This window comes from Jaculus jaculus, chromosome 4 (assembly GCF_020740685.1).
Source record: "Jaculus jaculus isolate mJacJac1 chromosome 4, mJacJac1.mat.Y.cur, whole genome shotgun sequence".
Classification (NCBI taxonomy): Eukaryota; Metazoa; Chordata; class Mammalia; order Rodentia; family Dipodidae; genus Jaculus; species Jaculus jaculus.
Window position 1 is genome coordinate 168,470,102 of NC_059105.1, and position 288,358 is coordinate 168,758,459.

Consider the following 288,358-nt stretch of genomic DNA (forward strand, 5'->3'; position numbering starts at 1 on the left):
CCAGGTTTATCCCTGACCACGGCCGTCGTGCTTTGTTCCAAACGAAGGACATCGGGAGTTCACAGCCTACGGATTCCAGTAGCACCAAGCCCCCAACGACCTTCCGCCGAAAGGGAAGCTGCTCACACCTGGACTCTTTCCTCTAGGCTAAGGAAGGCTCTCTTAATTCCAAAAGCCTCCCGTGCCCTCCTCCTCTTAACTTTTTTCGTTTTGTTTTTCTGACATACGGTTTCACTCTAGCCAAGGCTAACATGGAATGTACTATATAGTCTCAGGCTGGCCTCGAACTCCCGACGATCCAATTACCTCTACCTCTCAAGTGGTAGGATTAAATGCACACACCACCACGCTCGGCTTCCTTTTTTGCCCCCCTCTCACGTCCAAACTCCCACTGACAGACGAGAAACGCATGATAGACAATTGGTAGCTACTAAGTTTTCTTCCAAAAGCAGCCTTGTCTCGCCGATTCTCAAGGCGTCATCCCCTTTAAGGAACTAGGCCCACCTCTTTCCCATCCACTCACACCACTGGCTTTCCTTCCTGCCAGTCACTCTATCTTTAAGAATATTTCCTGTTCTTTCAACCGAACTTGCTCCCCTCCCGCCTCCCTCATTGGGCGGCACGAGGCCCCGCCTCTCTTGGCTCGTCCCTCCGCCTCCGCTCCGCCCTCTAAGCCTAGCGCAGACATTGCCGGCTTCTGATTGGTTGCGGTGGCAGCCTCCCCAGCAGCTGATTGGTGCTCTTCCTGGCGGCGGGCGGGCAATGTGCTCAAGCAGGCTAGGCTGAGCGCGTGCGGAGCGGCAGCGGCGGGAGGGGCGGGGCGGGGAAGGGAGTGAGGGGCGGGGCGGGAGGGGGGAGGGGGGCTGGGAAAGTTGAGGCCGCGCTCCGCCGGCTCTCCGGCCTCGAGGGCTCGGGCTCGCGGCGGCGGTGGTGGCCGCTCCAAGAGGCGGCGGGGGCGGGGGGAGAGGAGGGCCCGGGGGCCCGCGCTCCCCCAGCCCCGGAGCTAAGCAGCCCGCGGCGGCCGCGGAGCGAGACATCCTCGTGGCCCGTGGGGCATCACCTCTCGTGCTCTCCCCGCCTGCGACCATGACCCGGGCGGGGGTCGCCGCCACCGCGGCCGGGACCGCGCAGCGGGCCGGTGAGTGCGGGGTGGGGGCGTCGCTGACAGCCGTGGGGTGCGGGGGCAACGGCGGCGGCTCCCGGTACTCGGCTCCACCCCAACCCCTCGTCCTGGCCCCGGGCGCCCCCAGTGTCGTTCCTTCCCCCCACCCCCCACCCCCGAGCGCCGAGCGGGGCGCGAACCCCCGGCTCCCTGCACCCCCGGCCTGCACCCTGGGCGCTCTCACCCCGCGCGGTCCCGGGCCATAAAGAGCTGCGCAGCCCACGGCCTTGGCTTGCATCCCCCGAGCGCTCTCCTTGGCCTCTTCGGGGCTCGTCCTCTTGACTTTCCTCCCTGACCCCGTCGTCTCATCTGGGCGCCGCCGGCTTCTGTAACTCGCGCGGCCGCCGCCACCCCCAGGTCGCCGAGTCCGGGCTCCGCGTTTGCTTCTTAGAAGCCTAGCTTCTGCTTTCTGGATAGCTGCAATGGCCCCAATGCCTGTCTTCCTGAGCTTTTTGTTGAGATTCTTTAAAAAATTTTTTTAATTATGGATCTCCCTTATCTGCTTCCCAGGGGACGTTGGTCTTTTATTATTATTATCATTTTGCGTTCGTTGATTTCATCTGCGAGATCGACACTATGTAAACTTAACTGTCAAATTCTAATGCTCGGGCAACATTTTACCACTAAGTAGATAGAGCGAACTAACACGCACGAAAGAGTTGTTGACCACCTGTGCAGGTAAAGAGGGGAGTTGCTTTACTTAAAGAAAACAATGGGCAGGTTTCTCGAGGACACTTGAAAGTGATTTAAGTGGATCCTGGAGTACAGCCCCCACCTCGTCAGGAAACTACTTTTTGATGGCTCAACAGGCTGTCATATCTTCGTCAAGTTGGTGACTTCCCCTCCTCTTCCTTGAGTTGCAGTGTGGGCTACTCGTGGTTGCATTTATTTGAGAAGTACTCTGAAAGTATAAATAAAACACGAAGTAATTGTTGCGCTTTTTGAAACAACGAGGTATACAGTGTTGGGGGGTGCTAAAGTAGTGATTACATAGTATCACATTTTGCTCGAGTCTGAGCAATATGACTTATATAAATTGATATTCTGATAGTGTTTTAGCGAAGTTTTGTAAAAGAAATCTATACGTGAATACAGCCTGTAACATTGCCTAACCCAAAAGCTTTGCATTGCAGGGATGTAAAGGCAGCTTAGAATTGAAGTAATTATTTTCTGGTTAGCTGTCTGTGGAATATCATAGAAGTAAAGTTCTCAAGTTGCAGTTCATACAGTTAGTGAGCTCGTCATGTATGAGAAGCTAATGAATTATATCCCTGTTTTCAGAGTTTAGTCCGTCAACATAGAAAAAGAACCATTAAGAAAACCGAGATTGTACTGGGTATGGTAGCACACACCTTTAATTCCAGCACTTGAGAAGCAGAGGTCGGAGGATTGTGGTGAGTTCGAGACCACCCTGAGACTACATAGTGAATTCCAGGACAGCCTGGGCTAGAGCGAGACCCTACCTCGAAAAAAACAAAACACAAAACAAACAAACAAAAAAGAAAACCGAGATTGTGAGCTGGAGAGATGGCTCAGTGGTTAAGCACTTGCCTGCACATCTAACAACAGGTGGGTTTCTCTAGCGCCCACCTAAACTCAAATACAGTGGCGCACACATCAGGAGTTCGTTTGTAGCAGCTAGAGGCCTTGGCACGTCCATTCATATTCTCTTTACCTCTCTTTCCTTGCAAATAAATAAAATTAAATTTTAAAAGCTTAAGATTGCCAGAGTCTAACCTTCAGTGGATAACCAGCTCAAAATTGTTGCTTATAAATGGTCTTACATCAAGCCTATGTTGATGGTAACTCGATTTACCTTTCTGTTGTCTGCTCCAGTGGTTCTGTAACTGGGCTGGCTGTGTGGTACGATCACCCGTGTGTCTACGTTTTAATGCCTAGGCCATTTCCCTGAGAGGTTATGTTTGATCTGGAGAGGAAGCTGACCGTGAAATACTTAAAACCTTTCAGGTGATTCTGCTCTGCAGCCTGGGCTGAGAATTCCATAAGTTTAGAACACTGTCCAAACTGTTAGCCTTTGTTCCAGGCTTTTCCTTTTTAATTTAATTAATTTATTTATTTGAGAGAGAAAGAGAAAGTAGATGTGTGAAGGCCTCCAGCTCCTGTAAACTCCAGATGCACACGCCACTTTGTGCATCTGGCTTACATGGGTCCTGAGGAATCAAATCTGTGTCCTTTGGCTTTGCAGCAAGTGCCTTAACCGCTAAGCCGTCTCTCCAACCCATTTCCAGGCTTTTCGAAGTCAAAGCCTTCACTTGGGTATCCAACTTAATCCACACTACTTCCCAGTGTGAATATTTGGACCTCACTGCCACAGATAGGAAGTTTAGGCTCCTGCTTGCTAATTACATGGGGCATTTCTTTTTTTTTTTTTTTTTAATTTATTTATTTGAGAGTGACAGACACAGAGAGAAAGACAGGTTGAGGGAGAGAGAGAGAATGGGCGCGCCAGGGCTTCCAGCCTCTGCAAACGAACTCCAGACGCGTGTGCCCCTTGTGCATCTGGCTAACGTGGGACCTGGGGAACCGAGCCTCGAACCGGGGTCCTTAGGCTTCACAGGCAAGCACTTAACCGCTAAGCCATCTCTCCAGCCCGGGGCATTTCTTATGATAGGCTTCCCTCTCCTGCCAACAGTTGTGTTTGGTGTTTGTTGTGTTTGTTTTTGTGAGATGGCATCTCTGTGTAACCCAGGCTGGTGCCTCAAATCTGTGGCAATTTTGCCTCCCAAGTGCTAGGATTTTAGGCTTGTGCCACCACACCCAATACCAATAGCTTTTTGTTGTTGTTGTTGTTTTTCCAGGTGAGTCTCATTCTGTCCTTAAACTCATGGTGCTCCTTCTACCTCAACTTTCTCAAGTGCTAGGTGTGCACCACCACACCAGCCCAATCAGCTTCTAGTGATAGGCTCTTTGAACCTTTTTTGTTTTTGTTTTCTGAGACAGGATGGCATGGGACTCACTCTAGTCCTAGGCTGCCCTGGAACTCTTGATGATCCTCCTGTCTCTGCCTCCCCAGTGCCAGAATTGTAGGTGTGAGCCATCACACCTGAACTTTTGTATTTCATGTTGTTTAAAAGACTTTTTTTTTTCAACAGACACAGAGAGAAAGAGACAGAGAGACAGAATGAGTGCGCCAGGGCCTCCAGCCACTGCAAACAAACTCCAGATGCGTGCGCCCTCTTGTGCATCTGGCTAATGTGGGTCCTGGGGAATCAAACCTCGAACCGGGGTCCTTAGGCTTCACAGGCAAGCGCTTAACCGCTAAGCCATCTCTCCAGCCCCAAACAACTTCTTTTGTGTTAGGTTATGGCACATACATTTGGGAGACAGAGGTAGGAGGATAGCTGTGAGTTTGAGACCAGCCTGAGACTACATAGTGAATTCCAGGTTAGCCTGGGCTAAAATGACACCCTACCCAATAGACCCCTTTTTTGCAATGACATGTGGTTATTAAACTTAAAAAAATTTTTTTTTGTTTATTTATTTGAGAGCAGCAGAGAGAAAGAATGGGCCGCCAGAGCCTCCAGCTACTGCATACAAACTCCAGAGGCATGTGCCCCCTTGTGCATGTGGCTAACATGGGTCCTGGGGAATCAAGCCTTGAACTGGGGTCCTTAGGCTTCACAGGCAAGTGCTTAACCACTAAGCCATCTCTCCAGCCCTGTTTAACTTTTTATGTAAACTAAACAAACATGCACATTTCTTCTGCTCACTCTTTACAATAAAGGGTGTATTGTCTCTTGCTTCTTCTACAAAGGTTTATTTTAAGTTGGCTGGTTTGGAATCCTCACAACTTCATTACAATCATCCTGATGTCTATTAGTGGTTTCTTCATACTGTAAGCAGCATTGAGTTCATGGGTAGCTGTCAGTTTTTTTTTTTTTTTCCATGTCTTTTCTTTATTTCTTTTTTAAATATTTATTTTAATATTTATTTATTTATTTGAGAGAAAGGAAGAGACAGAGAGAATGGGTGCACCAGGGCCTCCAGCCATTGCAAACAAACTCCAGATGCATGTGCCCCCTTGTGCATCTGGCTTACATGGGTCCTGGGGAATCGAACCAGGATCCTTTGGCTTTGCAGGCAAATGCCTTAACCGCTAAGCCATCTGTCCAGTTCTCCTTGTCTTTTCTTGATTTTTTTTGAGTGGGTTATTTTCTCTTCTGTGACCCCTCCCAAATTGCTTCCATTTATTTCTGGAATCACTTACTACATAGACCCTTGTCCATCTTCCCACCTGACCGCTAAACCCCCCAGGGTGCCTGTGTTGGAGGGTGTGGTTCACATTATAGCTGTGGATACGAAGGCAGCACGGCCGAGGTAGAAGCCCAACACCAGAGCAGCTGTGTTCTCAGGACCTAACATTGCTCCCAAATAAGCGTGAGTTGAGTGAATGACTGCCTTGTTAGGTACTGTACAAAGGTAACGGCATTTATCTTCACCGTTGGTGGATTTGGCATTGATTGACATCACTATTAAGTATTGAACTTCCCTTATAGATTTTTCAAGGACTAGAGTGGTCTAAGTGATTATAGTTGTAACAGATCGTTTAAATATGTAACAGGCCTATATACACCTTTAGTGTTTTGCTCTGAGCTTGTTATCCATAAAATAGAAACTCTTGCTAAGAGCGAAGCTGTTAACTGTCCAATGGAATAATTTTTCTTTTTCTCATTAAATTTTCCATGCGGGTACAATTGTGCTACTTCAGAAGGCCAGATCTTTTAATTAGATCAGTTAGGCATGATAAGTTATCCCTATTAATGTGCTTACACTTTTTAATTCAGTTCATCAAGTGTTTATTGAGTACTTACCATTTTCCCAACACTGTTAGGTGCTAAAGAGAATACAGAAATAGCAAGTGGTGAACTCAGCTCATAAGAAATTTTGGGAAGTATTGGGAGCACTTAGATCAAATAATTAAGGGATTTAATGCAGCATTGATTGGTTACTGAATTAAACATATATACCTGAGTCTCTGATATGACACTTAATGATGAAAAATTAATAAAAATTTATTCTAAATATTTTTATTTATTGGAAAGCAGAGAGAGAGAGAAGAGACAGAGAGAGAATGGATGCTCTAGGGCTTCCAGCCACTGTAAATAAACTCCAGATGCATGTGTCACATTGTGCATCTGGTTTATGTGGGTACTGGGGAATTGAACCTGGGTCATGCCCCAGGTAGTCTTATTACCCCCAACTAATGAAGCCTGTTTTGTGTCCCCTTGTAAAGGATTCTCACATTAGCTGCTGTAATTCCTTAAAACAGCAGAAGCCATTAAGAATGGAGACTTAAAAAAAAAAAAACAAACAGTAATATGGGCTGGAGAGATGGCTTAGGGGCTAAGGCACTTGCCTGCAAAGCCAAAGGACCCAGGTTCAATTCCCCAGAACCCACATAAGCCAGATGCATAAGGTGGAACACATATCTGGAGTTCGTTTACACTGGCACCCATTCTTTGCCTCTTTCTCTCTCTCAAATAAATAAATTAATTAATTAAGAGAAAAACAATCTGTAATGTGACCATGAAAAATTCCACTTCTGACTGTATCACATGCAGGACCAGTGTCTCTTATTTCAAGCAGCAGAACCTGACTTGAGCTAACTTGAGCAGAAACTATTCATGAATCTGTAGCTCATAGAAGGGAAATGGAGGAACTGGGAAGATGACTCAACAGTGAAAGGGTAAGCCAGGCAGGCTTTTTTTTTTTGTTTCAGCAGGTAAGACTCCGACTTACCTGCACACAAACACACACACACAGACACACACGCCTGCAAGTGCAAATTAAAAAGAATTGCCGGTCATGGTGGAGCACGCCTTTAACCCCGGCACTTGGGAGGCTGAGGTAGGAGGATCGCTGTGAGCTTGAGGCCAGCCTGAGACTCTATAGTGAATTCCAGGTTACCGTGGACTAGAGCAAGACCCTTCTTTGAAACACAAGACAAAAAATGAAAAATAACTAGTTAGGAAAGGTTAGGAAATGCTAGTCCGTGGGCTAACTCCTCCCTGGCCAGCTTACTTTCCTAAAAATGCAGAAAAGCTGTTTGCATTGAGCCTGTCTCAGAGCTGAGCTCATGGTTGAAGTTCCACCCATACCCAGCAGTAAGCTCTTCCAGACAGTGCAAAAGCAGTGTTTCCTGTCTCTGCACTGGATTTGACAGTGACACCATTCATTGAAGGAGAATGGAAGGTGAGGAAGAGCGGAGAGTAAGTGTAAACAAGGTGTTCAGGAAGCCTGATACTCAGGGGAAAGAGAGAGGAGATGTACAAAGGTCAGGACAAAAATCCTTGTTGCTGGGCGTGGTGGCACATGCCTTTGATCCCAGCACTTGGGTGGCTGACATAGAAGGATTGTTGTGTGTTCAAGGCCAGCCTGAGATTACAGAGTGAGACTTAAGTAAGCCTGGGCTACAGTGAGACCCTCAAAAAAAAAAAAAAAAAAAACTTAAAAAATGTTGATTTTTCTTTTTTCTTTTCTTTCTTTCTTTCTTTCTTTTTTTCTTTTTTTTTCCTGCTTTTTTGGTAGGGTCTCACTCTAGCCCAGGCTGACCTGGAATTCACTATGTAGTCTCAGGGTGGCCTTGAACTCATGGTGGTCCTCCTACCTCTGCTTCCCAAGTGCTGAGATTAAAGGGCTTTTGCTTTTAAATGGAAAAAAAAAATGACTAAGGATACATGTTAATGAAAAAGTGTCTAGAGAGGGAAAGGGAGATTGGGTAGCAAATGAGAGAAAAGAGAGAACACATTTACTAAACAGAGCATAGGAAGAGAGTGTGGTGTCATCAAGAAACTGTAGGCACGGGCAGAGTTGCAGCAGACTGTCAAGGGTTACTAGGAGTGGGACAGACAGCAAAGTGGAAAGGTCCTTTCAGTGAAGGAAGGCATGAAGGAGGCTGGAGAGATGGCTCAGCAGTTAAGGTGCTTGCCTGCAAAGCCTAATGACTCAGGATCGATTCCCCAGGACCCATGTCAAGCCATAGGCACAAAATAGTACGTGTCAGGAGTTTGTTTACAGTGGCTAGAGCCCCCCCCCCCCCGTTGCAAATAAATTAAGTATTTTTGTATCTTTTTGATGAGAGAGAGAAAATTGGTATGCCAGGGCCTCCAGTCAGCGCAGTCAGACGCCAGAAGTGTGCACCACCTTGTGTGCATGTGTGACCGCGCCCAGCTAGCCTCACACTTCGGATACTCTTGATTACCACATCTAGTGCATCATCTAGGAAACAATTTTTCCCAGTAATTTTTGATCCAAGGTTAGTTGAATTCGTGGATTTGGAACTCCTTGTATATAGAGAGAGATTTGACAGTTCTGTAGCATGAGAGGAACATGATGGAATCTGATTACTTAGAAGGAAAAACAAATGAAACATTGGGGTAAAAATCCACTGAAGAGGGTGGGGGAGAGAGCTCCGTGGTTTAAAGGTACTTGCTTACAAAGTCTGCCAGTCCAGATTCAATTCCCGGCATCCATGTAGAGCCAGACACACAAAGTGGCACGTGTATCCAGAGTTTGTTTGTGGCCATAAGAGGTCCTGGTGCACCTTTACTCATATACCTCTTCCTCCCTCCCCTCTGCAAATAAGGAAATAAATAAATAATTTACTGAAGGGCAGGAAAAAAGCTGGGAGGAAAAAAAAAGTCTATTAGCCAGACATATAAAAAGAAAACTGGGTTGCAGTAGGTTTGCATTGCTGGCAGAAATCACTCGACCAAGAGCAGCTTTGGGGGGAAAAAAGAAAAGGTTTATTTTGCTTTGCAGGCTTGAAGGGAAGCTCTGTGATGGCAGGGAAAACAGCAGCATGAGCAGAGGGTGGACATCACCCCCTGACCAACGTCGGGTACAATAGCAGTAGGAGAGTGTGCCCAACACCAGCAAGGGGGGGCACTGTAACCCCATCTCACCAGCAGGGAACCTAGCATTCAGAACACCTAAGTTCATGGGGACACCTGAATCAAAGCGCCACACTGTGACAAGGTGGCCAGATGTTTAAGGCAATGGGCTGCTAATCAGTGCTTCTTCGTATTCTACCTTTAGCAGGCATGGTGGTGCACGCCTGTAATCCCAGTGCTCGGGAGGTTCCAGAGTAGCAGGATCACTGTGAGTTCAAGGCCATCTTGAGAAGCCTACATGGTGAATTCCAAGTCAGCCTGGGTTAGAGGAAGACCCTACCTTCAAAAACTTAAAAAAAAAAAAAAAAGTTTTATTGTCATTGATAAAATGTAGACTTTGACGTAAGTTTCTTAAAAAGTGCCAGTTTTATTATGTTCCAAATAGTCTTGTTCATTTTTTTAAATGAAATGTTCTGAAGAGGTCTTGCTTAAACAAAGAACTCATGTTCGAATCTCCAGGTCTCACATAAACTAGATGCACAGTGATGCAAGTGTGCAATGTCTCATGCACACAAGGGGCCACATATGTCTGCAGTTTGTTCATAGTGGCTGAAGGCCCTGGCGTGCCCATTCTCTCTCTTGCTCTGTCTGCCTCTTTCTCTTTAAAAAAAAAAACTAGATAAGCTGGGAGTGGTGGCACATGTGTTTAATCCCAGCATTTGGGAGCCAGAGGTAGGAGGATTGCCATGAGCTCGAGGCCATCCTGAGACTACATAGTGAATTCCAGGTCTGCCTGGACTAGAATGGAACCCTACCATGGAAAACTAAAAAAAAAAAAAAAAAAGTAGATAGTAAAAACTTCTTAAAACTTAAATCTTTAGTGTTATCTGAGTAGTTTGTGCATGTTTTATTTGTGTAATAAAAGAAGTTTCATGTAAGCAAGAGACCAAAAATAAAACAGTAAGGATACATTTTAGTGTTGAAAAGCCAGGAAAGGTATACAGATCAAACACACTGAGAAATGTATAAAAATACAAAACATATTCATATTGATGGCAAAAGTCTTGCTGTGTAGAGAAATCTATAGCCTCATTCAGGCATCAGATGACTTTTTTTCAAATCAGTCCCAGAAAACTCCTCAAGTGATGCTGGCCAGGGAGGTCCCTGATGTCCCCAAAACATAAGCCATTGCTGAGGCCCTTGGTTTCCCACCAGAAATAGATGGTAAGACCCTATTGCTGAAGACTCCACATACTTGGGCTGCAAGGCCACTGAGAAATCTGATGGAGCTGAGCTGAAAACCTCCTCCATGTAGACCAGCTGATAGAAGGCTGGAAGAAGTCATTCTACATGTAGTTCAATGGGAGAAAAAGAAATCACCAGTAAAGATACTAAACAGTGGACACTGCAAGCCTTATATTTGGGCAAATGAGCCAATGGGTGCAATAATGGCACGTCTATCATAGTGGAAACCAACTGCTCTCTAATTGGACTAGAGGCCCGCTCCATGGGAAGGAATACATCCCTGATACTGAAAACTTAGAACACCGGTGATCATGAGTCCTGGGGGTGTAACATCTGCTGCTGTCTGGCTAAATGTATATACTATGCTCACCAAATTGCACAGTAAGCACTTCTCTTAATGTTCACACCCATATATTAATGCTACTCTCACTTTTAGTAGAGAACCTTCTCTTTTCAGATGGCAATGACCTTGGGATGACTCAGAAGTCATCATGGTGCTGTAAAGAAATGACAGGAGTGCTCAGCACTGCAATATCTATATCACACCTTCCAAGGCTCAGGGTGTAATGCGGAAGAGGTGGCAGAAAGAATGTAAGAGCCAAAGGAAGGGTAGGACTCCTTACAGTGTGCTCCCCCCAGACACAAAATGGCCTCACAGCACCTGACACTACTTCCACAAGACCATTATAATAGGAGGAAAAGATCATGACGTCAAAATAAGAGAGAGACTGAGAAGGGGAGGGCATGTGATGGAGAATGGAGCTTCAAAGGGGAAAGTGGGGGGAGGGAGGGCATTACAATGGGATATTGTTTACAATCATGGAAGTTGTTAATAAAAAAAAAAAATTTGAAAAGAAAACAAACAAAAAAAAAAACCTCCCCAACTGAGATGAAATTCAGAGTGGATTGTGGGTGAGAAAGTACGCAGGGGCTGTGAATGACCCACCTTCAAAGCAGCCATCATCCTCCAGGCCAAACAGCCAGAGCGGATGTGTATCAACAGAGCACTTGCGGTGCTTTGTACCGTGTAGAGCTGCTGCTGCCACTGGCTGTGGAGCTGTGCCCGTCAGCAGTGCCCTGGCTGCTCATGGCTGCTCGCAGTCCTGTAGTCACTGTGCACATTCGTGGCACAGAGCGATCATTCTCACTGTGTTAAACCAGCGGTTCTCAGTAGTAAGGGGATGGAAAGTCATCTCGGGAGATTGAATAACTTTATTTATTTCAAGGTCGAGTCTCACTCTAGCCGAGGCTGATCTGGAACACACACTAGTCAAATGCAAAGTGATCCTCCTACCTCTGCCTCTCAAATGCTGGGATTAAAGGTGTGCGCCACCATGCCAGGCTTAATTCTTTTAAATATATTTTTACAATTTTTTACATTTATGATAGAGTGGGCACACCAGGGTCTCTAGCCACTGCACACAAACTCCACATGATTGCATCACCATGAGCATCTGGCTTACATGGGTTTTAGGAAAACACCCAACCAAGAACAGCTTGTGGGAAAATGTTCATTTTGGCTTACAGACTCAAGGGGACACTCCATGATGTCAGGGGAAACCATTGAATGAGCAGAGGGTGGACATCAACTCCTAGCCAACATCAGGTGGACAACAGCAACAGGAAAGTGTGCCAAACACTGGCAAGAGGAAACTGGCTATAACACCCATAAACTCACCCCCAACAATACACCGCCTCCAGGAAGATTCAATTCCCACATTTTCATCAGCTGGGGAACCTAGCATTCAGCACACCTGTTTATGAAAGACACCAAATCAAACCACAGCAGTAGGCAAACACCTTAACCAGTAGGCCATTTCTCCAGCACCCCCTCTTTTTTTCTCACAAGGTAGAGTCTCACTGTAGTCCAGGCTGACCTGGAACTCACTCTGTAGATCCAGGTTGGATCACAGGAATTCTACCTCTGCCTCCATAGTGCTGGGATTAAAGGCATGCACCACCACGCCCCCCACCTTTTTTTCCTTTTTTTGGTTTTTCTAGCCCAGGCTGACCTGGAATTCACTATGGTGTCTGAGAGTGTCCTCGAACTCACGGCAGTCCTCCTACCTCTACCTCTTGAGTGCTGGGATTAAAGGCATGCGCCACCATGCCTGGCTACCATGCCTCTTTTAAAAAAATATGTTTATTAATTTGTTTGCAAACAGAGTATGGGGGCACCAGGGCCTACAGCTATTGCAAATGAACTCAAGATGCATGCATCACTGCATCTGGCTTAATGAGGGTCCTGGGGAATCGAACCAGGGTTGCTAGGCTTTGCAGGCAAGTGCCTCAACCATTAAACCATCTCCCCAGCCCTTAATTTTTATTTTATTTTATTGCTATTTTTAAAAATATTGTTTATTTGTAAGCAGAGAAGAGAGAGAAGATGGGCATGTCAGGGCCTCCAGCCACTGCAAATAACTCCAGATGCATGCACCACTTTGTGCTTCTGGCTTTATGTGCATACTGGGGACTCAAACCCCAGTTATGCTTTGCAGGCAAGTACCTGTACCACTGACCTACCTGTACAGCCTTTATTTTTAATTTTTTGAAGAGAGAAAGAATGAAGGGGCACCTCAGGGCCTCTAGTCGCTGCAAACTCCAGATGCATTCACCACTTTGTGCAGCTGGCTTTATGTAGGTACGGGGGAATCAAACTTTGGTCATTAGGCTTTGCAGACAAACTCATTAACCACTGAGCCATCTTTCCAGCCCTTAATTTTATCTTTATTTTGTCAGAGGTTTACTATGCACACCAGGCTGGCCTAGAAATCTGGATTCACATGGCTCACCCCCTAAGTCCCAAGATTATAGGTATTCGCCAACATTCCCAGCAAAATGGTGGTTTTTTTTGTTTTGTTTTGTTTTGTTTTTAAACAGTAATAGCTTGCCTGGGAAAACTAACTTGAGTCATCAATTCATTTAACCAATAATTGTTATATATTTAAGGCAAATCTACAGCATAAGCAAGGAACAACTCAGGACTGTCAGAAAAGCACCTTGAATATATTAGACAAAGAGTCCATAAATATCCCCAAAGATGTGAGAGACTCTTGTGTAACATAGCAGAGGATTGCTATATAGAGACTGGGGCTGGTGACGGATACCTTTAATCTCAGCCCTCAGGGGCAGAAGTGGGATCTCTGTGAGTTCAGTGCCAGCCTGGAGTGACAGAGTGAGATACAGGTCAGCCTGTGCTAGAGTGAGATTGTACTTTGAAAAAAAATAATTTTTATGCAAAATGATTACTTATGTACCTTGAAAGTAAATGTAAAATTGTATTCAGGAAATTATGCTTTGGGCTTATATCCTTTTCTTGAGATACAGGTTGGCTGAGATTCACGATGAAAGGTACTTCTGGTAGTGGCAGGACTTCATTCTTTCATATTTCTTTTTTGTTTTGTTTTATTTTATTTTGGTTTGGTTGAGGTAGGGTCTCACTCTAGCCCAGGCTGACCTGGAATTCACTATGGAGTCTCAGGGTGGCCTTGAACTCACAGCGCTCCTCCTACCTCTGCCTCAGGAGTACTGGGATTAAAGGCGTGCGCCACCACAGCTGTCTTTCATGTTCTTATAGCACATGTCATCTCATCTTGACATTAGCACCAAACAGTGTGGTGATATGATTGACAAGAAGGTGCCAACAGACATCGTTGCTGGAAGGTGCAGGACAAAGAAGTAAGAACTTCAGACAGCAGTTAACTGAAGTAGAAGACAGCCTACCTACCACACTGTCAGCAGGTCCTCCTGTCCTCTCTGAGGGATGGAAAGCAGCTGTGGAACCACAAGTACAGAAGGATCCTTTAGGATGTGACAGGCATCCCTACACAGAGCAGTCATGCTGTGCATAACAGTATATTGGCCAAAGATGGACCATGCACAGCAGCATCCGCAAAAGATTATATCACCCAGTAAAGTCCTGGCCACGTTAATTTATGTACATTCCACTCTATGATGACGGTCCAGTGGTAATGGCACTCAAGCATTTCAAGCTCAGAATGTGTGTTGGTCATTAAGTGATGTGTGACTTTATGTCCAAGGATTTGAAGGTTTAATAAGTTGAGCAAGATAGAACTGGTCATAGTACGTTCTAGGCAAGGAATTTTTAATCTAAAGTGCTGGAGAAGAGAATTATAAGTAACAGGGCCTGAGCAAAGATTCTGAAGCACTAAACAGGATGACGGGCATGAGAGCATGTGCGTCTGCATGGGGTCGGACAGGATTTAGTCATGAATATGTAGTGAAATGGGGAAATGCTCATGGGGAATAGAAGGTGGATGCAAAGTTACTTGCGCTCCATCACTTGTGAAAAAGCAGACATGGAAAGGGGAACCAAAAGGAAATCCCTAATCACCCAGTGATTCTTCTAGAGAGTTCTGATAAAGAATCTTTTTTTTTTTTTTTTTTGGTTTTTCAAGGTAGGGTCTCACTCTAGCCCGGGCTGACCTGGAATTCACTATGGAGTCTCAGGGTGGCCTTGAACTCACAGTGATCCTCCTACCTCTGCCTCCCGAGTGCTGGGATTAAAGGCGCGCACCACCATGCCTGGCTAAGAATAAAAAAATTATAATTTGAGAGAGAGGAGACAGAGAAAGAGACACTAAGCATGGGTGCTGCAGGGCCTTCTGCTGCTCCAAATGTTCTCCAAACACATGCACCACCCTATGCACCTGCCTTTATGTGGGGGCTGGGAAATCAAACCCAGGTCATCTGGCTTTCAGGCTTGGCAAGCAAGCTAGCGCCTTTAACTGCTGAGCAATCTCTTCAGCCCAAAAATAGTTTTGTTTTTTTGTTTTGTTTCCAGGTAGGGGTCTTACTCTAGCCCAGGCTGACCTGGAACTCTAGCTCCAGGCTGGCCTTGAACTCACAGTGATCCTCCTACCTCTGTCTCCCAAGTGCTGGGATTAAAGGCATGTGCCATCACGACTGGCCTGAGAAGAGTTTTAATTGTTTAACTATTTGTTTTCTAGATTTCTATTACACTTACTATAAGGAAAAATTGATAGAGCAAGGTTATGAAAACAAATAGCACTTTTTTTTGTTCATTTTTTTTATTTTTTATTTTTATTTATTTTTATTTATTTATTTGAGAGCAACAGACACAGAGAGAAAGACAGATAGAGGGAGAGAGAGAGAATGGGCGCGCCAGGACTTCCAGCCTCTGCAAACGAACTCCAGACGCATGTGCCCCCTTGTGCATCTGGCTAATGTGGGACCTGGGGAACCGAGCCTCGAACCGGGGTCCATAGGCTTCACAGGCGAGTGCTTAACCACTAAGCCATCTCTCCAGCCCACAAATAGCACTTTTTGTATTACAGAGAGTAAATTGGTATAATGATCCAGATCAGAAATGTAAGCTGAGTCACGACATAATTTCAGTGGTGATTTCTAATCCAGTAGGGCAAGTCATTTTGACTGAGGAGGACTGAGAGTTTTCTGGAGATTTTATGTTATTTTAATATTACTTCTTAAACTTCTGTATTTATTTGTGTGAGAGAGAGGCAGGGTCCGGAGCACAGATGTGGGCATTTCAGGGCCTCCTGCTGCTGGAACCAAACTCCAGACACAGGTCAGTTTGTACATCTGGCTTCACATCATGTGGGTGATGGGGAGAATTGAACCTAGTCCAGCAGGCTTTGCAAACAAGCACCTTTCATAGCTGAGCCCTGTCTCCAGCCTAAAAGTAGACTGACAAGTGACTGAGTGCAGTGGAGCATTCCTGGGGCTGGAGCCCGGGAGGAGCAGGTCAGGCTGGCTCCTCTTTGCCTTCTGTCCTCCTTCCCGCATATCCCAGCTGCCCATGGCCTCTGCCACCTCACATGAAAGGTGGAGAATCTGGCTGCTTTTTTGTTGTGGCTTCTTTCTTTTTTTGTTGTTTTTGTTTCTCAAGGTAGGGCCTCATTCTAGCTCAGGCTGACTTGGAAATCACTATGTAGTCTCAGGGTGGCCTCAAACTCATGGCGCTCCTCCTACCTCTGCCTCCTGAGTGCTGGGACTGAAGGCGTGCGCCACCACGCCTGGCTCTGGCTGCTTTTTTGTTTGACAACTTCCATTATTACAGACAATAAACTGTGACAATTCTCTCCCCTCCCCCACCTTTCCCTTCACAAAGTCGTCATAGCCCTTCCCCTCTCCATTAGTCTGTTTTTCCCCCTCTCTTTCATTTTGATTAAGATCTTTTCCTGCTCTTATGAGGGTCTTGTGTAGGTAGTACTCAGGATTGCGAGGTCATGGATATCCAGGCCGTTTTGTGCGTGGAAGATTGCACCTACTTTTCCTTTGGCTCTTACATTCTTTCCTTCATCTCTTCCGCAGTGGACCCTGAGCCTTGGAGGGTGTGATAGAGATGTTTTGGTGCTGAACACTCCTCTGTCACTTCTCAGCACTATGGTGCCTTTTAAGTTATCCAGAGGTCACCACCATCTGAAAAGAGAAGCTTCTCTAACCCAAAAGTGAGGGTAGCATTAACAGTATGAACGTTAAGAGAAGTGCGTAGTGGGCAGTTTGGTGAGCATAGTATATGCATTTAACCAGACAACAGCAGACATTACATCCCGAGGGCTCATGACTACCCCATCTTAGGTTTTCAGAATCGGGCATGTATTCCTTCTGTTGGAGTGGGCCTTCAGTCCAATTAGAGAGTAATTGGCTTCCCCCATAGCAGACATGCCACTATTGCACCCGTTGGCTCATTTGGCCTGCCTGGCCAAACTTAAGGTTTGCAGTGTCCACTGTGGAGTATCTCCATGAATGTCTTCTCTCCCCCATTGAACCGCATGTAGCATAGTTTTTTCCAGCTTTCCGTCAGCTGGTCTATAGGAAGGAGGTTTTCGGCTCAGCTCCAGTTTGATTTCTCAGTGATCTTGCAGCCCCAGCATGTGGCATCTTCAACAATATTGTGGAGACTTTAGATTAAAAATATAGAAAAGGGACATTTGGGAAGAGAAAAGTGAAGGCAGAGACAGGGGGAGCACAGAGAGGGCAACAGGGAATGAACGTGATTATATGTGCACACATAAACGTGGCACAGTGAAGCCTGTTTTGTACAATTACTGTGTGCTAATAAAAGTTTAAAGAAGCATGACACATCCAAAAACTGTTTGCAATAAGTATAAAACATGCCAGGTGTGGTGGTGCATGGCTTTAATCCCAGCACACTGGGGCAGTGGTAGTTGGACGGCGGTGCGTTTGAGGCCAGCCTGGGACTACCGAATGAGACCCAGTCAGTCTGGGCTAGAGACCCTACCTCAAAACCCCACCGCTCAAAAAATAAACATAAAACATTTAGGAGTTCAGTAAACCACAGCAAAGCAGAATTAGATACAGAGACTGAAAAGATCGCCTGGGCTCTTGCTCAGTTGGTAAAGCACATGCCACGCAATTCAGAGCCCAGTGCCCATGTGGAGTGTAGGCTGTGCAGCCTCAGCATTGGTGACACAGTGGCAGGAGGGCTTCATTCCTGGGGCTGGGTAACTCGCTTGTCTGGTCAGATTGGTGAGCTCTGTGTTCAGTCAGAGTCACTGTCTCAAAATAATGTGGACCGGAATAGCGGAAGATTCCTGATGCAGGCTGGAGAGATGGTTTAGTGGTTAAGAGCACTTCCTGTGCGTGGAGCCTGAGGAGGCCTGAGAGACGAAGTTCAATATCCATTATCCACATAAACAGGCCAAACATGTCTATTACTCAGTCCCATGGGGTGCAGAGACCAGAGAATCACTGGGGCTCATGAAAAAATGGCAAGCTCTGGAATCAGTCAGAGACTCCAGCTCCGTAAGAATGGGTGGAAGAGCAGTGAAAGGGGATGCCTGATGGTACCCTCTGACCAGCACACATCAGATGCTTCAGGGCCACATACACGCCCACACAAAGTTGTGTGCACACGAAACATTCCAGATGTCTGACCTCTATGTGTGTACACATGTGCCTATTAAGTAATGTATTGTAAAATACTTTCAGTTAATAAAACATTTTGATTCTAACTTGAAAATTTATGGTAAAGATTAGATATTTATTTATTTGAGAGAGAGAATGAGAATGGACATGCTAAGACTCACGCAGCCACTGGAAACAACCTCCAGACGCGTGTGCCGCTTTCTGCATGTGGCTTACATGGGTCCTGGGGAATCAACATGGGTCCTTTGGCTTTGCAGGCAAGCCCTTTAACTGCTAAGCCATCTCTCCAGCACAAGATTAGTAGTTTTGTTTTTTTTTTTTTCAAGGTAAGGTGTCACTCTGGCCCAGCCTGACCTTGGAATTAACTATGTAGTTTCAGGGTGGTCTCAAACTCACCGTGATCCTCTTACCTTTGCCTTCTGAGTGCTGGGATTAAAGGTGTGTGCCACCACGCCTGACTACGATGAGATTTTTTTTTTTTTAATGTTATTTTCTTTATCTTTTTATTTCTCCCTGGACATAGAGTCTCATGTAGCCCAGGCTGACTTTTAAACTTGCTGCAAACAAACTCCAGATGCATGTGCCACTCCGGGCTTCTGGCCCTACATGAACATATTGGGGAATTGAACCCAGGACATCAGGCTTTGTAAGTAAGCACCCTTAACCACTAAGCCATGTATCTCTCAAGCCCCAGGTCCAGTTTTATATGGCATTGGGAATCGAACCCTTGGTGTTCTACATCCCCAACCCTAGGTTTTTATTTTTATTACATCTAAGGACACAATTTAAACAAACTTTTCCTATTACTGTAATTTGCTTCTCAGAGGGAAGACAACACGATTTGCTGTTCCACAGTTCCACCTACTTTTCTCCTAAATAAGCGGCAGTGCTTATTTCAGTTGCTTCACATTCTCCTCATATTGGGGAGACTAGAGATGATTGGTAGCTATATATAATTGTAGAATTATATACCAGAAGAAATCAGATGCAGATGTATATTTATATACAAACTGATAAAGATGAATGTGTAGATAATTTTAAATTATCTAGTGCATGTTATCAAACGGTTCTGTTTTTAGCAGCATGATTAGTATAATTGAGTAGTTCTTAGTTTACACTATTTGCAGAGTTGTGCAACCATCACGTAATCTAATTGTAGAAAATTTCATCCTGCCCAGAAGAATCCCTTCCCATTATCAATCATTCTTTACCTCCCCCCACCCATTGCAACCACTGGTTTCTTTTCTGTCTCTGCATTTTCTTCATCTGGGCATTTAATGTAAGCAGCTTCAGTTTTTACAATATGTAGTGTTCCTTCTCACAATGGCACAGTGCTTTCAGCTTGCTATAGCACGTAAGGACTTCACATCCTTCTGTTGCAGAATAACATTCCATCATATGAACATATCAGCTGGAGAGATGGCTTAGCAGTTAAGGCACTTGCCTGCAAAGCCAAAGGACCCAGTTCGATTCCCCAGTACCCACCTAAGCTAGATGCACAAGATGGCACATGCATTGGGAGTTATTAGCAGTGCCTGGAGGCCCTGGTGTGTTCATTCTCTCTTTCTCTCTGTCCTCTCTCCCTATTTGCCGCTCTGCCTCTTTCTCTCGCTCTCTCAAATAAATAAATTTTTTAAAATGGAAAGCATTATTTTCCCATGGGAGTATTGGCATACACGTTTTTGTGTGAACATATTTGTTTGCCCAAATGACTTTTGCCCTGGAAACAAGAATACAAGTGTGTTTGCCTCAGATAGGGTACCAGTGGCAGACCAGAGAAACGATTTCACCTGAGATTAGTTGGGGTTTATTGTGGTTACTTACAAGAACAAGTACATCACTGAAGAGTGCATGTGGCATGCCCCTCGCCCCTCCCCCACAGTATTTGTTACCTGTTTACATCTCCACTGGGAGGGTGAGGCACAGGAGCCTTGTGAGCCTCCGGCCTCTCCCGGGATAGTGGCCGTGGTGTACTTAACACTTCTGAATGTGTTCAGAGTCACATGGTAACTCTATGCCTAAATTTTGAGGAGTGGCCAAACTGTACCAAAGTGGTTCTATCATTTTCAGTCACACCAGAGGTGTATGAAGACTTCAGTTTCTTCCATTTTCCACTTTTTGTTATTTTTTAAGTTGTCCTTGTGGATCAGAACTCACTGTGTTTTGTTTACACTTCCTTAATGGCCAACGATGTTGGACATCTTTCTTTGTGTGCCTTGAAATTTGTAATTAGAAATTTGGTGAGGATATAAAAGTTCAAAGATTAAAATAACTATTATCAACACTGAATCTTTTATTCTATTTTCATCCATTTGTATTCCTACATACATATGTATTGCTTTAATGAACTTAGCATCATTTTCACAGTGCTTAATATCTTTTTTATTTTTATAAACATTCTTATTTATTTAATTGAGAGATAGACAAACAGAGGCAGATAGAAAGAATGGGCACGCTAGGGCCTCTAGCCACTGCAAATGTACTCCAGATGCATGTGCCACCATGTGCATCTGGCTTACGTGGGTCCTGGGGAATTGGAACGGGGTCCTTTAGCTTGGCAGGCAGATGCCTTAACCACCAAGCCATCTTTCCAGCCCCTAGTTTTTTTTTTTTTTTTTTAAATGTTGGTTTCTTAAGGCAGGGTCTTGGTCTAGCCAAGGCTGACCTGTAATTTGCTACATTGCCTCAGGCTGGCCTTGAACTCACAGTGATCCTCCTACCTCCTCTGCCTCCTGAGCGCTGGGATTGAAGATGTGTGCCACTAAGTGTGGCTCCTGACCTCTAACTTTTGTTTTGTTTTGTTTTGTTTTTTGAGGTAGGGTGTCTCTCTAGCCCAGGCTGACCTGGAATTCACTATGTAGCCTCAGGCTGGCCTTGAACTTAGATCCTCCTATCTCTGCCTCCTGAGTACTGGAATTAAATGCGTGTGCCACCACACCCGGCTTCTAACTTTTTTAAAAAATTTGTTTATTTTTATTAACAACTTCCATGACCATAAACAATATCCCATGGTAATGCCCTCCCTTCCCCCACTTTCCTCTTTGAAACTCCATCCTCCATCACATCCCCTCCTCCTCTCAGTCTCTCTTTTATTTTGATGTCATGATCTTTTCCCATTATGATGGTCTTGTGTAGGTAGCATCAGGCACTGTGACCTCTAACTTTTGATCCTTCTCTTTCCGTCTTCCTAGTGTTGAAAGTGTAAGCATGTGGCTTCACACCTGGCTGTTTTCACTTTCCTTTTTCATTGTGTGTGCAAGTACATTGTGCACGGGTGTGTGTGTGTGTGTGTATGCGCGCGCGCGTACTCGAGCCATTGGAGGCCAGATGTCAGTGCCAGGGGTCTTCCTCAATCACTCTTCTTTATTGAGATAGTCTCTCACTAAGCCCAGAGCTCCCGATTCTGCTGGGCTGCCTAGTCAGCTTGCCCTGGGATCCACTTGTCTCAGCCTCATGAGCATGTCTGACTTGTGTGTGGGAGCTAGGGACCGCACAGCACGTGCCCTACCCTCTGAGCCATCTCTCTAGCCTCTGTTCCTACTTCTTCTTTTCACTTATACTTTTGATGCCACATCTAAATTTCATAGTGTTAGTTACTGCAGTGATTGCAAAATGAAATTCAGTGCATTTGAGTTAAGTCAGCTTCCTGAGTGCTGGGATTAATGTATTTATTTAATTTTTAAAAAATTTATTTATTTGCAAGCAGAGAGAGAGAATGGGCATACCGCAGACATTAGCCACTATAAATGAACTCCAGATGCATATGCCACTTTGTGCATCTGGCTTTATGTGGGTACTGGGGTATTGAACACAGGTCATTAGTCTTTGCAGGCAAGCACTTTAACTACTATTTTTAAATAAGTTTTCTTTGTTTTTTTTTTCATTCATAAGTATTTTTTATGTGGTCTCAGGATGGTCTCGAACTCACTGCAATCTTCCTACCTCTGCCTCCCAAGTGCTGGGATTAAAGGCATGCACCACCATGCCCAGCTAATAAGTATTTTCTTTTTTTATAAGAGACTGGGAATCTACATCTCTTTTTTTTTTGTTGTTTTGTTTTGTTTTGTTTTTCGAGGTAGGGTCTCACTCTGGTCCAGGCTGACCTGGAATTAACTCTGTAGTCTCAGGGTGGCCTTGAACTCACAGCGATTCTCCTACCTCTACCTCCCGAGTGCTGGGATTAAAGGCGTGCGCCACCACGCCCGGCTCTCTTTTTTTTGGTTTATTTTTATTTATTTATTTGAGAGCGACAGACAGAGAGAGAAAGAGGCAGAGAGAGAGAATAGGTGTGCCAGGGCTTCCAACTACTGCAAACGAACTCCAGATGTGTGTGCCCCTTTGTGCAGCTGGCTAATATGGGTCCTGGGGAATCAAGCCTTGAACCAGGGTCCTTAGGTTTCACAGGCAAGTGCTTAACCACTAAGCCATCTCTCCAGTCCAATAAGTATTTTTTTTAAATATTTTTTTCTTTGTTTGCAAGCAGAGAGAGGAGCAAGACAGAGAGAATGACCTTGGTGGTCTGCGGCAGGCTGCTACGGCTTATGGTGCGAGCTACTAAGGCTTACGGTGTGGGCTATTAAGGGTTATGGTGCAGGCTATTTTCAGAAACCAAATAAGTGGTTCACTTCATTACTCATTTCCCATCCTTGAGGGCTATCTCATGCCCTTTTACCTAGTTTTATATTAGGAGCGGGCTCTGATATAATGAGAAGAGGGATTCTTGCTTCCAACAGAGAGTAAAGCCTGGAGTTTGAGGTATGCAGGGGCCCGCGTAAGCTCCCTTTGGAGCGTGATAGTATTTCTGGGCTTCTGAATTCTTGGGCCTTTCAGTACCAATACTGGGCATGGATTCCTCCCATGGAACAGACTTCAAATCCAGTTAGGGGGTATTTGGTTGCCCTTATAACTGACCTGCCATTATTGCACCAATGGGCACATCTAGATAATTCTTACCAGAAATATCTGGGACACTTTGCCCTAATGTTGAGATGAGTTTCTCAAAATAGTTTGTACAAAGAAGGGTGTGGTGGTTTGATTCAGGTGTCCCCCATAGACTTAGGTGTTCTGAATGCTAGGTCCCCAGCTGATGGCAATTTGGAAATTAAAGCCTCCTGGAGGCAGTGCATTGTCAGGAGTGGGCTTATGGGTGTTATAGCCAGCGTCCTCTTTCCAGTGTTTGGCACACTGTCCTGTTGCTGTTGTCCACCTGATGTTGGCCAGGGGGTGATGTCCATCCTCTGCTCATGCCGTCTTTCCCCCTGTCATTATAGAGCTTCCCTTGAAGTCTGGAAGCCAAAACAAACCTTTTGTTCCCCACAAGCTGCTCTTGGTCGGGTGTTTTCTGCTGGCATTGCCAACCTAATGGCCACCAGGAGGAAGGCCACCCAAGGAGGCTCCTCAGTTCCTGGGTCCTCCCACACCTCATTTGTCTAGTCTGAGATAAAGCTGTGCTTTGTTGTTTGTTTGTAAATTAACACAGATTGCATTCCTACTGTCATTTCCTTGATGGAAGGTCCTTGAGGAAGTTTGCAGACACTCCTGTAAAAAAACAAAACAAAAACAGGCAGGCGTGGTGGTGCATGCCTTTAATCCCAGCAGAGGTAGTAGGAGGAGCACCATGAGTTCAAGGCCACCCTGAGACTACATAGTGAATTCCAAGTCAGCCTGAGCTAGAGTGAGACCCTGCCTCCAAAAAAAGAAAAAAAAAAAAAACGCGTAATTTTGAATTGAGGACACAGATCATAATGGAACATACCTGGAGGCCTCTAGGTAACTAACTCACGGGCAGTGAGAATTCAGGAGACAGGAACGTGCAGCATGAAAAGAAAACATCTTTTACAGGGGCTAGAGTGATTGCTCAGCAGTCAAAGGCACTGGCTTGCAAAACCTGACAGCCTGGGCGTGATTCCCCCAGTACCCATGGAAAGCCAGATATACAAAATGGCCCATGTGTCTAGAATTCATTTTCAGTGGCAAGAACACCTGGCACTCTTCTCTTCAATTCTCTTCCTCTCCTCCTCTCTCTCTCTCCTTGAAATGAATAATCAATAAAAACATTTAAGAAAAAAACAACCAAAAAAAAGCCCCACATCTTTCCCTGAAGCCCTCTCTGTTGGCTGTAGGACTTCCAACTTTATGGGAATGGACCATGGGTAAGAATTTGGATAGGGGCTTTTGAGAGGAGCTTCATTCATTTGCTTTCCAGCAGTGGGGAGGAGTCCTCTTCTTTTTTTAATTGTTTTTTTTTTTTTTTTCCCCTTCTTTATTGGATTGGAATGTGGTTAGTCCCTTGGTTCTAGCTATGGGGGAGGACTTGAATCATCCTGCCCGCCATCTGTTGATAGCCTTTGTCCCGTGATCTGCTCATGTATACCTTGTGGCTACAAACACTCACTAAGTTTTCTTTTGTTCGTTTTTTTGTAGTAAGAAGAAAACACAACCTATAGACCATCTTCTGGCAGAAGATGATAGATTTGGATCAGCAACGGGAGGTGTTAAAAGCCAGGAATCAAAAGTGAAGAAAGTCTGCAAGTCCTGGGTAAGAAAGGTGACAGATTATTTGTATTTTTTTCTTACTTGTAAGTTGTCATTACAGGATTATCTAGTGTGAGTGCTTCACAAATTGTAGAAGGTGGTTCAGGAGTAAGCTTCAGAAATTAGCCTTTTTTAGGGGTGGGGATTGAGGGTAGGTTTTTGTTTTTTTTTTACCACATGTATGCTTATGTGGGTGTGGCAGAAGTTGATGTTAGAGGTCTTCCTCAATTGCTTTCTACCCTTTTGGTTATTTTGAGGTGGGGTCTCACTCTAGCCCAGGCTGAACTAGAACTCACTCTGTAGTCCCAGGCTTAACCTCCTACTTGCACCATCATGCCCAGCCAAGCTTTTCTTTTCATTAAACTATTTATTTATTCATTTGCATGGAGAATGAGAATATGAGTGGGCGTGCCCGGGCCTCCCGCTGTTGCAAACAAATTCCAGATGCATGCGCCGCTTTGTGCATCTGGCTTTGCATGGGTGCTGGGGAATTGAACCTCACTTCTTAGACTTTGCAGGCAAGTGCCTTAACCACTGAGCCATCTCTCCAGCCCCCCTTTTTAATATTTAATTTTAATTCATTTATTTGAGAGAGAGAATGGGCATGCCAGAGCCACTAGCCATTGCAAATGAACTCCAGCCACATGTGTCCCCTTGTGCATCTGTCTTACGTAGGGACTGAGGAATCAAACCTGAGTCCTTGGGCTTCGCAGGCAAGGTGAAGGTGGTGCCTTCGCCACTAAGCCATCTCTCCAGCCCTAACGTGTCTTGATCTGCAAGCGCGGGCCCACTGGTCCTGTCGTACTCCTCTTCTCAGCACTTCCTGGCTCTGTGTCACATGTGGACAGCGGCCAGGCTTTTCATCTGCTGGTTTGTCCTTTTGTTGTTTTCTGGAGGTGGATCTCGCCTTTTTCTTTGTCTTTTTTTTTTTTTTGAGTTAGGGTTTTACTCTAGCCAGGTTGACCTGAAACTCCCTCTGTAGCCCTGCTACCCTTTCCTTCACGGTGATTCTCCGACCTCCTTCTCTCAAGTGCCGGGATTCAAGATGGGCGCCACCAGCCCTGCTCACCGTGTTTATGTTTATTTTATTTATTTGAGAACACCTTTAATCAGAGGTAGAGGTAAGAGGCAGAGGTAGGAGGAGCGTCATGAGGTGGAGGCCAGCTGAGACTACATAGTGAATTCCAGGGAAAAACCAGGGGGAGAAGGGGGGGGGGCAAGAGAGATGGCTTAGTGGTTGGAGCACTTGCCTGCAAGGCCATAGGACCTGGGTTCGATGCCCTAGGACCCACATAAGCCAGCTGCACACACATCTGGAGTTCTGTTGCGGTGGCTGGAGGTCCTGGTGTGCCTATTCCCACCCCCTGCCTCTTTCTTTCTCTCAAATAAATAAATATTTAAAGTGAGAGAGCAGGGGTGGGGGTGGGGGGTAGACATACCAGGGCCTCCAGCCACTGCAAATGAACTTCAAACATGTGTCACCATGTGCATCTGGCTTACGTGGGTCCTGGGGAATCAAACTTGGGTCCTTGAGCTTTGCAGGCAATTGCCTTAACTGCTAAGCCATCTCTTCAGCATATACATATACACAGTCTCACTTTGCAGCTTACAAGCCTTCTGCCTCAGCTTCCCCAGTGCTGGTATTTCAAGCATATATCTTATTTCCTTATACCACTTTTCATTGACAATACCTGATAGGATCCTTCTTAAATGTCAATTTTATTTTTTAAATTTATGTATTTATTTATTTTGAAGTAGGATCTTACTGTAGCCCAGGCTGACCTGGAATTCACTATATAGTCCCAGGCTGGCCTTAAACTCATGGCGATCCTATCTCTGCCTCCCAAGTGCTGGGATTTAGATGTGCCATTATGTCCGGCCCAATTTTAACTTTTTTAGCATTTTGGTATTCAAACAAATTGCTGCTGATTAATTTTCTCTAAGATTCCTGAATGACTGAACTTTCTGGTGTATCTTTCCATCCCTCTGTAGTTTCCTGTCCCTGTCACCATGCCAGAAATGACAGAACATGAGACTCCTACCAAAAAACAGCACAGGTATGTATCTACAGCCCCAATTAATTATCTCATTTGGGAAGGTAAGAAACAGAATTAGCTTCTATTTAGCTAGTTAGTCCATAGTTAACTTGCATTTGGATAGCAAAAAAATGATTAATCTCCAGAAACTTATATATGTGAATATAAATAGATTTACTGAAAGGATATATGGCTGAAAATTATCTGTCCTTATCTTAGCAGCAATATAATAAGTCAGACTGTGTACCAAATCTATGTTAACTGTTTATTTTCTTTTTAAAATTTTTTTTGTGTTTATTATTTATTTATTTATTTGAGAGGGACAGACAAAGAAAGAGGCAGAGAGAAAGAGAGAGAATGGGCGTGCCAGGGCCTCCAGCCACTGCAAACAAACTCCAGATGCATGCGCCCCCTTGTGCATCTGGCTAATGTGGGACTGGGGAATCGAGCCTTGAACGGGGGTCCTTGGGCTTCACAGGCAAGCACTTAACTGCTAAGCCCATTAACTGTTTATTTTCTGATGACATTTTCACTAGCATTCTGTATTAGTTTTGAAGATTCTGAAACTTTTAGGCTGTAGTTAGTTTAGATAGATATTTTGAAACATTGTAATCTACTAATGCCAATATGCATTTTCCTTATAACGCCTCTTCTGAGATTCTAGCATTTGAGCATTATCTCTGCTTAGAATTATATGATCACTGCTTTTACTAGTGCCAAAGTCACCATTCTCTTTCCTTACCAGATAGCTAGTGGAGAATGCTAATGTGTTGGGCAATTATGCAAAAAAGAAATATCAATGTTTTTAGTACATAGGCTTTCAAGAAAATGTAAAAGCTTGATTGTCCTTAGTGTACGAGTAGAAAAGGCGACTCAGATGCAGTTGTCAGTCAGTCCGTCGGTGTGCGGCCGGCCACCGCATTTCCCTCAACTCTAGTGTTGCTCATCTCTCCTACTCAGGCCTGCTCTGGTGCCAGGGCGCACATAGAAATCACCTATTTTGCATAGCTTTGAGAATCCCCCTCCGCCCTCCAGGTAGGGTCTCACTTTAGCTCAGGGTGACCTGGAACCTGGAATTCACTGTGTAGTCTCAGGGTGGCCTCGAACTCACAGTGATTCTTCTGCTTCCCGAGTGCTGGGATTAAAGCCACCACACTTGCCTATTTTTGAGAATTTACTAGCAGTTAAATTACATTTTTCACGTAGCTACAATTTTCTATGGTTAATTCTGTCCTCAACCCATGATATCTGGGTATCAAGTAATGGAGAATTTTTCTTACTTCCAGAAGTTCTGTATTCTAAGTGTATATGATGGTATGATCTGTTTTTATGCCATAACATGTAGTAAGAAAAGCTTTCTTCAAGTGGTTTCTTTTTGGCTATTTATTTATTTGAGAGAGAGAAGGAGATATCAAATACAGAGAGAATGGGCACGCCAGGTCCTCTAGCAACTGCTGATGAACCCAAGACACATGTCCCATCCTGTGCATCTAGCTTATGGGTACTGTGGAATCAAACCTTAGGCTTCTCAGGCAAGCGCCTTAACTGCTCAGCTATTTCTCCAGCCCTCTTTTTTTTTTTTTTTTTGAAGTAGGGTCTCATTCCAGCCCAGGCTGATCTATAACTCACTCTGTATTCCCAGGCTGACTTTGAACTCACAGTGATTCTTCTACCTCTGTCACCCTAGTGTTGGGATTAAAGGTGTGTGCCACCATGCCTGGCCTCTATTTTTTTTTAAAATTTTATGGCAGTTTTTTTTTTAAATGTTTTATATATTTGAGAGGGAGGGGAGAGATAGAGATGGGGGGATAAAAGAAGATAGATAGGCAGATAGAGAGGATGGGCACACCAGGGCCTCTAGCCACTGCAAACAAACTCCAAACGCATGTGCCATCTTGTGCATCTGGCTTATGTGGGGAATCCTTGGCTTTGCAGGCAAGTGCCTTAACTGTTAAGCCATCTTTCCAGCCCCAGCTCTTTTTTTATATTAAAAAATATTTTAAATTTATTTTATCTGCACCTGTGTGTGGGGATCTATAAGGATCCTGTGCTGTTGCAAAACACCAGATGTTTGTGCCATTTTTTTGCATCCAGGTTATGTGGATGGCTTGGGAATTTAACCAGGGCTACAAGGCTTCACAGGCAAGCACCTTTAACCACTAAGCCATCCTCCCAGCCCCTTCAGCTGGTGTCTTATTGATGTAACCAATGCCATTTCATAAAGTTTATTTATGGTTCTCAAAAAGAAAGAAAATGCTTTTCCATTTTCTTTCCTTTTTAAAAAAATATTTTATTTATTTATTTGCAGGCAGAGAGATACAGGCACAGAGAAAGTATGGGAGCAACAGGGCCTGCAGCCACTGCAAACAAACTTCTGATGCAAGTGCATGCGTTTCCATTTTCATGTTACCTTTTAATTTTTTTCCTTTCAGAAAGAAAAACCGGGAGACACACAATGCAGGTATGTACAATAATTTAAATTGTACTTGGTAATGTATTTTGCTTTCAAAATGAAATTATACCATTAGATTGTAAGCTTTTATGCTATATGCATAAGATCATTTTGTTGTATTTTAGGAAAGTACACCTTTATTGTTTTTTCAAGGTAGGGTCTCACTCTAGCCCAGGCTGACCTGGCATTCACTATGTAGTCTCAGGGTGGCCTTAAACGTGTGGCAGTCCTCCTGTCTCTGCCTCCCGAGTGCTGGGATTAAAGGCGTGAGCCACCACACCTGGCTCACTTTATTGTTTTTAGCTGACAAAGTATTTTGGGATCCTCATGGAGATGACTTTGTAACATCTGATTGATAGTCTCTTTGGATATGTCAAGAGATGAGCATATTCACCGAGGTAGTTTTGGAAGGAGTTTCACTTGCTGAGGAAATCGAGATACACTTTTCAGGAGGATGGAGGTTATGTGTGTATATATATTCCAGAGGGGACAGGCTGAGACGTAGACTGCGAACCTTAAAGGGCCTTGCATATAGATAGCCTTAAATTAAGTTATAAGTTATAAAGACTTCTAGGAGAAGAACAAATGTAGAAAATAAATATTTGATCTTATCTCAAGTATCAGGCAAAAGCTAGATAAGCATCCTTAGAGTTGACTTTGCACGTACGTTTGCACTTTGGCACGCTGTATAATGTTTTGTTTTTTTATCTAGGACTGACTATATGCAGACAAAAAGATTTAGAAGTTACTTTCTTTTACTTTATAGATATCTTCCTTTCCTTATGGAAAAGATTTGTGTTGATCTGTGAAAGATGCCTTATTGCCTTTGAAACCCCATTTATCTCTACAAGCAAAGAGTTTTTGCTTTTTTTTTTTTTTTTTTCCCAAATATATATTGTGACAGAGGAGAGAGACTGAGAGAAAGAAAATGGACATGCCACAGCCTCCTGCCTCTTCAAATAAGCTCTAGACGCATGCGCCACTTTATGCATCCGGTTTATGTAGGTACCAGGGAATCAAGCCTGGGTGTGCAGGCTTGGCAAACAAGTGCCTTTAACAGCTAAACATCTCCAGCCCCCAAAGTGTTTTGTTTCTTTAACTATGTACATTTAAATAGCCACTAGATAACATACTATTTGAAAATTCAGAATAGGTAAATTATACTTCATTGCCTTATATTTTTGCTCTAAAAATTAAGTATAATTAAGTATAATTTTGGCCTTATGGAATAAATCTTTTTGTTTGTTTTGTTTTGTTTTTAAGTTTTTCAAGGTAGGGTCTTGCTGGCCTGGAATTCACTTGTAGTGTCAGGCTGGTCTAGAAATCACACAGTGATCCTCCTACCTCAGCCTCCCAAGTGATAAGATTAAAGGGATGTACCACCACGTCTGGTATCTTCTTTTTTAAACATATTTAAAAATTTATTTGCAGGCAAAGAGACAGAAGAAAGCCAGACAGAGAGAGAGAGAAAGAAAGACTGGGTGTGTCTGGAACTCGGCCGGTGCAAGCGAAATCCATATGCGTGCGCCACTTTGTGCATCTGACTTTACATTAGGGTGCTAGGGAACTGAACCTGGGTCATTAGGCCCTGTAGCCAGTTGCCTTAGCTTCTGAGCCATCTTTCCAGCCCAGAATAAATCTTTTTTTATTGGAATCAAATGTCTCAAGGTGCTATGAGTATGTCTTGATTGTAACTTTTTTGTTTGTTTTTTTGTTGAGGCAGTCTCTCACTCTAGCCCAGGCTGACCTGGAACTCACTCTGTAGCTCTAGGCTGGCCTCGAACTTACGGTGATCCTCCTACCTCTGTCTCCCAGTTTAAAGGCATGCGGCACCACACCCCACCTGCTTGTAACCAGAGTAAGTAGATTATTACTAAGAGGATGTCCTTACTGCTAGATTATGAAGAGGAAAAAAACCCAAAAAAACTTTTGTAAAACAAGTTCTATCTGAGCTGTAATCTAAAAGACAGTCAGAGAAACTCTGGAATCTTTTGTTAGAAAGAAAGATTTTTTTTTTTTTTTCCTTTTTGGTTTTTCAAGGTAGGGTCTCAATCTAGCTCAGGCTGACCTGGAATTCACTGTGTAGTCTCAGGGTGGCCTTGAACTCATGACAGTCCTCCTAATCTGCCTCCTGAGTACCACTATGCCCAGCTACAAAGAAAGATTTTAGAAGTCTTCTTGGGCTGAAGAGATGGCTTACTGGTTAAGGCACTTGTCTGCAAAGCCAAAGGACCCAAGTTCAATTCCCCAGGACCCACATATAAGCCAGATGCATAAGGGAGTGCACACATCTGGAGTTCATTTGCAGTGGCTGGAGGCCCTGGCACACCCATTCCCTCCCTCCCTCTTTCTGTCTCTCTCTCTCCCTGCCTGTTTCTCTCTCTCTTTCATAAATAAGAAAAATAAAAATATTTTTTAAAGAAAGTTTTCTTAACAAGGGAGCTGAAGAGATGGCTCAGTGGTTAAGGCATTTGCCTTCAAAGCCCGACAACCTGGGTTCAGTTTCCAGTATCCATGCACAGCCAGATACACAAATTGGCCCATGCATCTGGAGTTCATTTATAGTGGCTAGAGGCCCTGGCACATCTATTTTTTGTCTCTTTCTCTCTGTGTCTTTCTTTCTTTTGCTCTTCTCTGCTTGCAAATAAATGAATAAAATATTTTTTAATATAAAAAGGACTGTTTAAAAACCTGAACAAAAAAGCCAAGAGAAATGTATTTGCATACGGCATTTTACAGCTACAATTTGGGTAGCTCCTATTTCCTCCTGCTGCTTCCACAGTTGCGCCCTGTCAACCTAGAACACTTCACAGTTACACCGAAGTTGTCAGTTGTTCCTGAGCCCTCTTAGGAATTTCTCTATGTACATTTCTTTGCGGGCACTCTGGCCGAGTGGTGTGAGGTTTAATAAACGGACTTTTCCCCCCGTCTAGTGGAGAGGCACAGGAAGAAGAAAATCAATGCTGGGATAAGCAGAATAGGAGAGCTGATCCCTTGCTCCCCTGCTCTGAAGCAGGTAAGAATTTGCTCATTTTCATTCACTGTTTGTTAGCAGACAGCTGCCTAAATTCTTTTCATATTATATCTCTTATCTTATTATACCTCTTAGTATAGTTTTCCACAAGATCAAATATACCATCTAATTTCTAAACCACTTTGTGTTTTCTGATGAATTACTAAGGAAATCGAGTGCCAAGGTTAGGCTTCTGTGTGTCCCACTGTGCTTACGAGACATTTGCTTTGCCAAGTCGTGTTCTTTATTCTACTGCTGGGAGTATAAGACTGTGTCTGCACATGTGGTCATGACCTATCCACTCCTAACAATATTGCAAATCTAGGCTTAATCCATATTTTCCCATAATGAAGGTGGCTTTGGTGTTCTGCTGATAATAAGAATATAATAGGTTCATTGAAATCAAAACAAATGATTGAAATAAGATGGAAATATAAAAAGCTAAAGAAAGGGCCAGAGGACTGGAGATATGGCTTGGCGGCTAAGCGCTTGCCTGGGAAGCCTGAGGACCCCAGTTCAAGGCTCGATTCCCCAGGACCCACATTATGCACAAGGAGGCACACACATCTAGAGTTTGTTTGCAATGGCTGGAGGCCCTGGTGTACCCATTCTCTCTCTCCTCTATCTGCCTCTTTCTCTCTCTTTGTCACTCTCAAATAAATAAATTTTAAAAAAAGAAAAAAATTTTAAAAAAGGGCTGGAGAGATGATGACTCGGTGGTTAAGGTACTTGCCTCCAAAACCTAAGGACCAGTACCCACGTATGCCAGATGCCCAAGGTGGCACATGTATCTGGAGTTCCTCTGCAGTGGCTAGAAGCCCTAGCATGCCCATTCTGTCTCTATGTCTACCTCTTTCTCTCTCGTAAATAAATAAAATATTTAATTTTTTTTAAAAAGCTGGGCATGGTGGTATATTCCTTTAATCCCAGTTCTTGGGAGACAAAGGTAGGAGGATTGCTGTGAATTTGAGGCCAGTGTGAGACTACATAGTGAATTACAGGCCAGGTTGGGCTAGAGTGAGTCTCTACCTAGAAAAACAAAAACAAAAGGACTAGAGAGATGACCCAGCGGCTAAGATGCTTGCCTGCAAAACCTAATGACCCTGGTTTGATTCCCCAATACCCACTTAAAGCCAGATATACAAAGTAGCACATGTGTCTGGAATTCATTTGCAGCGGCTGGAGGCCCTGGTGTGCCCAGGCTCTCACATTCTTTCTCTTCTTGCAAATAAATAAGTAAAATATTTAATTAAAAAATTTTGTTCATTTTTATTTATTTATTTGAGAGTGACAGAGAGAGAGAGAGAGGGAGAGGGAGAGAGAGGCCCCCTTATTGTTTTTTATTTTTTAAGCTAAAGAAAGGGCTGGAGAGATGACTTAGATGTTGTTTTTGTCTGCAAAGCCAAAGGACTTCAGTTTGATTCCCCAGGACCCATGTAAAGCCAGATGCACAAGGTGGCACATGCCTCTAAAGTTTGTTTGCAGCAGCTAGAGGCCCTGGGGTACCCAGTCTTTCTTTCTCTCTCCCTGCCTCTTTCTCTGTCTCACAAATAAAATAAATACATATTATCTTTTTTTTTTTTTTTTTTTTTTGAGGAGCTCCACCAACACCAGCAGGATGCTGGGTCTCCTTTTTTTTTTTTTTTTTTTTTAATGAGGTAGGGTCTCACTCTGGCTCAGGCTGACCTGGAATTCACTATGTACCCTCAGGGTAGCCTCGAACTCACAGCGATCCTCCTACCTCTGCCTCCCGAGTGCTGGGATTAAAGGTGTGTGCCACCATGCCCGGCGTCATATTATCTTTTTTTTTTTTTTTAATTTTTATTAACATTTTCCATCCATGATTATAAAATATATCCCATGGTAATTCCCTCCCTCCCCACCCCCACACTTTCCCATTTGAAATTCCATTCTCCATCATATTATTATCTTTTTTAAAGAAGCTTAAAAAAAAAAAGGCATGCTACACCCCCCCCCATTATAACCACTCATAAGATGCTGCACATTTCTCCAGGCATGGTTCTGTAAAAATTACTATTTTTTATTTATTTGCAAGCAAGAGAGGTGGCATGAATGAATATGGGCATGCCAAGACCTCTTGCCATTACAAGGGAACTCCAAGTGCATGTACTATTTTGTGCATCTCATTTTATGTGGTTGCTGGCAAATAGAACCTGGCCCTGCAGACTTTACAAGGCACGAGCTCCTCCAGGCATGGTTTTGTCAGTGTACGCTTTCATCATTTGGTTGTCTTCATTCAGTGTATGTAGAATGGACTTAACAGCTCTGCGTTCTTACCTCAAACATCAGTCCAGAGCCAGGCGAGCACACAGAGAGCGAATTGTGCATACACTTGCACTTTGACAGGTTGCACAACATTTTACTTTGAATCAAGGACTGTAGTCAGATATGTATATATTAGAAGCTGTAGGTCTTTTCCAAACTTTGAACTGCTGGGGTTTTCTAGGTGGTCAGATGTGCCACATACTTTTCATTCTGCCTTCCACACTTTACTTTTGAAACCGTCCTCTGTTTTCTCTTAACCAGTTAGTGTCTTCCAGTCCTGTTTTTTAGGGTCTCACTCTAGCCCAGGCTGACCTGGAATTCACTGTGTGGTCTCAGGGTGGCCTTTAGCTCATGGAAATCCTCCAACCTTTGCCCTTTTTTTCTTTTTTTAACTGAGAACATACTTTGTATGGATACATCATATGTTAGTACCATCTTTTCCCTTGTTCCTGCCCCACTGCACTGGGTGCCCTCCTCAGTGAGGTTGCTGGTATTCCCCATGGGGTTACGAGATGCACAAAATAGTAATGCTCTTGGAGTTCCCTTGCAGTGGCAAGAGGTCAATTTTCTAGTCCTGTTTTGAATGTTGTTTTAAGCTTGTTTTAACATTGTGTTTGATTTTTTTTGTTTGTTTTTAACTTTATATACATTTTCTATAATTTTAAAAATATTTTATTTTTAGTTATTTAGTTGAGATATAGAAAGAGAAAGAGAGAATATGTGAACACCAGGGTCTCCAGCCACTGCAAAAGAACTCCAGATACATGTGCCACAACCACTAAGCCATCTCTCCAGCCCCAAAATTAAATGATTATATTTCTTGAGTGAAGTACAGAGCCAAGGAAAGACACCCACATGGCTAGAGATCCCATGTGGAGGGCCTGGAAAAGCCGGGGAAGCAGAAGAGAGAAAATAAAGTTCCAGGAGCTCCTGCCACGTGGGCGCTAGAGAGGTGAAGAACCCCTGCGGAGAGTAAGGGCTGGGGGGGCCCCTCACCCCTCTGCTCACTGGCTGGGCCCAGGGGAGCATCGCACCCACAGCTGGAAGTCCCAGGTGGTCCTTTTGTCAGCTTGTCTTAATTGACAACCTCCATCCTTACAGATAGTAAACCATGATAATTCCCTCCCCTCCCCTCCCCACTTTTCCCTGTCATGACTCTCCATCCTATCCCCTCCCCCCTCTCAATTAGTCTGTCTTTTATTTTGATGTCTTCATCTTTTCCTCCTGTTATGAGGGCCCTGTGTAGGTAGTACCGGGCATTGTGAGGTCATGAATATCAAAGCCATTTTGTATCTGGAATACTGTATTGTAAGCGGTCCTACCCTTCCTTTGGCTCTTAAATTCTTTCTGCTGCCTTTTCCACAATGGACCCTGAACCTTGGAGAGTATGATAGAGATGTTTCAATGCTGAACACTCCTTTGTCACTTCTCAGCACTGTGGTGGCTTTTGAGTCATCTCAAAGGTCATTGCCGTCTGAATGGCTTACAGTGCTTGCCTGCAAAGCCAAAGGACACAGGTTTGGTTCCCCAGTACCCATATAAAACCAGATGCACAAAGTGGTGCATACATCTGGAGTTCGTTTGCAGTGGCTAGAGGCCCTGGTACGCCCATTCTCTCTCCCTCTTCCCCCTCTCATAAATAAATAAATAAGTACATAAATAAGAAAAAAAAATTAAACATATTTTTATGTATTTGTTTGCAAGAAGAGGGGTTGATGAGAGAGGGAATGGTGTGCCAGGCCTCTTGTGACTGCAAACAAACTCCAGATGCAAGTGCCCACTTTGTGCATCTGACTTTATGTGGGTACTGGGGAATCAAACTCAGGCTGTCAGGTTTTGCAACAAGTGCCATTAACTGCTGAACCATCTCTTTGGCCCAACTTCAGCTCTTTTATTTTAATTTCCAAGAGTCTTTTTCTTATTCTTTCATACCACATTATCTTGTCTCTGAATGTCCTATAGACTTTGAAGTTTTCTTTAGCTTTCTGTGTTTGTTTTCTAATTCTCTTTTCCCCATTTTGTGTGTTCTGCCTTTCATTTGGGAGGCTATCCATACCTTAGTGCTTAGTGATAAGCTGTTTTTTTCTTTAAACATTTTATTTGAGAGAGAGAAGAAGAGGCAGGTAGAGAGAAAGAATGGCCACACCAGGGCTAAGCCATTTCCTCAGCCCAATAATCTGTTTCTTTATGAAGTGGGGGGAAGGAGGAGCTGGAGGGATGGCTTAGTAGTTAAGGCATTTGCCTGCAAAGCCAAAGGACCCAGGCCAGGTTCAATTCCCCAGGACCCACATAAGCCAGATACACAAGGGGCCACATGCATCTCCTGGCACACCCATTCTCTCTCTCCCTCTTTCTCTGTTAAATAAATAAAATAAATAAAAATAAAATATTTAAATTAAAAAAAAATGAAGCAGGGGCTGAAGAGATGGCTTAGTGGTTAAGTGCTTGCCTGTGAAGCCTAAGGAGCCAGGTTCAGTTCCCTAGAATTGATATAAGCCAGATCTGTCTAGAGTTTGTTTGCACTGGCTAGAGACTCTGGTGTGCCCATTCTCTCTCTCTCTCTCTCTCTCTTAAATAAATAAATATTTTTAAAAATATATTTATTTATTTATTTATTTATTTCACAGAGAAAGAGGGAGGGAGAGAGAAAGAAGGAGCATGCCAGAGCCTCCAGCCAATGCAAACAAACTCCAGATGTGTGCACCCCTTGTGCATCTGGCTAACGTGGGTTCTGGGGAATCGAACTTGGGTCCTTTGGCTTTGCAGGCAAACACCTTAACCCCTAAGCCATCCCTCCAGCCCAATAAATATTTTTTTTAAATTATTTATTTATTTATTTGAGAGCGACAGACACAGAGAGAAAGACAGATAGAGGGAGAGAGAGAGAATGGGCGCGCCAGGGCTTCCAGCCTCTGCAAACGAACTCCAGACGCGTGCGCCCCCTTGTGCATCTGGCTAACGTGGGACCTGGGGAACCGAGCCTCGAACCGGGGTCCTTAGGCTTCACAGGCAAGCGCTTAACCGCTAAGCCATCTCTCCAGCCCCCAATAAATATTTTTTTAAAAAAACAATGAGGCAGGCTGGAGGGATGGCTTAGCTATTAAGGCATTTGCTTGCAAAAACAAAAGGACCCAGGTTTGATTCCCTAGGGCCCATGTAAGCTAGATGCACAAGGGATTGCACGCATATGGAGTTTGTTTACAGTGGCTGGAGGCCCTGGCGCACCCATATTTTCTCTCTCTCCCCCTGACTTACCTATTTCTCTCTCTCAGATAAAAACAGGGCTGGAAAGATGGCTTAGTGGTTAAAGCGCTTGCCTGTGAAGCCTTGCTTCTCAGCCTTGTCCTCCATGGCAAGAACATACACATCAATTTGTTTTCTTCCCTATAGGAAGGGCTATACTTTCATAAATATGTTTTTAGTTTTTAGTAGTGCATCCCTTGAAGCCCAGAGAGGTAGGAGGATTACTGTGAGTTAAATGCCAGCCTGGGCTACAAATTAAGTTCCAGGTCAGCCTGGGCTAGAGTGAGACCCTGCCTCAAAAACAAAACAAACCAAACCAAGCTAGAGAGATACCTTAGCGGTTAGGGTGTTTGCCTGCGAAGCCAAAGGACCCAGGTTCCATTCCCAGGACCCACACAACCCAGTTGCACAAGGGGCACGTGCTTCTGAAGTTTGTTTGCAATGGCTAGAGGCCCTAGTGTGCCCATTCTCTCTGTGTCTCTCTTCTCTCTTGCTCTCTGCTTGCAAATAAATAAATAATTTTTTTTTTGGAAAAAAAAAACAGTAACAAATTATAAAAATGTATTGTCTATCTCAATATTTTGTTTTTGTTATTTTTTCAAGGTAGGGTCTCACTCTAGCTTAGGCTGACCTGGAATTCACTATGAAGTCTCAGGGTGGCCTTGAACTCATGGCAATCCTCCTACCTGTGCCTCTGGAGTGCTTGGATTAAAGGCGTGTGCCACCATACCCAGCATCTATCCCAGTATTTAAGAAGCTGAGGCAGGGGATCACATGTTAAAGGCCAGCCTAGACCATGTAATATGTTAAAGGCTAGCTAGTCTGAACTACATTGTGAGACTCTTAAAACCAAAAAAAAAAAGAGAGAGAGAGAGAGAGAGAGAAGAAGGGTAGGAAAGGATTTTCTCAACACATGACAACTGATGTTTTCCACTTTATTTTTCCTTTTCCACATCTTAATGCTAGTAGCTGCTCAGTAAACATTGGAAGATTCCCAGTAAAATTTTGTTTTCCTAGGCTTGGCTTACATTTTTCCAAGTTGTGAAGAAAGGAAACCTTTAACCATTTCACTTTCACCATGTCCTAGACTATTCAAAGGAAATGGTGACCTGGCTCCTAGAAGCAGCAGTTGAAAAGCTTCCTTCTTCAGTCATGCTAAGTCCTCTGCTCTGTCTGCAGTGGGGTGGTGGTGGTGGTCGCTGGGCACTGTCAGGTTCTGCCTTTGTTCAAATCCTTGTTTTAAATAAGAGGTAATAGTGGGGCTGGAGACATGCTCAGCAAGTAAGAACACTTGTTGCACAAGCCTGAGGACCTGAGCCCGAGGCAGCCCTCTGTCCTGAGCTGTATCTCCAGGCAGAGGACCTGAGCTCTGTCCCCAGCACCCTGTTGTAAGTCAGATGTGGCCGCACACACCTGTAACCCCGGTCCTGAGTGAGTGGAGATGGGAGAATCACTAGAGCTTGCTGGTCAACAGTGTCAGCTCGGCCCCGTGTGGTGGCGCACGCCTTTGATCCCAGCACTCAGGAGGCAGGGGTAGGAGAATTGCCATGAGTTCAAGGCTGCCCTGAGACTACGTAGTGAATTTCAGGTCAGCCTGAGCTAGAGTGAGACCCTACCTTGAAATAAAAAAAGAAGGAAAAAAAAAACTTTGGAATGGGAAAGTGGGAACATGACATGAAAAGTCAATCAAGCCGGGCGTGGTGGCGCACGCCTTTAATCCCAGCACTTGGGAGGCAGAGGTAGGAGGATCGCCATGAGTTCGAGGCCACCCTGAGACTCTATAGTGAATTCCAGGTCAGCCTGGGCTAGAGTGAGACCCTACCTCGAAAAACCAAAAGAAAAAAAAAAAGAAGAAAGAAAAGTCAATCAAGGGACATCCTTCTTTTAAATTTTCTTTTGTTTATTTTTATTTATTTATTTGAGAACAACAGACAGACAGAGAGAGAGAGAGATCAAGAGAGAGAGAGAGAATGGGTGCATCAGGGCCTCCAGCTACTACAGACGAACTCCAGATACATGTGCCACCTTGTGCATCTGGCTTACGTGGGTCCTGGGGAATCCAGCTTCAAACAGGTCCTTAGGCTTCACAGGCAAGCACTTAACCACCCAGCCATCTCTCCAGCCTCTCCCCCTTTTTTTGAGGTAGGATCTCACTCCATCCCAAGCTGACCTGGAACTCACTCTTTAGTTCCAGGTTGGCATCGAACTCGCAGCGATCCTCTGCCACTGCCACCTGTGCACTGGCATTAAAGGCGTGCGCCACCACACCCAGCTTTTTCAAGCTATTATTTAGGACAATTTCCAATTATGGTTAATATAGTAAACAGTAGACAATAACATTAAAAGCTGAAAGTGAACACAAACCCGAAGCCCCCCACTGGTCTCTTCTCCAACAGTCTTTGTGACGTGAATCTCCGCAGCCCAGCTCACCTCTGTGCCGTCCTCCTCCATGGGAGCCCAGCCCTGCCGGAGGCCCTTGGCTCTGGGCCCTCATTGCTTGGTCATCTTCTCTGGGCGTCTGCAGGCTGTGCTTGGGTGTTTCCTCACAGAGAGCCCTTCCCAGAGGGCCCTGTGCCAAGAACACGCTGCAGCAGACTGTCTTAGCACAGGCAGGCTGCTGGGACAAAAGCACCATGGACTGTGTGTGTGACTTCCCAAAAATTTGTCCCTCACAGCTCTGGATGCTGAGAAGTCCCCAGGTCATGATTCCATTCTGGTTTTGTCCTTACATGGTGGAGGAGAAAGGGTTCATTCTGTCTCTTGTAAGGGTGCTGGTTTCATTCACAAGAAGGGAGGAGTCCCCTTAGTGACCGCCCTTCCCCCAGCTCCAGATTCTAGCACATTAGGTATTAGGAGTCATGCACATGAATATGGTAGAGGTTCCCAAACATTCCTTCCACAACAGAGTATTCCTGGTCGTCCTCTGTCCAGCTCCTTCCTTACCTTCCTTTAGTTTTCCTTATATTGCTTCATGTGTATTTTTATCATCACCTTTTTTTGTTTTGTTTTGGTTTGGATTTTTTTGAGGCACAGTCTCAGTTTGGCCTAGGCTGACCTGGAACTCACTCTGTAGCTCCAGGCTGTCCTCAAACTCAAGGCAATCCTCCCACCTCAACCTCCCCATGCTGAGAGTAAAGGTGTACACCACCAAGCTTGGCTATCACCTAATTTGTTTTTAAATATACTTACGTTGTTTGAGGTTGAGGTTTGCACAGTTTACTACTTTGTCCCAGAACAGAGCCTGACATGGTCATCACTCAGTTGAGGTATGCTTAGTAAACGTTAAGATGAACAGAAGCTTGTGAACATTGTGCCTGTTTTAAAGTTTGAAAAGTCACATATCACATAGAAGTGATAAGGCCAAAGTTTTAAGTTTGTCTCTAACAAAGTCTCACCCTTCATTGACTTTTAAATGGTTAACTTGCTTTGGCAGAGCAAGAATATGATCCTGGACCAAGCCTTCAAATACATAACAGAACTGAAGCGGCAGAACGATGAGCTTCTGCTGAACGGGGGGAATAACGAACAAGGTAAAGATCTGGAGCTTCTCGCTGTTTGCCTATGTTTAGGTGTGCGTGTTATAGTGAAAGTTATTTTAGAACATAGAAGGCTTCTCCCACCAAAGCAAAATTAAGACCGTGATTGTAAGAAGCCTAAGAAAGGACTGGAAAGATGGCTTAGTGGTTAAGGCACTTTCTTGCCTGTGAAGCCGAAGGACCCAGGCTCAATTCCTCAGGACCTACGTAAGCCAGATGCACAAGGGGGCTCACTCATCTGGAGTTTGTTTGCAGTTTGCTGGAGGCCCTGGTGTGCCCATTCTCTTTCTGTCTCTTCCTTCTCCCCCCCACCCCCCGCTTGCAAATAAATTAAATAAATAAATAAATAAAAAGAAGAAGCCTGAGCTGGGCATGGTGGTGCACGCCTTTAATCCTAGCACTTGGGAGGCAGAGGTAGGAGGATCGCTGTGAGTTCAAGACCACCCTGAAACTATATTGAATTCAGGATCAGCCTGGGCTAGAGTGAAACCCTACCTCAAAAAAAACAAAAAAAAAGGCCTGGGAGAACAGAATGGAAACAACAAACGAAAATGGAAACCAAACAAGTAACACCAAAAAGCTCATTTTAGTTTAACCCTGATTTTTCCTCTGTGAGCAAATTTAATCTTGCACACATACATAATTTTGATTTTATCCCTTCTGTGTACCGCATGTTTACCTAAATCATGAAACTAATCATACTGAATTTGTTTTGTTTTGTTTTTCAAGGTAGGATTTCACTCTAGCCCAGGCTGCACTGGAATTCACTATGTAGTCTCAGGGTGGCCTTGAACTCACAGTGATCCTCCTCCCTTTGCCTCCTGAGTGTTGGGATTAAAGGCATGTGCCGCCACACCCAGCTCTGAATATCCTTTATTTCACTTGAATCTATAGTTAGCAAAATGCCATAAGGTGGTATGAAGAGGAATTCTGCTTAGCCTAACTTGAAAGCAGGGTTGAATAGTCCTATGCCAGGTCTTGACTGCATTAACTCAGAAGTCTAAAGTTCACATAGTGGATGTGTTCAAATAGTTGTTCACATAGGTCTGTATTTTAGGTGCAGTTGATACTATTTCTGTAATCTTAACAAGTAGCTTTTCCCAAGGGGTGTTTTCCTCTCCAGGTGATTAACAGACATGTTTGGATTGACTCTTACTGGAGTGAGCTATCATATACATCCTTGCTCTTTAAAGGGGTCACATATCTAGCAGTGGCCTTTCAGCCAGTTTAAAACCTCAGCACACAAAGCCAAAGGTACAACTTAGGTCCCATTCTGACCAGTAATCAGAGCCCTGCAACTCGATTTTCCTGGTTATACAGGCTGCTGATTGTGAGGTAGAGGTCCATCTCCAATGACCTCCAAGCTCTAAGCACCTGACATTACCAACTCAAGAGTTAAGACTAAATTCATTTAGGAGGTAGATGTTGAGTCTTTTTCTTGTTGACTTCGAGGCCTTGCAGGATGCTGAGGGCCCAGGTTCTTGAGTGTTTGACTGCTGCAGGACCTCTGAGGATGGCCTGACTATCAGCAAGAGGAATCAATCACAAATATAATCACTACTTAAGGCTGCAATCAGTATAATAGAGCCATTCCAAAGTTGTTTGCCAAAAGGGTGCGTGGTGTCTGATATGGTTTGAATCTGCTTCTGTGTCATGTAAACAGATGTCAGTCACAGCATTCAACCTTGATAACAGCATGAGTACTTTCCCAGGTGGCTGTCAGGATTGCTACCTTCTATGCTGGCTATCTTTGTACTACTGAGTCCTTTAATCTAACTGTAGGTGGCTGGCTGTGATTGCCCTACCTGGCATGTCAGTAGCCCATACTGGAGGGCTCACTGGGATGCGTACAAAGAATAATCATTGCTTTTCTCTGCAGAAGAGGCAGCACTGTTCCCACAGTAGGGAGTTGAAGATAACTTGAACCCCATTTTTGTCAGTAGGTCTTTGCTTAATAAAAGGAAAGGTCATATGGGCATTATTACAAAAGTATGGATAAAGAGTATTCCACAGACATCAAGGCAGAGTTAAATGTTGGTTATAGGACTCCCATAACACAACAACAGCTTGAGCATATCATTTTTTTTTTTAATTTATTTATTTGAGAGCGACAGACACAGAGAGAAAGACAGATAGAGGTAGAGAGAGAGAATGGGCGCGCCAGGGCCTCCAGCCACTGCAAACGAACTCCAGACACGTGTGCCCCCTTGTGCATCTGGCTAACGTGGGACCTGGGGAACCGAGCCTCGAACCGGGGTTCTTAGGCTTCACAGGCAAGCGCTTAACCGCTAAGCCATCTCTCCAGCCCTCATCTTTTGAAAAAGGAACCTGAGTTAGGTTAGCATAATACAGAAGACAGCAAAAATACAAGTGGAGCAAGAGGGGATGGATGCCCTGAGCCTTTTTGTGGCACCTAAAGATATAGTTTACATCCATGATAATGCAAGTCAAACAGGTACTGAATGAAACATGTAGTGAATGCTTAACAAGGTGATAGATGTCAGCCGTTGTCATTAAATGAGATAATGAATGAAAAATGCCAGGAAGTAAGTGTGCAATCAGTGAGGGGAAGAGCTGTGACTTGATTCACAGGGACTGTCCTTTTATGTCTAGTAGCACTGCTGCATCTCTTGTTCCTTAGTTTAGATAAGTGACCTGCTGATCTCAGCTCGTCCGTGTTGAAGTGGAACTCTTCATTTCAGGCTCTGGCACAGGGCAATAAACTTAAGTTTATGACACCATTTAATTCCTGACAGTTTCCATTATTTCCAAAGGAAAAGAGAAACTAAGGCTTACCCCAGGCTGCAGGAATGCTCACTAATTAAAGCGCTTGCTTTTTAAAGCCTAATGCCCTGGGTTCGATTTCCCCAGTACCCATCTAAAGCTAGATGCACAAAGTGTTGCATGCATCTGAAGTCCGTTTGCAACAGCTAGAAGCCCTGGCACATTCATTCTTTCTCTCTCTCTCTCTGTCTGCCTGCTTGCAAATTAATATTTTTTTTAAAGAGTATGTTCCTTAGTACCACAAGTCATGTTAGTTGTTACAGCATTTAAATGGCACTGTGTAGATACTCAAGGGTATTTTGTAGCCTATTACCAGGAATGAGTCTGCCTTCCCTATGTCATTTATGTAGCTGCATCTTGAAAAGTTTTCAGTTGAGAATGATGAGATTTACATGCTATTAAAAGATTTTGAGCTGGGCGTGGTGGCACACACCTTCATCCTAGCACTCGGGAGGCAGAGGTAGGAGGATCACCATGAGTTCAAGACCATCCTGAGACTACTTGGTGAATTCCAGGTCAGCCTGGACCAGACTGAGACCCTACCTCATTTAAAAAAAAAAAAAAAAAAAGACTTTGTTTCAATGGTTGACCTCTAAGGATATATTCTTATTTTTTTTACAAGGAGAAAGGGGGAGAAGAATGGGCATGCCAGGGATTCTAGCCACTGCAAACAAACTCCAGACACATGTGCTTCCTGTGCATTTGGCTTTATGTGGGTCCTGAGGACTCTAACCTGCCTCCTTTGGCTTTGCCAGCAAATGCCTTAACCGCTAAGCCATTCCTCCAGCCCCTTAGAGGTACTTAAAGAATGGTAAGACAAAGGCTTGAGGCTCTGCTCAACAGAGAATAAAGAGGGTCACTGTGAATTCAAGGCCATACTGATCTACAGAGTGAGTTCCAAGTCATCTTAAGTTAGAGGGAGATCCTGCCTCAAAAAAACTAACTAAATTAAATTAAAGGGCTAGAGAATGTCAATTGAGGTATGTAAAATGCCAGAATTAAGTGCTGGGCATGGTGATGCACGCCTTTAATCCCACCACTCTGGAGGCAGAGGTAGGAGGATCGCCGTGAGTTCAAGGCCACCCTGAGACTACATAGTGAGTTCCAGGTCAGCCTGGGCCAGAGTGAGACCCTACCTCAAAAAACAACAACAAAAAAATGCCAGAATTAGAACTAAGTAGTTTATCACGTAGTTTATTATTGTAAATATATTGACATTCATCAGTATTTTCAAATTTTTATTTCCAACGTTATAGCTGAAGAAATTAAGAAGCTACGGAAACAACTGGAAGAAATCCAAAAAGAAAATGGTCGATACATTGAATTACTGAAAGCAAATGACATATGTTTATATGATGACCCCACAATCCACTGGAAAGGAAATCTTAAAAACTCCAAGGTGTCCGTTGTTATTCCAACTGACCAAGTCCAAAAAAACATCATTGTTTATTCCAATGGGAGTCAGCCTGGTGGAAACAGCCAGGGAACAGCTGTTCAGGGGATAACCTTTAATGTCGGTCACAATTTACAGAAGCAGACTGCCAATGTGATGCCAGTACAGAGGACATGCAATCTTGTGACTCCTGTGTCTATTTCTGGAGTTTACCCTTCTGAAAACAAGCCGTGGCATCAGACTACAGTTTCTGCATTGGCTGCCAACCAGCCTGTTCCCCTCTGTCTTCCTGCTGCCATTTCTGCTCAAAATATCCTTGAGCTTTCTGCCTCGGAAAGTGAATCGAGTGTGCTTGGAGCCACCGGTGGCTCTCTCATTGCGGTTTCAGTTGGGCCCGATCCTCACCAACATCGTTCCTTGCACACATGTGCTAATGATCACAATGCTTCAGAAAATAGCACTGGTCAAGAGAGTCCCAAAGTATTAAAGGAGATAGCCCCCTGTGTTACGAGCAGTTCCTCCGGCTCCTCAGTAGCTGCCACTAAAGCGCACCATGGAACCAAGGCCTGCCCTAGTGTCCAGGACGAGAGAGGAGGGTCTCAAAGCACCTTTGTTGTTTCGGTTACCACTACAGTCTGCTCCCAGCCAACCAGATCTACAGGCGACTCTTCTCCAGCAAGTACGAGCAAGCCCGCCGAGTCAGTGAGTCTAGCCACAGTGGTGGCCCCAGCTGACCTTGGAGTAGGCAAGACCATCCCCCCAGTAAGCACGCTTTCTGCAAATCCCTTGGACAGTGGTTGGGCTCTTTCTTGTTCCTTGCCGTCCTCAAGTGTCAGTGCTTCAGATTTGAAAAACATTAATAGCCTTACCCGAATTTCTTCAGCTGGAAACACACAGACAACGTGGACTACTTTGCAACTGGCAGGAAACACTATTCAGCCTTTAAGCCAGACGCCCTCTTCTGCGGTGACACCAGCGTTAAGTGAGTCTGGTGCCAGCCCCGCCCCAGGCAACCACAGCAGACCTGCGGCTACAGGCATCAACTTAAATAATTCCCTTCTAGCAGACGGGCAGCCAGTTGAGCAAGTAGTGGTAACTTTGCCTTCTTGTCCATCCTTACCTATGCAGCCACTAATTGCCCAACCACAGGTTAAATCTCAGCCCCCCAAAAATATCCTTCCACTGAATTCAGCAATGCAAGTGATTCAGATGGCTCAGCCAGTGGGGTCAGCTGTCAGTGCCACTCCCGCCAACCAAAACGTCATCATCCTTCAGCCACCCAGCACAACCCCCTGCCCAGCAGTGGTGAGGGCAGAGGTTCCTAACCAGACAGTGGGGCAGCAGATTGTCATCATACAGACGGCGAACCAGAACCCATTGCCCCTGCTCCCTGCCCCCGGCTCTGTTCGGCTCCCTGTGAATGGAGCCAGCACTGTAATTGGGTCTCATAATTCAGTGCAAAATGTGTCAGCCCCACAGACTTTTGGGGGAAAGCATCTGGTCCATATATTACCAAGACCTTCGTCTTTGTCCACATCCAATTCAACACAGACTTTCTCAGTCACCATGTCAAACCAACAGCAGCCTCAGACCATTTCTTTAAATGGACAGCTCTTTGCTCTGCAGCCTGTGATGTCTTCATCAGGAACTACTAATCAAACCCCTATGCAAATCATTCAACCCACCACCAGCGAAGATCCAAATACCAATGTTGCCCTGAATACATTTGGCGCTCTGGCCAGCCTCAATCAAAGCATATCGCAGATGGCTGGGCAAAGCTGTGTACAGCTGTCTATTAGCCAGTCTGCCAGTCCTCAAACTGCTGCAAATGGTCAGACCACCCCAGCTAACTGTGTTTCACTAACGACAACTGTCGCACCTCCTACGACCACAGATAATTCAGCAACGCTCCCCAGTACTTATAATCCTGTGACTTCTTCCTCAACAAACACTGTTGCTTGTTTGCCCTCTAGCGTGAAGTCAAAAAGATTAAATAAGAAGTCGGGTGCCAAGAAACCTTTAGCAGTTAACAAGCCAGCATGTCCCCTGAATCCAGCCAGAGACGTGGGCAAGTTAGACTGCCCCAGCATCAAAGGTTCCGTAGAGCCGTCATGCAGTGACGAACTTCTGGACAGCCTCCCAGTGGGCCAGCCAGGTACTGCTGCCTTGCAGGCAAATGGTGGAAGTGTTTCTGCTGCGCAGACCATGGACATTCTGAATTCCGAATCCGTGATCCCTGCGTCTGAATCCACACTGAAGTCAGCAGAGGAGTCCGGTGTACCCTCCCACGAACCTGAAACAAGTGAATGTTTTGCAGTGGCCCCAGCAAAATCCAAAGATCCTACCCCCATGTTGCAACAGGAGACATCTCAGGATAAACCCACTACTGTAGCATTGTCTGATGCTGCCAAGTCCTGCTCTTCCGCCGATGTGTTGACTCCATCTCCAAATGATCCTCAGATTTTGGTTTCTCAGGTTTCTGGCTTGTCATCCACCACAAGCGCTTCGAGCATTGACTGTGTTTCTGAGGTAGAAATCATCACAGAACCTTGCAAGACCCAGCAGGATTCATCAGATACAATGCAAAGCTTAAAGGGGCAAGGCCTAACTACGTTGCTGTCTGACCTCAGTAAAGAAAGAGACCTTCAGAAATCGTCTCTTTCTGTCCAGATGAGCCATCCTGACTTTCCTGCAGAACATCCTAAGGTAGGGGACTCGGGCGTGCGTTTACATCCCGAGCAGGACCTGTCACTGCTGAGCAGCGACGACAGAGATGCGGCCCCGCCCCCCTCCTGCCTCCCTGGTCAAGAGGCGCCCAGTGGGCCTCCACTCACCAGCAGCCAGGCCGACTCTCCCATGTCCACCAGCTCGGGCAGCAGTCGTAGCTTCTCAGTTGCGTCCATGCTTCCTGAAACCACTCGAGAAGATGTGACGAGCAGCGTAGCACCTGGTACGTGTGACAGCTGTACCTTTGCAGAGCAAACCGACATCGTAGCTCTTGCAGCCAGAGCTATTTTTGACCAGGAGAGCACTGAGAAAGGAAGGGTTGGCAACCAGGCTGATATAAGGGAAGTCACCGCGAAGCCTTCTGAAACATCCTTAGAGGGAGAGCAGCCTTTCAAGTCACAGATGGCCAAGGACAGTGACCCGGGCCAGGCAGTGCCGGCGCCTGATGAGTTCAGCACTCGGGATTCGGTGCCTCTGGAAAAGCCAAGCTGCTCTCTAGGAATGAAAGCACCCAGTGCCTCCCTGCAGGGGCCAGCCTCGCAGCCTCCCAGCCTCACCAGCTTGAGTGTGAACAATCTCGTCCACCAGAGCGCTGTCGGCCACCCTCTTGTCAGCTGTGCCGGCTTGTCTCAGAGTCCGGAGCAAGCGTCGGCTCCGGCCAGCGTCAACCTGACTGCTTCGGGCAGCTCCTACGGCAGCCAGCCCGGGCCAGCGCTGATGACGGACTATGCCCAGGAGCCGCTGAACGCAATGCCGAGTACCGTGCCCAGCTCACAGATGCAGGAGCCTCTCCTGAAGCCTGGTCACGAAAGCCGGAAAGATTCTGCGAAGCGTACTGTCCAAGATGACCTTTTACTGTCCTCAGCCAAGCGGCCAAAGCACTGCCAGCCTGGCCCGCGCAGACTGGAAAGCATGCCCCTGCTGAGCAGGGCGCCAGACAGCCTTTCTGAGCAGACCCAGATGATGGCTGGTCAGCTCCCTCCCAACTCCTCCAACTCGGCTGTGCCTGTTAGCAACCCGGCGCATGGAGATGGCCTCTCACGGCTCTTCCCGCCTGGCAACAACTTCGTGGCCCCTGCGCTGAGACAAGCCGACGTGCAGTGCGGTCCTCAGCCTCCGGTTGCTGAGCAACAGCAGCAGCAGCAGCAGCAGCAGAGCCAGGCGAGTCAGCACCTGCAGGCCCTGCAGCAGCACGTTCCCGCTCAGGGGGTGTCTCACCTTCACAGCAACCACGTCTACATGAAGCAGCAGCAGCAAGCAGGGCAGCTGAGAGAGAGGCACCACCTGTACCAGCTGCAGCATCACGTGCCTCACGCCGAGAGCGCCGTCCACCCTCAGCCCCATAGCGTGCACCAGCAGAGGAGTCTGCAGCAGGAGGTCCACATGCAGAAAAAGAGGAATCTTGTGCAGGGCACGCCTGCCTCTCAGCTTTCCTTACAACCAAAGCACCATGGAACTGACCAGGCGCGGCCCAAGAGTGGTCAGCCCCATCCCCACCATCAACAGTTGCAACAACAGATGCAGCAGCACTTCGGAGGATCCCAGCCAGAGAAGAGCTGTGAAAACCCGTCAGCTAGCCGGAACCACCCCAGCCAGCCCCAGAACCATCTCAACCAAGACATTCTGCACCAGCAGCAGGGCGTCGGAAGCAGACAACAAGGCTCAGGGGCTTCTTCTGACCATGGCTCCGGGCATAATCCAATGCAGAGGCTTTTGCCATCCAGAGGCTTAGAGCAGCAAATGGTGTCCCAACCAAGTATTGTGACTAGACCTTCAGACATGACCTGTACTCCTCACAGGCCAGAAAGGAATCGAGTGTCAAGTTACTCGGCTGAGGCGCTCATTGGGAAGACGTCTTCTAACTCCGAGCAGAGGATGGCCATATCAATTCAGGGTTCCCGAGTTTCAGATCAACTTGAAATGAGAAGCTATCTCGATGTTCCCAGAAACAAGAGCCTTGCTCTTCATAATATGCAGGGTCGTGTGGATCATACTGTTGCCTCAGATATCCGTCTTTCTGATTGTCAGACGTTTAAGCCAAGTGGAGCCAGCCAACAGCCCCAGAATAATTTTGAAGTCCAATCTTCAAGAAACAGTGAGATCGGTAACCCTGTATCATCACTGAGGAGTATGCAATCCCAGGCTTTTCGGATTAGCCAAAACACTGGCCCACCATCAGTCGACCGCCAAAAGAGATTACCTTACCCGCCAGTTCAGAGCATCCCTACGGGAAATACCATCCCCCCGAGGGAGAGTGAAAATACATGTCACCAAAGTTTCATGCAGAGCTTGCTTGCACCTCACCTCGGTGACCAAGTCATTGGAAGCCAAAGGTCACTCTCAGAACATCAGAGGAATACACAGTGTGGTCCATCCTCGGCAATTGAATATAATTGTCCCCCAGCTCATGAAGGCGTCCATATCAGAAGAGAGGGTGAGAGTCAGAATAGGGAGAGTTGTGACATGTCTTTAGGTGCAATAAACACCAGGAACAGTACCCTCAATATTCCTTTTTCAAGTTCCTCTTCCTCGGCTGATATTCAGGGCCGAAACACAAGCCCCAATGTTTCTGTACAAAAGTCCAACCCCATGAGGATTACTGACAGTCATGGGGCCAAGGGCCACATGAACCCTCCTGTCACAACCCACATGCATGGGGTGGCAAGGCCATCTTTGCCACATCCCTCTGTGTCTCACGGGAATGCCGACCAAGGGCCTCCTGTACGTCAGGCTAATTCTTCAGTTCCCCAGAGATCAAGGCATCCCCTGCAAGACGGCAGTGGGTCTAAAATTCGTCAGCCTGAAAGGAGTCGTTCTGGAAACCAAAGGCACAGTAATGTCTTTGATCCTAGTCTTCCTCATCTTCCTCTTTCTGCTAGTGGCAGTATGATTCTTGGACGTCAGCAACCCACTACAGAGAAGAGAGGAAGTATTGTTCGTTTTATGCCTGATAGCCCACAAGTACCAAATGATAATTCAGGTCCTGACCAGCATGCGCTGTCACAAAACTTTGGTTTTCCTTTTATTCCCGAGGGTGGCATGAATCCACCAATAAATGCCAACACTTCCTTCATTCCACAGGTGACTCAGCCTAGTGCCACACGAACTCCAGCCCTTATCCCAGTAGATCCCCAGAACACCCTGCCCTCCTTCTACCCGCCGTACTCTCCTGCCCACCCCACCCTGTCCAATGACATTTCTATCCCCTATTTTTCTAATCAGATGTTCTCCAATCCTAGCACCGAGAAAGTAAACAGTGGAAGTTTAAATAACCGATTTGGATCCATTTTATCTCCTCCCAGACCTGTGGGCTTTGCTCAACCCAGCTTTCCTCTCCTGCCTGATATGCCACCAATGCACATGGCCAATTCTCACTTATCCAACTTTAATATGACATCTTTGTTCCCAGAAATAGCAACAGCCCTTCCTGACGGCTCAGCAATGTCACCTTTGCTTACCATAGCCAACTCCTCTGCCTCGGACTCTTCCAAGCAGTCCTCAAACAGACCTGCCCACAACATAAGCCATATTTTAGGTCATGACTGCAGTTCAGCTGTTTAAATTTCTGAACCACATGTAAAGATTGTGGCTGAGATGACTGGTGTCCTTATGTGTATGTGTTCATTGAGAGAGACTGTGTGCATGTGTGTCTTTGTGGGGGATAATAGTTCTGCAGGTAGCTTCTGGTTGTAGGGAAGCCACTTCAGAGCTGATGCATATATATATACGAGGATTATCAGAACAAATCATCTTTCATGTTTTGCTTCCTGGTGTGCTATTTTCAATCTTCCCAGTGGCTCACACTTTCAGGTTTGATTTGTGATCTTTTATTCCCTAAAGAACACCAACTGGAAATTAGATGGTCTTGGCATGTGCTGGATGTGGGGAGAGGATGAGGGTTTCAACTTGATTTGTGATGTGTTGTAAAGCAGATGAGGTACTGCCCAAAAATGTGCGAATGACGATTTGTCACTAGATGTTGGCCAAGGTCCACGTCTGAAATTTCTTCCCCATGGCTGGTGTTGAATTGGTGTTGAATTAAATACACAAAATTAAAGCCAAGCAGTTAGCAAATAAACGAATTGTTTAGTCGACCTTCATTCCCAAGGTTCGGTGTAGTTTTCTTTAATTAATAGCTTTATCCGTAAACTGTAAATTTCATGTCTTCTTCAAAGTAAGGATCCACACTATCCTTTAATGTGACAGTGTCCTTTAAAGCAAGCGTCTTCCGAAGAGAAAGCTATGAATTGAAGTCCAGGAACGCTCTCCATTTGCACTTGGAGTTCACATCAGGCTGTAAGGGAAAAATTAATTGCATTGTGGCTTTTTGTAGGCTTGGTTAATGGTTGATGTTTCATCAGTCTATATTTGATTTAGTATTCACTGTTCATTCTGTTTATCTGACTTTGAAATAAATTCATTTCCATTTGTTGAAATATTAGGGCTGCTCAGCAAATAGTGCATTTTGAATCTGCACATTTATTTAAGCCTTTTCAAATTTTTTGAATAATTTTATTAAGCTCATGGTATTTTCTCTTTTTTGATTTTTATTATTTATTTGAGAGGGAGAATAGGCACGCCAGGACCTCCAGCCCCTGCAGTCAAACTCCAGACGCATGCACTACCTTATGTGTCTGGCTTATGTTGGTCCTGGAGAATCAAACCTGGGTCCTTTGGCTTTGCAGGCAAGTGCCTTAATCACTAAGCCATCTCTCCAGCCCAAGCTTAAGGTAGTTTCATTTACTGGTTTTATGTTAAATATGATACTGTGTATTGCATTATTATACTTTATAGTGATCCTAATGGTAAAATGCATTTGTTAATTATTTCTGTTGTTACTATGAAATGGTGCTTCACAAAAGTATGATTTTTTTTTTTTTTTTTGAGATTGGGTCTCATAAAGCCCAGGCTGACCTTGAACTCACTGTGTAGCAGAGTGTGGTCTTGAACTCCTAATCTTCATGTCTCTCTCTCCCTAGTACCAGATTAGTTCCAGGTATGTAACCACACCCAAGGTTTTATGCCATGTTGGGAATTGAACCCAGAACTCAGGGCATGCAAGGCAAGCACTCTTCCAAGCGAGCTGCACCCCAGCCCCCAAATAGTCTTTATATACGTCCATGTGAGTGTGTGCCTGTGAGAATATATGTGAAGGCAGATTTCAAAGTACAAACTGGTCTTTGCTATTATACAGTATGTGTGCCACCACACCCAGCCTCAATGTATGCATCTTTCAAATACCATGTTGTACCTTTCTCTGTCAAAGGTAAATAAATTTTAATAAGACAATAAGGCTGTCATCTGAAAATGGGAAATTGAGATTTACTTAAGCATAGAAAATCTTGGTATAAATGGGTTGTTTTAAATCCCACTGAATTAGTAAACTTGAATTATATATGTACCTTTTTTTGAGGCAAACCAACAGATTGTTGTTGTTGTTGTTGTTGTTGTTATTAGAGAGAGAGAGAAAATTGACATGCCACAGCCTCCAGCCACTGTAATCAAACTCTAGATGTGTACACCACCTTGTGCACATGTGACCTTGTGCATCTGGCTTATGTGGGTTCTGGGGAGTTGAACTTTTAGGCTTTGCAGATAAGCACCTGAACTGCTAAGCCATCTCTCCAGCCCTGTACCTTTTTTGTTTGTTTTTAACACATGACTTAATTGTTCTGTTAAAAACGGAATGGGGGAGCTGGGCATGGTAGCATATGCCTTTAATCCCAGCACTTGGGAGGCAGAGATAGGAGGATTTCTGAGAGTTCAAGGCCACCCTGAGACTACATAGTGAATTCCAGATTCACCTGGGCTAGAGGGAGACCCTACCTGAAAAACAAGAAGCAAACTGGAATGGGGAAGAAGAGGTGCCTATAAATTGACTTGTTGGCTCTGTTGAGGTCAGCCCTGGGACTAGCAATTTGTTTTTTTAATCCCAAGAAAGCGCTCCCAGGGCCTGGTGAGAGCAGTTAAGGTGAAAGCCGGACAAAAGACTGCCAAAGGGTCACTGTGCCTCTCCCGCTATGCTCCCCAAGCCTCCTGTTTGTGGTGCCACCAAAAGCAGCCTCTTCGGTGATGGCGCACACCCTTAATCCCAGCCCTCAGGAGGCAGAGAGGTAGGAGGATCGCAGTGAGTTCGAGGCCAGCCTGATAATGCATAGTGAATTCCAGGTCAGCCTGGGCTAAAGTGAGACCCTACCTCTAAAAAAACAAAACAACAACAAAAAAGTGCACTAGAGTCTGGTGTTCGTTCGCCGCAGCAAAAGGCACTGGGGCACCTATACACACATGTGCATGTAAGTATCTTTAAAAAAAAAAAAGGCTACAAGCAGCGGGCATGGTGGCACATGCCTTTAATCTCAGCCCGTGGGAGAGGCTGACATAGGGGATGGCTGAGAGTTTGAAACCAGCCTGAGACTACATAGTGAATTCCAGGTCAGCCTGGGCTAGAACAAGACCAAAAAACAAAAACAAACAAAAAAAGGCTAAAGTAGGGTGTGATTGCTCACACCTTTAATCCCAGCATTTGGGAGGGAGGCTGGGGTAGGAAGATCACTGAGTTCAAGGCCAGCCTAGGGCTACATTGTGAGTTCCAGGTCAGTCTGGGCTAGAGTGAGACCCTACCTCAAAATCAACAACAAAAATCTACGTGATTTTTGGAGAGGAAATTTACATAATACCAATAGAACTTTTGGTAAAAGGAATGGCAGAAATGTATTTAGATTTGGTTATATTGAATTTTATGTTATTCTCAGCCTGTTGATATATGGGCTATATAAAGTAAAAGATAATTTTTTTAAAATTTCTGGAAGTACACAAAATTGTGTCTGCATCATAGATGAGTATCTTTGAGTAAAACATTTTGTAGTTCCCGCTGACTGATCACATAGACTCACGGAAAGTGGTTGATTCCACATAGAATAACAAGTTCTAATGAAAAATTTCAGGTTTCTCTTAATGTATAAATTTGTTCAATGAGTTAAGTACATCAATCAGAGAAAATAAATCCATCTTAATACTATTTATTTTGGGCAGGAATAAGTTTGTTTTTGGATATTTTGTAGGTTTTCTACCATATGAGGAAATTTATTTTTGTTTCTATCGTAAGGGCTTGTGGGATGCCAGAGATGTGGCCGTCCTTTCCGTAGTGATCCTGACTGTTGAGGTCTGAGCTGTACGTACATACTTTTAAAGCATTTTAAAGAGATTTTATTTGCCGCCTTCTTGCCTTCTAATATTAGCCCATTTCATGGAGCGGCCAAAATTTGTAGTCCAAAAGAAAGGTAAAAACATGTCTTGGAGTAAAATTTAAAAATTCTGAGAAAAGGTCAAGACTGTTAAACTGTGCATCTTCTTAGCTTTATTTTTCTTTTGATGGCCTGGTATCGGCTCGTATTTCCTCTCTTCCACGTGCTCCTTGTCAGGTAGGCGGCAGGAAGTCTGGTCAGCACTTGCCTATGAGCACTATGTTCCTCACCACGTCTTAGGTCGGGTGTGATGGGGAGTCTTCCTCCCCCGGCAGCGATACTTCAGTTCTGGCTTCGGGAGCCATCCTGCCTCCTTTGCTCCTAAGGGACAACAATTCTTCTAGATACCATTAGTTCAACACTGACTTACGCTATTTTAGTGTGCCACTTGGCTGTTTCTTGACTTGGTGGACTTGATTTTTTTTTTCTTATAATGGATAAAAGAGCAGAGATGGACCACAGTGAAATGGCATTGAGTGATGTCCTCAGGATCCTAAGGTCACTGCCTAGGCGATGGACCTAGGGCTGAGTTCATCAGAAGGCAACAGTAATGGCCCCTTGACCCGCAAACCAGTGTGCAGTTCATCTCGAAGTGATGAGTTTAGACATGTATATGCAAATTAAATTAGTTTCTTCTCAAGATGCCTTTGGGGCTGAATGTCACCATTTTTCCTTCCCCAGAGTAGTACAAAAACAAAAAAGGTCCTTTTGTCTTAATTATATTCTCTCTGCATTCTGTCATTTCTGTGTTGGCTTTCTAGAGTGTTCATAGTGAGGTCTGTGGGGTGCACCAAGTTCAGATGCAGTTCAGACAGGCTGGGGGAAGGCATTAAGGACCTTGGGCTCAGAGCTAGTTTTGACCCGGTGCCTCTGCCCTGGTACTGCGCTTTCCCTGAAACTGTGCCTCTGGTCCTCAGACCAGATCCTGGAACATATCACTCGTCCAGTCCTGTGTTACTGCAAAGGACCGACAGGGATGGATGGCACATGTCCTCCACTAAGCACCTCGCAAAAGACAACTTACAGCTGATGTTTCTCACTGTTGCCTTATTCTCTGAGCCATCTTTGGGGAAAAAAATTACTAGTTAGTAGCTAAACTCCTTTTAAACACAGAGCTTGTATGTGATGGTCTGTTATCCTTATTTCTAGGTTTACATAGACTCCCAGCTAATCTTTTTCTGGCACACGTATGTGGTTCGATGCTTCATAAACATAATTCAACTTAGGTTCATAGCGTTGGGCATGATACCGTGTTGGCGTTACTGTGGACGGCTGCGTGTTCTGTCGCCATGTATTTCATGAGACGCGAATGGTAGCTTCAGCTCTAATCCAGCACGATTTTTAAAAGATGATCCTTAATTTGAACTCAGTTTTATTAGTCTATCATAGGAACTTAAAGTTTGGTCCATTTAAGTCCCTTCTTCTCTTTTCTGAGATGTCTCTGCCCTCCCACCCCTGAAGTCTTGAATCATTTACTGTCTGTGAGGTCTCTGGGGGCCGGACTTGACTGTAGTGGTGAACTTTACGGGGAGCTGAACTGTCGTTCGTTCTTCCAAGAAGAAAGGGACCAGTATTTCTGAAGATGCTGCAGTTGTGTTACTGTGAAGAAAAACTTCTTCCACTTTCAGCAGGTTATATATGTACATATCTATTTACATTTTGGTAAAAGAAAAAAAATGATTGAAAAATTGAGAACATAGTTACCTTCACAAATTATTTATACACTGGGTGAGAAGCGTACTGTGGGGCAGCCACGGGGAAAAACGCAATCTTAGTGCTTAGGTGGTGTAATACTCGTATCTTCCGTGGCCAGCAGCGCCGCGTGCACTCTGTCCTGTCAATCACCTGCTTTGTAATTCCAACGGAAACTCACTTGTTTTGTAATGGAACCCAGAGCAGATATGTACAATAGGATCAGGATTGCCCCACAATTGTAAATAAGAATAGGTCCTGTTTATTTTGACATCTTTTTACAAATGCATTGTATTAGGGTGTGAATATTCCAAACCATGCTCTTGTTTAAAGTTTTGAAATTTTTATTGTTAAATGTAACATTTTAATGGTTGTAATAATTATTTGTATAGATACGGATATAGTATTTTATTTAAGAAAATAAACTTTGCATTTTTTGCATTGTGAATTGTTTTTCCTGATCATTGCACGTGCCACTTTAAACCTGTGTGTCTTACATACTGAAGTGTTAAATTCAGATAGTTTTTTTTTAATAATATTTTACTTGTATGAGAGAGAATGGGCACCCCAGGGCCTCTAGCTGCTGCAAATGATCTCCAGACGCATGTACCACTATGCATATCTGGCTTACATGGATACTGAGGAATCAAACCTTAGGCTTAGCAGGCAAGCACCTTAACCGCTAAGCCATCTCTCCAGCCCTCAGATAGTTTTAACACATACCAACTTTGAAAAAAAAAAAAAAAATACCATGACACATTTCCATAGGGCTTTTGTTCTAGTTATTTCACCTAAATAAATCATAATTGTGATAAGAGAAAACTCTCTCTCTACTCATTATAAAAAAGTAAAATTAGTAAGCTGGTCGTGGTGGCGCATGCCTTTAATCAGCACTTGGGAGGCAGAGGTAGGAGGATCATGAGTTTGAGGCCATCCTGAGACAACATAGTGAATTCCAGGTTCTCTTGGTCTAGAGTGAGACTCTATCTCGAGAAAACAAAAAAATTAAAATTAAACATTTTTCAAAAAGTAAAATTAGAATTTTGAACATGAAAGATAATTTAGTTTAGGTCCAGTTTAAACTTCACTCTTTGTTTTACAGTGGAAGAAACAAGCACAGACTTTGAGATGAAAGTTAAATTCTTTACTATACAACTCTATCAACTTAGTTAAAACTTAAATGATTTTTGAGGGGGCAAAATCTAGAGCAAATTGTTCAATATAAAATTTCATGTGAACTTACGAAATTACAAAGTTTTAATTTTTGTTTTGTTTTGTTTTTCAAGGTAGGGTTTCCCTCTAGTCCTGGCTGACCTGGAATTCATTATGTAGTTTCAGGGTAGACTCAAACTCATGGTGATTTTCCTACCCCTGCCTCCTGAGTGCTGGGATTAAAGGTGTGTGCCACCACGCCTGGCCAAATTATGTTTTGTGTAATACTTAACACAAAATTTTTTTTTAAATTTTTATTAACATTTTTCATGATTATAAAATATATCCCATGGTAATTCCCTCCCTCCCCACCCCCACACTTTCCCATTTGAAATTCCATTCTCCATCATATTACCTCCCCATTACAATCATTGTAATTACATATATACAATATCAACCTATTAAGTATCCTCCTCCCTTCCTTTCTCCACCCTTTATGTCTCCTTTTCAACTTACTGGCCTCTGCTACTAAGTATTTTCATTCTCACGCAGAAGCCCAGTCATCCTTACACAAAATTTTATGTAAAGTTTTATTTTTGAGACAGGGTCTTACAGTGTGGCTGAGATTCCCTTATACTCACTGTAGCCCAGTCTGGCATCTAACTCCAAGACTTCCTTGACCTTCTGAATGCTGGAAGGATACCACACCGGACCAAAACCATATGAAGTTTATGACTAGGTTGTAGCTCAGTGATAGAGTACTGGCCTAGCATGCACAAGGACCTAGGTTTGGTCATAAAATTATATACATCCCCATGAGTCATTTTGTCGTTGTTAAGCAATAGCTTTGAGATATGGTTAAAAAAAATCCAGACATGGCGGCACACAATACTTGGGAGGCAGAGGTAGGATTGCTGTGAGCTCGAGGCCACCCTGAGACTACATAGTGAATTCCAGGTCAGCCTGAGCTAAAGTGAAACTACCTCGAAAAGCAACAAAACAAACAAAAAGATGAGGTGATCAACCCACAATTCAGAGTAATGGATATTTAGGAAAGGACAGCTTGTGCCTGCCTGGTGCTGTATGAATGAGGAAAACCTCAAAGAACTATGTGTTCTATTGTACTGGGTAGCAGGCATGAGGGATTGGCCTCATTTATGCTTAGCCTTTGTCTTAGGAATGCATATGTGTGTGTTGGCTACTACTTACCATGACAAGTACCTGAGAAACCATTGAAAAGGAGGAAGGATTTACCTTGGGTCATGGTTTCAGAGGTTACAGCCTAAGGGCTTTCTTTGTTTCTGGGCTTGGGGTGAGGCATAGCATCATAGCTGAAGAGTGTAGAGGGTCAGGGTTACTCCCCCGCATGGTGGCCAAGAGCAGAGAGCGACAGACAGGAAGGGGTCAGGGCAAGATGACCCCTTCAGCAGCCTGTCCCCAGGGCTCAGTGACCTATTTTCCTCCCACTAGGCCTCACCTCCAAAAGTTACCTTTCCTCCTAACATGGCCAGAAAATTCTGAATCTATGAATTGATTATCAGTGATAAAGGTCAGGTCCCTCATGTTGAAACGCCCCTCAATGGCTGGATGTACCAGCTGAACAAAGCCCACATACAACACATGAGCATCTGACATTAGGGAGATTTGATGAGTGTGGGTAAGCAAGGCAGTGAAAACTCAGGAGGCAGTTCCTGCTGGAGGTAGTTCTTACATAGAGACACCTGAGCAGAGGTGCAGTGAGTCTAACCAAAGTTGCACCCCAGCTCAGCACTTTCTTTTCAGGGATGAGGGGGATTTTAATCAAATTTTCGGTTAGCATACAAAGTAATGAGTTTCATCATAGCATCTTCATGTGTGTGTGTGTGTGTCACTGTACTTTGTTCTTGTTCATTTCCCATCCTCAGATCCCTTCCTTCCTCCAGCTGGGTCACTTCCTTTCCTCCAGTTAGTACCTCTGCTTTTTCTGTTTGCTTTTCAAGGTAGGGTCTCGCTGTAGCCCAGGCTGACCTGGAATTCCTTATATAGTCTCAGGGTGGCCTTGAACTCATGGCGATCCTCCTCCAGAGTGCTGGGATGAAAGGCGTGTGCCACCACGCCTGGCTATTCTTTTGTCAAAACAAATCACCAGCTTTTTGTCAACCCCCAAACACCTGGATCTGTTATCAGTCATTCCCCATTACTCCGATTGCCCTTGGTAGTAACAACTTTCTATTACGATGAATCTGTTCATTCTGGATGTTTCCTAAGTGAAGAATTACACAGTATGTGTTCTTCTGAATAGCACGCTGCTCACAAGTTCATCCATTGTGTAGCATACCAGTATTTTGCTATTTTGTTGATAAATAGCTTCCTGCTGTCTGGACATGCGTTTTATTTATCCATTCATTGGCTGATTTGAAGAATAATGATGCAGTGAGTATTCAAGTTCAAATTGTGTGTGTGTGTGTGTGTGTGTGTGTGTGTGTGTGTTTGTGTGCGCGCGCGCACATGCGCTGTTTTTTTTTTTTTTTTCAAAGTAGGGTCTCACTCTAGCTCAGGCTGACCTGGAATTCTCTATGGAGTCTTAGGGTGGCCTCGAACTCACGGCACTCCTCCCTCTGCCTCCTGAGTGCTGAGATTAAAGGTGTGCGCCACCACGCCCGGCTTCCCCCTCTGCTTTCTTACCACATCCATTCCATTGCCCTGTATTTCATGCATCCCTTCAGATCTCCTCTTCCCCTCTCATGATCCCCTTTCTGGTTTTGTGACCTATACACACCACCACAACCACATGAATACACAGGGGGTAAATACACACATTTAAATCTGGGTTCCCAATGTAAGAGAAAACATGCTGTTTGCCTTTCTGGGTCTGGCTGACTTCACTTAACAGTGATTCCCAGTTGCATGCAAATGTCATGACTCATTGTTCTTTATGGCTGCATCAAATTCCACTGTGTACATATGTCACATTTTCTTTATCCATTCATCAGTTGATAGATGTCCACACTGGTTCTACTTCCTGTCTATTTATGATTGAGCAGCTGTAAACATGATGTGTAAATATTTCTAGTTCATTCACTCAGAATCCTCCAGATGTAACCCAAGAGTGGTGTAGCTGGGTCATATGGGTAATTCTTTTTTCAGTTTTTTCTAATATTTTATTTTTACTTATTTGAGAGAGGGAAAGAAGCAGAGAGAGAGAGAGAGAGAGAGAGAGAGAGAATGGGTGCTCCAGGGATTCCATCCAGTCACTGCAAATGAACTTTAGATGCATGTGCCACCTTGTGCACCTGGCTTACGTAGGTCCTGGGGAATCGAACCTGGGTCCTTTGGCTTTGCAGGCAAGTGCCTGTTCGCTAAGCATCTCTCCAGCCCCCTACTTTCAGTTTTTTGAGGACTCTCCATGCTGATTTCCATAGTGGCCACACAAGTTTACAATTGCAGTGGTGGTGATGAGCATTTTCTCTTCCCCTGCATTCTCACTGAATTTGTTTTCTATATTTTTTTTAATTAAAAAAAATCATTTATTTGAGAGAGAGGGAGAGGGGGGACAGATACACACACACACACACACACACACACACATATATATATATATATATATATATATATATATATATAGAGAGAGAGAGAGAGAGAGAGAGAGAGAGAGAGAGAGAGAGAATATATACACCAGGGCCTCCAGCTGCTTCAAATGAACTCCAGTTGCATGTGCCACTTTGTGCATCTGGCTTTATGTGGGCATTGGGGAATCAAAGCCCGGGTCGTTAGGTTTTGCAGGCAAGCAACTTCACCGCTGAGCCCTCTCTGCAGCCCCAGCATTTGTTTCCTTGATAGTAGCCATTCTGACTGGGGTAAGAGGAAATCTGAAAGCAGCGTTAATTTGCATTTCTGTGATGGCTAAGGATGTTGAACACTTTTTCAAGTATTTATTGATCATTTGTACTTCTTGTTTTGAGAGCTACCTATTTGGCTTATTAGCACATTTTGCATTTATTGACAGGATAATTTGGGCTTTTGATGTTTAGTTTTTGCAGTTCCCCTTTTGATAGATAGTTGGCAGTTTCCCCTCCTGATCCCCCAGCCCCCCCAGGTTTGTAGGCTGCCTCCTCACTCTAGTGAGTGCTTCCATTGCTTTGCAGATGCTTCTTTATTTCATGGAATCACATTTTACAATTCTAGGGATCATTGCCTATACTGTTGGAACCTTGTTCAGAAAATCCATGCTCATATCTCGAAGTGTTTCATATGTTTTCTGATGGCTTAGCGGTTAAGGAGCTTGCCTGCAAAGCCTAACGACCCAGGTTCTATTCCCCAGTATCCATGTAAAGCCAGATGCACAAAATGGTGCATGCATCTAGAGTGCATTTGCAGCGGCTGGAGGCTCTGGTGCACCCATTGTCTATTTCTCAGTCTCTCTTCTCTATATCTCTCTCTGCTTGCACACAAATAAATAAAAATTAGGCATGAGTCAGGTGTGGTGGCACACGCCTTTAATCGCAGCACTCAGGAGACAGAGGTAAAAGGATTGCCGTGAGTTTGAGGCCATCCTGAGACTACATAGTGAATTCCAGGTCAGCCTGAGCTAGAGTGAGACTCTACCTCAAAAAAACAAAAACAAAAATAAAATTAGGCGGGCGTGGTGGCGCACGCCTTTAATCCCAGCACTTGGGAGGCAGAGGTAGGAGGATCACCGTGAGTTCGAGGCCACCCTGAGACTCCATAGTGAATTCCAGGTCAGCCTGGGCTAGAGCAAGAACCTACCTCAAAAAACAAATAAATAAATATTAAATAATTTAAAAAAAGTTTTAGGGCTGGAGAGACAGCTCAGCAGTTAAGGTCCTTGCCTGTAAAGTGTAATGACCCAGCTCCGATCCCCCACTATCCCCATAAAGCCAGATGCACAAAGTGGTATGTTCATAGGGAGTTCTCATCTTGCAAATAAAATATTAAATTTTTTAAATTTATTTATGAGAGAGAGGAAGAGACAAAAATAAAGAGGCAGAAAAAGTGAGAGAATGAACTGGGCATGGTGGCATATGCATTTAATCCCAGCACTCAGGAGGCAGAGGTAGGAGGATCACCGTGAGTTCGAGGCCACCCTGAGACTACAGAGTTAATTGCAGGTCAGTCTGGACTAGAGTGAGACACTACAAAAAAATCAAAAAAAAAAAAAAAAAAAAAAAAAAGAGAGAGAGAGGTAGGGCAAGGGGGTGGGGGGAAGGTATCACAGTGCTGGAAAAAAGTGACTGGAGTACTGAGTAACATCACCATCACACCTTGCAAGGCTCAGGGTCTAATGCGGAAGAGGTGGTGGAAAGAATGTAAGAGCCAAAGGAAGGGTAGGACTCCTTACAACATGCTCCCTCCAGACATAAAATGGCCTGGATATCCATGACCTCACAGTGCCTGACACTACCTACACAAGACCATCATAATAGGAGGAAAAGGTCACGACATCAAAATAAAAGAGAGACTTATTGAGATGGGGAGGGGATATGATGGAGAATGGAGTTTCAAAGGGGAAAAGTGGGGGAAGGAGGGTATTACCATGGGATATTTTTTATAATCATGGAAAATGTTTTTAAAAATTGAGAACAAATAAAATAAGATTTTTTTTGTTTTTTTTTTTTAAATTATTTATTTATTTGAGAGCAACAGACACAGAGTGAAAGACAGATAGAGGGAGAGAATGGGCGCGCCAGGGCTTCCAGCCTCTGCAAACGAACTCCAGACGCGTGCGCCCCCTTGTGCATCTGGCTAACGTGGGACCTGGGGAACCGAGCCTTGAACCGGGGTCCTTAGGCTTCACAGGCAAGTGCTTAACCACTAAGCCATCTCTCCAGCCCCTAAAATAAGATTTTAAAAAAAGCCAGTTCACTTCAGTATGTCCTTGAAGCAATACAGTTTACTGCTTTTGTTAAATATTGACTCTTGTGTAACACCATCTTGACATCCTTTTTTAAGCTTTGCATTGCTATTTTGTGTTCTGTGACTTCATGTAAAACAAACATAAAGCACTTGGACTGCAGACCCAAGTGAGAAGATTTGCTCCAGGGAAAGAAGGCACTGCTGTAATTGTTTAACTGTGGTAGAACGTGGTGACTGTTTTTTCATAGAATACTATTTTTAGCGAAAGAATGGCTAAAGTCAATGGCTTTTCAGACTTAGTTATTTGGTAGGCATTCTTCCCAAAATGAAGAAAATCAACCCATCACAGTATCTGTCACTGTGAGTTTGATGGGATCGTTGATGAGGTCATTGGGGATATTAGTAAATTACATTACAGATAGTAGCAATAACAATGAAATATAGAACTGCTTGAAATATTTGCATTATTCAGTGATATAATATTTTCCAATGATCCATTCAGCTATTATCTATTAAGTTAAACATTAAATAGACTTAAGAACATAAAATAGGACTGGAGAGGTGGTTCAGCCCTTAAAGTTGCTTATTTGCAAAGCCTGATGGCCTGAGTTCTATTCCCCAGCACGCAAATAAAGGCAGATTCATAAAGTGGCGCGTGTCTGGAGTTTGTTAATAGTGGCAGGCGACCCTGACGGCCCTATACTCACTAATTCACTCTCTCCCACTTTGTGTCTCGAATAAAAATATTTAAAACTTCTTTTCTTAAATATATAAAACAATGCCACTCCCCACAATTTGTTGTGGAAAGTACTGTTGGTCTGGCTACGACTTTGTACAAGTGGTGTAACTTCTTTGTGTCACAATTTATTATTTAGTCTTACCTGTTTATGGTTACTATTATCCCACTCTGCTTATCTCACGGGTGTTATAAAAGACCAACAATGGGCTGGAGAGATGGCTTAGCGGTTAAGCGCTTGCCTGTGAAGCCTAAGGACCCCGGTTCGAGGCTCGGTTCCCCAGGTCCCACGTTAGCCAGATGCACAAGGGGGCGCACGCGTCTGGAGTTCGTTTGCAGAGGCTGGAAGCCCTGGCGCGCCCATTCTCTCTCTCTCCCTCTATCTGTCTTTCTCTCTGTGTCTGTCGCTCTCAAATAAATAAATAAAAATTAAAAAAAATTTAAAAAAAATATTTAAAAAAAAAATAAAAAAATAAAAGACCAACAAACTGTTATTGTTGAATGTGTTTTTACACTGTTGCAAAGGAACATTTCATGTAAATTGGCAATGGCGTTTGCCATTCCCACCTCCCCCATACATGAGCCTAAGATGCAGACCGCCACCAGAATGTAGCTGATCAGCATTAATAGCTTTGCCTCTCTCTCTCTTTTCTTAAAATATTTAATTAATTTATTTATTTGAGAGAGAGGCGGGGGTGGGATGGGGATGGGCACACCAGGGACTCTAGCCATTGCAAACAAACTCTATGTGCTTGCGCTGCCTTGTGCTTCTGGATTTATGTGGATCCTGGGGAATTGAACCTGGATCCTTTGGCTTTGCAGGCAAGCGCCTTAACTGCTAAGCCATCCCTCTAGCCCAGTACTTTAAAAAAAAAAAAAAGAATTTTATTTATTTATTAGAGAGAGGGGGGAGATAGAATGGGTGTACCAGGGCCTCCAGCCACTGCAAGAGAACTCAATGCATGCTCCACCCTGTGCCTCTGGCTTACGTGGGTACTGGGGAATCGAACCTGGGTCCTCAGGCTTTGCAGGCAAGTACCTTAACCACTAAGCCCTCTCTCCAGCCCCTGGACGATGACTTGAAATGATCCCCACAATAGTCATCCCTCTCTTTAGATCTCTGCTTCACTGGGAGTGGGCAAGGAAGATCACCAATTGAAGGCTAGCCTGGGCTATGTAGCAAGAGCCTATCTCAAGGGGAGGAAAAGGAAAAAAATGGTATAGCTTGAACCCACCTTCTACTGAGTGTCTATTAGTTTTCTAGTTTGATAATTTTTTTGCCGCATATGTTTTTCTTATTTTTGATGCTGCATTCACATAATCATTACAGTGTTCTGACACTTAAGTCAATTGGAAATTCTGAGATATATTTAAAGCCATTTTAATTGAAAGCCCATGTCTTCAAAGTTACCTGCTCCTGGGAATGCAACTCCCTCAACAGAATTCCCTTCTATAAACCTTTCTTTCTTTTGGTTTTTCGAGATATGGATTTCACAGTAATCAAGAATGAGCTGGAATTCACTATGTAGTCTCAGGGTGGCCTTGAACTCACAGAGATCCTACCTCTGCCTCCCAATTGCTGGGATTAAAGGTGTGCACCACCACACCCAGCCCTTTCTTTCTTTTTCTTTTTAATTTTTTTCAAATTTTTATTAATAACTTCCATGACAATAAAAAAATCCCATGGCAATACCCTCCCCCCCCCCACTTTCCCCTTTGAAACTCCATTCTCCATCATATCCCCTCCCCATCTCAATCGGTCTCTTTTATTTTGATGTCATGATTTCTTGGCCCCTGTTCTGGCAGCTCTCTCTCTTTCTGGAACCCCTCCCACTCTTTTGGGAATCTTTTTCTAGATTTCCCTTAATAAAATCTACCTTTTCCCCCTGCTCTCCTTGTCCACGTACCTTAATTTTTCTTTGGTGTGCAACACAAACTTGAAAGTCACTAACTCAAAATGGCTGGGGTGAATGTTGTCTGACACCTTCGTCACTCAAGTCAAGCCCATTTGGGCCAAGAAAGGCCCCATTGCTCTCAAAAATCTGTAATAGGGGCTGGGGAAGTGGCTTAGTGGTTAAGGCATTTGCCTGTGAAGCCTAAGGACCCCGGTTTGATTCCCCAGGACCCACGTAAGCCAGATGCACAAGGGGGCACATGCGTCTGGAATTTGTTTGCAGTGGCTGGAGGCTCTGGCGCACCCATTCTCTCTTTCTCTCTCTCCCCTCCCTCAAATAAATAAAGAAATAAAATATTTTTAAAAATCTGTAATAGGACTGGAGAGATGGCTTAGCTGTTAAGTTTCTTGCCTCCGAAGCCTAAGGACCCAGGTTTGATTCCCCAGTATCCACGTAAGACAGATGCGCAAAGGGGCGCGTGCTTTTGGAGTTCATATGCAGTGGCTGGAGGCCCTGGTGTGCCCATTCTCAATCTGCCTCTCTTTCTCTCTCTAAAATAAATAAACATATTTTTTTGAACAACTGCAACAAATTCTATGGTACTTTCCTGGTGTTCATTGTATTCAATAAGCATAGCGGATTATGGACTGGAGAGATGGCTCAGCAGTTAAGGCAAATGCTCTTTAAAGCCTAATGACCCAAGTTCGAGTCCCCAGAACCCACGTAAAGCCAGATGCAAAAAGTGGATCATACATCTGGAGTTCGTTTGCTGTGGCAGGAGGCGCCCATTCTCTTTCTTTCTCTCTCTCACTCTGCCTGACAGGTTGGTGCACACCTTTAATACCAGCACTCAGGAGGCCGAAGGAGGAGGATCACTGTGAGTTTGCAGCCAGCTCAATGGTGAGTTCCAGGTCAGCCTGGCCTAGAGTGAGATCCTACCTCAAAAACAAACAAACGGGCTGGAGAGATGGCTTAGCGGTTAAGCGCTTGCCTGTGAAGCCTAAGGACCCCGGTTCGAGGCTCGGTTCCCCAGGTCCCACGTTAGCCAGATGCACAAGGGGGCGCACGCGTCTGGAGTTCGTTTGCAGAGGCTGGAAGCCCTGGCTCGCCCATTCTCTCTCTCCCCCTCTATCTGTCTTTCTCTCTGTATCTGTTGCTCTCAAATAAATAAATAAATTAAAAAAAAAAAAAAACAAACCAATCTAGCTGTGTAAATAAGCCTCATCCAAGTACTGGAAGCAAAGAAAACACAATAAGACAACCACAGCCAGCCAGGCTTAGACTTACCTCAGGCAAGCATTCCATGTCTTCACCCAGGGCCTTTTTTCTTTTTTAAAATATTTATTTATTTATTTATAAGAGAGAGGGAGGGAGGGAGCGAATGGGTGCACCAGGGCCTCCAGCCACTGCAAACAAACTCCAGACATGCGCGCCCTGTTGTGCATCTGGTGTCATGTGGGTCCTGGGGAATCAAACTTGGGTTCTTAGGCTTTGCAGGCAAATGCCTTAACCACTGAGCCACCTCTCCAGCCCCCAGGGCTTTTTCTTGGTCTCACAAGGAGACAAGACTTACAGTGAGTCATTTTGAGACCTGTGTGACACTTATTGGGCTTCTTTCTGGGACTTTTTTTTTTGAGATAGGGTCTCACTCTGGTCCAGGCTGACCTGGAATTAATTATGTAGTCTCAGGGTGGCTTTGAACTCATGGCAATCCTCCTACCTCTGCCTCCCGAGTGCTGGGATTAAAGGTATACACCACCATGCCCGGCAGACATATTTTTTAAAAAGCATATCTTATTATTTATTTAAGGGGGGAGAGAGAGAGAGAGAGAGAGAGAGAGAGAGAGAGAGAGAGAGAGGGAGAGAGAGAGAGAGAGAGAGAGAGAATGGGTGCACAGGGCTTCTAGCCACTGCAAAAGAACTCCAGATACATACACCACCTTGTGTCTGTGGCTTGTGTGGGTATTGGGGAATTAAACCTGGGTCCTCAGGTTCACAGGCAAGTACTTTATCCTCTAAACCATCTCTCCAGCCCCCTGGGACCTTTTTTGCCAAGTGAGGTCTGAGGTTCTTTTCCCACAGGCAGAGCCTCAGGCTTGCTCTCTAGCAGGGCACTGGGTGATGAGGCAGGAGGGGGAGACACTGCACATACCATTCACAGGAGAAAATTAAAGCTGGCTTTCATTCAAGATACCTAGGGTAGGACTGGAGAGATGGCTTAGCAGTTAAGGTGCTTGCCTATGAAGCCTAAGGACCCAGGTTCAAGTCTCCTGGTCCCATGTAAGCCACATCCACATGGTGGCATATGTGTCTGGAGTTTGTTTGCAATGGCATGAGGCCCTGGCACGCCCATTCTCTCTCTCTCTTTCTCATTCTCTGTCTCTAATAAATAAATTAAAAAATCATTAAATACCTAGGGCATAGGTGGTGGTGACATTGTGCGCAGCCAGGCTCTCCATGGAGGCCCTGACTCTGAGAGCATGTTTGGCCCTCAGTGAAGTGTGTGAAGGGTCAGGGGCAGTGAAATGCTGCGACAGAGCGACAGGCTGTGAATTTGGAGAGGTGACAATCTGAGCAGTGATTTTAAAGGTGAAAAAGCATCCCTACACCCTCAGGGCTTCTGGCAACTGAGGACAGGAAACAGGACAGAGGTTTTCATGCAAAGTCCCCAGAGGAGAGAACCCAGCTCCTGCCCTTTCTCCCCCCCAGGATGACTTAGGAGGAGGGAGCGGGGATAACGTCTGGGCTGGTGCCATTCCTCTGTGGTACCCATGTGATGTCAGGGAGTCTATATGCTAGGGAATCTAAGGGCCCCAGCCAGCCAGCCAAGGCCATGCGGCAATTAGGAGGACATATGCAAAGTACCTTTGAGTCACCGGCTATCGCCCAGCAAATGATAGCTTGTTTACTGACCCCACAGTACACTCTAGCGGGAGTTGGGTGCTTGGACTTAGAAGGGTGGCAGCTGCAACTGTTTTCGCTCCGCCCCCCTCCCAGGAGCTGGCTTGGGGACTGAAGCCAGTCGTGGAAAGTCCCTTCCCCAGATAGCCTCTGGTCTTCTCTTGCTGCTAAAATAAAACCGGGCTAATCCCCCAGGCAGCCAGTGTGAGCAGCTGGGGCTGTCTCCCAGCATTTGACAGAGGTGTGAATAGCTGAGTTTTTGGCCAGGGCATCTCAGTGCCGCTCCAGCTGAGAGGTTTTTCTTCCTTCTTTATTTTATTTATTATTATTATTTTTTCTAGAGAGAGAGATGGGGAGAGAGAGAGAGAGAATTGGCGTGCCAAGGCCTCAGCCATTGAAATTGAACACCAGATGCTTGCGCCATCTAGTGGGCATGTGTGACCTTGCACTTGCCTCACCTTTGTGCGTCTGGCTTACGTGGGATCTGGAGAGTCAAACATGGGTCCTTAGGCATTGCAGGCAAGTGCCTTAACCGCTAACCCATCTCTCCAGCCCAGATCTTGTTTTCCTAGCCTTGCTTTTAAAGAGCAAAGTCCAAGAACATAACCAAAAGTTAGTACATGCATAGTCCTAGATCCAAGCCATTTCCTTGGTGTTCCCAACGTCTCTGGTGACTACACTCATACTAATGACTCTGGTGCAGCACACTCACTTCTTCCTGTTTGCTAGTTAGTTACACAGGGGTGTTGTACAAAGAACTAGCAATGTGTACACCTAGAATTACCATTTATGAGCTGGGCGTGGTGGCACACGCCTTTAATTCCAGCACTCAGGAGGCAGAGGTAGGAGGATCACTGTGAGTTCGAGGACACCCTGAGAATACAGAGTGAATTCCAGGTCAGCCTGAGCTAGAGTGAGACCCTATCTCAAAAAGAATTACTGGGCTGGAGGGATGGCTTAGCAGTTAAGGTGTTTGCCTGCAAAGCAATAGGACCTGGGTTAGATTCTCCAGGACCCATATTAGCCAGATACACAAGGGGGCACACATGTCTGGAGTTTGTTTGCAGTGGCTGCAGGCCCTGGTGAACCCATTCTCTCTCCTTCTTTCTCTGTCAAATAAATAAATAAATAAAATATTTTTTAAAAGTCCCCTCACCTCCACACAAGTGTGGTGGCACACACACACAAATAAATAAATAAAAATCTTAAGGATTGGAGAGATGGTTTAGCGGTTAAGCGCTTGCCTGTGAAACCTAAGGACACCGGTTCGAGACTCGATTCCCCAGGACCCACGTTAGCCAGATGCACAAGGGGGCGCATGCGTCTGGAGTTTGTTTGCAGTGGCTGGAGGCCCTGGTGCGCCCATTCTCTCTGTACCTGCCTATTTCTGTATCTCTCTCTCTCAAGTAAATAAATAAAAATAAAAATAAACTTTAAAAAAGAATTACTATTTATGAAAGCAGACTTTGTCTGAGGTTTTTGTCCTGTTGCATTAAACAAAACTGACTATGACATGTGAAGTTTTAGCATAAGCCAGACACAAACAGAACACACAACCCCCCCCAATCAACCCCACACTCCATCTACTGGGGCAGGGCTTGGTGGCCTTCCTATTTGCCATTTTCATTGACTTTATTATTTTTTTCAAAACAACCTTACAGATAATGTATCTTCTTTTATTTTATTTTTTATAATGTATCTTTAAATTTATTTGTGCTAGGCCACAGGGCTACTTGGATGGGCTTCCCTGTTGGCTCTGTCTTGGATTAGAAACCCAGAGGGCCTGAAGGTTTCATGTCAAGTCAACCCTAGTTGAATCTGTTTGAAAATGTTTTGCCATGTTCGATGAACACCATCATTCAATCATGGCCTTTCTTTGGCCTAAGGAAGTCAATAGTTGTTTTTTTTTTTTTAAAGGAATAAAGAACAAGACCAATGACAAACTAAGAACTTAGGGCAGAAAGTCCAGGACCCTGATCTCCATTAGTCACAGATGCAGGGCTCAGTTGTAGGGGGCCCCCGGGTCGGTGCTGCTGGTTAGAACACTTGTTCCCCCTTGGGGGCCCAGAGCTGAGCTGGGTGCTGGAGGCCGAGCCGCATTCTTCCTTTGCTGCATTCCTGCGGGAGCCCGCATCCAACGGTGAGTCTTCCAGCACAGTCAGTCGCTTCTCTTGTTTCTCCTGTTGCTATTTTTCCCCTCCATTTCCCCTTCCACCTTGGAGCTGAGCTCTACGGAGTAACAGGGCCTTTCCAAAAAGGTCTATCAGAGTGACAAGGGGGTCATCTCCCCGTGTTGAGGTGAAGACACTAATAAGTGAGCACCCGGGCCTTGGGCCCAGTGATGGTTAGCAGTTCAGAGGAGGGTGACAGAGCCCAGCCCCCGAGTCCTTCCAAAGGTGTGCCAGGGACCCTGGGGACCACGGGGTGCTCCTTTTGACCAAGCCGGTGACTCTGGGTCCTCTGTGTCGGTAGAGTGGGGCTTTGGGCCACTTCCGCCCCATATTCTGGGGAATCTTGACTGGGAAAGATGACATAGAGCTTTGGATCTCCAGCACAGCGGGTGTGTCCTTGGTGTGAAGACCGCAGATTCTAGGTGGGAACTACAAGTGGCTGGTTTCTGGGCCACATCTCAGGTGAGGATAGGAGGGGTCCCCGGTGTGAACTGCCCCATTATGGCTTCTGTCCAGATCTAATTGAAAGTTGCAAACAGAGGCTGGGTGCTCGCAGCTCCTCAAGGGTTTGCCTCTGTCCACATCCAGACTTCCCCTCTGCCTTTCTTTCTTCTTGAGGTTCAGAGCACGCCCCCCCCAACAGCTCCTCTCTTTGCTGTGTGAAAGCAGAGCTGACTCTGCAGAGGCAAGCGGCCGTGTCTGGCAGTGGGTATATTGTTGTAGGTAACACATTTCTCACAAACCAGCACCAAGATGGCTCTGTCCTTCTCCCCTGCTCATGCTGGAGGCTTAGAAGACAGGGATCTGGTCTCTGCGAACCACATCCAGGTCATCGTCCAGAGTTAACAAAACCTGAAGTGAGAGGGACAGAGCTGTGAGTCCCAGCCACACCAAGTCCCTGCCTTTTCTCAGAGATGCCCATCGACAGAAATGACACAGTCCCTTCCTCGTGTACAGTCCCCTGTGCTGAGGAGTAAAATTAAATTAGGGGAGGAGATATAAGGAGCACGGGGTGGAGGGGGATAAGATGTCTTGATAGAGTGGCCTAAGAAATCGTCAGCTCGAAGGTGACACTCAGGGGAAACCTAATGGAAGCAGTCTGTGTTTTGGGAGGCTGAGGTGGGAGGACCGCCATGAGTTCGAGGCTACATAGTGAATTTCAAGTCAGCCTGAGTTAGAGGGAGACTCTGCCTTGAAAAACCAAAATAAATAAATAAATAACTAAAAATAATCTCCATGTTGCATAGAGCATTTGTATATAGGAAGTGGACCATTCCTCTTCATTTCTACTCTCTCTACCTTTCCTGGCTCTAAGCCAGCTAAGGGTTAGGCCGTATCCTCCTCTCATATAGAGTAATCTTGTTTTTGAAATTTATTTGAAAGCAACAGAAAGAAAAAGAGGCAGAGAGATTAAGAGAGAGAGAAGAGAGTGGATACATCAGGGCCTCCAACCACTGCAGAAGAACTGAACTCCAGATGCATGCACCACCTTGTACATCTGACTTATGTGGGTCCTGGAGAATCGAGCCTCAAACTAGGATCCTCAGGCTTCACAGGCAAGCGCTTAACCACTAAGCCATCTCTCCAGCCCCATAAAAGGGAATATTTTTTGTTTGTTTTTGTTTTTCAAGGCTGCCCTGGAACTCCAGTCTCACAGCAAACTCAAACTCACAGCAATCCTCCTACCTCTGCCTCCCGAGTGCTTGGGTTAAAGGCGTGTGCCACCATACCCAGCATAAAGGGAAGTCTTCAAAAAGAATGGATACTTCTTCACAGCCTCCCTCTTAGTGAGTACCAGTCACCCCACTGAGGAAGGCCTTCAGTGGAATGGGGGGTGGGGATGAGGGAAATGAGGCTAATACATGATTTGTCCATACAATGAAGTTTCTAATTTAATAAAAAGAAAGAAGGGCTGGAGTGGTGGCTTAGCAGTTCAAGCGCTTGCTTGCAAAAGCCAAAGAACCCAGGTTCAATTCCCCAGGACTCATGTAAGCCAGATGCACAAGGTGGCACATGTGTCTGGAGTTCGTGTGCAGTGGCTGGAGGCCCTGGTGTGCCCATTCTCTCTCTATCTGCCTCTCTCCCTCCCAAGTAAATAAATGAAAATAAAATTTAAAATTCTCTTTAAAAAAATAAGAAAAGCCTAATATCCATACAGAGTGGTTGAATTTCCCATCCTTCCCACTAGAGGGCAGTCCTGCTTCACGCTTCAGGCTGTATGGTCTGTAAGCAGGGATCCAAGAGGCTAGTGGGGTGATAACTCAAATCTATGCACAGGCCCTGCAGACTTAGTTAGGAAACAACCAATGCAAGACTAGATGATACTTAGTTTTGTTTATTATTATTATTATGAGTCTTTCGAAGTAGGGTTTCATGCTAGTTCAGGCTGACCTGGAATTCACTATGTAGTCTCAGGGTGGCCTCGAACTCACGGTGATCCTCCTACCTCTGCCTCCCGAGTGCTGGGATTAAAGGCGTGCGCCACCATGTCCGGCTCTGAAGGATACTTAGAACTGTTATGTTTTTCACTTTTTTTTTTTTTGCTGTGTGTGTGCACGCACGCGCGCGTGCGTGTGTGTGTGTGCATGTGCGCACAAGTGTTTATGGTACCTGTGTGTTTGTGTGAAGAAGCCAGAGGACAAACTCAGGTGTTGCTACCCTGGTATGTTATCTGCCTGTTTTTAGGAAAAAAACAACAACCAAAAAGAGTCTGTCATTGTCCTGGAGCATAGCAGTTAGGTTACACTGGCTGGCCAGCAAACTCCAGGGGTCTTCTTCCATCTACTTTGTCTGTCAGCGCTAGGATGAAAAACGGGCTCCCCCATGCCAGCCTCTGTGTGTGTGTTAGTGTGTGTGTGCGGGGGTGGGGTCAGGATCACTTGTTTACGCCTGTGTGTTCAATAAGCTAGCTGGCCAGTGAGCTTCCAGATGGTTCTCCTGCCTCTGATTCCCCTCTTGCACTGTGATGACAGATACTGACGCTCCAGTGTCCGGCTTCTTACGTGGCGTCTGGAAGCTGAGCCCAGATACTCGCGTGTGCCTGGCAAGTGCTTGATCCACTGAGTTATAAAACTAAGTATAAAAATAAGATGTTATCAGTCAGTCGTCTATCTTTCTTCTCTCTCTCTCTCTCTCTCTCTCTCTTTTCCGAGGTAAGGTCTCACTCTAGCTCAGGCTGACCTGGAATTCACTCTGCAGTCTCAGGGGGCCTTGAACTCACGGTGATCCTCCTGCCTCTGCCTCCCAAGTGCTGGGATAAAAGGCATGCGCCACCACGCCCGGCTCTTTTTTTCTTTTCTTTTGCTACTCAGACTGTGTCCTCTCCCTCCAGCTCCCCCGAAGGAGAGCAGGAACCATCGGAATCCTCGTCAATGGCAAGAGCCACTTGCAGCTAAAGCGACACCCAGTGCCAGCTTCAGGCTCAAGAGAGAACGCTGCGCCCCTCCTCGTGGTTTCCAAACTTCCCACAGTCAAAGAGACTTCTCTAGTAACGAACTATAGAAATGATCTCTGCAAGCAGTCTTTATCTATCTAGTTTTGCTTTCAAGTACAAAAATCTCTCACAAAGAAATTTAAAAAATTTTTTAAAAATAAGATGGTATAAGCCAGTTGTGGTAGTATGCACCTTTAATCCCAGCACTCAGGAGGCAGAGGTAGGTGGATTGCTGTGAGTTCAAGGCCACCCTGAGACTACATAGTGAATTCTAGGTCAGCCCGGGCTAGAGCAAGACCCTACCTTGATAAAACAAAAAACAAAACAAATAAATAAAGGCTGGAGACATTGCCTAGCAGTTAAGGCACTTGCCTGTGAAGCCTAAGGACACAGGTTCAATTCCCCCAGTACCCACGTAAGCCAGATGCATATGGTGGCACATATATCTGGAGTTCATTTGTACTGGATAGAGGCCCGGTGCACCCATCCTCTCTCTCAAATAAATAATTAAAAAAGGGCTGGAGAGATGGCTTAGCGGTTAAGCGCTTGCCTGTGAAGCCTAAGGACCCCAGTTCGAGGCTCGGTTCCCCAGGTCCCACGTTAGCCAGATGCACAAGGGGGCACACGCGTCTGGAGTTCGTTTGCAGAGGCTGGAAACCCTGGAGCGCCCATTCTCTCTCTCCCTCTATCTGTCTTTCTCTCTGTGTCTGTCGCTCTCAAATAAATAAATTAAAAAAATTTAAAAAAATAATTAAAAAAAAAAGGATGGGAGGAAGAGAAGAACTGAGGATGCAGAGAGGAGAGAACGAGAAGACACGGCCAGCTTACCAAGAAGGAGAAGAACAAGGCTGTGGCCGAGAGGAAGTGCCAAATGTCGTGGTCATCAAAGAAGTCCAGCAGGACGCACTCGCGGTTCTTCTCCCGGGACTCGGCTGGGCTTCCCTGGAGGAAGGTGAGGCAGGATTCCCAAGGTTCAAATGTTTCAGGGTTGGTTACCCAGGATGCCATGAAAGTTCTGCTAGAAACTCCAAAAGCAAGCTTGCAAGCAAACGCGGCTGCACACAGCGCTTGCACACACAGCTGGCACACAGAGCTTGCACGCAGAGCTTGCACGCAGATGCTCACAGCAGCATTGTTCACGGTAGCCACAGGGTGGAGACAACGCACATGCTCATGAGCTGATGAATGGACTGGGAACAGGTGTGGTATGGCCACCCCGGGTGACAAGAAGACAAGAGGAACTAAGCTAAAGCACGGGTGAGCCTCAGGAACGTCATGCTGCCCAGACTCAGCCTGACTCAAGGCCGTCCGGTACGTGGCTCCACGTATATGAAGCATCCAGACTGGCGAATAGTGATACTCCAGTGACTGCCAAGAGCTGTGCAGCCTGGGAGAACCAGGAATGGGCGCTAATGGCTATGGACCTGTGATGGACAGCTGCTTTCCTGTTTGTGCTTTGGACACACACACACTGATTTCTGAGCCTGTGCATTTTTTTTTCCACATCTTATTTTGTTTGTTTATTTGAGAAAAAGAGGGAGACAGAGAGAGAGAGAGAGAGAGGGGGAGGGGGGAGGGAGGGAGGGAGGAAGAAGAGAGAATGGATGCACCAGGGCCTCCAAGTCACTGCAAATGAACTCCAGATGCGTGTGCCCCCTTGTGCATCTGGCTTACATGGGTTCTGGGGAAATCGAACCTGGGTCCTTAGGCTTTGCAGGCAAGCGCCTTAATTGCTAAGCCACCTCTCCAGCCCCTGAGCATTCTTTATTTTTATTTTTTAAGTTTTTATTAGCATTTTCCATGATTATAAAAAAATATCCCATGGTAATTCCCCCCCCACTTTCCCCTTTGAAATTCCATTCTCCATCATATTACCTCCCCATCTCAATCATTGTACCCCTAAGCATTCTTACCTGTAAGGTGGATTAGCAGCCCCTCCTACTGTGTAGCTGTTGATGGATAGTGACTGATAAAGATGGGGACAACACAGTAATGAAGGTTTTGACCTGTGGCGTGGCTTTTGGGCACTGATCACTACCCAATGCACGAGGACTGTCAAGTGTGCAGTGTCTGAAGGGATCATATGCTTGTGAACTATTGCCCTGGTAATGCTGACCACATGCCACATGGTATATGGATACTAAGGCTTCTTTCTTTGGGTGACAAATGTGAATTTTGACAACACACAAAAGATAAAAAAGTGCCGGGCATGGGGGCACATGGGTTTGATCCCAGTGCTTGGGAGGCCGAGGTCTGCGGATTGTTGTGAGTTTACGGCCAGCCTGAGAATACATAGTGAATTCCAGGTCAGCCCGTGTTACACACAGCAAGACCCTAACTTGAAAAACAAAACAAAACAGAACAAAACAAAAAGGGCTGGAGAGATGGCTTAGCAGTTAAGGTGCTTGCCGGAAAAGCCAAAAGACCCAGGTTCGATGCCCCAGTACAGATGTAAACCAGATGCACAAGGTAATGCATGTGTCTGGAGTTTTTTTTTTTTTTATTTTTTTTTTTGCAGTGGCTAGTGGCCCTGACACACCCAATCTTTCTCTCTGTCCCCTCTCTATTTCTGTCTAAAGTAAATAAATACATAAAATAAAATATTTAAAAAATAAAATTCAAGAAACACAGGAAGCTGGGCATGACGGCACGTCTTTAATTCCAGCACTCAGGAGGCAGAGGTTGGAGGATCGCCATGAGTTCAAGGCCACCCTGAGACTCCATAGTGAATTCAGGTCAGTGAGACCCTACCTGGAAACACAAAAAAAAAAAAAAAAAAAAAAAAAAAAGGTGGGGAGGGCGCAGAAATGAGATGGCATAGCAGTTAAGGTGCTTGCCTGTGAAACCTAAGGACTCAGGTTTGATTCTCCAGGTCTCACATAAGCCAGATGCACAAGGTGGCATATGTATCTGGAGTTCCTTTGCAGTGGCTGGACACCCTGGCTTGCCCGTTCTCTCTCCTTCTCTCTCTAATAAATACATTTAAAAAAAAGAGAGAGATGCCTTAGCCGTTAAGGCATTTGCCTGCAAAGCCAAAGGAGCCGGATTCAACTTCCCAGGGCCCATGTAAGCCAGATGCACAAGGAGGCGATGCATCTAGAGTTTGTAGTGGCTGGAGGACCTGAGTGCCCGTGCCCATTCTCTATCTGCCTCTTTCTCTCTCTCTCTCAAAAAAAAAAAAAATATATATATATATATATATATATGTGTGTGTGTGTGTGTGTGTGTGTGTGTGTGTATACATGAATACAGGAGAGGGAGAAAGACCCAGAAGGCAAGGTGGAGAGAAGTGCTTGGGAAAGAAGAGAATTATCACCTTACCTCCCAGCTACTGAGGTTCTGAAAGAAAAAATAGAGGGCCGCAGCCCACAGCACCACGGTGGCCACGATGCACAGGAGCGGCGCCAGGAGCACCTTCTCGGCGCTGCGAAGCTGGGAACACACACCCCGGGCAGCGAGTGAGGTTGGGCCAGTGCGGAGGCCGGGCCCCAGCCAGCGGCGCCCCACCCCGCGCTCACCTTCATGATGATGTAGAAAGCCAGGTAGAGCAGCAGGTTGCAGATGAAGATGCCGAGCACGTAGGACGCAAAGTCCCGGGGCCGGTAGATCAACCCAAAGAGCGCGCTGGGAACAGGGGGAAGGGAGGGAGGCTGCAGCGCAGAGGAGGATTTGACAGTGGTCTCTCACTGTCCTGCCCCATTTGCGGGGAAGTTCATTTTAAAACGAAAACAAACAAAAAACCTGGGGCTGGAGAGATGGCTTAGTCGTTAAGGCGTTGGCCTGCAAAGCCAAAGGACCCAGGTTCGATTCCCCAGGACCCAGGTAAGCCAGCTGCACAAAGTGACACATGCATCTGGAGTCTGTGTGCAGCAGCTAGAGGCCCTGGTGCTCCCATTCTCTGTCTGTTCTCTGTCTCTCTCTCTCTCAAATAAAAAATAAAATAATAAAATAAATAGTCAAAAACGGGCTGGAGAGATGGCTTAGCGGTTAAGGCGTTGGCCTGCAAAGCCAAAGGACCCAGGTTTGATTCCCCAGGACCCACGTTAGCCATATGCACAAGGGGGCGCACGCATCTGGAGTTGGTTGTCAGTGGCCAGAGGCCCTGGCATAACCATTCTCTCTCTCTACCTGCCCTATCTCTGTATCTCTCTCAAATAAACAAACACAAAATATTAAAAAAGACAGCGCTGTAAGATACAGTCATATATTGCTTCATGACTGATACATTTTGAAACATGCATAATTAGGTGGTTTTGGCATTGTGTGAGCATCAAAGTGTTTCTACACACACTCAAGTAGGCACTGCGTCACTAGGTATCTTGTCCTATGGGAGGGACCACTAGGTGATATGTCAGATGGCCACTGCATCACTATCTACTGTCTTGTCTCATGGACCCTTATTGTATGTGGGATCCTCTATTGACTGAAATGTCTTACGATGGTGCAGGACTTAAGAATATTACTTAACATGTAACACAATTAATGTTTAACTGATACTTCTTTTTTTTTAAATTATTTTCTAGGTAGAGTCTCGTTGTAGCCCAGGCTGACCTGGAATTCACTATGTATTCTCAGGGTGGCCTCAAACTCACGGTGATCCTCTTACCTCTGCCTCCCAAGTGCTGGGATTAAAGGTGTGCGCCACCATCCTTTTAGAACATTCCTATCTAGTGACTATGAGAAGGTCCCATAGGTAAATGTACTATAAACAGTCATTTTTCCCTCTTTGGTTGAAATGAAGGTTCTGTTCCTAAATCCTCCAGTTTTTTCATGATTATGGAGTATAAGAAATGCTGGAAAGAGGGTCATTGAGTTTGCAACATGGTCTTGTGTTTTGGAAATGGCCATGGGCAGTGTGAAGCAGGTTTGCTGGTTGCCTGTATGGAGACCCCATGGGGCCATGAAGATGAACCGTGGCTTGCAGTGGAGACCCAGTGGAGATGCTGGAACCATGACAAGGCCTGCCAAGGAGAGTTGCCAGCCCTGGATGAAGTTTTCCAGGACTGTGAGTGGCCTAGCTGGAGGGGCGGAATTGGAATGCCAGTGACTTGTTGCTGGTTAGAATTATCGGACTTGGAGACTTGTCACTGACTAGAGTTGTTGGACTTAGAATTTGAGTTTGATGTTTGTCCTGGTTGTTTTAAATCTTGTATTGGTTAAATGTTTCTTTGCTATGCCCAATGCCATCTTTTGCAGTGTGAATATTTATTCTGTGCCATTATGGGTTTTTTGAGGTTATTTTTTGGTATTATGGCTCAGTTAAAAGATCTTGAACTATGGGGATGTATGAACATCATTGGAATTGATAAAAACTATGGGGGCTTTTAAGGTCAGACTGAATGCATTGTATTTTACATCATGTATGGATATCAGTTTATGGGGGCCAGGGGTGGAATTGGTGGTTTGATGCAGGTGTCCCCCATAAACTTAGGTGTTCTGAATGCTAGGTTCCCAGCTGATGGACATTTGGGAATTAATGCCTCCTGGAGGGAGTGTATTGTTGGAGGTGGGCTTATGGGTATTATAGCCAGTTTTCCCATGTCAGTGTTTGGCATACTCTCCTGTTGCTATTGTCCACCTTATGTTCGCCAGGGGGTGATGTCCACCCTCTGCTCATGCCATCATTTTCCCCTGCCATCGTGGAGCTTCCCCTTGAGCCTGTAAGCCAACATAAACCTCTTTTTCCCAGAAACTGCTCTTGGCTGAGTGATTTCTACAAGCAATGTGAACCAGACTGCAACACACTCTAACTCTAGATGACCTGGAACTCATTCTGTAGCCCCAGGCTGGCCTCAAACTCACAAGTGCTGAGATTAAAGGTGTGTGCTACCATGTCTGGCTTAAAGTTACTTATTTGTGAGTTAAAGTTGCCAGTTAAACTTCTCACATATTCCAAGCAAGAATGGGCTGCATAGGATACTTTCAGCCAAAATATTGGACTTTTATTTATTTTTATTTTTATTGTAAGTTTTAAAAAGTATTTTATTTTTATTTATTTGAGAGAGAAAGGGCTCCCAGCCACTGTAGACAGATGAACCCCAGATGCATGTGCCACCTTGTGCATCTGGCTTACATGGGTCCTGGGGAATCGAACCAATGTCCTTTGGCTTTGCAGGCAAATGCCTTAACCCTTAAGCCATCTCTCCAGCCTCTATTGTACTTTTATAATTGGAGTTCATTTGAGAAAATAAGACCAAGGGGGTGAAGAGAGACAAAACAAAGAAGGACATAAAGGGGCTAGGGCCTGTCTCTCACACACACAGAGTAAGAAAGAGAAATTCAACAGAAGAGAATACCTATTGCATAGTCTTCATGCAAAGTTCTGCAAAACAATGTAAAACTATATTGCATTTTTACACCTATCTTTTATCTATCTGTCTGTCTGTCTATGTATCATCTATCCATTCATCCATCTGTCTGACCTGTCCACACCACATAGACATGTGTCTTGCTGAGCAGATAAACACGAGCAACGTTCTCCATCAATGCTTTCTTTGCAGGAGGGAAAGTGCTTCTTCAGCAAGTCTCTAGGATAAACACATTTGTACCATTTATTTATCTATCTATTTATTTACTTATGAGAAAGAGGCAGGGAGAGAGAGAGGAGGAGAAAGGGTATGCCAGAGCCTCCAGCCACTGCAAACGAACACATGTACCACCTTGTACATCTGGCTTACGTGGGTTCTGGGGAATTGAGTCTGGGTTCTTTGGCTTTGCAGGCAAGTGCCTTAACCACTAAGCAATCCCTTCAGCCAAGAAACCTCTCTTTAATTTCAGATTAAAAAAAAAAAAAGTCAAGGGGAAACTAAAGCACATGTTACAGATATTAAAAAAGCTAAAAAAGATATCTGGGCTGGAGAGATGGCTTAGCTGTTAAGGTGCTTGTCTGCAAAGCCAAAGGACCCAGGTTTGATTCTCCAGGACCCAGGTAAGTCAGATGCACAAGGTGCCCATGCATCTGGAGTTCACTTGCAGTGGCTGAAGGCCCTGGTGTGCCCATTATTTCTTTTGCTCTCTCCTCTCTCTCTCTCTCTCTCTCTCTCTCTCTCTCTCTTCCCCTCCCTCTGCCTCTTTCTATCCTCAAATAAAAATAAATATTAAGGGCTGGAGAGATGGCTTAGCGGTTAAGTGCTTGCCTGTGAAGCCTAAGGACCCTGGTTCGAGGCTCGGTTCCCCAGGTCCCACGTTAGCCAGATGCACAAGGGGGCGCACGCATCTGGAGTTCGTTTGCAGAGGCTGGAAGCCCTGGCGTGCCCATTCTCTCTTTCTCCCTCTATCTGTCTTTCTCTCTGTGTCTGTCGCTCTCAAATTAAAAAAAAAAAAAAAAATTAAAAAAAAGAAAGGTTAAAAACAACATTTTCCTAAAACTACTTACAAGGACCAGTTAACCAGGTTTCCCACAATGAGCAACACCATTCTATCCTGGAAAAGAGGAAAGAAAGTGTCAGAGAGAGGGGTGCACATGCGTGTGGTCCGCCAAGCAGGATTTGGCCAATCTCACAGGGTTTAGAGGAGTTGAGCAGCCAGGCTCACCTCTCCCCGGGAGGCTCGGGGGTGCTGATTTCTCAGTGGCCAGGATTCTTCACAAGTGTGATTGAGGATGGATTTTCTGGTTTGTGTTCCTCAGTAACCCAACCATGAGAGGTGTTTTTGTTTGTTTTTATCGATACCCTTTAATTTTTTTTCTTTATTTATTAGAGAGACACACACACAAAGAGAGAGAGAGAGAGAGAGAGAGGGAGAGAACGAAAATTGACGCACTAGGGCCTCTAACCACCGCAAACGACCTCCAGACGCATGTGCCACCAGGCTTATGTGGAACCTGGAGAATCAAACCTGGGTCCTTAGGCTCTGCAGGCAAGTGCATTAACTGCTAAGCCATCTCTCCATTTGTGTTTTGTTTTTTGATGTAGAGTCTTGCTTTAGCCCAGGCTGACCTGGAATTCACTATGTAGTCTCAGGCTAGCTTCGATCTCACTGCACTAATCCTACCTTGGCCTCCTGGGGTGCTGAGATTAAAGATGTCTGCCACTACGCCTGGCAGGTTTTTTATTTTTTTTTTAGGCAAGGTCTCATCCTAGCCCAAGCTAACTCACTCTATAACCCAGGCTGGTCTTGAACTCACTGTGATTCTCTTACCACAGCCTCCAGAGAACTGGGATTAAAGATGTGTGTCACCATGCCTGGCTGATATATATACATTTGAGTTTAAAAAATTTTTTTTTCTGTTTTATTTATTTATTTGAGAGAGAATGAGGCCGATAGAGAGAGAGAGAGAGAGAGAGAGAGAGAGAGAGAGAGAGAGAGAGAGAGAGAATGGGCACGCCAGGGCCTCCAGCCACTGCAAACGAACTCCAGACACATGTGTACCCTTGTGCATCTGGCTAACGTGGGTGCTGAGGAATCAAGCCTCGAACCGGGGTCCTTCGGCTTCACAGGCAAGCGCTTAACCACTAAGCCAACTCTCCAGCCCACATTTGATTTTTTTAAGGTAGGGTCTCACTCTGGCCCAAAATGACATGGAATTAACTATGTAGTCTCAGGATGGCCTTGAACTCATGGCAATCCTCCTACCTCTGCCTCTTGAGTGCTGGAATTAAAAGTGTGTGCCATGACGCCCCACTAAGTTATATTTTTTACCTGTTCATGTGGTCCCCAGGGGTCCCTGCAGCTCGCAGACTTCTGGATTTACAAGACATCGTCTTAGCACTAAAGGTAGTGAGCAAGGGAGACAATGCAGAGGTCCGCCCTGAAGGACAGTTACCCTAGTGGGCATTTATTTGACATCTGTTCCTGCTCCTTCACACACTATTTAACACTTCTGGGCACTATGTCATTATACCTTTTTATTGGCATGACCATTTAACTACTACATTTAAAAAATATTTTATTTTGGAGGCTGGAGAGATGGCTTAGTGGTTAAGGTGTTTTTTTTCTACAAAGCCAAAGGATCTTGGTTCGATTCCCCAGGACCCACATTAGCCACATGCACAAGGGGGCGCATGCCTCTGGAGTTTGTTTGCAGTGGCTGGAGGCTCTGGTGTGCCCATTCTCTTTCTCCTTCTCTTTCTCTTTCTCTCTCTGTCACTCTCAAATAAATAAATAAAAATAAACAAAAAATTAAAGTTTGAAAAAAATATTTTATTTTCATTTATTGATTTGAGAGAAAATGATAATGGGTGCACCAGGGACTCTAGCCACTACAAACAAACTCCAGATGCATGTAGCACCTTGTGCATCTGGCTAACGTGGGTCCTGGGGATTGAACCTGGGTCTTTTGGTTTTGTAGGCAAGTGCTAAGCCATCTCTCCAGCCCTTAACTACTATTTTAAAATAGCAGTTCTCTGCCTTTCCAGGTGACTTATCCTGGAAATGGAAGAAACATCCTCATTAAAAGAATAACAACATCTATTCATCCAACAGAATGCCAGAATCCAGAACATGGGCACACAATGCTGGTGGGGATGTGGGACAAGAACTTTCTGTTCATTGACACAAGGCTGGTGGTGGGATCCAGAATTCTTTTGCTACTGTGAAGGACAGTTTAGCAGTTTTATTTTTTTGGTGTTGTTGTTGTTAAACAAGAATAAGTACCTGTTTACCATGTGATCCAGCAACTACTCTCCTTGGTATTTATCCACATGAGTTGAAACCTTACACACGCACAAAACCCCACACATGATGGTTACAATAGCTTTTTCATAGTGACCTAAACTTGGAAGCAACAGAGGTGTCCTTCAGTAGGTTAATAGCTAAATAAACACTAGTAGCTTTAGATAGTGGAGTATTATTCAGCAACTGAAAAAAGGGACTCTGAAGTCAAGAAAAAAAAAATGGAAGAAACACAAGTGCATGTTATTAAGTGAAAGAATTAAAGGGCTGGAGAGATGGCTTAGGGGTTAAGGCCCTAGCCTGCAAAGCCAAAGGACCCAGGTTCAATTCCCCAGTGTCCATGTAAAGCCAGATGCACACAATGTGGCACATGTATCTGGAGCTTGCAGTGGCTAGAGTCCCTCTCTTTCTCTAATAAATAAATAAATAAATAATTTTTTGTTGTTTTGTTTTTCAAGGTAGGGTTTCACTCTAGCCCAGGTTGACCTGGAATTCACTATGTAGTCTCAGGGTGGCCTCGAACTCATGGTGATCCTCCTACCTCTGCCTCCTGAGTGCTGGGATTAAAGTGTGCCACCACACTCGGCCCACATTTTTTTATGTACAAATTCTTCTGATTATAAAAGACACATGTTCTTACTGCACCCCTGTGTGCCAAGCCCAAATGCATCACTAGATCTGATCACAGCACCATGTTGAGCCTGAGGACTTAGAGAGGGTGAGTGGCCTTGTCACTAGTCATCGTCAAGGTCACTGGTCAGTGAACCAAGCCAGTGTTGGACTTGGGCCATGGTCTCTTAGGTTCAGTATAGAAATGGCCAAAGATGGTATGAGGGGGAACTTTTAAAGATTATTTGAACCACTCAAAAATAAACACAGTTTTAAAATATTCTTGGGCTGGAGACATCACTTAGTGGACAAGGTGCTTGCCTATGAAGCCTAAGGACTCAAGTTTGATTCCTCAGTACCCACACAGGCCAGATGCACAAGGTGGTACATGCATCTGGAGTTTGTTTACAGTGGCTAGAGTCCCTGGAATTCTCATTGTCTCTCTCTCTCTGCCTCTTTTCTTCTCTCTCTCTAATAAGTAAATAAAATTAAAATAAATTTTAAAAAGATTAAAAATGTTCTTGCTGCAAAAAAAAACCCACCACCACAAAAGGGTATAATATAGAATGACCATGTGGTCCATTTTTCTCAGAACAATCCTGGTTTATATCTGCTGTCCTGGTGTGGCCATCATTATTAGTCTTTTTTTTTTGGTTTTTCAAGGTAGGGTCTCACTCTAGCCTAGGCTGACCTAGAATTCATTAGGTAGTCTCAGGGTGGCCTTGAACTCTTGGCAATCCTCCTACCTCTGCCTCTAGAATGCTGGGATTAAAGGCGCGCCACCATGCCTGGCCAGTCATTTCATTTTTACAGGGACCCTTCTCTGGATGATTATTTACAGACACATTCTGTCTCGATCTTTCCCCACAACAATTATCATAACTTGAAAGTTTGTCATATATATATATATATATACACATATATATATATATGTATGTATGTATGTATGTATGTATATATACACACACACACATGCAGATATCTGTATATCTAGATATTTCTTCTTTATAGACAAAACCGGGGCTATCATAGCTCATCCTTTTTTTAAATTATTATTTGAGAGTGACAGGCAGAGAAAGGAGAGAGAGAGAGAAAGAGAGAGAATGGGCACACCAGGACCTCCACTGCAAACGAACTCCAGATGCGTGTGCCCCCTTGTGCATCTGGCTAATGTGGGTCCTGGGGAACTGAGCCTCGAACCGGGGTCCATAGGCTTCACAGGCAAGTGCTTCTCTCCAGCCCAAGCGCATCCTTTTAAAAGAGTAAACTGTAGGCTTCAGCCACTAGCTGAACCCAGGCCACTCTAGGCCCTCTGGCCCTCTGGATGTGTGGACGTTTGAGGCACTGGCCCGCGCCTGGCCCTGCTGCTCCCCTGCATGCTGGGCGAAATGCAACGGGTCCAGATCCACGTACGTACCATGTACAGGGGCCGGCTGCACTGCTGGATGCAATCCGTGTAGACCACCATGGCAGCCCGCCGGAAAAGGCCCAGATCTGCCAGAGACACAATGGCGTGATGAGAAGGTGGCTCAGAGGACACAGTAAGCATGGGGAAATGACCAACGGGACGAGGGCTCGGAAGACGCCGCCTCCACTTTCCTGAAACGCATTAGAACGCACCAAGAGGTGGGCGAGAAGCGCACGCTTTCCACGGTGCAGCTGTCACGGCTGGGGCGCCCATGCGCGCCTCACACAGGGAACTGGCGAGGGACGCGAGGGACCCGCACGTGGGATTTAAGAAGGGCAGCTGACCACCCTTCCGTCTTCCCCAGCTCAGCTTCCTTGTGTTCACTCGTCACGCAGGTAGTTTCCTTACGGCCGAGGTGTTACAGGGCCCTCAGATCTCCCCTCAAACACCTGCTAAGATTCCAGTCCACACTGCTCAACATGGTTCCGAGTCAGTAAGGACTGAGCCAAGGGCTCCTGGGCTGTACAAAGTATGTCCAGAAAGTGTATTTGGCCGGACGTGGTGGCGCACGCCTTTAAGCCCAGCACTCAGGAGGCAGAGGTAGGAGGATCACTGTGAGTTCGAGGCCACCCTGAGACTCCATAGTGAATTCCAGGTCAGCCTGGGCTAGAGTGAGACCCTACCTCAAAAAAACAAAAAAAACAAAAACAAAAACAAAAAAAGTATATGTGTATTGGAACAATGGTCAAGACAGTGAGAGGAAGATAGGAAATTTAGTTACAATAGGGAGAAAAAGACAGGTGTGATTAAAGAAAATGCAGTCTTGCAAAAGGACAGTGCAGAATGCCACCACCATAGGAGTTCTAATTAATTTTTAAAAAATATATCTTTTTTTGTTTTTCTTTGTTTTTCAGGTAGTGTCTCACTCTAGCCCAGGCTGACCTGGAACTCCCTCTGTAGCCCAGGCTGGCCTGGAACTCACGGAGATCCTCCTGCCCCAGCCTCCAGGATGCTGGGATTAAAGGTGTGCACCACCATGCCCAGTGGGAATTCTAATTACTCCTTGAACAGAATCAAGGTCCAAGGTGAGCTGCTCTCTTTCTGTGAGCTGTCCACATCTGTTAACATCAAAAGCAAGACTAGATTCTAGTTCATGGAGCTGACATTAAAGAGAGAGAGTGGGTCACGCTCTGTGGACGGGCTCCTGCCCTAAAGGCTATCCCTGTGAACGTAAGGAGCGGGCCTGGTCATGGGATAGCCCGGAAGTACAGCACTGCTGGTTGGATTGGCCTTGGAGCCTCTCCCGGGATCCCCTTCCCAAGCAGCCTGCTGGGCGGGGAAGGAGGAGCAGTGCGCAGAGATGGCCTTCGGCCCGGTTGATCAAGGTGTGGAAACAACCCAGACCCTTAGGAAGGGCAGCAGGACGTTACCTGTGTCAGACACATCTGAATCAGTGGGAAGCAGAGGAGAGAGAAGAGAGACACGATTTGTAAGATGAACTCAAACAGGTCAACTACCAATCATTTTGTCTTTTTCTCAAAACACTCCTTCCCTCTCTCCCTCCTTCCTCCCTTCCTTCCCTCCTTCCTTCCTCCCTACCCTCCTTCTTCCATTCTCTCTCTCCCACTTCCTTCCTTCTTTCCTTCCTTTCTCTCTTTGCCCCTCTCTTTCTTTCCTTTTTTTTTTGTTTATTATTTTTATTTATTTATTTGAGAGCGACAGACAGAGAGAGAAAGAGGCAAATGGAGAGAGAGAGAGAATGGGCACGCAGGGCCTCCAGCCACTGCAAACGAACTCCAGGTGCGTGCACCCCTTTGTGCATCACATGGGTCCTGGGGAATCGAGCCTTGAACCGGGGTCCTTAGGCTTCACAGGCAAGTGCTTAATCGCTAAAGCCATCTCTCCAGCCTTTGTTTGTTTGTTTGTTTTCTTCTGAGGTAGGGTCTCACTCTAGTTCAGGCTGACCTGGAATTCACTCTGTAGTCTCAGGGTGACCTTGAACTCACGGTGATCCTCCTTTCCTTTGCCTCCCCAGTGCTAAGATTAAAGGTGTTAGCCACCACGCCTGTCTATCCTTCCTTCCTCCCTCCCTCCCTTCCTTTCTTTCTTGTGTGTGTTCATGTGGAGGTCAGAGGAGGACTCAGGAGGTGTCTTCATCCTCAGAACCCTGTCTCGCTTTCTTTGAGAGTCTCTCCCTGGCCGGTCCGGAGCTCATCAGTTAGCTTAGACTGGCTGTTTTGTGAGCCGTGGGGACTGTCCTGTCTCCCTTTTCCCCAGTGCTGGGATCACAGCTGCAGCACTATACTTGGCTTTTTTTTTTTTTTTTTTTTGGCAGGTACTACAGATTGAATTTAGGTCCTCGTGCTTGCATGACAAAGTTCTTTACTGACTACGCCATCTCCCCAGGCCCTAACTTTAGTGTAAAAGGTGTTTTTTAAAGTATTCTTATTTATTTATTAGAGATAGATGAGAGAGAGAGAGAATGGGCGCACTGGGGCCTCTGGCCACTGCAACAAACTCCAGACGCGTGCACCACCTTGTGCATCTGGCTTACGTTGGACATGGAAAATCGAACCTGGATCCTTAGGCTTCGCAGGCAATTGCCTTAACTGCTAAACCATCTCTCCAGCCCTGTAGAAGGTATTTTTTGCTCATCGTGAAGAACACAGACGCTTTCTGCTTATCTCAAATATTTGGAAGGCCACTTCTCAAAGAGTAACCCGAGGCTTTGATCTCTCCCGGTTAACTTTTAGGCAACACTTGCCATTTACGATCCATTTTCTCTTCTAACCAATCCCTGAGATCTTTTCACACAGTAGTAATCTGGGCAGGAAGCTCTATGGTTTTCTGTCCTACTTAAGACATGTCCTGTATCGTCATTGCTGCCTTTCCTATGTCCTGCAGATCCCGAGGGCCACAGAGAAAGGAGCACATGATTCTAGAGCAAGGGCAGTGAGGAAATGCGTGGAGAGCCACTGTCTGCTAATCAAGCTGCCTGCCTTGGAGGTGAACTTGAAGTTCGTGGTCACAAGGAAATAGCAAGCTTTCCTGTTCACCGCTAAATTCCTACCAGCCCTGGGAACAGTCTCTGGGTACAGAACTTGAAAATAATTTGCATCTTCCAGTTGCCCTCCTCCCTTGTCATGTGCCTCTCTCTCCTGCACCCTGCCCTGTCTTGTACTGCGTCACTGGGTCTCCTTCCAGTCCTGTAATGTGGACCCTGCACAGGAAGAGGCAGGGGAATGAACTCACAGCAGGTGTTTCCCCAGGGCTCTTCCTGTGAGGTTCTATCGGCCAGATTTGTCATTTAAAATGTAAACTGGAGGCTGGAGAGATGGCTTAGCAGTTAAGCGCTTGCCTGTGAAGCCTAAGGACCCCGGTTCAAGGCTCAGTTCCCCAGGACCCATGTTAGCCAGATGCACAAGGGGGCGCAGGCATGGAGTTCGTTTGCAGTGGCTGGAAGCCCTGGCATGCCCATTCTCTCTGTCGCCCTCTGCCTCTTTCTCTCTCTCTGTCACTCTCAAATAAATAAAAAACAAGCAAACAAAGAAAAGTAAACTGGGGCTGGAGGGATGGCTTAGTGATTAAGGCATTTGTCTGCAAAACCAAAGGACCCAGGTTCGATTCCCCAGGACCCATGTCTGCCAGATGCACAAGGTGGCACACGCGTTTGGAGTCCCTTTGCAGTGGCTGGAGGCCCTGGTGCACCCATTCTCTCCCTTCCTCCCTCCCTCCCTCTCTCTTTCTCTCTGTCAAATAAATAAATAAAAATATTTAAAACGTAAACTCTGGTGTCACAGGACCAGGGCTGTGTTTGTTACCACAACTGACTTCTGCTTTCAATGCGCTGGAGAAAGCAGAACACTGTTTTCCATGAATCCCTTCCTGGTAGCTTGTTCTGTATGACTGCACCCTCCTTTGGACTGCATGCATATGCCTATACAGTGCACCCAGGGCTTTGAGATATTCTTGGGAGACACATTATCGACATTATGGTAAAGCTAGTGACCATCGAGTTAAATGGTGAAGAGGAGAATGTGTAATGTGTTTTAGTGTTTGTTTGCTCTTCCAGATAGGGTCTCACTATGTAGCCAGGCTATACTTGAACTCACCATCTTCCCCGTTCAGCCTCCGGAGTGTTGGCATTACATGGTGTGACTAGGTTTCCTATTCTAGAGAACCCTCGGTACCTGTTGGTTGAGGAAGCTATGCAGTAAAGGGAATGGATAATCTTTTCTTTTCTAGAGCACATTCCAAATTCCTGGATCCCCAAATCCCCCTTCCCAGGTGAGGCAACCTGGGTTTGCTCTTGGCTACCTGCTCGGGTTTATTTTCCTGAGGTCAGATAGGCCCAATATTATACACCTCCACGGGCAAAGAACGGCCATGCGGTGACTGCGTGGCATGTGAATAGACATGTGTTCATATATCTTCCTTTCTCCCTCCCTCCCTTCCTTTCTTTTTTTTTCGAGGTAGGGTCTCACTCTAGCTCAGGCTGACCTAGAATTCACTATGTAGTCTCAGGGTGACTTTGAACTCATGGCGATCCTCCTACCTCTGCCTACTGAGTGCTGGGACTAAAGGCGTGTGCCACTATACCTGGACTTTTTTGATTTTTTGAGGTAGGGTTTTACTGTAGCCCAGACTGACCAGGAATTCACCATGTAGTCTTAGGGTGTCCTTGAACTCATGGATTGTCCTACCTCTGCCTATCGACTGTTGGGATTAAAGGTGTGCGCCATTACACCCAGCTCTTCTTTCATTTTTATTTTAATTTTTTTGTTTATTTTTATTTATTTATTTGAGACCCACAGACAGGCAGAGAGAGAAAGAGGCAGATAGATAGATAGAGAATGGGCATGCCAGGCCCTCCAGCACTGCAAACGAACTCCAGATGCATGCGCCACCTTGTGCCTCTGGCTTATGTGGGTCCTGGGGAGTCAAGCTTCAAACTGGGGTCCTTAGGCTTTACAGGCAAGTGCTTAACTGCTAAGCCATCTCTCCAGCCCCTCTTCTTTCATTTTTAATAGGGTTTAGCCTGCTTCATAACTTTGAAAATTTCATAGATTTGACTTGTAGTCTTTTATATGTGTTCTTTCCCTAGCATCTGCCAGTATTAGAGGTAGGCCTATGTTTATACATGATCTTCTTTGAAGCTTAAAAAAAACCAATATTTGTTTGACTCCCTGTACCTTAAAATGATTTTTAAGATTCAAATACTCTAAATCCACTTGAATTTCTTCCAGCGAATGATGATTGGCAGCAGATCCCAAGCTGATATTCACAGAGCACTCGGTGAGGCTCCTGCGTGGCAAGCTAGTCTCAAACAGTTTTAGCTCAGGCTGCAGAGATGGCTTAGCGGTTAAGCGCTTGCCTGTGAAACCTAAGAACCCCAGTTCGAGGCTCAGATTCCCCAGGACCCACGTTAGCCAGATGCACAAGGGGGCGCAGGCCTCTGGAGTTTGTTTGCAGTGGCTGGAGGCCCTGGTGTGTCCGTTCCCTCTCTCCTTTCTCTCTCTCTCAAATAAGTAAAATGTGCCTCTGGGTGGTACTAGTGGCACGCTGGGCACACCACTCTCCTGTTGATACACTTTCAAAGTTTTGCGCTGTGAAGGGTTTGCAGCCAGCAGGCGGAGGTACACCTCAGCTCTGAGGCATGGCAAGCCGAGGTTCTCAGCTGAAAACAGAAACGGGAAGGAGGGCTTATTGCAGTCCTTGGAGACAATGCAACATGGCAGAAGATTCAGAGTATGAATTCACGGTGACCTGTGGCACCTTTATTTCAGGTGAGAGAGGGCACTGTGCGTCCTGCATGTGTTTACTACCAATGACAGGTGACTCACCTATCTTGAAGCGGCCCATGTAGTAGATCTGGGTGCTGAGGGCCAGGGAGGCGAGGATATGGATGACAGAGAAGATGATCCAAAACCACACGTCATTCTTTCCAAACACCTAGGAGCAAAGATGGAGGTTACCTTCCTCTAGGGTTCTCCTAGAGAACTCTCTAGAACATTCTGTCCTATCCATGCTGAAAGGAATCAAACGTGTGCATTTGGTTTTCTCTCAGAACTCAAGGTGGGCGGGTGGGGGCTTTCTACTCAGCGGACAGGAAACAGAATGGCTGCCTAGCGAAATGAAAACCAAACTAAGTGGAGTTAGGGAGGGAGTTAAACAACAGCAATGAAGAGCCATAGCACTACAGCTGGGGAATGACCGCCCTTTCGCACAAGAGAAGACGGCCTATTGCCCGTGCAGTTGGGAAATCATCTGGGGCTGGAGAGATGGCTTAGCCATTAGGGTGCTTGCCAGCAAAGCCAAAGGACCCAAGTTCTGTCCCCTAATACCCACATAAAGCCAGATGCACAACGTGGCACATGTGTCTGGAGTTTATTCACAGTGGCTAGAGGCCCTGGCACTCTCTCTTCATCTGCCTCTTTCTCTCTCTCAAATAAATACATAAAATATTTTTTTTTTAAAAAAAGAAAGTCATTTTTATTCTTTCAGGTTGCTGTCTCCAATCAGCTTATACACCCTATTCCTATCTGACATGACTTAGGGTCCACCTTAAGATTCAAACCGCCCAGAGATAGTTTGACAGGTGCCCATTGCATACTTCAAAATTATTTAACTGAGGGCTGGAGAGATTGCTCAGTGGTTAAGGTGCTTGTCTGCAAAGCCTAAGGACCCGGGTTCGACTCCCCAGTACCCACGTAAAGCCAGATGCAAAGTGGCGCGTGCATTTGGAGTTTGTTTGCAGCGGCTGGAGGCCCTGGTGTGCCCATTCTCTCTGTCTCTATTCTCTCTCTGCTTCTAAATAAATTAAAATATCTTTAAAAAGTACTTAACTGAGTAAGAGTGCTATGAAGGGACTCAAGATGACAACTGTGACAAGCGAAGGACTATGGTTAATTCAAACCCATGAAACCCAGGCCCGGCAAAGAAACAAGCAGTAAAAGTCCCCCTGTGGTGGTTTGATTCAGGTGTTCCCCATAGACTTAGGTGTTCGGAAGGCTAGTCTCCCCAGCTGAAGGCAATTTGGAAATTAAAGCCTCCTAGAGGCAGTGTATTGTTGGGGCTGGGCTTATGGGTGTTGTAACCAGTTTCCTCTTGCCAGTGTTTGGCACACTCTCCTGTTGCTGTTGTCCAACTTATATGGGCACTTATATGGGTGATGTCCACCTTTTGCTCATGCCATCATTTTCCTCTGCCATCGTGGAGCTTCCCCTGGAGTCTCTAAGCCAAAATGAATCCCTTTTATCCCCACGAGCTGCTCTTGGTTGGGTGGTTTCTACCAGCAATGCGAACGTGACTGCAACGCCCTCCCCAGAAGGACACTTTTCAAGGTAGATGGAGAGGGACGCACCACTCCTAGGACGGTGAGCATGGTGACCACGGCGAAGGAGGCATAGGCTGAGTAGGCGCTGGCATTGATGTCCGGGTGGCGTGTCTGGTACAGCTTCAACATGCAAAGGCCCGCGATCACGTACATGAAGGAGGTGTCTGAGGGACCAGGACGAGAGGCCGAGTGAGCCAGGCGCGGGGTGCACGCCTGCAACCCGGCACTCTGGAGGCGGAGGTAGAAGGATTGACGTGAGTTCGAGGCCACCCTGAGACTACATAGTGCATTCCAGGTCAGCCTGGGCTAGAGTGAGGCCCTATCTCGAAAAACCAAAAAGCCAAAACCAAACCAAAAAGAAGTTGAGTAGGTCACAGGTACGTGACACCTTAGGATTTTCTTTAGTGCCTTTCATCTTCTTTGATCTTATTTATTTATTTAAAAAAATTTTTTTTCTTTTTGGTTTTTCGAGGTAGGGTCTCACTCTGGTCCAGGCTGACCTGGAATTAACTCTGTAGTCTCAGGGTGGCCTTGAACTCATGGTGATCCTCCTACCTCTGCCTCCCGAGTGCTGGGATTAAAGGTGTGAGCCACCATGCCTGGCTATTTTAAAATATTTCTTAAATATTATTTATTTATTTGAGACGGCGAGAGAAAGAGAAAGAGAGAGAATGGGCATGCCTGGGCCTCCAGCCACTGTAAATGAACTCCAGATTCGTGCGCCACCTTGTGCATCTGGCTTACGTGGGTCCTGGGGAATCAAACCTGGGTCCTTTAGCTTTGCAGACAAGTGCCTTAACAGCTAAGCCATCCCTCTAGCCCTACCTTATTTATTTTTATTATTGTTTTATTTGAAAAAGAGAAAGAGGAAGAGAGAGACAGAATGGGCATGTCAGGACCTCCAGCCACTGCAAACGAACTCCAGACATATGCACCACCCTTGTGCATCTGGCTAACATAGGTCCTGGGGAATCAAACCTAGGTCCTTTAGCTTTGCAGGCAATGCCTTAACCACTAAGCCATCCCCCAGCCCTTTTATCTTATTTTTAGAGTGAGTAAGAGTGAGAGAGAGAATTGGCATGCCAGGGCCTCAGCCACTGAGATTGAACTCCAGACTCTTGCGCCACCTAGTGGGCATGTACGACCTTGTGCTTGCCTCACCTTTTGTGGGTCTGGCTTCCGTGGGATCTGGAGAGTCGACCATGGGTTGCTAGGCTTTGCAGGCAAGCGCCTTAACCACTAAGCCATCTCTACAGCCCCCTGCACTATTTTCTGCCCTGAGTGTATGGAAGTTTCTAACATAACAGCCACAAAAGGCATCATCTCTAGGAAGATTCCATATAGTTAATTTCTAATCCTCCCTCCAAGACTGTTTAGCTCACAGAAGGGTGAGTAAACATCTACCTAACTTGCAGAGGCGTTTGCAGACCTGAAATCCCCAGTGGCAATAGTTTTGACAGTATGACTCTAAAATGAGTCTCAGGTGTGTGTAGGAAGCTGTTCTCAGCATTTTGGAAGAGAGCTGCATTCATTAATGGGCATATATGCATAACATTATAGCTTAATGGGATATAGCTACATACTTGATATAGATCAGTTGTATTAGAATAATGCAATGTCTGTGTCACTCAAAAAATCAGCAAAAAAAAAATCTAAATGCCTGTCAATGACAAATGTCAATCTTGATGTGGGGGAAACGAAGCTTTCACAGAGCAAGCGTAAGTGGAAATTGCTACTCTAGAGAGAAATTTGTTCAATTTGGTAAAAGAGAAGACACACAAGCCAGGTGATACAAAAGTCTTACTTGTTGGACCACAGAGATGACTTAGGGGCTAAGGCGCCTGCCTGCAGAGCTTAATGACCTGAGTTTGATTCCCCAGTACCCACGTAAAGCTGTATGAACAAAATGGTACATGCATCTGGAGTTTGTTTGCAGTGGCTAGAGGCCCTGGCACACCCATTCTCTCTCTCTCCTTGCAAATAAATATAATACTAAAAGAAAGAGACACAGAAGCCAGGTGATTTAAAAGTCCTACTTGTGAGGGGCTGGGGAAATGGCTTAGCAGTTATGGCATTTGCCTGTGAAGCCTAAGGACTTGGGTTCAATTCTCCAGGACCCACATAAGCCAATTGCACAAAGGGGCACATGTGTCTAGAGTCTGTATGCAGTGGCTCGAGGCCCTGGAGTGCCCATTCTCCCTTCCTCTCTGTTTCTTTCTCTATCATAAATAAATAAATATATATATTTTTTTCTTTTTAAAAGTCCTACTTGTGGAGGTGGAGAAATGATTCAGTGGTTAAGGTGCTTGTCTGCAAAGCCTAAGAATCCAGGTTTGATTCCCCAGTACCCACCTAAAGCCGGATGCACAAAGTGGCACATGCATCTGGAGTTCATTTGTAGGTGCTGGAGGCTCTGGTTCACTCATTCTCTCTCTTTCTGCCTCTTTTTGTCTCAAATAAATAAAAAAAAAATTTTTTTTTTTGAGGTAGGGTCTCATTCTAGCCCAGGTTGACCTGGAATTCACTCTGTAGTCTCAGGGTGGCCTTGAACTCACGGCAATCCTCCCACCTCTGCCTCCCGAGTGTTGGGATTAAAGGCGTGCACTACCATGCCCAGCAAAATATTTTTTAAAAAGTCCTACTTGTAGGTATCCTAGGGAACCTCTCTTTTTTGTTTATTTTTATTTATTTGAGCATGACAGAGAGAGAGAGAGAGAGAGAGAGAGAGAGAGAGAGAGAGAGAGAGAGAGAGAATATGGGCGCACCAAGGTCTCCAGCCACAGCAAACGAACTCCAGATGCATCTGGCTTATGTGAGTCCTGGGAAATCAAGCCTGGAACCAGGATCCTTTGGCTTCACAGACAAGTGGCAAGTAGTTAGCCGCTAAGCCATCTCTCCCCAGGAAACTCTCTTTTGCCTTGTGTCTACAACATGTAAGAATGCTGAAACATTATATGTAATAGCAAAATATTGGCGAAACCTAAATGCTTCCTGAGGAGTTGATAAATTTTGTAATAGAGTGCCAGTCCTCAAAATGGGATGAACTGTACATTTTTGATTTAGCTTTGATAAATTCTGTTGAAAGAAAACCTGAAGACTTCATGGCACAATATGATGGAGTAACAATTAGCCACAAATGTAGCAAAAACTTAAAAACAAATTGGAAGAATTAATACCAAATTAGTCATCATTGTCTCTGAGGAAGGAGGGACAGGGCCATTTAAAATGGTTCAAAATAGGATCAAGATGGCTACACTTCATTACAATAATTTTTTAAACTGAGTCACAATGTTTTATTTCTTAAAAAAAAAATAGATCTAGGGCTGGGGAGATGGCTTAATGGTTAAGCGCTTGCCTGTAAAGCCTGAGGATCCCGGTTCGAGGCTCAATTCCCCAGGACCCACGTTAGCCAGATGCACAAGGGGGCGCACGTGTCTGGAGTTCATTTGCAGTGGCTGGAAGCCCTGGTGCGCCCATTCTCTCTCTCTCTCTCTCTCTCTCTCTGCCTCTTTCTCTCTCTGTCTGTTGCTCTCAAATAAATAAATAGATCTGGGGCTGGAGAGATGACCTAATGGTTAAGGTGCTTGCCTGCAAAGCCAAAGAACTCAGGCTCACCTCCCCAGGACCCACATAAGCCAGATGCACAAGGTGGCACATGCATCTGGAGTTTGTTTGCAGTGGCTGGAGGTGCCCATTCTCTCTCTTTTGCTCTCTTCTCAAATAAAAAAAAATAAAATATTTTTAAAAATAGGGCTGGAGAGTTGGCTTAGTGATTAAGGCACTTGCCTGCAAAGCCTAAGGACCCAAGTTCCACTCCCCAGCATCCACGTAAAGCCAGATGCAGAAGGTGGTGCAAGTGTCTGGAGTTTGTTTGCAGTGTCTAGAGGCCTTGGCACACCCATTCTGTCTCTCACTCTCTCTCTGCCTCTTTATTTCTCACAAATAAATAAATAAACTAAAAAAAAAAATAGATCTAGGGGCTAAGGAGTTGGCACAGCAGTTAAAAGTGCTTGCTTGCAAAGCTTGCTGCCTTGGGTTTAATTTTCCATTTTACCCACATAAAGCCAGATGGGCATTTGTTTGTAGCAGTAAGAGACTATGGTGAGTGTGCATGTATACACATACATATGCAAATAAGTAAGTCATTAAAACTATATAGATTTTAGGCATTTATTTGAAAGTGTTGATTCCTTATACTGAGTAGTGAATGTTAACATTATCTGTAGTTTTCTCTATTAAAAATATTTTCTAAGTCCCTCAAGTCAGTTTTATTTAGAGTGCCATTCCCTTTCCCACAATATTAATTCAGTTATACAAGTGAGGGGAGAAAACATAACATCCAACATGTTCATTTTATTTCTCTTTACCTCTGAAATTTCCCCAAAACTAAAAGGAATTAACATCATCTACTGCATCCAAAAATGTATCCATAATAAATTAGATTTGTGAAAAAAAAAGAAAATAAATAATTTTTTAATGTAATATTTACATTGTATTTGGTAGGTAAGCAATCTGCACATCATTTAATACACACAGGAGGATGTGTATAGATTATATGCAAATACTACTCCATTTTGTATAAGGGACTTGAACATCTGAGGATTTTAATATCTGTGGCGGATCTTCTGAAAATAAATAATTTTTTAAAATGAAGATTTCAAGGCTGCAAAGCCTAATAAGCCTTGTTTGAATCTTCAGGTCCCACATACCCAGACACACAGTGATGCAAACACACAATGTCACACATGCGCACAAGAGGAACAATGCATCTGGAGTTCATTTGCAGCAGCTCAAGGTCTTGGTGTTCCCATTCTCCCTCCCTCTCTCTTTCTCTTTCAAAAATGGAGATAATGATGATATCTAACTTTCAAAATTAGTATGCACAGTAAATGAGAAAATGCGTAATTACTGGGTAGAAATAGTGTTGTGATAACTTAAATTTATCTTTAGATGAGGCCAGAGATGAAGGGGTTGATTTTTACACCAAGGAGGAAATGAGAATGCTGAATATAGAGAATGAATTTAAAAGTTACTCTCTGATGACCACATTCATGGAGTATGTAAAATGGCTGAGTGATTATTAAAAAAAAAATGTTTTCTATGGCCACAGAGATGGCTTAGTGGTTAACGTACTTGTCTACGAAGCCTAAGGATCCAAGCTAACTCCCCAGAACCCTGATAAGCCAGATGCACAAGGGGGTACATACATCTAGAGATCATTTGCAGTGGCTAGAGGTGCACCCATTCTCTCTCTCTCTCTCCCTCTCTCACAACAAATAAGTAAAAATAAAAAAAAATTATATGTATTGTTCTAACAAAAAAACTATGTTAAAAAATTTTTCAAAGGGCTGGGCAGGTGGCACACACCTTTAATGTCAGCAGGCACAGGTAGGAGGGTCACTGAGTTTGAGGCCAACCTGGAACTACAGAGTGAGTTCCAGGTCGGCCTGGGCTAGAGCCAGACTCTACCTTAAAAAACCCTCCAAAAATATTTTCTAATAGAACATTATATGTTACAGAATTTCTGTGGTGTTCTAACAGTCAAATATCAGAGGAATAAAAACCACACAAATTGATTATTTTTAAAAACCATTACCTTTACATGTGGCGGACATTTTTTAAAATTTCTTTTTATTTATCTGAGAGCGACAGACAGAGAGAAAGAGGCAGAGAGAGATAAAGAGAGAATGGGCGCGCCAGGGCCTCCAGCCACTGCAAACGAACTCCAGACGTCTGCACCCCCTTGTGCATCTGGCTAATGTGGGTCCTGGGGAATCGAGCCTTGAACTGGGATCTTTGGCTTCACAGGCAAGCACTTAACTGCTAAGCCATCTCTCCAGCTCTGGTGGACATTTTGGCTATCGTTTCAGCTCTTCCCTTCCTCATTTTATCAGTTATTTATTATTTTATTTTAATTATAGTTTCGAGACAGGTCTTACTATGTATCCCAGCACTTGGGAGGCAGAGGTAGGAGGATCACTGTGAGTTCAAGACCATCCTGAGACTACATAATTAATTCCAGGTCAGTCTGGGCTAGAGCAAGAACCTACCTCGAAAAAGTAATAATAAAAATAAAAATAAAAATAGCCTGGCATGGTGGCACATGCTTTTAATGCCAGAACTTGGGAGGCAGAGATAGGAAGATCATTGTAAGTTCAGGGCCACCCTGAAACTACATAGTGAATTCTAGGTCAGGTCAGCCTGGGCTAGAGTGAGACACTGCCTTGAAAAACCAAAAATAAAATAAAATAATAAAATAAAATATAAAAAACCCAACAAACAGGTCGGGCACAACTAAAGAGGTCACATAGGTAAGCTAGCCTCAAGCCTCTGGCTTTTATACCATGAGCAGTCAGACAGTGTAAGGCCAGTCCAATCTGAACTGGGGTTTCCCATTACTTTCACCATGAGCAGGTGAATTGCTTCATTAGGCCAAATTACACAGAACAAATGTGCTTGGCAGCAATGCTTAGCCTGTCCCCTGCATTTGGGTCTCACCATGGAATCAACATTACCATTATTTTATCTTCTAAAAGGTGGTCAGAGAGTAAAAGAGGTACAACATTGGACACCTTGCCCTGTGGAAAGATCCAATCTGATCATTTCATCTCACCTTAAATGCCTTCTGTCTGTCTGTCTGTCTGTCTGTCTTTTTTTTTTTTTCCTGAGGTAAGGTTTTGCTCTAGCCCAGGCTGACCTAGAATTCACTCTGTAGTCTCAGGGTGGCCTCAAACTCACACTGATCCTCCTCCCTCTGCCTCCTGAGTGCTGGGATTAAAGGCGTGCGCCACCACACCCGGCTTCAAATGCCTTTTAATTCTTACAGGTATGAATGTGACAATTTCAAACGGGACCCAGGACAAGACTCCTATAACTCAAATCTGTGTAGCTGACGTAAGTTCTAATTACCAAACTGGAAATTGGAGTAGTTGGGGCACACGTGGTAACAGGCACTGAGCACACCTTCCATCATCAGTGCGATGCCCATGGCATAGAAGAGGCCGACGTGCTTGGGAATCCCGTACTCCTGAGAAAGGACAAAGGCGCCAGTTAGTGACACCCTCTGAATCCAGAAGCACGTGCTCTAATCTCTGGTGTCTCTTACATACTATGGGTGTCATCACACCACCTAGCCACATGTCTCACCCTTTCGCTGATCTATTTGGGGTCACGGGTCCTACCTGTGATCTGCCCAGTCCCTGCTCACCATCGCAAAGATGTCCTTGGCTTCCAGGGATCTTCGATGGAGAAGGTCCCGGCGCAAGACTATCAGCAGGAAGAGGAAGCCCAGGAGCACGTGGCCCACGTTGCTGAGGATGTTGTTGAAGGCACTAGATGGGTGAGTGAGAAATGACCATGAAAGTAGTTAAGAAGATTCAGAGAGGGCTGGAGAGATGGCTTAGTGGTTAAGGCACTTGCCTGCAAAGCCAAAGGACCCAGGTTCCATTCCCCAGGACCCACGTAAACCAGATGCCCAAGGTGATGCATGTGTCTGGATTTCTTTTGCAGTGGCTGGAGGCCCTGCTGTGACCATTCTCCATACATACATGAGTCCTGACCAAGTTCTATTCCAGACGGGCAAGCACTCTAGGCAGACTGTGGACGGGAATTCTCACGGGTGGACTCCCACACTGTCAGCAGTCGGGCCTCCAGTTGTGGATTGCAGTGTAAGCAAAGACAGATTGGGAAATCAAAGCTGGTTCTGGAGTGGAAAACCAGGTTCCTGCCTCCCTGGTTCTTCTCAATTCACCCAGCTCTGGTGGCTTGGGGACAACCATGGAGACTGCACACCTTGAAATGAACCCTGACGTCACTAGCAAGTCTTTACCCATCTGGGCCCAAACATCTTCATCTAAAAGGTGGAGGGAGGGTTGAAGGGATGGTTTAGTGGTTAAGGCGTTTGCCTGTGAAGCCTAAGGACCCAGGTTCAATTCCCCAGAACCCATATAAGCCAGATGCACAAGGTGGCACATGCATCTGGAGTTTGTTTGCAGAGGCTGGAGGCCCTGGTGCGCCCCATTCTTTCTGCCTACCTCATTCTCTCTCTCTCTCTAAATAAATAAATAAAATATTTTTTTAAAGTGGAGGGAATAACGATGTCTATCTCATGAGCCTAAGTGACTAAGATTGACTAAGACAACAGGCTCAGGCCATGGACACGTGCCATGACTGCTCGGGATGTGATGTGTCCAGTCACTGCCCACTCCTCAGTGGGTTGTTCTCAGGAACGGCAGCAGCCTACCCTGACCAGGGCAGTTTTCCATAGCTGTGTTTCATGTAGTTAAAAACTGATGTCACAGTAGACAGGAAGGAATCTCTAATGCTTTGTGAGTGACTTCAGGACTCAGTTTACCTCAGGACGCCCAAGGGGTGAGCGCAGAGGAAGTTGTAGTAACAGATGTCCTGGTTCCCAGTGACATTGACCACCTGTAAAATCAAACGCAAAATGAGGACTTTTCTCTCTCTATCCTCTGAGCCCTGCCTGAAGTCATAAAGAGCACACAGGGCTCACAGGGCAGTGCCCTCCAGTGGTTAAAGGTGCACCCCGTGCTCCCTGTCAGCCGCGGGATGGGTTGCTGTCAGCCAGTTACATGACAAACACGTTTCCCATGATGCTGTCTCCTCGCTGTGCATGGAAGTGTTCTGTGCGCCCCACTAGGTGGCTCCAAGATGGAAGTCGACTAAGCGTGAGTCCTTTGTCGCCATAACAGAAAGATGATGAGGGCTGAGAGCTTAGTCACTAGCTAAAGGCACTTGTCTGTGAAGCCTAAGGGACTCCCAGGTTCGATTCCCCAGGACCCACGTAAACCAGGTGCACAAGGTGGCACATGTGTCTGGAGTTTATTTGCAGTGGCTAGAAGCCCTGGCATGCCCGTTCTCTCTACCTGCTTCTCTATCTCAAATAAATAAATAAAAGCTTTTAAAGTTTTAAAATTAGCTGGGCGTGGTGGCGCACGCCTTTAATCCCAGCACTCGGGAGGCAGAGGTAGGAGGATCGCTGTGAGTTGGAGGCCACCCTGAGAATACAGAGTTAATCCTAGGCCAGCCTGAGCTAGAGTGAGACCCTACCTTGAAAAACAAAAACAAACAAAACAAAAAAGTTTTAAAATTGATGATAAAAGGATGTTACAATTGAGAACTGCCTTTTAAATCTCTCTTGCTGCATCCTCTTTTCTTTCTTTTTTAAAAACATATTTTATTTATTAGAGAGAAAGAGACTGAAAGAGAATGGATGCACCAGGGCCTTCAACCACTGCAAACAAACTCCAGACACATATGCCACCTTGTGCATCTGGCTTACATGGGTCCTGGGGGATCGAACCTTTGGCTTTGCGGGCAAACATCTTAACCGCTAAACCACCTCTGCGGCCCTGTGTCCACTTTTCTAGATTAATGCAGGAGGATATGGAGCTGCCCCATTCTCTGAGTGGAAATGACAGCCACTGAGCAGGTAGACTAGGGAGTATGCATTTAGTTTTCTGTATTCATCCCCTGTCCATCAAAAACTTACTCACAGCTGTGGCTTCTGAGAAGGCCCCAAAGTAAGCGAGAGACTATTTAGATTATAAATCGTGGTGTTCAAACCTCATAAAGTGTTTGTCCTCATTATGTAAAAAGAATAACACAGCCTAAATACTTTTAGACCATTAGCTGTCTAAAGCTGATGTACGCAGAATCAATAGGAATTTAAGCAATGTTGGTGTAGGCTCCACTCTCTGAGACCCTATTTTGTGTGTATTATATCCTGAACTTTGGGTTTCCTAATGGTATACCCAGGTGGTTTTAATGCACAGTGAAGTTTGCCATGGCATGACACACCTTTAAGTGATGTGTCATTCTAACTGAGCTTTCTTGAGTTTTTAAGTATCAAGATATTATATCTGGAGGATTTATACTTAAGAGTGACCTGAACACAGATTAAATTTCTGCTTTGCTGACCCTGGATTCTAGGGTCCTGTAAAGGAGAAGTGGGTATTCTCCAATGGTCTTAATATTATCTTTTTGTTTTTCGAGGTAGGGTCTTGCTCTAGCCCAGGCCGACCTGGAATTCACTATGTAGTCTCAGGCTGGCCTCAAATTCACATCCATCCTGTTACCTCAGCCTCCCTGGTGCTGGGATTAAAGGCATGCGCCACCACGCCCAGCTGTTTTTATTTTTTTATTTTTATTTTTTTTAAATTATTTATTTATTTGAGAGTGACAGACACAGAGAGAAAGACAGATAGAGGGAGAGAGAGAGAATGGGCACGCCAGGGCTTCCATCCTCTGCAAACGAACTCCAGACGCGTGCGCCCCCTTGTGCATCTGGCTAACATGGGACCTGGGGAACCGAGCCTTGAACCGGGGTCCTTAGGCTTCACAGGCAAGCGCTTAACCGCTAAGCCATCTCTCCAGCCCTGTTTTTATTTTTTTAATATTTATTTATATGAGAGGGGAGATGGGTGCTCTAGGGCCCTATGCCCCTATAAATAAATTCCAGACTCATACACCACGGGCTTTCTGTGGGTACTGGGGAATTGAGTCCTGGGCCATTAGGCTTTGCTAACACGTACCTTTGACCACTGAGACATTCCTCCAGCCCAATAAATTAATTTTAAAAAAATGTTTAAAATTTATTTATGAGAGAGAGAGAAAGAGAGAGAGAGGAGAATGGGTGCACCAGGGACTCTAGCCACTGTGAATGAATTTCAGACGCATGTGCCACTTCGTGCCTCTGGCTTATGTGGGTTCTGGGGAATCAAACCTGGGTCCTTAGGCTTCGCAGGCAAGTGCTTTAACTGCTAAGCCATTTTCTCCAGGCCTAACTTTTTTTTTTTTTTTTTTGAGGTAGGGTCTCACTCTGGTCCAGGCTGACCTGGAATTAACTCTGTCATCTCAGGGTAGCCTTGAACTCATGGCAATCCTCCTACCTCTGCCTCCCAAGTGCTGGGATTAAAGGCGTGTGCCACCACGCCCGGCAAGGCCTAACTTTTTTTGAAAATTGATTCCTGGACTGATCAAAGGCTATGCTCTTCTAAGGAAGTCAGAGTGAAGACCCCCTGTGGGAGGAAAGTGGGGCGACTCTGGGCTTGGGCAGCACTTCCCGTCTGGTAGGTGATGACGAGCTGGACCACAGGCAACGCGTAGAACACGGCGATGGTGACGATGTTCCTGCACAGACAGAGAGAGCGGGAGGAGGTGACTTCCAGATCCATCGTGAGCCTTGCTTGTCTCTGCTTTCTCTTTCTCTCCTTCCTCCCTTCCTTCCTTATTTTTTTCAAGGTAGCATCTCACTCTAGCCCAGGCTGACCTGGAATTCACTCTGGAGTCTCAGGGTGGCCTCAAACTCATGGCGTTCCTCCTCCCTCTGCCTTCCAAGTGCTGGGATTGAAGGAGTGTACCACCACGCCTGGCTCTTTGCTCAGTTTTTTAAAAAATATTTTTATTTATTTAATTGAGAATGACAGAGAGAGAAAGAGGCAGAGAGAGACAGAGAATGGGCGCGCCAGGGCCTCCAGCCACTGCAAATGAATTCTAGATGCGTGCGCCCCTTGTGCATCTGGTTAATGTGGGTCCTGGGGAATGGAGCCTCGAACTGGGGTCCTTAGGCTTCTCAGGCAAGCACTTAACCGCTAAGCCATCTCTCCAGCCCTCTTTGCTCACTTTTTAAAGAAGGATGCATCCATCATACTACTCCATACTTAGCTTGCAAACACAATTAAAACCTGGTGATGTGACTGCAGGCTTTCTCTCTCCTCCTGTTCAATTGGACATTTGCTATCTTGACCAAAGGGAAGGAAGGAACTAAACAAAAACTTGCCTGGAGCGGAGCGTGGTGGCACACACCTTCAATCCCAGCACTCGGGAGGCAGAGGTAAGAGGATCGCCGTGAGTTCGAGGCCACCCTGAGATTACATAGTGAATTCCAGGTCAGCCTGGGCTACAGCGAGACCCTACTTTGGGAAAAATCAATCAATCAATCAAACAAACAAAAAACTTGCCTTGGTTACTTCTAATAGTTTGGTTATAGCAAAGAATATCAACAATATTAACTGAAACAACTTATTTATTATTTTTTATTTACTTATTATTTTGCATATGTGGTGTATGCACATGTATATGCTCTTACAATTCACCATGTACTCACCTGTGGGTTTTTTTCAATTTATTTTTATTAGATATGGACATACTTAGTATATATACAACACATGTTGGTACCATCCTTTCCCTTCTCCCTGCCCCTTTTCCCAAGAGACCCTCCTCATTAGGGATGTAGGTCAACCCCATGGGGATCGTGGGTCAGGCATTGTGGGGCAGCAGTCAGTTACGGGGGGGGGAGCAATGTCTCTGTGCATAATGTCCCAACTTGTGGCTCTAACAATCTTCCCACCCTGACTCTTCCACAAAATTATATGAGCCATGTTAGGTGCATTTTAAGTCTACTTCAGTGATGGGCTCTTAGGAGCCTCTGGATCTCTGGTTTGGTAGGTTTTGAGCATCCTCAACGTCTGTCTCCTTCACCCTTGTGCTGAGATCAGGTTCACTGAGAAAGCAGCGCTCTTGCTCATTTCCCCAATTCCTCTGTGGGTTCAGCTGGGGCCAGGCTGAAGTGCGCTTGGTCATTTATCGCCTTGTGGTTATTTTTTTAAAAACATTTTATTTATTTTATTATTTGAGAGAGAGAGAGAGAGAGAGAGAGAGAGAAAGGGTGTGCCATTGCCTCCAGCCACTGCAAACTCCAGATGAATGTGAGCCCTTGTGCATTTGGCTTACAGTAGGCCCTGGGGAATTGAACCTGGATCCTTATGTTTCACAGGCAAGTATACTTTTTTTTTTTTTTTTTTTTTTTTTGAGGTAATGTCTCACTCTAGCTCAGGCTGACCTGGAATTCACTACATCGTCTCAGGGTGGCCTCGAACTCACAGCGATCCTCCTACCTCTGCCTCCCGAGTGCTGGAATTAAAGGCATGCACCACCACGCCCAGTTTACCGGCAAGTATACTTTGACTGCTAAGCCAGCTCTGCAGCCTACCTGTGGCTATTATTTCGTATGTGTGTGGTGTAGGCGTGTGTGTGCGCCTTTATAGCACCCATGTACTTACTTGCCAGTGGCTGAGACATGGCTCGTGCCTGTAGCGGCCAGAACAGAAAGTTGGGTGTCCCTTTCTATCACAATTCCACCCGTCCACCCATTCTCTCTCTCTCTCTGCCCCCCCTTTTTTGTTATCTTTATTTGAGAGAGACAGAAAGAGAAAGAGGCAGAGAGAGAGAGAGAGAGAGAGAGAGAGAGAGAGAGAGAGAGAGAGGAGAATGGGCACATCAGGACCTACAGCCACTGCAAACAAACTCTAGATGCGTGTGCCCCCTTGTGCATCTGGCTAACGTGGGTCCTGGGGAATTGAGCCTCGAACTGGGGTCCGTAGGCTTCACAGGCAAGCGCTTAACCACTAAGTCATCTTTCCAGCCCTCTTTTCTTTTCTTTCTTTCTTTCTTTTTTTTTTTTTTTTTTGGGTTTTCGAGGTACAGTCTCGCTGTAGCCCAGGCTGACCTAGAATTTCACTCTGTAGTCATCTCCGGGTGGCCTTGAACTCACAGTGATCCTCCTACCTCTGTCTCCTAAGCGCTGGGATTAAAAGTGTGCACCACCATGTTTGACCGTTTCTCATTTCTGAGCTGGAGCCTCTTACTGAGTGATACCAGAGCTTGTTTTTCATGAGCCCAGTTGATTCCCTGGTCTCTGCTATCCTTTGTGGGACACATGGTCATGCTCAATTGACTACCTGGCATCGGGGGATCCCAACTCAGGCAGTTTCAGGCCCCCTCTGGCTCTCATACATTCACAGGAAGCATACCTAACTGTTGAGCCATCTCTTCAACACTTTAATTTACTTTTTTTTTTTTTTTTCAAGGTAGGGTCTCACTAGAGCCCAAGCTGACCTGGAATTCACTCTGTAGTCTCAGGGTGGACTTGAACTCACTGTGATCCTCCTACCTTTGCCTCCCCCAGTGCGGGGATTAAAGGTGTGTGCCACCACGCCTGGCTTAATTTACTTTTTGAAATGAGGCCTTGATAGTAGCCTTGATTAGCCTAGAACTCTCTCTGTAGATCAAACTAGCCTCAAATCTGTGACCATCTTCCTGCCTGGCTTCTGAGAGCTGGGCTCAGCCTGAAATGATGTACTTAAAGCTAACGACTCTGACACCCATCAAAGAGTGGTGTTTTTTTTTTTTTCTTTCTCTTTGTATAACTTTTCATAAAACTGCATACAATCTACTTCTGGGTTAGCTATATGATCTCTTCAGTGTGCTGTTAGCTTAAAAGTGATCAGTTCAAGTAACAGGTGAGGACATGATATGGAGAGGGTGTAACTGTCATAAGGAACATTTCTACAATGACAGTCCAGCGTTTAACTTTCATGTGGCCCCACTGACCATAGCTTCCCCCTAATGTCTGCATCCACTTAAAAAGAATTATTTTTTTGGTGGGGGGGAGGAAGGGAGAAATGTCGAGGTAGGGTCTCATTGTAGCCCAGGCTGACCTGAATTCACTATGTAGTCTCAGGGTGGCCCCAAATTCACAGGGATCCTCCTCCCTCTGCCTCTCAGAGTGCCAGGATTAAGGGCGTGGGTGATAAAAGGGTATTCTTTTTCAAGGTAGGGTTTCACACTAGCCCAGGCTGACCTGGAACTCACTATGTAGTTTCAGGGTGGCCTCGAACTCACGATGATCCTCTGACCTCTGCCTCCCGAGTGCTGGGATTAAAGGCGTGCACCACCATGCCTGGATTTCTTTTCTTTACTTTTTTTTTTTTTTAAATATTTTATTTATTTATTCATTTGACAGAGAAAGAGGGGGAGAGAGAAAGGGAGAGAGAGATTGAGGATGGGCATGTCATGGCCTCCAGCCACTGCAAACTCCAGATGCATGTACCCCCTTGTGCATCTGGTTAATGTGGGTCCTGGGGAATCGAACATGGGTCCTTTGGCTTTGCAGGCAAACACCCTAACTGCTAAGCCATCCCTAAAAGGGGGTATTCTTCAGAAAAGAATGCAGAAGGTGTCACGAGAGGACCACAGTTAGCTTGGGGCTTTCTGGGTGGCTTGGCCTCTTGGCTGGAGGAGAGTAATTGCCACAGCAGGTGTTTTTGTCATGAGCTGTTTGCATTGTCCACACCGGAGTCTTATTAACGATTACTCACCGTGACATAAGTAGCTGTGCCTTTTACAAAGAAAACCTGAAATTTAAAGTATTTACATGGTGGCTTAGCTGAGTGGCAGAATACTTGCCTACATCTTTATGATCTTAGGTTTGCTCTCGAACACTAAATAATAAATAAATAAGCGCTGGAGAGATTGCTCAGTGGTTGAAAGCACTTGCTTGAAAAGCTGACTGCCAGTGTTTGATTCTTCAGTACCCATTTAAAGCCAGGTACACGGAGTAGTGCACACATCTGGGATTTGTTTGCAGTAGCAAAAGGCCCTGGCATTACCCATTCCTTCTTTTTCTCTCATGATCTCTCTCTTTTTGCTTGCAAATAAATAAAATTTTCAAATAAATAAATAAATGCATTTAAGCAATTCTTTTTTTTTTAAAAAACTTTTCTCCATACTTTATTTATTTATGGGGGGGGGCAGGAGAGAAAGGGCACGCCAGGGCCTCCAGTCACTGCAAACGAACTCCAGACGCATGTACCACCATGTGCATCTAGCTTACATGGGTTTTGGGGAGTTGAACCTGGGTCCTTAGGTTTTGCAGACAAGCACCTTCACCACTAAGCCAACTCTCCAGTTCCCAATTTAAGCAATTCTTAGCAGTCATACTGGTCATCTACTTACCAGAAATAAATCTTGTATTTTTTGCTGACAATCCTCCGGTCCTTCCTGGACAGATCTGACAGGTACAGGAACATCTAGGATATTAATGAAAAGAGAACACAAGCAGAGCGTCTTTAATCCCAGCCCTTGGGAAACAAAGGGAGGAGGATCACCAGGAATTCACGGCCACCCTGAGACTACATAGTGAGTTCCAGGTCAGCCTGGAGAGACCCAACCTTGAAAAACAAAACAAACAAAAGAACAGAAACTGGTACTTGGCTTTTCCTGTAAAAGATGTAAAGGAAAGCTTTAGCAATTTCAGTTTAATTCCTTATTATGGATTATTCAGGAAGAGTTTTCCTTTAATTTTGCTCTTCTCCTGGACACCTTAATGAATGAAAAACATTAATATTTTCTTTCATTTTAAGGATTTGGCATGTATGGGAACCTGTGAGGAGCCTTGAATGCCTCATATAGCTCAAGGATTGATTTCTCAGCTTCCAGAATTACCCATTTTTGTGATTCTTGGATTACATCTGGTCGAAATTGTGCAATTTGCCTTTATACCTTTCACTGGGTAAAACACAGTATGTTCAACATATGCCAGAGAGAAACGAGCTTTACTCCCAAAGGATGATATGTTCAGAGATGGTTTTCCACGTACAGCTCTCGAAGGAACCTCTCCTTCCTTCTGGTTAGCTCTCTCCATCCTTTCTTACTCACAGGCATTTCAATGCTGAGAACGTTTAATACCATGTTCTTTCTAATTTTTTCCCCAAGAACAAAGTACTAATGAACAAAATAGCACCTTTAATTTTAAGTTCTGTTCTGTCTAAGCCCTCAGGGAAATCTGACTTCCCATGAAGGAAAATGACATTGATTCTACTACTACCAAACTTTCTTCTCTTGGGGGGGAAAAAAAATACACACACACACACACACACACACACACACACACACCACACACACATATATGTATATACACACACATATACATACATACACAGCAGGGTTGGTACCTTAGTCCGGACAATGTTTTTGTCACTCTCAATGTCTGGCATGGTGTCAAAGTCACTCTCTTCCACAGAGCTGTCTGTGTCTGAGTGACATGGCTGTCCACCGTTAGAGGAGGACTCCTGCCTTGCAGGACTGGAGCTGGACTCATCTGAAACAGAAGTTCATCTGTATTCAAAAGCTGAGAAGAGCCCCCAGTGCCCGTCCGTCAATTCTGCAAAGAGCTGACTCATCCTAGAAAATACCATGTTAGTCAAAAGTGGCTCTTTACCCATGAGGCGTGTCCTTTCTGTCAAACTGTCTAAGGAGACTTCCATTTTAACTCTTCTCTTGCAGACCTGGAATTCACTCCGTAGTCTCAGGGTGGCCTCAAACTCACAACGATCCTCCTACCTCTGCCTCCACTCCCAGCTCAGCTCTTCTCTTTATAGTTAACTTGCGTAAGGCACCTGCTCTGTGAACTACTTGGATGCAAAAATAATGTTGTGCTTATATTTTATGTTTCATGTTTTGTAACATGAACACAAATGCACAATACATGCTGTAGCTCTGTATAGTGTCCATCCCATATGTGGAAGTGCATACCTATCCAACACCTATACATTTCTCACAGGTAAAGTACCGGTAACACACAATCCGCACCCCCCCCCCCCACCGCAACATGCCGTTTCTACGATTATGTAATAAGAACAACATTCTCGGGAAGAGCAGATGGGGTTTGTGTAACGCGAGTCCATGGACCGAGCCTACCTTCCGTTTGATTTCTTCTGTTCCAATGTTTTTTTTAAAAAAGCTCTGTTCTTACAGACCTAAAAATAAGTAGCCTACGCTGAGCGCACATGCTCAGGATTGCAGGATTCTCAGCCCCTCCGCGTGGACATTTTAAGACGCACCCGTCACAGGCTGTCAAGCATATGAGGGGGACAGGTCTCCTGCTCCCCAAGACAGGACCTGAGAATCTGGCTCCCTTTCAGAGTAATGAATGGACATGGCGTGTATCGAGTGAATGGAGGAAAGCAGGCTCCTTGGGAACTTAGCCGGAGCGCAGGACAGTCCATTCACAGACAGGCCCACCCGAAGCCCGTCGCAGCCTGAGAATGAATGAAGCAGCCGCTCAGTTAGTGTTGGCTGGTGAGGACCCGCCTTTCAGGCCCTAGACTCGGGCTGAGGATGAAAAAGCCTCTGGGGCCCTTGGTAGTTCATACATACAGCAACCAATGCAGACTATTCTGTTCAAGTGTCAGCTACCAGATCCAAGGAACAGGACAATTGCAGAAAGAACTAGAAGGAGCCCTCCAGATGACTCAACAATTTGGACATGACAGTTTATTTTTATTTATTTATTTGACAGAGAAAGAGGGAGAGAGAGAGAGAGAGAGAGAGAGAATATGGGCACACCAGGGTCTCCAGCCACTGAGAAGAATTCCAGACACGTGAGCCCCATTGTGCATCTGGCTAACATGGGTCCTGGAGAATCGAACTTGGGTCCTTTGGCCTTCCGCCCATAACAGTTTTATAAGATGGCTGGCCAGCCTCTTGCCTCTGCTCATTGATTAGTGGCCCGAGGGATTTCCATGCAAATCTCTGAATAATAAAGAGACTTCCCCTCAAAGAAGAGGACTGGGCTGGAGAGATGGCTTAGCAGGTAAGCGCTTGCCTGTGATGCCTAAGGACCCCGGTTCAAGGCTCAGTTCCCCAGGACCCACGTTAGCCAGGTGCACAAGGGGGCGCACGCGTCTGGAGTTTGTTTGCAGTGGCTGGAGGCCCTGGCGCGCCCATTCTCTCTCTATCTGCCTCTTTCTCTCTCTGTCACTTTCAAATAAATAAATAAAAATAAACCAAAAAATAAAATAAAAAAAAAAAGAAGAGGACTAATTGTAGGGAATACATACCTATTGCACCATAATTGCTCCCCTCAGGTGTGGTGGCAGCAATGGGGTGTGACACGGCCGCATTCCCAGAGCCTGTGGGGACAACACACAAAGAAGCCATGAACTGAAGTTCCCAGAAAACAGCTCTCTCTGCTGTGCCTACTTCCAGCAAGGCTGGATGGACTGATAAAAGTGTGGTCGCAGGGCTGGAGTGCTGCACGCCAGGGACTGGAGGTGCCTGTCATCCCGGGGTTCCCCTGCCAGCACGGAGCCAGCCTGGGCCATTTCAGTGCGTATTTGCATAGGAGACTTGTTGACCTCCTCCTCAATGCTCTCTTTGGATTCAGGTTCTGGTCTAGGACCACTCCTCCCAGTTTTCAACAAAGCACAACTCTGTGGACCTGGTCAGTGCCCCATCCAGTACTGCTCTGTGGGGAAAGACAAGGAAGGGGTAAACAAAGGCAGGGTGGTTCTTGTGGTCCACTTCCTCTTCGAGGGCCAACGACGAGAAGTAAAGTGCAGTAATGGCCTGTGTAAATAGCACCTTCTATTTTGAGCCGGGTGTGGTGGCGCACGCCTTTAATCCCAGCACTCGGGAGGCAGAGGTAGGAGGATCGCTGTGAGTTCGAAGCCACCCTGAGACTACATAGTGAGTTCCAGGTCAGCCTGGGCCACAGTGAAACCCCACCTCAAAAAGTTAATAAATAGCACTCTCTTAAAATATATATATATGTAATTTATTTATTTGAGAGAGAGAGAGAGACAGAGAAAGAATGGGCACGTCGGAGCCTCCAGGCATTGCAAACAAACTCCAGATGCATGTGCCACTTTGTGCAGCTGGCTTATGTGGATCCTAGGAAATTGAACCTGCGTCCTTTCTCTTTGCAGGCAAGTGCCTTAAAGGTTACGCCATCACTCCAGCTGAATAGCACCCTCTTAATTTCCCTTTTGAAGAAGACCTTGGCAAAATGAGTGTTTTCTGTTCAGCCATGTCCTTCACTGGAACCTTCCTATAGAAGTTCAGAGAGGTCTGCTATTCCCCCTCCCGCCCCCCGGGGCCACAGAGTTCTTTTTTTTTTTTAATTTTTATTTATTTATTTATTTATTTGAGAGCGACAGACACAGAGAGAAAGACAGATAGAGGGAGAGAGAGAGAATGGGCGCGCCAGGGCTTCCAGCCTCTGCAAACGAACTCCAGACGCGTGCGCCCCCTTGTGCATCTGGCTAACGTGGGACCTGGGGAACCAAGCCTCGAACCAGGGTCCTTAGGCTTCACAGGCAAGCGCTTAACCGCTAAGCCATCTCTCCAGCCCCACAGAGTTCTTTTTTCCAGACTTGTCTACCCGTTCCAAGTTCTCTCCTTTGTGTGGCACTGTTGAACCCAGTGGTTCTTGCCAGGTATTCTCTTAGTGTCCAGTGCTATTTTTTGACTATGGTTGGAGTGTATTGGAGGTTTGCAGTTTGGTCCCCAGTGGGGGTGATGTTCAATGGAGGTGGAACTTTTAAGAGGTGGGGGGGCATGTACGAGGATACAGGAACATTACTCTTAGGAAGGACGAATGTGACACTCATAGAGTCATGTTTCGTTCCATGACACAAGTCCAGTCCTGAATCCCTAGCTACTAGGTTTGCCATGAGACTCTGATACAGAGGTTTTCCCTTTATTTATTTATTGTTCAGAATATAAATTATGAGGTTTATTTTAGGGAGAATCAGTCAGTGTCCACGGAAAGGCTAGAAAGACTGAAACCACAAGAGAATTCTTCTCCTTACTCAGCAGGAAAGGAAGAGGGGAGAATGGAGAGGTAAGAAGAACTCCAGGGGAGAAGCCCATGAAAAGGACACAAACATGCACATGTGTGTGCACACACCACACACACACACAACAAAACATTTAGGTTCTTTTTAGGAATTGTTTTAGTATCTAAGGAAAGGTTAGAAAAATTCAGACCAGATAGGAAGGGAGGAGGGAGCCGGGCGTGGTGGCTCACTCCTTTAATTCCAGCACTCGGGAGGCAGAGATAGGAGGATTGCCATGAGTTTGAAGCCACTCTGAGACTACACAGTGAATTCCAGGTCAGCCTGAGCTAGAGTGAGACCCTACCTTGGTAAAAAGAAAAAAAGTGAAAGGGAGGAGGGGAGATGGGAAAGATGTCCATCACAGAAAAAAAATCTCCCTGGGCAAGCCTCTGGCACATACGCCTACACAGGCCTTTTCCTCTTCACTTACTGAGCATGTTGTCATACAGTCAAGGGAGTCTTCCTGGAGGTTGAATTGATGGGACTGCCCAATCTTGGATTTCTACTCTCAAACTGAGTTAAATAAAGCTCTTTTTACAAAATTGAATAGAGAGCCAGGTGTGGTGGTGCATGCCTTTAATCCCAGCACTTGGGAGGCAGAGGTAGGAGGATTGCTGTGAGTTTGAGGCCACCCTGAGACTCCATAGTGAATTCCAGGTCAGCCTGGGCTAGAGTGAGACCCTACCTCGAAAAACCAAAAAAAAAAAAAAAAAAAAAAGTGAATAGGAATAAAACTCAGTAGCAGAAGCCAGTAAGATAGAAAGGAATATAAAGGGAATAGAAAGTGGGGATGGTATTGTATATATGTAAGTAGAAGAACAGATGAATGGGAGTGAAAAGGCCCAAGTGAAGTAGAGGAAGAGATTGAGTAAAGGAAAGGTGGAGGGAGGGCTAATCAAAATCTAAGAGGATATAAGTAAGTCATATGGAAACCTACCTTTCTGGACAATGGAACACAGAGTAGCCATAGATGGTTACTAGAAATTTTTCAGTGCCAGGGATGGGATACCTTCCAGTGAGTTGTTGGTCAGGGAGGTTCCTGATGCCCCCAAAACATTATAGGCCATTGCCGAGGCCCTTGGTTTCCCACCAAGAATAGATGACAAGACCCTATTGCTGAAGACTCCAAATACTTGGGCTGCAAGGCCACTGAGAAATCCTGCTGGAGCTGAGCTGAAAACCTCCTCCCTGTAGACCAGCTGACAGAAAGCTGGAAGAAGCCATTCTGCATGCAGTTCAATAGGAGAGAGAAATCACTAGTGAAGATACTGAACAGTGGACACTGCAAGCCTTATATTTGGCCAGCCAGGCCAAATGAGCCAACGGGTGCAATAGTGGCACATCTGTTATGGGGGAAACCAACCACCCTATAATTTGACTGGAAGCCTGCTCCATGGGAGAGCATACATCCCTGATAATGAAAACCTACAAAGGGGTAGTCATGAGCCCTAGGGGTGTAAGGTCTGGTGGTGTCTGGCTAAATGTATACATTATGCTCACCAAATTGCCCAGTAAGCACTTCTCTTAATGTTCATAACAATATATTAATGCTACTTTCACTTTTGGTTAGGTTAGAGAACCTTCTCTTTTCAGATGGCAGTGTCCTTGGGATGACTCAGAAGGCATCACGGTGCTGAGAAGAAGTGATAGAAGAGTGCTCAGCACTGAAATATCTCTATCACAACTTCCAAGGCTCAGGGTTCATTGTGGAAGAGGTGGCGGAAAGAATGTAAGAGCCAAAGGAAGGGTAGGACTCCTTACAACGTGCTCCTCCAGACACAAAATGGCCTGGATATCATATGACCTCACAGTGCCTAACACAATCTACATCAAACCATCATAATAGGAGGAAAAGATCATGACATCAAAATAAAAGAGAGACTGATTGGGAGGTGGAGTTTCAAAGGGGAAAGTGGGAGAAGGGAGGGAATTACCATGGGATGCTGTTTACATTTATGGAAGTTGTTAATAAATAAAAATAAACATAAAAAAACTAAAAAAAATAAAAAGCAAATTAAAATTTTTATTTATTTATTAGAAAGAAAAAGAGAGAGAGAGGCAGATAGAGAATAGTACACTAGGTCTCCAGACATTGCAAATGAACTCCAGACACATGAGCCCCTTGTGCATCTGGCTTACATGAGGACTGGGGAATTGAACCTGGGTCCTTAGACTTCGCCAGCCTTAACTGCTAAGTCATCTCTCCAGTACAATAAATCTCTTTTTTTTAAAATTTATTTTTATTTATTTGTTTGAGAGAGGGAAAGAATGAGTGTGCCAGGGCCTCCAGCCACTGCAAATAAACTCCAGACACATGCGCCACCATGTGTATCTGGCTTACATGGGTAGTGGGAAATTGAACCTGGGTCTTCAGGCTTAGCAGGCAAATGCTTTAACCACCAAGCCATGTCTCTAGCACTCCCCCTTTAAAAATATTTTTACTTATTTATTTGAGAGGGAGAAAGAGGCCTCTTCTCAGTTGATAACTAGATTTTTATACAGCCTCATTAGGATGCGCAGTGTGAGGTTTCTCCACTAATAGAGTCAGTGGGAAAAAATGGCTTTAAAGCACAGAGTTGCCCTTCAGATTAACATAAAGTCCTTGTCTTCAATATTAAGTGGTGACAGTTGAATCCAATCAGCCACTCTCATCCCACAGTGCCACAGGAAAATTCCCGCCATGGCCTCTGGAGCAGCTCTTTATCAACACAATTTCCATGTATGTCCCATGACGTACTAAAGAAACCCTTTGCTTTGTTGTTGTTGATTTGGAGGCAGGTTCTGCTCTAGCCCAGGCTGACCTGGGATTCACTCTGTAGTCCCAGGCTGGCCTCGAACTCACAGCCTTCCTCCTACTTGTGCCTTCTGACTTCTACAATCGAAGGCTTGGGCCACCATATCTGGACCTTTTGCTTTTTAGTCCAGTTCGAGCCAACCCGGACAGCTTTCAAACACAATTTGAAGCACAGTGGGCGTGGTGAGAACAAACAAACGCAGGCAGCCAGCAGACTATGCAAAGGCAGCCATCCCATCACGGCCTCTTGAAGACAGAGCCACCAGTTGGGCAACTTGGGGGACCTGGCGTCATCTCTTCTGCTTCGTAAAGCTAACCTATAGTGAGAGCATGCCACCCAGTTCCTGTGCCACCAAGCTCCACGGTGACGCGGGGCAGCGCGCCTCACCGGGACTTCGTGGTAGTCCCTCCCCGTTCAAAAGCTGATCTGGCACACTTCTGGGGGGTGGGATTCTAGTAGCTCTGAGCACCCCTGAGTTCCTGCTCCTCCTCCCAGCCCCAGTCACCCTCACACTGGACGTGGCCATGAGTAGGACACTTTTATATCCTTGCTTTCTTGCAGAGGATCAGGCCCTGCGTGGTTCACATTAGCGTCACCACCAGCCCTATTTGCCTCTGCGCCTGGCTAGTTTCTCAGTGACCCGGCTCCTTATGCCTAAAGGTTACTAACTGGTTCCTCACTGCTGGTCAGTTTGTCTAATTCTTATTTTTTATTTTATTTTATTTTTTTTTTTTTAGAGAGAGAGAGAGAAAGAAAGATAATGGACATAATGGCCTTTTTTTTTTTAAAATTTTTTATTTATTTTATTTGAGAGCGACAGACACAGAGGGAAAGACAGATAGAGGGAGAGAGAGAGAATGGGCGCGCCAGGGCTTCCAGCCTCTGCAAACGAACTCCAGACGCGTGCGCCCCCTTGTGCATCTGGCTAACGTGGGACCTGGGGAACTGAGCCTCGAACCGGGGTCCTTAGGCTTCACAGGCAAGCGCTTAACCGCTAAGCCATCTCTCCAGCCCTAATTCTTATTTTTTTAATCTTTTCAAATTTGTTTTATTAACAACTTCCATGATTATAAAAAATATCCCATAGCCGGGCGTGGTGGCACATGCCTTTAATCCCAGCACTCGGGAGGCAGAGGTAGGAGGATTGCCATGAGTTCAAGGCCACCCTGAAACTCCATAGTGAATTCCAGGTCTGCCTGGGCTAGAGTGAGACCCTACCTCCGCCCCCCCCCACAAAAAATCCCATGGAAATACCCTTCCCCCCACTTTCCCCTTTGAAACTCCATTCTCCATCATATCCCCTCCCCCACTCAGTCTCTCTTTTACTTTGATGTCATGATCTTTTCCTCCTCTTATGATGGTCTTGTGCAGGTAGTGTCAGGCAGTATGAGGTCATGGATATCCAGGCCATTTTGTGTCTGGGGGGAGCACGTTGTAAGGAGTCCTACCCTTCCTTTGGCTCTTACATTCTTTCCGCCACCTCTTCCACAATGGACCCTGAGCCTTGGAAGGTGTGATAGAGATATTGCAGTGCTGAGCACTTCGGTCACTTCTTTCCAGCACCATGATGTCTTCTGAGTCATCCCAAGGTCACTGCCATCTGAAAAGAAGGTTCTCTACCAAAAGTGAGAGTAGCATTAATATATGGGTATGACCATTAAGAATATACTATGCTTACCTGGCAGTTTGATAAGCATAGTATATACATTTAGCCAGACAGCAGCAGACATTTGTCTAATTCTTTTGCTTTAAGCCATTGGGCCTTGGCACTCTAGCGACCACAGGACATTGGCAGTGGGTCCAGCTTGCCCTGTCACGTCCCTGCATGACAAAGGCTCCTCATCTCTCTACTTCAAAGCCCATGGTAGTGAACCTATTTGTTTCCTGCTTCCTGAGCCAGTTTTCTCTTCAGATGTCCTCAACTTGTGTCTGGCTGCTGCTATGTTTAAGTCAGAGATTTTCAAGTTTTGTCCCCAAAATACATGTGATGGACATTTTTATTTATTTATTTATTTGGTTTTTCGAGGTAGGATGTCACTCTAGCTCAGGCTGACCTGGAATTCACTACACAGTCCCAGGGTGGCTTTGAAATTACCGCGATCCTCCTTCCTCTGCCTTCGAAGTACTGGGATTAAAGGTGTGCGCCACCACGCCCAGTTTGTGATGAACATTTTTTGTCGTCACAAAGAGGAGTATGCTATGAGAATCTCCTGCGTCCAGGAGAAGGATGCTGCCAAACAAGAATGATGTGTCGATAATACTGACTTTGAGAGATCCTACTCTTTGAGGGAGACCTTATGCTAGTGCTAAAACTACATTTGTTTGGTGTAATTAATTATAATTAAATAAATAATTAAAATAAATTAATTTACGGTGAAATGGCCTGTGAAGCACAGTATGAGCTTGACCTTCTGACCCATCTTGCATCCACTTCCTGGATGCTGGTATTAAAACACTCACACACCCGGCTTATGCAGTGCAGGGGATCGAACCCAGGGCTTTATGCATGCAAGCCACATCCCCAGCCATCAACTTGCTTCTTTATGCTGATGAATTTAACAGCAAGCATTCATTCCAGGCCAGTGATACGTAAGAAGAAGTTGCTGGTTTTACTTCTAAAAAGCTCCTTTCGGGCTGGAGAGATGGCTTAGTGGTTAGACGCTTGCCTATGAAGCCTAAGGACCTCGGTTCGAGGCTCAATTCCCCAGGACCCACATTAGCCAGATGCACAAGGGGGTGCAGGCGTCCGGAGGGAGTTCATTTGCAGTGGCTGGAGGCCCTGGGGCGCCCATTCTCTCTCTCTCTCTTTCTCTCTCTACCACCTGCCTCTTTGTCTGTCACTTTCAAATAAGTAAATAAAAATAAACAAAAAAATATATTTTTAAAAAAGCTCCTTTCTTCTCATACTACCATGTGAAGGTGTGAGCCTTCACCCACTCACTGCTAGACCCTCCAATCCATTCTGAAAGCCATCCTGCCTTGTCTTGCAGACATAGGAGCCTCTGACATTTCAATAGGTTTGAGGCGTATTTTGCTATGGTTGCCATTGTTACTCACATCTACATAAGTGTTAAGAAAACAGCCCAGGGCAGAGGCAGCAGCCGGAGCAGCCATAGCCTGCGCCCTCTCCCGCCTGCCCTCCGCTGCCCTCCACCTGCCCGGGGGTCTCTTTCCCCCTTCCTTCTCCTCGTCCTCCTCCACCCCCCTTCTCCTCCGCCCACCAGCGGGGGCCCCCTCACCTTCCCGCCCACCCCTATTGTTCTGCCCCCGGCCTCCCGCCCTTCCCCTTCCCGCCCGCTCCCCTTTTCCCCTCCGTCGCTTTGCGCCTGCAGTTTTTGGCTTTCATCCCCCCACCAGTGACCAAAGACTTGACCACTCAACGTCCAGCTCCCCATCACTCTGCTCGACATGGACACCGGTGTTATTGAAGGTGGATTAAATGTCACTCTCACTTATGCATGGGAAGGAAGTTGGCAGTATCGTCGGAAAGAAAGGCGAATCAGTTAAGAAGATGCAGAGGAGAGTGGTGCACGCATCAGTATTTCAGAAGGGAATTGTCCTGAGAGAACTATCACTTTGGCTGGACCCACTAATGCCATGCTCAAAGCCTTTGCTATGATCATTGATAACTGGAAGAGGACATTAGCAGCTCTATGACCAATAGCACAGCTGCCAGTAGCCCCCAGTCACCCTAAGGCTGGTGGTACCGGCTAGTCAGTGTGGCTAGTGTGGAAAAGGTGGTTGCAAACGAGAGAGTACAGGGGCTCAGGTCCAGGTGGCAGGGGATATGCTCCCCAACTCCACTGAGCGGGCCATCACTATTGCTGGCATTCCACAGTCCATCACTGAGTGTGTCAAACAGATCTGCGTGGTCATGTTGGAGTCCCCCGAAGGGCGTGACCATCCCTAACCCGCCCAAGCCCTCACGTTCTCCAGTCGTCTTTGCAGGTGGTCAGGACAGGTACAGCCCAGGCAGCGACAGGGCGAGCTTTCCCCACACCTCCCCGTTCATGTGCCTCAACCCGGACCTGGAGGGACCACCTCTAGAGTTGACCAAGCTGCACCAGTTGGCAAGGCAACAGTCTCATTTCCCCATGACACATGGCAACACTGGATTCAGTGGCATCGCATCCAGCTCTCCAGAGGTGAAAGGCTATTGGGCAGGTTTGGATGCCTCTGCTCAGACTACTTCTCATGAACTCACCATTCCAAACGATTTGACTGGCTGCATAATCGGGCGTCAGGGCGCCAAAATCAATGAGATCCGTCAGATGTCTGGGGCTCAGATCAAAATTGCAAACCCAGTGGAAGGGTCTACTGATAGGCAGGTTACCATCACTGGATCTGCTGCCAGCATTAGCCTGGCCCAATATCTAATCAATGTCAGGCTTTCCTCGGAGACGGGTGGCTTGGGGAGCAGCTAGAACAGTGCAGATTCATCCATACCCCCTTTCTGCTGTTCACCACCACCACCACGATCCATCTGTGTAGTTTCTGAACAGTCAGCGATTCCAGATTTTAAATAGTTTGTAAATTTTCAGTTTCTACACAATTTATCATCCACTCGTGATTTTTTAATTAAAGCGGTATAATTCCTTTCTCTGTTCAGCTGTTAATGCTGAGATCCATATTTAGTTTTATAAGCTTCTACCCTTACCCCTTTTTCATTTTTTTTTTTTTTGCTCATGAATTTTTTTTTGTCATGGAAATGTAAGAGTGGAATATTAATACAATCTCAGTTTAGTTCTGTAATGTCAGGAATTTTTCAAAAAAAATTAAAAGATGGACTGGAGCTTTTTCTTTTGTGAATAGAAACTGGATGCCACAGTGATTATGTGGGTTTTATTTCTGTTGTCTTGCTGTTATTTTTGTACCTTTTCACCCTCACCAGACCCTTACTGGGTTTGAATAGAAGAATTTATTCCAATTAAGATATTTTCTGTTTTGCCACTACATGTTTGTTTATTTGCCCTTTTTCTTTCCCATGACCACGGTTAGACCCTGTAAAACTTGTGCCTGAAGCTTGAAGGTTATACTTTCCCCAGGAGTGTGGAGTAGCAGACACTTCTGTGGAGCTGGAGTGGGATAATATGTGCACATGTACACACATGAAAATAACTGGACTTGTATCTAGCTAGTATTAAGCATCTTGGGAATGACTTATCACCTTATTCATGTTCACATACTTTAAACAGAAACTTAAATCTCTTGTTTCTAATTAAAAAAAAAAAAAGAAAAAGAAAATATCTTTACTCTTTTTGGTCACTCATTTTTGTCTGCCGGTCAACTGAAGGGTGTTTCTAACTTGAGTGTTCCTGGCCTTCAACAATGTTCTGGCTCAAGCCCCGGCTCTATTGATGCAGCTTTGATGTTGAAGAGACCCTTCTGAACATGGAATTCCTTTAGTCACAACAGTAATAAGAAAAAAAAGATGGCATCACTTATTCAATAAACAATGGACTATCCATTCAGAGGACACCCACTGGGATCCAACCAGCTGGAGAAGGCGTAAAATAAATAGCAAAGATCTGGAGAGCATTGCAGAAAACAAAGATGAGATTCAGTGAGAAGGCAAACTCATTGAAACATTTTATAAATAAAAGGGAAAGTAGCACTTGGCATCTTAAAGCTGAGAGAGCAGGTGTTCTTTTACAGTCTAATCTCAGCAGCTGAATGTTTACTAAAATAAAGTGCCTGGGCAGTTGGAAAAACAGACAGGCTGGTTTTTTAACGAAGACCCATGAAAAACACATCAAGCTTTCCTGCAAAAGGGAGAAATGTCCTGCTGGGTGGCAGTACCGGGTGACTTTGTGTCTTTCTAAGATTCTGTGGCCTTTACAAAGAGCTCTAAACGTTTGCTACATGTGACCTAAAAATGAAGTCCCACTTGTCATCCGTTTTCCAGATTTCTGCTCTTTGCCAAATACCTTGTGATCACTGAGTAACTCATACTGATTTGCAAAAACGAGCACATTTCAAAATTTAAGTTTAGGGGGCTGGAGGGATGGCTTAGTGGTTAAGGCACTTGCCTGCAAAGCTTAAGGACCCAGGTTTGATTCCCCAGGACCCACATAAGCTAGAGGCACAAGGTGCGCTTATGTCTGGAGTTCATTTGCAGTGGCTGGAGGCCCTGGTGAGCCCATTCTCTCCCTCTCTCTCAAATAAATAAAATTAAAAATTAAATTAAAAAAGTTTAAACAAAAAAGATCAGCAGTCAAATTCCTTTGTGGAAATTCTCAGAGTGAAGGAAATGGTCAGATATTTAATGATTCTGGATTCTCAGAGTCGTCATCGTCTTCACTGTGCTAACAAGTCTCAGATATTTCAGTTTTCTAGATACTTAAAAAAACAAAACTTTGATCTCAATTTGGGAAAAGTAAACTGGGTATCGGACATAATGTACTATTACTGTCATTCTCAAATCAGCTTTGGAATATGAGCAAGTATGAACAGTTAAGTGCCAGGACAGATTAAACTTTTGTGTTGTTTTTGTTTTGAGGCAGGGTCTCACTCTAACCTAGGCTGACCAGGAACTCACTATGTAGTCTCATGTTGGCCTCGAACTCACGGCAATCCTCCTGCTTCTGCCTCCAAAGTGCTGGGATTAAAGGCATGTGCTACCACGCTGGGCTGGATTAAATTTTTAAAAAAATTATTTATTGCAGGGTGGAGGAAGGGGCAGATAGAGAAAGAGAGAATGGATGTTCCAGGGCCTCCAGTCACTGTAAACAAACTCCAAACACACTCTCCAACTTGTGTAGCTGGTTTACGTGGGCACTGGGGAATCGAACCTGGGTCCTTTGGCTTCACAGGCAAGTGCCTTAGCCACTAAACCATCTGTCCAGTCCTGAGATTAAACTTTTAAAGAGGATAAGTGGCCTGAATAATTACAAGGAACACTCCAAGTACACAAAGGTTCTTCATGTGGGCTGCGTGCTTTAATAGTCGGTCCTTGCGAGCTCTGCTTTACGTAGAAAGGCTACAGATGAGAAGACTCTGGGACAGGACTCAAGGGGAAGTTTGTAAATTGCAAAGGCAGACAGACAAAAGGTTTACTCAAAGGATGCTGCCACAGCTTTCAACATCACTGTGAATTAACCAACGATTTTTCTTACCGTCACTGGAACCAAAGCTCCCATCGATGGATTTTCTCTGAAACCTGTGAACGAGCAAATAGCTACATTCAGATTCAGCATCTTACACTGGCTCCTCATACATGTTGCTGTCTATTTGTCTACTAGGATCTCTTAAAAATGGCCTTTGGGCCGGGCGTGGTGGTGTGTGCCTTTAATCCCAGCACTCGGGAGGCGGAGATAGGAGGATCGCCACGAGTTCAAGGCTACCCTGAGACTACCTAGTGAATTCCAGGTCAGCCAGGGAGACTACCTCAATAAAATAATAAAATAAAATAAAATAAAAATGGCCCTTAAGATGTGGAGAAATTACTAGCAAGAATATAAAATGGTAGTCACTTTGGAAAGCAATTTGGCAGTTTCTCAGAAAGTTAAACACAGAGTGACCATATGGCCTGGTTATCCCATCCCCTCGGTATGTAAGATCATTCATTAATATTCATTTATTACTTTTCATATGTAATTCACATGTCATGAAATTCTCCTTTAAAAAGATCTTATTAGCCGGGCGTGGTGGCGCACGCCTTTAATCCCAGCACTCGGGAGGCAGAGGTAGGAGGATCTCCGAGAGTTCGAGGCCACCCTGAGACTACATAGTGAATTCCAGGTCAGCCTGAGCCAGAGTGAGACCCTACCTCAAAAAACCGAAAAAAAAAAAAAAAAGATCTTATTTATTTATTTGAGAGAAAGAGAGAGAAAGAATGGGCAAGCCAGGGAACAAACTCCAGATGCATGTGCCACCTTGTGCATCTGGCTTACATGGGTACTGGGAAATTGAACCTGGGTCCTTAAGCTTCACAGGCAAGTGTCTTAACTGCAAAGCCATCTCTCCAGCCCAAATTTGCTTTTTTTTTTTAAATTTTTTTGTTCATTTTTATTTATTTGTTTGAGAGAGAGAGAGAGAGAGAGAGAGAGAGAGAGAGAGAGAGAGAGAGAGAGGAGAGAATGGGCGCGCCAGGGCTTCCAGCCACTGCTAACGAACTCCAGACGCGTGCGCCCCCTTGTGCATCTGGCTAACGTGGGACCTGGGGAACCGAGCCTCAAACTGGGGTCCTTAGGCTTCACAGGCAAGCGCTTAACCACTAAGCCATCTCTCCAGCCCCCAAATTTGCTTTTTTAAAGCATGAAATTCAGTGTGTTTTACTACATTCACAAACTTGTCCAACTACCATCACTCTGTAATCTTAGTCCATTTTCAAAAGAAACCCTGGCCCCACTGACAGCCATTTGTCAACCCTCCTTCCCCCAGCCCCTGACAACCGTGCGTCTACTTTTCGTCTCTAGAAATTTTCCTCTTCTGGACGTTTTCTTTAAATGAAATCATGCCACAGGTGAACTGTTTTGGATGAAGTTTCTTAGCATGTTTTCAATGTTTCTCCATGTTGCAACATGTATATACTTTAGCATTTTTATGGCTGAAAATATTCTGATACACACACACACACACACACACACACACAGACACACACAGACACATACACACATACACACACACACGTGTGTGCGTGCACTATATTTCATTTGATGGACATTTTTTTCACCTATCAGCTATCCTATAATAAAATTGCTGTGAACACTTGTATACATGTTTTTCTTTGATATGTCTTCATTTCTCTTGAAAAAAAAAATATATATATATATATATACCTAGAAGAGAGTTGCTATGTTTGCGGTAACTCTATGCTTAGACTTTTCCCCTATTTTCCGCACAGATAGCAAGAGTTATTTTACATTATCACAGGCTAAATACTGGGCTCCGATTTCTCCACATCCCTGCCAAGTCTTGTTTTTCATTAAAAGTTTTTCATTACATCTCTCCTTTAGGCTCTGACGCTCACTATGGCGTTGGCATAGAGTTCCCTCGTGGTTCATGGGGAGCATTTTTTCATATACTTATTTGGCATTTGTATAAAGTCTCCCTCTCATAAGAACCCTTATGATCACATCGGGCCCATGTGGAGAATCCAAGACAATACCAATCATGTCACATCTGTACACTTCTCTCTGCGATGTAAGGTACTATCTTCACACACTCGATAGATGAAGATGTGGATATCTTTTGGGTTACATTATCCTTCCTACCCCACCATCTTAACATTAAATCTTCTAATCTATGAACATGTAAACTTCATAAAAACTTTTTTGTCAGTAATTCAGGTATTTTCTAATTTCTTTTGATACACACATTGTTGTTGTTTCTTTTCTTTTCTTTTTTTTTCTTTCGTTCTTTCTTTTTTAGTATTTGCATAAGGCAGGGTCTTGCTCTAGCCCAGGCTGACCTGAAAATCATTCTGTAGCCCCAGGCTGGCCTTGAACTCTCAGTGATCCTCTTACCTCAACCTCCCAAGTGTGCTGGGACTAAAGGCATGTGCCACCATGCCTGGCTATGAAGTTTTTCTTAAAGAAACTGTTTTTCTAGATTTATCATTTGAAAATGTCTATCAAAAAATAATGTAAAAAAACTAACATGTGAATTATCCTTTTATTTCAAAATGAGATTCTCTTGGTTAGAAGATTGGAGAAGTGGGACAGAAGAGTTTGGGAGCAAAGTGCTTCAGGTCTTTTTCAAGGTAGGGTGCTGACCTGGAATTCACTATGTAGTCTCAGGGTGGCCTTGAACCTTTGCCTCCTGAGTGCTGGGATTAAAGGCATGTACCCTCTCTCTATCTCTCTAACTGCCTCTTTCTCTCTCTGTCTGTCACTATCAAATAAATAAATAAAAATAAACAACAACAAAAAAAAATAAAGGGGCTGGAGAGATGGCTTAGTGGTTAAGCGCTTGCCTGTGAAGCCTAAGGACCCCGGTTCGAGGTTCAATTCCCCAGGACCCACGTTAGCCAGATGCACAAGGGGGCGCACGCGTCTGGAGTTTGTTCGCAGTGGCTGGAAGCCCTGGCACGCCCATTCTCTCTCTATCTCTCTAACTGCCTCTTTCTCTCTCTGTCTGTCACTATCAAATAAATAAATAAAAATAAACAACAACAACAAAAAGGCATGTACCACCATGCCCAGCTTGCTTTTTAAATTTTTTTTTTTTGTTTAATTTTACTTATTTATTTGAGAGCGACAGATGGGGGTGGGGAATGGGTGCACCAGGGCTTCCAGCCACTGCAAACGAACTCCAGATGCATGCGCCCCCTTGTGCATCTGGCTAACGTGGGTCCTGGGGAAGTGAACCTGGGTCCTTTGGCTTTGCAGGGATGGGGAGAGAGGTAGAGAGAGAAAGAGAAAAAAAATAGGTGCTTCAGGGCCTCTAGCCACTGCAAATGAATTCTAGACGGATGTGGCACCATATACATCTGGCTTACATGGATACTGGGGAATTGAACCTGGGTCCTTAGGCTTCACAGGCAAGTGGCCTAACCAGTAAGCCATTTCATCACCCCCTTTTAAAGCTTTGTGGGACAAGGTATCACTAAGTTTCCCAGGCTGGCCTTGAACTTACTTTGTAGCCCAGGCAGGCTTTGAATTTGCAACCCTCTTCTTCAGCCATTAGAGTAGCTGGGATGATAGACCTGTGCTGTGAAGCCTGGCTCTGCTGATCATTCTTTAAAAAAAATATATTTTATTGGGCTGGAGGGATGGCTTAGCAGCTAAGGCACTTGCCTACGAAGCCTAAGGACCCAGGTTCAATTCCCCAGACACATGTTAGCCAGATGCACAAGGGGGCACACACATCTGGAGTTTGTTTGCAGTGGCTGGAGGCCCTGGTGTGCCCATTATCTCTCTCTCTGTCAAATAAATAAATAAAAATAAAATATTTTTTAAAATATTTTATTTATTGTATGGACATGCCAGGGCCTCCAGCCACTGGAAAGGAACTCCAGACACATGTGTCATCATGTGCATCTGGATAACGTGGGTACTGGGGAATTGAACCTGGGTCCTTAGGCTTCGTAGACAAGTGCCTTAACTGCTAAGCCATCTCTCCAGTGCTCTTAACCTGAGCTAGTCTTGTCTGCAAAATGATCTCCCAATACCAGCAGTGCTTCTGCACGTACCAGTTGGCTCTTGGTCTTTTGCAGTTGGTAGTTGCTTGTGGTACCTTTTCTCTTACAGGATCCTGTTTTAGTGAATTTGCTGAATTCAACTAAATACCTTTAAATATGTGTGTGTGTGCGCGCATGTATGTGTGTGTGTGTGTGTGTGTGTATATATATATATATATATATATATATTTCAAATATTTAGTTCTTTCTTTTCTTTATGAATATGTTCTCATGGATTTTTTTCCCCTCAAATGGTTGACAATTCATTATTCTAAATTATTTTGGTGTTCAAATTCTCTAGGACATGTATACACCAGGGAAGCACTCTATCACTGAGTCACACTCTCAAGCCTGTTTCTTTTTCTTTTTCTTTCTTTCTTCTTCTTCTTCTTCTTCTTCTTCTTCTTTTTTTTTTTTTTTTCGAGGTAAGGTCTCACTCTAGTCCAGGATGACCTGGAATTCACTATGTAGTCTCAGGATGGCCTTGAAGTCATGGTGATCCTTCTACTTCTGCCTCCCAAATTCTTGGTTCATGCAGGTTTTGAATTTGCCATCCTCTATTGTTGGGCTTATAGCATGCTCCACGTGGATGTTTGGAGGTTTTGAAGGCAGTATCTCAGCTGAAAAGCCTCATAGGGGGCTGGAGAAGATGGCTTAGCAGTTAAGGCATTTGCCTGCAAAGCCAAAGGACCCAGGTTCGATTCCCCAGGACTCACGTAAGACAGATGCACAGGGTGGTGCATGTGTCTGGAATTCAATTGCAGTGGCTGAAGGCCCTGGTGCACCCATTTTTTCTCTCTCTCAACTAAAAAGAAAAGAAAAGAGTTATAAGCTCCCAGGAGGGAGTTGTTTTGTGAGTCAGAGACAAGCCTGTGTTGCTGAGATTGTTCTACTGAGCAGGCAGCAGTCTTCCTCAGCTGGGGTTCATGTTATCTCATTGCCTCAAAGGTCCGCGCTGGCTTGGTTTTCTTTACATGTTCCAGAGGAGGAGAAAAATAAATAAAATAAAAGCATGTGTTTGTTGTAAACCCCTGCCATTCTTCTGTAGTTGTTCAAAAATGAAATTCTCAAGGCTCAGCCCTGCTGAGAGTGACAAGAAAAAATTGTTCTTTTGCTTTTCATTACTTTTACTTCATTTTTTTTTTAATCAGGGGCTCCTCCAATTTCTTGAGAAGGGAAATTTCCCTGATCAAATTACAGCACAGTTGTCCCCATGCAGGAACATTTTTCTGGAAATTGATGTTTTAATAGTAGAAAGGCACCTGGTAATGTGGTATCAAAACATATTACTCCTGCTGTTTACTGTAACTTGAGATTTATTTTAGGCATTGAATTTACTTCTTGACAAAACATTTAAAGGTATATCTAGTAGTAATGTTAGGGAGAAATAATCATGTATAGTCTTAGAATTTAGAGTATTTTCAGGTCTATAAATAGGAAAGTTGGGGCTAGAGAGATGGCTTAGCGGTTAAGGTCCTTGCCTATGAAGCCAAAGGACCCAGGTTCGAGTCCCCAGGACCCACTTAAGTCAGATGCAGAAGGGGCACATGCGTCTGGAGTTCGTTTGCAGTGGCTATAGGCCCTGGTGTATCCATTTTCTCTCTGTCTGTCTCTCTATCTCTCTGCTTGCAAATAAATAAATAAAAATTAAAAAAAAAAAAAAAAAAAGGAGCCGGGCATGGTGGCACACACCTTTAATTCCAGCACTCGGGAGGCAGAGGTAGAAGGGTCACCATTAGTTCGAGGCCACCCTGAGACTACAGAGTTTATTCCAAGTCAGTCTGAGTTAGAGTGAGATCCTACTTTGAAAAACCAAAAAAAAAAGGTAAGTTGCCTTTCTGTTGAGGTTAAGGTTTCATTATAGTTCCGTTTTTTGTTTCCAAGGTAGGGTCTTCCTCTAGCTCAGGAATTCACTCTGGAGTCTCAGGGTGGTCTCGAACTCACGGCGATCCTCCCACTCTGCCTCCCGAGTGCTGGGATTAAAGGCGTGCGCCACCACACCCCGTTTATGATGAAAATAGCATTTTTTATTATTATTATGTGTGACATTAACAAAGGTTCACTTTATGTGTTTATTATCTCATTTCACAGATGAAAAGCCTGGAGCACAGGAGGTTAGGCAGTATGCCATCAAGATCACACAGTTTGTGGCCATGGCACCTTGCAACCAACTCCATACGGCTCAAGTCTCTGTTCTACCATTCCCAGAGCCAGGCACAGGGGTTTAAGTGTCCGTGACTTCTCACCTACCTCACGTACTGAACAAACATGACAAGCAGGCAGCCCAGGTAGAAGGACAAGAAAATGAAGACACTGAAAAGGCTGGATTTCACGTAAACGGATTCTGGGGAAGAGAAACAGCTTGGATCAGGTTGCCGTGAGGAGGAGGAGGAGGAAGACTATATTGGGAATAGAACAGCTTAAGCTTAAGGGGCCTGTCTTTATTAATAAACTCATTTTTTTTTTTTTCTCCAAGACAGGCTCTCGCACAGGCTGACCTGGAATTCACTAGGCAATCTCAGGGTGGTCTCGAACTCCCGGTGATCCTCCTACCCCCAGCGCTGAATTAAAATGTGAGCCACCATGCAAGGCTCGCCCTCTTTCTTACAGAGCATCAGGGCCTCAAGCAAGTTAGGGAAGTGCTTTATCCCTGAGCCCCATCCTGCCTCTTCCTGCCCCCCCCCCAGAGAGTTAACAAAGCATTCTGATCCCCTCTACTCACAGTAAATACACTTTAAAAAAATATTACATATAGAGAGACCTTGATCCTTCCTAGTGCTCGTGTTGACTTGTCTGAGAGATTTCCTGACACGCAAATCTTCCCTCGTCCTCCAGAGACAACACTAACCTTCAATGGAAGGGACAATGGTCACTTTAAGGTTCTTTGTTCTTTGTAGATTCCAGGTCTGGTTCTCATTTTCTGGCAAAAACAGATACAAAAAAAAAAATAAATAAATAAAAATAAATACACAAACAAAGCACAGTGGGCCACATAGCAAATTCGCCTCCGCTGTTCTGAATAGTTGTAGAAAATAAAAGCCCCGAATCACCTCTGCATGCTGAACAAGACTGGAGGAAAATCCCACTTCCAACCCCTGGGGCTTAGAGCTCTGTGCTTAAGACCCTTGGCGTGGCCTTTGCTTGGATGCATTTGGGAATGATATAAATGAGACGAGACAGCAGCCCCCCAGGTCCTGATATCCATGGACATCCAAAGGAAAAAAGTGCCCCAAACAGACAGACACCTCTTCCTTTGGCTTGCATTGTACCTAGCCTAGTACAAATTCGATTTTTCCTTATCTGGTCATTAAAGGGTATAGTTTTTCAGGGAACATTAGAGACAGGTTAGCCTCTAGAGCTATAGAAAGAGATTAAAGAGCACAAGGTATAAATATGTTATCTAATCCCAAGGGAGCCGTGTCATACTCAGCAGCCGCACTCTCTGCGTGGGCGACATATGGCCGGCCGGTGGGGGGTCTGTGTTGTCAGCCCCTAACCCTGTCCCATTCCCTGGGTCATAAAACTGTTTGCACATTGCCTCAGAGCTTGCACACTAAAAACCCTTAGCGTTGAGATCAGTCAGCACACTTGGCTTTCTTGGAAGACACAGTTTGAGCACCTGGCATGGTAAACTCTGAATTTTCCTTACATATCCTTATGGGAGTGATGACTACAGATAAATATAATGTAGGAAGATGATCTGAGGAAATGGATATTTTTACATTTACTTCACAGAGGCAAATGCAGTTTGAGTCAAGGGTCAGCAAAGTGGGCTTACTTTACATGGGAAGAGGGAGGAGAAAGCTGGATCAAGCTGAAGTACACTAAATGACACTTTGTCATATCAGCAATACCTTTTGCTCTCTGATTACCTTCATTTTCTTTTTTTTTAAATTTATTTATTTATTTAATTTTTTTAATTTTTTTTTTTGTGGAGGAAGGGATATTTATTGAAGCTTACAGAGCCAGGGGAAGTTCCATAATGGCAGAAGAAGCTGATCTGCCTTCACAGGCCCAAGCAGATAGAGAGAGAGAGAGAAGCACAAGCCTAAAAGCCAAAAGCCACAGCACACTTCAGGAGCTCCAGCTAGGCACACTTTGCATATCTTTTGATTGAAATCTGAAACCCACCACCACCACACCTTAAGATCTCCAGGTGGTGCAGATGCCAACTACAAAGTAATAAAACACTGAATATATTGGGGGTCATCTATTCAAACTACCACAGGGAGGAAAGGAGTTTATTTCCAGCTTCTGCATTCCAGGGGAATACCAGCAATGGTGGAAGCAGCTGCTCACTTCCATAGATGAAAGTGGAGAGACACCATCAAACAGCCAGCAACCACCAAAAAGCAGCCAGAGGTTCAAAATTGCTCCCCACACACCTTAGAACTAGATTCAAAATCTGCCTTCAATGACCATGCCCCTCCCCCAATCAGGGATCTGTCTGCTAGGGGCTCAAGTTGTAAGCTCAATTTTTAAAAAATTTTTATTAACATTTTCCATGATTATAAAAAAAAATCCCATGGTAATTCCCTCCCTCCCCCCTGACACTTTCTCCTTTGACATTCCATTCTCCATCATATTACCTCCCCATCTCAATCATTGTACTTACATATATACAATACCAACCTATTCAGTACCCTCCTCCCTTCCTTTCTCTTCCCTTTATATCTCCTTTTTAACTTACTGGCCGCTGCTACTAAGTATTTTCCTTCTCACGCAGAAGCCCAATCATCTGCAGCTAGGATCCACATATGAGGGAGAACATGTGGTGCTTGGCTTTCTGGGCCTGGGTTACCTCACTTAGTATAATACTTTCCAGGTCCATCCATTTTTCTGCAAATTTCATAACTTCATTTTTCTTTACCACTGAGTAGAACTCCATTGTACAAATGTGCCACATTACCTTCATTTTCTTGTTTATCTTCTCTCTTCCTTCCTTCCCTCCCTCCATCCCTTCTTCCATCCTTTCCTCCTTCCTTCTTTCCTTCTCTTTCTTTCTTTCTCAGGTACGGGCTCACCGTAGCCCAGGCTAACCTGGAATTCACTACATCGTCTCAGCCTGCCCTCGAACACAAGCAATCCCCTACCTGTGCCTCCTGAGTGCTGGGATTAAAGGCGTGCACCACTACATATGCCTTATTTTATTTATTTATTTCTGTCATTTTGTTTTGTTTTGTTTTGTTTTGAGGTAGAGGTTCATGCTAGCTCAGGCTGACCTGGAATTCACTATGAGGGTGGCCTCGAACTCATGGTGACCCACCTGCCTCTGCCTCCCTAGTGCTGAGATTAAAGGCATGTGCCACCACGCCTGGTTTGTAAAAATATTTTTTATTTATTTGGAGTGAGAGAGAGAGAGAGAGAGGCCAGGGCTTTTTGCTGCCACAAGTGAACTCCAAATGCTAGTGTCTCTTTGTACATCTGACTTTATGTGGGTCTGGGGAATTGAACCCTGGGCTGCCAATGGCAGACTTTGAAATCAAGTGCTTGTAACTGCTGAGCTGAGTCCATCCTTTTTTTTTTTCGAGGTAGGGTCTCACTCTAGCTCAGGCTGACCTGGAATCCACTATGGAGTCTCAGGGTGGCCTCAAACTCAAGGTGATTCTCCTACCTCTGCCTCCCAAATGCTGGGATCAAAGGCTGCGCCACCACACCCAGCTGTTGTTTTTTTTTTTTTGAGATAGGGTCTTGTTCTAGACCAGACTGATGTGGAATTCACTATATAGTCTCAGGGGGGTCTTGAACTCACAGCAATCCTCCTACCCCTGCCGTCTGAGCATTCATCTTATTTATTTATTTATTTATTTATTTATTTATTTATTTATTTATTTATGTTTGGTTTTTCGAGGTAGGGTCTCACTCTAGCTCAGGCTGACCTGGAATTCACTTTGTAGTCTCAGGGTGGCCTCGAACTCAGGGCAACTCTCCTACCTCAGCCTCCCGAGTGCTGGGATTGAAGGCGTGCGCCACCACGCCCGGCTTCATTATATATTTTTTTTGTCCAATTGTCTCTGAGATTGTCTTGGCAAGTCACTGCCAAGGGCCCTCAGTGAGGAGTGTTGGGCTTCTGGCTTCCTTCCCTCCCCACCAGGATTCCTGTCGCTTACCCCGGATGACGAATGACCCTCCACAGGCATAGTCTTCAGGCTTTATCACGAACACCACGAAGAACTGCTCTTCTGGGAAGTCCTTCTTCTGTGTGAGACACAAGAACCTTATGACAGGCAGGAAGAGAGACAGCCAGAGGCGGGAGAAAGCCCATGGGATGAGAGATGGAAGGAAAGAGGAAAGAGAAGACAAGTGGAGATCACCCCTTGCCCTCAAACCCACCCTGGAAAGGGCATCTGCACATCACAATTTACTCCAGATGAGAATTGTGACATCCAAGAAATTCATATAAATAGGTACAGTGCTGTGATTTCAATCTATTTTATGCCCATTTGAGGACTTCCAATATAATAAGCACCACATAAATATAATGTCAAAAGCTTATGTTTAAGCAAATACGTACATATATGTGGCTGAAAAGATGGCTTAGTGATTAAAGGTGCTTGTTGTAAAGCCTGAGTTAAATTCTCCAGTGCCCACGTAAAGGCAATTGCACATGTGTATATATTACTTAAAAAAATTTTTTTGTTCATTTTTATTCATTTATTTGAGAGTGACAGAGAGAGAAAGAGGCAGAGAGAGAGAGAGAGAGAGAGAGAGAATGGGTGCTCCAGGGCTTCCAGCCATGGCAAACAAATTCCAGATGTGTGTGCCCCCTGTGCATCTGGCTAACATGGGTCCTGGGGAATTGAGCCTTAAACTGGGGTCCTTAGGATTCACAGGCGAGCGCTTAACTACTAAGCCATCTCTCCAGACCCCCTTTTTTTTTTCTTGAGATAGTTTTGTTATATAGCCTAGGCTGGCCTTCAATACCCCCCCCCCCCCGCCGCCCTCTGAGGCAGGCTTTCACTTTAGCCCAGGCTGATTTGGATCTCACTCTGTAAACTCAGGCTGGCCTTGAACTCATGATAATTCTGCTACCTCTGCTTCCCAAGTGCTGGGATTAAAGGCGTGTGCTACCATGCCCGGCTTGAACTCCTTAAAAAAATTTTTGTTTTAATTTACTTGAGAGAGAGATGGAGAGAGAGAATGGGTACACCAGGGCTTCTTGCCCCTGCAGACAAACTCCAGATGCATGTGCCACTTAGTGCATCTGACTTTACATGGGTACTGGTGAATAGAACCCAGGCTGTCAGGCTTTGCAAGCAAGTGTTTTTAACCATTCCAGCCCAACCTTGACCTCTTTTTTAAATATTTTATTTATTTATTTATTTATTTATTTATTTATTTATTTATTTATTTTTTTGGTTTTTCGAGGTAGGGTCTCACTCTAGCCCAGGCTGACCTGGAATTCACTATGGAGTCTCAGGGTGGCCTCAAACTCACAGCGATCCTCTTACCTCTGCCTCCCAAGTGCTGGGATTAAAGGAGTGCACCACCACATCTGGCTTAAATATTTTATTTTTAGTTATTTATTTATTTGACAGAGAAAGAGAGAGAGAATGGGCATGCCAGGGCCTCCAGCCACTGCAAACAAACTCCAGACACATGTGCCCCCTTGTGCATTTGGCTAACATGGGTCCTGGGGAAGTGAACTTGGGTCCTTTGATTTTGCAGGCAAACGCCTTAACCACTAAGCCATCCTTCCAGCCCCAGACCTTGAACTCTTGACGCACCTGTCTCAGTCTTCTGAGTGTTAGAATTTTAGGAATGCATGTGTGTCCAGAAGTTTATTGTTTTTTATTTTAAAATCTAATAAGTCACTTTCCTAAAAGTTATGTATTCAGCAGTTAAATCATCAACACAAGTTAGGGAGGCAAAGGACTTTGATCAGAAGACCCGAGCTGAGGGGCCAGGGTTTGGCTTTCGTAAGTGATTATCTTAGTCCCAGTTTCCTCACTGATGGATGAAGTGGGGTTAGCAAGATAATAATCTTTAGGGCACATAAAAGTTCTATAATCTTGCCACTTTGTCATACCCAATTTTCTGATATATAGCTATATATAATATATATTTATGATATGTAAATATTTATGACACCTAAATATCACTGAGAAAATGGTGCCAAACTTTGTTTTTGGGGATTTTTTTTTACATTTAAAAATATTTTATTTATTTATTTGAGAGAGAGAGAGAAAAAGAGGCAGACAGCAAGAGAGAATGGGCGTGCCAGGACCTCTAGCCACTGCAAATGAACTCCAGATGTGTGCGCCCCCTTGGGCATCTGGCTTATGTGAGTCATGAGGAATTGAAATGGGGTCCTTAGGCTTCGCAGGCAAATGCCTTAACTGCTAAGCCATTTTTGTAGTCCTGATTTTTTTTTTTTTTTTAAGGTAAGGTCTCACTTTAGCCCAGGTTGAGCTGGAATTCACTATGTAGTCTCAGGGTGGCCTTGAACTCATTGTGATCCTCTTACCTCTGCCTCCTGAGTGCTGGGATGAAAGGCACCACTATGCCCAGCCGCAAACTTGGTTATACTTTGTCATCACATATATCTCAGATAGACATGTACTGCTATACTGTTCTCTTTATTAATGTGTCTCAAATAATGTAAAATCTGAACTTTTCCACTATGGTTATTTTACTGTCTTTTGTTATTTGGGACTACATAATTCTAGGATGCTAAGGAAGAAATAAACACTAACCGCAAGAACAAATACGTGAGAATGGACTGGAGAGATGGCTTAGTGGTTATGCACTTGCCTGTGAAGCCTAAGGACCCCGGTTCGAGGCTCAATTCCCCAGGACCCACGTTAGCCAGATGCACAAGGAGGCACATGCATCTGGAGTTTGTTTGCAGTGGCTGGAGGCCCTGGTGCACCCATTCTTTGTCTCTCTCTATCTGCCTCTTTCTCTCTCTGTCACTCTCAAATAAATAGATAAAAATAAACAAAAAATTTAAAAAAAGATTAAAAATAAACAAATACATGAGAGATCATAGCCAAGACTTTCAACAATTAAGTTTGACTAATAAGAAATTTTATATCTGCTATCTAACTTATAATTGACCTCTTCATTCCTTGCTTGTTATTTACAGAACAATATTATCAACTCTGCACAGAGATCAAGTCACAGGCTCTTTATGTAAGTACAACCCAAAGGCAGGAATAGGCTCTTTCTGAGAATAGGGTGATAAAATACATGCCATTTTTTCTCTCAACTCACCCCTGAAATAACAGTCACAAATATCAAAAGGGTATACTGGGCTGGTGGGATGGCTTAGAAGTTAAGGTGTTTGCCTGCAAAGCCAAAGGATCCAGGTTTGATTCCCCAGAACCCATATTAGCCAGATGTACAGAGGGGGGCACATGTGTCTGGAGTTTGTTTGCAGTGGCTGGAGACCCTGGTGCACCCATTCTCTCTCTTTTTCCCTCTCTCTCTCTGTCAAATAAATAAAATTTAAAAAAATTTAAAAATAGAATAAAAGGGTATACTGCTGCACATGTAAGGACTACACTCCTTCAAAAAATATTTTATTTATTTGAGAGGGAGATTGAGAGAGAGAGAAAGAGAGAGAAAAACTGAGAGAGAATGGTCACATCAGGGCCTCTAGGAACTGTTAATGAACTCCAGACATGTGCACCACCTTGTGGATCTGGCTTATGTGGGTCCTTAGACTTTGCAGACAAGTACCTTAACCACTAAGCCATCTCTCTAGTATTCCCCCGCACCCTTTGAATCTACCATTCTGCCCAGAGTTGAATTCAACTTTTGGTTACCATTACTGGTAGAAATTATCAAATGCTCATTTGCTTTAAATTGCTCTGATAAACTTCCCTCCAAATTGCTACTCCTCAGTGAGTAAATGGGAATCCCTGTCCTCTGAACTGGTCAGACACATGTTCCATTGCACCGAGGGTTACTAAGAATCCCCAAGTGGGGGAAAAAGAGTTCCTGGTAAGATGGCATTGTCCACTATCACTCAGGCACTGATTTCTTTCTTTATTAAAAAATATTTTACTATTTTATTTATTTATTTGAGAGAGAGAGAGAAAGGCACTGGGGAGGGGAGGGAGACAGAGATGGAGAGAGAGAGAGAGATCTGGCTTTTGTGGGTCCTGGGGAATCAAACAGAGGTCCTTTGGCTTTCTAGGCAAGCACCTTAACTGCCAAGCCATCTCCCCAGCCCCCAGGCATTGACGTCTGGCACAGCAATCTTGGATTTCAAATCGACAAGAAAGAAAAGAAATGCGAGCTGCATATCAGCTGGCCACCCATCTCTTCAGGAGGCTGACCAAGTAGGCAGGCTGACTGTCAATCACTCAAGCCCTGGCTCCCCAGAAGGGATGTCTTACCTGTAGTGTGATGGCAGCTTTCTTGGTCATGGACTGATAGACACCATTGAATTCCACATTGTGGTCCAGGTCATACACCGGGCACTAGCACATGCATGAGGGAGTTTAAAGAAAAAAAGAAAAAAGGAACGTCACTAATGTCAGCATGCCATGCCACATGAAGGTTCTGCCAGGCTTTTTCCACCTGATCACACAGCACGGAGTCTCATTAACTCAGAAGCCATGAGACATTTTCTGCAGGACAGTCATAGAACAGTCCTCTCAGAATTTAGTGCCTTCTCCGTCAAAGCCAAGAGTCGCTTTGTGTTGGAGAGGACTATGGGACGATTGCTTTAAGTGTATGACGGTTTCCCCGTCTTTGCAGAGTCTTTGCAAAGACTTTGTGAGACAGCAGGGATCTAACGTGGCAATAAAAATTCAAAATCAGAATGAATAGTAGGCCTCCATTCTATTTTCCTCAGAGAACTTCCCCACAACTGGGTCCTTTTTGTCCTCTGTCAAGACATATTGTCCTTTCCTCTTATCATTTTTTTTTTCCCTTTACATTGGTGAGGAATCAACTACTTTTCATCTCTGTAAGTCAGTGTTTGCCAACATGGACTGCCCACTCATGTGCCCGAGATGCGGTTATTTTTTTTTTGGGGGGGTGACAGTACTTGGTGAGAGGATGGAACAGTCCCCGCCCTGTCACTTATTTTGGGACAATATAATAATTTGCCCATCGGAAGGCAAGCGTCAATACTCACCATGATGTTTTGGACGGACACGACAGAACACGGATAAGCTTTTTCAGACACCACTTTAATGATCACTGAGTCCACATCTTTGGGAAATTTGTATAGAAAATACTACGAGTAAGAAAAAAAGAGACATAATTTATTTGTTTATTTTTCTACTTTGAGGAGAGACAGACAGAGAGGCAGAGAGAGTGAGAAAGAATGAGCGCTCCAGGGCCTTCAGCTGCTGAGAATGAACTCCAGACGTGTGCGCCCCCTTGTGCGCGTGTGCGACATTGCGTTGCTTGCGCCACTGCATCTGGATTACTCGGGACCTGGGGATTCGAACATGAGTTCTTAGGCTTTGCAGGCAAGTGCCTTCAATGCTAAGCCACCTCTCCAGCTCGAGACATGCTTTATTAATATTAAGATGGGCTTATAGTTATGATCTCAAACTGTTTTCACGGGCTTGGGATTGTTTTCTCTACCATCATCAAGTGGGAACTTCAGATGCAAAACTCGGTGAATGTTCACTAGCTCAGTCAGCTGTCCACCTTATACCCATAGAGCAGTTTGGTGAATCTGCACACCGCTCTGTGCTACACATTAGGAAGACAGCAGCCAGTGAGGCGAAACTCTTACCACGCTGCCTTTAGTTTGACTGCACAAGCTGGTTTTTCTTAATCACCTAAACTTTATTACATTTCCTCCCATTTCTTGCTCAAGAAGCACTCTGCTGTCAGCTCCCATGCTCCCGCCTTGAAGCAGGATGTAATGTCAGACAAGATTTATTTCTGTGTGGTCACTGGGAAACATGACACTCCACTTAAGCGCTGATAAGCCTGTTCTTCAAGAATCTTGACCACTTTCCCATAGGGAAGAATTACTTCTGCACCAATCCTTCTCCTAGAACATCGGGTCATGAAGCTCTCTCTCCACTGAGTTCTCCTGAGAACACATCTATTTATTTTATTTTATTTATTTATTTTAATTTTAAAGTCTTTTTTTTTTTTTGTTTTCGGTAAGTTTATAGAAAACTTTTTTTGTGTGATTAAAGGGTATGAAATAGGCCAGTGAAGAGTAAAATAAGACTTTCATAGATATCAAAGATTTATATATATATTTTTAGGTTTAAACATCTCTTCAGGAGGATTTCCATGAGTTCAAGGCCATCCTGAGACTACATAGTGAATTTCAGGTCAGCCTGGGCTAGAGTGAGAACCTACCTTAAAAAAAAATGAGAACATGAAAAAAATTATTTACTTGAACACACACAGGCCTCTTGCTGATGCAAGTAAACATGAACTGTTTGGGTAATATTTTACATTCAGCTTACATGGGCTGTTGGGAATTGAATGTTGCCCAGCAGGCTTTGCAAGCAAGTGACTTTAACTGCTGAGCCACCTTCCAACCCAACTTCGATGTTTTGTTTCATTAGTTTGCTCTATGTGTATTCCATTCTAGTTGAAGGTTTACATGCAAATAATGTTAGCTTTAAATTGTATTTTATTTTTAAAATATTTTATTTATTTATTTGAGGGAAAGAGAAAGACAGAGAGACAGAGGAAGAAGCAGATAGAGAGAGAAAGAATGGGTGTGCCAAGACCTACTGCCACAGCAACTGGACTCCAGATATATGTGCCACCTTGTACATATGGCTTACGTGGGCACTAGGGAATCGAACCTGGGTCCTTAGCTTCACAGGTAAACATGCCTTAACCACTAAGCAAACTCTCCAGCCTCTTAAATTTTACTTTATTCTTCCGGTTTTTCAAGGTAGGGTCTCGCTGTAGCCCAGGCTGACCTGGAATTCACTATGGAGTCTCAGGGTGGCCTTGAACTCACCGTGATCTCCTACCTTTGCACCCAAGTCTTGGGATTAAAGGTGTGCTCCACCACACCCAGCTAATTTAGCTTTAATATTTACATACTTTTTAATGTAAAAGAAGCCATAATACGTAACTGACACTGATTTTGTCTCCAAGCATTTCTAGTAGGTTGTGTAGTACATAGAACATTTATTTTTATAGTTTTCTTTCTTAAGGCAGGATCTTTTATTTTTTATTTATTTAAAAATTTATTTGAGGGCTGGAGAGATGGCATAGCGGTTAAGTGCTTGCCTGTGAAGCCTAAGGACCCTGGTTCGAGGCTTGCTTCCCCAGGTCCCACATTAGCCAGATGCACAAGGGGGCGCACGCGTCTGGAGTTCGTTTGCAGAGGCTGGAAGCCCTGGCGCGCCCACTCTCTCTCTCTCCCTCTATCTGTCTTTATCTCTGTGTCTGTCACTCTCAAATAAATAAATAAAAAATTTAAAAAATTTATTTGAGACAGAGAGGGAGAGACAGACAGAATGGGTGTACCAGGGCCTCTAGCCACTGCAAACAACTTTCAGATGCATGCACCACCTTGCACATCTGGCTTCCATAGGACCTGGAGAATGGAGCCTGGGTCCTTAGGCTTCTCAGGCAAGTGCCTTAACCACTAAGTCATCTCTCCAGCCTTGGAACATTTATTTATAGCTCTGTACAGAACTCTTGGCAGCACTCTTAGTATGTTAGAGAACAAGTCCTTCCCCTTTTTTCTTTTTTCTTTCTTTTTTGTTTTTTTGAGGTAGGATCTTGCTCTAGCCCAGGCTGACCTGGAATTTACTAGGTAGTCTCAGGGTGGCCTTGAACTCACAGGGATCCTCCTACCTCTTCCTCCTGAGTGCTGGAATTCAATGCATACACCACCACACCTTGCTCTTCCCTTTTCCTAGCTATCTCCCATCATACTGTGTAACTAGTACTTAAAATTTTTTTTTAAATTTTTATTTATTTGAAAGTGACAGATAGAGAAAGAGGCAGATATATAGAGAGAATGGGCAAGCCAGGACCTCCAGCCACGGCAAATGAACTCCAGATGCATGCGCCCCCTTGTGCATCTGGCTTATGTGGGTCCTGGGGAGTCGAGCCTCAAACCAGGGTCCTTAGGCTTCACAGGCAATTGTTTAACCACTAAGCCATCTCTCCAGTCCTAGTACTCTTAAATGCTGTATTACTTCAACTTAGTCAATTATTACTGAGGGAGCAAGGTGGCCCGTATACGCACTACAAAGACTTTCACAGAAGGAGACTTTAGCTTCCATGTTCTGAGGAAGAGATGGGGCTGGGTTGGTAGACTGCCGGCCTGGCCCCCACATAGCCCTGGGCCCTGGGTTCATCTCCAGCACCGCAAGCCAAAGTGGCGATGCGCTCACCTCGGTTTGGGAGTGCTGATTTACATTATCTGTTCCTAAATGCGATAATGACATCAAGGTGGCAGCTTGAAATCAGGCCTGGTGGAGATATTTACACCCCAGGAATGGGCAGGAGCTGCAAAGCAGAGTTTTCTCTCTGAGAATGTCTCTGAGTTAGGTATTTGCCAGCCCACCACTGACTGTAAAAGATTTATAGATAGAGCCATAATATTTTAACACCAGTTTTGCTAAATCCAACCCCCACTGCAAAAACAAAACAAAACAAACAAACAACAAAAAAAAACCCCTTAAGTAACCATTTGTAACCAGGACAATATATAAGCCTGGTTCTGTCTGTTTGCTTATTATTATTATTATTAATATATTTTGTTTTGGTTCTTTTGAGGTAGGGTCTCGCTCTAGCCCAGGCTGACCTGGAATTCACTATGTAGTCTCAGGCTGGCCCCAAACTCACGTCCATCTTCCTGGTCTTCCCTTCCATGTGCTGGGATTAAAGACATGGGCCACCACGTCCTGCTTATGTTTTTAAAAAACGATTTTATTTACTATAAGACAGAGAGAGAAAGAGAGAGGGAGAGGGAGAGGGAGAGGGAGAGGGAGGATGGATAGGCGTGCCAGGGCCTCCCACTGTGACAAAGGAACTCTGGATGCATGTGCCACTTTGGGCATCTGTGCCTCTGGCTATACATGGGTACTGGAGGATTGAACCCAGGCCACCAGGCTTTGCAAGCGAGTGCCTAAGTTAACTGCTGATCCATTGCTCCAGCCCCTTGTTTGTACTAGTCCCTCCCTTTGTTTTTTGGTCTATTTGTGATTTTTTTGGGGGGTGCTGAGGACTGAACCCAGGGTCTTGTGATGCTGGGCCAGCACTCATTCACTGAGCTAAACCCCCAACCCCAGTTCCCTGTTTGTTTGTTGTTGAGACAAAGTCTTGCCATATAACCCTGGCTAGTCTGGAACTTGCTAAATAGTTCAGACTGGCCTCACACTCACAATTCTCCTGCCTTAGCTCTGGAATTGTACCACTATCCTCACCACCCCCCAAAAAAAACCCATTTGAAACCTGCCATGGTAAAACTCTTTCAGAAACCATGGAAGGGCTGGAGAGATTGTTCAGTGGTCAAAGTGCTTGCTTGTAAAGCCTGACAGCCTAGGTTCAATTTCCCAATATCCACGTATTGCTAGACGCACTGAGTGATACTTACATCTGGAGTTCATTTGTACTGGCAAGAGGCCCTAGCATATCCACTCTCTCTCTTTCTCTCTCACAAATAAATAAATAAGTATTAAATATTAAAAAAGAAACCATGGAATTATAAAGAAAGTTAGAAAAGTTAGCAAAAAGAAAGCTAGAAATGTTACCAAAACAGCCTAAAATAACCAACATTTTCATATATTTTAATTTATTTATTTAAGAGAGAAAGAAAGGTGAGGGGAGAGGGAGAGAATGGGCATGACAAGGTCTCTAGTGTGTAAATGAACCCTAGATGCATGTACCACCTTAGGCATCTGTCTTATGTGGGTCCTGGGGAATCGAAACTGGGTTCTTTAGCTTTGCAGGCAAATGCCTTAACTGCTAAGCCATCTCTCCAACCCATCATATATATTTTTTTCTATCAGATATTTTTAAATTGAAGAGTTCATAAAATAGCTAATTATTTTAATACATTTTGCTAGCATCCCTACTCTTTTTTATTATTTATTATGCCATTTTTCAATTTGTATACATGTGAATATTTTATGGAGGGTATGGTCTTATATCCCTCCATCCTGGTCTCCATTTCCCTGCGGGCTGTCTTCAGTAGGGTTCTTGGTGTGTTCACTGTGGGTAGTCAGGGCCTCTGTCAGTCTGTGGGAAGGGGGGCTATGCCTCCAGATAATTTCTAGCCACCCTGTGGTTCTTACGATCTTTGTGTCCTCTCTTCCACAACACTCCCTGAGCCTCGATTCCTGTTCTTTTATTGGGGGTTAGGGATCGAACCTCAATCTTCAAGATTACCTCTGCCTCCCAAGTGCTGGGATTAACGGCATGCACCACCGTGCTCGGCGCTGCTATTTTCTAATGACAGCAGAAATTCATTCAGTCGGTCAATTATATGGCAGAAACTCAAGTTGGTCTTATTTTTTGTATTTCCAGAACAATAATTTGGATATCTGTCTGCCAGCTTTCTCCTCCCGCCCCTCAGATTCCATCTAAACTCCCAAGTCCAGAATGACGCTTTCTCTCTCTCTTCCCCATCCTTCTGATCACGGCACCTAGTGCCATCGAACACTCCTTGGAGCAGAGTACACACGTGATTTTTTACTCAATAAAGGTTGTGTCAAGGAACACAGAAACAAATATTATGCCTGTCCCTCCACCCCAGTGAAGGTGACAAGATTGAAGGTGAGTCTGAAGTTCTAGTGACCACCCAGAATACAAATAGATGTCAACTAGTTCAAGATCCAGGACAGCGCTTCACGCTGACTCCCCACTGCTACGGCCGTTTCTGGGCGCGCTCTTGGTAACTCACTTACCTGAGGTTGAGAGGGGCTGGCAGTGAAGTAAAAGGCCACGTTTGTCCTGCGAAATACAAGTGGGAAAATGAGAGGAAAAACACGAGTTAGCAAGTTAAAAATACTTGTCTAAAAGAAAGCTCTCTTAAGCGGGATGCTGAATGTGTGATCTTTTCTCAAGGGCATTTAGTCCCATCAAATCCTCATGGGGACCTGCTGCCGTTTTTAGCTCTCAAGAATTGTGAAGTCAGGGAAGGAGATTGTGTCTATATCTTAAAATAGCCATGAAGTCATACCTACATAAACATTTTGTGTCTTTTTAAAATAACTTATTTATGTATTTAGAGTAGAGACACACATAGAGAGAGAGAGAGAAAGAGAGAGAGAGGAAGAGAGAAAGAGAGAGAGAGAGAGTATGGGTGTGCCAGACTCCAGATGCATGTGCCACCTTGTGCATCTGGCTTTACATGGGTACCAGAAAACCAAACCCGGGTTGTTAGGTTTCACAACCACTGAACCATCTCTCCAGCCCAACACTTTTGTTTTGCGGGCACTTTTGCCTTTGGACTCTTCAGGTTTTATTGGGCTTCATTGGGCATTATGAGAAGTGGGCTGGGAGAGGGAGAATGTGATTTGAGTCTTTCTAGATAAAGGAGATGCCACTTAAAAATAATTTTGAGGGCTGGAGGGATGGCTTAGCAGCTAGGCATTTGCCTGCAAAGCCAAAGGACCCGGGTTTGATTCCCCAGGACCAACGTTAGCCAGATGCACAAGGGAGCGCACGCATCTGGAATTCATTTGCAGTGGCTGGAGGCCCTGAAGCGCCCATTCTCTCTCTCTCTCTCTCTCTCTCTTTCTCTGTCAAATAAATAAATAAGTAAAAATAAAATATTAAAAAAATAATTTTGAGGGGTTGGGAAGGTGGTTCAGTGGTTAAAGGTGCTTGCTTGCAAAGCCTACCAGTCCAGGTAGAAATCCTCAGCCAGATATAAAAGTGGAGCAAGTGGCTGGTGCTTGTTTGCAGTGGCAAGATGTTCTGGTATGTCTGAAAAGACATATACTCACACAAATTAAACATAATTCGATGGATCCATAACAAAAGAACATTTCTTTTTATTTATTTATTTATTTATTTATTTATTTAAGAGCGACAGACACAGAGAGAAAGACAGATAGAGGGAGAGAGAGAGAATGGGCGCGCCAGGGCTTCCAGCCTCTGCAAACGAACTCCAGACGCGTGCGCCCCCTTGTGCATCTGGCTAACGTGGGACCTGGGGAACCGAGCCTCGAACCGGGGTCCTTAGGCTTCACAGGCAAGCGCTTAACCGCTAAGCCATCTCTCCAGCCCAACATTTCCTTTTTTTCACATGGTAAAAAAAAAATCTGGAGAGATGGCTCAGCAGTTAAAGGAGCTTGTTTGCAAAGCCTAATATCCTGGGTTCAATTCCCCAGTACCTATGTAAAGCTAGATGCACAAAGTGGCACATGCATCTGGAGTCAATTTACAGTGGCAAGAGGCTCTGGCATTCCCATACTCACTCTTTTTTCTGCCTCTTTCTCTCTCTCAAATAAATAAAATTAAAAAAAAAACACATGATAAACAGGGCTAGGAAGATGGCTCAGTGGCTAAAGGTACTTGCTTGCAAAGCCTATAGCCCCAGGGTTCAATTCCCAAGCTGCCCATGTAAATTAGACACAAAAAGTGGTACACGTGCCTGGTGCTTGTTTGCAGTGGCAAGAGACTCTAGTGCACACATATACACATGTAAATAATAAACAAATAGATAGATAGATAAAACAAACCATGGTGAATATTACAGATGATCTCTATGGGATAGTCATTAGAGATAGGAATATGCTCTTCTTACCCCCCCCCCCACTTTCAAATCTCCCCAGTTGTCTGCCACATCTGCTGAAATGCTTCTCCAAGATTTGGCTCTCTTTGTCTGAGGCACTGCTTTCTAAGGCTCATCTTTAAAAGAGAGACTACAGGCTGGAGGGATGGCTTAGTGGTTAAGGTGTTTGACTATAAAGCCAAAGGACCCAGGTTCGATTCCCCAGGAGCCACGTTAGCCAGATGCACAAGGGGGAAATGCATCTGGAGTTTGTTTGCAGTGGATGGAGGCCCTGGAGTGCTCATTCTCTCTCTCCCTCTCTCCCTCCCTCTTTTTCTGTCAAATAAATAAATAAATAAAAATAAAATATAAAAGGGAGAACACCACTAAAAGATTAGAGTGAAGTTACTTGTTTTCTAAATAGAAATTTTCTATGAATTATTTTATTAGATACTTAAGAGGACAATGACCCTGGCACAGAGGAGTGTGCAAAGTGTGCAGGTGTGTAGCACTGTAGCACAGAGTAATGGCTGGCGTGAACATCTGTGAACCAGCTCGAGGCTGGGAAACACAAAGACAAACTGGAGCACACACCACATACACAATCACACAAAAAACAAACAAACAAAAAAACCTAAATCATTTTAAAATTAAAGATTCTTTTAGAAGCTGGGCATGGCGACACACGCCTTTAATCCTGGCACTTGGGAGGCAGAGGTAGGAGGATTGCCATGAGTTCAAGGCCACCCTGAGACTACAAAATGAATTCCAGGTCAGCATGGGCTAGAGTGAGCCCCTATCTTGAAAAACCAAAAAAAAAAAAAAAAAAAAAAAAAAAGTTCTTTTAGATATTGCACATCAAGATCCTTAAGCAAGCCGTGTATAACAGAGGCTTTGCAAGTAAGGAACTTTAGGACTGGAGAGATGGTTCAGCAGTTAAAGCACTTGCCTGCAAAGCCTAAAGACCTGAGTTCAATTCCTCAGGACCCATGTAAAGCCATATGCACAAAGTGGCGCATGCGTCTGGAGTTTATTTGCAGTGGCTTAAGACGCTCTGGTGTGCCCATTCTCTCTCTTTCTCTCGTAAGTATAAACAAACAAATAATAAATAAATAAATAAAATATTAAAAATTAAGGAACTTTAATCACTGAGCCATCTTTGCATCCTCTTCTATGTTTTTTCTTTTGTGTGTGCATATATGTGTGCATATTTGTATGTGTGTGGGTATGTGGACATAAGTATGCACATGCAGGTGGAGACCAGAGGACAGCCTTGGCTGTTATCTATAGGAATGCCATCTATTTCTTTTTGGAACGGGGTCTTTCATTGGCTTGGAGGTCACCAAGTAGTTCAGAGCAGCCTCTCTGGTGAGCTCCAGGAATCTTCTTCTCTCTCTTTCTGTCTCCCTTGGATTACAGGCACAAGCCAGCATACCTGGCATTTCGCATGGGCACTGGGTATCAAACTCAGTTCCTCGTGCTTGAGAGGCAGCGCTTTACCCATTGAGCTATCTTCCTGCTCCCCAGTAGGCACTCCTTATCTCAGCCCACCTGGACAGCTGTCACAAACTCTTATAAGTTGGTTGCTCCATTTTTTGTTTGTTTTGGGGTGCTGTTGATTGAGCCCAGGACCTTGCACAAGTTAGGCAAGTGCTCAACCCTGAGCAATATGCCATCTACTGGGTGCTTATTAGTATCAGACATTAATTTCACACAGTTCCAAAGACTGTGGAAGAGGAAGAGCAAGATGTCTGTGGATTTGGTGTCTGGGGAGGGCCTATTTAAAGATGGAGACTTGTTACTTCATCCTTATGTAATGGAAGCAGTGAAGGTTCTCTTTTGGGTTTCTTTTATCTCTTTTTTCTCTTTTTATTTTTAACCTTTTTTATTTTATTTAATTTATCTTATGGGGGAGAATATTGGTGTACTGGGGCCTCTAGCGATTGCCACCTTGTGCACATGCATGACCTTGTGTGTCTGGCTTATGTGGGTTCTGAAGATTTGAATCTGGGTCCTTAGGCTTTGCAGGTAAGCGCTAAGCCATCTCTCCAGCCCCTGCTCAGCCTCTTTTGACAGCTCATTTCTCCAACCATTTCTTTAGTAAGAAAGTTACCCACAATCCTGTTCTTGATGCTTATATTTTCTTTAGCCACGTGTATATGCATGAATATGTTTATAATCAGCAGCCATAAATATTATACAAATTCTAGTGAACTTGAAATCTCTATGACCAGTCCAGGACCATCACCTGGGCTCCATTTATAGACTAGAGCTCTCTTGCTGGGTTTCCGTCCTTGGTTATCACTCAAAATCCTCCTAATTCATGTTATTGAAATGGAGCATACTGCCACTTTCCTGACTTGGATTCACCATGTGGTGGTGCTTTTCATTTTTTAATAGTTTTTTTAAAAAATTTAATTTGTTTATTTGAGAGAGAAATAGGCAGAGACACACACACACAGAGAATGGGCATGCTAGGGCATCTAGCCACTGCATACTCCAGATGCATGTGCTCCCTTGGGCATCTGGCTTATGTGGGTCCCAGGGAACTGAACCTGGGTCCTTTGGTTTCACAAGCAGGTGCCTTAACTGCTAAGCCATTTCTCCAGTCTCCACCATGTGTTTTTGACAGCAAATCTCACCTGACTTCCAGCATCACTGTAGGAGTCATCTCAGACTCCTTCCTATTACCTTCAACATTTCATCCAAGACCACCTACACATTATGTTAGTGTGATATGGATGCATCCGCCCCTGACTAAAGGACTAGCATCAACAATGAAAGAAGTAAGCCGGGTGTGATGGTGCTCGCCTTTAAGCTCAGCACTTGGGAAGCAGAGGTAAGAGGATCACTGTGAGTTCGAGGCCACCCTGAGACTACATAGTAAATTCCAGGTCAGCCTGAGCTAGAGTGAGACCCTATCTTGAAAAACCAAAAATAATAATAAAATAAATATAAATAAATAAATAAAAGAAGTAGCTAGGGGCTGAAGAGATGGCTAAGTGGTTAAAGTGCTTGCCTGCAAAACCTAATGATAAAGCCAGATACACAGTGGAACATGCATCTAGAGTTTGTTTGCAGTGGCTGAAGACCCTGGTCCCTGGTGTGCCCATTCTCTTTCAAGATCCTTCCCTTCCCTCCTTTCTATCTCTGTCTTCTTGCAGCTAAATACATAAAATATTTGGAAAATGAAAAGAAATGCCTGGGCATCCATGCCTTCAATCTTAGCACTCAGGAGGCAGAGGTAGGAGAATTACTGTGAGTTTGAGGCCAGCCTGGGACTACAGAGTGAATTCCAGTTCAGCCTGGGTTACAGTGAGACCCTACCTTAAAATAGAATAAATAAGTAAATATGTAAAAGAAATGTCAATCTTTACTATAGTCCTCCAAATAGCTTGGATGATTGTAGAGTATGACACAAGTTTTGTAATGGGGTTTTGGAGGTTCAAGAAAGGTTGGAGAGATGGCTTAGCGGTTAAGCGCTTGCCTGTGAAGCCTAAGGACCCCGGTTCGAGGCTCGGTTCCCCAGGTCCCACGTTAGCCAGATGCACAAGGGGGCGCATGCGTCTGGAGTTCGTTTGCAGTGGCTGGAAGCCCTGGCTCGCCCATTCTCTTTCTCTCCTTCTATCTGTCTTTCTCTCTGTATGTCACTCTAAAATAAATAAATAAATAATGAACAAAAAAAAAATTAAAAAAAAAAAAAAGAAAGTTTCTTAGGGTTGGAGAGATGGCTTAGCAGTTAAGGCACTTGCTTGCGAAGCCGAAGAATGCATGTTCAAATCTCCAGGTCCCATGTTAGCCAGACGCACAGTGATGCAAGCACGTAATGTCACACATGGATACAAGAGGTCACACATGTCTGGAGTTCATCTGCAGTGGCTGAAGGACCTGACAGCCATTATTTCTCTCTCTCTGTCTGAAATAAAAAAAAAAAAATTAAAAAAAGGTTCTTAAACTTCAAACCCTGAGTTTGTGTCTCTTTTACTAAAGGACTGAAATAAAACAAGACTGAAAAGGATAATTATTAAATTATCACACAGGAGGCGTGAGGGAGAATATGAGGAAGACCAAGGAAGGGGGACTGGATGCACCCATGTGGCCCCAGAGCCCAGGTGGGAAGTGAGCACAATCCTGAAAAGGGAAAAGGGATTTAGAGAGTGTGGTGGTTTAATTCAGGTGGCCCCCATAAACTTAGGTCTGAATGCTAGGTTTCCAGCTGATGGGGATTTGGAAATTAATGCCTCCTGGAGGCAGTGTATTGTTGGGGTGGGCTTATGGGTGTTATAGCCAGCTCCCCAATGTCAGTGTTTGGCACACTCTCCTGTTCCTGTTGTCCACCTTATGTGGGCCAGGGCGTGATGTCCACCCTCTGCTCATGCCATCGTTTTCCCCTGCCATCATGGAGCTTCTCCTGGAGTCTCTAAGCCAAAATAACACCCTTTTTTTTTTCACAAGCTGCTCTTGGTCAGGTGATTTCTGCCAGCAATGCGAACCTGGCTGCAACAAAGAGGAAAGAGAGGAAGGTGCAGAGAGCTGCCTTGTGGCGGGCAGAGGGGGTGCAGAGGCTACCGGGGATAGGGGGCAGGGCACGCTTACCAGGACAGGAACCTGGAAGCTCAGGAGAGATGGCCAGACCAAAAAAGAGGGCTTGCCCGCCGTGCCCTGCTTACTTCTACTTCTTGGGCTGAATGCTACCAGTCAGAGCTCGGTCCTGCGCACCTCACTGGTGTTTGTGCAGCAGGATGCTCACCAGTAGAACTTCAAACCCGATGTGTCCAAACGTGGTCGTGTCATCTTTTCTCCTTGCCTCAAATTTCTCACTTTCAGCGGGGGGTGGGGTGGGGGCTGCAGAGATGGCCCTGAGTTTAAGGCGCTTGCCTGCAAAGCCTTACGACCCAGGTTCGATCTCCAGTATCCACGTAAGCCAGATGCACTAAGTGGTGTATATATCTTAGAGTTCATTATTGTGGCGATAAATGGTTAAAAAAATACATTCTTTTTTATTGTTAAGTCATAAAGTTTAGGTATCAAAATTAAAAGCAAAAATTAGTGTAAGACTTAAAAAGTAACTAAGCATCAATGGGAGGAAAAATGGGGCTGGGCAGTGATTTATGAATTAATGACCATGAGATACTAGGAGAGAAGAGCTGGTGGAGGAAAAGGTAATTAAAATAATATTTTATTTATTTATTTGTGTGAGACAGGCAGATAGAGAGAGAGACAGAGACAGAGAGAGATTGAGAGAACGGGCAGCCAGAGCCTCTAAGCCACTGCAGATGAATTCCAGACACATGCGCCACCTTGTGCAGCTGACTTACATAGGTACTGGGGAATCGAACCTGGGTCTTTAGGCTTCACAGGCAAGTGCTTTAACTGCTAAGCCATCTCTCTCCAGCTGCATTTTATTTTATTTATTTTTTATTTTTAAAATTTTATTTATTTATTTATTTGAGAGTGACAGACATAGAGAGAAAGACAGAGGGAGAGAGACAGAATGGGCGCGCCAGGGCTTCCAGTCTCTGCAAATGAACTCCAGACGCGTGCTCCCCCTTGTGCATCTGGCTAACGTGGGTCCTGAGGAATCGAGCCTCGAACCGGGGTCCTTAGGCTTCACAGGCAAGCGCTTAACCACTAAGCCATCTCTCCAGCCCTTTATTTTATTTTTTAAAAAGATTTTATATATATATATATTTTTGGAGACAGGGTCTCATATAGCCCAGGCTAGCCTCAAACTTACTATGTAGCTAGGAATGACTCTGAACTCCTGATCCTCCTGCCTCTACTTCCAAAATGCTGGGATTACAGGCACAAGCACCATGTCCAGTGACCATTCGACTCAAGCAGCTGGGTAAAGAGTTATGGGCTGGAGAGATGGCTTAGCGGTTAAGCGCTTGCCTGTGAAGCCTAAGGACCCCGGTTCGAGGCTCAGTTCCCCAGGTCCCACGTTAGCCAGATGCACAAGGGGGCGCACGCGTCTGGAGTTCGTTTGCAGAGGCTGGAAGCCCTGGCGCGCCCATTCTCTCTCTCTCCCTCTGCCTGTCTTTCTCTCTGTGTCTGTCGCTCTCAAATAAATAAATAAATAAATAAATAATTTAAAAAAAAAAAAAAAAAAAAGAGTTAACAGGTTAAGGTTCCTAAATTCCACAAGGTTCTTCAGCATAGTCCTGCCGTTGGTACCGTCTGTTTTTCATCACCCTTGACCAGCTCCTGCTGGCCTCCCCGCACCCTCTCTGCGCTTTCAGCAGCGCAGCCGAGCCATCTGCAGCTCCTTGGTCTCCTCTTTCTTCAGGCAGCTGCTGCTCTGTTCTTTTTCCAACTCATCTCTCTCCATCTCTGCTTGTGTGTTCTATTCCTGTTCAGTGTTTTCTGGGCTTTCTAGTAAGAGGATGATGACAATTCTTTTTTGTTTTATCTGGGTCAGCTCCTTCCCAATGGCCTGACAGTCATCTCCTTTCAAGAAGAACCCTACTGTGCAAGCTTAGAATTTTGTTTGGTTTTACATTGTTTTCGAGGTAGGGTCTCACTCTAGCCCAGGCTGACCTGGAATTCGCTCTGTAGTCTCAGGGTGGCCTCGAACTCACGGCGGTCCTCCGACCTCTGCCTCCCCAGTGCTGGGATTAAAGGTGTGCGCCACACGCCCGGCACATTTGCTCTTTAATGCGACATTTCCCAGCATACCCGAGTGTTTAGGGATAACTATCACCTCAGCAATGAGAGGAGAGACCACCCTGGGTAAGGTACCTCCTCTCATGGGCATCATAGTGAAAGTCGCCGTCTGTGTGGAATGAGGACCCGGGTGGAGGTGGTGGAGGAGGCCGCTCTGGTTCTGCACCGTCACACCTCTTTTCCTAAGCTCCCTTGCGGCTCCAAAGCCCGGCCACCCGGGAGAGCTCCTGTCACCACTTCTGAAGCACCTCTCCCCTTCCTGTCTGGAACACCGGCAAAGCTCTTCGGAACAGACCAGCCTACAATTTTGCCATGCACCAAGAACATGGCCTCCACATCAGACTTTATGGCCACCACCAGGTATGGGGTTTCCAGTGAATACACGGGCGCCCACGAAACAAGGATATATCTTTTTGGTAAGATATATTGATAGCCATGGTCTTTGACATTTCTCAGGAAGCAAAAGATAATGATCTCACTCAAGCGAAGTTCCTCTAGTGTATATTTCAGGTGACTGTAGCGAGAACCAGGGAGGGAGGAAGAGACTCAACCCTGAATACCCAAATCCCAGGTGCCGCATGAAATCAACCAACTGTTTGACAGTGGCAATGTGGTCACAGTTGTTCAGTCTTCATCTCTTCACAAAATGTCATATGATTATTGACTCTCATTTCCCTTTTCCCTATATCTACTCATTTTTGTCAATTTCACCTCTTAATTCCGATTTTTTAATTTTTTAAAAATTTTATTTATTTATTTGCAAGCAGATAGAGAAGAGACAGACAGAGAATGGGCAGCCTGTAGCTGCCGCAAACAAACTGCAGACGCATGCGCCCCTTGTGCATCTGGCTTATGTGGGTCCTGGAGAATGGAAGCTGGGTCCTTTGGCTTTGCAGGCAAGCATCTCAACCACTAAGCCATCTCTCCAGCCCTCACCTCTTAATTTCCAAGCAACCTTCTCATTAATTAACTTCACCACTGCCAGCCTTCAAACTTATCCTCTTCAAATCCATTCTCCACACATCTACCACATTGTAGTCAACTGTATTCTTTTCTTAATTTTTAAAATTTATTTATCTGAGACAGAGAGAGAGGAGAGAATGGGCATGCCAGGGCCTCTAGCCACTGCAAAGGAATTCCAGACACATGTACACCTTGTGCATCTGGTTTACATGAGTACTGGGAAATCAAGCTAGGGTCTTTAGGCTTCTTAGGCAAGTGCCTTAACTGCGGAGCCATGTCTCCAGCCCTCAACTGCATTCTTATTTTTTAAGTATTTTATTTTTATTTACTTTTTATGATAGAGAGAGGGGGAGGGAGGGAGAGAGAGTGAGTACATCAGGGTCTCTAGCCACTGTGAATGAACTCCAGATGCATGTGTCACCATGTGCATCTGGCTTATGTGGGTTCTGGGGATTTGAACCTGGGCCCATAGGCTTTACAGGCAAGTGCCTTAACTGCTAAGCACTCTCTCCAGCCTTCAACTGTATTTTTCCCCTCCCAATGTTTAATGAAAAGCAGTTAAAATTTTTTAAAAATATATTTTATTTATTTATTTATTGAGAGAAAGAGGGAGAAAAAGAGAGAGATTGAGAGTGGTAGCCCCAGGGCCTCCATCCACTGCAAATGACCTCCAGATGCGTGCACCCCCGCCTTGTGCATATGGCTTACATGGGGCTTGGAGAGCCAAATTGGGATCCTTTGGCTTTGCAAGCAAACACATTAACTGCTAAGCCATCTCTCCAGCCTTTATTTATTTATTTTATTTGAGCTATGTGTGGTGGTGCACACCTTTCATCCCAGCACTCAGGAGGCAGAGGTAGGAGGATCACCATGAGTTCAAGGCCACCCTGAGGCTTCATAGTGAATTCCAGGTCAGCCTGAGCTACAGTGAGACCCAACCTCAAAAAAAAACAAAAAACAAACAAAAACCTTTTTATTTATTTATTTGAGAGAGAGGGATAGTGAGCATGCCAGGTCCTCCAGCCACTGAAAACAAACTCCAGACACATGCACTATCTTGTGCACCCAGCTTACGTAGGTCCTGGGGAATTGAACCTGGGTCCTGTGGCTTTGCAGGCAAGTGCCTTAACTGCTAAGCCACCTCTCCAGCCCTCAACTGCATTCTTTTTGTTTGTTTGTTTGAGGTCTTACTCTGGCTCAGTCTGACCTGGAACTCACAGCAATCCTCCTACCTCTGCCTCCTGAGTGCTGGGATGAAAGGCGTGCGCCACCATGCCTGACTTTTTTAAGTGGTAAAGTCTGTATTTGAATAAATGCTCTACAGAATTAAGAAACATCTTTGGATGATATAAACTTGTGAACAGTTCTAAACAGAAAGAAATGTCATGTCATGGTGAGAAGCACTCAGAACTGAGAGTCAGTGTCTAGTCTTGATTTTTTCCCTTTCCATTCTTTGTGAGTTTGAACACATCTCTGGGCATCAGAACTGGGTGTTCACATCTACCATTCCCGCTTCTCAAGAAGCAGAGGCAGGAGGATGGCTTGAGTCCAGGAGTTCAAAGCCAGCCTGGGTAACATGGCCAGATGCTCATCTCTGGATATTGATTGGTTATCTGTAAAAAAGAAGGGAGTGATTTAATTCACAGCGGTTTTTCAAATATGTGAGTCCAAAACCAAACCAAACCAAACCAAACCAAACCAAACCAAACCAAACCAAACCAAACCAAACCAAACCAAACCAGAATGTGTTCCAAGCTGGGCGTGGTAGCTCGTGCCTTTAATCCCAGCACTTGGGAGGCAGAGGTAGGAGTATCACCGTGAGTTCAAGGCCATCCTAAGACTACATAGTGAGTTACAGGTCAGCCTGGGCTAGAGTAAGTAGAGCGAGACCCTACCTCGAAAAAAACAAAACAAATTAAAAAAAAAAAGTATGACAGAACCGGGCGTGGTGCACACGCCTTTAATCCCAGCAGTCGGGAGGCAGAGGTAGGAGGATCACCGTGAGCTGAAGGCCAACCTGAGACTACATAGTGAGTTCCAGGTCAGCCTGGGCTAGAGTGAGACCCTACCTTGAAAAACATAAACAAAACCAAAAACAAACAAACAAAAAAAAGTATAACAGAAACTGTAATGTCAGGGATGCTTGAGTTAATTCTTCAGTGTTTCTCTCAAAACCCGGAGCCTGGCTCTGTGGCTCTTATCACAGCCCTCAGCTCCACTGGCACCATCCTCTGGACTTGTGGGTCACCAGCAGCGCCCTGAAGTGGAGGAGGAGGAGACATAACTCTCGGCTCCCGTCTCTCCTTGGGCTTACCTTGCTCTTATAAAAGACCCGCTATCTATGTATGTTTTGAAATGGCCTCACTGTCCGTCTGCTGACACTTAAGTCACATTATCTATGGTGGAAACAGAAAACGATGTGACAGGATAGATTTGCAGCAACACCAGCCCGCCAGCCATCCGTTGTCACTTCCTCAGCTGTGACCTTGTGACTTCAGTGTCACGTCATCCGGAGAGTCTGATCACCTCACCAGCCCCACAGTTCTCCTCCCTGCCTCCAGCTGATATGACAGGTCAAAGACGCCGATCATTAAGGCAAGTCTCCCTGAGAAGGTTCCAGTTGTGCCCTTCTATTCCCATCGAATGTATAAGCACACCTTCCCGCATGGCTTAATGTAGAACTTTGCAGTTGATGAACTTTTGGGCTCTTGTCTATTTTAACAAAGGATTTTAAAACAGCATGATAGCCGGGCGTGGTGCACGCCTTTAATCCCAGCACTCAGGGAGGCAGAGGTAGGAGGATTGCCGTGAGTTCGAGGACACCCTGAGACTACATAGTGAATTCCAGGTCAGCCTGGACCAGAGTGAGACTCTACCTCAAAAAAACAAACAAAAAAAAAAAAAGACTGAAAATGGTAAATTATGAATTGTTGAATTTATTTAGGGAGAAATTATGAATCATGAGGTTTACTTAGGGAAAACTGGTATCTAGGGAAAGACTAGAAGAGTTACACACACACACACACACACACACACACACACACACACACACGACAGGAACTAGAAGCCCATGCCAAAAGATTTAAGACGAAACACTCACATGCTCACGTGGCAGCTAAGTGCATTCCTTTACGTCCACACGGGAGAGAGTTAAGAGATTAATTAGGTCGTGGTGGACTCAGGGTTTAAGGAGGGATAACAGAGGAAAAACACCAAAGCAGGACATGGAAGTTCAGATGCTTGAAAAGTGGGGAGTAACGAAAGCCAAGGGCTGGAGAGATGGCTTAGCAGTTAAGGCGTTTCCCTGCAAAGCCAAAGGACCCAGGTTCGATTCCGCAGGATCCATGTAAGCCAGCTGCATAAGGTGGTGCACGGGTCTGGAGTTCCTTTGCAGCAGCCGGAGCCCCTGGCCCACCTATATTCATCCTCTCTCTCCCTCCCTCCCTCCATCTCTCTCTCTGCCTGCCTCTTTGTCTCTCTCAAATAAATAAAGATAAATATTTACAGCCAGGCATGGCAGAGCACTTCTTTAATCCCAGCACTCGGGAGGCAGAAGTAGGAGGATCGCCATGAGTTCAAGGCCACCCTGAGACTCCATAGTGAATTCCAGGTCAGCCTGAGCTAGAGTGATGCCCTACCTCAAAAAAACAACAGAACAAAACAAAACAAAACAAACAATATATATATTTATGAAAAGAAAGTCAAGAGAGTTATACACTTGGTAGACCCAGAGTTTAGAGGAAAATCATACATTTAACAAAACGCAAAAGGCATCTGGAAACAATACATGTGAGGAACAAATAGAAAAGTACCCAGACAGGGCTGGAGAGATGGCTAAGCCAAAGGACCCAGGTTCAATTCCCCAGGACCCTCGTAAGTCAAATGCACAAGGGGCACATGTATCTGGAATTTGTTTGCAGTGGCTAGAGGCCCATTCTCTCTATATCTGTCTTCTCTTCTCTTTATCTCTCTCTATTTGCAAATAAGTAAGTAAAATATTTTTGAAAAAGTACTCAGGTTAAGGAGAGTCCTCCCATTCCCCAGCCAGGCTGGTTGGGGGGCGGGTAGGGAGACACACACTATTATTCTGATGAACAAACCACAGGTCAGACCGGGGAGCCAACATGGAGGAGAGAGGAGTCAGCAGGAGACAAGCCCTTTATGGTTAGTTAGGATGGATTTTGTATGCAAGGGAGAGACACCAGATTGGCTGTGGATCCAGCCTGCTGACCCAGAGGGCAGCTCACCTGGGAAGTGTGCTAGACTGTGGAAGCAGTAGGGGGCGCTGCAACCACTGTGGGTAAGGGTGAGACTGGATCAGCTGCTGAACTCCAGTTCTGCCCCGGCACCTGAAGTGAGAGATGACAGCTCCTGATTTCCTCTTGTGCTTCTGCCACTGACTAACTGCCACAAAGAAGCTATCTTCCTCCTTGCTCGCCTTCAATATAAAGAGTTTTTAATTTTACAATTAAACTTTATGCACGTTATTTTAGAACATGCTTTAGGGAAAGGTACTAAAGACTGGCTTCACATTTGGCTCACCTGGGAACCCTTAAAAACATATACCAGTATCTGCTGGGCGTGGTGACGCACGCCTTTAATCCCAGCACTTGGGAGGCAGAGGTAGGAGGATCATAATGAGTTCAAGGCCAGCCCGTGACTACATAGTGCATTCCAGGTCAGCCTGGGCTAGAATGAGACCCTACCTCAAAAAACCATTATGTATCATTATATATATATATATATATATATATATATATATATATATATATATATATATATATATCTCCAGGATCCTAACCGTCCTGCTAGAGATCCTGATTTAGACAGGACAGAGATTGAGACAGGCGGATCCTGTTTAACAGAAAACATGCTTCTGATTAGTGGTTTGAAAGGTAAGGGTTTGGGCTGGAGAGATGGCTTAGCGGTTAAGCGCTTGCCTGTGAAGCCTAAGGACCCCGGTTGGTTCGAGGCTCGATTCCCCAGGACCCACGTTAGCCAGATGCACAAGGGGGTGCACACATCTGGAGTTTGTTTGCAGTGGCTGGAGGCCCTGGCGTGCCCATTCTCTCTCTCTCTCTTGTCTATCTGCCTCTTTCTCTCTCTGTCTGCCACTCTCAAATAAATAAATTAAATTTAAAAAAAAGAAAGGTAAGGGCTTGAGAAGCAAGCAAGTCCTTGAAATGATCACAGGAACAGCATTAATGGAGAGACTTGGAACACAATGCTGTGAGTGTTTCTTTATCCTTCTGAGGATAGAGCTATAACCACAGAGCCGCGTGGATCAGTGGATGAGTGACTCTTTCATCCGGGTGCTTTTGCTCAGCATCGTGAGACTTACCCACATTGTCAACAGCTTGTTCACTTGTACTGACGTGAGCGGGTCCACTGGAAGAATGAGCTGGGTATGCAAGGTTTACACGACATTGACACAGCTTTCAGTATAACACTTTGGGATTCCACATGGAAGCTTACTGTGGTTTTACTTTATATTTCTGGTACCCAAGGAAGTTATGCTTGTTCAATCAGGGAACATTTTAGTTAAGTGTCTAATTTTTCTTTTTTCTTCTTTTTTTTTTCTAATTTTTCTATGTCTAATTTTTCTACAGGGCTGCCATTGGTCTTATGCTTAAAAAAATAGAGACAGAAATAATATTGGTCACTCTGGAGGACAAAGTTACATTCCTATCTACATTCCAGAACCGGAACATTAAGGAAAGGGGAAATACCTTTATTTATTTATTAATAACAACATATTTTGTATGGACATATCATATGATGGTATCCTCTTTTCCCTTGTCCCTGTCCCCATTCTGCTGGGGACCCTCCTCAGTGGGGTTGCACGGATTCCCCATGAGACTGTGGGTTACACGCTGTGGGAGAAGCAGTCAGGTTTTTTTTTTTTGGCAGGGGGTGGGGAGGCAATGCCTCTGGGCATGATGTCTCTTAACCTGTGTCTATTATAATCCTTCTGCTTCCTCTTAGAAAAGGGAAAATATCTTAAAGTCTCACTTAAGACAAAACTTTGAGGGGCCAAGGAGATGGCTTAGCAGTTAAAAGCACTACCTTGCAAAGCATGCTGGCCTGGATTCGATTCCCCATTGCCTTATAAAGCCAGATGCACAAAGTGGCACATGCATCTGGAGTTCCTTTGCAGCTGCCAGAGGCCTGGCACGCCTTTAATCTCTTTTTCTCTCTTGCTCTCACTGTCTCTCAAATATATATTTGGTTTTTCAAGTAGGTTTTCACTCTAGCTCAGGCTGACCTGGAATTCATTGTGTAGTTTCAGGATGGCCTCGAACTCACAGTGATTCTCCTACCTCTGCCTCCCAAGTGCTGGTATTATAGGCATGTGCCACCACACCCGGCAGTAAAAATGTTTTTTACAAAACTTCCTTTGGGAGTGTGGCAGTGGTTACTAACCTGTGGGTACCAAGTCATCAGCAATTCTTTGCTAAGGTACAGGCAAGACAGACTCCCACACAGACAGCCATAGACTCTGGCACATGTAGCAGCTCAGTAACCCCTCCCTTTCACCAGCCCTCTGCTGTCTCCCTCTTGTTGCCCAGGTGTGAGCAGGAGAGTTCAGAAGGAGGTGAAATAAATAATGTGCCAGCTTGCCACCTGCCTTGCCCAGTGCTCATCTGTTAGGACAGGAGCTGAGCGGGGGGCATCCACAAGCAGCGAGAGCAGACGGCAGAGAAACACGATGCGGGTCCTGCTTACCAGAGCTGGAAATGTTTGATCTTGGTGACCAGCAGTTTGTAGTGGGCACCAAGCGGAGCCATGGATGCCACATCCACGAAGATCAGCTGCTCCAAAGGTCCTGTTTCGTTGGTGGCTTTTGAGGGACACAAGGTGCGACTGACTTGCTGGTAGTTGTAGCGCCTCTGGTATCTGGAGCGACGGAGGAGGACAACATCAGCAAGGGGACCCAGTGAACGAGGGCGGAGACAACAGCCTCAGTCTGCTTCTCTCCAGTTCTTATTTTTTATGATTTGGTTTTTCGAGGTAGGGTTTTTGCTGTAGTCCAGGCTGACCTGGGATTTACTATGGTGTCTCCGGGTGGCCTGGAACTCAAGACAATCCTCCTACCTCTGCCTCCCAGGTGCTGGGATTAAAGGCGTGCGCCACCACGCCCGGCTTCTCTCCAATTTCTCTTAGTTCAGTTCCAGACTGGACGCATTGACAGTCATGTCAGAGTTCTTGCTGTGGGAACTAATACATAACAAATGGGCTATGGGGACTATTTCTTCCTAATATATTTATGTTATGCTACGCTAGCCTCTTAATTCAATGAGGGAAAAATAGCAAATTTTGAGTGAGGATCTCTTCTTGACAAAACAACCAGTGGATTCCATTTTTTTTCACTGTCCAAATTTCTGCTAAACTAGAGGTTAAAGAAGGTCCTTGTTCCATATTGCTATCAGAGTCAGCATTTTTTTTTTTGTTCTGTTTTTTGAGGTAGGGTCTCACTCTAGCTCAGGCCAACCTGGAATTCACCATGTCGTCTCAGGGTGGCCTCGAACTCACAGCGATCCTCCTACCTCTGCCTCTTGAGTGCTGGGATTAAAGGTGTGTGCCACCATGACCAGCTAGCTTATTTTTGCTTTTTGAGAGTGACACACACCCACACCGAGAGAGAGAGAGAGAGAGAGAGAGAGAGAGAGAGAGAACTGGCACACTAGGGCCTCAGTCACTGCAATTGATCTGTGGATGCTTGCGCCACCTAGTGGGCATGTGCGACTTTGCACTTGCCTCACCTTGGTGCATCTGGCTTACGTGGGATCTGGAAAGTTAAGCATGGGTCCTTAGGCTTTGCAGGCAAGCGCCTTAACCACTAAACAATCTCTCTAGCCCATAGTCAGTGTTTTTTTTTTTTTTTCGAGGTAGGGTCTCACTCTAGCCCAGGCTGACCTGGAATTTGCTCTGTGTTCTCAGGGTGGCCTTGAACTCAGCGATCCTCCTTCCTCTGCCTCCCAAGTGCTGGGATTAAAGGCGTGTGCCACCACACCTGGCTCAGAGTCAGTGTTTTTTAATCCTCAAATTCCTGACCCTTTAAAAATGGTGCAGTACCACACTATGTGGCTATTTCTCTGTGCCATCCTGTATTTTGCATAGGAGTGCTATAATGCCTTACAGAACTCTCCCCAGTCCCCAAAATAGGAAGTCCATGAGGGCAGGGACTTAGTGTTTTTCATACAGTCTTCTGAGCACCTACCATTCAGTACTGCCATCTAAACACTACTGAATGATTACAGTTAGGGTTCCAGGCCCTTCTAAAGAATGGGTTTGGTGTTGCTCATTTCTGTTGACTGCTGGGCCCAGCCCACTGAATGACTATGGGACCAGACGTTTTCTAACCAAAAGGAACAGAACATTGTGGTGGATTTTCAAATGATAAAAGTTCTTCCAGATGCTGAGCATCTAGGTGGAAGGCCTGTCTGAAATCCAGAGGATGGAGTTGGAGAAAGCTGACCAGGTATGGTTTGTACCATGACCACTATTTAAACTTGCATTCATAATACCTCAACATTCCCATGTCTGAGCTCTCCTTTTGCTAGGAAAAAGAAAAAACACACAAGTCTAAGACATTTAAGAATACCAAATGTGGGTTGGAGAGATGGTTCAGCTGTTCAGGCACTTAACCTGCAGAGCTTAAGGACCCAGGTTTGATTCCCTAGCACCCACATAAAGCCAGATGAACAAGGTGGTGCACACGTCTGGAGTTTGTTTGAAGTGGCTAGAGGCCCTGGTGTGCCCATTCTCATTCTCATTCTCTCTCTACCTCTTTCTCAGTCGCTCCCAAATAAATAAATTACTATTAAATAAAATAATACCAAATGTGAGGCTGGAGAGATGGCTTAGCAGTTAAAGGGCTTGCCTGCAAAGCCTAAGGACCTCTGTTCGACTCTCCAGATCCCACATAAGCCAGACACACAAAGGTGAGGCAAGCGCAAGGTAGCACACGCCCACTAGGTGGCGCAAGTGTCTGGAGTTCGATTGCAGTGGCTGAGGCCTTGTTGCACCAATTCTCTCCCTGTCTCACTCTCTCTACAAAATAAGAATAAAGAATACAAAATGTAGCGAAGTTGTCTGGGAAAAGAATGCTTACAGTCCTTGGAAGAGCAGAGGAACCTGCCAGGATAGCACCTCTTTCTGCTGGCGAACCACAACGAGGACTGGGTAGTCGAGGTTCTCGGAGGAGCTGTTCACGTGCACGCGCACGGCCGTCACCTGCGTGGCAAGACGGGGAGGAGGGATGCTCAGGAAGACCAATTCCCAGAGCTTCCTCTGCCCATGAAACAGGTCATGCAAACGCTCCAGCTGTTCTTCATCTTTCCTATTGTAACCACAGTGGGTCTCAGCCTCGACTACCCATAGGTGCCACTTTAGGAAACTCATGAAAGTGGATGTCTGATTCAATTTATTGATCTTGGAGGAAGCCAAACTGAAGAGTCTTCAAATTGTACACTGAGGGCTGGAGGGATGGCCTAGTGGTTAAGGCACTTGCCTGCAAAGCCAAAGGACCCCGGTTTGATTCCCCAGGACCCACATAAACCGGATGCACAAGGTAGCGTATGGGTGTGGATTGTTTGCAGTGGCTGGAGGCCCTGGCATGCCCATTCTTTCTCTCTCTTTTAGGTTCTCTCTCTCTTTTAAATAAATAAATAAAATATTTTAAAAAAATTTTGTTCATTTTTATTTATTTATTTGAGAGTGACAGAGAGAGAAAGAGGCAGATAGAGAGAGAGGAAGAATGGGCACTCCAGGGCTTCCAGCCACTACAAACGAACTCCAGACGCGTGTGCCCTCTTGTGCATCTGGCTAACGTGGGTCCTGGAGAATTGAGCCTCGAACCGGGGTCCTTTGGCTTCACAGGCAAGCGCTTAACCGCTAAGCCATCTCTTCAGCCCAAATAAAATATTTTTAAAAAGTAGGCTGAGTAATTTGAACTAAGCAGATAACACAAGACATCAAGAATAAACCCGAACAGACAAAGAAAGATACTGATGTACTTTGTTCTTATTTGAATATAAATACAGATAACAGAAATGTCTTAAATAAACAGATCCCCAAACCATCCCTCCAACACCCTACAAGACCCATGGTTTCTGACAAACTCAATTTTGCTATGGTAAATCATTTCTGTGTTTCAAACTAAAATGGTCTAGCCATGTTTTTTTTTTTTTTTTTTTTTTTCCAGTCTAACAGATGGTCTGTTCCTCCCACCAACAGATCATGGAGTTGCAGATCTGGCAGGAGCTGAGCTCTCTTCTGCTTGGCTCCAAGGTATAAATTGGTCTCTCTAACACAAAAGATCTTTTACCTCATCAGCTCCCCATCTCCTTCTGAAAGTACAATTAAAGTCAAAACTTAATCCCATCACAGTGAAGATGGGAAACTGAACTTTGGCTCTGGAGGTAGATGTTTTTGGTGTTTTCCTTAACATTAAAAAAAATTATTTTTATTTATTTGACAGAGAAAGAGGGAGAGAGAGAGAGAAAGAAACACACACCAGGGCTTCCAGCCACTGCAAATGAATTCCAGACACATGTGCCCCCTTGTGCATCTGGCTAATGTGGGTCCTGGGGAGTTGAACTTGGGTCCTTTGGCTTTGCAGGCAAAGGCCTTAACCACTAAGCAATCCCTCCAGCCCTTCCTTATTAACAATTTTTATAATATCATAGGTAATATGGAAGAGAATAAAGAAGAAAAAAAAGCAAGGTAAAAATTAAAAAAGTAGGGCTGGAGATGTAGCTCGGTTGGTAGAGTGCTTGCTTGCTTGCATGCCGACCCCGAGTTCAATCCCCAGTACTGCACAAAACCATAAGCTATAGCGGTTAAGCGCTTGCCTGTGAAGCCTAAGGACCCCGGTTCGAGGCTCGGTTCCCCAGGTCCCACGTTAGCCAGATGCACAAGGGGGCGCACGCGTCTGGAGTTCGTTTGCAGAGGCTGGAAGCCCTGGTGCGCCCATTCTCTCTCTCTCCCTCTATCTGTCCTTCTCTCTGTGTCTGTCACTCTCAAATTAAAAAAAAAAAAAAAAAAAAAAAAAAAAAAAGCTAGCCCCCAATGTGCAGGTAGCTAGTCAAGGCTACAGGTCCAAAAGGAATAAACAGATGTCTGTGTGTCCTGACTGAGCGATGAACATGGAGATTTTACAATGAATTGTATATTACCAACGATAAGTTCAGAGAACAGAATCTGGGGACTGAAATCCAAAAAGCCCTGACTCATGCTGGCCACCAGCCTCTGCTCTTTTTATTTTTTACTTCTTGGCTCCTCCTTTTTGGAACTCTCTGGCAGAACCTATACTCCTTTGCCTAACTCATCAACCTTTCAAGAGCCCCCACATATATGCTAAGTAACCAACTCAATCTACTTGGACCTGATGCCTAATTTATATTCCCAAGTATATAAAACCCCAGCTCTAGATGGGTGCCTGTCAAAACCCCTCTTAGGTTGGGAGCTTTTCTGCTTTACTTTCTAAAAAGAAAATCTTGCTTATTTTGTCTTTTTGCCTTGTCTGCATTTGTCATTCTTTGTGGATTGTAAGACAAGAACTCAAGAATGCTGGTACCGGGGCTGGAGAGATGGCTTAGCGGTTAAGCGCTTGCCTGTGAAACCTAAGGACCCTGGTTCGAGGCTCGCTTCCCCAGGTCCCACGTTAGCCAGATGCACAAGGGGGCGCACGCGTCTGGAGTTCGCTTGCAGAGGCTGGAAGCCCTGGTGCGCCCATTCTCTCTCTCTCCCTCTATCTGTCTTTCTCTCTGTGTCTGTCGCTCTCAAATAAATAAATAATTAAAAAAAAAAAAAAAGAATGCTGGTACCTCAATCCTGTCCACCACACCAGCACTCAGAGGCTGGGGCACCATGAACTATACACAGTGAGATCCTGTCTCAAAAAACAAACAAAAACAATGGTACTGTAAACCTGGTACAACCCATGGCTGAGAGGTCCCAGACCCTAGGAGGAAACTGTTATTACTACTATTGTTCTTCTAGACAGTTGTAAAAACAGCCTTCTAAACATTTATGTTTCTACCATAGGTTAGTGCTATCCTCAACCTCAATCAGGGAAGCTTTATTTGTTTGTTTGTCTTACAGTTTGCAGAGATTAGAATAAGTGACTATTGTGTACTCAGCCCTAAAAAGGGTATGTACAGTGTTCCTTCAAGGTCAGGGAACACTGAAAAAGAGGAGGCAGAAAGAATAGAGTTACAGGGGCTGGAGAGATGGCTTAGTGGTTAAGGCATCTGCCTGCAAAGCCAAAGGATCTTGGTTCGGTTCTCCAGGACCCATGTAAGCCAGATGCACAAGGGGGCGCATGCATCTGGAGGCCCTGGCACACCCACTCTTTCTCTCAAATAAATGGAGTCATAGAATGGGGAGGAGGGCCATGGAATGCTATCATGTGGAACCAAAAGGGCTATTGCACTTAGGAACTCAAAACAGCTGTGGTTTCCTGCACAAAACTGAGCCCTTCAACGTCCGGTCATGGATGGGGGAGGAGCTCAGGAAGCCCCACCCCGGACAGTCTACAGCTGCTGAGGGAAGTCGCCTGTACACTATTAAATTAAATTAAATGCTATTAAACACTGAGCCACACTCACACAAGCATCTCTACCTACGTGGGTCGCACGTACAAAAAGACATGAAAGTAGGGTAAAGAAATTGTGAAAGGGGGCATAATAATGGGAAGGGGTAAGAGTGGGGAATAGAGGTGAGTGTAATCAAAAGACATTACATACATGTATAAAATTGTCAAAAATAAGATAAATTAGATAAATCATTGTATAAAAATGACTAAAAAATAAGACAAGGGGCTGGAGAGATGGCTTAGTAGTTAAGCACTTGCCTGTGAAGCCTAAGGACCCCGGTTTGAGGCTCGACTCCCCAGGACCCACATTAGCCAGATGCACAAGGGGGCGCACGCGTTTGGAATTCGTTTGCAGAGGCTGGAAGCCCTGGCGCGCCCATTCTCTCTCCTTCTCTCTATCTGCCTCTTTCTCTCTCTGTCTGTTGCTCTCAAATAAATAAATTAAAAATAACAAAAAAAATTTAAAAAATCTTTAAAAAGTAAGATAAGCAAGAGGGATGGGGAGGTTAATGAGAGGCAAATATGTACAAAGTACAATGATATTTGTGTATAAAAATGCTTTTTGGGGCTGGAGAGCTGGCTTAGCAGTTAAGCACTTGCCTGTGAAGCCTAAGGACTCTGGTTCAAGGCTCAATTCCCCAGGACCCACATAAGCCAGATGTACAAGGAGGTGTGTGCATCTGAAATTCGTTTGCAGTGGCTGGAGGCTCTGGTGCACCCATTCTCTCTCTCTCTCTCTTTCTCTGTCTGTTGCTCTCAAGTAAATAAATAAAAATAAACCAAAAAATTTTTTTTAAAAGTATAGTGATATAAGGTTCAAAAAAATGTTTTCAATGATTGAGATGGGGAGGTAATATGATGGAGAATGGAATCTCAAAGGGGTAATTGTCGGGGGGGGGAGGGAATTACCATGGGATATTTTTTATAATCATGGAAAATGTTAATAAAAATTGAAAAATAAATAAAAAATGTTTTGATGAAGCTAGATGTGGTGGCACACACCTTTTATCTCAACACTTGGGAGGCAGAGGTAGGAGGATCATTGTGAGTTCAAGGCCACTTTGAGACTACACAGTGAATTCCAGGTCAGACTGAGCTAGAGTGAGACCCTACCTCAAAAACAAAGCAAAACAAACAAAAAAAGGCTTCATGAAGCCCATTATTTAAAACAAAAGAAGTCAGGCTGGAGAGATGGCTTAGCAGTTAAGGCACTTGCCTGCAAAGCCAAAGGACCCAGGTTCAATTTCCCCAGGACCCACATAAGCCAGATGCACAAGGTGGGGCAGGCGTCTGGAGTTCTTTTGCAGCAGCTGGAGGCCCTGGCATGCCCATTCTCTCTCTCCTCTCATTTTCTCTGCCGCCTTCTCTCTCAAATAAATAAAAAAAAAAAATTAAGTCTAATTTAGTCTTCCATGTGAGGTTTTCTTTTCATCTATTGCCTTCATATTCATTTGAAGGCTCCTTTCGGAAGAGGTAAGAGAGGCAGCTGAGAGGGAATAGAACAGCATGGCTGTCACATATTGCCACTTAGTTTTATATGCTTTCCCTGAGGAAGCCACTGCCTCTCGTTAGTCTAAGGCTAGTTTGTTAATGTGATGAGAAGAGCCTGCTCATGAAGGGAGTGTTTGTGCCTACACTATATGTTGCCATAGAAATTATGCTGCAGCTGGTAACTGCTCAATGCAAACCTGTTTCCTGAGCTCTGGGGTTTCCACAGGCACCTCAAACTCAGTGTGGCTACACGGAGTCTCCCTTTCCAGATGTTCAGTTCCTTCTGAAACCTGGGCATCCCTCTTGGTTCCTACTTCTGCCTTTCTTACTCAGTTCTGTCACACTGTCCACATCCATGGCCCCTTCCACTGCGAGGATGCTCACAGCTCAGTCCATTGTCCTGGTGGCCTTCTGCTTTTTAAAGATTTATTTATTTATTAGAGACAGAGAGAAGGAGAGTGGGATAGAGTGAGAATGGACGCACCAGGGCCTCCAGCCACTGCAAACGAACTCCAGACGCATGCGCCACCATGTGCCTCTGGCTTATGTGGGACCTGGAGAATTGAACCGGGGTCCTTAGGCTCCGCAGGCAAGTGCCTTAACCGCTAAGCCATCTCTCCAGTCCTCCCCACCCGCCGTGGCCTTCTTTGACAGACCCCTATGTATCACCAAGGCTGTATCCACTACATTTTAATTTTACTTGTCATCCCCCTTGCTGAAAAGATCTTCAGTGACTAAGAAGAATTTTCAAACTTATCCCCCCAAAGAGACAAAAAAATCTATAATGAATAGTCATGTATGTATAATCCAGCCTTGGTAATAATTCACACGTGTGTCTCCTATTCCTATATATTTACCCACTGGACTATTCTGAAATATACACAAAAATCATATTGTTTGAACATTAAATATTTTAATGCATATCTATAAGAGATAAAGCCTTCTTTAAAAGCATAAATAGTATAATTATCTTAATAAAGTTCATAATTCTTCAAAAATATTGAATATTCTTTCAGGGTTTGGAGCTTTTCAGTTGTTTCATAAATTGTTTATTTTTGGTTTTGGTTTAAAAAAATTTTTTTTGTTTATTTTTATTTATTTGAGAGCAACAGACAGAGACAGAGAGAGAAAGAGGCAGCTAGAGAAATAGAGAGAGAATGGGCACACCAGGGCCTCCAGCCGCTGCAAACGAACTCCAGACGCATGCGCCCCCTTGTGCATCTGGCTAACGTGGGTCCTGGGGAACCAAGCCTCGAACCGGGGTCCTTAGGCTTCACAGACAAGCGCTTAACCGCTAAGCCATCTCTCCAGCCCTGGTTTTGGTTTTTTGAGGTAGGGTCTCACTCTAGTCCAGGCTGACCTGGAATTCACTATGTATTCTCAGGGTGGCCTCGAACTCTCAGCAATCCTCCTACCTCTGCCTTCCCAGCGCTGGGATGAAAGGCGTGTGCCACAGCGCCCAGCCACGCTTCATTCTTGATACTTCTCAAAATGGCTCTGACCCCCCTGCCGACTGGCTTGTGGAGACCCTCCTCCTTAAAAGCCCTCTTTTGAGATGTCATTGTCCATGCCTTGGTCAGACCTTCTGTGGCTGAGTACCTCAATGAGGTTTGTTTATACCACCTACCATTTTTAAAATGTGGCCAAATTTCTTACTTAATGATTTTTCCCATCTTTTAAAATTCAGATGTAATTCCCATACCACACCTACTCTGAAACTGTATGATTCACTTGTGTTTAGCATTTTCACAGAATTGTGCAACTGTCACCACTGTCTAATCCTACATCTGCCTCATTCCACAAAGAAACTCTGTACCGATTAATAGGTATTCCTCCTTCCCTTTTTATCCTACCTCTTAGAAACCATTCGTCTATTTTTATCTCTATGGATTTGACTATTTATTTTGGTTTTTCGAGATAGGGTTCTCACTCTAGCCCAAGCTGACCTGGAATTCACTATGTAGTCTCAGAGTGCCCTTGAACTCATGGCGATCTTCCTACCTCTGCCTCCCGAGTGCAGCTTAAATTTGCCTATTAATATAATGGGATGATATATTTATACTCTTTTGTATCTGGTTGATTTCACTCAGCAAAATACTTTCTAGGTTCATTTATGTTGTATATATCAGTATCTCATTCCCTTTGAACGTTTAGTATTCCATTACATGAATATACCACATTTTATTTATTCATTCTTCAGATGATGGACATTTATTTTCAACTTTTGGCTATTTATAAACAATGCTGCTATGAGTATCTATCTATCAGTTTTATGTGAATATGCAATTTTTCAGTTCTTTTGGGTATACACCCATGAGTAGAATTGCTGGGAGCTATGTTAACTCTATGTTGAGCTTTTGTTTTTTTTTGTCCAGGTAGGGTCTCACTCTAGCCCATTCTAACCTGGAATTCTCTATGAAGTCTCAGGGTGGCCTCGAACTCATAGCCATCCTCCTATCTCTGCCTCCCAAGTGCTGGGATTAAAGGCATGTGCCACCACACCTGGCTATGCTCAAGACACTTCCAATCATTTTCCAAAGAAATATCATTTCACACTCGGTACTTTATACCACCAGCAATACTTAAGAGTCCTAGGTGCTCTATATTCTTGTCAGTACTTTTTGATATCTGTCTTTGTTTGTATGTCATGTTTATTTATTTGAGAGAGACAGAGAAGCAGAAAAAGATAGATAGATAGATAGATAGATAGATAGATAGATAGATAGAGAGAGAGAGAGAGACAGAGAGAATGGGCATGTCAGGGCCTCCAGCCATTGCAAATGATCTCCAGACACATGCCCCACCTTGTACATCTGGCTTACGTTGGTCCTAGGGATTTGAACCTGCATCCTTTGGCTTTGCAGTCAAGAGCCTTAACTGCTAAGCCACCTCTTTAGCCCTGTCTTTCTTTGATTATAGCCATTCTGGTGGGCATAAAGCTATATCTTTGTTGGTATTTAAAGCTGAACTTTTAACTCACTCTGAACCTTCCCACTAGGATGGTGCTGTTCTGTTCATTTGAGAAAGCTGACATGTCTGCCACAGTTTCTGCCACCTTGGCACACAAAATTGGCAACTCCAACTTTAGCTCTCCTCTGCTTTGTCCCTAGATAGGGTAAGTCCACACTCTCTTTCAGGTATAAACTCCTTTAAGTGATCAGCTGTTAGAAACAATCCCCAGATGACCTACATTAAGCTCCTTAAGTAGTTACTGTCTATTGCCCAAATGTTTTTACTTATAACCTTGACAATAGATAGGTATACTTTCTCTGAAATATACTCATTTGAAGTTCTTTAATTTTTACCTATAGCCTTGAAAATACACATTTTCTCTAGTGAAAAGATAAGTTCCTCTCTGGGCTTTGTGACTCTCCTCCTGGGCTCTGCACCCTGTAAGGCAGCTCAAAGACATTTAGTTTGGCTGAGGGATCTTTTGTCTGTGACTCCATCAGTATCTCATTTATGGACCACACAATATTTTACTTTATTATTATTATTTTTAAATTTTGTTTATTTATTATTTGTTTATTTCAGAGCAACAGACAGAGAGAGAAAGAGGCACATCGAGAAAGAGAAAGAGAGAATGGACATGCCAGGGCTTCCAGCCTCTGCAAACGAACTCCAGACACGGGCGCCCCCTTGTGCATCTGGCTGACGTGGGTCCTGGGGAATCGAGCATCAAACCGGGGTCCTTAGGCTTCACAGGCAAGCGCTTAACCGCTAAGCCATCTCTCCAGCCCTATTTTATTTCATTTATTTATTTAGGTTTTTTGAAGCAGAGTCTCACTCTAGCCTAGGCTGAGCTGGAATTCATTCTGTAGTCCTGGGGTGGCCTAGAACTCACAGCCTTCTACTTCTGCCTCCCAAGTGCTGGGATTAAAGGCGTGCGCCACCACGCCCGGCTCAGCATGTATCTTTATAGCACGGTTTAGCCTGGCTTAAACACACAGCAGTCAGAACCAAGGCAAACCCCAGGGGAGCCATGAAATGGGCAAGTTGGTGGTAGATATGTCTCTTTCCTTTTATTCTCTTAGGACACAACCTCTTTCTGCCCTTCTTAGGTAATGGGTCTCAGAGGGGATTTCTCTTATTTATTTTTTCTCCTCTTTCCCCTGCACCTTCTTCTTTTTCTTCACAGTTTGATCCAAGACAGTGATTTTTTTTTTTTCTTAAGGAAGCTTATTGATTTATTTGAGAGAGAAGGAGAGATAGAGGGAGAGAGAATGGGCATGCCAGGGCTTTCAGCTGCTGCAAAAGAAATCCAGACACATGTGCCACCTTGTGTATCTGGCTTATATGAGCCCTGGGGACTCAAACCTGGGTCCTTTGGATTTGCAGGCAAGTGCCTTGACCGCAAAGCCATCTGTGCAGCCCTAAGACAGTGATTTTTGAACACTGGCAATTCAAATCCCTCAAGTCAGCCCCCTTCCCATTTCCAATTCAGCTGCTCAGGACTGGAACTTAAAACACCCAAAAACCCAGGGCTGAAGGGGTTGCTTAGTGGTTAAGGCATTTGTTTGAGAAGCCTAAGGACCCACATTAGCCAGATGCACAAGGTTCACACGTGTCTGGAGTTCATTTGCAATGGGTAGAGGTCCTGGTGCACCTATTCTCTTTCTCTCTCCCTCTTTCTATGTCAAATAAATATATAAAAATAAAATATAAAAAACCTAGGCATTTTAAACAAACACTGGGGGATTTTGATGTACTTGGTTGGGAGAGGGCTATACTTTGAGGAGTGCTGTTCTAAAAAAAAAAAAAAAACACCTACTGGGGTTGGAGAGATGGCTTAGTGGTTAAGGCACTTGCATATGAAGCCTAAGGACCCATATTTAACTCTCCAGGTCCCATGTAAGGCAGACATACAAGGTGGTGCACGTGTCTGAAGTTCGAGTGCGGTGGTTGGAGGCCCCGGGGGTGCCAAGTCTCTCTCTCTCTCTCTCATAAAAATATAAAATACAAAAAAAGAAAAAAAAAGCCACCTACTGGGATGACCCTTAGTCATCCTGATCTGCAGCTGCCCGAGGGCCAGATGCCCACCCATGGGACCTCCGTGTCACAGCACAGGCGGAAGCTCTGCTTGCTGGATCTGAGGCGGGGCCGGCAGAGGGGTGACTTCCCACTGCTCATCTCCACACCCTGATTTTTCTTGTAACCCTTTTGCCTTTGCATTATCTTATCTTTACTCATCATTATCATTATCTTGTTGCCACAGCAACAAGAACACTTTTATTACACAGATAATGTTTCCTTTCATATTTACTTCCAGCAAGAAGGCACATTATAGCTTAGCGAATGATTAAAGTATTTGCACCTCCGGTGGTGTACACATCATGATTACGAGGGCTCTTAACACTTAGAGACATCCTCTTTCATCTTTTAGAACACGTCACGGGGGGGGGGGGGAGTTCACAATTATATGCAATGCATTTTTGTTGTGTATAAAGAATGAAACTGAGTTTAATTCACAATCTACGTTCATTTTGCTAAAACAAAAGGGACTGCAGCTTCTACTAGTTGGAACATCAGACTTGGATTCAGAGATTATTAGTTCCCATTACTGAACACACCCGTATTTGTTCTATGAGCTTGCAAAGCTGACTCCACCTGCAAATCAGCTACGAAAGTATCTGCAGACCATCCTTGTGCTAATGTGTAACTATTTTACTAACTTTGCTGGGCTCTCTGGCTGTTTATCTACTGGTGATTAGGTCCTCCACCACCCCCCCACACACACTCCCACTGTCATTAATCAAATACTCTCTTTTTTTCTTTTTTGCTTATCATGTTATGATTTATTTTTATTTGTTTTGGTTTTTTGAGGTAGGGTTTCACTCTACCCCAGGCTGACCTGGAATTCACTATGTACTCTCAGGGTGGCCTCGAACTCACAGTGATCCTCCTACCTCTGCCTCCCAAGTGCTGGGATTAAAGACGTGAGTCACCACGCCCAGCTCTCATGTTATGATTTTTTTTTTTTTTTTTTGGTTGTTTGAGGTAGGGTCTCACTTTAGCTCAGGCTGACCTGGAATTCACTCTGTCGTCTCAGGGTGGCCTTGAACTCACGGCGGTCCTCTTACCTCTGCCTCCCGAGTGCTGGGATTAAAGGCGTGTGCCACCACGCCCAGCTCTCGTGTTATGATTTTTAATGGATCCATGTTGATTTCCTGGGACGGACTTTAAAAGTGGTTTTCTAAGGACATGAACACGGTATTTGTGTCACGCTGGTCCTGCAGCTAAGTTCAGAGTAGAATATTTGGCAGCCTAACGCACACAAACTAGATCATCCAAAAACTAAGTTCAGCCATAGTTTTCTTGCACTATTAAAGTAAAATTAATGACCAACATCAACAAATTTAACATTTGTCATCAACTAACTCACATCCAAAAAATTAAAGAAAACATAGTTCATCAAGCAGCAAACTTAAAAGGGATTTATTTGTGATTTCCTATATATTTAGCTTATAAATACTGTAATGTATTAAGAGACGATTTCTTGAAAGTTTTCATTGTGTTTCACTTCAAGCACTACACAAGTTAAAATCTGATAAAGGATTTGCATTTGATTCTATGAAACTCCCCACCTCATCATCAAACACTCTTTTTTAAATTTTTATTTATTTATTTGAGAGCGACAGACAGAGAGCAAGTGGCTGAGAGACAGAGAGAGAGAGAGAATGGGTGCGCCAGGGCCTCCAGCCTCTGCAAACGAACTCCAGGTGCGTGCGCCCCCTTGTGCATCTGGCTAACGTGGGTCCTGGGAATCAAGCCTTGAACCGGGTCCTTTGGCTTCACAAGCAAACATTTAACTGCTAAGCCATCTCTCCAGCCAATCAAACACTCTTTGAGGGTGGAACCTGACACAGAGGCTCTGGGAGCTGTTGGCATGTGCCAAGGGTAGCTCTGCTGTACAGAAGGTGTGTGATCTAGCCAGCGTTTTGGGGCAGTGCTGTGAGCAGTAACTGTGGGCACGCACAGCGGTTACCCTGATGGGTAAGTCAGGGAAACAGTGCTGGCTGGTCAGTTAGTGAAGGTCCCATTGTGTAAATCTTGAGAGTAAGTAAATCAATGCTATATGTTTATATGCACAAACTAGTGAAATGTTTCTACAAGGAAATAATCAACACCAAATGTGAGGAGATTATTTATAACAATAACTTTGAGGGACTTGAGACTTTACTCCATCTGCCAGTTTCCACAATACTAGAAGACAAACTCTCCTTGTTGGAAACAGAGAAACTTATCACTCTTGTCCTAACACCTAGAATTAGTAACATGCCACTTGCCAAATACCATGAAGGTGACATGAATGAGCCTACACAGATGCTTGCCTACAGGCAGTGGGTTGCTCTATGGGAGAAGAACCCTAAGATTGGGTACCCAAATTTTTAAAACAAATATTTATTTATTTATTAGAGAGAGAGAGAATGGGCACACTAGGGCCTCCAGCCACTACAAACAAACTCCAGATGTCACCTTGTGCATCTAGCTTACATGGATACTGGGGAATAGAACCTGGGCCCTTAGGCTTTTGCAGGCAAGCACCTTAACCACTAAGTCATCTCTCCATTTTTCATTAGCAGGCAGTAAACCTGCCTGCCCTTAGCTCCAGAGAGAGACATTGTATATATTTGGAGGCTGTTTGCTACGCAACTATCCTTGAAACAATAGTGTAGGAAAAATTTCAAACGTTTCCTTATCAAAGACCTAGGAAGGACTGTATCACAAAATGGCAACTTTGAAAGTTGGAGGAAAAGAATCAGAAGGAGGATTACTGGAGAATTATAATTGTCTCTTTATGTCTTAGACCGAGTCCTGGGTACACAGGCGTTCGTTACATTATCTGCTACACTCGTCTATTTGTCTTTGTTTCATAGTAATCCAAGGGAAGCCCAAGGCCATCGTCGAGCAACAAGGGAAAGACGTGATCAGGAGACCCAGAAGAAGCAGGTCTGTGTCGGACGTTAGCTCCCTACAGTGACCAGAACAAAATATCACAAACTCCATGCCTTAAATCAATGGAAGTTTATTCTGTGCCATTTCTGTAGGCTAAAAGACTGAAATCAAGGCACCAGCAGAGCTTTGCTTCCTCTGAGACTGTTGGTGGAATCTTTGCTTCTTCCTATTTTCTGGTGGTTGTGACAACCTTGGCATCCCCTCAGCTTCTGGCTGTATCAACCACTTCTTAACTTCTGTTGTCACATGGCATTCCCTCCTTGTGGCCACATTCCACCTTCTGTTTTCCTTTGTACCCCAAGTTTCTTCTTCTCATAGGGATTCCAGCCATACTGGGGTGTAGAGCACCTCACAAAACCTCATCCAAGATTGATCACATCTGTGAAGACGACTTCTACATAAATCCAGATTCACAGGCTCCAGGCATCAGGACCTTGTGTAGTTTGAGGACTGTCCCCTCAGGAAGGCTTATGTGTTTGTGATTAAGCCTCTTACGCAATCCCCAGATGGTAGAATGAACTGGAAGGTGGAGCTTTGCTGGCCGAAGGTGGGCCTTCTGGTTTGTCAGCACAGCTTGCCAGGGCTAGACAGCGCCCTCTTGCCGCTTCCTGCCAGCTGCTGTAGAAAGATGCTATGCCCAGCCTGTGTTCTGCCATGCTTTTCCATCGTGATGAAACTGGAAGCCTGAAAGTAACCCTTTCCTCCCATAAGCTGCTTCTGGCTGGGTGTTTGGTCCCAGCAAAACAGGAGGGCAATTACTACAGACCTCAACATAAGCTTCTGGAACAACAAATCTATCCATCACCTTAGGTTTTTAGCATTTTAAAATAACAGATGACTCTCCTAAACTCCGCCTTGCCCTGCCTTCTTGTACTTGCTTTTAACATAAAATAAACCCTAGTCCTGAAGAATTTTTGAGCTGAGAAAGCCAAGCATATGTGTGACCTTACTCTTGCTTGATTTGCAAATTTTACTTGAGCTGTTTCCCACAAATGCCTGTTTTAAAGAAAAATGAAACTTGGGCCAACTAATCAAAGCTACAAACTGGGGCTAGAGAGATGGCTTAATGGTTAAAGCACTTGCTTGCAAAGCCTAAGGACCCAGGTTCAATACCCTAGTACCCATGTAAGCCAGATGCACATAGTGGTGCGTATGTCTGGAGCTAGAGGCTCTGGTGCACTCATTTTCTCTCTCAAATAATAAATAAAAATATTAAAAGCCACAAACTAACTTGTATAGCAAAGGACTTTGCAGCTGGATAAACCAAATAAGATAACTGCATAGCTGTAACCAATCCAATATTTTCTTTTTCTTTTTCTTTTCTTTTCTTTTTTAGGCAAGCCCAACAGACTGGCTTTTTATTTTATGCAAGAGAGTAACAGTGAGAGTACAAGAGAGAATTGGCATACCAGGGCCTCCAACCACTGTAATCGAACTCCACATGCATGTGCCACCTTGTACGCACGTGTGACCTTGCATGTTTGCATCACTTTGAGTGTCTGGCTTTCGTGGGGCCTGGAGAGTTGAACATGGGTCCTTAGGCTTCACAGGCAAGTGCCTTAACCACTAAGCCATCTCTCTGGCCCAATCCAATATTTTCTTTACTTCCACATTCACCCTATCAAAGCCTTCCCCTTGAGGTCCTTTGGTTGAGCACCTGAACTGCTTCTGTTGGAGCTGACCCATTGATGAATCATCATTTGCTCCAATGAACTCTTTTTTTTTTTTCAAGCTTTGTTTTATTTATTTGAGAGAAAGAAACAGGCAGATGATAGATAGGTAGATAGATAGATAGATAGATAGATAGATAGATGATATATATACAGATAGATAAAGAATGGGTGTGTCAGGGCATTCAACCACTGCCAACAAACTCCAGACACATGGGCATCTAGCTTATGTAGGTCCTGGGGAATTAAACCTGGGTCCTTTGGCTTTGCAGGCAAATACTTTAACCACTAAGCCATCTCTCCAGCTCTTCAATGAACCCTTTAAAACTTTCGCCTCAGTTTACCTTGCAACATGGCCAAGACAGCTGGTTCAGTGAAGGCAAGACAGCTGGCCAGCCCATGTGTGTGACATGTGAAAACACCTGTCCTATGCAAAGCAACCGTCAGTCCTGAATCTCCTTATTAGAGGCCAGGACATCCTCTTTTTTTTTTTTTTTTTTTTCAAATTTATTTATTTGCAAGCAGAGGGAGAGAGAGAGAGAGACGGGGGTGGGGGGAGAGACAGAGAGAGAATGGGCGTGCCGGGGCTTCCAGCCACTGCAAACAAACTCCAGACGCGTGTGCCCCCTTGTGCATCTGGCTAACGTGGGTCCTGGGGAGCCGAGCCTCGAACCGGGGTTATTAGGCTTCACAGGCAAGTGCTTAATTGCTAAGCCATCTCTCCAGCCCACATCCTCTCTTTTTTTTTTTTTAAAAAGGGTTTTTGTTTGTTTATTTATTTGAGAGTGACAGACAGCAAGAAAGAGGCAGACAGAGAGAGAGAATGGGCATGCCAGGGTCTCCAGCCACTGCAAACGAACTCCGGATGCATGTGCCCTCTTGTGCATCTGGCTAATGTAGGTCCTGGAGAATTGAGCCTTGAAATGGGGTCCGTAGGCTTCACAGGCAAGTGCTTAACTGCTAAACCATCTCTCCAGCCCCAGGACATCCTCTTAAGTGAAACAGTTCTTGCCAACTGTTGTGGTTTGATTCAGGTGTCCTCCATAAACCCATGTGTTCTGAATGCTAGGTCCCCAGCTGGTGGCAATTTAAGAATTGGTGCCTCCTAGAGGCGGTGTACTTTTGGTGGCGGGCTTATGTGTATTATAGCCAGTTTCCCCATGCCAGTGTTTGACACACTCTCCTGTTGCTATTGTCCACCTTATGTTGTCCAGGGAGTGATGTCCACCCTCTGCTCATGCCATTGTTTCCCCTGCCATCATGAAGCTTCCCCTCGAGTCTGTAAGCCAAAATAAAACCCTTTCCTCACAGAAGCTGCTCTTGGTTGGGGGTTTCTGCCAGTGGCGTGAAGCTGACATCAACACCAAGCTTTTCATAACTGTATTGGGGGATGTGCTTCCTCAGTCACAGTTCTGACTTAAAGTAATGCCTGTGGCCATTACGGATATGACTGTTTACAATTTCAATAGCCCAGTGCCAGGCATGGTGTCACACACCTTTAATCCCAGCACTCAGGATGTTGAGGCAGGAGAATTGCTGCAAATTTGAGGCCAGCCTGGAGTCTCAGAGTGAGTGCCAGGTCAGCCTGGGCTAGAGTGAGACTCTACCTCAACCGCGCCACCCCCAACAAAAACATAAAATTCAACAGTCCAATTCAGCCTGGGAAAGCTGTCTTTTAAAGTTTTAGTTGTTTATATTCATAAATATAGAGAGACAGAGAGAGAGAGAGAGAAAGAGAGAGAGAAAGTGTATAGGCTACCATGGTCTCCTGCCACTGCAAATGAACTCCAGACATATGTGCCACTTTGTGCACGTTGCTTTGTCTGGGCACTGGGGAATTGAACCTGGCCATCAGGCTTTGCAAGCAAGCACCTTTAACTCTGAGCCATCTGTCCAGTCTGCAAGTTAAATTCTGAATACTTAGGCAACAATTATGAAAGATATGGAGACCTGGATTTTACTTCTGGTGTTATCATCTACTAGTTGGGTGACAAATTATTTAAAAATGCTTCTAGCCTGAGTTTCCTCAAATAAAAGGTGGGGGCTATGACACCTTGATTGCTAACTTCCGTGGTTAGTGTCACTAATCAAACAAGAGATGGGGTGGGACAGTGTGTTTGATCTGAAGAACACCAAAGAAAGCAGAAGGCAGAGGTACACTTCCCAGGACAGTGCTTGTCCACTCCCATCCATTCTCAGCTATCTGCTCCCCTGTGTGGAGACTTATATGAGCCCAAATGGCAAAGGAGAAGGCTGTAGTATCCATATCAGGTAGGTTATTAATTTCCCTTCACAGCTTGGCTTCCTCAAACAGCTCATTCATCTCATTGAAAATAGCAGTTTAACCTTTGGGAATTACTGTTTACACTTTTAGATTCTCAGCATTTTGTATTCAGAGCCGTTTCTCTAAGAAGACTGCTTTATAGACCATATCTTATTAATTTCATCATGCCAATGATTACCTATACACAAATATATTTACATAAGCCTTCATCTTTTGGTTTGTAATCTAAACTATATTAAAAGTTTTGATTCCAATACAAGCAAGGGGCAAGGATCAAAGGGATGTGTACTCACGGTGGATCAGGGATACAGGACAAAACACTCAAACTCTGGCTACTTTGGGATGGACTTAGTTCATTCAAAAAATATGTGACTCTTGGGCTGGAGAGATGGCTTAGTGGTTAAGGCGCTTGCCTGCAAAGCCTATGGACCCCATGTTTGACTCTCCAGGTCCCACATAAGCCAGACGCACAAGGTGACACACGAGCAAGGTCGCTCATGTGCACAAAGTGGCACACGCATCTGGAGTTCAACCGCAGCAGCTGGAAGCCCTGGCCTTTCTCCCTCTTTCTCTCATTCTCTCTCAGTGCCGTGACATTGAGGGAGAGGTGACATCCTTGAGTTCTTCTCTGATGTCCAGATGAGAGCTTCCTCTTGAGCTGGCCTACGTAGAAGGCTGCTGCTCTCTAGCTTTCACCTTTACCACACCTCCATCTCTGCCCGTGTCTGTTTTCTGACAAATACTCAAGCCCAGACCCTGTGAGGGCTTTTGACAGTGTTGGTTTAGGGACTGTGCAGCATCCCAAACAGTGTATGTGACGGAGGGACCTCCGCCGTTCCTCCTTCTGTGTGAGTTTTGTGGAAGACGAGGTGTCAGCCTCACATGCTGGGATGAACTCCCAAACCAGGCACAGTCATGGGAGGAAGGGATTTATTGAAGCTTCTAGATAGAGGGGAAGTTCCACAGAGGCAGAAGAAGCTGGCCCCCTTTCATAGGTCCACACAGAGAGTAACACCACCACCAATACCATAAGCAAGTACACTCCAGGAACATGAGGCGGAACTCCTGGCACTTTGCATATCATAGGCTGGGATTCAGATCCATCCCTAGTTACAAACACCTTAGGACTGGACCCTAGCATCCACCCAGTGACACCTCCTCCAGCCAGGTAGCTAGAAATCCAAAAAGTCTTTTTTTGTTTGTTTGTTTGTTTTTGAGGTAGGGTCTCCCTTTAGCCCAAGCTGACCTGGAATTCATTACATAATCTCAGGGTGGCCTCAAACTCACGGCAATCCTCCTACCTCTGCCTCCCAAGTTCTGGGATTAGAGGCGTGCGCCACCACACCCAGCTCCACCAAGAAGCTTTAATGAAACTCCTGAATCTATTGGGGGCGGGGATCCATTCAAACCACCACACAAGGCTTCAGACGATGACAAAGGCTAGATACAAAACCATGTTCAACAGACAGATGCACTCAATTGACACTTTCAACTCAGCAGATGATATGAAGAAGGTTGGATGGATGGCTTAGCAGTTAAGGCATTTGCCTGCAAAGCCAAAGGACCTCGGTTCGATTCTCCAGGACTCACATAAGCCAGCTGCACAAGGTGGCGCCTGCATCTGGAGATCATTTTCAGTGGCTGATGGCCCTGGCACGTCCATTCTCTCTTTTTTTCTCTCTCTCTCCCTCTGTGTGTGTCTGCCTCTTTCCCTCTCAAATAAATACACAAAATTAAAAAACATGTATTTAAAAAAATGATAGGGGCTGGAGAGATGGCTTAGCGGTTAAGCAGTTGCCTGTGAAGCCTAAGGACCCCGGTTCGAGGCTCGGTTCCCCAGGTCCCACGTCAGCCAGATGCACAAGGGGGCGCACGCGTCTGGAGTTCGTTTGCAGAGGCTGGAAGCCCTGGCGCACCCATTCTCTCTCTCTCCCTCTACCTGTCTTTCTCTCTGTGTCTGTCGCTCTCAAATAAATAAATAAAATAAAATAAAATATTTTTAAAAAAATGATAGGAAGATACAAAGTGGGAGTCTAGAGTCCTCTGGTGCCACCGTGAAGCACTTGGCTGTAACCATAGCAAATGATGGGAGTGGGTGTCAAGCGAGGTGGTGTCGCCAGGGTGAACACCCCAGCCAAACCGTCCCCATCTCTGACATTACAGTTGTAAGTTCTTTCAATTTGGCCTCCTTTAGTCTCCAAATGTCTGGTAACTCAGGTTTGTGACCTGCCCAATATTTTTCTAGTAAATTCTTTCCCTGTTGTTAGCCAGTCATTTCTTTGCTTTGGAGCCAAGGAGCTTCCCCGAGCCTGCGCTGTCCTGTCTTCTGCGTTCACTTCCCGCACAACGCACTGATGCTTTGGAGCCCTGCTGACCGCAGAGCTACCCAGACCTCTGTAGCCTAGACTTCACCTTTCTTTCTCTCCTTTCCCCTCTAGCGTTACACCTTTGTTACCCATGTACGCATTGTTCCTCTTCTAGAAACCTGTAATCCTCTGTCCCTGGTAAAGTGGTACCGAAGGAGAGGGAAGACAAGCGTAGGTTTCTCTTAGCAGGGAGTAAAGGAGAATAAAATTTAAAAGACAGTGGCGTTCCCATGCCTGAGCCCAGAACATATGCTTCCAGTTAGGAGGTCGATTACAATAGCTGTGACTCACTTTGTCCACAACAGGGCTATCAACCAAGAGGAACAGAAAGGGTAGGTTGGTCTTGTTTGCCCTGGCTTATCTTCATGGCTGCTCACTGGGGACCCAGAAATACCAGTTTTTCAGAATGATATTGTTCTGAAGCAACAGGTCAACTGCTTGGACCCATAAACTGTTCACGCCTTCATGAAACTAAAGCCCCAAGAAGGAGGAACATGGACCCTCTGGGACCCACGGAGTGAGCAGAGGAGGAGAGTTCGCGGTGGCTGCGGTTCTCTGAGACACAGTAATAAAAGCTGCCAATGTCACGGTTTCATTTAGAGCTGGCCTGTTTGCCTGAGAAGGGCAAGGGTTCTGACAGCAATGGGTGCCTGGGCGATCCTTGTTGGAGGAGCAATAACCAAAAATCTCTTGTTTCACTTTTCAGTCAATGTAAGGAAGCCAGACATGAACGTGTTAAGTAACATAGGCAAAAGATGTGGGGGGCGGGGGGCTGGAGGGATGGCTTAGTGGTTAAGATGCTGGCCACCAAGCCAAAGGAATTTGGTTCGATTCCCCAGTACCCACGTAAAGCCAGATGCATAAGGTAGCACATGCATCTACAGTTTGCTTGCAGTGGCTAGAGGCCCTATAATATATAAAACATATATATTTTTTCCCTCTATGTATGTATTTATATATAGCTTTTTCCTAAGGGGTTGGTATTTAACATCTACAAAATAAATTCAAAACGCCACAATAAGGAATTGAAAGTTCAGTTAAAAACAGTCAAAAGAAGGCTGAGTGTGGTGGCGCATGTCTTTAATCCCAGCACTTGGGAGGCAGAGGTAGGAAAATCTGAGATTTCAAGGCCTGCCTATGTCTAATTCCAGGTCAACCTGGGCTAGAAGGAGGCCCCACCTTGAAAAAACAAAAACAAAACAAAACAAATAACAACAACAAAACCCCAAGGAGCTGGCCCTGCACACGAGCTAGAAGGACTGGAATCAAAACCCCTGACATCATCAAGTGCTAAGGAGTGTGTGAAGCACCAGGAACTCTCTCTCATTACTGGTGGGAACACAAAATGGTCATTTTGGAAGAAGATGTTCACACTTTTCTGTATTTACACACATTTTAAGTGGCAGTCATACCCCTAGGCCAAGGAGCCACACTTAGATGTTTAACAAAGTGAGTTGCAAACTTATTCCCACGTAAAACCTTCCTGCAAACATTTACAACAGCTTGATTCATAATTACCTCACATTCTGGGAGCAACCAATATGTCTTCCCAAGAGACAAAGATCAAGAAACTGTAGTCCATCCAGCCAGGCGTGGTGGCGCACGCCTTTAATCCCAGCACTCAGGAGGCAGAGGTGGGAGGATCGCCGAGAGTTTGAGGCCACCCTGAGACTACATAGTGAATTCCAGGTCAGCCTGAGCCACAGTGAGACCCTACCTCGAAAAACCAAAAAAAAAAAAAAAAAAGAAACTGTAGTCCATCCAGACAACAGAATATGGTCATCACCACAAAGCCAAGAAAGGCAAAGGAGAACCTTAGATGCTAAGTGAAGTGAACAAGCCTAAAAAAAACTATGGGCTGGCGAGATAACTTAGCGGTTAAGGCACTTGCTTGCAAAGGCTAAGGACTCAGGTTCGATTCCCCAGATCCCACATAAACCAGATACACATGCTGGTGTATGTGTCTGAAAAGTAAAACAAGAGATTTTTTGGTTATTGTTTGCAGTGCCTGGAAGCCCTGGTGTGCCCATTTTCTCTCTTTCTCTCCTTGAAAATAAACAGATAAAAAAAGAGTGTTTGCAGGCTTGAGAGTTGGCTCAGTGGGTTGAGGCACTTGTCTAAAAACCTGAAAATGCAAGTTCAATTCCCCAATACCCACATGGAGCCAGATGCACAAAGTGGTGTGTGCATCTGGAGGTTTTTTTTTTTTCTTTCAGTGGTTGGAGGCCCTGATGCACCCATATTCATTCTCATTCTCTCTCTCTCTCTCTCTGCAAATAAAAAAATAAAAATGAAGTATTTCCTGTATGATTGTACCTGTAGGGAAGGCCAAACTCCCCTAAAGGGTCCTCACTGGGCCTGAGAAATAAGTTGCCTGAAAATAGATTAATACAAGAAAAGCATACAAAATTAATATAAGTTTGATATAAAATAGAAGACCTCATTAATTATGAAGACCCAGCGATGCAAATACAATTGGGTAGTTAAATAAAGAATTAGACAGAGCAGTGGACTGTGGAACTGTGACAGGGCAAAGGACCTTGAGCTTGGGTAGTTGATGCCATAGAGAGAATGGCGACACAAGGCAGGAGTCACTGTCAGGGCATCTGCATAGATTCCCTTCTTTTTAAAATATATTTTATTCATTTATGAGAGAGAAATAGATGCATTGAGGGAAAGGGCTTGCCAGGGCTTCCAGCCACTGCAAACAAACTCCAGACGTGTGCATCCCCTTGTGCATCTGGCTTACATGGGTCCTGGGGATTCAAACCAGGGTCCTTAGGCTTCGCAGGCAAATGCTTTAACTGCTAAGCCATCTCTCCAGCCCTGCATAGACCTCCTTCTACCCTAACTCTCCATCCTTGATGATGAGGCGGTCACTGTTCTTTGAGCACAGGGAGAGCATATTTCACATGGAATTTCATTTCCTGCTCTTGAGAAATGGGATGAAGGGGCTAGTGATCTTGCATCTGCTGTTTCTCAAGGGCTCTGGGACTGGAGTGCCTGTGCGCAGACGTGGCAGATGGCGGGCGGCATGCTAGGAACTCCCTCATAACTGTGAGATGTTCTGGAAAAGACAGAACTTGAGAGATGGGAAAAAAAAAGTCAGTGATGACTAGGGGTTTGAAGGAAGAAAAGTGGATGAATTGATAAAACACGGGGGATTTCTGATAAAGTGGTGGCTGTATATGATATTGGCTTTTCTTTTCTTTTTTTTCCTTTTTGGATTTTCGAGGTAGGGTCTCACTCTAGCCCAGGCTGACCTGGAACTCACAGTCTCAGGGTGGCCTCAAACTCCCCGTGATCCTCCTACCTCTGCCTCCTGAGTACTGGGATTAAAGGCGTGCCCCATAAAGTCCGGCTTTTAGCTTTCCTTTTATAATAGACAAAATTAAAAAGAAATTTTTTTTTTATTTATTTGAGAGTGACAGAGAGAGAGAGAGAGAGAAAGACGGGGTGGGGAGAGAGAGAGAGAATGGGCACACCAGGGCTTCCAGCCACTGCAAAGGAACTCCAGACGCATGTGCCCCCTTGTGCATCTGGCTAACATGGGTACTGGGGAATCGAGCCTTGAACCAGGGTCTTTAGATTCACAGGCAAGCGCTTAACCGCTAAGCCATCTCTCCAGCCCAATAGACAAAATTTTTATTTATTTATCTATTGTGTGTGTGTGTGTGAAAGAGAGAGAGAGAGAGAGTATTGGCAAATCGAAGCCTTTCCCCACTGCATACAACTCCAAATGCACATCTTACTTTGTGTGTCAAGCTTTATGTGGGTACTGAGGAATCAAACCTGAGCCATCAGGCTTTGCAAGCAAGTGCCTTTAACTGGTGAGCCATCTCTGGCCCAGCATTTCTTTTTTTTTTTTTTTTTTAAGTTTTTACCGACATTTTAAAATTTATTTATTTATTTGAGAGCAACAGACAGAGAAAGGAGGCAGAGAGAGAGAGAGAGAGAGAGAGAGAGAGAGAGAGGATGGGCGTGCCAGGGCCTCCAGCCACTGCAAACGAACTCCAGATGCATGTGCTCCCTTGTGAATCTGGCTAACATGGGTCCTGGGGAATTGAGCCTTGAACCGGGGTCCTTAGGCTTCACAGGCAAGTGCTTAACTGCCAAGCCATCTCTCCAGCCCCCAACATTTTTCATACATGTGCATAATGTATTTGAGCATAACCCACTCCCATTACTTTCTTTTGTGCTCCTTCCCTTGTCCTTCAACATTAGCATTTCTACAAGCCTGTGAAACTGTACCTCACCAAGAGTGAACCCCAATGTAAGCCATGGAGTTTGGTTAATAATCAGTATAATAATGCAGCAATATTGGTTCATCATTCATGTGCCGCATCAATGAGAGACGCTAATAGAGGAGGGAATTGTGTGGGAAGGTTTAAGTGAGAACGCAAGCAGAGTAGGAAAGCCATTTACATGCCGTTAGCACAGGGAGGGAAAACTTTCATTTATAAATAGTTTATTTATTTGTTTGAGAGAGAGAAAATGGCAGATAGAGGTAATGGGTGCACCGGGGCCTCCTTTAGGCACTGCAAATGAACTCCAGATGCATGCGCACCTTGTGCATCTGGCTTATGTGGGTCCTTGAGAGTTGAACCTGGGTCCTTTGGCTTTGCAGGCAAGTGACTTAACCACTAAGCCACCTCTCCAGTCCCCCAAAAACTTTCTTTATATTCTTGGGGGTCTACAGTATCAATTGTAAGTGCTTCAGATAGCTAGAGGCTTGTTTTAAAACTTAGGACAGCAAATTACTTGATAACACTAGATAAGCTAATTTTGCCACCATTAAAAAAAATAAGCTGGGGCTGGAGAGATGGCTTAGTGGTTAAGCGCTTGCCTGTGAAGCCTAAGGACCCCGGTTCAAGGCTCGGTTCCCCAGGTCCCACATTAGCCAGATGCACAAGGGGGCACACGCGTCTGGAGTTCGTTTGCAGAGGCTGGAAGCCCTGGTGCACCCATTCTCTCTCTCTCCCTCTATCTGTCTTTCTCTCTGTGTCGGTCACTTCAAATAAATAAAAAAAAAAAAGCTGTCTTATTTAAATATTGCCAAACATAAGTGATTTTCATTTATAAATAAAACATCTTTAAATAAAACAATTACATCATTACTTCTGGCCAGCCTTGAGATCAACGAAATCTGGGTTCATTAAAAAAAAGTTCCTTTAAACTGTGCTCTGTTAACTAGCTACTAAACAGATTTTCAGTGTCACAGAGAAAGAGAGAGAGAGAGAGAGAAAGACTTAGCCATGGAGCTGGGACAGGGAAGTAGGTGAAAGAGCCTTCTCATCAGCAAATAAGGCTGGCATTTAACTATCTTAGCATATTTGCAGCACAAGACACCCCCAAGCTTTGGCTTCACACTTAAAAAATTTTTTTTTGTTCGTTTTTATTTGTTTATTTGAGAGCAACAGACAGAAAGAGACAGACAGAGAGAGAGAGAGAGAGAGAGAGAGAGAGAATGGGCACGCCAGGGCCTCTCGCCACTGCAAACAAACTCCATACGCGTGCACCCCCTTGCGCATCTGACTAATGTGGGTCCTGGGGAATCGAGCCTCGAACCGGGTCCTTAGGCTTCACAGGCAAGCGCTTAACCACTAAGCCATCTCTCCAGCCCTGCTTCACACTTTTTAGACAACCTATTGGGAAAGCTCCTGTTCAGTCTTATACAAAATCAGCATCTCCATATCTTCCTAATGACAAGATCAATTTCTTCATCTGTTGTCATCCAAATAAATGGAAGGAATAAGAATTCCATCCCCCCCCCAAAAAAAAACTTACTTAAGCAAATGCATTTTAGTCAAATTTAAAACTAATACCACTTGAGAGAGGGTCTTGCTTTGTTGCCCTGGCTGACTTGGAACTGGCTTTCCAGACCAGGCAGGCTGGCTTTGAACTTGTAGCAATCTTCCTGCCTCCATCTCCCGAGTATGAGTGCTGCGTTTATAGACATGCGTCACCACACCAGGCCATTAATAGCATATAATTTTTTTTTAAAGTTACATTTGTGTGAAACACTCAGCTTGGCCTTTCCCTTCTCAGGAACGACACACTATCTTTTTTTTTAAAGTTTTTTTTTTTTTTTTTTATTTGTTTGAGAGCAACAGACACAGAAAGACAGATAGAGGGAGAGGGAGAGAATGGGCGCACCAGGGCTTCCAGCCTCTGCAAACGAACTCCAGACGCGTGCGCCCCCTTGTGCATCTGGCTAACGTGGGACCTGGGGAACCGAGCCTCGAACCGGGGTCCTTAGGCTTCACAGGCAAGCGCTTAACCGCTAAGCCATCTCTCCAGCCCGACACACTATCTTTTAATATATAAATCTGTTTTATTTTCAAGGTAGGGTCTCCCTTTAGCTCAGGCTGACATGAAATTCATTATATAGTCTCAGTGTGGCCTCAAACTCACGGCGATCCTTCTACCTCTGCTTAACATATAAATCTATTGCTTCTCCTCATAACTGAGTTTTACATGCATTTTCTAGGAATTACAAACTGCTTATATACACTGCCAAAGGATTTCTGGATGAGGATTTAAAATAATGCTCTAATTGCTCATGTAATCTTTAAGCAAACTACAGACCCATAGGCCCCTTCCTTACTTTCCCTTCTTTCTCTCCACTTTCCTTTCTTTGCTCTTCCCCTTTCTGTTTCCTTTCTCCTTCCCTTCCCACATAGCCAACTAATGTACTAAGACAAGTAAAGTATTTCAAGCCACACATGGTAACTCATGCCTTCAATTCTAGCACTGGAGAAGCTGAGGTAGAAGTTTCGCCATGAGTTTGAGGCCAACCTTGGCTCCAGAGTGAGTTCTAGATGAACCTGAGCTAGAGTGAGACCCTGCCCCCAAAAAACCAACATAGAGGGCTGGAAAGATGGATTAGCAGTTAAGGCACTTGCCTTCAAAGCCAAAGGATCATGGCTCAATTCTCCAGGATCCACGTAAGACAGATGCACACGGGGTGCATGCATTTGGAGTTCCTTTGCAGTGGCTGGAGGCCCTGGAGCACCTATTCTCTCTCTCTCTCGACATCTTTCTCTCTCTCAAATAAATAAAAAAATAATTTTTCAAAAAACAACATAGATACCAGTCCTAGTCATATATCCTAAGGACTCATCTCACTACCTTAGAGACACTTGCACAACCATGTTTATTGCTGCTCTATTCACAATGGCTAGGAAATGGAATCAGCCTAGATGTCCCTCAATTAATGAGTGGATAATGGTACATTTATACAATGGAGTTGTGCTCAGTGGTAAACAAAAATGAAATTTGCAGGGAAATGGATGGATCTGGAAAGGATTATACTTAGTGAGGTAACCCAGGCCCAGAGGGTCAAGTGCCACATGTTCTCTCTCATATGTGGATCCTAGCTGCAAATATTTGGACTTGTATGTGAGTTGGAATAAAACTTGGTAGCAAAGGCCAGTAAGCTAGAAAGTGGCTATAAGGGAGGGATGAGAGTGAGGATCAAGGGGATGGTATTACATATAGGTAAGTAGATGAACAGATTAATAGGAGTGGAAAGGCCTAAGTGAGGTCAGGCGAAGAGATTGAGTAAAAGAAGGGTGAGGGAAAGGTTAATCAAAATCCAAGAGGGTATGAATAAGCCATATGAAAATCTACTTTTTGGACAATGGTGCACCCAGAAGGCATGAATTGTTACTAGAAAAATTTCAATGCCAGAGATGGGATACCTTCCAGTGAGTTGTTGGTCAGGGAGATCCCTGATGCCCCCAAAACATTACAGGCCATTGCCAAGGCTCTTGTTTTCCCACCAGAAATAGATTGCTGAAGACTCCACATGCTTGGGCTGCAAGGTCACTGAGAAATCCTGCTGGAGCTGAGATGAAAACCTCCTCCATGTAGATCAGCTGACAGAAAGCTGGAAAAAGCTGCACTGCATGCAGTTCCATGGGAGGGAGAGAAGTCATCAGTGGAGAAAAACAACAGTGGACACTGCAAGCCTTAAGTTTGGCCAGCCAGGCCAAATGAGCCAATGGGTGCAATAGCGGCATGTCACAGGGGAAACAAACCGCCTTCTAACTGGACTGGAGACACGCTCTATGGGAAGGAATACATGCCTGGTACTGGAAACCTATGACGGGGGAAGTCATGAGCCTAGAGTTGTAATGCCTGTGCTGTCTGGCTAAATGCATATACTATGCTCACCAAACTGCCTGGTAAGTACTTTTCTTAACGTTCATACCCATATACTAATGCTACTCTCACTTTTGGTTACAGAAGCTTCTCTTTTCAGATGGTGGTGACCTCTGGGATGACTCAGAAGGCACCATAGTGCTGAGAAGAAGTGACCGAGGACTGGTCAGCACTGAAACATCTCTATCACACCTTCCAAGGCTCAGGATCCATTGAGGAAGAGGTGGCGGAAAGAATGTAAGAGCCAAAGGAAGGGTAGGACTGTTTACAATGCACTCTTCCAGACACAAAACAGCCTGAATATCCATGATCTTGCAGTGCCTGGTACTACCTACATAAGACTATTATAATAGGAGGAAAAGATGATGACATTGAAACAAAAGAAAGACTGATTGTGAGGGGGAGGAGATATGATGGAGAGTGGAGTTGTGAAAGGGAAAGTGAGGGGGGGGAATTATCATGGTTTTTGTCTATAAAGAGAAAAATGGCAATAATTATTGTTTTTTTTTTAAAAAGCAAAGTAAATGTCTATGATTATATCTTCTGTTCTGGTAGCCTTGTGATGTATTTGGTGCTTTCCTGTGCAAACAGCTGGAAAGAATGGAGATGCCCCAATTTAAATAGCTCATCAGATGTGTCTTGAAACCATTTCTGCTCTGTCTTGTGTTGATGTGGAACTTCTGTTAGCTCACAGTTAAACAATGCAGGAAGAGCTGGTTAAAGTACTCCAGGGTTCCGCATGGCCACCTGTTGTAACATCCACACTGCATGAGGCCGGGCCTGGTGGTGCATTCCTTTGATCCCAGCACTTGGGAGGCAGACATATGAGGATCATCTTGAGTTCAAGACCACCCTGTGACTACATAATGAAGTCCAGGTCAGTCTAGGCTAGAGTGAGACCCTACCTCAAAAAAAAAAAAAAACAAAAAACAACCAACCAACCAAACAAACAAAAACACTGCATGATTACTTCTATTGGAGAAGTCAGAAATCTCTCAAAGCAAAGAGGTTTCAAGGTATCACAGGTCTCTTCAAGTCCATTGCTCGCTGTGGTGGTTTCATTCAGGTGTCCCCCATAAACCCAGGTGTTCTAGGTTCCCAGCTGATGGAGATTTGGGACTTAACAACTCTTGGAGGTGGTACATTGTTGAGGGCAGATTTAGGGTATTACAGCCAGTGTCCACTTGCCAGTGTTTGGCACACTCTTGCTGCTATTATCTACCTTATGTTGGCCTGGGGGTGATGTCCACCCTCTGCTCATGCCATCATTTTCCCCTGCCATCATGGAGGTTCATCTTGAGTCTGTAAGCCAAAAATAACCCCCTATTTTGTTTTCCCCAAAAGCTGCTCTTGGTCTGGTGATTTCTGCCAGCAATGCGAACCTGACTGCAACAGTCTCTAGCTCTTTCTCAAGAAATGTCATAGGAGATACTTTGAACAGCAGCTGAAATGACAGTGGAAAGAAAAGAAAGGCTGGGAATCTGTTTCAGATGCCTAGCACACCCTCACAGGAGGGGATGACACAGCAGTAAAATCGAAGGATAAACAAAAAACAAAACCAATGCTACAGTAAGCTTATTGACTTGGTGCCCAACAGGAACGTAGTAAGAAGACACAAAAGGAATCAGAGCATAAGGGCAGCGTGTGTACACACGGCAGGGCAGAGGGGGGAAAAGTGCAAAGCAGATGGAAAAAAAAAATGCTTTTAAACAATAAAAAGCCTTCTGGGAAGCTTTTAAAATAAAAATAAAATAAAAACTTAACAATAAAACTCACTTTTGCCTGATTTTACTTTCTTCCTATGTATGATTTTTCTATATATGACTTTTTTTGTTTTGTTTTGTTTTGTTTCTCGAGGTAGGGTCTCACTCTAGCCCAGGCTGACCTGGAATTCACTATGTCGTCTCAAGGTGGCCTCCATCCTCCTACCTCTGCTGCCCAAAGGCTCGGCTTAAAGGTGTAGGCTGCCACGTCAGGCTTATTTTTGAAACATGATCCTTGAACTTGCTATGTACTTGAAGTTAGCCTTGAACTCCTGATCCTCCCCCTCAGCCTCCCAACAGCTGGGGTTTAAGGTGTGTACCACCACCTGGACCCAACACAGAAATGTTCTTTTTTATAACTGGTTAATTTTACTTGTCTATAATTATAAAAAAAAGTAGAACCTAATACATGGAGAAAATTAGAACGCTGAATCCTGATGCTTGAATAAACATAAAAATGCAATCTCAAGCCAGGCGTGGTGGCACACACCTTTAAGCCCAACATTCGGGAGGCAGAGGTAGGAGGATCACTGTGAGTTCGAGGCCACCCTGTGACTACAAAGTGAATCCTAGGTCAGCCTGGGCCAGAGCAAGACCCTACCTCGAAAAACAAAAACAAACAAACAAAAAAGCAATCTTATCAGTGGGGAAAGTGAAGCTCAGGAAACAGGATTTGTTGAAGGCTTACATGTAGCTAAAGAGATCAAAAACTCAGGAGTCCTGGGCTGGAGAGATGGCTAAGTGCTTAAGGCACTTGCTTGCAAAGCCTAAGGACCCAGGTTCAATTCTCCAGATCCTATGTACGCCAGATGCACATGGTGGCACATGGGTCTGGAGTTGTTTGTGGCGGCTACAGGCCCTGCTGTGCCCATTCTCTTTCTCTCTGTGTCCTCTCTGCCTCTAATAAATAAATAAAAAAAACAAAAACAAAAAACAACTCAGGAGTCCTGATACTCTCCCCATGTCCTTCCCAGGACTCTTTTGCTTTGCAGCTGCTTCTGTCTCTGGCTAGGTATAAGTATGAACACTTTCATAGTGACATGTATTTGAAAAATACATAAAGGCACAGAAAGATCATTAAATTGTCCTTAGTCTACCACCTAGAGAAATTGCAAAATTTATCATAGCTCTGAAACCACTAACAAAAATCTATAATATAATAATAGTCCAGGGCTAGAGATATGGCTTGACAGTTAAGGCGCTTGCCTACAAAGTCAAAGGACCCAGGTTCGATTCTCCAGATCCCACGCAAGCCAAAACGCAAGGGGGCGCACGCTTCTGGAGTTCATTTACAGTGGCTGGAGGCTCTGGTGCACACTTTCTCTCTCTCTGTATCTGCCTTTCTTTCAAATAAATAAATAAAAATAAATATTTCTTAAAAAATTTTTATTTATTTATTTGAGAGCAACAGACACAGAGAGAAAGACAGATAGAGGGAGAGAGAGAATGGCCGTGCCAGGGCTTCCAGCCTCTGCAAACGAACTCCAGACGCGTGTGCCCCCTTGTGCATCTGGCTAACGTGGGACCTGGGGAACCGAGCCTCGAACCGGGGTCCTTAGGCTTCACAGGCAAGCGCTTAACCGCTAAGCCATCTCTCCAGCCCGTAAAAATAAATGTTCATATGTATGTGGGTGATGAATGTGTATACTGGTACTCACACGCTCATGTATTTTGACTGCCTTGTGTGCACATGTGTGTGGGAGCCAGAGAACAATGTGGGTGTCATCCTCAGGAATGTTATCTACCTATTATACACACACACACACACACACACACACACACACACACATTATTTGAGAGCAATAGACAGACACAGAGAGAGAAAGAGGCAGAGAGAGAGAGAATGTGCACACCAGGGTCTCCAGCCAGTGCAAACAAACTCCAGATGCGTGCGCCCCCTTGTGCATCTGGCTAACATGGGTCCTGGGGACTGGAGCCTTGAACCGGGGTCCTTAGGCCTGATAAGACGTACACATGTGGGCAATGGTGGTACCCAGCCTAGGTGGGTAACCAATAGCTTTTTTTTTTTTTGGTTTTTCAAGTTAGGATCTTGCTCTAATCTAGGTCATATCCTCCTACTTCTGCCTCCTGAGTGCTGGGATTAAAGATGTGTGCCACCATGCCCAGCTACCAATGGGTTTCTGATTGGCTGGGAGATCCACTCAGTGGAAAGGAACCCATAGCTAGAACTGGGAACCAAAGTCAGAATCCCAGGTAGACTAAGATGATGCTCTCCAACAAGAAACTCCCACTATTTTGTGGCCAAAAGAGAGGGTACATCCTTCAAAATCCTTCTAAATCAAGTACCCTTCGAAATCGTTCTAAATCAACAATTCATATTCCCTTTAAACCTAATTTGACCTCAGTTGCTGATGGAGAATCTGTTTTTCTTTTTCAGCAGGCAGTGAGAACCTAGGTCAACCAAAATCTATCAACAAGACAAGGAAAGGTAGCTGACCCCCTAGCATAGCAGCCAGGGCTCGGGTGAAACAACAGAGGAATTGGTGGGATGAGCAAGAGCGCTGCTTCCATGGCTAGCCTGACAACATGCGCCAGGGTGATGGAGACAGACACTGAGGGTACACAGAACACACCAAAGCAGAGATACAGAAGCTGCAGAGAGCTCAACGCCAAGGCAGACTTAAAACACACACTCACCACGGCTCAGGAAATCTGTGGAAGACGGGGTGGGAAGATTGCAAGAGCCACAGGGTGGAAGGGAATATCTAGAGGTATTTCCCGCTCCTCCAATGACTGACTGATGCCGTCACAACTCATAACCTACAACCCCAGGGCGAACACCAGCAATCCCACTGAGGAGGGCTCTCGGAGGAAAGGGGACAGCAAGGAAGGAAATGATGGTACCAACATGTGATGTGTCCATACACAGTTTCTACTTAATTTAAAAAAAAGATCAAGCCCAGATTATTTACATGGACTCAAGTTATTGCTCTTTAAATTACTTTCTTGTTTAAAATTTTTATTTTATTTATTATTCGTTTATTAAAAGTTACAAAGGAGCAATGGGTAGAGAGGATTCTGGGAAAATCACATCATCAGCATATAGATATTGAATCCCTGTGGCTATGCCTTGTAAAAATAGATCAACAAGGATAGAAGAATAAAAATTACACAGATGAGCTGGAGAGATGGCTTAGCTTGGTTAAGGTGTTTGCCTGCAAAGCCAAAGGCTTCAGGTTCAATTCCCTAGGACTCACGTAAGCCATATGTACAAGGTGTGCACACGTCTCGTTTGTTTGCAGTGGCTGAAGGCCCTGGTATGCCCATTCTCTCTCTCTCTCCCTGTGTCTTTTTCTCTCTCAAATAAATAAATAACAAAATATATTTTTAAAAAATTACACAGATAAGCTGGGTATTGTGGCACACACCTTTAAAATCCAAACACTTGGGAGGCAGAGGTAGGAGGATCGCCATGAGTTCAAGGCCAGCATAGAGCTACAGAGTGAGACCCTGGCTCAAAAAAAAACACAAAAAAAAAACCCACAAAAAAACCAGGGCTGGAGGGATGGCTTAGTGGTTAAGGTGCTTGCTTGCTTTTTAAATTACTTTCTTGCAAAGCCAAAGGACCTAGGTTCGATTCCCCAGGACTCACGAGAGTCAGCTGCACAAGGTAGTGGTGTATGCATCTGAAGTTCATTTGCAGTGGCTGGAGGCCCTGGTGCGCTCATTCTCTCTCTCTCTCTCTCTCTCTCTCTCTCTCTCTGTGTGTGTCTCAAATAAATAAAAAAGTAATAAATAAACAAATTACACCCCACAAATCTCATGATAGGTGGGTAAGAACAAATCATCAACAACTTCAACACCTCTCCAGTACTAGGGACCGTGTTGGTGGAAGACAGGTATGGATGGGCTCTGCTGACTTGTAGAATCAGAAAACGCCAGGATTCTTCCAAAGTGCTCACTGAAGACAGGGAGTTTTGTAGGTTCCTATGTGTGGGTGAGTGTATGTCTACTTCAGGAAGCGTAGAACATTCTGGACAGTATGGATCTCATGAATTCTCAAAACAGGCAACATGAACTCCTTTTCTAGACAAAACCCTATGCAAGAAGCTGTGGGACTGGAATCTAAACTGAGCAGGATAGAGAATACAGGGGGAGGTCAAAGTCTCCATAAAATGGTGGGAGGAAACTGCGAGGAAATTCTCAAAGAAAATCATGTTTTTATCAGTTCAAAACTACAAGAGAAAAAAAGTTACATGAGCTATATCCCAAGCTCAAAGAAAGACTTAAAAAAAAAAAAAAAGCAAAAACTTTTTGGCTTGGAGGGATGGCTTAGCAGTTAAGGTGTTTGCCTGCAAAGTTGAAAGACCCAGGTTCAATTCCCCAGGACCCACGTAAGCCAGATGCACGAGGTTGTGCATGCATCTGGAGTTCATTTGCATTGGCTGGAGGCCCTAGCACACTCATTCTCTCTACCTGCCTCTTTCTCCCCAACCCCCATAAATAAAATCAAATAAAATTAAAAACAAACTTTTTCTTAAAGGCCATAGATTTACAAATAATTAATGCATGAAGAGGAGGCAACCATTACAGGGAACAAAGGTAGACCTTCTTCATTCCCTGCTTTGTAGATTGCTTTTGCCTTTTAACTTACAAACAAAAGAAAGAGCTGCAATATTAATGAGGCTAGATGAAAAAATACATAGTTCTGAATTTGAAGTAGTCATACTGATTCATCATATAGTGTAGTCCTCAACTTCTTCCACAGAAAAAGCTTAGAAAAAAAAGTTGCCTATCAGAGATAGAGGCTTCTTGTTCCCAAGTTGTGGTTTCTAAAAGCTGTTTTTCATTCCAAGTAATCTGACTTTTCTGAAGAAATGGCTGATTGCAGATTGGAGTCAAGAATAACTTTTCAGCTGGGCGTGGTGGAGCATGACTTTAATCCCAGCACTCTGGAGGCAGAGGTAGGTGGATTGCCGTGAGTGTGAGGCCATCCTGAGACTCCATAGTTAATTCCAGGTCAGCCTGGACTAAAGTGAGACCTTTAAAAACCAAATAAATAAATAAATAATAATTTTCATGCAAGAAATCAAGGACCAGCAGGGCATGTTTATGCATATCCTGAACCCCAGGACTTGGGAGATGGACATAGAAGGATTAAGAGTTCAAGGTCACCCTTAGCTACCTAGTGAGTTTGAGGCTAGCCTTGGCTACGTGAAAAATTTTCTCAAAAAACAGGAAGGAAGAAGAAAAGAGCAACCTGTCAGAGAGTATTTGTTTTATCAAAAGAATTCAGAAGGGCCAGAGAGGTGGCTTAACGGTTAAGGGGTTTGCCTATGTAGCCAAAGGACCCAGGTTCGATTCCCCAGGACCCACGTCCAGATGCACAAGGGTCACATGCATCTGGGGTTCGTTTGCAGTGGCTGGAGGCCCTGGCATGCCCATTTTCTCTCTCCGTGTGTGTCTGTCTCTCTTCTAGCTCTCTCTCTCTGCTTGCAAATAAATAAATACATTTAAAAAAAGGACTCACAAGGCCCCTTGAATTATATTCATAGGCTAAAGGTAAATAATTTAAGCTTTAACAAGGATTAAAGCAGCAATGAGCTAACATGCATCAAATATGTTTAAATCTGTAACTAATAATTATGCTAAATAAAATCTCACTAATCATTGTCTTGGTAAGTATGAAAGAAGATCTTAGTTCACGTTTTCTTTAGAGACAACAGCTTAAGATAACTAAGTAGCAAATTAAAAGTTTCTCCTTAGAGAAATATCCCAAGTCATGGTAATGAATCTTGCCAGAAAAGAAATCAGGTATATATTTTTCATCTTTTGGCTTACCTATCATGACCTTTTCAAGCTTCATTTTCTCCAACAAAAACTACATGAAAGGCATAGGTTTTCTCTGAAGTACTGCCATTCACGGCGCAGTGATGGCCAATAAAAATAAAACGTGATGAGCTGAGAACCTCCTTCGTGTAGACAAGCTGACAGAAAGCTGGGAAAAGCTGCATTGCATGCAATTCCATAGGAAAGAGAGAAGTCATCAGGAGATAAACAACAGTGGACACTGCAAGCCTTAAATTTGGCCAGTTAGGCCAAATGAACCAACGGGTGCAATAGTGTCATGTCTGTTATGGAAGGAACCAACCTCACTCTAATTGGACTGAAGGCCCACTCCACAGGAGGAAATGCATGCCTGGTACTGAAAACCTATGACTAGAGAAGTCATGAGCCCTGGTGTCTGGCTAAATGTATATACTATGCTCACCAAACTGCCTGGTAAGCACTTCTCTTAATGTTCATACCCATGTATTAATGCTGCTCTCACTTTTGGTTAGAGAACCTTCTCTTTTCAGAAGAGCATGGAGGGTCACAAGTGCATACGCAGGTGTGCGCGTGCATGCGCGTGCACACACTCCCCCCACATTACATAGACATAGGAAAAAAGGAAAGATAAAAATCTAAAATGCTGAAGCTCCTAGAGAAAATATTATAAGATATAGACATAGGTAAGACGTTTTTAAATTTAAAATTTTTTATTTATTTATTAGAGACAGAGAAAGGGAGAGAGAGAGAGAACAGGCTCGCCAGGGCCTCTACCCACTGCAAACAAACTCCAGACACGTCACCTTGAGCATCTGTCTTATGTGGGACCTGGAGAATTGAACCTGGGTCCTTAGACTTAACAGGTAAGTATCTTAATGGCTAAGCCATCTCTCCAGCCAGGTGAGAAGTTTTTGAATAAGACTTCAATAGCATAGAAATAATCCCAAGAATTGACAGATGAGATTATGTGAAATTAAAAGGCTTATGTACAGCAAAGGAAGCTACCAGCATAGTGAACAGAACAACCTACAAAATGCTAGAAAATCTTTGCTGGCTATGTTTCAGACAGGGCGCTAATGTCTAGAATGTATAGAGAATTATAATATGAAACACCAAAGATCCTTTCCAATCAACAAGTGGGTTAATAAACTGGATAGTTCTGAAAATCAGAAACACAAATGGCCAACCAATACTTTAAAAAATGTCCAACATCTGGGCTGGAGAGATGGCTTAGCGATTAAGGAGCTTGCCTGCAAAGCTAAAGAACCCTGGTTTGATTCCCCAGGACCCACATAAGCCAGATGCACAAGGTGGCGCATGCGTCTGGAATTTGTTTGCAGTGGCTAAAGGTCCTGGCATGCCCATTCTCTCCTTCTCCCTTCTCTCTATTTGCCTCTTTCTCTCAAATAAATAAATAAATAAATAAATAAATACATTTTTTAAATGTCCAGCATCTTTCGCCATCAGGGAAATGTAAATTAAAATGACTTCATCTCATCCCACTCAGAGTGGCTACCATCAAGAAAGCAAATGCTGGCAATTATGTGGGGAAGGAACCTTTATTCATTGCTAATAACTGTAAAATAGTATAGCTACTCTACACACACATGCGCGTGCACACACACACACACACACACACACACGACTTATTTATTTATTTTGGATTTTCAAGGTAGGGTCTCGCTATAGTCTAGACTGACCTGGAATTTGCTATGTAGTTTCTGGGTGGCCTTGAATTCACGGCAATGGTCCTACCTCTGCCTCCCAAATTCTGGGACTAAAGGTGTGTGCCACCACATCTGCTAGCTCAGCTACTGTGGAAAATAGTATGATGGTTTCTTAAAAAGCAGAAAATAAAACTATCATATGATCCAGCTATACCATCCCGGGCATATGTTCAAAGTACTTGATTGTCTACCACCGTGATACTTATACATCCGTGCTCATTGCTATTCTACTCACAGTAGCTAGAAAATGGAATCAGACCAGATGTCCAACAACAGGTGAATGGACAATTAAAATGCAGTACATATACACAAAGGAATTTGACTCAGCCATCAAGGAAGATGAAATTATAAAATTTTGTAGGAAAATGGGAGGACCTAGAAGCTATTGCATTAAGTGAGGTTACCCAGACTCAGGAAGACTCTTTCCTATTTGGATCCTAGCTTTTGATTTCTAGAGATGGGTACTTACGTGGGTCTGAGTATGGATATAGGTTATGAGACTAGAAAGAGCATGGAAGGAGAAAAAGCGGTTTGAAAGAAGGGGGTGGAGACAGTAATGGGATACACGAGGCATAAGGGGACCATGCAAGGAGACTGGCGGCGGAAGGGCACCAGCAAGGGAGGGTCATAAAGAGATGGGAGAATGGGGTGAGGGAGCAGTACCAATTAGAACAAAGTGTGTTTGAAAATATCACAATAATACTAGAAACTTTTCAGTGCCAGGGACAGGATACCTTCCAGTGAGTTGTTAGCCAGGGAAGTCCCTGATGCCCCCCAAATATTTCAGGCCCTTGCTGAGGCTCTTGGTTTCCAACCAAGAATAGATGCTAAGGCCCTACTGCTGAAGACTCCACATGCTTGGGCTGCAAGGTCACTGAGAAATCCTGCTGGAGCTGAGCTGAAAACCTCCTCCATGTAGACCAGCTGACAGAAAGCTGGAAAAAGCTGCGCTGCATGCAGCTCCATGGGAGAGAGAGAAGCTATCAGTGGAGATAAACAACAGTGGACACTGCAAGCCTTAAGTTTGGCCAGCCAGGTCAAGTAAGCCAACTGGTGCAACAGTGGCACGTCTGCTATGCAAGAAACCAGCCACTCTCTAATTGGACTGGAGGCTCACTCCACGGGAGGGAATACATGCCTGATACTGAAAAACCTATGATGGGGGAAGTCATGAGCCCTAGGGCTGTAATGCCTACTGGTGTCTGGCTAAATGAATATATTACGCTTACCAAACTGCCTGGTAAATACCTTTCTTAGTGTTCATATACATATATTAATGCTATTCTCACTTTTTGTTAGAGAAGCTTCTCCTTTCAGATTATAGTGACCTCTGGGATGACTTAAAAGGCACCATAGTGCTGAGAAGTGACAGAGGAGCGCTTAGCACTAAAGCATCTCTATCACACCTTCCAAGGTTCAGGATCCATTGCGGAAGAGCTAGCGGAAAGAATGTAGCAGCCAAAGGAAGGATAGGACTTCTTACAATGCACTCTTCCAGGCACAAAATGGCCTGGATATCCATGACCTCACAGTGCCTGGAGCTACATACATAACGCCAGTATAATAGAAAGAAAAGATGATGACATCAAAATAAAAGAGAGACTAATTGAGGGAGAGAAGATATGATGGAGAGTGGAGTTGTGAAGGGGAAGGTGGGAATTATCGTGGTTTATTGTTTATAATTATTGAAGTAGTAATAAAAAAGAAAGCAATACAATGAAATCGATTTTGCTAATTTAAAATTAAGCAAATAAAATAGAGGTGACAAGATAGACATTTTAACTTAAACAAAATAAAAGAGATATTTTTAGGGAAACATTTCAAAATCTATGGCAAAATATGTTTTTTTTTTTTCTTTTCCCCCTCAAAGCCTCATAGAAGACAGCCTGTTTCATCATGGTCACATTTTTTGTTGTTGTTGTTGTTTGCTTGATTTTTTTTTTGTTGTTGTTGCTCTTTTGTTTTTTTGAGGTTCTTGCTCTAGCTCAGGCTGACCTGGAATTCACAATGTACTCTCAGGATGTGCTCAAACTCACAGCTATCCTCCTACCTCTGCTTCCTGAGTGCTGGGATTAAAGTTCGTTTGCAGTGGCTGGAAGCCCTGGCGCGCCCATTCCATCTGCCCCTCTCTCTCTCTCTCTCTCTCTCTCTCTGCCTCTCTCTGTCACTCTCAAATAAATAAGAATGAAAAAAAATTAAAAATATTTTATTTATTTATTTGAGAGAAAGAGGCAGAGAGAGAGAATGGGCATACCGGAGTCTCCAGCCACTGCAAATAAACTCCAGACTCATGCGTCCCTTGTGCATCTGGCTTACGTGGGTCCATCTCCAGCCCTTTTGCTGTTGTTGTTGTTTGTTTTTTGAGGTAGCATTTCACTCTAGTCCAGGCTGACCTGGAATTCACTATATAGTCTCAGGGTGGCCTCGAACTTACGGTGATCCTCCTACCTCTGCCTCCCGAATGCTGGGATTAAAGGCGTGTGCCATCACGCCGACCAAACTTCTCATTTCCGTTGATCTGTGTACGTTCCCTTGTCTTAGCCCGTCATATCCCTGGTGGCTTTCCCAGCAGAGTGATTTCCTCAGGTTGCCAGGGCCCTGTGTCTCCACTCCTTGTTTACACACTGTAACCCTACTCCTCCTAAAAGGAGTCTCTGGAAATGTTCTCTTCAAAGAAGTCAATGAACCCAATCTTGTCTAACCGGTACCTTCAACCAGTATTTCTATTATTCATTTTAAAACTATTCACTACATTCTTTCAGTTATTTTTAAAAATAAAAACTTCATATTTACAGTCTTCTATACCTGGGAGGGATAGCAGACTTTTCCTGGTGTTGAGGTCAGCCACCTCAGAGTGACACAAGCTTGGAGAAATTGTTCTGCCTGGCAGTGTTTGGTAAGGGAGTTACGGTAAATCATAACCCACTTTTAGAATAGGCATTCTTCTCTAAGGCAAAGAGAACAATGGCTTGAAGAAGGGTAGTTAGAAATGAGCCTGGGGCTGGAGAGATGGCTCAGCAGTTAAGCGCTTGCCTGTGACGCCTAAGGACCCCGGTTCGAGGCTCGGTTCCCCAGGTCCCACGTTAGCCAGATGCACAAGGGGGCGCACGCGTCTGGAGATTGTTTGCAGTGGCTGGAGGCCCTTGCGTGCCCATTCTCTCTCTATCTTCTTCTTCCTCTCTCTGTTTCAAATAAATAAATAAAAATGTACAAAAAAATTAAAAAAAGAAGAAGAAGAAATGATCCTGAAGTCAAGGAAGCCCTGCCTGATGGAAACCTTGCTGAATTGAGAGGAAAGCCATTCATGGCCAAGTTTCTCTAGACGCCACTGATCTCTATTCAGCTCCTTAGTGAGTTTGGAGTTGACAGTGAAAGAAAAAAAAAATTGTTCAACACAGGACAATAACAAAATGTCAGAGGGCAGATGCCTTAGCAGTTAGGGCGCTTGCCTGTGAAGCCTAAGCACCCTCATTCAATTTCCCAGAACCCACATAAGCCAGATGCACAAAGGGGCACATGCGTATGGAGTTCATTTGCTGTGGCTGGAGGCCCTGGTGTGCCCATTCTGTCTGTGTCTCTCTTCTCCCTATCTCTTGCTTATCTCTGCTTGCAAACAAATAAATAAATAAAACTATTTTAAAACGGAAAAAAACAGGGCTGGAGAGATGGCTTAGCGGTTAAGCGCTTGCCTGTGAAGCCTAAGGACCCCGGTTCGAGGCTCGGTTCCCCAGGTCCCACGTTAGCCAGATGCACAAGGGGGCACACGCGTCTGGAGTTCGTTTGCAGAGGCTGGAAGCCCTAGCGCGCCCATTCTCTCTCTCTCCCTCTATCTGTCTTTCTCCCTGTGTCTGTCGCTTTCAAATAAATAAATAAAAATTAAAAAAACGAAAAAAACAGGTTTGAGCAGATGGTTAGTAAGTGATAAATCAGCGTCTTGCAGTCCTTCCTGGAGAGGGGAAGGTTGCTGGGAAGTCTTAGTAAGTATTTAGATTTCTGGTTTCATCTTTCACCTATCCGGTGCTGTGAAGTAAGTCTCTAATGTCATGTGCTGTCAGTGAAATTCTGTTACCCGTTCATGTTCATGGTATTGAAAAAAGGTTCTACTGGTATCTAACCTGGAGCAAAACAGACCAAGAAGAGAGAAGGCCACTGGCAGGGACTGGGAATTATGGTTTGGACAGATGAATCAGGAAAATGCCATCTCTGGACAAATCAACAGATAAGTGACAGGAGAAAGGGGAGGTGGTAAATGGGTTGAGGGGATCTTATCTTACTGGCATATTAAAAATCCAAAGCCAGGCGTGGTGGCGCACGCCTTTAATCCCAGCACTCAGGAGGCAGAGGTAGGAGGATTGTCATGAGTTCGAGGCCACCCTGAGACTCCACAGTGAATTCCAGGTCAGCCTGGGCTAGAGTGAGACCCTACCTTGAAAAAACAAAAACCAAAATAATAATAATAATAATAATAATAAAATAAATAAAGGGCATTTCAAGGCACATGTAGACCAACTAGGAAGGATACCTCTGCAATATACATTTTATTTTACCTTCAGCTTAAATATTCCTTAGCACATTATTTATCTATTCAGTTACTATGGCAGAGAGCATTTATAAACCTCTGGTATACAGAGATGAACATGATGACGACTGCCCTCAGTATCTTAGCCATGTAGGTGACCTTGAATGTAATAGAGCAGCCTGTGTTGGAGTAGAGGCAGCCTCCCATTTCTTAGGAGAAAAGGTAAAAGCAGCATTAAAAAAGCAGCTTGGGGCTGGAGGAAAGGCTTAGCAGTTAAGGCACTTGCCTGCAAAGCCAAAGGACCCAGGTTTGATTCCCCAGGACCCATGTTAGCCAGATGCACAAGGAGGTACAAGCATCTGGAATTTGTTTGCAGTGGTTGGAGACCCTGGCGAGACCATTCTCTTTCTCTCTCTCTCTCTCCCTCTTTCTCTGTCAAATAAATAAATAATTTAAAATTGTTTTCTAAAAAGAAGCAGTCTGCCAGAAAGGATGGTGTACAACCGTAATGCCATCACTTAGGAAACTGGGGCAGGAGTTTGAGGCCAGCCAGGGCTACATAGTGAGATTCTGGAAATACAAGTAAGCAAGGGGGGGGGGGGAGAGGGGAAGGGAGAGAGAGAGAGAAGGAGAGAAGGAGGAAGAGGGAGAGAGAGGTTTATCTTTAAGCAGAACTACAAGAAATGTGAAAGCCTAATGTTATGATTTACTTTGCACACGTAATTTGAGTTTCCTCGTCAGTGACTTAGCCACTTTATATGGGTTTCAGACTTTTTTTAAAAAATCTTTTCCCAGGAAATCATAGGGCTAGGAACATATTTCATGTGCAATGACATATCAAACAGCTAGCTGGTGGGTGTTCCACATTCGGTGAGGAAAAGTCCCTCACCTGGGGTTTGGAAAATTCACGGACAGTCCCTCTCTCACTGTCTGCCACGAAACAACTTTGCACCAAGCCACTCTGCTCACTAGAAGACACAGCCCGGAAGGTCGCAGGAGGACTGGCGGGGCGAGGGCTGCTGTCTCGGGGGACAGTGCCATCGGCTTTGGTACCAGGCAGGAGACAGGGAACTTTCTCAGTACACGCGGTAGGATGTGTGACAGTCATGACAGGCGCATAAGGGGAAACTTTTATGCCTGTGGTGTGGAGTGGGGAATTAGAGGCAGGCGCACCACGGTATCCCTTTTCCTGTACTTCTGCTATCCCAGTTCCCCACAGGAGGAGTTAGTGCCTGCGTGCAGAAATGGGGTTCATATGGGAAGTGCACCGCGGGTAGGCACACCGGCGAGTTACCCCTCCACACATCCGCAGGAGGGAGGGAAAGGGAGCCGTACGCATTCTCTTCCATTGTATAATCAGGATGCACCTACGCAAGGCTCCGCTACTGAAACAATCCTCTCCTGGTGTCACCTCAAGTCTCGTCAGAAACAGGACTGGAACTTTGCGCGCAATGACCCACCCTTATCTATAATCCAAGCCTTCGTACATCAGCCCACCGCTGCATTTCTCATGTCTCTGCCCAGATCTCCTCCATGGTCTGTAAACGCAGGAGGTGACCACAGGACACGAGGTTCCGCAGCCTCAGTCCACTCAGGTTCCGGGCACCTCTCCCTCCTCGGGTGCAATGAAAATAGACGGGTCTTGGCTCTTCCCAGTGAAGGGGGTTAGGACCAGGGGGTCCTCCTGCAGCCCTCCAGTGAACCCCCAGTCGCAGGCTTTCCTGGAGGAAGGAGGCGAGGGTCCCAGCGCCTCTGGCAGAGCCCACCAACGCACGCCACCGGGCCTGGGTGGGTGGGTAGGGGGTTGGTACACCCGAGATGCAGCAGGGTGGTCCCCGAAGCATCCGGGGCAGGGCAGTGAGGGAAGGAAGGAGGGTCTGTTGGTCCCCAGAGGTCAACTGTGAACGGATCCCGGGGCTCCCGGGCGTCAGGGTTCTGAGAATCGCACAAGTGGCCACCGGAGCGCAGCGCGGGCGGGCGGCGGGCGTCTTACCTGGCCGGGCTGGCTGGTGTAGTTGAAGGAGTAGACGTTCTCGGTGCTGAGGCTCACCACGCCGCTGTAGACGCGGTCGAAGTCGGCGCCCCGGGCTGGGTCGCGGCGGGGCGCAGCGGGCCGGGATGGGGACGGCGCAGGGCGCCGGGGAGCCGCGGCCCGCAGGAGCCAGGGCAGCGCGCCTAGCAGCGCGAGCCACCCGCAGCCCCGCATGGTGGGCACCGAGGTGTGTGTGTGTGGGGGGGGGGCGTGGGGGACTCAGCTTTTTCCCCTTGCGGAGAGCACCCCGTCCACCCCGAAACGATCCTTCCAGCCCGGGCTGGGCGCCCCTCCGCCGAGTGCCCTCCGTGCGCGCGCGCGCTGGATGGAGAGCTCACATTCTGCGGGGGTCTTCCAGGAGGTTCAAGGCTGCGGAGCAGGGGTGCGGAGGAGAGGTGGGGCGGGGGCGCATAGCCAAGGACCCCCGCCCCCGCCTCCACTTACCCAGACTTCCACTTACCCGATCGTTTCCCTCCCACCCCCTCGGCCTCAACAGAACAACAAAAAGACATTAAAAAATAAATTACAAGTCTAGGGGAAAAGAAAAAAAAAATCTACCCCACCAGCCATCGAGGAGGAAATAGAGAAAAACCTTCTCACATAAACGTGCACGCTGGCTGCGGGCAGGCAAATAGAAAGCTAAGAGCCCGTACCCCAGAAGAAGGAACACCCCGCTCCCCGTTCGCTTTTCCAGTTGCTACCTGCAGAGGGGCAGGTGGGAAGGATTGGCCCTAGCCGCTTGGCCTGATTTAACGGAAGCCCTTCTCAGACACCTGGTCTATTTCCTTATTATTCCTGTTCTCCAAGGAGAGGCTGGCGTCATCTGCCCCTCGCCATATGGGAATGTATGTAAATATGTACAGTTACATAAAAGGAAAAGAAAAAGAATAGATGCGGCAAAGAGGACAGTTTCCAGCTCTGCCTGGAGGTCTGGTTCCAGAAATTGTCAGAGGATTTAGAGTTACCACATTTATAAGGAAGACATATTTTTTTCACCCCACTCTCTTGCCGCCTGTATCCCTGCTGTGAGTTCGAGATTCTGGGAGAATTCTCGGGATTCAAAATTGCTTTTATGTTTGTGGATTTGAGGGGTTTTTCCTTTCTTCTTTTTTCTTTCCTTCCTTCCCTCCTTCCTTCCCTCCCTCCCTCCCTCCTTCCTTCTTTCTTTTTTTTTTCTTGGTAGAGTCTCACTTTAGCCCAGGCTGACCTGGACTTCACTATGTAGTCTCAGGGTGGCCTCGAATTTATGGCCATCCTCCTACCTCTGCCTCCCAAGTGCTGGGATTAAAGGTGTGCACCACCACACCAAAGGCCCCCTTTCTTTCTATTTTAGTTGAAATAAAGCCCCTCCTTATGGAGTACAGGCTGGCTCCAAACTCACTCCCTAGGGCTGGGATCTCAGGGGTGTACTGCTCTACCCTGGAAAGACCAAGGCTTTTGAGAAACAGCACAATAGTGTGAGCCAGGATTTGAATGACTTTAAATTACTGTATTGAAAATGTTTACTTCTCTTTTCAGAGTTTAATGAAATTTAATAAACTTGAATTTATAAAGACCTTTGAGGCTAGCTGGGGTAGTCATTGAAGCAGTCTCTAGAAATGACAAGTCATGGAGTCCTACTTGCACTTTTTGAGACACTAAGAACTGGGTCTTTCACAATGCAACATATTCTGTGGGCGCCAAATATCGTATTACTACAAAGACACTTCGTGGTTTTTTCTGAAATCTGCCTTTCTTCCACGCGCTTTTACGAGCTCTGCCCTGTGGAGCCATAGGCATGAAGGGAATTCTTCCCCATGACAGCCTTGCAGGTATTTGAAGGGCACTGTGATCCTTCTTTCAAGGTTTTATCCTAACTTTAAGCCTGGAATTCGATGCAACTAGAAGAGATCCTTTTTCATAACATGAAATTGGTACTCAAAATAAAATATTTAAAATTGTTGTAAGTTTTCAATGTAAATTTTAATTGTTTTAAAGCACCTATCGTGAGATCTATACCAGAAATCTGAATTATATATTGTACACGACTCTAGCCCTTACCCATTAGTGACTTTAGATAATTGAAAGTCTCATAATCTCAGCTTATAATAAGGTTAAAAGGGGGAAGGGGGTACTTTAAAGCATATTTAATAGTGCAAAATTCCAAACGGTCATTTTATTCTTGGTTTGATTTAGCCTATTAAAAATGCAGGAAAAAAAAGTATATTTAAAAGTTTAAAGTGTGGTGAAGTAATATTATAGCAAGACTGCCAGCTTCATAGCTAGAAAATAAAATAGGCTCCACCAGGCAGCCATTTTTAATACCAACAATGCCTAAAATATCTCTGAGAGACAATATATAGATGGACGTTGATAATAGAAGCTAACCTGTACCATCCTCAGCTATTAACTCAGGAAGCCAACCTGTGATGTTGGCAGCGAGTGGTCCAGGACGCCAAACCCTAACCTTGTCAGCATGCCCTGCGGAAGGTTAGGGAGCGGTCAAGGAGTCAGCTTTGCTGTGCTTTGAGAGAGACCAGGAATGCTTTTCTTTTTTAAAAAATATTTTATTTATTTATTTGAGAGAGAGAGAGAGAGAGAGAGAGAGAGAGAGAGAGAGGGAGAAGGAGAAGAGGTTATTAGAGAGAGAGAGTTAGAGAGAGAGAGAATGGACAGGCCAGGGCCTCCAGCCACTGCAAATGATCTCCAGAAGTGTGCTGCCCCTTGTGAGTCCTGGGGAATCCAACGCTGGTCCTTAGGCCTCTCCGGCAAATGCCTTAACTGCTAAGCCATTTCCTCATCCCTATTTTCTTACTTATAATTTTTTAATGAGAGAGAGAGGGAGAGGAAATGAATTGGCATGCCAGGGTCTCAGTCACTGCAATCGGACTCCAGACACTTGCACCACCTAGTGGGCATGTGTGACTTTGCGCTTGCCTTACCTTTGTGCGGCTGGTTTACTGGGATCTGGAGAGAGATGGAACCTGGGTCCGTAGGCTTGCAGGCAAGCGCCTTAACCGCTGAGCCATCCCTCCAGCCCCAGGAAAGCTTTTCAAATCACAGAGTGCATTGCTTGTAGCCTGTCTTCACCTTCCTTATAACAAGATCTAATCAGAGCCTATACAAAACCTTCCCCCTGCCCCCATAAGCATCCTCACTTCCCCATTGACCTTTGAACCTCTGCCCTTATTTGGATTAGATGAATCATTTATTACAGCAAGCTCTAGACAGCCTTTGTTTATGTTTATTTGTGTAATTCTCATTCATTTTCCTCAGTTTCCTCGAAGAGTCCACAGGTAATTATTTGTAGTGTCTGCCATTATGGACACGACATTTTATTTATTTATTTATTTATTTATTTATTTATTTATTTATTTATTTATTTATTTATTTGAGAGTGACAGACACAGAGAGAAAGACAGATAGAGGGAGAGAGAGAGAATGGGCATGCCAGGGCCTCCAGCCTCTGCAAACGAACTCCAGACGCGTGCGCCCCCTTGTGCATCTGGCTAACGTGGGACCTGGGGAACCGAGCCTCGAACTGGGTGGACACGACATTTTTACCAGGTGTGGCACTTTCCGAAGCCCCACACGCCTGAGTATGCACTGGTGCAAGTCAGGCTGGCATGGTCTCAGACTGCTTTTTTTTTTCCTTGGTGCTGAGGATCCAACCGAGGGTCTTGCACACATGATCTTTCAGTGAGCACACTCACAAAACTCTTCTATCTTTGCCTTTGAATTATTTGGCTAACTAACCTTACCTTGTTACCATTATTTAGTATCTTGTTGGAGTCAAATCAAATCATCTTCTCCCCCCTTCCTTCATTCCTTTCATTCTTTCTTTCTTTCCTTCCTTAATTCCTTCCTTCCTTTCTTCCTTCCTTCCTTCCTTCCTTCCTTCCTCCCTCCCTCCCTCCCTCCCTTCCTTCCTTCCTTCCTTCCGCTGCCCCGATGCAAGGGGGAAATTTTTTTTTGACTTATTTAACTATGAGAGAGAAAGTGAGAAATTGACAAGAGAAAAGGACCTGTTCAGGGAATGGGCCCAGGAGGTGACCAAAAGACACCAGCGCCCCCAAATGTCTAGGGCTTGCCTGCATCCCAGAGGTTCGAACTGGGGTCCATGGACTTCAGAATCAAAAGTTCTAACTTCTAAGCCATTTCCCACATCCTTCTGTGCCCGCGGCCGGTTTCCTTTGGCCTTTCTTATTCCAGCGAGGCTTGAATTCTAGTACCAGGTGAGCTGGGATCCAGGATGGAGCCACAGGGTGGCTGCCTTGTCACGTTCATCCTCTCATCTCTGCTGGCAGTAAATGTGCCTGCCCTGACGTCAAGCTCCCCATGTTGATGATACTCAACTGCTATGATCATTGAAAATCGGAGATTGAATGGAAACTATGCAAGATGGGTCAAAGGTTACAAACAGGCCTAAACATTTGTTTTTCAAAAGAAAACAAGACAGAAATATGTACGTGCCTTCCATTTGACCCAAAGACATTGCTATCATTTTCTGGCAAGTCAAGATATCATTCCAGTGCCAAAGACAGGAACCTGTGTGGAAAACCGGAGACACTGGTGGGCAGTGTCCTCTGCAATGTCACCACAAAGCACAGTCATGCCTGCTCTTTTTCTTCCATGTCACATAGGAACTTCTCATGACTGTGAGGAGCATGGAAGGCCACAACGGATTCTAACTGCGTTCACAGTGGACCGTGTGTTACGTACTTCCACCTTTACCTTGATATGTGTGCACGAGACTCAATGAACGAGGGGCACGTACGTGATTATCCAATACTCACCCTTCTGCTCCTTCATTCCACCTGCTCCCATGGTTGGGTCAGGATGGTCCTCCAGAGCCTGCAAGTGGGCACTCAAAGCCTCCGACTACATGTTTGGACCCCGACACACCTCATTCTTTCTGGAATGGGTTCAGAAATTTTGCCCTGGGCCTCAAAGGCATAAAGAAAATCCATACCTGCCTATGGGTTTGATGTCAGTCCTATTTTCGGGAGACTCCTGTGTGTCTACTGCCTCAAAAAGACGTCGGTCCTCCTGCTAGAAGGGGCCACAGCACTCCCTGGTAGCTTCTCACTTCACCTGCAAGCTCTGCACGTCCCATGCGGATGTGACCATTTGAGTCACATGTCTGTCAGGGGCCTCCTTTCCCTAGCACACAGAGAGCCCCTGCCTCTTCAGGGCCTTCTCTCTGGCCTAAAAGCTCCCGATTCTCTAACCTAGGGTGAGAGCATTCTAACCCTAGGTTAGAGAATCGGCTCTCTTCAGAAAAAGGGTCAGATTTATAGAATTCACAAAGATGGCCGACGCACGGCCATCGGTCAGCCCGAGTCGTTCTTGTAGAAGTTGAGCAATTGCTGCGGGTTCACCCCCTCATATACACGTGGGGAGCCTACTGGAATGGGACAGTGTGAAATGTGAGGGAGCAGGGCGCGGAGGGTGTGTTTCTCTGGGAATGAGACAGCTCCGCAAAGTGTCCGTTAACTGGCGGCAGCAGGAGGGCTTCCACGAGTGCCAAGCTGGCTGCTAGAGCAGGAGAGCCTGCCTCTCATATCAAAGGTTCAGAGATTCCAAAATCGTCGAGAACGTCTGAGTCCACATTCGTGGAATGCTAACTTACCCTTGTCACTGGTGAGGATTAGGTGCCACCTCTTCTGAAACATGCGGGGATGCTGGTTGGGGTGCCTTGAGAGAGAGCCTGACAACATCAGGACTTCAAAGGAGTGGGGTTTTCTTTCCCCCCAATGCCAGAGGCACGAGGACTCTTGCTTGCAGGTTAAACACCACTCCCACAGGCTCTGCAATTCCTTCTTGACCTGTCTTGAATAGGAATTGATTTGCTTACCTTGTATCAGAATGAAATGGCAAAGTACACATGACAGCTGATGCCCAAGGAGGCCCTCTATCTTCACAACCCCGTTTTGACCACGGTTTCATCGCGGACACGCACCACCCTCCACACACGCCCAACGCAAGGGGGAAGAAAAAGTATTCGACTTATTTACCTATGAGAGAGAAGGTGCGAGATTGAGAGGAAAAAAGGACCCATTGAGGGAATGGGTCCAGCAGGTGACCAAAAGCACACGAGCGCCCCCTTGTGTCTCAGGCTTGCCTACATCCCAGAGATTCGAACCAGTGTCCTTTGACTTCACAGTCACAGTCAAAGGCTCTGACCTCTAAGCCATCTTCCGTTTCCCACTAATCCTGTGGCTGGTTTCCCTTGCCCTGTCTTGTTCCAGCGAGGCTTGAATTCTACTACCGGGTGTGCTGGCATTCAGGATGTTGCCACAGGGTGGCTGCCTTGTCACGTTCATGCTCTCATCTCTGCTGGCAGTAAAGGCACCTGGCCCTACTTCAAGCACCCCCTTTTGATGATACTCAACTGCTCTGATCATTGAAAATCAGACATTCAATGCAAACTATGCCAGGTGGGTCAAAGGATACAAACAGTCCTAAATGTTTGTCCTCCAAAAGGGATATCCGAGAGAGAAATATGTACGTGACTTCCATTTGACCCAAAGACATTGCTATCATTTTCTGGCAAGTCAAGATATCATTCCAGTGCCAATGGCAGGGCCTGTGTGGGAAACTGGAGACACTGGTGGGCAGTGTCCTCTGCAATGTCACCATACAGCATAGCCTTGCCTGCCTTTTTCTTCCACATCACAAGGGAACTTCTCATGACTGGGAGGAGCATGGAACGCCACAAGAGATTCTAACTGCGTTCACAGTGGACCGTGTGTCACGTACTTACCATCTTCCCTTGATATCTGTGAACGTGACCCAATGAAGGAGGGGCACGTCGTTCATTATCCAATACTTACCCTTCTGCTCCTTCATTGCCCCTGCTCCCATGATCAGGTCAGGATGGTCTTCCAGAGCTTGCGAGTGGGCACCCAAACCCTCCGAATACACGTTTGGACTCATTCTTTCTGCACTGGGTTCAGCAATTTTGCCCTGGGCCTCAAAGGCATAAAGAATGTCGACACCTGCCTCCGTGTGTGATGTCAGTCCTATTTTCGAGAGACTCCTGTGTGTCTACTGCCTCAAAAAGACGTCGGTCCTCCTGCTAGAAAGGGCCACAGGACTCCCTGGTAGCTTCTCACTTCACCTGGAAGCTCTGCATGTCCCATGCGGATGTGACCATTTGAGTCACATGTCTGTCAGGGGCCTTCTTTCTCTAGCACACGGAGATCTCCTGCCTCTCCATGGCCTTCTCTCTGGCCAAAGAGCTCCCGATTCTCTAACCTAGGGTGAGAGCGAACGCTATCACCCTAGGTTAGAGAATCGGCTCTCTTCAGAAAAAGGGTCAGATTTATAGAATTCACAAAGATGGCCGACGCACGGCCATGGGCCAGCCCGAGGCCTTCTTGTGGAAAGGGAGCAATTTCTACAGGTTCACCCCCTCACTTACGACTGGGGAGCCTAGTGGAACGGGACTGTGTGAAATGTGAGGGAGCAGGGCGCGGAGGGTGTGTTTCTCTGGGAATGAGACAGCTCCGCAAATGTCCTTTAATTGGCGGCAGGCGGAGGGCCTCCACGAGCGCCAGGCCGGCTGCCTGAGCAGGAGAGCCTGCCTCTCATATCAAATGTTCAGAGATTCCAAACTCGTCGAGAACGTCTGAGTCCACGTTGGTGGACTGCTCACTTACCCTTGTCACTGGTCATGATTAGGCGCCACCTCTTCTGAAACGTGTGGGGATGCTGGTCGGGGTGTCTTGAGAGAGAGCCTGACAGGTCCAGGACTTCAAACGAGCGGTGTTTCCTTCCCCCCAATGACAGAGGCGCACGCTAGGACAGTTGCTTGTGGTTTGAACGCCACTCCCACAGGCTCCGCAATTCCTTCTTGACCTGTCTTGAATATGAATTGATTTGCTTTCCTTGTATCGGAATGAAATGGCAAAGTACACATGACAGCTGCCGCGCAAGGAGGCCCTATCTCTTCACAAACCCGTGTTGAGCATGGTTTCATCGCGGACACCTACGCAAGGGGGAAGAAAAGGTATTCGACTTATTTAACTATGAGACAGAAAGTGCGAGTTTGAGAGGAGAAAAGAACCCATTGAGGGAATGGGTCCAGCAGGTGACCAAAAGCACACGAGCGCCCCCTTGTGTCGCGGGCTTGCCTACGGCCCAGAGATTCGAACCGGTATCCTTTGACTTCACAGTCACTGTCAAAGGCTCTGACCTCTAAGGCATCTTCCGTTTCCCACTAATCCCGTGGCTGGTTTCCCTTGCCCGGTCTTGTTCCAGCAAGGCTTGAATTCTACTACCGGGTGTGTTGGCATTCAGCATGGAGCCACAGGGTGGCTGCCTTGTCACGTTCATCCTCTCATCTCTGCTGGCAGTAAAGGCACCTGGCCTACTTCAAGCACCCCCTTTTTATGATACTCAACTGCTCTGATCATTGAAAATCGGACATTCAATGCAAACTATGCCCGGTGGGTCAAAGGATACAAACAGTCCTGAATGTTTGTCCTCCAAAAGGGATATCCGAGAGAGAAATATGTACGTGACTTCCATTTGACCCAAAGACATTGCTATCATTTTCTAGCAAGTCAAGATATCATTCCAGTGCCAATGGCAGGAACCTGTGTGGGAAACCGGAGACGCTGGTGGGCAGTGTCCTCTGCAATGTCACCATACAGCGTAGCCTTGCCTGGCCTTTTTCTTCCACGTCACATGGGAACTTCTCATGACTGGGAGGAGCATGGAAGGCCACAAGAGATTCTAACTGCGTTCACAGTGGACCGTGTGTCACGTACTTACCATCTTCCCTTGATATCTGTGAACGTGACCCAGTGAAGGAGGGGAACGTCCGTGATTACCCAATACTCACCCTTCTGCTCCTTCATTGGCCCTGCTCCCATGGTCGGGTCAGGATGGTCCTCCAGAGCCTGCGAGTGGGCACCCAAACCCTCCGAATACACTTTTGGACCCAGACACACCTCATTCTTTCTGCAGTGGGTTCAGCAATTTTGCCCTGGGCCTCAAAGGCATAAAGAATGTCGATACCTGCCTCCGTGTGTGATGTCAGTCCTATTTTCGAGAGACTCCTGTGTGTCTACTGCCTCAAAAAGACGTCGGTCCTCCTGCTAGAAAGGGCCACAGGACTCCCTGGTAGCTTCTCACTTCACCTGGAAGCTCTGCATGTCCCATGCGGATGTGACCATTTGGGTCACATGTCTGTCAGGGGCCTTCTTTCCCTAGCACACGGAGATCTCCTGCCTCTCCGTGGCCTTCTCTCTGGCCAAAGAGCTCCCGATTCTCTAACCTAGGGGGAGAGCGAACGCTATCACCCTAGGTTAGAGAATCGGCTCTCTTCAGAAAAAGGGTCAGATTTATAGAATTCACAAAGATGGCTGACGCACGGCCATGGGCCAGCCCGAGGCCTTCTTGGGGAAAGGGAGCAATTTCTGCAGGTTCACCCCCTCACTTACGACTGGGGAGCCTACTGGAACGGGACTGTGTGAAATGTGAGGGAGCAGGGCGCGGAGGGTGTGTTTCTCTGGGAATGAGACAGCTCCGCAAAGTGTCCTTTAATTGGCGGCAGGCGGAGGGCCTCCACGAGCGCCAGGCCGGCTGCCTGAGCAGGAGAGCCTGCCTCTCATATCAAATGTTCAGAGATTCCAAACTCGTCGAGAACGTCTGAGTCCACGTTGGTGGACTGCTCACTTACCCTTGTCAGTGGTGATGATTAGGCGCCACCTCTGCTGAAACGTGCGGGGATGCTGGTCGGGGTGTCTTGAAAGAGAGTCTGACAGGTCCAGAACTTCAAAGGAGCGGTGTTTTCTATCCCCCAATGACAGAGGCGCACGCGAGGACAGTTGCTTCTGGTTTGAACGCCACTCCCACAGGCTCCGCAATTCCTTCTTGACCTGTCTTGAATAGGAATTGATTTGCTTACCTTGTATCGGAATGAAATGGCAAAGTACACATGACAGCTGCCGCGCAAGGAGGCCCTGTCTCTTCACAAACCCGTGTTGAGCATGGTTTCATCGCGGACACCTACGCAAGGGGGAAGAAAAGGTATTCGACTTATTTAACTATGAGACAGAAAGTGCGAGTTTGAGAGGAGAAAAGAACCCATTGAGGGAATGGGTCCAGCAGGTGACCAAAAGCACACGAGCGCCCCCTTGTGTCGCGGGCTTGCGTACGTCCCAGAGATTCGAACCGGTGTCCTTTGACTTCACAGTCACAGTCAAAGGCTCTGACCTCTAAGGCATCTTCCGTTTCCCACTAATCCCGTGGCTGGTTTCCCTTGCCCGGTCTTGTTCCAGCAAGGCTTGAATTCTACTACCGGATGTGCTGGCATTCAGCATGGAGCCACAGGGTCGCTGCCTTGTCACGTTCATCCTCTCATCTCTGCTGGCAGTAAAGGCACCTGGCCCTACTTCAAGCACCCCCTTTTGATGATACTCAACTGCTCTGATCATAGAAAATCGGACATTCAATGCAAACTATGCCAGGTGGGTCAAAGGATACAAACAGTCCTAAATGTTTGTCCTCCAAAAGGGATATCCGAGAGAGAAATATGTACGTGACTTCCATTTGACCCAAAGACATTGCTATCATTTTCTGGCAAGTCAAGATATCATTCCAGTGCCAATGGCAGGAACCTGTGTGGGAAACCGGAGACGCTGGTGGGCAGTGTCCTCTGCAATGTCACCATACAGCGTAGCCTTGCCTGCCCTTTTTCTTCCACGTCACATGGGAACTTCTCATGACTTTGAGGAGCATGGAAGGCCACAAGAGATTCTAACTGCGTTCACAGTGGACCGTGTGTCATGTACTTACCATCTTCCCTTGATATCTGTGAACGTGACCCAGTGAAGGAGGGGCACGTCCGTGATTACCCAATACTCACCCTTCTGCTCCTTCATTGGCCCTGCTCCCATGGTCGGGTCAGGATGGTCCTCCAGAGCCTGCGAGTGGGCACCCAAACCCTCCGAATACACTTTTGGACCCAGACACACCTCATTCTTTCTGCAGTGGGTTCAGCAATTTTGCCCTGGGCCTCAAAGGCATAAAGAATGTCGATACCTGCCTCCGTGTGTGATGTCAGTCCTATTTTCAAGAGACTCCTGTGTGTCTACTGCCTCAAAAAGACGTCGGTCCTCCTGCTAGAAAGGGCCACAGGACTCCCTGGTAGCTTCTCACTTCACCTGGAAGCTCTGCATGGCCCATGCGGATGTGACCATTTGGGTCACATGTCTGTCAGGGGCCTTCTTTCCCTAGCACACGGAGATCTCCTGCCTCTCCGTGGCCTTCTCTCTGGCCAAAGAGCTCCCGATTCTCTAACCTAGGGTGAGAGCGAACGCTCTCACCCTAGGTTAGAGAATCGGCTCTCTTCAGAAAAAGGGTCAGATTTATAGAATTCACAAAGATGGCCGACGCACGGCCATGGGCCAGCCCGAGGCCTTCTTGTGGAAAGGGAGCAATTTCTGCAGGTTCACCCCCTCACTTACGACTGGGGAGCCTAGTGGAACGGGACTGTGTGAAATGTGAGGGAGCAGGGCGCGGAGGGTGTGTTTCTCTGGGAATGAGACAGCTCCGCGCAGTGTCCTTTAATTGGCGGCAGGACGAGGGCCTCCCCGAGCTCCAGTCCAGCTGCCTGAGCAGGAGAGCCTGCCTCCCATATTCACCGTTCAGAGATTCCAAAGCCGTTGAGAACGTCTGAGTTCACGTGGGTGGACTGCTCACTTACCCTTGTCAGTGGTGATGATTAGGCGCCACCTCTGCTGAAACGTGCGGGGATGCTGGTCGGGGTGTCTTGAGAGATAGCCTGACAGGTCCAGGACTTCAAAGGAGCGGTGTTTTCTTCCCGCCAATGACAGAGGCGCACGCGAGGACAGTTGCTTGTGGTTTGAACGCCACTCCCACAGGCTCCGCAATTCCTTCTTGACCTGTCTTGAATAGGAACTGATTTGCTTACCTTGTATCGGAATGAAATGGCAAAGTACACATGACAGCTGCCGCGCAAGGAGGCCCTGTCTCTTCACAAACCCGTGTTGAGCATGGTTTCATCGCGGACACCCAAGCAAGGAGGAAGAAAAGGTATTCGACTTATTTAACTATGAGACAGAAAGTGCGAGTTTGAGAGGAGAAAAGAACCCATTGAGGGAATGGGTCCAGCAGGTGACCAAAAGCACACGAGCGCCCCCTTGTGTCGTGGGCTTGCCTACGGCCCAGAGATTCGAACCGGTGTCCTTTGACTTCACAGTCACAGTCAAAGGCTCTGACCTCTAAGGCATCTTCCGTTTCCCACTAATCCCGTGGCTGGTTTCCCTTGCCCGGTCTTGTTCCAGCAAGGCTTGAATTCTACTACCGGGTGTGCTGGCATTCAGCATGGAGCCACAGGGTGGCTGCCTTGTCATGTTCATGCTCTCATCTCTGCTGGCAGTAAAGGCACCTGGCCCTACTTCAAGCACCCCCTTTTGATGATACTCAACTGCTCTGATCATTGAAAATCGGACATTCAATGCAAACTATGCCAGGTGGGTCAAAGGATACAAACAGTCCTAAATGTTTGTCCTCCAAAAGGGATATCCGAGAGAGAAATATGTACGTGACTTCCATTTGACCCAAAGACATTGCTATCATTTTCTGGCAAGTCAAGATATCATTCCAGTGCCAATGGCAGGAACCTGTGTGGGAAACCGGAGACGCTGGTGGGCAGTGTCCTCTGCAATGTCACCATACAGCGTAGCCTTGCCTGCCCTTTTTCTTCCACGTCACATGGGAACTTCTCATGACTTTGAGGAGCATGGAAGGCCACAAGAGATTCTAACTGCGTTCACAGTGGACCGTGTGTCATGTACTTACCATCTTCCCTTGATATCTGTGAACGTGACCCAGTGAAGGAGGGGCACGTCCCTGATTACCCAATACTCACCCTTCTGCTCCTTCATTGGCCCTGCTCCCATGGTCGGGTCAGGATGGTCCTCCAGAGCCTGCGAGTGGGCACCCAAACCCTCCGAATACACTTTTGGACCCAGACACACCTCATTCTTTCTGCAGTGGGTTCAGCAATTTTGCCCTGGGCCTCAAAGGCATAAAGAATGTCGATACCTGCCTCCGTGTGTGATGTCAGTCCTATTTTCGAGAGACTCCTGTGTGTCTACTGCCTCAAAAAGACGTCGGTCCTCCTGCTAGAAAGGGCCACAGGACTCCCTGGTAGCTTCTCACTTCACCTGGAAGCTCTGCATGGCCCATGCGGATGTGACCATTTGGGTCACATGTCTGTCAGGGGCCTTCTTTCCCTAGCACACGGAGATCTCCTGCCTCTCCGTGGCCTTCTCTCTGGCCAAAGAGCTCCCGATTCTCTAACCTAGGGTGAGAGCGAACGCTATCACCCTAGGTTAGAGAATCGGCTCTCTTCAGAAAAAGGGTCAGATTTATAGAATTCACAAAGATGGCCGACGCACGGCCATGGGCCAGCCCGAGGCCTTCTTGTGGAAAGGGAGCAATTTCTGCAGGTTCACCCCCTCACTTACGACTGGGGAGCCTACTGGAACGGGACTGTGTGAAATGTGAGGGAGCAGGGCGCGGAGGGTGTGTTTCTCTGGGAATGAGACAGCTCCGCGCAGTGTCCTTTAATTGGCGGCAGGACGAGGGCCTCCCCGAGCTCCAGTCCAGCTGCCTGAGCAGGAGAGCCTGCCTCCCATATTCACCGTTCAGAGATTCCAAAGCCGTTGAGAACGTCTGAGTTCACGTGGGTGGACTGCTCACTTACCCTTGTCAGTGGTGATGATTAGGCGCCACCTCTGCTGAAACGTGCGGGGATGCTGGTCGGGGTGTCTTGAGAGATAGCCTGACAGGTCCAGGACTTCAAAGGAGCGGTGTTTTCTTCCCGCCAATGACAGAGGCGCACGCGAGGACAGTTGCTTGTGGTTTGAACGCCACTCCCACAGGCTCCGCAATTCCTTCTTGACCTGTCTTGAATAGGAACTGATTTGCTTACCTTGTATCGGAATGAAATGGCAAAGTACACATGACAGCTGCCGCGCAAGGAGGCCCTGTCTCTTCACAAACCCGTGTTGAGCATGGTTTCATCGCGGACACCCAAGCAAGGAGGAAGAAAAGGTATTCGACTTATTTAACTATGAGACAGAAAGTGCGAGTTTGAGAGGAGAAAAGAACCCATTGAGGGAATGGGTCCAGCAGGTGACCAAAAGCACACGAGCGCCCCCTTGTGTCGTGGGCTTGCCTACGGCCCAGAGATTCGAACCGGTGTCCTTTGACTTCACAGTCACAGTCAAAGGCTCTGACCTCTAAGGCATCTTCCGTTTCCCACTAATCCCGTGGCTGGTTTCCCTTGCCCGGTCTTGTTCCAGCAAGGCTTGAATTCTACTACCGGGTGTGCTGGCATTCAGCATGGAGCCACAGGGTGGCTGCCTTGTCATGTTCATGCTCTCATCTCTGCTGGCAGTAAAGGCACCTGGCCCTACTTGAAGCACCCCCTTTTGATGATACTCAACTGCTCTGATCATTGAAAATCGGACATTCAATGCAAACTATGCCAGGTGGGTCAAAGGATACAAACAGTCCTAAATGTTTGTCCTCCAAAAGGGATATCCGAGAGAGAAATATGTACGTGACTTCCATTTGACCCAAAGACATTGCTATCATTTTCTGGCAAGTCAAGATATCATTCCAGTGCCAATGGCAGGAACCTGTGTGGGAAACCGGAGACGCTGGTGGGCAGTGTCCTCTGCAATGTCACCATACAGCGTAGCCTTGCCTGCCCTTTTTCTTCCACGTCACATGGGAACTTCTCATGACTGGGAGGAGCATGGAAGGCCACAAGAGATTCTAACTGCGTTCACAGTGGACCGTGTGTCACGTACTTACCATCTTCCCTTGATATCTGTGAACGTGACCCAGTGAAGGAGGGGCACGTCCGTGATTACCCAATACTCACCCTTCTGCTCCTTCATTGGCCCTGCTCCCATGGTCGGGTCAGGATGGTCCTCCAGAGCCTGCGAGTGGGCACCCAAACCCTCCGAATACACTTTTGGACCCAGACACACCTCATTCTTTCTGCAGTGGGTTCAGCAATTTTGCCCTGGGCCTCAAAGGCATAAAGAATGTCGATACCTGCCTCCGTGTGTGATGTCAGTCCTATTTTCGAGAGACTCCTGTGTGTCTACTGCCTCAAAAAGACGTCGGTCCTCCTGCTAGAAAGGGCCACAGGACTCCCTGGTAGCTTCTCACTTCACCTGGAAGCTCTGCATGTCCCATGCGGATGTGACCATTTGGGTCACATGTCTGTCAGGGGCCTTCTTTCCCTAGCACACGGAGATCTCCTGCCTCTCCGTGGCCTTCTCTCTGGCCAAAGAGCTCCCGATTCTCTAACCTAGGGTGAGAGCGAACGCTATCACCCTAGGTTAGAGAATCGGCTCTCTTCAGAAAAAGGGTCAGATTTATAGAATTCACAAAGATGGCCGACGCACGGCCATGGGCCAGCCCGAGGCCTTCTTGTGGAAAGGGAGCAATTTCTGCAGGTTCACCCCCTCACTTACGACTGGGGAGCCTAGTGGAACGGGACTGTGTGAAATGTGAGGGAGCAGGGCGCGGAGGGTGTGTTTCTCTGGGAATGAGACAGCTCCGCGCAGTGTCCTTTAATTGGCGGCAGGACGAGGGCCTCCCCGAGCGCCAGTCCAGCTGCCTGAGCAGGAGAGCCTGCCTCCCATATTCACCGTTCAGAGATTCCAAAGCCGTTGAGAACGTCTGAGTCCACGTGGGTGGACTGCTCACTTACCCTTGTCAGTGGTGATGATTAGGCGCCACCTCTGCTGAAACGTGCGGGGATGCTGGTTGGGGTGTCTTGAGAGATAGCCTGACAGGTCCAGGACTTCAAAGGAGCGGTGTTTTCTTCCCGCCAATGACAGAGGCGCACGCGAGGACAGTTGCTTGTGGTTTGAACGCCACTCCCACAGGCTCCGCAATTCCTTCTTGACCTGTCTTGAATAGGAACTGATTTGCTTACCTTGTATCGGAATGAAATGGCAAAGTACACATGACAGCTGCCGCGCAAGGAGGCCCTGTCTCTTCACAAACCCGTGTTGAGCATGGTTTCATCGCGGACACCCACGCAAGGAGGAAGAAAAGGTATTCGACTTATTTAACTATGAGACAGAAAGTGCGAGTTTGAGAGGAGAAAAGAACCCATTGAGGGAATGGGTCCAGCAGGTGACCAAAAGCACACGAGCGCCCCCTTGTGTCGTGGGCTTGCCTACGGCCCAGAGATTCGAACCGGTGTCCTTTGACTTCACAGTCACAGTCAAAGGCTCTGACCTCTAAGGCATCTTCCGTTTCCCACTAATCCCGAGGCTGGTTTCCCTTGCCCGGTCTTGTTCCAGCAAGGCTTGAATTCTACTACCGGGTGTGCTGGCATTCAGCATGGAGCCACAGGGTGGCTGCCTTGTCATGTTCATGCTCTCATCTCTGCTGGCAGTAAAAGCACCTGGCCCTACTTGAAGCACCCCCTTTTGATGATACTCAACTGCTCTGATCATTGAAAATCGGACATTCAATGCAAACTATGCCAGGTGGGTCAAAGGATACAAACAGTCCTAAATGTTTGTCCTCCAAAAGGGATATCCGAGAGAGAAATATGTACGTGACTTCCATTTGACCCAAAGACATTGCTATCATTTTCTGGCAAGTGAAGATATCATTCCAGTGCCAATGGCAGGAACCTGTGTGGGAAACCGGAGACGCTGGTGGGCAGTGTCCTCTGCAATGTCACCATACAGCGTAGCCTTGCCTGCCCTTTTTCTTCCACGTCACATGGGAACTTCTCATGACTGGGAGGAGCATGGAAGGCCACAAGAGATTCTAACTGCGTTCACAGTGGACCGTGTGTCACGTACTTACCATCTTCCCTTGATATCTGTGAACGTGACCCAGTGAAGGAGGGGCACGTCCGTGATTACCCAATACTCACCCTTCTGCTCCTTCATTGGCCCTGCTCCCATGGTCGGGTCAGGATGGTCCTCCAGAGCCTGCGAGTGGGCACCCAAACCCTCCGAATACACTTTTGGACCCAGACACACCTCATTCTTTCTGCAGTGGGTTCAGCAATTTTGCCCTGGGCCTCAAAGGCATAAAGAATGTCGATACCTGCCTCCATGTGTGATGTCAGTCCTATTTTCGAGAGACTCCTGTGTGTCTACTGCCTCAAAAAGACGTCGGTCCTCCTGCTAGAAAGGGCCACAGGACTCCCTGGTAGCTTCTCACTTCACCTGGAAGCTCTGCATGTCCCATGCGGATGTGAACATTTGGGTCACATGTCTGTCAGGGGCCTTCTTTCCCTAGCACACGGAGATCTCTTGCCTCTCCGTGGCCTTCTCTCTGGCCAAAGAGCTCCCGATTCTCTAACCTAGTGTGAGAGCGAACGCTATCACCCTAAGTTAGAGAATCGGCTCTCTTCAGAAAAAGGGTCAGATTTATAGAATTCACAAAGATGGCCGACGCACGGCCATGGGCCAGCCCGAGGCCTTCTTGTGGAAAGGGAGCAATTTCTGCAGGTTCACCCCCTCACTTACGACTGGGGAGCCTACTGGAACGGGACTGTGTGAAATGTGAGGGAGCAGGGCGCGGAGGGTGTGTTTCTCTGGGAATGAGACAGCTCCGCAAAGTGTCCTTTAATTGGCAGCAGGCGGAGGGCCTCCACGAGCGCCAGGCCGGCTGACTGAGCAGGAGAGCCTGCCTCTCATATCAAATGTTCAGAGATTCCAAACTCGTCGAGAACGTCTGAGTCCACGTTGGTGGACTGCTCACTTACCCTTGTCAGTGGTGATGATTAGGCGGCACCTCTGCTGAAACGTGCGGGGATGCTGGTCGGGGTGTCTTGAAAGAGAGTCTGACAGGTCCAGGACTTCAAAGGAGCGGTGTTTTCTTCCCCCCAATGACAGAGGCGCACGCGAGGACAGTTGCTTCTGGTTTGAACGCCACTCCCACAGGCTCCGCAATTCCTTCTTGACCTGTCTTGAATAGGAATTGATTTGCTTACCTTGTATCGGAATGAAATGGCAAAGTACACATGACAGCTGCCGCGCAAGGAGGCCCTGTCTCTTCACAAACCCGTGTTGAGCATGGTTTCATCGCGGACACCCACGCAAGGGGGAAGAAAAGGTATTCGACTTATTTAACTATGAGACAGAAAGTGTGAGTTTGAGAGGAGAAAAGAACCCATTGAGGGAATGGGTCCAGCAGGTGACCAAAAGCACACGAGCGCCCCCTTGTGTCGCGGGCTTGCCTACGTCCCAGAGATTCGAACCGGTGTCCTTTGACTTCACAGTCACAGTCAAAGGCTCTGACCTCTAAGGCATCTTCCGTTTCCCACTAATCCCGTGGCTGGTTTCCCTTGCCCGGTCTTGTTCCAGCAAGGCTTGAATTCTACTACCGGGTGTGCTTGCATTCAGCATGGAGCCACATGGTCGCTGCCTTGTCACGTTCATCCTCTCATCTCTGCTGGCCGTAAAGGCACCTGGCCCTACTTCAAGCACCCCCTTTTGATGATACTCACCTGCTCTGATCATAGAAAATCGGACATTCAATGCAAACTATGCCAGGTGGGTCAAAGGATACAAACAGTCCTAAATGTTTGTCCTCCAAAAGGGATATCCGAGAGAGAAATATGTACGTGACTTCCATTTGACCCAAAGACATTGCTATCATTTTCTGGCAAGTCAAGATATCATTCCAGTGCCAATGGCAGGAACCTGTGTGGGAAACCGGAGACGCTGGTGGGCAGTGTCCTCTGCAATGTCACCATACAGCGTAGCCTTGCCTGCCCTTTTTCTTCCACGTCACATGGGAACTTCTCATGACTGGGAGGAGCATGGAAGGCCACAAGAGATTCTAACTGCGTTCACAGTGGACCGTGTGTCACGTACTTACCATCTTCCCTTGATATCTGTGAACGTGACCCAGTGAAGGAGGGGCACGTCCGTGATTACCCAATACTCACCCTTCTGCTCCTTCATTGGCCCTGCTCCCATGGTCGGGTCAGGATGGTCCTCCAGAGCCTGCGAGTGGGCACCCAAACCCTCCGAATACACTTTTGGACCCAGACACACCTCATTCTTTCTGCAGTGGGTTCAGCAATTTTGCCCTGGGCCTCAAAGGCATAAAGAATGTCGATACCTGCCTCCGTGTGTGATGTCAGTCCTATTTTCGAGAGACTCCTGTGTGTCTACTGCCTCAAAAAGACGTCGGTCCTCCTGCTAGAAAGGGCCACAGGACTCCCTGGTAGCTTCTCACTTCACCTGGAAGCTCTGCATGGCCCATGCGGATGTGACCATTTGGGTCACATGTCTGTCAGGGGCCTTCTTTCCCTAGCACACGGAGATCTCCTGCCTCTCCGTGGCCTTCTCTCTGGCCAAAGAGCTCCCGATTCTCTAACCTAGGGTGAGAGCGAACGCTATCACCCTAGGTTAGAGAATCGGCTCTCTTCAGAAAAAGGGTCAGATTTATAGAATTCACAAATATGGCCGACGCACGGCCATGGGCCAGCCCGAGGCCTTCTTGTGGAAAGGGAGCAATTTCTGCAGGTTCACCCCCTCACTTACGACTGGGGAGCCTAGTGGAACGGGACTGTGTGAAATGTGAGGGAGCAGGGCGCGGAGGGTGTGTTTCTCTGGGAATGAGACAGCTCCGCGCAGTGTCCTTTAATTGGCGGCAGGACGAGGGCCTCCACGAGCGCCAGTCCAGCTGCCTGAGCAGGAGAGCCTGCCTCCCATATCCACCGTTCAGAGATTCCAAAGCCGTTGAGAACGTCTGAGTCCACGTGGGTGGACTGCTCACTTACCCTTGTCAGTGGTGATGATTAGGCGCCACCTCTGCTGAAACGTGCGGGGATGCTGGTCGGGGTGTCTTGAGAGATAGCCTGACAGGTCCAGGACTTCAAACGAGCGGTGTTTTCTTCCCGCCAATGACAGAGGCGCACGCGAGGACAGTTGCTTGTGGTTTGAACGCCACTCCCACAGGCTCCGCAATTCCTTCTTGACCTGTCTTGAATAGGAACTGATTTGCTTACCTTGTATCGGAATGAAATGGCAAAGTACACATGACAGCTGCCGCGCAAGGAGGCCCTGTCTCTTCACAAACCCGTGTTGAGCATGGTTTCATCGCGGACACCCACACAAGGAGGAAGAAAAGGTATTCGACTTATTTAACTATGAGACAGAAAGTGCGAGTTTGAGAGGAGAAAAGAACCCATTGAGGGAATGGGTCCAGCAGGTGACCAAAAGCACACGAGCGCCCCCTTGTGTCGCGGGCTTGCCTACGGCCCAGAGATTCGAACCGGTGTCCTTTGACTTCACAGTCACAGTCAAAGGCTCTGACCTCTAAGGCATCTTCCGTTTCCCACTAATCCCGTGGCTGGTTTCCCTTGCCCGGTCTTGTTCCAGCAAGGCTTGAAGTCTACTACCGTGTGTGCTGGATTTCAGCATGGAGCCACAGGGTGGCTGCCTTGTCATGTTCATGCTCTCATCTCTGCTGGCAGTAAAAGCACCTGGCCCTACTTGAAGCACCCCCTTTTGATGATACTCAACTGCTCTGATCATTGAAAATCGGACATTCAATGCAAACTATGCCAGGTGGGTCAAAGGATACAAACAGTCCTAAATGTTTGTCCTCCAAAAGGGATATCCGAGAGAGAAATATGTACGTGACTTCCATTTGACCCAAAGACATTGCTATCATTTTCTGGCAAGTGAAGATATCATTCCAGTGCCAATGGCAGGAACCTGTGTGGGAAACCGGAGACGCTGGTGGGCAGTGTCCTCTGCAATGTCACCATACAGCGTAGCCTTGCCTGCCCTTTTTCTTCCACGTCACATGGGAACTTCTCATGACTGGGAGGAGCATGGAAGGCCACAAGAGATTCTAACTGCGTTCACAGTGGACCGTGTGTCACGTACTTACCATCTTCCCTTGATATCTGTGAACGTGACCCAGTGAAGGAGGGGCACGTCCGTGATTACCCAATACTCACCCTTATGCTCCTTCATTGGCCCTGCTCCCATGGTCGGGTCAGGATGGTCCTCCAGAGCCTGCGAGTGGGCACCCAAACCCTCCGAATACACTTTTGGACCCAGACACACCTCATTCTTTCTGCAGTGGGTTCAGCAATTTTGCCCTGGGCCTCAAAGGCATAAAGAATGTCGATACCTGCCTCCGTGTGTGATGTCAGTCCTATTTTCGAGAGACTCCTGTGTGTCTACTGCCTCAAAAAGACGTCGGTCCTCCTGCTAGAAAGGGCCACAGGACTCCCTGGTAGCTTCTCACTTCACCTGGAAGCTCTGCATGGCCCATGCGGATGTGACCATTTGGGTCACATGTCTGTCAGGGGCCTTCTTTCCCTAGCACACGGAGATCTCCTGCCTCTCCGTGGCCTTCTCTCTGGCCAAAGAGCTCCCGATTCTCTAACCTAGGGTGAGAGCGAACGCTATCACCCTAGGTTAGAGAATCGGCTCTCTTCAGAAAAAGGGTCAGATTTATAGAATTCACAAAGATGGCCGACGCACGGCCATGGGCCAGCCCGAGGCCTTCTTGTGGAAAGGGAGCAATTTCTGCAGGTTCACCCCCTCACTTACGACTGGGGAGCCTAGTGGAACGGGACTGTGTGAAATGTGAGGGAGCAGGGCGCGGAGGGTGTGTTTCTCTGGGAATGAGACAGCTCCGCGCAGTGTCCTTTAATTGGCGGCAGGACGAGGGCCTCCACGAGCGCCAGTCCAGCTGCCTGAGCAGGAGAGCCTGCCTCCCATATCCACCGTTCAGAGATTCCAAACCCGTCGAGAACGTCTGAGTCCACGTGGGTGGACTGCTCACTTACCCTTGTCAGTGGTGATGATTAGGCGCCACCTCTGCTGAAACGTGCGGGGATGCTGGTCGGGGTGTCTTGAGAGATAGCCTGACAGGTCCAGGACTTCAAAGGAGCGGTGTTTTCTTCCCGCCAATGACAGAGGCGCACGCGAGGACAGTTGCTTGTGGTTTGAACGCCACTCCCACAGGCTCCGCAATTCCTTCTTGACCTGTCTTGAATAGGAACTGATTTCCTTACCTTGTATCGGAATGAAATGGCAAAGTACACATGACAGCTGCCGCGCAAGGAGGCCCTGTCTCTTCACAAACCCGTGTTGAGCATGGTTTCATCGCGGACACCCACACAAGGAGGAAGAAAAGGTATTCGACTTATTTAACTATGAGACAGAAAGTGCGAGTTTGAGAGGAGAAAAGAACCCATTGAGGGAATGGGTCCAGCAGGTGACCAAAAGCACACGAGCGCCCCCTTGTGTCGTGGGCTTGCCTACGGCCCAGAGATTCGAACCGGTGTCCTTTGACTTCACAGTCACAGTCAAAGGCTCTGACCTCTAAGGCATCTTCCGTTTCCCACTAATCCCGTGGCTGGTTTCCCTTGCCCGGTCTTGTTCCAGCAAGGCTTGAAGTCTACTACCGTGTGTGCTGGATTTCAGCATGGAGCCACAGGGTGGCTGCCTTGTCATGTTCATGCTCTCATCTCTGCTGGCAGTAAAAGCACCTGGCCCTACTTGAAGCACCCCCTTTTGATGATACTCAACTGCTCTGATCATTGAAAATCGGACATTCAATGCAAACTATGCCAGGTGGGTCAAAGGATACAAACAGTCCTAAATGTTTGTCCTCCAAAAGGGATATCCGAGAGAGAAATATGTACGTGACTTCCATTTGACCCAAAGACATTGCTATCATTTTCTGGCAAGTGAAGATATCATTCCAGTGCCAATGGCAGGAACCTGTGTGGGAAACCGGAGACGCTGGTGGGCAGTGTCCTCTGCAATGTCACCATACAGCGTAGCCTTGCCTGCCCTTTTTCTTCCACGTCACATGGGAACTTCTCATGACTGGGAGGAGCATGGAAGGCCACAAGAGATTCTAACTGCGTTCACAGTGGACCGTGTGTCACGTACTTACCATCTTCCCTTGATATCTGTGAACGTGACCCAGTGAAGGAGGGGCACGTCCGTGATTACCCAATACTCACCCTTCTGCTCCTTCATTGGCCCTGCTCCCATGGTCGGGTCAGGATGGTCCTCCAGAGCCTGCGAGTGGGCACCCAAACCCTCCGAATACACTTTTGGACCCAGACACACCTCATTCTTTCTGCAGTGGGTTCAGCAATTTTGCCCTGGGCCTCAAAGGCATAAAGAATGTTGATACCTGCCTCCGTGTGTGATGTCAGTCCTATTTTCGAGAGACTCCTGTGTGTCTACTGCCTCAAAAAGACGTCGGTCCTCCTGCTAGAAAGGGCCACAGGACTCCCTGGTAGCTTCTCACTTCACCTGGAAGCTCTGCATGTCCCATGCGGATGTGACCATTTGGGTCACATGTCTGTCAGGGGCCTTCTTTCCCTAGCACACGGAGATCTCCTGCCTCTCCGTGGCCTTCTCTCTGGCCAAAGAGCTCCCGATTCTCTAACCTAGGGTGAGAGCGAACGCTATCACCCTAGGTTAGAGAATCGGCTCTCTTCAGAAAAAGGGTCAGATTTATAGAATTCACAAAGATGGCCGACGCACGGCCATGGGCCAGCCCGAGGCCTTCTTGTGGAAAGGGAGCAATTTCTGCAGGTTCACCCCCTCACTTACGACTGGGGAGCCTAGTGGAACGGGACTGTGTGAAATGTGAGGGAGCAGGGCGCGGAGGGTGTGTTTCTCTGGGAATGAGACAGCTCCGCAAAGTGTCCTTTAATTGGCGGCAGGCGGAGGGCCTCCACGAGCGCCAGGCCGGCTGACTGAGCAGGAGAGCCTGCCTCTCATATCAAATGTTCAGAGATTCCAAACTCGTCGAGAACGTCTGAGTCCACGTTGATGGACTGCTCACTTACCCTTGTCAGTGGTGATGATTAGGCGCCACCTCTGCTGAAACGTGCGGGGATGCTGGTCGGGGTGTCTTGAAAGAGAGTCTGACAGGTCCAGGACTTCAAAGGAGCGGTGTTTTCTTCCCCCCAATGACAGAGGCGCACGCGAGGACAGTTGCTTCTGGTTTGAACGCCACTCCCACAGGCTCCGCAATTCCTTCTTGATTTGTCTTGAATAGGAATTGATTTGCTTACCTTGTATCGGAATGAAATGGCAAAGTACACATGACAGCTGCCGCGCAAGGAGCCCCTGTCTCTTCACAAACCCGTGTTGAGCATGGTTTCATCGCGGACACCCACGCAAGGGGGAAGAAAAGGTATTCGACTTATTTAACTATGAGACAGAAAGTGTGAGTTTGAGAGGAGAAAAGAACCCATTGAGGGAATGGGTCCAGCAGGTGACCAAAAGCACACGAGTGCCCCCTTGTGTCGCGGGCTTGCCTACGTCCCAGAGATTCGAACCGGTGTCCTTTGACTTCACAGTCACAGTCAAAGGCTCTGACCTCTAAGGCATCTTCCGTTTCCCACTAATCCCGTGGCTGGTTTCCCTTGCCCGGTCTTGTTCCAGCAAGGCTTGAATTCTACTACCGGGTGTGCTTGCATTCAGCATGGAGCCACATGGTCGCTGCCTTGTCACGTTCATCCTCTCATCTCTGCTGGCAGTAAAGGCACCTGGCCCTACTTCAAGCACCCCCTTTTGATGATACTCAACTGCTCTGATCATAGAAAATCGGACATTCAATGCAAACTATGCCAGGTGGGTCAAAGGGTACAAACAGTCCTAAATGTTTGTCCTCCAAAAGGGATATCCGAGAGAGAAATATGTACGTGACTTCCATTTGACCCAAAGACATTGCTATCATTTTCTGGCAAGTCAAGATATCATTCCAGTGCCAATGGCAGGAACCTGTGTGGGAAACCGGAGACGCTGGTGGGCAGTGTCCTCTGCAATGTCACCATACAGCGTAGCCTTGCCTGCCCTTTTTCTTCCACGTCACATGGGAACTTCTCATGACTGGGAGGAGCATGGAAGGCCACAAGAGATTCTAACTGCGTTCACAGTGGACCGTGTGTCACGTACTTACCATCTTCCCTTGATATCTGTGAACGTGACCCAGTGAAGGAGGGGCACGTCCGTGATTACCCAATACTCACCCTTCTGCTCCTTCATTGGCCCTGCTCCCATGGTCGGGTCAGGATGGTCCTCCAGAGCCTGCGAGTGGGCACCCAAACCCTCCGAATACACTTTTGGACCCAGACACACCTCATTCTTTCTGCAGTGGGTTCAGCAATTTTGCCCTGGGCCTCAAAGGCATAAAGAATGTCGATACCTGCCTCCGTGTGTGATGTCAGTCCTATTTTCGAGAGACTCCTGTGTGTCTACTGCCTCAAAAAGACGTCGGTCCTCCTGCTAGAAAGGGCCACAGGACTCCCTGGTAGCTTCTCACTTCACCTGGAAGCTCTGCATGGCCCATGCGGATGTGACCATTTGGGTCACATGTCTGTCAGGGGCCTTCTTTCCCTAGCACACGGAGATCTCCTGCCTCTCCGTGGCCTTCTCTCTGGCCAAAGAGCTCCCGATTCTCTAACCTAGGGTGAGAGCGAACGCTATCACCCTAGGTTAGAGAATCGGCTCTCTTCAGAAAAAGGGTCAGATTTATAGAATTCACAAAGATGGCCGACGCACGGCCATGGGCCAGCCCGAGGCCTTCTTGTGGAAAGGGAGCAATTTCTGCAGGTTCACCCCCTCACTTACGACTGGGGAGCCTAGTGGAACGGGACTGTGTGAAATGTGAGGGAGCAGGGCGCGGAGGGTGTGTTTCTCTGGGAATGAGACAGCTCCGCGCAGTGTCCTTTAATTGGCGGCAGGACGAGGGCCTCCACGAGCGCCAGTCCAGCTGCCTGAGCAGGAGAGCCTGCCTCCCATATCCACCGTTCAGAGATTCCAAAGCCGTCGAGAACGTCTGAGTCCACGTGGGTGGACTGCTCACTTACCCTTGTCAGTGGTGATGATTAGGCGCCACCTCTGCTGAAACGTGCGGGGATGCTGGTCGGGGTGTCTTGAGAGATAGCCTGACAGGTCCAGGACTTCAAAGGAGCGGTGTTTTCTTCCCGCCAATGACAGAGGCGCACGCGAGGACAGTTGCTTGTGGTTTGAACGCCACTCCCACAGGCTCCGCAATTCCTTCTTGACCTGTCTTGAATAGGAACTGATTTGCTTACCTTGTATCGGAATGAAATGGCAAAGTACACATGACAGCTGCCGCGCAAGGAGGCCCTGTCTCTTCACAAACCCGTGTTGAGCATGGTTTCATCGCGGACACCCACACAAGGAGGAAGAAAAGGTATTCGACTTATTTAACTATGAGACAGAAAGTGCGAGTTTGAGAGGAGAAAAGAACCCATTGAGGGAATGGGTCCAGCAGGTGACCAAAAGCACACGAGCGCCCCCTTGTGTCGTGGGCTTGCCTATGGCCCAGAGATTCGAACCGGTGTCCTTTGACTTCACAGTCACAGTCAAAGGCTCTGACCTCTAAGGCATCTTCCGTTTCCCACTAATCCCGTGGCTGGTTTCCCTTGCCCGGTCTTGTTCCAGCAAGGCTTGAAGTCTACTACCGTGTGTGCTGGATTTCAGCATGGAGCCACAGGGTGGCTGCCTTGTCATGTTCATGCTCTCATCTCTGCTGGCAGTAAAAGCACCTGGCCCTACTTGAAGCACCCCCTTTTGATGATACTCAACTGCTCTGATCATAGAAAATCGGACATTTAATGCAAACTATGCCAGGTGGGTCAAAGGATACAAACAGTCCTAAATGTTTGTCCTCCAAAAGGGATATCCGAGAGAGAAATATGTACGTGACTTCCATTTGACCCAAAGACATTGCTATCATTTTCTGGCAAGTCAAGATATCATTCCAGTGCCAATGGCAGGAACCTGTGTGGGAAACCGGAGACGCTGGTGGGCAGTGTCCTCTGCAATGTCACCATACAGCGTAGCCTTGCCTGCCCTTTTTCTTCCACGTCACATGGGAACTTCTCATGACTGGGAGGAGCATGGAAGGCCACAAGAGATTCTAACTGCGTTCACAGTGGACCGTGTGTCACGTACTTACCATCTTCCCTTGATATCTGTGAACGTGACCCAGTGAAGGAGGGGCACGTCCGTGATTACCCAATACTCACCCTTCTGCTCCTTCATTGGCCCTGCTCCCATGGTCGGGTCAGGATGGTCCTCCAGAGCCTGCGAGTGGGCACCCATACCCTCCGAATACACTTTTGGACCCAGACACACCTCATTCTTTCTGCAGTGGGTTCAGCAATTTTGCCCTGGGCCTCAAAGGCATAAAGAATGTCGATACCTGCCTCCGTGTGTGATGTCAGTCCCATTTTCGCGAGACTCCTGTGTGTCTACTGCCTCAAAAAGACGTCGGTCCTCCTGCTAGAAAGGGCCACAGGACTCCCTGGTAGCTTCTCACTTCACCTGGAAGCTCTGCATGTCCCATGCGGATGTGACCATTTGGGTCACAAGTCTGTCAGGGGCCTTCTTTCCCTAGCACACGGAGATCTCCTGCCTCTCCGTGGCCTTCTCTCTGGCCAAAGAGCTCCCGATTCTCTAACCTAGGGTGAGAGCGAACGCTATCACCCTAGGTTAGAGAATCGGCTCTCTTCAGAAAAAGGGTCAGATTTATAGAATTCACAAAGATGGCCGACGCACGGCCATGGGCCAGCCCGAGGCCTTCTTGTGGAAAGGGAGCAATTGCTGCAGGTTCACCCCCTCACTTACGACTGGGGAGCCTAGTGGAACGGGACTGTGTGAAATGTGAGGGAGCAGGGCGCGGAGGGTGTGTTTCTCTGGGAATGAGACAGCTCCGCGCAGTGTCCTTTAATTGGCGGCAGGACGAGGGCCTCCCCGAGCGCCAGGCCAGCTGCCTGAGCAGGAGAGCCTGCCTCCCATATCCAGTGTTCAGAGATTCCAAAGCCGTCGAGAACGTCTGAGTCCACGTGGGTGGACTGCTCACTTACCCTTGTCAGTGTTGATGATTAGGCGCCACCTCTGCTGAAACGTGCGGGGATGCTGGTCGGGGTGTCTTGAGAGATAGCCTGACAGGTCCAGGACTTCAAAGGAGCGGTGTTTTCTTCCCCCCAATGACAGAGGCGCACGCGAGGACAGTTGCTTGTGGTTTGAACGCCACTCCCACAGGCTCCGCAATTCCTTCTTGACCGGTCTTGAATAGGAACTGATTTGCTTACCTTGTATCGGAATGAAATGGCAAAGTACACATGACAGCTGCCGCGCAAGGAGGCCCTGTCTCTTCACAAACCCGTGTTGAGCATGGTTTCATCGCGGACACCCACGCAAGGGGGAAGAAAAGGTATTCGACTTATTTAACTATGAGACAGAAAGTGCGAGTTTGAGAGGAGAAAAGAACCCATTGAGGGAATGGGTCCAGCAGGTGACCAAAAGCACACGAGCGCCCCCTTGTGTCGCGGGCTTGCCTACGGCCCAGAGATTCGAACCGGTGTCCTTTGACTTCACAGTCACAGTCAAAGGCTCTGACCTCTAAGGCATCTTCCGTTTCCCACTAATCCCGTGGCTGGTTTCCCTTGCCCGGTCTTGTTCCAGCAAGGCTTGAATTCTACTACCGGGTGTGCTGGCATTCAGCATGGAGCCACAGGGTGGCTGCCTTGTCACGTTCATGCTCTCATCTCTGCTGGCAGTAAAGGCACCTGGCCCTACTTCAAGCACCCCCTTTTGATGATACTCAACTGCTCTGATCATTGAAAATCGGACATTCAATGCAAAGTATGCCAGGTGGGTCAAAGGATACAAACAGTCCTAAATGTTTGTCCTCCAAAAGGGATATCCGAGAGAGAAATATGTACGTGACTTCCATTTGACCCAAAGACATTGCTATCATTTTCTGGCAAGTCAAGATATCATTCCAGTGCCAATGGCAGGAACCTGTGTGGGAAACCGGAGACGCTGGTGGGCAGTGTCCTCTGCAATGTCACCATACAGCGTAGCCTTGCCTGCCCTTTTTCTTCCACGTCACATGGGAACTTCTCATGACTGGGAGGAGCATGGAAGGCCACAAGAGATTCTAACTGCGTTCACAGTGGACCGTGTGTCACGTACTTACCATCTTCCCTTGATATCTGTGAACGTGACCCAGTGAAGGAGGGGCACGTCCGTGATTACCCAATACTCACCCTTCTGCTCCTTCATTGGCCCTGCTCCCATGGTCGGGTCAGGATGGTCCTCCAGAGCCTGCGAGTGGGCACCCAAACCCTCCGAATACACTTTTGGACCCAGACACACCTCATTCTTTCTGCAGTGGGTTCAGCAATTTTGCCCTGGGCCTCAAAGGCATAAAGAATGTTGATACCTGCCTCCGTGTGTGATGTCAGTCCTATTTTCGAGAGACTCCTGTGTGTCTACTGCCTCAAAAAGACGTCGGTCCTCCTGCTAGAAAGGGCCACAGGACTCCCTGGTAGCTTCTCACTTCACCTGGAAGCTCTGCATGTCCCATGCGGATGTGACCATTTGGGTCACATGTCTGTCAGGGGCCTTCTTTCCCTAGCACACGGAGATCTCCTGCCTCTCCGTGGCCTTCTCTCTGGCCAAAGAGCTCCCGATTCTCTAACCTAGGGTGAGAGCGAACGCTATCACCCTAGGTTAGAGAATCGGCTCTCTTCAGAAAAAGGGTCAGATTTATAGAATTCACAAAGATGGCCGACGCACGGCCATGGGCCAGCCCGAGGCCTTCTTGTGGAAAGGGAGCAATTTCTGCAGGTTCACCCCCTCACTTACGACTGGGGAGCCTACTGGAACGGGACTGTGTGAAATGTGAGGTAGCAGGGCGCGGAGGGTGTGTTTCTCGGGGAATGAGACAGCTCCGCAAAGTGTCCTTTAATTGGCGGCAGGCGGAGGGCCTCCACGAGCGCCAGGCCGGCTGACTGAGCAGGAGAGCCTGCCTCTCATATCAAATGTTCAGAGATTCCAAACTCGTCGAGAACGTCTGAGTCCACGTTGGTGGACTGCTCACTTACCCTTGTCAGTGGTGATGATTAGGCGCCACCTCTGCTGAAACGTGCGGGGATGCTGGTCGGGGTGTCTTGAAAGAGAGTCTGACAGGTCCAGGACTTCAAAGGAGCGGTGTTTTCTTCCCCCCAATGACAGAGGCGCACGCGAGGACAGTTGCTTGTGGTTTGAACGCCACTCCCACAGGCTCCGCAATTCCTTCTTGACCTGTCTTGAATAGGAATTGATTTGCTTACCTTGTATCGGAATGAAATGGCAAAGTACACAGGACAGCTGCCGCGCAAGGAGGCCCTGTCTCTTCACAAACCCGTGTTGAGCATGGTTTCATCGCGGACACCCACGCAAGGGGGAAGAAAAGGTATTCGACTTATTTAACTATGAGACAGAAAGTGCGAGTTTGAGAGGAGAAAAGAACCCATTGAGGGAATGGGTCCAGCAGGTGACCAAAAGCACACGAGCGCCCCCTTGTGTCGCGGGCTTACCTACGTCCCAGAGATTCGAACCGGTGTCCTTTGACTTCACAGTCACAGTCAAAGGCTCTGACCTCTAAGGCATCTTCCGTTTCCCACTAATCCCGTGGCTGGTTTCCCTTGCCCGGTCTTGTTCCAGCAAGGCTTGAATTCTACTACCGGGTGTGCTGGCATTCAGCATGGAGCCACAGGGTGGCTGCCTTGTCACGTTCATCCTCTCATCTCTGCTGGCAGTAAAGGCACCTGGCCCTACTTCAAGCACCCCCTTTTGATGATACTCAACTGCTCTGATCATTGAAAATCGGACATTCAATGCAAAGTATGCCAGGTGGGTCAAAGGATACAAACAGTCCTAAATGTTTGTCCTCCAAAAGGGATATCCGAGAGAGAAATATGTACGTGACTTCCATTTGACCCAAAGACATTGCTATCATTTTCTGGCAAGTCAAGATATCATTCCAGTGCCAATGGCAGGAACCTGTGTGGGAAACCGGAGACGCTGGTGGGCAGTGTCCTCTGCAATGTCACCATACAGCGTAGCCTTGCCTACCCTTTTTCTTCCACGTCACAAGGGAACTTCTCATGACTGGGAGGAGCATGGAAGGCCACAAGAGATTCTAACTGCGTTCACAGTGGACCGTGTGTCACGTACTTACCATCTTCCCTTGATATCTGTGAACGTGACCCAGTGAAGGAGGGGCACGTCCGTGATTACCCAATACTCACCCTTCTGCTCCTTCATTGGCCCTGCTCCCATGGTCGGGTCAGGATGGTCCTCCAGAGCCTGCGAGTGGGCACCCAAACCCTCCGAATACACTTTTGGACCCAGACACACCTCATTCTTTCTGCAGTGGGTTCAGCAATTTTGCCCTGGGCCTCAAAGGCATAAAGAATGTCGATACCTGCCTCCGTGTGTGATGTCAGTCCTATTTTCGAGAGACTCCTGTGTGTCTACTGCCTCAAAAAGACGTCGGTCCTCCTGCTAGAAAGGGCCACAGGACTCCCTGGTCGCTTCTCACTTCACCTGGAAGCTCTGCATGGCCCATGCGGATGTGACCATTTGGGTCACATGTCTGTCAGGGGCCTTCTTTCCCTAGCACACGGAGATCTCCTGCCTCTCCGTGGCCTTCTCTCTGGCCAAAGAGCTCCCGATTCTCTAACCTAGGGTGAGAGCGAACGCTATCACCCTAGGTTAGAGAATCGGCTCTCTTCAGAAAAAGGGTCAGATTTATAGAATTCACAAAGATGGCCGACGCACGGCCATTGGCCAGCCCGAGGCCTTCTTGTGGAAAGGGAGCAATTTCTGCAGGTCCACCCCCTCACTTACGACTGGGGAGCCTAGTGGAACGGGACTGTGTGAAATGTGAGGGAGCAGGGCGCGGAGGGTGTGTTTCTCTGGGAATGAGACAGCTCCGCGCAGTGTCCTTTAATTGGCGGCAGGCGGAGGGCCTCCCCGAGCGCCCGTCCAGCTGCCTGAGCAGGAGAGCCTGCCTCCCATATCCACCGTTCAGAGATTCCAAAGCCGTCGAGAACGTCTGAGTCCACGTGGGTGGACTGCTCACTTACCCTTGTCAGTGGTGATGATTAGGCGCCACCTCTGCTGAAACGTGCGGGGATGCTGGTCGGGGTGTCTTGAGAGATAGCCTGACAGGTCCAGGACTTCAAACGAGCGGTGTTTTCTTCCCGCCAATGACAGAGGCGCACGCGAGGACAGTTGCTTGTGGTTTGAACGCCACTCCCACAGGCTCCGCAATTCCTTCTTGACCTGTCTTGAATAGGAACTGATTTGCTTACCTTGTATCGGAATGAAATGGCAAAGTACACATGACAGCTGCCGCGCAAGGAGGCCCTGTCTCTTCACAAACCCGTGTTGAGCATGGTTTCATCGCGGACACCCACGCAAGGGGGAAGAAAAGGTATTCGACTTATTTAACTATGAGACAGAAAGTGCGAGTTTGAGAGGAGAAAAGAACCCATTGAGGGAATGGGTCCAGCAGGTGACCAAAAGCACACGAGCGCCCCCTTGTGTCGTGGGCTTGCCTACGGCCCAGAGATTCGAACCGGTGTCCTTTACTTCACAGTCACAGTCAAAGGCTCTGACCTCTAAGGCATCTTCCGTTTCCCACTAATCCCGTGGCTGGTTTCCCTTGCCCGGTCTTGTTCGAGCAAGGCTTGAATTCTACTACCGGGTGTGCTGGCATTCAGCATGGAGCCACAGGGTGGCTGCCTTGTCACGTTCATCCTCTCATCTCTGCTGGCAGTAAAGGCACCTGGCCCTACTTCAAGCACCCCCTTTTGATGATACTCAACTGCTCTGATCATTGAAAATCGGACATTCAATGCAAACTATGCCAGGTGGGTCAAAGGATACAAACAGTCCTAAATGTTTGTCCTCCAAAAGGGATATCCGAGAGAGAAATATGTACGTGACTTCCATTTGACCCAAAGACATTGCTATCATTTTCTGGCAAGTCAAGATATCATTCCAGTGCCAATGGCAGGAACCTGTGTGGGAAACTGGAGACGCTGGTGGGCAGTGTCCTCTGCAATGTCACCATACAGCGTAGCCTTGCCTGCCCTTTTTCTTCCACGTCACATGGGAACTTCTCATGACTGGGAGGAGCATGGAAGGCCACAAGAGATTCTAACTGCGTTCACAGTGGACCGTGTGTCACGTACTTACCATCTTCCCTTGATATCTGTGAACGTGACCCAGTGAAGGAGTAGCACGTCCGTGATTACCCAATACTCACCCTTCTGCTCCTTCATTGGCCCTGCTCCCATGGTCGGGTCAGGATGGTCCTCCAGGGCCTGCGAGTGGGCACCCAAACCCTCCGAATACACTTTTGGACCCAGACACACCTCATTCTTTCTGCAGTGGGTTCAGCAATTTTGCCCTGGGCCTCAAAGGCATAAAGAATGTCGATACCTGCCTCCGTGTGTGATGTCAGTCCTATTTTCGAGAGACTCCTGTGTGTCTACTGCCTCAAAAAGACGTCGGTCCTCCTGCTAGAAAGGGCCACAGGACTCCCTGGTAGCTTCTCACTTCACCTGGAAGCTCTGCATGTCCCATGCGGATGTGACCATTTGGGTCACATGTCTGTCAGGGGCCTTCTTTCCCTAGCACACGGAGATCTCCTGCCTCTCCGTGGCCTTCTCTCTGGCCAAAGAGCTCCCGATTCTCTAACCTAGGGTGAGAGCGAACGCTATCACCCTAGGTTAGAGAATCGGCTCTCTTCAGAAAAAGGGTCAGATTTATAGAATTCACAAAGATGGCCGACGCACGGCCATGGGCCAGCCCGAGGCCTTCTTGTGGAAAGGGAGCAATTTCTGCAGGTTCACCCCCTCACTTACGACTGGGGAGCCTAGTGGAACGGGACTGTGTGAAATGTGAGGGAGCAGGGCGCGGAGGGTGTGTTTCTCTGGGAATGAGACAGCTCCGCGCAGTGTCCTTTAATTGGCGGCAGGACGAGGGCCTCCCCGAGCGCCAGTCCAGCTGCCTGAGCAGGAGAGCCTGCCTCCCATATCCACCGTTCAGAGATTCCAAAGCCGTCAAGAACGTCTGAGTCCACGTGGGTGGACTGCTCACTTACCCTTGTCAGTGGTGATGATTAGGCGCCACCTCTGCTGAAACGTGCGGGGATGCTGGTCGGGGTGTCTTGAGAGATAGCCTGACAGGTCCAGGACTTCAAACGAGCGGTGTTTTCTTCCCGCCAATGACAGAGGCGCACGCGAGGACAGTTGCTTGTGGTTTGAACGCCACTCCCACAGGCTCCGCAATTCCTTCTTGACCTGTCTTGAATAGGAACTGATTTGCTTACCTTGTATCGGAATGAAATGGCAAAGTACACATGACAGCTGCCGCGCAAGGAGGCCCTGTCTCTTCACAAACCCGTGTTGAGCATGGTTTCATCGCGGACACCCACGCAAGGGGGAAGAAAAGGTATTCGACTTATTTAACTATGAGACAGAAAGTGCGAGTTTGAGAGGAGAAAAGAACCCATTGAGGGAATGGGTCCAGCAGGTGACCAAAAGCACACGAGCGCCCCCTTGTGTCGTGGGCTTGCCTACGGCCCAGAGATTCGAACCGGTGTCCTTTGACTTCACAGTCACAGTCAAAGGCTCTGACCTCTAAGGCATCTTCCGTTTCCCACTAATCCCGTGGCTGGTTTCCCTTGCCCGGTCTTGTTCCAGCAAGGCTTGAATTCTACTACCGGGTGTGCTGGCATTCAGCATGGAGCCACAGGGTGGCTGCCTTGTCACGTTCATCCTCTCATCTCTGCTGGCAGTAAAGGCACCTGGCCCTACTTCAAGCACCCCCTTTTGATGATACTCAACTGCTCTGATCATTGAAAATCGGACATTCAATGCAAAGTATGCCAGGTGGGTCAAAGGATACAAACAGTCCTAAATGTTTGTCCTCCAAAAGGGATATCCGAGAGAGAAATATGTACGTGACTTCCATTTGACCCAAAGACATTGCTATCATTTTCTGGCAAGTCAAGATATCATTCCAGTGCCAATGGCAGGAACCTGTGTGGGAAACCGGAGACGCTGGTGGGCAGTGTCCTCTGCAATGTCACCATACAGCGTAGCCTTGCCTGCCCTTTTTCTTCCACGTCACATGGGAACTTCTCATGACTGGGAGGAGCATGGAAGGCCACAAGAGATTCTAACTGCGTTCACAGTGGACCGTGTGTCACGTACTTACCATCTTCCCTTGATATCTGTGAACGTGACCCAGTGAAGGAGGGGCACGTCGTGATTACCCAATACTCACCCTTCTGCTCCTTCATTGGCCCTGCTCCCATGGTCGGGTCAGGATGGTCCTCCAGAGCCTGCGAGTGGGCACCCATACCCTCCGAATACACTTTTGGACCCAGACACACCTCATTCTTTCTGCAGTGGGTTCAGCAATTTTGCCCTGGGCCTCAAAGGCATAAAGAATGTCGATACCTGCCTCCGTGTGTGATGTCAGTCCCATTTTCGCGAGACTCCTGTGTGTCTACTGCCTCAAAAAGACGTCGGTCCTCCTGCTAGAAAGGGCCACAGGACTCCCTGGTAGCTTCTCACTTCACCTGGAAGCTCTGCATGTCCCATGCGGATGTGACCATTTGGGTCACAAGTCTGTCAGGGGCCTTCTTTCCCTAGCACACGGAGATCTCCTGCCTCTCCGTGGCCTTCTCTCTGGCCAAAGAGCTCCCGATTCTCTAACCTAGGGTGAGAGCGAACGCTATCACCCTAGGTTAGAGAATCGGCTCTCTTCAGAAAAAGGGTCAGATTTATAGAATTCACAAAGATGGCCGACGCACGGCCATGGGCCAGCCCGAGGCCTTCTTGTGGAAAGGGAGCAATTGCTGCAGGTTCACCCCCTCACTTACGACTGGGGAGCCTAGTGGAACGGGACTGTGTGAAATGTGAGGGAGCAGGGCGCGGAGGGTGTGTTTCTCTGGGAATGAGACAGCTCCGCGCAGTGTCCTTTAATTGGCGGCAGGACGAGGGCCTCCCCGAGCGCCAGGCCAGCTGCCTGAGCAGGAGAGCCTGCCTCCCATATCCAGTGCTCAGTGATTCCAAAGCCGTCGAGAACGTCTGAGTCCACGTGGGTGGACTGCTCACTTACCCTTGTCAGTGTTGATGATTAGGCGCCACCTCTGCTGAAACGTGCGGGGATGCTGGTCGGGGTGTCTTGAGAGATAGCCTGACAGGTCCAGGACTTCAAAGGAGCGGTGTTTTCTTCCCCCCAATGACAGAGGCGCACGCGAGGACAGTTGCTTGTGGTTTGAACGCCACTCCCACAGGCTCCGCAATTCCTTCTTGACCGGTCTTGAATAGGAACTGATTTGCTTACCTTGTATCGGAATGAAATGGCAAAGTACACATGACAGCTGCCGCGCAAGGAGGCCCTGTCTCTTCACAAACCCGTGTTGAGCATGGTTTCATCGCGGACACCCACGCAAGGGGGAAGAAAAGGTATTCGACTTATTTAACTATGAGACAGAAAGTGCGAGTTTGAGAGGAGAAAAGAACCCATTGAGGGAATGGGTCCAGCAGGTGACCAAAAGCACACGAGCGCCCCCTTGTGTCGCGGGCTTGCCTACGTCCCAGAGATTCGAACCGGTGTCCTTTGACTTCACAGTCACAGTCAAAGGCTCTGACCTCTAAGGCATCTTCCGTTTCCCACTAATCCCGTGGCTGGTTTCCCTTGCCCGGTCTTGTTCCAGCAAGGCTTGAATTCTACTAGCGGGTGTGCTGGCATTCAGCATGGAGCCACAGGGTGGCTGCCTTGTCATGTTCATGCTCTCATCTCTCCTGGCAGTAAAGGCACCTGGCCCTACTTCAAGCACCCCCTTTTGATGATACTCAACTGCTCTGATCATTGAAAATCGGACATTCAATGCAAACTATGCCAGGTGGGTCAAAGGATACAAACAGTCCTAAATGTTTGTCCTCCAAAAGGGATATCCGAGAGAGAAATATGTACGTGACTTCCATTTGACCCAAAGACATTGCTATCATTTTCTGGCAAGTCAAGATATCATTCCAGTGCCAATGGCAGGAACCTGTGTGGGAAACCGGAGACGCTGGTGGGCAGTGTCCTCTGCAATGTCACCATACAGCGTAGCCTTGCCTGCCCTTTTTCTTCCACGTCACATGGGAACTTCTCATGACTGGGAGGAGCTTGGAAGGCCACAAGAGATTCTAACTGCGTTCACAGTGGACCGTGTGTCACGTACTTACCATCTTCCCTTGATATCTGTGAACGTGACCCAGTGAAGGAGGGGCACGTCCGTGATTACCCAATACTCACCTTTCTGCTCCTTCATTGGCCCTGCTCCCATGGTCGGGTCAGGATGGTCCTCCAGAGCCTGCGAGTGGGCACCCAAACCCTCCGAATACACTTTTGGACCCAGACACACCTCATTCTTTCTGCAGTGGGTTCAGCAATTTTGCCCTGGGCCTCAAAGGCATAAAGAATGTCGATACCTGCCTCCGTGTGTGATGTCAGTCCTATTTTCGAGAGACTCCTGTGTGTCTACTGCCTCAAAAAGACGTCGGTCCTCCTGCTAGAAAGGGCCACAGGACTCCCTGGTAGCTTCTCACTTCACCTGGAAGCTCTGCATGTCCCATGCGGATGTGACCATTTGGGTCACATGTCTGTCAGGGGCCTTCTTTCCCTAGCACACGGAGATCTCCTGCCTCTCCGTGGTCTTCTCTCTGGCCAAAGAGCTCCCGATTCTCTAACCTAGGGTGAGAGCGAACGCTGTCACCCTAGGTTAGAGAATCGGCTCTCTTCAGAAAAAGGGTCAGATTTATAGAATTCACAAAGATGGCCGACGCACGGCCATGGGCCAGCTTGAGGCCTTCTTGTGGAAAGGGAGCAATTTCTGCAGGTTCACCCCCTCACTTACGACTGGGGAGCCTAGTGGAACGGGACTGTGTGAAATGTGAGGGAGCAGGGCGCGGAGGGTTTGTTTTTCGGGAAATGAGACAGCTCCGCAAAGTGTCCTTTAATTGGCGGCAGGCGGAGGGCCTCCACGAGCGCCAGGCCGGCCGCCTGAGCAGGAGAGCCTGCCTCTCATATCAAATGTTCAGAGATTCCAAACTCGTCGAGAACGTCTGAGTCCACATTGGTGGACTGCTCACTTACCCTTGTCAGTGGTGATGATTAGGCGCCACCTCTGCTGAAATGTGCGGGGATGCTGGTCGGGGTGTCTTGAAAGAGAGTCTGACAGGTCCAGGACTTCAAAGGAGCGGTGTTTTCTTCCCCCCAATGACAGAGGTGCACGCGAGGACAGTTGCTTGTGGTTTGAACGCCACTCCCACAGGCTCCGCAATTCCTTCTTGACCTGTCTTGAATAGGAATTGATTTGCTTACCTTGTATCGGAATGAAATGGCAAAGTACACATGACAGCTGCCGCGCAAGGAGGCCCTGTCTCTTCACAAACCCGTGTTGAGCATGGTTTCTTGGCGCACACCCACGCAAGGGGGAAGAAAAGGTATTCGACTTATTTAACTATGAGACAGAAACTGCGAGTTTGAGAGGAGAAAAGAACCCATTGAGGGAATGGGTCCAGCAGGTGACCAAAAGCACACGAGCGCCCCCTTGTGTCGCGGGCTTGCCTACGTCCCAGAGATTCGAACTGGTGTCCTTTGACTTCACAGTCACAGTCAAAGGCTCTGACCTCTAAGGCATCTTCCGTTTCCCACTAATCCCGTGGCTGGTTTCCCTTGCCCGGTCTTGTTCCAGCAAGGCTTGAATTCTACTACCGGGTGTGCTGGCATTCAGCATGGAGCCACAGGGTGGCTGCCTTGTCACGTTCATCCTCTCATCTCTGCTGGCAGTAAAGGCACCTGGCCCTACTTCAAGGACCCCCTTTTGATGATACTCAACTGCTCTGATCATTGAAAATCGGACATTCAATGCAAACTATGCCAGGTGGGTCAAAGGATACAAACAGTCCTAAATGTTTGTCCTCCAAAAGGGATATCCGAGAGAGAAATATGTACGTGACTTCCATTTGACCCAAAGACATTGCTATCATTTTCTGGCAAGTCAGGATATCATTCCAGTGCCAATGGCAGGAACCTGTGTGGGAAACCGGAGACGCTGGTGGGCAGTGTCCTCTGCAATGTCACCATACAGCGTAGCCTTGCCTGCCCTTTTTCTTCCACGTCACATGGGAACTTCTCATGACTGGGAGGAGCATGGAAGGCCACAAGAGATTCTAACTGCGATCACAGTGGACCGTGTGTCACGTACTTACCATCTTCCCTTGATATCTGTGAACGTGACCCAGTGAAGGAGGGGCACATCCGTGATTACCCAATACTCACCCTTCTGCTCCTTCATTGGCCCTGCTCCCATGGTCGGGTCAGGATGGTCCTCCAGAGCCTGCGAGTGGGCACCCAAACCCTCCGAATACACTTTTGGACCCAGACACACCTCATTCTTTCTGCAGTGGGTTCAGCAATATTGCCCTGGGCCTCAAAGGCATAAAGAATGTCGATACCTGCCTCCGTGTGTGATGTCAGTCCCATTGTCGAGAGACTCCTGTGTGTCTACTGCCTCAAAAAGACGTCGGTCCTCCTGCTAGAAAGGGCCACAGGACTCCCTGGTAGCTTCTCACTTCACCTGGAAGCTCTGCATGTCCCATGCGGATGTGACCATTTGGGTCACATGTCTGTCAGGGGCATTCTTTCCCTAGCACACGGAGATCTCCTGCCTCTCCGTGGCCTTCTCTCTGGCCAAAGAGCTCCCGATTCTCTAACCTAGGGTGAGAGCGAACGCTATCACCCTAGGTTAGAGAATCGGCTCTCTTCAGAAAAAGGGTCAGATTTATAGAATTCACAAAGATGGCCGACGCACGGCCATGGGCCAGCCCGAGGCCTTCTTGTGGATAGGGAGCAATTTCTGCAGGTTCACCCCCTCACTTACGACTGGGGAGCCTAGTGGAACGGGACTGTGTGAAATGTGAGGGAGCAGGGCGCGGAGGGTGTGTTTCTCTGGGAATGAGACAGCTCCGCGCAGTGTCCTTTAATTGGCGGCAGGACGAGGGCCTCCCCGAGCGCCAGTCCAGCTGCCTGAGCAGGAGAGCCTGCCTCCCATATCCACCGTTCAGAGATTCCAAAGCCGTCGAGAACGTCTGAGTCCACGTGGGTGGACTGCTCACTTACCCTTGTCAGTGGTGATGATTAGGCGCCACCTCTGCTGAAACGTGCGGGGATGCTGGTCGGGGTGTCTTGAGAGATAGCCTGACAGGTCCAGGACTTCAAACGAGCGGTGTTTTCTTCCCCCCAATGACAGAGGCGCACGTGACGACAGTTGCTTGTGGTTTGAACGCCACTCCCACAGGCTCCGCAATTCCTTCTTGCCCTGTCTTGAATAGGAATTGATTTGCTTACCTTGTATCGGAATGAAATGGCAAAGTACACATGACAGCTGCCGCGCAAGGAGGCCCTGTCTCTTCACAAACCCGTGTTGAGCATGGTTTCATCGCGGACACCCACGCAAGGGGGAAGAAAAGGTATTCGACTTATTTAACTATGAGACAGAAAGTGCGAGTTTGAGAGGAGAAAAGAACCCATTGAGGGAATGGGTCCAGCAGGTGACCAAAAGCACACGAGCGCCCCCTTGTGTCGTGGGCTTGCCTACGGCCCAGAGATTCGAACCGGTGTCCTTTGACTTCACAGTCACAGTCAAAGGCTCTGACCTCTAAGGCATCTTCCGTTTCCCACTAATCCCGTGGCTGGTTTCCCTTGCCCGGTCTTGTTCCAGCAAGGCTTGAATTCTACTACCGGGTGTGCTGGCATTCAGCATGGAGCCACAGGGTGGCTGCCTTGTCACGTTCATCCTCTCATCTCTGCTGGCAGTAAAGGCACCTGGCCCTACTTCAAGCACCCCCTTTTGATGATACTCAACTGCTCTGATCATTGAAAATCGGACATTCAATGCAAACTATGCCAGGTGGGTCAAAGGATACAAACAGTCCTAAATGTTTGTCCTCCAAAAGGGATATCCGAGAGAGAAATATGTACGTGACTTCCATTTGACCCAAAGACATTGCTATCATTTTCTGGCAAGTCAAGATATCATTCCAGTGCCAATGGCAGGAACCTGTGTGGGAAACCGGAGACGCTGGTGGGCAGTGTCCTCTGCAATGTCACCATACAGCGTAGCCTTGCCTGCCCTTTTTCTTCCACGTCACATGGGAACTTCTCATGACTGTGAGGAGCATGGAAGGCCACAAGAGATTCTAACTGCGTTCACAGTGGAGCGTGTGTCACGTACTTACCATCTTCCCTTGATATCTGTGAACGTGACCCAGTGAAGGAGGGGCACGTCCGTGATTACCCAATACTCACCCTTCTGCTCCTTCATTGGCCCTGCTCCCATGGTCGGGTCAGGATGGTCCTCCAGAGCCTGCGAGTGGGCACCCAAACCCTCCGAATACACTTTTGGACCCAGACACACCTCATTCTTTCTGCAGTGGGTTCAGCAATTTTGCCCTGGGCCTCAAAGGCATAAAGAATGTCGATACCTGCCTCCGTGTGTGATGTCAGTCCTATTTTCGAGAGACTCCTGTGTGTCTACTGCCTCAAAAAGACGTCGATCCTCCTGCTAGAAAGGGCCACAGGACTCCCTGGTCGCTTCTCACTTCACCTGGAAGCTCTGCATGTCCCATGCGGATGTGACCATTTGGGTCACATGTCTGTCAGGGGCCTTCTTTCCCTAGCACACGGAGATCTCCTGCCTCTCCGTGGCCATCTCTCTGGCCAAAGAGCTCCCGATTCTCTAACCTAGGGTGAGAGCGAACGCTATCACCCTAGGTGAGAGAATCGGCTCTCTTCAGAAAAAGGGTCAGATTTATAGAATTCACAAAGATGGCCGACGCACGGCCATGGGCCAGCCCGAGGCCTTCTTGTGGAAAGGGAGCAATTTCTGCAGGTTCACCCCCTCACTTACGACTGGGGAGCCTAGTGGAACGGGACTGTGTGAAATGTGAGGGAGCAGGGCGCGGAGGGTGTGTTTCTCTGGGAATGAGACAGCTCCGCGCAGTGTCCTTTAATTGGCGGCAGGACGAGGGCCTCCCCGAGCGCCAGTCCAGCTGCCTGAGCAGGAGAGCCTAACTCCCATATCCACCGTTCAGAGATTCCAAACCCGTCGAGAACGTCAGAGTCCACGTGGGTGGACTGCTCACTTACCCTTGTCAGTGGTGATGATTAGGCGCCACCTCTGCTGAAACGTGCGGGGATGCTGGTCGGGCTGTCTTGAGAGAGAGTCTGACAGGTCCAGGACTTCAAAGGAGCGGTGTTTTCTTCCCCCCAATGACAGAGGCGCACGCGAGGACAGTTGCTTGTGGTTTGAACGCCACTCCCACAGGCTCCGCAATTCCTTCTTGACCTGTCTTGAATAGGAATTGATTTGCTTACCTTGTATCGGAATGAAATGGCAAAGTACACATGACAGCTGCCGCGCAAGGAGGCCCTGTCTCTTCACAAACCCGTGTTGAGCATGATTTCATCGCGGACACCCACGCAAGGGGGAAGAAAAGGTATTCGACTTATTTAACTATGAGACAGAAAGTGCGAGTTTGAGAGGAGAAAAGAACCCATTGAGGGAATGGGTCCAGCAGGTGACCAAAAGCACACGAGCGCCCCCTTGTGTCGCGGGCTTGCCTACGTCCCACAGATTCGAACCGGTGTCCTTTGACTTCACAGTCACATTCAAAGGCTCTGACCTCTAAGGCATCTTCCGTTTCCCACTAATCCCGTGGCTGGTTTCCCTTGCCCGGTCTTGTTCCAGCAAGGCTTGAATTCTACTACCGGGTGTGCTGGCATTCAGCATGGAGCCACAGGGTGGCTGCCTTGTCACGTTCATCCTCTCATCTCTGCTGGCAGTAAAGGCACCTGGCCCTACTTCAAGCACCCCCTTTTGATGATACTCAACTGCTCTGATCATTGAAAATCGGACATTCAATGCAAACTATGCCAGGTGGGTCAAAGGATACAAACAGTCCTAAATGTTTGTCCTCCAAAAGGGATATCCGAGAGAGAAATATGTACGTGACTTCCATTTGACCCAAAGACATTGCTATCATTTTCTGGCAAGTCAAGATATCATTCCAGTGCCAATGGCAGGAACCTGTGTGGGAAACCGGAGACGCTGGTGGGCAGTGTCCTCTGCAATGTCACCATACAGCGTAGCCTTGCCTGCCCTTTTTCTTCCACGTCACATGGGAACTTCTCATGACTGGGAGGAGCATGGAAGGCCACAAGAGATTCTAACTGCGTTCACAGTGGACCGTGTGTCACGTACTTACCATCTTCCCTTGATATCTGTGAACGTGACCCAGTGAAGGAGGGGCACGTCCGTGATTACCCAATACTCACCCTTCTGCTCCTTCATTGGCCCTGCTCCCATGGTCGGGTCAGGATGGTCCTCCAGAGCCTGCGAGTGGGCACCCAAACCCTCCGAATACACTTTTGGACCCAGACACACCTCATTCTTTCTGCAGTGGGTTCAGCAATTTTGCCCTGGGCCTCAAAGGCATAAAGAATGTCGATACCTGCCTCCGTGTGTGATGTCAGTCCTATTTTCGAGAGACTCCTGTGTGTCTACTGCCTCAAAAAGACGTCGATCCTCCTGCTAGAAAGGGCCACAGGACTCCCTGGTCGCTTCTCACTTCACCTGGAAGCTCTGCATGTCCCATGCGGATGTGACCATTTGGGTCACATGTCTGTCAGGGGCCTTCTTTCCCTAGCACACGGAGATCTCCTGCCTCTCCGTGGCCATCTCTCTGGCCAAAGAGCTCCCGATTCTCTAACCTAGGGTGAGAGCGAACGCTATCACCCTAGGTGAGAGAATCGGCTCTCTTCAGAAAAAGGGTCAGATTTATAGAATTCACAAAGATGGCCGACGCACGGCCATGGGCCAGCCCGAGGCCTTCTTGTGGAAAGGGAGCAATTTCTGCAGGTTCACCCCCTCACTTACGACTGGGGAGCCTAGTGGAACGGGACTGTGTGAAATGTGAGGGAGCAGGGCGCGGAGGGTGTGTTTCTCTGGGAATGAGACAGCTCCGCGCAGTGTCCTTTAATTGGCGGCAGGACGAGGGCCTCCCCGAGCGCCAGTCCAGCTGCCTGAGCAGGAGAGCCTAACTCCCATATCCACCGTTCAGAGATTCCAAACCCGTCGAGAACGTCAGAGTCCACGTGGGTGGACTGCTCACTTACCCTTGTCAGTGGTGATGATTAGGCGCCACCTCTGCTGAAACGTGCGGGGATGCTGGTCGGGGCTGTCTTGAGAGAGAGTCTGACAGGTCCAGGACTTCAAAGGAGCGGTGTTTTCTTCCCGCCAATGACAGAGGCGCACGCGAGGACAGTTGCTTGTGGTTTGAACGCCACTCCCACAGGCTCCGCAATTCCTTCTTGACCTGTCTTGAATAGGAATTGATTTGCTTACCTTGTATCGGAATGAAATGGCAAAGTACACATGACAGCTGCCACGCAAGGAGGCCCTGTCTCTTCACAAACCCGTGTTGAGCATGATTTCATCGCGGACACCTACGCAAGGGGGAAGAAAAGGTATTCGACTTATTTAACTATGAGACAGAAAGTGCGAGTTTGAGAGGAGAAAAGAACCCATTGAGGGAATGGGTCCAGCAGGTGACCAAAAGCACACGAGCGCCCCCTTGTGTCGCGGCCTTGCCTACGTCCCAGAGATTCGAACCGGTGTCCTTTGACTTCACAGTCACAGTCAAAGGCTCTGACCTCTAAGGCATCTTCCGTTTCCCACTAATCCCGTGGCTGGTTTCCCTTGCCCGGTCTTGTTCCAGCAAGGCTTGAATTCTACTACCGGGTGTGCTGGCATTCAGCATGGAGCCACAGGGTGGCTGCCTTGTCACGTTCATGCTCTCATCTCTGCTGGCAGTAAAGGCACCTGGCCCTACTTCAAGCACCCCCTTTTGATGATACTCAACTGCTCTGATCATTGAAAATCGGACATTCAATGCAAACTATGCCAGGTGGGTCAAAGGATACAAACAGTCCTAAATGTTTGTCCTCCAAAAGGGATATCCAAGAGAGAAATATGTACGTGACTTCCATTTGACCCAAAGACATTGCTATCATTTTCTGACAAGTCAAGATATCATTCCAGTGCCAATGGCAGGAACCTGTGTGGGAAACCGGAGACGCTGGTGGGCAGTGTCCTCTGCAATGTCACCATACAGCGTAGCCTTGCCTGCCCTTTTTCTTCCACGTCACATGGGAACTTCTCATGACTGGGAGGAGCATGGAAGGCCACAAGAGATTCTAACTGCGTTCACAGTGGACCGTGTGTCACGTACTTACCATCTTCCCTTGATATCTGTGAACGTGACCCAGTGAAGGAGGGGCACGTCCGTGATTACCCAATACTCACCCTTCTGCTCCTTCATTGGCCCTGCTCCCATGGTCGGGTCAGGATGGTCCTCCAGAGCCTGCGAGTGGGCACCCAAACCCTCCGAATACACTTTTGGACCCAGACACACCTCATTCTTTCTGCAGTGGGTTCAGCAATTTTGCCCTGGGCCTCAAAGGCATAAAGAATGTCGATACCTGCCTCCGTGTGTGATGTCAGTCCTATTTTCGAGAGACTCCTGTGTGTCTACTGCCTCAAAAAGACGTCGATCCTCCTGCTAGAAAGGGCCACAGGACTCCCTGGTCGCTTCTCACTTCACCTGGAAGCTCTGCATGTCCCATGCGGATGTGACCATTTGGGTCACATGTCTGTCAGGGGCCTTCTTTCCCTAGCACACGGAGATCTCCTGCCTCTCCGTGGCCATCTCTCTGGCCAAAGAGCTCCCGATTCTCTCACCTAGGGTGATAGCGTTCGCTCTCACCCTAGGTTAGAGAATCGGCTCTCTTCAGAAAAAGGGTCAGATTTATAGAATTCACAAAGATGGCCGACGCACGGCCATGGGCCAGCCCGAGGCCTTCTTGTGGAAAGGGAGCAATTTCTGCAGGTTCACCCCCTCACTTACGACTGGGGAGCCTAGTGGAACGGGACTGTGTGAAATGTGAGGGAGCAGGGCGCGGAGGGTGTGTTTCTCTGGGAATGAGACAGCTCCGCGCAGTGTCCTTTAATTGGCGGCAGGACGAGGGCCTCCCCGAGCGCCAGTCCAGCTGCCTGAGCAGGAGAGCCTGCCTCCCATATCCACCGTTCAGAGATTCCAAACCCGTCGAGAACGTCTGAGTCCACGTGGGTGGACTGCTCACTTACCCTTGTCAGTGGTGATGATTAGGCGCCACCTCTGCTGAAACGTGCGGGGATGCTGGTCGGGGTGTCTTGAGAGAGAGTCTGACAGGTCCAGGACTTCAAAGGAGCGGTGTTTTCTTCCCCCCAATGACAGAGGCGCACGCGAGGACAGTTGCTTGTGGTTTGAACGCCACTCCCACAGGCTCCGCAATTCCTTCTTGACCTGTCTTGAATAGGAATTGATTTGCTTACCTTGTATCGGAATGAAATGGCAAAGTACACATGACAGCTGCCGCGCAAGGAGGCCCTGTCTCTTCACAAACCCGTGTTGAGCATGATTTCATCGCGGACACCCACGCAAGGGGGAAGAAAAGGTATTCGACTTATTTAACTATGAGACAGAAAGTGCGAGTTTGAGAGGAGAAAAGAACCCATTGAGGGAATGGGTCCAGCAGGTGACCAAAAGCACACGAGCGCCCCCTTGTGTCGCGGGCTTGCCTACGTCCCAGAGATTCGAACCGGTGTCCTTTGACTTCACAGTCACAGTCAAAGGCTCTGACCTCTAAGGCATCTTCCGTTTCCCACTAATCCCGTGGCTGGTTTCCCTTGCCCGGTCTTGTTCCAGCAAGGCTTGAATTCTACTACCGGGTGTGCTGGCATTCAGCATGGAGCCACAGGGTGGCTGCCTTGTCACGTTCATCCTCTCATCTCTGCTGGCAGTAAAGGCACCTGGCCCTACTTCAAGCACCCCCTTTTGATGATACTCAACTGCTCTGATCATTGAAAATCGGACATTCAATGCAAACTATGCCAGGTGGATCAAAGGATACAAACAGTCCTAAATGTTTGTCCTCCAAAAGGGATATCCGAGAGAGAAATATGTACGTGACTTCCATTTGACCCAAAGACATTGCTATCATTTTCTGGCAAGTCAAGATATCATTCCAGTGCCAATGGCAGGAACCTGTGTGGGAAACCGGAGACGCTGGTGGGCAGTGTCCTCTGCAATGTCACCATACAGCGTAGCCTTGCCTACCCTTTTTCTTCCACGTCACATGGGAACTTCTCATGACTGGGAGGAGCATGGAAGGCCACAAGAGATTCTAACTGCGTTCACAGTGGACCGTGTGTCACGTACTTACCATCTTCCCTTGATATCTGTGAACGTGACCCAGTGAAGGAGGGGCACGTCCGTGATTACCCAATACTCACCCTTCTGCTCCTTCATTGGCCCTGCTCCCATGGTCGGGTCAGGATGGTCCTCCAGAGCCTGCGAGTGGGCACCCAAACCCTCCGAATACACTTTTGGACCCAGACACACCTCATTCTTTCTGCAGTGGGTTCAGCAATTTTGCCCTGGGCCTCAAAGGCATAAAGAATGTCGATACCTGCCTCCGTGTGTGATGTCAGTCCTATTTTCGAGAGACTCCTGTGTATCTACTGCCTCAAAAAGACGTCGGTCCTCCTGCTAGAAAGGGCCACAGGACTCCCTGGTAGCTTCTCACTTCACCTGGAAGCTCTGCATGTCCCATGCGGATGTGACCATTTGGGTCACATGTCTGTCAGGGGCCTTCTTTCCCTAGCACACGGAGATCTCCTGCCTCTCCGTGGCCTTCTCTCTGGCCAAAGAGCTCCCGATTCTCTAACCTAGGGTGAGAGCGAACGCTATCACCCTAGGTTAGAGAATCGGCTCTCTTCAGAAAAAGGGTCAGATTTATAGAATTCACAAAGATGGCCGACGCACGGCCATGGGCCAGCCCGAGGCCTTCTTGTGGAAAGGGAGCAATTTCTGCAGGTTCACCCCCTCACTTACGACTGGGGAGCCTAGTGGAACGGGACTGTGTGAAATGTGAGGGAGCAGGGCGCGGAGGGTGTGTTTCTCTGGGAATGAGACAGCTCCGCGCAGTGTCCTTTAATTGGCGGCAGGACGAGGGCCTCCCCGAGCGCCAGTCCAGCTGCCTGAGCAGGAGAGCCTGCCTCCCATATCCACCGTTCAGAGATTCCAAAGCCGTCGAGAACGTCTGAGTCCACGTGGGTGGACTGCTCACTTACCCTTGTCAGTGGTGATGATTAGGCGCCACCTCTGCTGAAACGTGCGGGGATGCTGGTCGGGGTGTCTTGAGAGATAGCCTGACAGGTCCAGGACTTCAAAGGAGCGGTGTTTTCTTCCCCCCAATGACAGAGGCGCACGCGAGGACAGTTGCTTGTGGTTTGAACGCCACTCCCACAGGCTCCGCAATTCCTTCTTGACCTGTCTTGAATAGGAACTGATTTGCTTACCTTGTATCGGAATGAAATGGCAAAGTACACATGACAGCTGCCGCGCAAGGAGGCCCTGTCTCTTCACAAACCCGTGTTGAGCATGGTTTCATCGCGGACACCCACGCAAGGGGGAAGAAAAGGTATTCGACTTATTTACCTATGAGACAGAAAGTGCGAGTTTGAGAGGAGAAAAGAACCCATTGAGGGAATGGGTCCAGCAGGTGACCAAAAGCACACGAGCGCCCCCTTGTGTCGCGGGCTTGCCTACGGCCCAGAGATTCGAACCGGTGTCCTTTGACTTCACAGTCACAGTCAAAGGCTCTGACCTCTAAGGCATCTTCCGTTTCCCACTAATCCCGTGGCTGGTTTCCCTTGCCCGGTCTTGTTCCAGCAAGGCTTGAATTCTACTACCGGGTGTGCTGGCATTCAGCATGGAGCCACAGGGTGGCTGCCTTGTCACGTTCATCCTCTCATCTCTGCTGGCAGTAAAGGCACCTGGCCCTACTTCAAGCACCCCCTTTTGATGATACTCAACTGCTCTGATCATTGAAAATCGGACATTCAATGCAAACTATGCCAGGTGGGTCAAAGGATACAAACAGTCCTAAATGTTTGTCCTCCAAAAGGGATATCCGAGAGAGAAATATGTACGTGACTTCCATTTGACCCAAAGACATTGCTATCATTTTCTGGCAAGTCAAGATATCATTCCAGTGCCAATGGCAGGAACCTGTGTGGGAAACCGGAGACGCTGGTGGGCAGTGTCCTCTGCAATGTCACCATACAGCGTAGCCTTGCCTGCCCTTTTTCTTCCACGTCACATGGGAACTTCTCATGACTGGGAGGAGCATGGAAGGCCACAAGAGATTCTAACTGCGTTCACAGTGGACCGTGTGTCACGTACTTACCATCTTCCCTTGATATCTGTGAACGTGACCCAGTGAAGGAGGGGCACGTCCGTGATTACCCAATACTCACCCTTCTGCTCCTTCATTGGCCCTGCTCCCATGGTCGGGTCAGGATGGTCCTCCAGAGCCTGCGAGTGGGCACCCAAACCCTCCGAATACACTTTTGGACCCAGACACACCTCATTCTTTCTGCAGTGGGTTCAGCAATTTTGCCCTGGGCCTCAAAGGCATAAAGAATGTCGATACCTGCCTCCGTGTGTGATGTCAGTCCTATTTTCGAGAGACTCCTGTGTGTCTACTGCCTCAAAAAGACGTCGGTCCTCCTGCTAGAAAGGGCCACAGGACTCCCTGGTAGCTTCTCACTTCACCTGGAAGCTCTGCATGTCCCATGCGGATGTGACCATTTGGGTCACATGTCTGTCAGGGGCCTTCTTTCCCTAGCACACGGAGATCTCCTGCCTCTCCGTGGCCTTCTCTCTGGCCAAAGAGCTCCCGATTCTCTAACCTAGGGTGAGAGCGAACGCTATCACCCTAGGTTAGAGAATCGGCTCTCTTCAGAAAAAGGGCCAGATTTTTAGAATTCACAAAGATGGCCGACGCACGGCCATGGGCCAGCCCGAGGCCTTCTTGTGGAAAGGGAGCAATTTCTGCAGGTTCACCCCCTCACTTACGACTGGGGAGCCTAGTGGAACGGGACTGTGTGAAATGTGAGGGAGCAGGGCGCGGAGGGTGTGTTTCTCGGGGAATGAGACAGCTCCGCAAAGTGTCCTTTAATTGGCGGCAGGCGGAGGGCCTCCACGAGCGCCAGGCCGGCTGCCTGAGCAGGAGAGCCTGCCTCTCATATCAAATGTTCAGAGATTCCAAACTCGTCGAGAACGTCTGAGTCCACGTTGGTGGACTGCTCACTTACCCTTGTCAGTGGTGATGATTAGGCGCCACCTCTGCTGAAACGTGCAGGGATGCTGGTCGGGGTGTCTTGAAAGAGAGTCTGACAGGTCCAGGACTTCAAAGGAGCGGTGTTTTCTTCCCCCCAATGACAGAGGCGCACGCGAGGACAGTTGCTTGTGGTTTGAACGCCACTCCCACAGGCTCAGCAATTCCTTCTTGACCTGTCTTGAATAGGAATTGATTTGCTTACCTTGTATCGGAATGAAATGGCAAAGTACACATGACAGCTGCCACGCAAGGAGGCCCTGTCTCTTCACAAACCCGTGTTGAGCATGGTTTCATCGCGGACACCCACGCAAGGGGGAAGAAAAGGTATTCGACTTATTTACCTATGAGACAGAAAGTGCGAGTTTGAGAGGAGAAAAGAACCCATTGAGGGAATGGGTCCAGCAGGTGACCAAAAGCACACGAGCGCCCCCTTGTGTCGCGGCCTTGCCTACGTCCCAGAGATTCGAACCGGTGTCCTTTGACTTCACAGTCACAGTCAAAGGCTCTGACCTCTAAGGCATCTTCCGTTTCCCACTAATCCCGTGGCTGGTTTCCCTTGCCCGGTCTTGTTCCAGCAAGGCTTGAATTCTACTACCGGGTGTGCTGGCATTCAGCATGGAGCCACAGGGTGGCTGCCTTGTCACGTTCATGCTCTCATCTCTGCTGGCAGTAAAGGCACCTGGCCCTACTTCAAGCACCCCCTTTTGATGATACTCAACTGCTCTGATCATTGAAAATCGGACATTCAATGCAAACTATGCCAGGTGGGTCAAAGGATACAAACAGTCCTAAATGTTTGTCCTCCAAAAGGGATATCCGAGAGAGAAATATGTACGTGACTTCCATTTGACCCAAAGACATTGCTATCATTTTCTGGCAAGTCAAGATATCATTCCAGTGCCAATGGCAGGAACCTGTGTGGGAAACCGGAGACGCTGGTGGGCAGTGTCCTCTGCAATGTCACCATACAGCGTAGCCTTGCCTGCCCTTTTTCTTCCACGTCACATGGGAACTTCTCATGACTGGGAGGAGCATGGAAGGCCACAAGAGATTCTAACTGCGTTCACAGTGGACCGTGTGTCACGTACTTACCATCTTCCCTTGATATCTGTGAACGTGACCCAGTGAAGGAGGGGCACGTCCGTGATTACCCAATACTCACCCTTCTGCTCCTTCATTGGCCCTGCTCCCATGGTCGGGTCAGGATGGTCCTCCAGAGCCTGCGAGTGGGCACCCAAACCCTCCGAATACACTTTTGGACCCAGACACACCTCATTCTTTCTGCAGTGGGTTCAGCAATTTTGCCCTGGGCCTCAAAGGCATAAAGAATGTCGATACCTGCCTCCGTGTGTGATGTCAGTCCTATTTTCGAGAGACTCCTGTGTGTCTACTGCCTCAAAAAGACGTCGGTCCTCCTGCTAGAAAGGGCCACAGGACTCCCTGGTAGCTTCTCACTTCACCTGGAAGCTCTGCATGTCCCATGCGGATGTGACCATTTGGGTCACATGTCTGTCAGGGGCCTTCTTTCCCTAGCACACGGAGATCTCCTGCCTCTCCGTGGCCTTCTCTCTGGCCAAAGAGCTCCCGATTCTCTAACCTAGGGTGAGAGCGAACGCTATCACCCTAGGTTAGAGAATCGGCTCTCTTCAGAAAAAGGGTCAGATTTATAGAATTCACAAAGATGGCCGACGCACGGCCATGGGCCAGCCCGAGGCCTTCTTGTGGAAAGGGAGCAATTTCTGCAGGTTCACCCCCTCACTTACGACTGGGGAGCCTAGTGGAACGGGACTGTGTGAAATGTGAGGGAGCAGGGCGCGGAGGGTGTGTTTCTCTGGGAATGAGACAGCTCCGCAAAGTGTCCTTTAATTGGCGGCAGGCGGAGGGCCTCCACGAGCGCCAGGCCGGCTGCCTGAGCAGGAGAGCCTGCCTCTCATATCAAATGTTCAGAGATTCCAAACTCGTCGAGAACGTCTGAGTCCACGTTGGTGGACTGCTCACTTACCCTTGTCAGTGGTGATGATTAGGCGCCACCTCTGCTGAAACGTGCGGGGATGCTGGTCGGGGTGTCTTGAAAGAGAGTCTGACAGGTCCAGGACTTCAAAGGAGCGGTGTTTTCTTCCCCCCAATGACAGAGGCGCACGCGAGGACAGTTGCTTGTGGTTTGAACGCCACTCCCACAGGCTCCGCAATTCCTTCTTGACCTGTCTTGAATAGGAATTGATTTGCTTACCTTGTATCGGAATGAAATGGCAAAGTACACATGACAGCTGCCACGCAAGGAGGCCCTGTCTCTTCACAAACCCGTGTTGAGCATGGTTTCATCGCGGACACCCACGCAAGGGGGAAGAAAAGGTATTCGACTTATTTACCTATGAGACAGAAAGTGCGAGTTTGAGAGGAGAAAAGAACCCATTGAGGGAATGGGTCCAGCAGGTGACCAAAAGCACACGAGCGCCCCCTTGTGTCGCGGGCTTGCCTACGGCCCAGAGATTCGAACCGGTGTCCTTTGACTTCACAGTCACAGTCAAAGGCTCTGACCTCTAAGGCATCTTCCGTTTCCCACTAATCCCGTGGCTGGTTTCCCTTGCCCGGTCTTGTTCCAGCAAGGCTTGAATTCTACTACCGGGTGTGCTGGCATTCAGCATGGAGCCACAGGGTGGCTGCCTTGTCACGTTCATGCTCTCATCTCTGCTGGCAGTAAAGGCACCTGGCCCTACTTCAAGCACCCCCTTTTGATGATACTCAACTGCTCTGATCATTGAAAATCGGACATTCAATGCAAACTATGCCAGGTGGGTCAAAGGATACAAACAGTCCTAAATGTTTGTCCTCCAAAAGGGATATCCGAGAGAGAAATATGTACGTGACTTCCATTTGACCCAAAGACATTGCTATCATTTTCTGGCAAGTCAAGATATCATTCCAGTGCCAATGGCAGGAACCTGTGTGGGAAACCGGAGACGCTGGTGGGCAGTGTCCTCTGCAATGTCACCATACAGCGTAGCCTTGCCTGCCCTTTTTCTTCCACGTCACATGGGAACTTCTCATGACTGGGAGGAGCATGGAAGGCCACAAGAGATTCTAACTGCGTTCACAGTGGACCGTGTGTCATGTACTTACCATCTTCCCTTGATATCTGTGAACGTGACCCAGTGAAGGAGGGGCACGTCCGTGATTACCCAATACTCACCCTTCTGCTCCTTCATTGGCCCTGCTCCCATGGTCGGGTCAGGATGGTCCTCCAGAGCCTGCGAGTAGGGCACCCAAACCCTCCGAATACACTTTTGGACCCAGACACACCTCATTCTTTCTGCAGTGGGTTCAGCAATTTTGCCCTGGGCCTCAAAGGCATAAAGAATGTCGATACCTGCCTCCGTGTGTGATGTCAGTCCTATTTTCGAGAGACTCCTGTGTGTCTACTGCCTCAAAAAGACGTCGGTCCTCCTGCTAGAAAGGGCCACAGGACTCCCTGGTAGCTTCTCACTTCACCTGGAAGCTCTGCATGTCCCATGCGGATGTGACCATTTGGGTCACATGTCTGTCAGGGGCCTTCTTTCCCTAGCACACGGAGATCTCCTGCCTCTCCGTGGCCTTCTCTCTGGCCAAAGAGCTCCCGATTCTCTAACCTAGGGTGAGAGCGAACGCTATCACCCTAGGTTAGAGAATCGGCTCTCTTCAGAAAAAGGGTCAGATTTATAGAATTCACAAAGATGGCCGACGCACGGCCATGGGCCAGCCCGAGGCCTTCTTGTGGAAAGGGAGCAATTTCTGCAGGTTCACCCCCTCACTTACGACTGGGGAGCCTAGTGGAACGGGACTGTGTGAAATGTGAGGGAGCAGGGCGCGGAGGGTGTGTTTCTCGGGGAATGAGACAGCTCCGCAAAGTGTCCTTTAATTGGCGGCAGGCGGAGGGCCTCCACGAGCGCCAGGCCGGCTGCCTGAGCAGGAGAGCCTGCCTCTCATATCAAATGTTCAGAGATTCCAAACTCGTCGAGAACGTCTGAGTCCACGTTGGTGGACTGCTCACTTACCCTTGTCAGTGGTGATGATTAGGCGCCACCTCTGCTGAAACGTGCGGGGATGCTGGTCGGGGTGTCTTGAAAGAGAGTCTGACAGGTCCAGGACTTCAAAGGAGCGGTGTTTTCTTCCCCCCAATGACAGAGGCGCACGCGAGGACAGTTGCTTGTGGTTTGAACGCCACTCCCACAGGCTCCGCAATTCCTTCTTGACCTGTCTTGAATAGGAATTGATTTGCTTACCTTGTATCGGAATGAAATGGCAAAGTACACATGACAGCTGCCGCGCAAGGAGGCCCTGTCTCTTCACAAACCCGTGTTGAGCATGGTTTCATCGCGGACACCCACGCAAGGGGGAAGAAAAGGTATTCGACTTATTTAACTATGAGACAGAAAGTGCGAGTTTGAGAGGAGAAAAGAACCCATTGAGGGAATGGGTCCAGCAGGTGACCAAAAGCACACGAGCGCCCCCTTGTGTCGCGGGCTTGCCTATGGCCCAGAGATTCGAACCGGTGTCCTTTGACTTCACAGTCACAGTCAAAGGCTCTGACCTCTAAGGCATCTTCCGTTTCCCACTAATCCCGTGGCTGGTTTCCCTTGCCCGGTCTTGTTCCAGCAAGGCTTGAATTCTACTACCGGGTGTGCTGGCATTCAGCATGGAGCCACAGGGTGGCTGCCTTGTCACGTTCATCCTCTCATCTCTGCTGGCAGTAAAGGCACCTGGCCCTACTTCAAGCACCCCCTTTTGATGATACTCAACTGCTCTGATCATTGAAAATCGGACATTCAATGCAAACTATGCCAGGTGGGTCAAAGGATACAAACAGTCCTAAATGTTTGTCCTCCAAAAGGGATATCCGAGAGAGAAATATGTACGTGACTTCCATTTGACCCAAAGACATTGCTATCATTTTCTGGCAAGTCAAGATATCATTCCAGTGCCAATGGCAGGAACCTGTGTGGGAAACCGGATACGCTGGTGGGCAGTGTCCTCTGCAATGTCACCATACAGCGTAGCCTTGCCTGCCCTTTTTCTTCCACGTCACATGGGAACTTCTCATGACTGGGAGGAGCATGGAAGGCCACAAGAGATTCTAACTGCGTTCACAGTGGACCGTGTGTCACGTACTTACCATCTTCCCTTGATATCTGTGAACGTGACCCAGTGAAGGAGGGGCTCGTCCGTGATTACCCAATACTCACCTTTCTGCTCCTTCATTGGCCCTGCTCCCATGGTCGGGTCAGGATGGTCCTCCAGAGCCTGCGAGTGGGCACCCAAACCCTCCGAATACACTTTTGGACCCAGACACACCTCATTCTTTCTGCAGTGGGTTCAGCAATTTTGCCCTGGGCCTCAAAGGCATAAAGAATGTCGATACCTGCCTCCGTGTGTGATGTCAGTCCTATTTTCGAGAGACTCCTGTGTGTCTACTGCCTCAAAAAGACGTCGGTCCTCCTGCTAGAAAGGGCCACAGGACTCCCTGGTAGCTTCTCACTTCACCTGGAAGCTCTGCATGTCCCATGCGGATGTGACCATTTGGGTCACATGTCTGTCAGGGGCCTTCTTTCCCTAGCACACGGAGATCTCCTGCCTCTCCGTGGCCTTCTCTCTGGCCAAAGAGCTCCCGATTCTCTAACCTAGGGTGAGAGCGAACGCTATCACCCTAGGTTAGAGAATCGGCTCTCTTCAGAAAAAGGGTCAGATTTATAGAATTCACAAAGATGGCCGACGCACGGCCATGGGCCAGCCCGAGGCCTTCTTGTGGAAAGGGAGCAATTTCTGCAGGTTCACCCCCTCACTTACGACTGGGGAGCCTAGTGGAACGGGACTGTGTGAAATGTGAGGGAGCAGGGCGCGGAGGGTGTGTTTCTCTGGGAATGAGACAGCTCCGCGCAGTGTCCTTTAATTGGCGGCAGGCGGAGGGCCTCCACGAGCGCCAGGCCGGCTGCCTGAGCAGGAGAGCCTGCCTCTCATATCAAATGTTCAGAGATTCCAAACTCGTCGAGAACGTCTGAGTCCACGTTGGTGGACTGCTCACTTACCCTTGTCAGTGGTGATGATTAGGCGCCACCTCTGCTGAAACGTGCGGGGATGCTGGTCGGGGTGTCTTGAAAGAGAGTCTGACAGGTCCAGGACTTCAAAGGAGCGGTGTTTTCTTCCCGCCAATGACAGAGGCGCACGCGAGGACAGTTGCTTGTGGTTTGAACGCCACTCCCACAGGCTCCGCAATTCCTTCTTGACCTGTCTTGAATAGGAATTGATTTGCTTACCTTGTATCGGAATGAAATGGCAAAGTACACATGACAGCTGCCGCGCAAGGAGGCCCTGTCTCTTCACAAACCCGTGTTGAGCATGGTTTCATCGCGGACACCCACGCAAGGGGGAAGAAAAGGTATTCGACTTATTTAACTATGAGACAGAAAGTGCGAGTTTGAGAGGAGAAAAGAACCCATTGAGGGAATGGGTCCAGCAGGTGACCAAAAGCACACGAGCGCCCCCTTGTGTCGCGGGCTTGCCTACGGCCCAGAGATTCGAACCGGTGTCCTTTGACTTCACAGTCACAGTCAAAGGCTCTGACCTCTAAGGCATCTTCCGTTTCCCACTAATCCCGTGGCTGGTTTCCCTTGCCCGGTCTTGTTCCAGCAAGGCTTGAATTCTACTACCGGGTGTGCTGGCATTCAGCATGGAGCCACAGGGTGGCTGCCTTGTCACGTTCATCCTCTCATCTCTGCTGGCAGTAAAGGCACCTGGCCCTACTTCAAGCACCCCCTTTTGATGATACTCAACTGCTCTGATCATTGAAAATCGGACATTCAATGCAAACTATGCCAGGTGGGTCAAAGGATACAAACAGTCCTAAATGTTTGTCCTCCAAAAGGGATATCCGAGAGAGAAATATGTACGTGACTTCCATTTGACCCAAAGACATTGCTATCATTTTCTGGCAAGTCAAGATATCATTCCAGTGCCAATGGCAGGAACCTGTGTGGGAAACCGGAGACGCTGGTGGGCAGTGTCCTCTGCAATGTCACCATACAGCGTAGCCTTGCCTACCCTTTTTCTTCCACGTCACATGGGAACTTCTCATGACTGAGAGGAGCATGGAAGGCCACAAGAGATTCTAACTGTGTTCACAGTGGACCGTGTGTCACGTACTTACCATCTTCCCTTGATATCTGTGAACGTGACCCAGTGAAGGAGGGGCACGTCCGTGATTACCCAATTCTCACCCTTCTGCCCCTTCATTGGCCCTGCTCCCATGGTCGGGTCAGGATGGTCCTCCAGAGCCTGCGAGTGGGCACCCAAACCCTCCGAATACACTTTTGGACCCAGACACACCTCATTCTTTCTGCAGTGGGTTCAGCAATTTTGCCCTGGGCCTCAAAGGCATAAACAATGTCGATACCTGCCTCCGTGTGTGATGTCAGTCCTATTTTCAAGAGACTCCTGTGTGTCTACTGCCTCAAAAAGACGTCGGTCCTCCTGCTAGAAAGGGCCACAGGACTCCCTGGTAGCTTCTCACTTCACCTGGAAGCTCTGCATGTCCCATGCGGATGTGACCATTTGGGTCACATGTCTGTCAGGGGCCTTCTTTCCCTAGCACACGGAGATCTCCTGCCTCTCCGTGGCCTTCTCTCTGGCCAAAGAGCTCCCGATTCTCTAACCTAGGGTGAGAGCGAACGCTATCACCCTAGGTTAGAGAATCGGCTCTCTTCAGAAAAAGGGTCAGATTTATAGAATTCACAAAGATGGCCGACGCACGGCCATGGGCCAGCCCGAGGCCTTCTTGTGGAAAGGGAGCAATTTCTGCAGGTTCACCCCCTCACTTACGACTGGGGAGCCTAGTGGAACGGGACTGTGTGAAATGTGAGGGAGCAGGGCGCGGAGGGTGTGTTTCTCTGGGAATGAGACAGCTCCGCGCAGTGTCCTTTAATTGGCGGCAGGACGAGGGCCTCCCCGAGCGCCAGTCCAGCTGCCTGAGCAGGAGAGCCTGCCTCTCATATCAAATGTTCAGAGATTCCAAAGCCGTCGAGAACGTCTGAGTCCACGTGGGTGGACTGCTCACTTACCCTTGTCAGTGGTGATGATTAGGCGCCACCTCTGCTGAAACGTGCGGGGATGCTGGTCGGGGTGTCTTGAGAGAGAGTCTGACAGGTCCAGGACTTCAAAGGAGCGGTGTTTTCTTCCCGCCAATGACAGAGGCGCACGCGAGGACAGTTGCTTGTGGTTTGAACGCCACTCCCACAGGCTCCGCAATTCCTTCTTGACCTGTCTTGAATAGGAATTGATTTGCTTACCTTGTATCGGAATGAAATGGCAAAGTACACATGACAGCTGCCGCGCAAGGAGGCCCTGTCTCTTCACAAACCCGTGTTGAGCATGGTTTCATCGCGGACACCCACGCAAGGGGGAAGAAAAGGTATTCGACTTATTTAACTATGAGACAGAAAGTGCGAGTTTGAGAGGAGAAAAGAACCCATTGAGGGAATGGGTCCAGCAGGTGACCAAAAGCACACGAGCGCCCCCTTGTGTCGCGGGCTTGCCTACGGCCCAGAGATTCGAACCGGTGTCCTTTGACTTCACAGTCACAGTCAAAGGCTCTGACCTCTAAGGCATCTTCCGTTTCCCACTAATCCCGTGGCTGGTTTCCCTTGCCCGGTCTTGTTCCAGCAAGGCTTGAATTCTACTACCGGGTGTGCTGGCATTCAGCATGGAGCCACAGGGTGGCTGCCTTGTCACGTTCATCCTCTCATCTCTGCTGGCAGTAAAGGCACCTGGCCCTACTTCAAGCACCCCCTTTTGATGATACTCAACTGCTCTGATCATTGAAAATCGGACATTCAATGCAAACTATGCCAGGTGGGTCAAAGGATACAAACAGTCCTAAATGTTTGTCCTCCAAAAGGGATATCCGAGAGAGAAATATGTACGTGACTTCCATTTGACCCAAAGACATTGCTATCATTTTCTGGCAAGTCAAGATATCATTCCAGTGCCAATGGCAGGAACCTGTGTGGGAAACCGGAGACGCTGGTGGGCAGTGTCCTCTGCAATGTCACCATACAGCGTAGCCTTGCCTGCCCTTTTTCTTCCACGTCACATGGGAACTTCTCATGACTGGGAGGAGCATGGAAGGCCACAAGAGATTCTAACTGCGTTCACAGTGGACCGTGTGTCACGTACTTACCATCTTCCCTTGATATCTGTGAACGTGACCCAGTGAAGGAGGGGCACGTCCGTGATTACCCAATACTCACCCTTCTGCTCCTTCATTGGCCCTGCTCCCATGGTCGGGTCAGGATGGTCCTCCAGAGCCTGCGAGTGGGCACCCAAACCCTCCGAATACACTTTTGGACCCAGACACACCTCATTCTTTCTGCAGTGGGTTCAGCAATTTTGCCCTGGGCCTCAAAGGCATAAAGAATGTCGATACCTGCCTCCGTGTGTGATGTCAGTCCTATTTTCGAGAGACTCCTGTGTGTCTACTGCCTCAAAAAGACGTCGGTCCTCCTGCTAGAAAGGGCCACAGGACTCCCTGGTAGCTTCTCACTTCACCTGGAAGCTCTGCATGTCCCATGCGGATGTGACCATTTGGGTCACATGTCTGTCAGGGGCCTTCTTTCCCTAGCACACGGAGATCTCCTGCCTCTCCGTGGCCTTCTCTCTGGCCAAAGAGCTCCCGATTCTCTAACCTAGGGTGAGAGCGAACGCTATCACCCTAGGTTAGAGAATCGGCTCTCTTCAGAAAAAGGGTCAGATTTATAGAATTCACAAAGATGGCCGACGCACGGCCATGGGCCAGCCCGAGGCCTTCTTGTGGAAAGGGAGCAATTTCTGCAGGTTCACCCCCTCACTTACGACTGGGGAGCCTAGTGGAACGGGACTGTGTGAAATGTGAGGGAGCAGGGCGCGGAGGGTGTGTTTCTCTGGGAATGAGACAGCTCCGCGCAGTGTCCTTTAATTGGCGGCAGGCGGAGGGCCTCCACGAGCGCCAGGCCGGCTGCCTGAGCAGGAGAGCCTGCCTCTCATATCAAATGTTCAGAGATTCCAAACTCGTCGAGAACGTCTGAGTCCACGTTGGTGGACTGCTCACTTACCCTTGTCAGTGGTGATGATTAGGCGCCACCTCTGCTGAAACGTGCGGGGATGCTGGTCGGGGTGTCTTGAAAGAGAGTCTGACAGGTCCAGGACTTCAAAGGAGCGGTGTTTTCTTCCCCCCAATGACAGAGGCGCACGCGAGGACAGTTGCTTGTGGTTTGAACGCCACTCCCACAGGCTCCGCAATTCCTTCTTGACCTGTCTTGAATAGGAATTGATTTGCTTACCTTGTATCGGAATGAAATGGCAAAGTACACATGACAGCTGCCGCGCAAGGAGGCCCTGTCTCTTCACAAACCCGTGTTGAGCATGGTTTCATCGCGGACACCCACGCAAGGGGGAAGAAAAGGTATTCGACTTATTTAACTATGAGACAGAAAGTGCGAGTTTGAGAGGAGAAAAGAACCCATTGAGGGAATGGGTCCAGCAGGTGACCAAAAGCACACGAGCGCCCCCTTGTGTCGCGGGCTTGCCTACGTCCCAGAGATTCGAACCGGTGTCCTTTGACTTCACAGTCACAGTCAAAGGCTCTGACCTCTAAGGCATCTTCCGTTTCCCACTAATCCCGTGGCTGGTTTCCCTTGCCCGGTCTTGTTCCAGCAAGGCTTGAATTCTACTACCGGGTGTGCTGGCATTCAGCATGGAGCCACAGGGTGGCTGCCTTGTCACGTTCATGCTCTCATCTCTGCTGGCAGTAAAGGCACCTGGCCCTACTTCAAGCACCCCCTTTTGATGATACTCAACTGCTCTGATCATTGAAAATCGGACATTCAATGCAAACTATGCCAGGTGGGTCAAAGGATACAAACAGTCCTAAATGTTTGTCCTCCAAAAGGGATATCCAAGAGAGAAATATGTACGTGACTTCCATTTGACCCAAAGACATTGCTATCATTTTCTGGCAAGTCAAGATATCATTCCAGTGCCAATGGCAGGAACCTGTGTGGGAAACCGGAGACGCTGGTGGGCAGTGTCCTCTGCAATGTCACCATACAGCGTAGCCTTGCCTGCCCTTTTTCTTCCACGTCACATGGGAACTTCTCATGACTGGGAGGAGCATGGAAGGCCACAAGAGATTCTAACTGCGTTCACAGTGGACCGTGTGTCATGTACTTACCATCTTCCCTTGATATCTGTGAACGTGACCCAGTGAAGGAGGGGCACGTCCGTGATTACCCAATACTCACCCTTCTGCTCCTTCATTGGCCCTGCTCCCATGGTCGGGTCAGGATGGTCCTCCAGAGCCTGCGAGTGGGCACCCAAACCCTCCGAATACACTTTTGGACCCAGACACACCTCATTCTTTCTGCAGTGGGTTCAGCAATTTTGCCCTGGGCCTCAAAGGCATAAAGAATGTCGATACCTGCCTCCGTGTGTGATGTCAGTCCTATTTTCGAGAGACTCCTGTGTGTCTACTGCCTCAAAAAGACGTCGGTCCTCCTGCTAGAAAGGGCCACAGGACTCCCTGGTAGCTTCTCACTTCACCTGGAAGCTCTGCATGTCCCATGCGGATGTGACCATTTGGGTCACATGTCTGTCAGGGGCCTTCTTTCCCTAGCACACGGAGATCTCCTGCCTCTCCGTGGCCTTCTCTCTGGCCAAAGAGCTCCCGATTCTCTAACCTAGGGTGAGAGCGAACGCTATCACCCTAGGTTAGAGAATCGGCTCTCTTCAGAAAAAGGGTCAGATTTATAGAATTCACAAAGATGGCCGACGCACGGCCATGGGCCAGCCCGAGGCCTTCTTGTGGAAAGGGAGCAATTTCTGCAGGTTCACCCCCTCACTTACGACTGGGGAGCCTACTGGAACGGGACTGTGTGAAATGTGAGGGAGCAGGGCGCGGAGGGTGTGTTTCTCTGGGAATGAGACAGCTCCGCGCAAGTGTCCTTTAATTGGCGGCAGGCGGAGGGCCTCCACGAGCGCCAGGCCGGCTGCCTGAGCAGGAGAGCCTGCCTCTCATATCAAATGTTCAGAGATTCCAAACTCGTCGAGAACGTCTGAGTCCACGTTGGTGGACTGCTCACTTACCCTTGTCAGTGGTGATGATTAGGCGCCACCTCTGCTGAAACGTGCGGGGATGCTGGTCGGGGTGTCTTGAAAGAGAGTCTGACAGGTCCAGGACTTCAAAGGAGCGGTGTTTTCTTCCCCCCAATGACAGAGGCGCACGCGAGGACAGTTGCTTGTGGTTTGAACGCCACTCCCACAGGCTCCGCAATTCCTTCTTGACCTGTCTTGAATAGGAACTGATTTGCTTACCTTGTATCGGAATGAAATGGCAAAGTACACATGACAGCTGCCGCGCAAGGAGGCCCTGTCTCTTCACAAACCCGTGTTGAGCATGGTTTCATCGCGGACACCCACGCAAGGGGGAAGAAAAGGTATTCGACTTATTTAACTATGAGACAGAAAGTGCGAGTTTGAGAGGAGAAAAGAACCCATTGAGGGAATGGGTCCAGCAGGTGACCAAAAGCACACGAGCGCCCCCTTGTGTCGCGGGCTTGCCTACGTCCCAGAGATTCGAACCGGTGTCCTTTGACTTCACAGTCACAGTCAAAGGCTCTGACCTCTAAGGCATCTTCCGTTTCCCACTAATCCCGTGGCTGGTTTCCCTTGCCCGGTCTTGTTCCAGCAAGGCTTGAATTCTACTACCGGGTGTGCTGGCATTCAGCATGGAGCCACAGGGTGGCTGCCTTGTCACGTTCATCCTCTCATCTCTGCTGGCAGTAAAGGCACCTGGCCCTACTTCAAGCACCCCCTTTTGATGATACTCAACTGCTCTGATCATTGAAAATCGGACATTCAATGCAAACTATGCCAGGTGGGTCAAAGGATACAAACAGTCCTAAATGTTTGTCCTCCAAAAGGGATATCCAAGAGAGAAATATGTACGTGACTTCCATTTGACCCAAAGACATTGCTCTCATTTTCTGGCAAGTCAAGATATCATTCCAGTGCCAATGGCAGGAACCTGTGTGGGAAACCGGAGACGCTGGTGGGCAGTGTCCTCTGCAATGTCACCATACAGCGTAGCCTTGCCTGCCCTTTTTCTTCCACGTCACATGGGAACTTCTCATGACTGGGAGGAGCATGGAAGGCCACAAGAGATTCTAACTGCGTTCACAGTGGACCGTGTGTCACGTACTTACCATCTTCCCTTGATATCTGTGAACGTGACCCAGTGAAGGAGGGGCACGTCCGTGATTACCCAATACTCACCCTTCTGCTCCTTCATTGGCCCTGCTCCCATGGTCGGGTCAGGATGGTCCTCCAGAGCCTGCGAGTGGGCACCCAAACCCTCCGAATACACTTTTGGACCCAGACACACCTCATTCTTTCTGCAGTGAGTTCAGCAATTTTGCCCTGGGCCTCAAAGGCATAAAGAATGTCGATACCTGCCTCCGTGTGTGATGTCAGTCCTATTTTCGAGAGACTCCTGTGTGTCTACTGCCTCAAAAAGACGTCGGTCCTCCTGCTAGAAAGGGCCACAGGACTCCCTGGTAGCTTCTCACTTCACCTGGAAGCTCTGCATGTCCCATGCGGATGTGACCATTTGGGTCACATGTCTGTCAGGGGCCTTCTTTCCCTAGCACACGGAGATCTCCTGCCTCTCCGTGGCCTTCTCTCTGGCCAAAGAGCTCCCGATTCTCTAACCTAGGGTGAGAGCGAACGCTATCACCCTAGGTTAGAGAATCGGCTCTCTTCAGAAAAAGGGTCAGATTTATAGAATTCACAAAGATGGCCGACGCACGGCCATGGGCCAGCCCGAGGCCTTCTTGTGGAAAGGGAGCAATTTCTGCAGGTTCACCCCCTCACTTACGACTGGGGAGCCTAGTGGAACGGGACTGTGTGAAATGTGAGGGAGCAGGGCGCGGAGGGTGTGTTTCTCTGGGAATGAGACAGCTCCGCGCAGTGTCCTTTAATTGGCGGCAGGACGAGGGCCTCCCCGAGCGCCAGGCCAGCTGCCTGAGCAGGAGAGCCTGCCTCCCATATCAAATGTTCAGAGATTCCAAACCCGTCGAGAACGTCTGAGTCCACGTGGGTGGACTGCTCACTTACCCTTGTCAGTGGTGATGATTAGGCGCCACCTCTGCTGAAACGTGCGGGGATGCTGGTCGGGGTGTCTTGAGAGAGAGTCTGACAGGTCCAGGACTTCAAAGGAGCGGTGTTTTCTTCCCCCCAATGACAGAGGCGCACGCGAGGACAGTTGCTTGTGGTTTGAACGCCACTCCCACAGGCTCCGCAATTCCTTCTTGACCTGTCTTGAATAGGAACTGATTTGCTTACCTTGTATCGGAATGAAATGGCAAAGTACACATGACAGCTGCCGCGCAAGGAGGCCCTGTCTCTTCACAAACCCGTGTTGAGCATGGTTTCATCGCGGACACCCACGCAAGGGGGAAGAAAAGGTATTCGACTTATTTAACTATGAGACAGAAAGTGCGAGTTTGAGAGGAGAAAAGAACCCATTGAGGGAATGGGTCCAGCAGGTGACCAAAAGCACACGAGCGCCCCCTTGTGTCGCGGGCTTGCCTACGTCCCAGAGATTCGAACCGGTGTCCTTTGACTTCACAGTCACAGTCAAAGGCTCTGACCTCTAAGGCATCTTCCGTTTCCCACTAATCCCGTGGCTGGTTTCCCTTGCCCGGTCTTGTTCCAGCAAGGCTTGAATTCTACTACCGGGTGTGCTGGCATTCAGCATGGAGCCACAGGGTGGCTGCCTTGTCATGTTCATGCTCTCATCTCTGCTGGCAGTAAAGGCACCTGGCCCTACTTCAAGCACCCCCTTTTGATGATACTCAACTGCTCTGATCATTGAAAATCGGACATTCAATGCAAACTATGCCAGGTGGGTCAAAGGATACAAACAGTCCTAAATGTTTGTCCTCCAAAAGGGATATCCAAGAGAGAAATATGTACGTGACTTCCATTTGACCCAAAGACATTGCTATCATTTTCTGGCAAGTCAAGATATCATTCCAGTGCCAATGGCAGGAACCTGTGTGGGAAACCGGAGACGCTGGTGGGCAGTGTCCTCTGCAATGTCAACATACAGCGTAGCCTTGCCTGCCCTTTTTCTTCCACGTCACATGGGAACTTCTCATGACTGGGAGGAGCATGGAAGGCCACAAGAGATTCTAACTGCGTTCACAGTGGACCGTGTGTCACGTACTTACCATCTTCCCTTGATATCTGTGAACGTGACCCAGTGAAGGAGGGGCACGTCCGTGATTACCCAATACTCACCCTTCTGCTCCTTCATTGGCCCAGCTCCCATGGTCGGGTCAGGATGGTCCTCCAGAGCCTGCGAGTGGGCACCCAAACCCTCCGAATACACTTTTGGACCCAGACACACCTCATTCTTTCTGCAGTGGGTTCAGCAATTTTGCCCTGGGCCTCAACGGCACAAAGAATGTCTATACCTGCCTCCGTGTGTGATGTCAGTCCTATTTTCGAGAGACTCCTGTGTGTCTACTGCCTCAAAAAGACGTCGGTCCTCCTGCTAGAAAGGGCCACAGGACTCCCTGGTAGCTTCTCACTTCACCTGGAAGCTCTGCATGTCCCATGCGGATGTGACCATTTGGGTCACATGTCTGTCAGGGGCCTTCTTTCCCTAGCACACGGAGATCTCCTGCCTCTCCGTGGCCTTCTCTCTGGCCAAAGAGCTCCCGATTCTCTAACCTAGGGTGAGAGCGAACGCTATCACCCTAGGTTAGAGAATCGGCTCTCTTCAGAAAAAGGGTCAGATTTATAGAATTCACAAAGATGGCCGACGCACGGCCATGGGCCAGCCCGAGGCCTTCTTGTGGAAAGGGAGCAATTTCTGCAGGTTCACCCCCTCACTTACGACTGGGGAGCCTAGTGGAACGGGACTGTGTGAAATGTGAGGGAGCAGGGCGCGGAGGGTGTGTTTCTCTGGGAATGAGACAGCTCCGCGCAGTGTCCTTTAATTGGCGGCAGGACGAGGGCCTCCCCGAGCGCCAGGCCAGCTGCCTGAGCAGGAGAGCCTACCTCCCATATCCACCGTTCAGAGATTCCAAACCCGTCGAGAACGTCTGAGTCCACGTGGGTGGACTGCTCACTTACCCTTGTCAGTGGTGATGATTAGGCGCCACCTCTGCTGAAACGTGCGGGGATGCTGGTCGGGGTGTCTTGAGAGAGAGCCTGACAGGTCCAGGACTTCAAAGGAGCGGTGTTTTCTTCCCGCCAATGACAGAGGCGCACGCGAGGACAGTTGCTTGTGGTTTGAACGCCACTCCCACAGGCTCCGCAATTCCTTCTTGACCTGTCTTGAATAGGAACTGATTTGCTTACCTTGTATCGGAATGAAATGGCAAAGTACACATGACAGCTGCCGCGCAAGGAGGCCCTGTCTCTTCACAAACCCGTGTTGAGCATGGTTTCATCGCAGACACCCACGCAAGGGGGAAGAAAAGGTATTCGACTTATTTAACTATGAGACAGAAAGTGCGAGTTTGAGAGGAAAAAAGAACCCATTGAGGGAATGGGTCCAGCAGGTGACCAAAAGCACACGAGCGCCCCCTTGTGTCGCGGGCTTGCCTACGTCCCAGAGATTCGAACCGGTGTCCTTTGACTTCACAGTCACAGTCAAAGGCTCTGACCTCTAAGGCATCTTCCGTTTCCCACTAATCCCGTGGCTGGTTTCCCTTGCCCGGTCTTGTTCCAGCAAGGTTGAATTCTACTACCGGGTGTGCTGGCATTCAGCATGGAGCCACAGGGTGGCTGCCTTGTCATGTTCATGCTCTCATCTCTTCTGGCAGTAAAGGCACCTGGCCCTACTTCAAGCACCCCCTTTTGATGATACTCAACTGCTCTGATCATTGAAAATCGGACATTCAATGGAAACTATGCCAGGTGGGTCAAAGGATACAAACAGTCCTAAATGTTTGTCCTCCAAAAGGGATATCCAAGAGAGAAATATGTACGTGACTTCCATTTGACCCAAAGACATTGCTATCATTTTCTGGCAAGTCAAGATATCATTCCAGTGCCAATGGCAGGAACCTGTGTGGGAAACCGGAGACGCTGGTGGGCAGTGTCCTCTGCAATGTCAACATACAGCGTAGCCTTGCCTGCCCTTTTTCTTCCACGTCACATGGGAACTTCTCATGACTGGGAGGATCATGGAAGGCCACAAGAGATTCTAACTGCGTTCACAGTGGACCGTGTGTCACGTACTTACCATCTTCCCTTGATATCTGTGAACGTGACCCAGTGAAGGAGGGGCACGTCCGTGATTACCCAATACTCACCCTTCTGCTCCTTCATTGGCCCAGCTCCCATGGTCGGGTCAGGATGGTCCTCCAGAGCCTGCGAGTGGGCACCCAAACCCTCCGAATACACTTTTGGACCCAGACACACCTCATTCTTTCTGCAGTGGGTTCAGCAATTTTGCCCTGGGCCTCAACGGCACAAAGAATGTCTATACCTGCCTCCGTGTGTGATGTCAGTCCTATTTTCGAGAGACTCCTGTGTGTCTACTGCCTCAAAAAGACGTCGGTCCTCCTGCTAGAAAGGGCCACAGGACTCCCTGGTAGCTTCTCACTTCACCTGGAAGCTCTGCATGTCCCATGCGGATGTGACCATTTGGGTCACATGTCTGTCAGGGGCCTTCTTTCCCTAGCACACGGAGATCTCCTGCCTCTCCGTGGCCTTCTCTCTGGCCAAAGAGCTCCCGATTCTCTAACCTAGGGTGAGAGCGAACGCTATCACCCTAGGTTAGAGAATCGGCTCTCTTCAGAAAAAGGGTCAGATTTATAGAATTCACAAAGATGGCCGACGCACGGCCATGGGCCAGCCCGAGGCCTTCTTGTGGAAAGGGAGCAATTTCTGCAGGTTCACCCCCTCACTTACGACTGGGGAGCCTAGTGGAACGGGACTGTGTGAAATGTGAGGGAGCAGGGCGCGGAGGGTGTGTTTCTCTGGGAATGAGACAGCTCCGCGCAGTGTCCTTTAATTGGCGGCAGGACGAGGGCCTCCCCGAGCGCCAGGCCAGCTGCCTGAGCAGGAGAGCCTGCCTCCCATATCCACCGTTCAGAGATTCCAAACCCGTCGAGAACGTCTGAGTCCACGTGGGTGGACTGCTCACTTACCCTTGTCAGTGGTGATGATTAGGCGCCACCTCTGCTGAAACGTGCGGGGATGCTGGTCGGGGTGTCTTGAGAGAGAGCCTGACAGGTCCAGGACTTCAAACGAGCGGTGTTTTCTTCCCGCCAATGACAGAGGCGCACGCGAGGACAGTTGCTTGTGGTTTGAACGCCACTCCCACAGGCTCCGCAATTCCTTCTTGACCTGTCTTGAATAGGAACTGATTTGCTTACCTTGTATCGGAATGAAATGGCAAAGTACACATGACAGCTGCCGCGCAAGGAGGCCCTGTCTCTTCACAAACCCGTGTTGAGCATGGTTTCATCGCAGACACCCACGCAAGGGGGAAGAAAAGGTATTCGACTTATTTAACTATGAGACAGAAAGTGCGAGTTTGAGAGGAAAAAAGAACCCATTGAGGGAATGGGTCCAGCAGGTGACCAAAAGCACACGAGCGCCCCCTTGTGTCGCGGGCTTGCCTACGTCCCAGAGATTCGAACCGGTGTCCTTTGACTTCACAGTCACAGTCAAAGGCTCTGACCTCTAAGGCATCTTCCGTTTCCCACTAATCCCGTGGCTGGTTTCCCTTGCCCGGTCTTGTTCCAGCAAGGCTTGAATTCTACTACCGGGTGTGCTGGCATTCAGCATGGAGCCACAGGGTGGCTGCCTTGTCATGTTCATGCTCTCATCTCTGCTGGCAGTAAAGGTACCTGGCCCTACTTCAAGCACCCCCTTCTGATGATACTCAACTGCTCTGATCATTGAAAATCGGACATTCAATGGAAACTATGCCAGGTGGGTCAAAGGATACAAACAGTCCTAAATGTTTGTCCTCCAAAAGGGATATCCAAGAGAGAAATATGTACGTGACTTCCATTTGACCCAAAGACATTGCTATCATTTTCTGGCAAGTCAAGATATCATTCCAGTGCCAATGGCAGGAACCTGTGTGGGAAACCGGAGACGCTGGTGGGCAGTGTCCTCTGCAATGTCAACATACAGCGTAGCCTTGCCTGCCCTTTTTCTTCCACGTCACATGGGAACTTCTCATGACTGGGAGGATCATGGAAGGCCACAAGAGATTCTAACTGCGTTCACAGTGGACCGTGTGTCACGTACTTACCATCTTCCCTTGATATCTGTGAACGTGACCCAGTGAAGGAGGGGCACGCCCGTGATTACCCAATACTCACCCTTCTGCTCCTTCATTGGCCCTGCTCCCATGGTCGGGTCAGGATGGTCCTCCAGAGCCTGCGAGTGGGCACCCAAACCCTTCGAATACACTTTTGGACCCAGACACACCTCATTCTTTCTGCAGTGGGTTCAGCAATTTTGCCCTGGGCCTCAAAGGCACAAAGAATGTCTATACCTGCCTCCGTGTGTGATGTCAGTCCTATTTTCGAGAGACTCCTGTGTGTCTACTGCCTCAAAAAGACGTCGGTCCTCCTGCTAGAAAGGGCCACAGGACTCCCTGGTAGCTTCTCACTTCACCTGGAAGCTCTGCATGTCCCATGCGGATGTGACCATTTGGGTCACATGTCTGTCAGGGGCCTTCTTTCCCTAGCACACGGAGATCTCCTGCCTCTCCGTGGCCTTCTCTCTGGCCAAAGAGCTCCCGATTCTCTAACCTAGGGTGAGAGCGAACGCTATCACCCTAGGTTAGAGAATCGGCTCTCTTCAGAAAAAGGGTCAGATTTATACAATTCACAAAGATGGCCGACGCACGGCCATGGGCCAGCCCGAGGCCTTCTTGTGGAAAGGGAGCAATTTCTGCAGGTTCACCCCCTCACTTACGACTGGGGAGCCTAGTGGAACGGGACTGTGTGAAATGTGAGGGAGCAGGGCGCGGAGGGTGTGTTTCTCTGGGAATGAGACAGCTCCGCGCAGTGTCCTTTAATTGGCGGCAGGACGAGGGCCTCCCCGAGCGCCAGGCCAGCTGCCTGAGCAGGAGAGCCTGCCTCCCATATCCACCGTTCAGAGATTCCAAACCCGTCGAGAACGTCTGAGTCCACGTGGGTGGACTGCTCACTTACCCTTGTCAGTGGTGATGATTAGGCGCCTCCTCTGCTGAAACGTGCGGGGATGCTGGTCGGGGTGTCTTGAGAGAGAGCCTGACAGGTCCAGGACTTCAAACGAGCGGTGTTTTCTTCCCGCCAATGACAGAGGCGCACGCGAGGACAGTTGCTTGTGGTTTGAACGCCACTCCCACAGGCTCCGCAATTCCTTCTTGACCTGTCTTGAATAGGAACTGATTTGCTTACCTTGTATCGGAATGAAATGGCAAAGTACACATGACAGCTGCCGCGCAAGGAGGCCCTGTCTCTTCACAAACCCGTGTTGAGCATGGTTTCATCGCAGACACCCACGCAAGGGGGAAGAAAAGGTATTCGACTTATTTAACTATGAGACAGAAAGTGCGAGTTTGAGAGGAGAAAAGAACCCATTGAGGGAATGGGTCCAGCAGGTGACCAAAAGCACACGAGCGCCCCCTTGTGTCGCGGGCTTGCCTACGGCCCAGAGATTCGAACCGGTGTCCTTTGACTTCACAGTCACAGTCAAAGGCTCTGACCTCTAAGGCATCTTCCGTTTCCCACTAATCCCGTGGCTGGTTTCCCTTGCCCGGTCTTGTTCCAGCAAGGCTTGAATTCTACTACCGGGTGTGCTGGCATTCAGCATGGAGCCACAGGGTGGCTGCCTTGTCATGTTCATGCTCTCATCTCTGCTGGCAGTAAAGGTACCTGGCCCTACTTCAAGCACCCCCTTTTGATGATACTCAACTGCTCTGATCATTGAAAATCGGACATTCAATGGAAACTATGCCAGGTGGGTCAAAGGATACAAACAGTCCTAAATGTTTGTCCTCCAAAAGGGATATCCAAGAGAGAAATATGTACGTGACTTCCATTTGACCCAAAGACATTGCTATCATTTTCTGGCAAGTCAAGATATCATTCCAGTGCCAATGGCAGGAACCTGTGTGGGAAACCGGAGACGCTGGTGGGCAGTGTCCTCTGCAATGTCAACATACAGCGTAGCCTTGCCTGCCCTTTTTCTTCCACGTCACATGGGAACTTCTCATGACTGGGAGGAGCATGGAAGGCCACAAGAGATTCTAACTGCGTTCACAGTGGACCGTGTGTCACGTACTTACCATCTTCCCTTGATATCTGTGAACGTGACCCAGTGAAGGAGGGGCACGCCCGTGATTACCCAATACTCACCCTTCTGCTCCTTCATTGGCCCTGCTCCCATGGTCGGGTCAGGATGGTCCTCCAGAGCCTGCGAGTGGGCACCCAAACCCTTCGAATACACTTTTGGACCCAGACACACCTCATTCTTTCTGCAGTGGGTTCAGCAATTTTGCCCTGGGCCTCAAAGGCACAAAGAATGTCTATACCTGCCTCCGTGTGTGATGTCAGTCCTATTTTCGAGAGACTCCTGTGTGTCTACTGCCTCAAAAAGACGTCGGTCCTCCTGCTAGAAAGGGCCACAGGACTCCCTGGTAGCTTCTCACTTCACCTGGAAGCTCTGCATGTCCCATGCGGATGTGACCATTTGGGTCACATGTCTGTCAGGGGCCTTCTTTCCCTAGCACACGGAGATCTCCTGCCTCTCCGTGGCCTTCTCTCTGGCCAAAGAGCTCCCGATTCTCTAACCTAGGGTGAGAGCGAACGCTATCACCCTAGGTTAGAGAATCGGCTCTCTTCAGAAAAAGGGTCAGATTTATACAATTCACAAAGATGGCCGACGCACGGCCATGGGCCAGCCCGAGGCCTTCTTGTGGAAAGGGAGCAATTTCTGCAGGTTCACCCCCTCACTTACGACTGGGGAGCCTAGTGGAACGGGACTGTGTGAAATGTGAGGGAGCAGGGCGCGGAGGGTGTGTTTCTCTGGGAATGAGACAGCTCCGCGCAGTGTCCTTTAATTGGCGGCAGGACGAGGGCCTCCCCGAGCGCCAGGCCAGCTGCCTGAGCAGGAGAGCCTGCCTCCCATATCCACCGTTCAGAGATTCCAAACCCGTCGAGAACGTCTGAGTCCACGTGGGTGGACTGCTCACTTACCCTTGTCAGTGGTGATGATTAGGCGCCACCTCTGCTGAAACGTGCGGGGATGCTGGTCGGGGTGTCTTGAGAGAGAGCCTGACAGGTCCAGGACTTCAAACGAGCGGTGTTTTCTTCCCGCCAATGACAGAGGCGCACGCGAGGACAGTTGCTTGTGGTTTGAACGCCACTCCCACAGGCTCCGCAATTCCTTCTTGACCTGTCTTGAATAGGAACTGATTTGCTTACCTTGTATCGGAATGAAATGGCAAAGTACACATGACAGCTGCCGCGCAAGGAGGCCCTGTCTCTTCACAAACCCGTGTTGAGCATGGTTTCATCGCAGACACCCACGCAAGGGGGAAGAAAAGGTATTCGACTTATTTAACTATGAGACAGAAAGTGCGAGTTTGAGAGGAAAAAAGAACCCATTGAGGGAATGGGTCCAGCAGGTGACCAAAAGCACACGAGCGCCCCCTTGTGTCGCGGGCTTGCCTACGTCCCAGAGATTCGAACCGGTGTCCTTTGACTTCACAGTCACAGTCAAAGGCTCTGACCTCTAAGGCATCTTCCGTTTCCCACTAATCCCGTGGCTGGTTTCCCTTGCCCGGTCTTGTTCCAGCAAGGCTTGAATTCTACTACCGGGTGTGCTGGCATTCAGCATGGAGCCACAGGGTGGCTGCCTTGTCATGTTCATGCTCTCATCTCTGCTGGCAGTAAAGGTACCTGGCCCTACTTCAAGCACCCCCTTTTGATGATACTCAACTGCTCTGATCATTGAAAATCGGACATTCAATGGAAACTATGCCAGGTGGGTCAAAGGATACAAACAGTCCTAAATGTTTGTCCTCCAAAAGGGATATCCAAGAGAGAAATATGTACGTGACTTCCATTTGACCCAAAGACATTGCTATCATTTTCTGGCAAGTCAAGATATCATTCCAGTGCCAATGGCAGGAACCTGTGTGGGAAACCGGAGACGCTGGTGGGCAGTGTCCTCTGCAATGTCACCATACAGCGTAGCCTTGCCTGCCCTTTTTCTTCCACGTCACATGGGAACTTCTCATGACTGGGAGGAGCATGGAAGGCCACAAGAGATTCTAACTGCGTTCACAGTGGACCGTGTGTCACGTACTTACCATCTTCCCTTGATATCTGTGAACGTGACCCAGTGAAGGAGGGGCACACCCGTGATTACCCAATACTCACCCTTCTGCTCCTTCATTGGCCCTGCTCCCATGGTCGGGTCAGGATGGTCCTCCAGAGCCTGCGAGAGGGCACCCAAACCCTCCGAATACACTTTTGGACCCAGACACACCTCATTCTTTCTGCAGTGGGTTCAGCAATTTTGCCCTGGGCCTCAACGGCACAAAGAATGTCTATACCTGCCTCCGTGTGTGATGTCAGTCCTATTTTCGAGAGACTCCTGTGTGTCTACTGCCTCAAAAAGACGTCGGTCCTCCTGCTAGAAAGGGCCACAGGACTCCCTGGTAGCTTCTCACTTCACCTGGAAGCTCTGCATGTCCCATGCGGATGTGACCATTTGGGTCACATGTCTGTCAGGGGCCTTCTTTCCCTAGCACACGGAGATCTCCTGCCTCTCCGTGGCCTTCTCTCTGGCCAAAGAGCTCCCGATTCTCTAACCTAGGGTGAGAGCGAACGCTATCACCCTAGGTTAGAGAATCGGCTCTCTTCAGAAAAAGGGTCAGATTTATAGAATTCACAAAGATGGCCGACGCACGGCCATGGGCCAGCCCGAGGCCTTCTTGTGGAAAGGGAGCAATTTCTGCAGGTTCATCCCCTCACTTACGACTGGGGAGCCTAGTGGAACGGGACTGTGTGAAATGTGAGGGAGCAGGGCGCGGAGGGTGTGTTTCTCTGGGAATGAGACAGCTCCGCGCAGTGTCCTTTAATTGGCGGCAGGACGAGGGCCTCCCCGAGCGCCAGGCCAGCTGCCTGAGCAGGAGAGCCTGCCTCCCATATCCACCGTTCAGAGATTCCAAACCCGTCGAGAACGTCTGAGTCCACGTGGGTGGACTGCTCACTTACCCTTGTCAGTGGTGATGATTAGGCGCCACCTCTGCTGAAACGTGCGGGGATGCTGGTCGGGGTGTCTTGAGAGAGAGTCTGACAGGTCCAGGACTTCAAAGGAGCGGTGTTTTCTTCCCGCCAATGACAGAGGCGCACGCGAGGACAGTTGCTTGTGGTTTGAACGCCACTCCCACAGGCTCCGCAATTCCTTCTTGACCTGTCTTGAATAGGAACTGATTTGCTTACCTTGTATCGGAAAGAAATGGCAAAGTACACATGACAGCTGCCGCGCAAGGAGGCCCTGTCTCTTCACAAACCCGTGTTGAGCATGGTTTCATCGCGGACACCCACGCAAGGGGGAAGAAAAGGTATTCGACTTATTTAACTATGAGACAGAAAGTGCGAGTTTGAGAGGAGAAAAGAACCCATTGAGGGAATGGGTCCAGCAGGTGACCAAAAGCACACGAGCGCCCCCTTGTGTCGCGGGCTTGCCTACGGCCCAGAGATTCGAACCGGTGTCCTTTGACTTCACAGTCACAGTCAAAGGCTCTGACCTCTAAGGCATCTTCCGTTTCCCACTAATCCCGTGGCTGGTTTCCCTTGCCCGGTCTTGTTCCAGCAAGGCTTGAATTCTACTACCGGGTGTGCTGGCATTCAGCATGGAGCCACAGGGTGGCTGCCTTGTCATGTTCATGCTCTCATCTCTGCTGGCAGTAAAGGCACCTGGCCCTACTTCAAGCACCCCCTTTTGATGATACTCAACTGCTCTGATCATTGAAAATCGGACATTCAATGGAAACTATGCCAGGTGGGTCAAAGGATACAAACAGTCCTAAATGTTTGTCCTCCAAAAGGGATATCCAAGAGAGAAATATGTACGTGACTTCCATTTGACCCAAAGACATTGCTATCATTTTCTGGCAAGTCAAGATATCATTCCAGTGCCAATGGCAGGAACCTGTGTGGGAAACCGGAGACGCTGGTGGGCAGTGTCCTCTGCAATGTCAACATACAGCGTAGCCTTGCCTGCCCTTTTTCTTCCACGTCACATGGGAACTTCTCATGACTGGGAGGATCATGGAAGGCCACAAGAGATTCTAACTGCGTTCACAGTGGACCGTGTGTCACGTACTTACCATCTTCCCTTGATATCTGTGAACGTGACCCAGTGAAGGAGGGGCACGCCCGTGATTACCCAATACTCACCCTTCTGCTCCTTCATTGGCCCTGCTCCCATGGTCGGGTCAGGATGGTCCTCCAGAGCCTGCGAGTGGGCACCCAAACCCTTCGAATACACTTTTGGACCCAGACACACCTCATTCTTTCTGCAGTGGGTTCAGCAATTTTGCCCTGGGCCTCAAAGGCACAAAGAATGTCTATACCTGCCTCCGTGTGTGATGTCAGTCCTATTTTCGAGAGACTCCTGTGTGTCTACTGCCTCAAAAAGACGTCGGTCCTCCTGCTAGAAAGGGCCACAGGACTCCCTGGTAGCTTCTCACTTCACCTGGAAGCTCTGCATGTCCCATGCGGATGTGACCATTTGGGTCACATGTCTGTCAGGGGCCTTCTTTCCCTAGCACACGGAGATCTCCTGCCTCTCCGTGGCCTTCTCTCTGGCCAAAGAGCTCCCGATTCTCTAACCTAGGGTGAGAGCGAACGCTATCACCCTAGGTTAGAGAATCGGCTCTCTTCAGAAAAAGGGTCAGATTTATAGAATTCACAAAGATGGCCGACGCACGGCCATGGGCCAGCCCGAGGCCTTCTTGTGGAAAGGGAGCAATTTCTGCAGGTTCACCCCCTCACTTACGACTGGGGAGCCTAGTGGAACGGGACTGTGTGAAATGTGAGGGAGCAGGGCGCGGAGGGTGTGTTTCTCTGGGAATGAGACAGCTCCGCGCAGTGTCCTTTAATTGGCGGCAGGACGAGGGCCTCCCCGAGCGCCAGGCCAGCTGCCTGAGCAGGAGAGCCTGCCTCCCATATCCACCGTTCAGAGATTCCAAACCCGTCGAGAACGTCTGAGTCCACGTGGGTGGACTGCTCACTTACCCTTGTCAGTGGTGATGATTAGGCGCCACCTCTGCTGAAACGTGCGGGGATGCTGGTCGGGGTGTCTTGAGAGAGAGTCTGACAGGTCCAGGACTTCAAAGAGCGGTGTTTTCTTCCCCCCAATGACAGAGGCGCACGCGAGGACAGTTGCTTGTGGTTTGAACGCCACTCCCACAGGCTCCGCAATTCCTTCTTGACCTGTCTTGAATAGGAACTGATTTGCTTACCTTGTATCGGAATGAAATGGCAAAGTACACATGACAGCTGCCGCGCAAGGAGGCCCTGTCTCTTCACAAACCCGTGTTGAGCATGGTTTCATCGCGGACACCCACGCAAGGGGGAAGAAAAGGTATTCGACTTATTTAACTATGAGACAGAAAGTGCGAGTTTGAGAGGAGAAAAGAACCCATTGAGGGAATGGGTCCAGCAGGTGACCAAAAGCACACGAGCGCCCCCTTGTGTCGCGGGCTTGCCTACGGCCCAGAGATTCGAACCGGTGTCCTTTGACTTCACAGTCACAGTCAAAGGCTCTGACCTCTAAGGCATCTTCCGTTTCCCACTAATCCCGTGGCTGGTTTCCCTTTCCCTGTCTTGTTCCAGCAAGGCTTGAATTCTACTACCGGGTGTGCTGGCATTCAGCATGGAGCCACAGGGTGGCTGCCCTGTCACGTTCATGCTCTCATCTCTGCTGGCAGTAAAGGCACCTGGCCCTACTTCAAGCACCCCCTTTTGATGATACTCAACTGCTCTGATCATTGAAAATCGGACATTCAATGCAAACTATGCCAGGTGGGTCAAAGGATACAAACAGTCCTAAATGTTTGTCCTCCAAAAGGGATATCCGAGAGAGAAATATGTATGTCACTTCCATTTGACCCAAAGACATTGCTATCATTTTCTGGCAAGTCAAGATACCATTCCAGTGCCAATAGCAGGAACCTGTGTGGGAAACCGGAGACGCTGGTGGGCAGTGTCCTCTGCAATGTCACCATACAGCGTAGCCTTGCCTGCCCTTTTTCTTCCACGTCACATGGGAACTTCTCATGACTGGGAGGAGCATGGAAGGCCACAAGAGATTCTAACTGCGTTCACAGTGGACCGTGTGTCACGTACTTACCATCTTCCCTTGATATCTGTGAACGTGACCCAGTGAAGGAGGGGCACGTCCGTGATTACCCAATACTCACCCTTCTGCTCCTTCATTGGCCCTGCTCCCATGGTCGGGTCAGGATGGTCCTCCAGAGCCTGCGAGTGGGCACCCAAACCCTCCGAATACACTTTTGGACCCAGACACACCTCATTCTTTCTGCAGTGGGTTCAGCAATTTTGCCCTGGGCCTCAAAGGCATAAAGAATGTCGATACCTGCCTCCGTGTGTGATGTCAGTCCTATTTTCGAGAGACTCCTGTGTGTCTACTGCCTCAAAAAGACGTCGGTCCTCCTGCTAGAAAGGGCCACAGGACTCCCTGGTAGCTTCTCACTTCACCTGGAAGCTCTGCATGTCCCATGCGGATGTGACCATTTGGGTCACATGTCTGTCAGGGGCCTTCTTTCCCTAGCACACGGAGATCTCCTGCCTCTCCGTGGCCTTCTCTCTGGCCAAAGAGCTCCCGATTCTCTAACCTAGGGTGAGAGCGAACGCTATCACCCTAGGTTAGAGAATCGGCTCTCTTCAGAAAAAGGGTCAGATTTATAGAATTCACAAAGATGGCCGACGCACGGCCATGGGCCAGCCCGAGGCCTTCTTGTGGAAAGGGAGCAATTTCTGCAGGTTCACCCCCTCACTTACGACTGGGGAGCCTAGTGGAACGGGACTGTGTGAAATGTGAGGGAGCAGGGCGCGGAGGGTGTGTTTCTCTGGGAATGAGACAGCTCCGCGCAGTGTCCTTTAATTGGCGGCAGGACGAGGGCCTCCCCGATCGCCAGGCCAGCTGCCTGAGCAGGAGAGCCTACCTCCCATATCCACCGTTCAGAGATTCCAAACCCGTCGAGAACGTCTGAGTCCACGTGGGTGGACTGCTCACTTACCCTTGTCAGTGGTGATGATTAGGCGCCACCTCTGCTGAAACGTGCGGGGATGCTGGTCGGGGTGTCTTGAGAGAGAGTCTGACAGGTCCAGGACTTCAAAGAGCGGTGTTTTCTTCCCCCCAATGACAGAGGCGCACGCGAGGACAGTTGCTTGTGGTTTGAACGCCACTCCCACAGGCTCCGCAATTCCTTCTTGACCTGTCTTGAATAGGAACTGATTTGCTTACCTTGTATCGGAATGAAATGGCAAAGTACACATGACAGCTGTCGCGCAAGGAGGCCCTGTCTCTTCACAAACCCGTGTTGAGCATGGTTTCATCGCGGACACCCACGCAAGGGGGAAGAAAAGGTATTCGACTTATTTAACTATGAGACAGAAAGTGCGAGTTTGAGAGGAGAAAAGAACCCATTGAGGGAATGGGTCCAGCAGGTGACCAAAAGCACACGAGCGCCCCCTTGTGTCGCGGGCTTGCCTACGGCCCAGAGATTCGAACCGGTGTCCTTTGACTTCACAGTCACAGTCAAAGGCTCTGACCTCTAAGGCATCTTCCGTTTCCCACTAATCCCGTGGCTGGTTTCCCTTGCCCGGTCTTGTTCCAGCAAGGCTTGAATTCTACTACCGGGTGCTGGCATTCAGCATGGAGCCACAGGGTGGCTGCCTTGTCACGTTCATGCTCTCATCTCTGCTGGCAGTAAAGGCACCTGGCCCTACTTCAAGCACCCCCTTTTGATGATACTCAACTGCTCTGATCATTGAAAATCGGACATTCAATGCAAACTATGCCAGGTGGGTCAAAGGATACAAACAGTCCTAAATGTTTGTCCTCCAAAAGGGATATCCGAGAGAGAAATATGTACGTCACTTCCATTTGACCCAAAGACATTGCTATCATTTTCTGGCAAGTCAAGATATCATTCCAGTGCCAATGGCAGGAACCTGTGTGGGAAACTGGAGACGCTGGTGGGCAGTGTCCTCTGCAATGTCACCATACAGCGTAGCCTTGCCTGCCCTTTTTCTTCCACGTCACATGGGAACTTCTCATGACTGGGAGGAGCTTGGAAGGCCACAAGAGATTCTAACTGCGTTCACAGTGGACCGTGTGTCACGTACTTACCATCTTCCCTTGATATCTGTGAACGTGACCCAGTGAAGGAGGGGCACGCCCGTGATTACCCAATACTCAGCCTTCTGCTCCTTCATTGGCCCTGCTCCCATGGCCGGGTCAGGATGGTCCTCCAGAGCCTGCGAGTGGGCACCCAAACCCTCCGAATACACTTTTGGACCCAGACACACCTCATTCTTTCTGCAGTGGGTTCAGCAATTTTGCCCTGGGCCTCAAAGGCACAAAGAATGTCGATACCTGCCTCCGTGTGTGATGTCAGTCCTATTTTCGAGAGACTCCTGTGTGTACTGCCTCAAAAAGACGTCGGTCCTCCTGCTAGAAAGGGCCACAGGACTCCCTGGTAGCTTCTCACTTCACCTGGAAGCTCTGCATGTCCCATGCGGATGTGACCATTTGGGTCACATGTCTGTCAGGGGCCTTCTTTCCCTAGCACACGGAGATCTCCTGCCTCTCCGTGGCCTTCTCTCTGGCCAAAGAGCTCCCGATTCTCTAACCTAGGGTGAGAGCGAACGCTCTCACCCTAGGTTAGAGAATCGGGAGCTCTTCAGAAAAAGGGTCAGATTTATAGAATTCACAAAGATGGCCGACGCACGGCCATGGGCCAGCCCGAGGCCTTCTTGTGGAAAGGGAGCAATTTCTGCAGGTTCACCCCCTCACTTACGACTGGGGAGCCTAGTGGAACGGGACTGTGTGAAATGTGAGGGAGCAGGGCGCGGAGGGTGTGTTTCTCTGGGAATGAGACAGCTCCGCGCAGTGTCCTTTAATTGGCGGCAGGACGAGGGCCTCCCTGAGCGCCAGTCCAGCTGCCTGAGCAGGAGAGCCTGCCTCCCATATCCACCGTTCAGAGATTCCAAAGCCGTCGAGAACGTCTGAGTCCATGTGGGTGGACTGCTCACATACCCTTGTCAGTGGTGATGATTAGGCGCCACCTCTGCTGAAACGTGCGGGGATGCTGGTCGGGGTGTCTTGAAAGAGAGTCTGACAGGTCCAGGACTTCAAAGGAGCGGTGTTTTCTTCCCCCCAATGACAGAGGCGCACGCGAGGACAGTTGCTTGTGGTTTGAACGCCACTCCCACAGGCTCCGCAATTCCTTCTTGACCTGTCTTGAATAGGAATTGATTTGCTTACCTTGTATCGGAATGAAATGGCAAAGTACACATGACAGCTGCCGCGCAAGGAGGCCCTGTCTCTTCACAAACCCGTGTTGAGCATGGTTTCATCGCGGACACCCACGCAAGGGGGAAGAAAAGGTATTCGACTTATTTAACTATGAGACAGAAAGTGCGAGTTTGAGAGGAGAAAAGAACCCATTGAGGGAATGGGTCCAGCAGGTGACCAAAAGCACACGAGCGCCCCCTTGTGTCGCGGGCTTGCCTACGGCCCAGAGATTCG

At 47.0% G+C, this 288,358-nt stretch overlaps 2 protein-coding genes, 1 non-coding gene and 1 pseudogene across 8 annotated transcripts; 2 read left to right on the top strand and 2 right to left on the bottom strand.

The window, feature by feature from the left end:
- The first annotated feature begins 1,059 nt into the window (after positions 1 to 1,059).
- Usf3 (upstream transcription factor family member 3) lies at positions 1,060 to 52,257 on the top strand. Of its 4 annotated transcripts, none has more exons than XM_045148338.1 (7): positions 1,060 to 1,138; positions 24,577 to 24,700; positions 26,680 to 26,744; positions 29,156 to 29,184; positions 32,109 to 32,191; positions 41,151 to 41,247; positions 45,294 to 52,257. In XM_045148338.1, exons 3-7 carry the CDS (start codon positions 26,698 to 26,700, stop codon positions 51,716 to 51,718), a joined length of 6,681 nt encoding a protein of 2,226 aa, XP_045004273.1. In that variant the 5' UTR covers positions 1,060 to 1,138; positions 24,577 to 24,700; positions 26,680 to 26,697; the 3' UTR covers positions 51,719 to 52,257. The 4 variants fall into 4 exon arrangements, with proteins under 4 accessions (XP_045004273.1, XP_045004272.1, XP_045004270.1 ...); XM_045148337.1 differs by having other exon boundaries at positions 24,577 to 24,691; XM_045148335.1 differs by lacking the exon at positions 1,060 to 1,138 and adding an exon at positions 18,677 to 18,799.
- An 18,986-nt stretch (positions 52,258 to 71,243) lies between these two features.
- Sidt1 (SID1 transmembrane family member 1) lies at positions 71,244 to 207,395 on the bottom strand. 3 transcript variants are annotated; one of them, XM_045148086.1, is made up of 26 exons: positions 207,183 to 207,395; positions 163,972 to 164,093; positions 161,583 to 161,753; positions 145,414 to 145,459; positions 139,689 to 139,790; positions 138,943 to 139,026; positions 134,707 to 134,791; positions 131,445 to 131,516; positions 130,847 to 130,940; positions 124,590 to 124,633; positions 112,901 to 112,972; positions 111,014 to 111,159; positions 110,016 to 110,089; positions 105,284 to 105,350; positions 102,553 to 102,626; positions 101,407 to 101,530; positions 101,109 to 101,226; positions 94,227 to 94,363; positions 92,707 to 92,815; positions 88,294 to 88,308; positions 86,873 to 86,949; positions 82,610 to 82,656; positions 78,753 to 78,858; positions 78,556 to 78,666; positions 76,063 to 76,176; positions 71,244 to 72,653 (listed from the first exon to the last, which is right to left on the bottom strand). In XM_045148086.1, the coding sequence occupies exons 1-26, from the start codon at positions 207,393 to 207,395 to the stop codon at positions 72,591 to 72,593; spliced, it is 2,487 nt and encodes an 828-aa protein (XP_045004021.1). In that variant the 3' UTR covers positions 71,244 to 72,590. The 3 variants fall into 3 exon arrangements, with proteins under 3 accessions (XP_045004021.1, XP_045004020.1, XP_045004022.1); XM_045148085.1 differs by having other exon boundaries at positions 134,707 to 134,794; XM_045148087.1 differs by lacking the exon at positions 88,294 to 88,308 and having other exon boundaries at positions 134,707 to 134,794.
- LOC123460318 lies at positions 75,104 to 75,325 on the bottom strand. Its single transcript, XR_006636892.1, has one exon. It is a non-coding gene; the product is annotated as a small nucleolar RNA U3 (small nucleolar RNA).
- Positions 120,714 to 122,131, top strand: LOC101605837 (annotated as a pseudogene).
- Positions 207,396 to 288,358: the final 80,963 nt, after the last annotated feature.

Coding starts and splice junctions, on each gene's coding strand:
- Sidt1 (XM_045148085.1), bottom strand. CDS start 207,395: ATGCGGGGCTGCGGGTGGCTCGCGCTGCTAGGCGCGCTGCCCTGGCTC. Junction 134,795..138,942: donor AAGCTGCCATCACACTACAG/GTAAGACATCCC, acceptor TGTCTCACACAG/AAGAAGGACTTCCCAGAAGA. Junction 78,667..78,752: donor CTTTCTACATCATCATGAAG/GTGAGCGCGGGG, acceptor GTGTGTTCCCAG/CTTCGCAGCGCCGAGAAGGT.
- Usf3 (XM_045148335.1), top strand. CDS start 18,732: ATGTGCCACTCCGGGCTTCTGGCCCTACATGAACATATTGGGGAATTG. Junction 29,185..32,108: donor CCGGGAGACACACAATGCAG/GTATGTACAATA, acceptor CCCCCCGTCTAG/TGGAGAGGCACAGGAAGAAG. Junction 41,248..45,293: donor CGGGGGGAATAACGAACAAG/GTAAAGATCTGG, acceptor CCAACGTTATAG/CTGAAGAAATTAAGAAGCTA.